This window comes from Excalfactoria chinensis, chromosome 17 (genome assembly GCF_039878825.1).
Source record: "Excalfactoria chinensis isolate bCotChi1 chromosome 17, bCotChi1.hap2, whole genome shotgun sequence".
Classification (NCBI taxonomy): Eukaryota; Metazoa; Chordata; class Aves; order Galliformes; family Phasianidae; genus Excalfactoria; species Excalfactoria chinensis.
In genome coordinates this window covers 1,497,576-1,770,606 of record NC_092841.1, presented here as the reverse complement: position 1 = coordinate 1,770,606, position 273,031 = coordinate 1,497,576, and the positions used below count along the sequence as shown (strand labels likewise).

General features: G+C 49.7%; 8 protein-coding genes and 1 long non-coding RNA gene across 23 annotated transcripts; 5 read left to right on the top strand and 4 right to left on the bottom strand.

Annotated features, from left to right (window-relative positions):
- Positions 1–290: 290 nt before the first annotated feature.
- Positions 291–45,358, top strand: PIK3R5 (phosphoinositide-3-kinase regulatory subunit 5). Of its 3 annotated transcripts, none has more exons than XM_072351753.1 (19): positions 291–391; positions 24,258–24,367; positions 29,461–29,558; positions 30,455–30,523; positions 31,276–31,414; positions 33,542–33,611; positions 34,806–34,980; positions 35,619–35,772; positions 36,247–36,330; positions 37,072–37,822; positions 38,187–38,340; positions 38,465–38,590; positions 38,809–38,934; positions 39,299–39,392; positions 40,328–40,404; positions 40,897–40,990; positions 42,312–42,394; positions 42,634–42,746; positions 43,431–45,358. In XM_072351753.1, exons 2-19 carry the CDS (start codon positions 24,271–24,273, stop codon positions 43,570–43,572), a joined length of 2,646 nt encoding a protein of 881 aa, XP_072207854.1. In that variant the 5' UTR covers positions 291–391; positions 24,258–24,270; the 3' UTR covers positions 43,573–45,358. The 3 variants fall into 3 exon arrangements, with proteins under 3 accessions (XP_072207854.1, XP_072207852.1, XP_072207853.1); XM_072351751.1 differs by having other exon boundaries at positions 29,458–29,558; XM_072351752.1 differs by having other exon boundaries at positions 29,458–29,558; positions 42,637–42,746; positions 43,431–45,357.
- Positions 45,359–50,011: 4,653 nt separating this feature from the next.
- On the top strand, positions 50,012–70,269 carry PIK3R6 (phosphoinositide-3-kinase regulatory subunit 6). 3 transcript variants are annotated; one of them, XM_072351762.1, is made up of 20 exons: positions 50,012–50,229; positions 56,986–57,102; positions 58,683–58,766; positions 59,180–59,271; positions 60,407–60,475; positions 60,868–61,000; positions 61,578–61,647; positions 61,848–62,031; positions 62,213–62,360; positions 62,712–62,798; positions 63,017–63,473; positions 64,145–64,241; positions 64,363–64,485; positions 64,911–65,021; positions 66,437–66,527; positions 66,888–66,958; positions 67,185–67,275; positions 67,403–67,473; positions 67,949–68,061; positions 68,519–70,269. In XM_072351762.1, the coding sequence occupies exons 2-20, from the start codon at positions 57,063–57,065 to the stop codon at positions 68,673–68,675; spliced, it is 2,289 nt and encodes a 762-aa protein (XP_072207863.1). In that variant the 5' UTR covers positions 50,012–50,229; positions 56,986–57,062; the 3' UTR covers positions 68,676–70,269. The 3 variants fall into 3 exon arrangements, with proteins under 3 accessions (XP_072207863.1, XP_072207861.1, XP_072207862.1); XM_072351760.1 differs by lacking the exon at positions 50,012–50,229 and adding an exon at positions 52,369–52,490; XM_072351761.1 differs by lacking the exon at positions 50,012–50,229 and adding an exon at positions 54,674–54,947.
- Positions 70,270–72,431: 2,162 nt separating this feature from the next.
- On the top strand, positions 72,432–82,396 carry LOC140259984 (bMERB domain-containing protein 1-like). Of its 2 annotated transcripts, none has more exons than XM_072351851.1 (7): positions 72,432–72,610; positions 77,264–77,384; positions 79,387–79,460; positions 81,028–81,142; positions 81,273–81,313; positions 81,788–81,942; positions 82,258–82,396. In XM_072351851.1, exons 1-6 carry the CDS (start codon positions 72,535–72,537, stop codon positions 81,904–81,906), a joined length of 546 nt encoding a protein of 181 aa, XP_072207952.1. In that variant the 5' UTR covers positions 72,432–72,534; the 3' UTR covers positions 81,907–81,942; positions 82,258–82,396. The 2 variants fall into 2 exon arrangements, with proteins under 2 accessions (XP_072207952.1, XP_072207951.1); XM_072351850.1 differs by having other exon boundaries at positions 81,273–81,346.
- Positions 82,397–86,766: 4,370 nt separating this feature from the next.
- Positions 86,767–90,096, bottom strand: CCDC42 (coiled-coil domain containing 42). The gene is made up of 7 exons (XM_072352287.1): positions 90,011–90,096; positions 89,591–89,696; positions 89,370–89,474; positions 88,724–88,921; positions 87,822–88,031; positions 87,292–87,450; positions 86,767–86,838 (listed from the first exon to the last, which is right to left on the bottom strand). The coding sequence occupies exons 1-7, from the start codon at positions 90,085–90,087 to the stop codon at positions 86,767–86,769; spliced, it is 927 nt and encodes a 308-aa protein (XP_072208388.1). The 5' UTR covers positions 90,088–90,096.
- Positions 90,097–106,408: 16,312 nt separating this feature from the next.
- On the bottom strand, positions 106,409–124,136 carry LOC140260171 (uncharacterized). The gene is made up of 4 exons (XR_011905503.1): positions 123,871–124,136; positions 116,048–116,100; positions 108,544–108,833; positions 106,409–107,596 (listed from the first exon to the last, which is right to left on the bottom strand). It is a non-coding gene; the product is annotated as an uncharacterized lncRNA (long non-coding RNA).
- Positions 124,137–124,519: 383 nt separating this feature from the next.
- MYH10 (myosin heavy chain 10) lies at positions 124,520–211,600 on the top strand. Of its 5 annotated transcripts, XM_072351889.1 has the most exons (43): positions 124,520–124,608; positions 126,492–126,869; positions 138,237–138,393; positions 155,822–155,849; positions 165,842–165,944; positions 170,936–170,965; positions 174,411–174,503; positions 177,641–177,704; positions 179,298–179,396; positions 180,324–180,467; positions 180,753–180,848; positions 183,510–183,628; positions 184,049–184,201; positions 184,596–184,769; positions 186,390–186,563; positions 187,340–187,454; positions 188,485–188,547; positions 190,827–191,020; positions 191,405–191,526; positions 191,828–191,897; positions 191,998–192,158; positions 192,768–192,876; positions 192,959–193,090; positions 193,978–194,184; positions 195,319–195,456; positions 196,027–196,150; positions 198,319–198,490; positions 198,982–199,194; positions 199,303–199,447; positions 200,865–201,071; positions 202,094–202,198; positions 202,722–202,874; positions 203,334–203,582; positions 204,112–204,324; positions 204,420–204,632; positions 205,201–205,362; positions 206,817–206,945; positions 207,545–207,633; positions 207,802–207,925; positions 208,023–208,231; positions 209,200–209,308; positions 209,632–209,804; positions 209,958–211,600. In XM_072351889.1, exons 2-43 carry the CDS (start codon positions 126,525–126,527, stop codon positions 210,100–210,102), a joined length of 6,024 nt encoding a protein of 2,007 aa, XP_072207990.1. In that variant the 5' UTR covers positions 124,520–124,608; positions 126,492–126,524; the 3' UTR covers positions 210,103–211,600. The 5 variants fall into 5 exon arrangements, with proteins under 5 accessions (XP_072207990.1, XP_072207991.1, XP_072207992.1 ...); XM_072351890.1 differs by lacking the exon at positions 170,936–170,965; XM_072351891.1 differs by lacking the exon at positions 188,485–188,547.
- Positions 211,601–212,611: 1,011 nt separating this feature from the next.
- NDEL1 (nudE neurodevelopment protein 1 like 1) lies at positions 212,612–234,638 on the bottom strand. Of its 6 annotated transcripts, none has more exons than XM_072351858.1 (10): positions 234,537–234,638; positions 227,587–227,684; positions 226,040–226,193; positions 224,744–224,892; positions 223,590–223,726; positions 221,946–222,119; positions 221,068–221,159; positions 219,256–219,407; positions 217,442–217,573; positions 212,631–214,233 (listed from the first exon to the last, which is right to left on the bottom strand). In XM_072351858.1, the coding sequence occupies exons 2-9, from the start codon at positions 227,670–227,672 to the stop codon at positions 217,477–217,479; spliced, it is 1,041 nt and encodes a 346-aa protein (XP_072207959.1). In that variant the 5' UTR covers positions 227,673–227,684; positions 234,537–234,638; the 3' UTR covers positions 212,631–214,233; positions 217,442–217,476. The 6 variants fall into 6 exon arrangements, with proteins under 6 accessions (XP_072207963.1, XP_072207964.1, XP_072207965.1 ...); XM_072351859.1 differs by lacking the exon at positions 234,537–234,638 and adding an exon at positions 234,147–234,196 and having other exon boundaries at positions 212,632–214,233; XM_072351861.1 differs by lacking the exon at positions 234,537–234,638 and adding an exon at positions 233,180–233,245 and having other exon boundaries at positions 212,632–214,233.
- Positions 234,639–241,954: 7,316 nt separating this feature from the next.
- RNF222 (ring finger protein 222) lies at positions 241,955–242,587 on the top strand. Its single transcript, XM_072352280.1, has one exon. It carries the CDS (start codon positions 241,955–241,957, stop codon positions 242,585–242,587), a length of 633 nt encoding a protein of 210 aa, XP_072208381.1.
- Positions 242,588–258,515: 15,928 nt separating this feature from the next.
- On the bottom strand, positions 258,516–259,942 carry PIRT (phosphoinositide interacting regulator of transient receptor potential channels). The gene is made up of 2 exons (XM_072352286.1): positions 259,934–259,942; positions 258,516–258,938 (listed from the first exon to the last, which is right to left on the bottom strand). Exons 1-2 carry the CDS (start codon positions 259,940–259,942, stop codon positions 258,516–258,518), a joined length of 432 nt encoding a protein of 143 aa, XP_072208387.1.
- Between the last annotated feature and the right edge of the window lie 13,089 nt (positions 259,943–273,031).

The window sequence follows — 273,031 nt, the reverse complement described above, 5'->3', positions numbered from 1 at the left end:
GTGGATGGATGGGTGGATGGAGGAGTAGGTGGGTGGGTGAAGGGATGGATGAATGGATGGATGGATGGATGGATGGATGGATGGATGGATGGATGGATGGATGGATGGATGGATGGATGGATGGATGGATGGATGGATGGATGGATGGATGGGAAAGTCCGGAAGGACAAAACTACCCTGCAGGAGGAATGAACAGCCGGGCGGGGCGGAGGTGCGGGCTGGGCGGGTCCGGCCGGACCACACGTGCAGGATGGGCCCCGCCTCCGGCCCCTCCCGCCCGCCGAGCCCGCCCCGGTGCTGCCGGTGCCGCCCGGCGGGGAGCGGCGCGGAGCGGAGCCCGACGGGGCGCGGCGAGGATGGGCAGGGGGCCCCGGCGGCTGCCGCCCTCCAGGTGGGGAACCTCGTGAACGGGGGTGCTGCGATTCCCCCTCCTCCCTAAGTGCGGGCTGGGGGAGGGTGGTTCGGTGTGGCTGGGGGGCGGTGTAGCCGGGAGCAGCTTGTAACCGGGGTGCTCTGCACTCCTGGTGCCCCTGGGTGGGCTCCTTATAGCGGGAGCGTCCGTGTAAACGAGGAGCTGGTGGGGTGTGGTGGCCGTGTAAAAATGCTTTGTGGGGGTGATAATCGCTGTGTGATGAGGGGGGGACCACATTGAGGGCTCCGTGATCATCCGGGAGCGGTGTGCTCACGCTGGCTGAGCCCCTGGAACCGATCCCTACGGCTCCTTGCAGCCCCCGAGCAGCACGCGGCGGTGGGGTCACCCGGCAGCCCCAATCCCCGCCTCCTGCGATACGCACCCCCCGCTCCCCTCGGGATCCCCCATCTAAACCCGCGGGTGGGGACGGCCCGCACTGCCGTTGACTCATTTCAGGACTGCGTGCTTGTTTGCCTCCCGCCGCCCCACGGAGATGCTGCCTGGGGCCCAGGTGTGGGGCCCGGCCCCAGGGGACCCCCCCAGTACACACGGCTCCTCGGGAAATCCCGGGGGCTCTCCGACACCCGGTTGGAGTTTTGGCGACGCCGCTGCCGGGGGTGGCACTGAGTCACCACCGCCCGGTGTCACCACCGCGGAGCTCCCCCCGCAGGGACGCCGCTGCTCCGCGCATCCCCGGCCCCGCAGCCGGGCAGGGCGGAGGTGCGCCCTTGGCAGCTCTCTGCTGTGGCAACAGGATGTGGTTTGGGATGTGACAAGCCCGGCCGCTTGTCATCTCTTCGGCGTCGTTGTCCGCACACGCATCAGCCCCGAGATGTCCCCGTGCTGATGCTCGTGCCCGTGAAGGAGCATCTTGGTGCGGTGGCTCCATTCGGTGGGCAGGGCTGCCCGGGGGGTCACACGGACACAACCCGGCCTCCTGCTCTACTCACCGCTGCAGATGCCTACCCAAAAACATGGTTAGCTGCTTTGGATGGCGCAAGCCCTATAGGAGGAAAGGGCTCAGGCTGACTCAAATCACTAACGAAAGTGGGAGAAAAGAGATTTCAGACCTTTGTTTTCATGTTTATTAAAATCTCACTGCTCGCCCTCTGCACTCATTAACTCTGAGAGCAGCTTGTTTTCGGTGCTGCTGCTGTTACTCTCAGTGCAGAGAAAACATGCTCAGGCAGCTGCAGGCTGATGCTGCTCATCCTGTGGCTGGGGGGGCTGATACTAAACAGCTGCAGTTTATTTAGTTTCTTGATTTGCAGCGATTTTCTACATCTTGGTTAGATGCAGAGGTTGCAAACTCCAGGGATGTGCAGGATGTCAACACTTTAGTCTTTGTGCATGCTGGGGAGGGCTCTGGTGTTTGGCTGTTCCATGGTCGCAGCAAAGAAACTTGGATGGAGTTGCAATTGGTTTCTGCAACACGGCTGCAAAGTGTTTTGGAGCTGCGAGTGTTGCTCAGATTAAAGCTTAATGCTGGAAAGATGAGACAATAAAGAAAGAGAGCCCTGCAGCAGAGGGTGCATCCCCTGGCTGCAATGACTGCAGGAGAGGAGGCTGAAAGGTGCTGGCATCCCCTGGAGCAGGGCTGGGTGGTGCCTGCAGGTTTCGGGATGGTGCAGAGCTCGGTTTGTTATGCTGTGAGCTGGAGGTGTGCTTCAGCCTTGCACTGTGATCCTGGCTGGCAGCAGGGATGTGCTGCTCTGCGATGGGCTCTCCTGCAGCTCTGCAGGTCAGGGTGGAGGAAAGGGGATGGCAAAAGTGCTGGGGGTGTTTCTGCAGGAGGGGCAGCTGTAGTGTGGCAAGGTGGGTTTGGGATAGGGGCTCACTGCCAGTGCTGCAGGAGGGTGCAGCTGCCCAGACCCTCCTCCCCCCTCATAGATCAGGCCACCCTCATTTGGAGAAAAGCAAACCAAAACTGTCACCTTGTGCCTTTTGTCGAACGTGAAAGCAAAGATGTGAGTTTTGAACCAAGAAAGAAGAACTGAATCCAGACAAAACACTGCTGCAGCCTTCGGGGCTGAGGGATGTGGCAGTGACTGCCAGCCGTGTGATGCTCCAGCCATGGTGGGGACCAGGCTACGACACCTGTACAGCAATGCAAGGACTGCTGCAGTCTTGCTATTCTGTAGCTCACCTGGGGCAGTTTCAACTTCTCTTTTTTTGGGTGACCACTGAGCTGTTGTGGGTGTGCTGGAGCTGCCAGTTTTTGCATTATCGTTTTGCAAGGGGAAAATGTGCATGAGTTTGCTGGGGGAGAGTTGCTCAGGTGAGTGCCCTGATGTTTTTGAGCTGTGAGAAGCTTCTGCTGCTTCTAAACTCCTTTCTCATCCTTGCTTCAAGCTTGTGCTGGGCGGTAAGTTAGGATATATAAGCTTCCTGTGGAAACCATGTGTCTGCACAGGCACTGCATTGCAGCCTGACACATCTTCCCTTGCTGCAGTTTTGCAGCCATGCTCAACTGGGAGGTGTTTGGGGCTGGAAATGCAGTGAAGAAAAAAGAGATGTGGATGTGATCAAGCTCTGCTGCTCACTCCTCTCTACAAGACTTCCCTTCTGCTTCCTTAAGTGGCTCCAGTACTGCGGGACTGGAATTGGTGTGTGGACATCTGCCACCAACCCCATTGCCAGCTGCTTCCTTGTGAGGTCCCCACCCATCCCAAGCCATCTCTGGAGGTCTCCAGGTGACCTCCACGCACACCCCCCAGCACTCAGTCTGTCTTGCTGTGTGTACCTCTCTGCTCTCCTTGAAGGCACAGCTGGTTGTGGAGCTGATGATGCCCACAGGGCTGTGGTCAGGACCTGTACAGCACCCAGGCTGGGAGCCTGGGGAGCAGCAACTCCCAGTGCATTTCTTAGCACAGAGACCAAAATCCCCCTCGCCCCAGAGCAGCCTTCCCCTCGTTAGGATCGTGCTTTTTGCTGCCAATTAACGCAGTGTGAGAATTTGTCTCTCCAGTGACATGTCTGTAGGACTCCTCGGATGCTTTAATTGCAGGGCTTTCAGCAGCCAGATCGTGATGAAATGGTAATTGTTGTGATTGTGTGCTGCGCTGTAGCTAAAAGACGTGGCTCTTTGGCGAAGCTTAATTAGGAAATAGGGACACTGTTGGGAATGGCTCTGAGATGAGATTTTCCTAATGAATGCTACTGAATAGGCAGCCTTGTAATGAAGAGCAGGCTCACGAGGGGCTCTGCCAATTGCTCTTCTCTAGTGTTAATTTTGTATTTCCTCCCTATTGTTTCTAATACCCTCTTGGAAAAGCTTGAAGATAAAATGCTTTATTTTCTTACGGTCTTGTATCCTGTTTGGCAAGCAAGTGACTACAGCGCGTGCATCTGGAATACAGGAGAGGATAGGCTGAGCTGCTTCAGACTTCTTCATCTCTGATTTCAAGCTCTGCTGTTGAAAAAGAAGAGCAGAAAAGCCACTTTAGCTCACGGCTGGGTGATCTGCTCCGTGCTGCAGAAGATGTTTGGCTGCCTGTGCAGATGTGAAGCAGGAAGAGAAGGCGGCACAGTGCTGCGGGATGCGCTCCTGCCTGGAGCAGCACAGCGTGGCGTTGTGCTTTCTTGCTCAGATGTGCTCCCTTTGCAACTGTGACTGCTGTGTTTAGCTGTGCTTCACCTGCTGAGAGCTCACCCGACTTCCAGTGTCCTGCTGGTAAGAGAAGCCCAGCAGTCACAGCTTGCCAGGCAGCTGCGTGGCTCAGTGCTCCCACCTGCACTGTGCTGTTCCCGGAACGGGGCCGGGCAGCCCCTGGGTGCTGAGTGAACTCCAGAGCTGCCTCCCAGCTGTGCTGGGCAGTGGAAAGTGCTGCAGATGTTTTTGGCTGACAGATGTGAGCGCTCACCCCATGGCTGAGTTAAAAGTGGAACTAGAAAACACTCTCTGACTGAGCGATGCGTCCCGTGGTGCTGTGACAATCATTGATGACCTGTTTGATAGGAATAGGGCTTGGTTTTCCCTCAAATGCCTCATTTTATTGCCCCAAATTCCCACATTGCTCGAGGTGATGGCAGCTCCTGAGACGCTGCTTTGTCCCTGTTTGGGGTGGCTTGAAGCAGAAGTGAGCTGCACACGTGATGAGGACGCCTGGGAACGCAGGATGTGCAGGAGTGTTGTCCTGCTGTGGTCACAGTGTCAGCTCCGAGCCTGATCTTGTGACCGTCCCCAGCAGTGCTGCAGTGGGGAATCTGCCTCTTTTTTCTTTCTTTCTTCGAGTTTCTTGTACTGTGACATCAAAGCACTTGAAATACCCGGTACGCAGCCTTAGGATTAAAGCCGTGTCCATGTTCAGATGCAGTGCTGCATGGACAGGCTCACTTAGGAAGGACTGTGCCTGTCTCAAACTTGCAAGAGTTTTTCACCCCTTCCACACAACCCGTTCTTGTTTGGTCTCAAATTAGGATGAAGCGCTTCCCCTTTCAGCTGCTTCCCCCCTTGCTCTGTGTCTATTTAAACCCCCCTCAGCTCTGAGGCTTCTCTGCAAAGCAGCACTCATCCTTTCAGGTGGCATTTCCCTTTTCTCATTGTTTCTGGCAGTCTTTCCACGTGAAACTTGACAAATGTTTCCTTGTTCTCGGTGCCTTTGTGTTGATCAGCTCAACATGGTGCATGTGGGGCTGTGTAAAGAAGTTTAGGTGGCACTTGGCTGTGGGTGCTTTGTGTGTGACTGAATGATGTCCAGCCTGGGTAATGCTGCTGCTGCTGCCTCTTCTTGGGCATGGATCCTGCTCACCTAAGAGACTCCTGTTTGAGGTTTGCCTCATTGGATTGATCAGCTGGATGACAAGCAAACCTAACAAGCTTGATGTTCCCACCAGATGCTCTCCAGGTGCAAATTACTCTGGGGTTGGTCCCCTGGTGCCACATCTCCATTGTGCTTGAACACCTCCAGGGATGGTGACACCCCACCTCCCTGTGCAGTCTGTGCCAGTGCCTGACCACTCTTTCAGAGTATAAATTGTTCCTAATATCCAACCTGAACATCCCCTGGTGCAACTTAGTTCCTGGAGGCTTGTCTCTCGGTGATGAGTTGGGATGAGGGCATTGCTCATCATGGGAGGAATCGAGGACTGGAAGGAGGTCAGGCTGTGTTTGCTGAATGGGTTTGTGCACCCTTCGCTCCTGTGACACACTGGGAGGGCTTGGTGACTTCTGCTCTGCTTGGGAGCTGGTTAGGGTGGTACCAGCCCCTCTGCCCAAAGCAAGCTCCATGCTTTGGTGAGCTTTGGAAGTGAGTGTCAGTCATTGCCTCACTTGCCATTGGCCCAAGTGTGATAGGGAACAGTCAAAACCATCCTCACCATCATCTGTCATATGTGATGTTGCCAGCGGTGCTGGAAGGGAACTGAAGTATTTGGGCAACCATGGTAGGGACTGAAAATACTTCTGGGTTCCCAGCAGGGCCTCCACAATGGCAGGAAGTAACTTCTAAAGCTTCCTTTGGATACACAGGGCTTTGGGGGAAAGATTTACTTGCTTGTTTATGCTGTAAGTTAATCTATTTAGTGGGCTTGGCATAAGGCTCACATAAAGCCCTCTGGAATGATCACGCTGCCTGTGTGCAGTGCTTTGTCTCTCACTTGCTTTGTTTCACGGCTGGAGTAATCAAGCAGAGGTGGAGCCAATGGAAATCTCACATGTAAACTTGTTTTTTTCTGAATAGGCTGGAGGAAATAGTGTGGGCTCTTGTTGCCCTTCATCCCAAGGGGGTTGGAGGAAAGGTTGTGAGGGGCAGAGGTTGGGGTCTGCATTCGGAGGGACCCTTGGGTGGGTGGGCTCTGTGTTCCTCTGCTCAGCTGGGGCACAGGGGTGGTTTTTGGCCCCAGCAGGGATGACAAATGGTTTTGCAGCATTAAAAATAAGGCATAAAAGGGAACCCCAAGAAATAGTGAAGCAGAGTAGGGAGAAACACGACGTGTTCCTGTGAGAGAAACAAGAAGTCTTAGGGAGAGGCTGGAGAGGCAGAAGAAAGTGCTGAGTTGGTGGGATGAAGAGAAGCCAATGGAATTTTCTCTGTTACATTGTGGTATTGCCACTTCCACATGTTTGATGCTATCCTAAATACACTACGTGTGACCTTCCACTGTAAATATGTGGTATTTTCCTGAGGGTCATGCCCAAAGGAGCCCCATGTACCCAATGGCTGCCCTGGGAATCCCCTGAGTTGAGATCCATGCCCACAGGTAGCCAGTGCTGGGCTCCCTCCCAAGAAGAAGAAATAGCTGCATGTCTTTGGGAGGTTCTTCCTGCTGAACATGGAAATATTTGGAGTCTTGTCCCCTCTGGCCCATGGAGTGACCCTTGGAAGCCTCCCAAAGGGACAGATTGTGATCCTCTCCCCTGGGCTGAAGTCAGCCTGGGGAGCATTGGGAGGAACCACTCAACCAGCCGCTTCTCTGCTGAGCTTCTACCTTCCCTGCTGTGCTGACGACAGAGCCCAGCTGGGCTGTGCCAGAGCCCAGTGCTATCTCCAACCTGCATCTTGCTGGGGCTTCACTTGGCTCTGCCTGTCATCAGCTGTGGCTCTGGGTGAATCTTCAACCTTTACTCTCTTGATAAAGGCTGATAGGAGCTAAAATTAACTCTTGCATCATGTGGTGAGGGGTTTTCATAATCGATGCCAGGAACAAGCACATTTCCTCTCTGAAAAGTGAGTATGCCTAACTGGTCTTTTCTTACTCAGTTCAGATGTCTGTCATTTCTGCTGGTTTTTGATGAGAAAAACAGAGGCTTTTCTTACACTGGCTGAGTTTTGGCCAACCCATGCAGTCCTTTGAGTGGTTATGGATGGGGCTGGGGGTGCAGATGCCTTCTGAACCCCTCAAAGACCAGCTAGGAGCAAATCTGGGTGCCAGGGAGATGCAGATGCTGGTGGCAGGGGCTACCATTGCCACCTCTGTGCTCCTGGCCAGAGAGAGCCTCGAGCTACCAAAACCTCTTGCTTGCAGAAAGTCCCAGAATAATTGGTGCCTTCAGCTTGCATGAGTCAATGCAATGCATCACATGCTATTTCTGTTTCTCAAGAAAATGCAGTTACTCCAAAATGCAGGCTGAATGTGGAAGCAGTAAACAGCTGCTTGTCCGAGTCCAGGTTGAGCTGCAAAATAGCTGCAAAATACTGCAGTCCTCACTCAGTTTCTCCTGGATTTATGTCTCTGGGGGGCCCCCTGGATTCTAAAAGCTGCTGCTGGTCTGCTCAGGGCCAAGGAAGGTGGCTGTATTGTCCCACTGTAATTAGCTACCCATGGGTACCAGCCCACGAGAGGCTGCTGTTCTCATGTCTCCCATCAGCTCTCATGAGACCACAGAGATGGACAAAGGTTCTGCTCAGTTTTCACCCCACACCTTTGTTTGCTGCCAGTACTGCTGATAAGGGGAGGTGGTAGTGGTAGAGCTCCCATTGCAGCTCTGACTTCCCAGGGCCAAATTCTGAATATACTGGTGGGATTCCTCAGGGGATCCATGAAGCTGAAGGTATCCCCTGTAAATGAGGGTGACAGTGGTTTGTTACTTGAAAGATGATAAAAGCATTGGGATAGGCTGTCCAGAGAGGTGATAGACCCTCTTCCTCTGCAGATATTTAAAGTTCTCCTGGACTTTCATGTGCAACCTGCTCTGGGGAACCCACTGTGGTGGGGGGCCTCCAGAGGTCCCTTTCAGTCCCTGTAACTGCGATTCTTTGATTCAAATCAGGACAGCTGCTCATCATTTTGCTTCTGAGATCATCTTCCTCTTAAATGGCTGAGAATTGCACAGAAGCTGCTGGCAATGCCGTCAGCTCTGCCACCTCTGAGGCCATTCATGTTTGGGTATCTGTGTGACTGTCTCCCTGCAGCTGGAAGCAGCCTGTTGCTCTGCATGCAGCCAGCTGTGGCCTCTAGTCGAGCACGGCTGCAAACTCAACTCATTTCCAGCTCCAACTCTGCGCTCTGCTTTGCCTTGGTGTATCTGCTCAGGCTTAGGAGGATATTTTTCTCTGCTCCATAACATGGAAATGATCTTCTGCTGCAGCTCCCTGGAGCTGGAGGTTTGTCAGTAAAACTGTGATGAGAATGAGAAGCTCATTACCAGCAGAAATGGTGGTTTCACTCTGAAGTCACTAAAATTTTGCTGTGGTTGACTTCTGTACACGTACTAATGCGTTTCATCTGTGAATGGCTCCATGAAATTGACCTTATTAAAGCACAGACTTTGTTTTCAAAGGTCTCTGCTGTAAAAGCAGAAGGCCAAGTGGCGTGCTGGTGAGGATTTCTTGGGTCAGTGACTTACTGAGAGCTGCTCCTTCCAGCCCTCCTCCCCAGCAGCCAGGAGATCTCGAGAGGATAAAGTTTGCAGAAATGTTGACTTCTGCTTTTGTTTGTTATGAATCAAGTCTGAGGGTGAAAGAAGTGTAAGCTAAGCTGAGTGTATTGCAATATCCATGTTCCCATTATTGCACTATCTGAGCTTGTTGCAGGCTCTGAAACGTTTGGTCATGCAACTGCTGGGTAAGGAAGGAAATGTTGTTATCCCTGCTTTGCATGTGGGTAGCAGCTTTGGGGGATAAGAATGGGAGCTGTCTTGCACAAGGATGTCTGCCTAAAAACTGGGGCCTCTAAAGTCACTAAGTGTGCTGGCTGCTCCTGGATGGGTTCAGATGGGATGGGATGGGATGGGATGGGATGGGATGGGATGGGATGGGATGGGATGGGATGGGATGGGATGGGATGGGATGGGATGGGATGGGATGGGATGAGCTGACTGCTGTGAAGGTGTTCTGTTTGTCCGTAGCTGTTGGCCTGCTTGGAAATTCACCTCATTCTTGTACAGGTAAAGTTACAGGAGATGAATTCTATCTCTGGGATGGACCCAGTGTCACCTCAGAGCTTTATGATGGAGTAGATGTGAATTCTCTAGAGTCACCGGATCAGTTTGTTGCTCAGTTGCCTTGCTTCATGCCTTGGATCCCATTGCTTTTTGACTGGATGACAACCCTGAGGTCACCAGCTTTAAACATCTTGATGTACGAAACAAGATGCTGATTTTTGGCTGGTATTCCTTGCCTTAAAATGCCATTGGTTGTACAGCAGATTCACAGATGTATCTGTGGTGTAAAGAACTTCCCTCATTCACTGTGTTGGAAAGAGCCTTCATGGGGATGCCAGCAGGGCTGCTGGTGGGTCGTGGTGCTCAGAGAAGAGGGTGGAAACCACTCAAGCAGAAAGGGCATCAAACAGAACTGTTTTGCTTACAAACAAGCACAACCGATTGAGCACTGATTATCCTGCTCCATCCACTCTGGATGTTTCTGATGTTTGTTTTTGGCAGATGGGATCCTGTGTGCCCAGAGCCCTTTAAGACATGCTGGCTCCTGCATGTCCTGTTTTCTGAGTAACTCCCAATGAGGTGTAAATTATGGATGTTGCATTATGACCTTGTGACTGTCAAGCGTGTGTCTTGCTGCTAATTAATGCACTGTAATTCCTGTGCTAGTAGATATTACCTCTAAAAATATCTGGAGGTGCCTCTCTGGTAAGGAGGTTACAGCAGTAGGTTTTAAGCAGGCAATATGCTAAACACTTTCTGGCTGTACTGTAGGAAGAAGCTTCTTGTAGTGGGGCTTAGCAAGATCCTTATGGGGAGGGAGATGGGAGATTTTGTCCTTCAGTGATGACATCTCTGTTGTTGTCGGGGGAAAGCCGAGTTATTGCAGCTGTAACGAGAACAGTGTATAACTGTTGGAGCCATCCTTGGAGCTGCTGTCCAGGTTGAAAGCAAGACCCAAACTCTGTGGGTGTGTGATTCCTGGCCTTGAAACACGCTCTGGGCAAGAAAATGGAAACCCAGGAGTGAAGGGATTGAAGGAGACGTTCCCCCAGTGCCTGGTTGGTTTGTAGCTCTTCTGAGGGCTGCAAGAGCCCAACCAAGCTGTGAGTGCTGCACTTTAGGAGCAGCACTAAAAGTCACTGCTGAGATCTGGGCTGCAGCTTTTGCACATGGTTCCCTCCCCTCTGCTGAGCTGCGCACCCTGCTTTGCTTTGCACTTGCTTAAACGCGACTGTTAGGTTTCCTGGAACTCTCTGGCCCAAACCAGAGCCCTTTGCACGGTGCTGTGGATGCCACGTGTGGCCCTCGGATGTGGCAGGAGCGTGAAATCATTGTCCCAAATAGGAAATGGTGGCACAACTTCCCCCCCAGCTCCAGGGCACTTCTCCTTTTGGCAGCAGCGTGTGCGGGAAGGTGAGGTAAGAAGATCTCCGTAGAAAATGCAGAAGTGCAGGTTGCTCTTGGAAACCATCTCGAGGGGCGAGAACTGAGATCCAGCCAGTGTGTGTTGGGGGGGGAGGTGGTTCTGGGGGGGGTTCATGGCTTCTACCTCAGGTGGGAAGGAAGGATGCTAAGTGCGCAGTGAGGTGGGGGGCATTCAGATGCCATCAGCTGCTGGGGAAGGACAGAGGCTGTCAGGGTTTTGGCTGGAGTTTTCTTTTGACCTCATTTGGTTACTGAGCCCTGTGCACTCAGAGGTAGGGAAAGAATGACAAGGGGAAAGTATCTTATGCAAAAATACCTAAAGCCAGTGCGTTTCCAGATTCAAAGATGACTTTCCAAGGTCACAGGGCAGGTCCTACATTAGACCCTGAGACACATCTGCAAAATCCTTGAGCACAACTCAGCCAGTGTATTTACATATGTATGTATACAAATATGCTAGATATAGAATGTTCATAGCCTTGGTTAGAAGTGTCTGTCCTGTCCTGCCTCCATGTGCCTGCTGACGTTTTCCAACATGCCAAAGGCCCTGATACAGTTCTGCTACAAGTGGAGGGCTGAGCTACTTGTAGGGCTGGTCTGCTCTACTCCACACTGAAGTGGTTGAGCCCAGAGGTGTTCACACCAAGCTGCTGGGGTGGATGCGGGGTTGCAAACAGGCAGAGCAGTCCAAATAAACACAGCTATTTGGATTGCTTAGCCATTGCCTCTCAGCGTCCAGCTGAGACCGCTGACCCTCTCAGAGGATGTTTTCACTTATGACAGCATGAAGGGTGCTGGTCTGTAGCACTGGATGCTGATCTCTTGTGTCCCAGTGGGCAGCTTAATCTGCAGAGCTATTAATCAATCTGCTGACCTTGCTGGGGACGCTACAGTGGTGAGGAACAACCCTACAAGTTGAGGCCATCAGAGATGAAGCAAATGCTTCCAGTTTTGGGGGGGGGGGGGGTGTTTTCCATGCACAGGCCTGAACTCTGTTCCCAAAGGCAGGAGGAAGGTGCCCGCCTGGAGCCTGGGTCTGTGCTGGGTGAGCTGTGTCAGGGGATGGGCTGCTATGGGAGTGGAGAGCACTTCCAGCCTGGGGGTGTCTGAAAGCTCAAGGTTTCAAAGCCGTTTTCTTCCCCGGCTCTAATTTTAACAGCCTCACTTGGGATAAGTGCTTTGAAGCCTTAATTGCAATTATGAATCTTCCTCTGTTCCCAGCTTTCCCCTAATTGGCTTCCTGTGAGAATTTACAAAGCTGGTAAAAACAAAACCCTCTGGTTTGGTGAGGGAGGAGGTGGTGTGAGATTGCTGAGCCCAAACACAGCGCAGCTCAGCCGGCACTTTGTGCTGCTGTGCCACGAGCAGACCCGATCCGGGCAACTCACAACAGTGCCATTATACAGAACGTAAGCTGATTTACATGCTTGCATTTGGAAAGTGCTAATCTGTTTAGATATTTCTCTTTCTTTTTTCCCCCCCCTCTTTTCTCCTTTCACCCCTCTCTAATCTTCTGCAGTCCCTGCCAGGTTCCCAGCTCCTTTGGCTGGAATAGGGCCCCAGCTCAATCCTTTATCTGTCTATTTGGCAGCCCCTGGTGAAGTCGTTAACTAACGAATGACACTTTTCTTCCCCCCCCCCCACCCCTCCCCGGCTCATTAATTAGATTTACAGAACTGAGCGGCTGCTGCAAGACTTGCAAGGCAGTTCTGTGTTTTGTTTCTTAGGAATCTGGGTTTTAAAACCTCCCCATAGCTTTGTGTTGGTTCTGGTGCCGATGATCAGATCTGCAGCTCCGGTGCTTGTGCTGCTGTTGGGCTCATGTGTCCACTCACACACAGCTCCATTCCTCCCATCCGCTGCTGCCTGAGCTGTTCTCATCCCTCTTCCATCGTTTCTTGCTACTTGAGGATGGGTGTCTGGGTGCTGCGCTCCTGAGGTGCCCGCGGCAGGATATCTTGGTTAAGGCAAGTGGTTTTGTGGGTTGCAAATAACCTCTGTGACAGATCACTGTTTCTTTTCTTCATTGAATTATGCATTTCGGCGTGTCCTGCTTTGCCAGCTCTACCTGCCAAGGTTGTGAATGGGATTGGGAAGGTTACATCAGGAATTAGAAATAAGGGGATAGAAGAACCACGGTGCCATCTCATTCCTCTGCCAATGAATCTCAGGTGGGGTTTGCTGGGGTGTGCTGCAGCGGGGCCTTGCTTCTGCTATGGGAGAAGAAAACTGAGGCACAGAGAGGTCACTCACCATGCCATGGCACTGGACTCTTGGTTTCTATTGTGGGCTTTCGGTTCCTTTTGTAACCACTAGACAGCTCTGTTCTCAGCTCAAGGGAGGTGAGTGCAGGGATTCCAGTTGGTGGTGCCCAGCACTGGGCACTCTGTGGTACCACTCCATGCTGCAGTCACTTCCAATCTGTTTACAAACAGGAAACTGGGATGCTCTGAGGGTGGTGAGGCCACACTGCTGCTTGAAGTTAATTTCCAACGGTGCCTATTTGAAGGCTCTGAAGAGAGGAGGATTCTCAACAGTTGCTGGAAGTCAGAGTCAGGACCAGCTGCATCAGCCAGCACAGAAAGCAGTGCTGGCTGCGCTGCCTCCCTCAGCTCTGGGTTTGTCCCCTTCAGGGCTGCAGCTCCTGGGACCAGACTGGCTGCAGGCAAACCCAAGCATGGAGCTCACACTCTGCTCTCCCCACCTGTCTGATGCAAAACCCCAAACCTTCGGGCGCTGTGGGGCCAGCACCGCTTGTGCTGGGAAAAACGATGGCAGCCTTTAGAGGTGGAGAGCTGCATTTGCTTGTAAGAGCTGAGGGAGGGGGGCAGAAATAGCTGCAAAATGTCGAAAAAAAAGAAGAAAAAAACAGCTGTGAGGGAAAGCAATTTGCACTTAACCCACTTGAGATTTGCCCTCCCAGAAACGTAGCGATGCGATGCTTATCTACAGAAAGGTCCCACTGGCGGCAGTTTGCTGTTGGGGCAAATTGCCTGCTAATTTCTGCTCCTGGTAGCCAATTACTCAGCTCATTACACCTTCCCGACTGGTCTGGCGAGTGGAGCCCATTGCCAAAGGGACAGGAACTTCCCCGGATCAGATTGCTTTGTCGTTTGATCCCTCTGGTGTCTGGCAGGCTTGAGACATGAGCTCCAAGTGTCAGACCTGGAGAGCCACCTATTTAGAGCCAATGAAGCCAAAAACAAACAGACCTCTTGGGGTTTCCCTGGAGGTCAGAGGGAAAGGGAATGGGTCGATGACAGGTGGGGAAGCACTAAAGGGGAATCTGAAAGGTCTGCACTGAGCTGTGAGCCAGCAGAGCAGGGATCTCACTTTACTGAGCCTCTGCTGTTTTATTTCTATCAGCAGTATCTGTTTCCAACCAAGACAGTATTATTTCATATATTCCAACAATGTGTTATATATGGTTATGAGAACCAGGGCATTTAGTAACATACAAGACTGGGCTGAGGGAGTGAAGGGAGTGAATAATTAGCAGATACTGTGGTTCTGGGGTGCTGGGTCCAGAGTCCTGCTAGAGGTGTATGTGCCCATCACAGTGCAGCCTGGCTTGGGTGCAGCATCCCAGTTTAGGATTCTCCAGTGGATGGCTGTGGTGACTGGATACAGAGGTGGGAATGGAGCAAAAGGTGATGGGAAGGGGCAAGTCTGAGCTTGGCTCCCATACCAAAAGGGAGCTAAAGACTGGCTCAGGGTGCAGGGTAAAACTAGAGGACCTGTAATGTAGAAGCTAAGATGAAAGTCATCAGAACCAGTCAGGGCCTGCATGAAAAGATGTTCAATTGGGTCGTTTTGGGGATTCAAACCTGACTTGCTAAAAATACAACTTTTGGTAGCCTGGCCTGGCCAGACATGCTTGTGAGCTGCAGCTGGAGCACAGCTCACTCCCATCTGGGCTTGGGACTGTCAAGGGTTCACTCCTTCAGTGACTGAGAGCTGCTGCTGGTGTCAGGGGTGGCTGGCCTGTCCCATGCATGCCCCAAATTGACTCCAGGCCCTCCTCTGGGCCACCCTGGGTCCTTCTGGAGTATGGCCCTCTCTGAGGGTTGGTGGGCTTTCCTGGCCTGCTGGGAACCAAACCTAAGGAGCATCAAACCCTCGAGCTCTCTATCCATGGGTCACCTCTTGGACAACTGTCTGTGCATCTTGGTGAGAGAAAAACCCAGGCCATGAGCTTCCAGTGATGTGAGTGAGAGATCTTTGCTGGCAGCATCCAACTGGTGAAATCACCATTCCTACCCACCTCCTGCCTGGGACCAGGTGGATCTGGGTGCCCGTCAGCAACAGATGCTGTGCCAACTCCAGCAGTGTCCTTGTAGTTGCCATCTGCAATGAGGATTTGGATAGCACTTTGTGGATTGATTCCTCTGAATAGGTGTTGGTGACAAATCCCATCATCAGTCAAACTGGTCTCCCAGTATGGGGAGCTGGTGGCTTCATTCCGTGGGGTGGCTACCAGCTTTGGGTCTGGGAGGATGGTATGTGCCCAGGGCTGTGCCTTCTCACCGGGGCTCCTGTGTGCCTGAGTTAAATCCTGAGTTAATCTCTGCTCCAAATTCAACTTAAAAGTTGAAGGGTTAAAGTCTTACTTTGCGGCTGGGGTCTCTGTTCTTTTATTAGATAAGAAAACGAACAGCACGAGCTACTGAGCTGGTTCCTGCTACAAAGCAAGCCCGTGTCATTCAGGGCAGGTATCACCATTGCAACACAATTTTAGAACAAAGAAAGAAAACAGAGACAAAACTAAAAACAGGAACCAGCAGATAAACAATCCGCTGGTGCTGCTGTGCTGCGCCGAGCTCCTTCCTGCTCTCAGCCATCTGGCAGGTCAGTGTGGGAGTTCACTGGGGAGGTTCACTGGTCCAGCAGAGCCTGGTTGTCCCGCTTGGCTCTTCCCAGTGGAGAAGCCAGCTGGGAAATGGTAGGAAAACTTCTCATAGAGTAAGATTAATAATAATAAATAAAACCAAAGAACCTGCAGCACTGCGCTGTGAGCGAAGCACCTGGCTCTCCTATGTGTTTCTGGGAGGGATGCCACAAGTTCACCACTCTGACCTGGGCAAAATGTTTCTCCTGGCTGTGTTGTCAGGTTGGTATCTGGCTCCAGCCCTGAGGAAGCTGAATGTTGCCAGTGTTTCCATAGAAGGGATGCTTGTGAACCACTGAGAACACAAGTGTAGTCAGCACTTGGGGATGCAGCTGCCTGGGGCTGCTGGGATGGGAGCAGCATCCCTAGTGGCAGGTGCCTGTTTGGGTACTGGTGTCCCTACCCAGTGCCATGGAAAACTGGTGTCAGACTGGGCTCAGGAGAGCTGACTCAGTGGGGGTCTCTTAGCACTGAGAACCAAAATACCTGTGCATGGAGGAAAACTTGAGGGATGTGGTTTAGTGGGAGCTATTAGTAATAGGTGAATGGTTGGACTGGATGATCTTTCAGGTCTTTTCCAACCTTGGTGATTCTATGATTCTACGAAAATGTTTTATTTGATCTGAAGTTCCAACTTTCATCTACGTGAGGCTTGATTTTTACTTTCAGAGTTGCAGTCAGATGAGTGTGAATGCTGTTTCTAAATGATGGGCTGGCAAGTTTCATTCTGAGCCCTTGAAGCAATCCCCCTTCCACCCGCCACCCCCCCCCCCCCCCCTCTTGTGCACCCTCCAAGCAGATTCATTTTGCTGAGGTTCAGACCAACTCACTGAGAAGCTGGCTCACTCTAAAGCAGTTTATCTGATTCCTTTATTCTTTGTGCCAAGTTTCCTGCAGCCCTTTTATTGCTGCTACCAACAACCAGCTTGTTAAACCCACAGCCCCCTGAAAACTTGACCCTAGGCAGCATCTCCATCATCGCTGGGGCAATGCACTTGGTTCTGTCAATGTGATTCTGGTTCCCAGTGTTGGGAAACACAGCTGAGGCTCCATCAGCTCTAAGGCAGCCTATCCCAGGGCAAAGACAGAAAAGGTGCGCAGTATCAGGGCTGAGCATCTTTATTTATCTTTGAGTCTGAATTGAAAAGCAATGGCAGTTTGCTGGAGGTTTTTTGCCCCTCTGGATTTTACTTTCCCGGGGTTCTCAGCCTCTTCACCCCATGAGCCATAGCCTTAAGCTCCGGCTGCTAATACGGTAATCTTAGGGATGGAATTTGGGAAATCCCATTAAATAATTCCCCTTTGCAGCAACGGGAATGGCTCAGCTGGAGGCATTAGTGCCGAGCTGACGTGTCAGGCATTCCTCAGCTTCCTCTTGGCTTTCCCTTCTCATCACCTGAACTGGGTGAGCTTAGTGATGGCCGAGTAGGGCAAAACTGCTGCAGGGAGCTGCATTAACAACCGCAGCCCCGAACCCCATTGTCCCACTTCAGCAGAGGCTCAGAATGCTCCTCCCCAGCCAGCAGACAGCAGCCCGTCCCCTGCCCGGCTCTCTCTGCGGGCTGCGGCTGTGCAGAGCCGCGCTTCGAGTACGCCGCTACCCACGGCTGCACCGCTTGTGCTTTCTATGCACGGGGCCGGGCCGGGAGCTGCGTTTCTTTATTTGGTGTTGTCGCTCGGGGCTACGTGATGCTGAGCGCTGCAGGCTCCGACATCACACACCGCACGTGTGGGAGCTTCGTGGTTGGGATGTTCCCTTCCCCTTCTCCCCCTCCCTGCTCTTGCCTGGTCTCAGTGCAGCCTTGCAGCTTGCTGTGGTTCCCTGCGAGCAAAGCGTCGCTGGTACAGGGCTGGAGAAGTTGCACTGAGCAATAAGTCAGCCCTGCCGGGACCTTAATTCCTCCCTGGCCTCGGCTCCCCAGCCCAGCTCTGGGCATGAGATGCTCCCTGTCTTCAGGTTTTGCCTGTTTTATGACATCTGGGATGTTTTCTTGATGGGCTTGCTGTTGCAGACAGAAGACTGGATGCGAAACCAGAAGCTGCTTGTGATGGGAAAGTGGCTCTGCCTTCATTCTGCCCCTCCTGAACGACTTTTCCTCACCCCCAGTGAGGATGATGCTTCAGCCCTTGGCTGCCCTGCTCCTCCTATCTCCATTCTGGGCTGAAGACCTCCCCACTCTGACCAGAGATGTTTTCTTTTACTGCACCGTGGTGTGCTGTGCCCCTGGGCCAGGAGAGCAGCAGAAGTGCTGACCGTGCAGCTGCTGGGAGCTGCTTAGCACTTGAACCATCCTGCATTTTGCTGCTTAAGGATGCTGAGTCCCACCTGTGGGTTTATGAGATACCCACAGAGCCATTTCCTTTTGCAAATTTGTATCCCGGTCTGGACTTCTTTCTGTAAAGAAGCCAAAGTGTTCTGCAAACACTTAGTGTCTGGTTTGCCTCATCCAGTCTAGATCTGCTTAGCTACCTTCTGAAGGTGCTCTTCAATATTAAAAGGTCTCTGAAACCACTGTTGCACGTTAGGTGCTTCCCCTGCCTGTGGTGGGAGTCTCTCATTCAGCCCCGTTCTCAGGCACAGTGAAAGCAAGGAGTGAGCTCTATGTCTTAGTAAGCTTTCCAGTTCTCATGACTGCTGGTGGAAATGAGCCTTTGCAGCTCAGCAGGACATCACTGTCCTTCAGACATGGGCTGTTCCAGATGCTGATGGGCTCTCTCAGCACTGTCCTGTCCTTCCCAGCGACATCCCAGTAGCTGGAAACCTCAAAGTTGGAGTTTGTCAGTGATGGAGGGATGCTTATTCCTGGCTGCAGTTCTGCACACTCCTTGCATCCACGTTTTCCTGCGTTGCTTGTTTAACACAATAGCAATTTCATCTTTATGTGGTTTTGGTTGTCTCAAAAACTCCCTTATGTTGATGTCTCTATCACAGGTGCACCACTCTGTCTGGATTTTTCTCCTTGGTATGTGTTGCGTTGTGTATCCTGCTTCCTTAGCACCAAACCCCTGAGTCTGCATTGCTCCTTGAAGCTGTTTCTGCTCTGGTTCATCCTCTGGTACCCTGATGGCAGCAGGTATTCACAGCAGTGACCCCAGTTGCATTTGGTCACTCCTCAACACGCCTTTCCAGCCCTGAAAAGGACAGAGGGGATAGCAGTACGTCCTTTTTCCTGTTGTTTTTCTGTTTGCCTGTTGGTTGTCTTTCACTATGTGTAAGTACAGCAGATAGCATCGAGAGGGGGGGCCAAGAGGGCCCTTGGTGTGATTCATGTGTGTCATCTGCCCTAAGTAATTCAGCTCCTTGCTTCATGGGGACCTTGGTGTCATTCATGTTTGTAGGCTGCTCTGAGTAGTTCAGTTCTGTGCTTCACGGAGGAGGGCGGGCAGTCCTGGAGGGTGCACTTCTCAAGTAACCCAAGGGATCATTCTTAAGCCTGTATTTTTACTTGGCAGCAGTAGAGGTGGTGCTCTGGGCAAGCCAACATGTAATGGGTGGGTGTGTGGGTGGTTTGAAGGGATGTGGGTGCTGACACCCAAGCAGATCTCACTTGCGTTTGCTCTCTGTGGCCTCATCAGTGGTTGGTTTTGTTGGTTCTTCTGTGCCAGGGTTCAGTAAGGGCTCGGTTTGGGTGTTGTCAGCCAGTTTTTGGAAAAGATTCTCCATGTCACAGCATCACAGAATGGTTTGGGTTGGAAGGGACCTTAAACCCACCCAGTTCCATCCCTCTGGGCAGGCAGCCTGGTCTTGGGCGCTTCCAGGGATGAGGTATTCACAGCTTCTATGAGTAGCCTGTAACCACAGCTTCACTGCCCTTCCATTGCTTCTCTGCTAGCGAGGCTCCCTGGAGGTGAGGTTTTGCAGCCCAAGGAGTGAAGGTCAGTCATGATCCCCACTGTGGCATGAAACGCTGATACTCCTTGGGCTAAAAGCAGCTTTTGTGCTTGCTCAGCAGGACAGGAACGTGTGGATCTGTAAGGAAATAATGTGTTGCCAGGGTGTTTGCATGGTACGCCGTCCTTTACAAGCACCCCAAAAGGATGTTTGTCAAACCAGTTGCCTCCAGGATCTTCTGATATGCCATCTTTGTGCAGTTTGAACAAGCATCTTATCACCTCCATCTTGCTGCTCTTTGATGCACAGCGCTCACTTGAGCTGTAAATACATGATGGTTGAAGTTTGAACCTTAAAACTCTCAGGTTCCTCCCCCCTTTGCCCTGATTTCTACAGAGACTTCCTCCAGCTGCTCCCTCTCTCGGCTCCGAGTTTCTATCTTTGGTTCCTGTGCACGGTAGAGGCAGCAATAAAATCTTGCAAGCTAAGGATAGTTAAAACCAAGAGCTCAGTGTAATCTAAGGAAAGCAGACGTTGGTGGTGGTGGAGCAGATACCACGCAGGCACCGTCTCGCTGCAATGCAATGGGGATACAACTCCCACAGCTCCAGTATGGCTCTGCTCCTGTTGCACCCTCCAAGGAGGCAGCAGGCTGAAGTGTTGCTTGAGGGATGTGACATCCTTGCCCAAGGTCCCTGCCAATGTGCTGGTATGAGGGCCTTGCCCTGAAAAATAGCTCTGCTTAGAATCCAGCCACTTTAATTCCCAATGAAGTGCTTTTCCTTCTATTGCAGCATCACCCCAAGCTCTTTTTCCCTTTATCCTCACCTGAATTGATGCCCTTTAGTCCCCAGTTGCCCTAAGCCATGCTGCAGCAACAAGCCAAGTGCTGAGGTCCCTCACTGTGACCATGAGTCAGCAGCTTTGCAAGGTGGTCCACATCTGGCCTTCCACTCTCTGCCACTGCCCATGGACCTGAGCAGTGTATTCATGACCTGCTCCCGTGGGTCAAGCGCTTGTTTTTCCTTCCTGTTTCCTGCTTGGGATGCTTGGCCAACAGCCTCAAAGCAATCAGGGCAGGAAAGGGAGTTATCCTGCTGTGAAGGTACCCAGGGGCTTTCTCTGGCATAGCAGGGCAGTGCTTCCCAGTTCAGGTTTCTCTGCAGGAAGGTGGAGGACTTCGAGCTACAGAAGATACTGCTGGGATTTGCTGTTCTGGAAGGGGAGGGCTAGAATTATTCAATGTCTGCCTGCATTTCTCCTCTTTGGGGAGGTGCCTGGGAGCCAGCAGGATGTTGGCTGCAGTGCTGCCTCTGAGAGTACTGGGATGGGCAGGCAGGGATCTGCTTGCTGCTGGGGTAGGCAGTGCCCGGTGTACACACAGAAGATGTTTTAATTCTCTTCACTCCTTCACTTGAGAAGACCAACAATGGATTTGGTCTTTGAGCATCTCCTGTTCCCATCTAATAGTGGTGTGCTGAGCTCCACAACAATAGAAGGAAATCAGGGAAGTTCTTTGGATGACAGAGTTAGGGCTTATGTGGACCTTAACACAGAAGGGTGCCTCACTGAGAGGCAGATATGTGCCTTCCAGGTCACCTTCTCACCTGCCTGTCCCCACCACGTGGAGCTGCTGGTGGCCTCATTCATCTCCTTGACTTGGCTGCTGTATGAAGAGGGGCAGCAGAACTTGGGCACCAAGGGCCTCAGGTCTCCTTTGCTCTAACTCTGTGCTGGAAAACTGAGAAAAGGGAAGGTTTGAAGGCACCAAAGGCAAGCAGGGTAACCACAGCCTGTCTCAGCCAAGTGCAAAATGTGTGTCATGGAGCTGGGAGTGCCTGAGGGCTCTCTGTGGCCATAAGCCAACAGGAGAATCCATAAATAAATGGACAGCAAATTCCCTCTGTCTGCCAAGGGATGAGTGCTTACCTCTTCTGTGCTGGTTAACAGGAAAAACGTGGTTGCACTGCCTGCCTTTTTAACTGTGACACACGGAGGAAAGCAAGCTGAATTGGAAAGCCCTGCATCCACTTGGGTTGCTGGGACAACTCCACAGACGCCCCAGGATCCTTTGCCCTGTGCTTGTGACATTGCTTAAACTGTTGTTCATTTCTCCAAAGCACAACAAAGCCATGAGGCAAGAATGCTGTGTTCTGAAGGAAACCAAAGGGCTTCAGTGTTGTCACAGCGGTAATGTTGCTGGTGTGATGCAAGGCTGACAGAGCCAACTGTACTCTCGTTGCGAGGTCCTGTGCCCAGATCCATGCTGTGGTTCCTGGTTCTGCTCTTGGTTTGTGTTAGTTCCTCTGCTGGGGCAATGATGGAGGAGGTGTTTCTATGGGCAGATGTTTGTCTCTGTTGAGCAGCCATGTATATGGACAGGGTGATGGGAGGCAGAGAGGGCTCCAATTGGATGTAGTCTAGTTGTGCTGTGAAGAATTCCAGCCCCTTCTGACTGCTGATGTTATGGGGGGACATTATGGAGGATAAGAAACGTGGCTGGAGAGCTGAAGGTTTGCCTTCTCCTCCCAGCTGTGCCACAAGTCACTGTGGAACAGCAGAAAAACTGCTCAGGGTTTCCAAGCATTGTCTTCTCTCTTAAGCAGTGATGATGGCTTGCCCAGTGCTGGGAGGCTGCTTTCACAGTGTGCACTGTTACTACTGGAGAAAGGAAAACAATCTTGTCTTAAGGACATCCCATTGAAATCCCGTAGTTGATGCTGTAGGGCAGGGGTCCAACCTGTGAGCAAAAGGCAAGAAGATAGGGAAACCCACTGCTTCTGCAACATGCTGCTCTGCTTAGATGTGAGCCAGGCAGCAGCCAGCCTTGGTGATGAGAGTTTTGAGACACACTGCTGCTGGGAGTCTGACTGGAGGAGGGGGGGGAGAGGACAGATTTCTGTTTGCTTTCTTTTTTAATCAATGCTGACCCACCCTCTCACCGATCTGAACCCTTGACCTTAACCCTGGTTTCTTCCCAGCTCTGTGGGAAGTCCGATTACATCCAGAACTGTCCCCTGCCTTGTGTCATTTTGCCCAGTGTGGGTGGAAAGGAAGGGAGAGTTTGGGGAATAAACAGCAGAAGAGGTTGAAAAGTTCCCTCTTGCTTGTGGTGAACACGTAGTGCTCTCCCATGAAAGATGCCTCTGTAAGCATCCCTTGGGTTGAATCCTTGTGTGGTCCGTAGCACACCAGAGAGAAGAAAACAAAGGCTCTGTGTTTTCTCTGGTTTAGAACGTAATGATAAAATCTTTGTCATCTTTCATCCTTACATTCCCTGCCTGCTCTGTGCTGAAGCATTGGGAAGAGGCAGCTGGGCTGGCACAGGGCTCACCTCATCACCCTTTCCCTCCGAGAGCCAAGCTGTGCTCTGGAGCAAACCGACATGCAGGAGGTGTAGTTCTGCAAGCTGGGTGTTGGAACGGTGCTGGTGAGTCACGCCGTGCTCTTAGTCACTGCTTTCACCACAAGTCATGACTAAGGTGCTGTGCTGCTCCGCTCTCATTCAGTCCCCAGCACCGCAGCAGCTCGCTTCGCAGGCGTTCCTCACACTGTGGATGTGCAAAACTTTAGTAGATGTAATAACAAACCGTGGCAGTGACAAGCAAGGCAGGAGCCTGGGAGCCATCTCAGGGCAAAGGAGAGATCCCCCGTGCAGAAGGTCAGTCCTTCACTTTCATCTGCTTGGAGCCGAGGGATGAGTGAGTGGTGAGACCGGAGCCTCAGCCACTTTCTGAGGGATTGGTGGCAATTAGGGGCTATTTATTAGCAGACTGGGGGACTCTCTGCTGAGATCCCTCGGTTTTTGCTCCTGCTGGTGGGGAGGTGGCTGCTGAGCATCGAGTGTGGACCAAATAGCAGGAAATCAAACGTTTTGGGGTAGCTTTGGGAAATGTCTGACTGTCCTGGCCAGGCTGATAGCAAAGGTCTCATTGATGGGTATCTTTTGTAATATTGGCAAGTTTTACTTCCTTTTCCTGGAGTATTTTCATGCACTTGTGTCACCGGTAACCAAAACAAGAGCCTTTCTCTGTGTGCTGGGAGAAGGGAGGTGAATGTCCTGAGGTCTCTGGGGACAGCAGGGCTGGCACTGCAGGGAATGAGGGATTCTCTGCCCTGGACACCAGTCTGCTCACAGTTGGAGCAGATCTAAGGAGAGGTTCTGGGCAAATGGCTTTTGATTTCCTGATTTCCCAGGGTGGGATAAAATCCTCATGCTTCCAGTACAGTCTGTCTGAGGTCTGGGCTGGCACCTGAGCCATGTAAAGAGCTGAGACAGCAGTACCTTGTGAAAGGGGCTCAGCCAGGCACACAGTCTGCAGTTCCACGATGCTTATAAATGCTGGGGCTGAGGTCCCATTGATATTTTCCAGCATTGCCATGGGGCCACAGAGCATTCTGTCCACCTTGCCTGCATGGCAGCAAGGGGACAGTGCTGGAGGCAGCCACGCATAATGCAAGCAATGGAATCTCAAAGTCTGCCATTGCTTTTCCCCTGCAAGGTGCTGCAGCTGTAAGCCCCTGTGGTGCAATCTCTGGTGGAGGCTAACCCGCAAACATTTAAGTGAGACTCAATCTATCCCATAGACGGAAGCAATGAGGCAGCAGATATGCCTGCAGTGGGTCGGGCTGGGTGCCTTGGTGCTACAGACACTCCTGGTTGGTCATGGATGAGTGCATCTCCTTTTATATGACATGGTTGGAAGGGACTGGGAGAGAAGGGGACAACAAAGGGTGAATGTTGTTGGCTTTGGGGCTGGAAAAGCTGCCAGGAGGCAGTAACAGCGGGATGTTTTACCAGGGGCTATGGAAGTATCACCATGCTGTCTTCTTTGCTCTCAGTTAATGGCTAACCTTATTCCTTCTCTTCCCTTAGGAGATGAATTAAAATGCAGCACACCACGTGCACAGAGGACAGGATCTACCATGCACTGGAGAGATGTCTGCACGGGCTTAGCAGAGATGCTGTCTCCAGCAGATGGGCTGGTAGGTGACCTGTCGATCGTGAGTCCCCTGGCAGGGAAAGACTCTTTTGTGTCTGTGTGCTTTACCCTCTTGTTGCTGACCTACCTGGACAGGACAGACCTGCTGGTGCTCCTGGGGGAGTTGAGTGGCCTTTTCTCTCTTCCAACATTCAAAGTTAGAGGTGGGATCCAACCCGGTCCATCTTTCTGAGCTTCTTATAGCAGTAGGAAGTTGTACTCAGTGGCTGAACAAGTCAGGTTGGTTCATACAGAGATGCACCCTGAGCAGAGCAGCCATGTGTTCTGCCAGGTGCCCATGTGTGAGCTGGCAAGAGGAGGGTTCTTTATTCACTCCGAGGAAAGGCCCCTTTATGTAATCAGCCAGGAATACCATGCTTTGGGGCATAAAGACCTCAGAACCTCTGGGCGTATCCCTGCTGCATTGTCAGAAGCAACTGTTGAGATATTGCTATCAGCTGTTTAATCTGGTTCAGATACCTTGCTGGCCATAAAGATGGGAGCCTCATTCAGAGCGCTGGGACAGGATTCCGGGTGGCAAAGGTGAGGGAAGAGCAGCAACAAGCAGAAGCCATTCTTATATATCACATTTTGAATTCCCATCCTCATACTTGCACTTCCAGGCTGCAATTAAATCACTCCTATATCCACCTGGGGATGAAAGAAATGAACGTGAGCAGCTGTCACACCCAGGTTTCTTTGTGTCTGTGCAATTCTTCTGCACACCCCCTCCGCTTTTCCATCATGGGTCAAGAAGGAGCTGCAAACCATCTGCTGTCTGATGCTGAGTGCTGGACCCACAGGAGCAACGCTGGCTCTGTGGCTGTAGCATCACTGCAGGGCCTGCTTCATGCAGTTATCACCAGCACCAGAGCCCCATGGGGCTCCACACATTCTGGGCACCAGTCCCTGCAGTATGACCTATATTCCTGGTTCCTGTAAGCATGGCTGTGCCCTTAGGAATGCCTCTCCCCCGGTCAACTCTTTGTGCCACGCAGAGCTCACCTCTTCCCATCATTACAACTCATCAGTCCCTGTGTCACTCACTAATCCCTGCTCTTCAGCGCTGGTGGCTGCATGATGTAGCCTTTTAAAAACCACTTTGTAATGTTTCCAGCTCATTAGCAAAGATAAGGCCGACTTGGGCTGTGGGTGGAGGGGATGGGCTCTGCTGGGAGCAGTGGTGCTGCCTCCTTCATGTCCTACCCATTTGCGGTCGGAATAGGAAGTACTTTGTTATTGCAATAAGGTGGTTTAGGGAAAACAGGGCATAATAGAACATATCCTATTCATTTTCACAAACAGAGTGGGGATTTTTTCATGTTCTCCTGCCTTTGTTGTGCAACAAGCGCCGGTTTTATTATGGCTGCCCCGTGTCAGAGCTGTGCTGCTATTTATGGCAGGGCTCTGTTCCTCCTATTTTCCTTGAATCTCTGTCTCATTCTTAGCTGGGCAGCATCCTTCTCCTTTCTCATTTTCAACTTCTTATATCACTTTTGTTTCCCAGTTGACTTGCTCTCTCCTCCTTTTCCCCAATGCAATACACCAAAATAAGGTGTTCCACACTGCAGCTCATTGGCGTTGAAGCCCTGCTGGGGTTCTGTTCGGTTTTAAATTATTGGGCGTTTATTGCCTGCACAGTAACTTTGCAGGAGGTTGCTCTGGAGAGGATGAATAATCACTTCCGATGTGACGTTTTTACCCATGTGAGTGACTGAGCTGCTGAGGTTTGTGGAATCAGCAAAGGGCAGAAGTGAGAGTGCTTTGGCATCGCAGATCTACATCCCAGAGCACGTGCTGGGCGCAGGAGCCTAAATTGAGCATCCCTCCTGAACTGCTGCATTTATGGGAGGAGCCAAGTGGAAAAATGCTAGCAAACATGATGTGCTTTCCTTCATGGAGATGAGTTTGGGCACAGCTTGGTTGCCTTCTTCCTCATTGCTGGGGATGATAGTAAACTCCTGGTATGCCACAGGGAGCAAAACAGCGTATTGTTTGCTGGAACAGAGGGTTTGATGGAGGAGTGCATTGGGTCTGGCTGCTGGGGGAATCAGAGGTGTGAGAAGGGCTACAGGAGGATGGGGACTGAGGGCCTCGATGGGTGGGGAGATGATGGGGAAGCTATAGGGGATCCCTGTGCCCCAAAGGTCCCAGGGAGAGGTGGATGCTGTGTCTCTGTTGTGGGGTTGCTTGATGCCAGGAGGGATGGAGGTCACTGGAGAGCCAGAGGAATGTCCGATGATGCAATAGCAGGGCTCAGATTGGTGTGCTCAGCTCTAATGAAGGGAGGCTGAAAGCTTGAATGCAGCCATCTAAATATCAGCATGGGGAGAGACCAGAAGTGTGTTGTTGGGGTGCTCCGGTTTAATAACTGAACTACGACCAGCTCTCTGTGGGTTTATCAGCCTCACAGGTTGTAACCCTGGAGCTGATCTCACAGCCTGGTGCGGTGTTTCATGGCTGGGATCACTGCCTTCCTCACCCCCTGGTTGGGTGGGAGCACCACGGCTGGACCCAGCGCAGGATATGCTGCAGGGCCCCACTTGTGTGGCTCTGAGCCTGGAAATGGGGCTGCAGGGTTCTGCTTTTCTCTCCCTCCGACTGCATCACTTTCGACAGCACCACGATGCTTGCCCTGAGCACTGTGGGCAAAGGTTCTTCTTTTCCTACTTATCTATCTGTCCATTTATTTCTTCATTTGTTCCCATTTGATGCTCTCCCCCTCTATGAGCAGCACAGGGGAAGCAGCAGCAGCTGAGGTCAGGAAGGAGCTGCAGCAGGAGGAGGTGGCTCACAGTGCTGCTCACAGAGCCTCATCCTTCCGAGGCCGCCCACGGGGCCAAAACTCAATAGAGATTGAAGCCTCCTGGGTCTCTGCTTGCAGCACTTCCTATGGGTATATATTCCCATTTCCCCCCACCAGCACTTGCACAGCTCCACTGGACAAGAGATAATGGGGAACAAGGCTCCAGGATCATACAAGGGTGCCCCCAAGCTGCACCCTCCCTGCAGACAGCCAGCCTCCTTTGCATCTCATAGCAAGAAATGTGCTTCTGGTGAATCAAAGAGCATGTGCAGTGTGCAGGACAGTCTGGTTTGGGCTTTCGGTGTGCACTCTGTGTGCACCCTCCCCTTGTCCATTTGCAGAGCTGCACTGAGACGGATAAGCAGCTGCAAATAAACTTCTGGATGTGGTTTCCCACCTGGCTGCAGCCTGTCCCTGCTCTGCTGATAAACCGAGTGCTGTTCTGCAGTTCATAAAAGCTCCCTGGTGCCACCGCAGTGCCCAGCTGTGTCCTTTGCCCACAGGGCACCAGCTGAGGGATGGAGGTGACACTTGCAGAGCAGGTGGCTCATGTGCTATTCATGTCATCTGGGGCTCTTGTTCCTGACCTGTGTGTGTGAGGAGCATCACCTTCAGTGCTCAAAGAGCCTTTATTTTTCCTGGATACAAGGCTGAACTCTGCTCCCAGTGCTCAGAAAGGTGCTACTTGTGACCAGGACTCTGCACAGACAAAAGGGAATTCCCACCCAGCGTCCTGACCGATGCTCTGCTGCACAGTCTTTGTTTATTGTGTCCAGGATTTCCGAGCTGCTTTTTCTGCTGGAGAATATTGTTAGCAAGGACGCAGCTGTTTTGGTGTGTTTTTGGTTACTGCTGCGTTGCCAAATTGAGGAGCCCAGCCCCTGCAGCTTGCTGCTTCCCGGCTCTGTTTGCTTTGCTGCGGGTCATCCCAGCACCTTGCCGTGGCTGTGAGTCTCACAGGAGTTCCTCTGCTCAGAGCAGTGTTAACCCAGCCTTGCTGCATCCTTGTGCTTTAGCTCAGATTTCCTGTAGAACACACAGAAATGGGTCACCCTCAGCCCTGCGTTGTGTTGGCACGCTGCTTCCCTCCAGCCCTGCTCTTGTCCCTGCCTCCTTCTGCTGCTCCCAGCTTGCTGTGCATTCAGCCCAGCACATCTCCAGGGTAGCATCCCAGTACCTCTCTGCTGAGCCACTGCTGCTTCCTCCTCTGTGCCAGCAGTGTGAGGAAGGAAAGGGTTCGTGCCTGGCACTGCCCTTCGTGCTCACAGCCATGTTCATGCAGGAAGCCACTTGCCCCGTGGCTGGTGCTGCACTGCTCAGCTCTGCTGGGCTGGGCTCTTTGGGTGCAGAACAGTTTGAAGTAACCCCAAACCTTCTTGCTGGAGCTGTTTCAGGGTTTTGCTTCTTGCTGAGATCAGCAAAGCTCCCAGCAGCTCTGACCACTCCTGCTGGGCACGTTGCATCTCTCAGATGCTGGGTGTTCCCCTGGAGGATGCAGTGCTCTAGGACAGCATTGTTTGTTCTGCTGGGGTTCTCCGGAGCAGAGCCGTGGCTTTGTGCCATTGTACTGACTTGTCTGAAAGGAAAACTCAGAGCTGAATTGCTGTCCATTACGACTATGCCCTCGCTGGTCAGGTGCTGCAACAAAAGGTTGCACTGGAGAACATTGATTTGTGCAGAATAAAATGTTACATGGCAGCAGGGGAGCTTTGCAATGGGCAACAGCTTCTGCCCTGTTCATTCAGCTACAAACAAGGCATGAAGCCAGGAAAACTATGGGTGTTCCAGCACCTGTCCATGGGGGACAGAAGGAACTACAACTCCTTCTGCAGTTCTCTGTCAATATCTGGCTACTCTGGATGGGTTTACGTGTATTTCGTGACAGTTTGGAGGTGCTGAGGAGGTGGGATAAATGCTGGGTAGGCTTAGCAGTGATGCTGATGTGTTCACCATCTGCAGTGATGCTGCTATGAGCTCTGACCATGCAGCTTCAGGGCCTGGGAAGCTGTTCAGAGGGTGAGCATCATCCCTTGGCTTCAAAGGGACTGGGATCTGAGCTTTGCCTCTGGTGCACTGTGCTGCAAGACGAGTGCTGAGAAGCTTGGTAAAAAGTGATGGTGCTGTGACAAGCACTGTTTGGAAAGCTTAAATCTCTCTAGAATTGGGGTGTGATTATTTTTCCCCCATAGCAATATGACCCAGGCATCAAACACCACCCCCTGACCCCTTCCTGCTGCTCATCCCTCCTGTGAGCATGATTTGGTTATGGTGCTCTATCTCCCTTGCAGCAGGGCTGTGCCTGAACTGCTGGAGCCTGCAGGAGCTGGTGAGCAGGGATGCTGGCAACTACCTCATCCTGGTGGAGAAAATCCTCGGCAAGGCCAGGGAGGTGAGTGGGGGCTGCTGGTTGTGGGGAGGAGCTTTGCAGGTCCTGGTAGGTGATTCGGGGTTGTGTTCAAACCCCATTGGAACGCAGGGTGGGCAATGCTGGTCCAGCAGCTCCAAAGTGATGGAGATTTTGTTGAGGCTCTGCCCAGCTTCCTGCAGTGCAAGGGATGGAGCTAGAGCAGCTGAAGCATCAGTGGGGCTCATTGTATTGGCTGCCATGCCCAACCCTGTGTGGGAGAGCTCAGGGCCGCCTGGGGCTGCAGGCGGGAGGACTTTGGGGAATGCCTTGATGTGGGAGGAAGCCTGGGGTTCATGTGATGGGGTAAATGCTGCCTTTCATTTCTGAGGGAAGAAAGGCTGCCTTGCTAATACATTAACCTGATTGCTGTTACTCTGTTTAACTGACAAGTTGTTTTCAGTAGCTGGGACTGATCTCGATACAATGATGTTGTATTATGTTATGCTGTACGTAAATTTTTCTTGCACTTTGTGCCATGCTTGTAAGCAAAGGGAGACAGTGTCCGCAAGCCTGTTCTTGAGCCCTCCCTACATCCCTTGCTGAAATAATCCTGCTGAGGTTGGGACAGAAATGCATGCTTTGCACTGTGCTTTGCCATTTGCAGTCCCTAAGCAGGGCTGGGCTGCCTGCTTTGGGCTGCTTGCATAAAGTTTCATGCAGCTCTGCAAGGATTGAGAGCATCAGAGGGTCAGGAGCTCAGTCTTGAGAGTAAAGGCAGCGCGTGCCACTGCCTGCTGCTTCTGTGGGTGCCTTAGGGGGGTTTCCCATAGAGATGAGCTGTCCCCACCTGCTGGGGATGGTGGCATATGCACTCATGGGGGAACATTTGGCACCCCCATGGTAATGCTCAGCCTTCTCCCTTTTGCTGTTTCCTGCAGGTGCAGGAGAAGTGTGACTACGACCTGGTGATGCCCCTGGCCCTGCTTTTCTACTACGCAGTCCTCTATGTAAGTCTGTACTCAGCACTCCCCAGCCCCCAGTAGCTGCCGTCTGCAAGGTCCCGCTCTGCTTTCATCTGTTCCTCTCTGAAAAGATCCCATATGAATCTGCAGGGATGAAGGGCAAGGAACGGCTGCACGAGCTGCAAGAGATGAAAAAAAAGATGCACTTCGGTGCTTTTAATCTTTGCATTTAAAGATGGGTCAGTCAGGAAGGGAGGCAGCATCTCTCTGCAGAGAGGGCAGATTCTTTTCCGTACACCGTAGAGTTGTGCAGACAATGCTAATGAAAAGGAGCAGAGCATTCACAGGAAGTGTTTTTTATTATCATTATTATTAGCACAATGCATCATTATCCCGAGGAAATCATTGCTGCCAGGTCTTGAAAAAGCACAGACTTCAATGTGATTCATCTGCATGGATCTGTGGCTGTTAAAAGGGAATTTATATATAGGCTGTGGCATGTGAGCCTGGGGAGGCACAGGGGAGGAAGCTGTTTTGCAGCTGTGCCCAGTGAGGTGCTTTGGCTCTTCCTTGGAAAAGGATGGGGTGTCACAGGGTGAGCCCTGATCCCATCTGCTCCTCCTCCTCCCATCCCATCCCATCCCATCCCATCCCATCCCATCCCATCCCATCCCATCCCATCCCATCCCATCCCATCCCATCCCATCCCATCCCATCCCATCACCCCCTGGGCTTTTTGCAGAGCTCCAGCACCAGCTCCTTGCTCCCTTCCTCACCAGCCCTCCCCATACCTGCAGGCTCCCCACATCCCACCAGACTCCGAGCTGCTCCTGAAAGCTGCCAGCATCTACCACAGCTTCCTCACCTGGCCTGTGCCCTACTGCAACGTCTTCCGTGAGCTGCTCACCTTCATCAGTGATGAGCTCAAGGCGCCAGGTGAGCACTCCTGCCCTGCCATGGGCTCTTGTGTAACACTGGTCCTGCTTCCCCGGGTGAGCAAAAGCCCCCCAGTGCATGCAGAGTGTGACCAGGTTTCTCTGGAGGAGCACAGCAGGATTTTGGGGATGTGTTTTTGGGGTGCTGCCTTGTGGGCAAAGCAGTGTGAGCGTCTGATCCCAGCCCAGGGCTGGTGTGGATTAGCATGGACTGTAAGTATTTCCTGGCTGCCTTTCAAGTCTGCTGGTCTTTTGCATGGCAAAATGCATGCTAGCAGCTTCCACCGAGCCACGGCCTCTGCTCAAGATGCTCCATGGCATAATGGGGGGTTCTAACAGTGGGTCCATTCATTGGCATCAAGGTGGTGGGAGGCTCCGAGCCTGCAATGGGGTGGAGTTTCTGTAGGGATGAGGAACTCCTGGCTGTATCCCTGCAGCAGAGATGCTGCCTTGTGATCCAGCTTTGGGCATGTTGAACGGCAGCAGCAGCAGCGCCCCAATTAATTAGGGACTCTTTGCTGATATCCTGTTGTTCCCAATGGAGCGGCTCTTCCAATTATTTCTCAAAAGCCCTTTCTCCTAATCTCCCCATCTTTCCATGGATCATGGAGAGCTGTCATTGCACAGAGCAGATTTCAGCCCTTGTTTTGTCTTGCACAGGGCTGTGATCTGCTCTGAGCAGAGCTGGGGAAGGCTTGGAAGGGGATGGGAGCTGCAGCTGGGCCTGGTGATACCACCCTGTGTCCTTGATACAGACAGCTGGTCTGGAGATGGAATGTGAAACACAAGGTCTCCATCCATGCAAAGCCCCAAGGGGCATATTGTTAATCTTTTAATGAGCCAAGGGAAGATAGGGATGAATGCCCACCATTAAAACCCCCTTTGCAAGTCTCTAAGGAGACCCTGGCCACCTGGAGAGGTGTGTCTGGGCCATCACACAGCTCCTGGTTTCCAGCAAGAGCAGCAGGGCTGATGTGGTCACAGGGATGCTCGTCCTGTGCTGCAGCTGCAAGCTTCCCAGCTCCTCCTTGACCACTTATTGTGACACGACCTGGGGCCCTGCTATAAAGACCACTGGGAAAGCCCCAGCACTGGGCATGTCACTGCCTTCTGCCCTTACCATGCTGTCACAAGTGCCCGGGTCTGCTGAGCTGGGGATCCAAGGGCTTTTCCCCTCCTACAAATGAGATTCCCCCACCACTGCACAAAGCAGCTGATGGGAGGTGTTGGTGTGTGGGGCTGGGTGCCACAGAGCAGCCAAGGACAGTGAAAATGTGTCCTCTGCTGGAACACTGGCCAGGACTTCACAGCCTTTGTGACCTGGCAAGAGACTGAAGCAGCAGTTTTGATTGAGATGGGGTAAATATTAACTGAGAACAAGCTGCTGTCAATATTTGCCAAGAATGCTATAGCTTTTATCTACAAGAAGGGGTTGATGTCTCTGCAGGATTGGTGAATGTGGCTGCAAACTGAGGGGGCTGTGGGTGCTGCTCCCATGTTGGTGCAGCTCTGGGGTTGTCAGGCAGCAGTTGGGCTTGGGATATGTCCCTAGAGCTAAGGGTGCTGGATCTTGTTGATGCCATAAGATCTTTCCCAGTATGCCCCTTCTGCTGTTTAGGGGTGGGGTGGGCTTTGCTGTCATCTCCCAGTCACAAGGACTATGACTCCAGTTCCAGCAGATGTCATCCTGATGGCACCATGGGGACAGTCCTGGGGGAGGCAGCTTGGGGACATGGGCTGCCCATGCTGGACTCATTCCTACCAGGGCTATAGTGGGCTCTGTCCCTGCAGGAGGGACAGTGGCTGTGACCTGCTGGCCACAGGGACATCCAGGACTGGGAGGATAAAGCAAGGGGCAGAGGCTGCTGGTGTAATCCAAAGCAGCAGTAGTGCGGTTTAAGGGTCTGGACATGGAACTGCTCCTCCTTCCCACCTTCTTGTTCTCCCACTGCTCCCTCGTTCCTGTGTTCATTCCCATTGCATTCAAGTTGTGCTTTGTGTCCATAATGACTTTTGCTGCTGCTGTTCCTGCTACAGCTCAGCCAGGTCAGGACATATTAGAAGACAGCACCTGGGGCAGGGCAGCCTGTGGTGCCCCATCGCTTATGTCCTCTGCTCTTCCCTCCAGGGATTTCCTTCCAGAGGTTGGTGAGGACGGAGCAGGGGCTGCCTGTGAAGAACTACCAGAGCTCCACTGTGTAAGTGCAGGCACTGCTGGCCTTGCTCCAGCATTTCTACTATCCGATGCTTCTTTTGCTGCAGCAGCAGCAGAGTTGCAGCGGTCAGCATCCCAAAAGTAGTGATGGTCACTGGGGAAAAGAGCTGGATGGCAGAGCTGGGCTGTGGAAGGGGAGGGGAAGGTTGTGGCATTTCCACAACCACAGATTTGGGTCTGCGGGCATCCTGTGCTGGTTATCCCCAAACAGGGATGCAGATCTGGGGGTTAGACAGTCATGGAAGGCAAAGGCTTGAGCCACCAGGCCAAAGCAGAACAGAAGCAAGTTCATGCCAGTGCAACAGTGCAGGGCTCACTGGTTCAGTCAAACCTTGCACCTTACTTGAGGGCTGAATGTTTCTTCCTGCCCTGGCACCTCATTTGTAAATAGGGAAATGAGCCCAGGAGGTACATGCCCATTCTGGCTGCAGGGACAGCACTGGCCTGGGGGCAGTCCTGTGCAACAGCGACCCCTGCTTGGGATGGGAGGGCTGTCTCATTGCTTTGGCATCTCTATGCATGCTGCACAGCTCAGGATCTGCACCAGTATCCCCGCCAGCTGCACTGGTGCTGTCGTGCTGCTTTCCTATTACAGCTGCCCTGCTCTGTGCAAGTGCAATCACCTGTGGCTTGCAGCGAAGTGGCTGCATTTGCATGAAACCCTGAAAACTTGACACAAGGCTGCACGAAAAGCTGAACCTCAGCCTTTTGGAAAGCTTGTGCCCTTAGCCTGAGCATTCTAGAACTGGTTGCACTTAGGCCCATCCTGAATTCAGAGCTGGTTTTGCTCAGTTATGTGTGCTGTTCATGTCCATAAATGTAAGTACATGACTACGTGCTCTCCAAGATTTGGGAATTGGACCATGTTGTGGTCCAGAGCAAAAACCTCCTTCATCATAAATGCTGAATGGCTGGTTCAGACAACTGGCTGCTAGTCTGGAGCCCTTCTGGGGCTGGTGATATTGCAGATATTATGGCAGGAGGGATGATGCCAAGGATGCATGGAGATGCAGATCAGAGGATTCCCACCCAGCAGCATGGCTCTAGCACTCTTGCACAGCCACAGCTGCAGCTCATGTGAGGGGACGCTGCCATCTAGCGTGAATTTACCTAAGGTTGTATGTCCACCAGCGTGCCAGCCTGGCTGCCAGCTCTAATTGCCATCCCGTGTCCCCAGGACGGTGCTGCTGCTGAACCGCTCTGAGGTGCAGAGTGAATTCCTCTCCATCGCAGAGAAGCTGAGCAGCACTGAGCCCCCCCGGCACGCCACGCTCATCCTGCTGCTGGAGCACCTCTACCAGGTCACCTTCGGCACCCGCTGCGACTTGGGCAGCCTGCACCGCCTCCTGAAGGTAGGCACGGCACATTCCCTTCTCTTCTCAGGTCTGGGCTCTGGTGCTGTATCCCCAAGTGGAGAGTGGAAAAGCCCCTGATGTGAAACACAGCAAAAAAGTTCATTTGACCCCAGGAACTCTTTGCTCTGGTGTTTATGGGGGGTAAAAACTTGAGGTGAAACCCCATAGGTGTGTTCAGATGCATGAAGTGAAGAGGGAGGTTCATCCTTGTTCCCTGGGTTCTAATTACAAGACTCATGGGAATGGCTCAATGCCATCAGGGCAGGCTCCGGTTAGATATGAGCAAAAACTGCTTTATTGAGAGAGTTAGGCAATGGAACAGGCTTGCTATGGAGGCGGCTGATACCCCATGTTCTTCTGTGTTTGGGACGTATTTGGATAATGCTCTTAAAGATTAACTTTGGGGTCAGCCCCGAAGTGGTCTGATAGTTGAAGCTGATGATCTTCTGGTAATGGAACTATTCCTACTCCCACTCTACTCCTTTGGCTCTACTCTTATTCTACTCCATTCTTGTTGTATTTGGGTACTATTTGGAGGGGTAGTGGAGGGAGAGAGGTGCAGTGATTTGGACTCTGTGACCACCCCTACAGACCTGTGCTCCCTTCCACCTCTCCCTTGGCTCTGCTCTCCCCAGGCCAAGACATTGGAAGAGCTCTCTGAGATCTACACCAGCGCTGCTGAAGCTCAGGAGATTGCAGCTGCCAGCAGTGACCCCGTGCTGGCCCGGGAGCGGCTGCAGAGTGTTCTGCAGGACATTGCTGGGGCAGCTGCACTTCCTACCATTGCAGGTGAGAAGCCCTGAACTCTCCTTGCTTCCTGGGTTCGGTGCCAGCTTGATCCCACCATCAGCCATGGGTGGGTTCTACTTTGTGCTGTGATCTATGCTTGGAAGTGTGAAACCCTGTTTTGAGCAAAACTTTAACCCAGAAGGGGACTGGGTTTGTTTTTTTTCTATTTCATTGCTGCGTGATGTGCCAGATGTTTTCTCTTGTCAAACAACAATAAACCATCTCCAGCCTTTGTGGCTGAGATGAGAACATTCAGTCAGAAAACCAGCTGTAGCAGCAACGTCTGCTGCTTGACCCAGTGGCTCTGAGAGCCGCATGTGACTTCATGGTTAATGACAACATTGTTTCTTTGCTTTACACAAACTGCCCATATCACCAACACCTCCCACTGGCTCTGACCATTGCAGATGCCCGGTGTGGGGCTTGCAGCACAGGGAAGGTCTCCACAAGCTGACTCCTCTCCTCTCTCCACAGGAGATGCTCAGCCCTGCAGGCTGCAGCCCATCCCCATCCCTACTTCGCGCTGCTACACTTACAGCTGGGACCAGGATAACTTTGGTAAGTAGAGAGGGATCTCCATACCCATGTAAAAAGCTTCTCTGCAAGGCATAGCATGTGCTACATGTGCCAATGTGCCAAAACATTGTCCAAGAACTGAGCAAAAACCATCCCATCCCATAGAAGGGTTTTCTGTCCCAACACCCCTTGGACACTGCATCTCTCTGGAGTGGTCACAGCATCTGGCTGAGCAGGAGGTTTTGCTGTGCTCTCAGCCCAGCCACAGCAGTTTTTCAGGGGAAGCACAGCTTCCCTTTTTGCTGAGCTGATCTCTTTGGCTTCCCCATTCCTGGAAGACCTTTTCTGGCTCCATGAATGTTAAGTACTCGTTGCTCATTGGCTGCAGTGTGCTGAACCTGCTCTCTAACCTGGGCTTTGTCACCTCCCTGACGGTCCACTGAGGGTTTGAGTATCTTTGCATCCCTCTTCTCCTCTGATTTAACCCAGATAGGATGCAGGGTGCGTTGGGAACTCTGCATGGGAAGGAAGCAAAACCCCGACCACTGTTTGTTTTTAGAGAACCCAAACAGAATGTGACCTCAAACGAGTTTTGTTTTGTCATCAAATCAGAGCACCTTATGGAAACATAAAAATGCTCAGGAAGAGGTTTTTAGCCTTTTTTAGCTTCATGGTTTGAAGTCATGTGGGGTTAGAGAGAATACTGGCCATGCTGCCATAGGGCTGTTGCCTGGGATGTCCACGCTCTGCTCACATTCCTCATCTCCCTCCTGTGCCTTTCAGATGTCCTCAATGATGTCCTCAGCAAGGAGTGCAGCGTTGTTGAGCCTGTGGCCTCAGAGAATGAGGAGGACGAGGAAGAGGAGGAGGAGGATGTGGAAACAGATGGTTGTTCCCCAGAGAGGGACTCGCTGCTGTCCCCCATCTCCTCCATTTCCAAAGGCTCCGTGTACTCAGTGCTGTCAGAAGAGGGACCCAAGCACTCACGCATGTCCCTTTTCAGCAGCTCCAAGGACTCCATCTCGGAGCTGACTGTGGTCTCCAAGAAGTCCTTGAGGTCTTTTGTCTCCAGCTTGAAGGACTGCATGGACAGCGGGTACGCAGAGGACAGTGACGAGAGCTCTCTGGACATGGTTGGGCGACCAGAACTGAAGGTGGAGAAGACCCACTACAAATACAGACACACGCTGACCAACAAGATCTACAAACTTTTCAAGAGCAAAAGCCAGCTGGTCCTGAGGAGAGACCTGAAGGACTATCCGGATACAGGCTCGCTCCCACTGCGGCGTGCTGAGAGCCTGTGTCACCCCCAGGCCAAGCCCCGCATCCCAGCACGCTCCCGACGTGCTCACTCCTTGCCCCAGCACGGGCTGGGACAGAGGCTGCAGAGCCCACAGACCCCACAGCTGCTCAGTCTGCCCCGACGGCCCTTCCTCAGCTACGATGAGGATGCTAAAGTGGCCACCATGCGTGTGGTGGTCTTCGGCTCCGACCGCATCTCAGGGAAAGTAGCCCGAGCCTACAGCAACCTGAGGTGAGCAGGGCAGTGTGGGGATGTGGCTGTGGGATGTGATGGGGCCCGTGGCTTGATGGCCTGCTGCTGTGGTCACCAGGGTCCTGGTGTGGGGTGGCTGATGCCTTCAGGGCTGTCCAGTGCTGCTGGTGTGGCAGGGGGACATCCAGCTGCTCTCATCTGCCAGTGGTGACACTGTCATTAAGTCAGTGTGGCACAGAGGTGTTCCAGACCACTTCCCATGTGTTCCTTCCATTGCTGCCTCATGCTGAGAGGAGGCAGGATCCTTCAGCTACCATTGGAGTCTAATTCTGCGCATCACATCCTGCATTACCAGGCTGTATGAAGAGCTTTGCTCACCCAACCCTCTCCCCGCTTCTCCTAGGCTGAAGGAGAGCACCTGCCCTACACTGACAAGGTACTTCAAGCTGCAGTTTTTCTATGTCCCCGTGAAGAGGAGCTGCCTGCTTCCAGCAGCCCTGCTGATGCATCCTCCTCCATCCCCAAGCGACCTGCAGCTCCGCACCTCGGCGCAGGCGGTACGTGTCCTGTTCATCCCACAGCAGGCTGGGCAGCAACAGCCCTGGTGTCTCTTCCACCAGCCCTAAGCCAGGGAAGGAGAGCTTGGGGGCTCTGGGGTGACCCCACCATCTCTGGTTTCAGGAGACCACCTTGGCCGGAGCAGAGAGCAGCACCAACGACATCTCCCACTACATCGGCATGTTGGACCCATGGTACGAGCGGAACGTTCTGGGGCTGATGAACCTGCCCATGGATGTCCTGTGTCAGGTATGAACGTGTTGCCTGGGAGAACCTGGTGTCCCCTTCCCTGAGGTACATCTGCTGAACACGGTGTCCAAAGCTGCCCAGTGTGCTGTGCTACGTGGGCATGGGATGGAAATGGGTGGTTCTGGTGGTAGGGAGGTGGGTTTCCATCCCTGAGGTGGTGGTGCTGGGCAATAGATCCCACATATCCATCAGGGTTGTGACTCCCCTCCTCACTGCAGTCTGCCAAGCCTGAGGCTGAGCCCCAGGAGGACTCCCAGGAGCAGCTGCCCATCCTGGCCGACATGATCCTCTACTACTGCCGCTTTGCCACGCGCCCCGTCCTGCTGCAGCTCTACCAGACCGAGGTAGGCAGAGGAGCTCAGCGGGGGTCTTCTGCCTGTGCCACCAATGTGGGACCCACCAGGGAGGTGGATGTGGGTATGGCACAGCTGCTGTGTGCTTGTGGGGCTGAGCTTGGTCTCCTTGTATTCCCCTGGGGACCTGTGCATGTGGTTCATGTGCTGATGGTCTGTTAAAGCAGTCTGAGGTGCATCATGGAGTCAAGTGCCACCCAAGGCAGTGGTCGAAACGTGTATTTTGAAAGCTGAAAGAATTTGCCCAAACTGCCCCATTTCCTGTGGAAAGGAGTGAGAGGGGCAGGTTACATCCTCAAGTTCCATGGCCCTGTGAGGTCGTCTTATCCCCACATCTCCCCTCTCCTCCTGGCAGCTCACCTTCATAGGGGGGGAGAAGATGACTGAAGTCTTTATCCACTCCCTGGAGCTGGGCCACTCGGCAGCCACGCGGGCCATCAAGGCGTCAGGTCTGTGACCATTCCTTCTTCCTTCTCCCCACTTCTGCAGCTTTGGGGTGGGCATCCACACACTGCCAGGCTGGGAGATGTCTGCCAAGGGGGCTGCAGGGAGGGTGTGTGGAAGCGAAGGAGTTTGGTCCCATTGTGGGCTGCAGGAGGGCTCTGAAGCCAGGCTTTAGGTTCTTGTGTTCCCCTTCAGGAGTGAAGCTCATTTTACTTCTGTAACTCTCCAAGTGTATGAGCTGCAAAGCAGTTTCAAGCCTGCAGCTTGCAGGACATCTCTTGGCCAACCATCGTACTGCAACCAAGCACTGCTTCATGTTTGTAACCTGCAGCTTTGCTGACATCTCTCCTTGTCCATCTGAACAGAGCTCACAGAGCACTCCCTCCCCCATAGGCTGCCACCACCCCACTCCCCCACAGAGGCCAAGCCCTATTCCCAATAATTCAGGAAGCCACCAATCTTTCTCTGACTGATCCTTCCCTTGGGCCGTCTGGTGGAACAACACCGAACATCGGCAAAAAATTACCCAGAAAAAGAAAAGAAAAGAAAAAGAAAAGCCATCACAAAGTGTCGGGCACAGTATTTCAAGGTTAATTTAACGTGGGCACAAATATGCCCTGAAAAACAGGAGCTGGGTTAACCATGCAGCCTCTTATTGCTTTGCGCCCTCCCCAGAGCACTGACCCTGCTGCACTGCTCTCAGATTGCAGGGCTGCTTGTTGTGCTTTGCACTGTAACTTCTGCACTGGGTGAGTTGCTCTCTGGCAGCTTTTAAGCCACGTTTTCCTTTCTGCTCTGCTGCTGTGTTCAGCAAACCAGGACTTCCCCCCTTCCCCCCCCCATCCTTTTCTGTAGATACTGAGCTGTGATGCTGAGTTAACAGCCCTGAAGGCTGGGCAAAAAAAGCCACCAGGTGACATTTGCTCCTTGTTTTGTACAGGTCCGGGCAGCAAAAGGCTGGGCATAGATGGAGACAGAGAAGCAATCCCACTAACACTACAGATCGCCTACAGCAAGGTGAGCACATGGGGATTGCACTGCACAAATGTGGCAGAAATCCACCTCAGTGCTGTCTCAGCAGGGGGCTAAAAGAGAAAGGTACTGATGGAGCCTGCATGCAAGGCCAGCAGAGCCAAAATCAACCTAATTGTCAACTTACTGGCTAATTGGTGGTGACTTTCCACTCCTGAGAAGCCCAAGATGATAAGGAATGTGCAGCCAGCTCCCATAGCCTTGATGCATGCTGGGTGCCAGTTTACACCGGTGGGCATTGCTTCCAGGGAGCTATTGCTTACAGCAGTCCTCTTATTGTTGTGGTTCCTCTGTAATTGCTTGGTGTTACCTCTGAGCAATTTTTGTCGTTCCAAGGCCAAACAAATTTTATTGCCTACTCAAAATGTACCTCCAGGCAAATCCAGGTCTGGGTCAGACCAGCCATAGGGGTAGAAGTGGGAGGCAGGATAACAGCCTGAAGTGTGGCCTCTCACAGGCTTCAGTTTGTCCCTGCAGACAGCCATCAGTGGAAGGAGTCAGTGGAACGACGTTGAGAAGGTCTGCACCTCTGTTAACCTCAGCAAAGCCTGCAAGAAGTACGAAGAGCTGGGTGGGTACAGCTGGGCTCTGGGGCTCAGGGTGGGAAGCAATGGGAGGGAATGGCGGAATGGCTCCTCTAGGCACAACAAAGCAGGGATGTGTGACTGCAGAAAACACCTGGGAGGTGCCTGTTGTTCCCTGGGGCAAGAGATAGGGCACCCTTTGGCTCTCCTTAGCACCTTGCCAGGGTTGAAGGACATTTGATTTCCCATTATCCTTTAGCTTCAAGACAGGGAAATCTGTTGCATTGGGTTGGCTATTAGGGAGAGGTTAAACTTGCTAAATAAAGAAGAACTGAGGGAGGGAGTGCTTGTACTGGGTGCTGCCATCGCAGCAGCCGTGCCCTACAGCCAGCCTTCTGCAGGCTCTCACTGCAGCTCCATTTCCTTCCTGCCCTCTCAGATATCTGCCTGCCATGTGGGTTTGTTTCAAAATTACCCTTTTTTTTTCCTGTTCAGGTTGCTGGGGGGGGGGCATGAATAAGGCTTTGAAGCTTTTAAAGGCAGCAAGACTTTTAGTTTGTTAGCTTGCTGATGGAGAAGCAACACCTTCTCATTCTTGCTCTGCTGTATTGACAAGCAGACACCCAGTTCTGAGCAAACTGAGGATGTTTTTTGCTCCTCTTTCCTAGTGTGTATTCTGTGTGGCAGATTTATGTTTGTGAGCCGAGCAGGCAGGGCAAATACGTGGTCTACCAACTAGGAGACAGCTCCTGTGCACCCCATAGAGATCCATCTACATCTCCTTTCCTCCTGTTGGTGCTCCATCTGTTAAGTCCTGCAGACAGCCTTGGAAATACTCCAGCAGGAATCTGTTGCTCATCTCCTCTGTGTGTTTTGAGTTGGGTGTTTCTGTGTGAGTTCATGAGCTTTGCTTGTGCGCTGGCTTTGTTTCAGGGCATGACCTCATCTCAGTGTTTCTCCTTCATGAATCTCCTTCCTTCCAAAGATACCTGGTCTCCTGAGGGTCTCTGTTTTCACACACAGCAGTTTGGCCACAGGATGTCACTGTAATTCCAGACAAGCAAGAGCATCTCCATGCAGAGTGCAGGAAGGGCCATAAAGGGAGAGCTCATGATACTGGGTCCATTGCTTTTCTCCTGTTTAGGGGCTAAGATACTTAAATGCACTTTGCTGCTATGTTTGGAAGATTATCCCTGTCTCCCTCTTTGCTTTCCTACCATGCAAGTAGGAAAGCTACAACTATACTGTATTTCCCTGCGAGTGGAGTCTTGCTGAGACCCATTTGCTTTGGGATGTGTTGTTGGACAGGGGTATCAGCTGGGTTCCTACCAGGAGCCCCAGGTGATAACAGTTCCCTTTTCATTACAGCCTCAAAGACAGAGTGTCTCAACTTGACCATGACGGAGGTGGTTAAAAGGCAAAACTCCAAATCCAAAAAAAGTTTCAATCAGGTAACTCAAGTCATGGGGCTTCTACATTTGGTAACGGGAGCTCATCCTGACTCAGCTGGAAGGGAAGCAGAGCAGGGCAAGAGATGGAGTTTGAGACCTGTGGAGCTGTCAGTAACTCCTTGGGGGATCCAGTTCCTGTTGGCCACCAGCCCCAGCTTTGGGATGCCCTGCTCCGTTCCCTGCACAGGGATAACACACAGAGCCTGTCAGATCCTTTACTCGGACTCCTTTTCTGTCAGCAGCTCAGCGTGTCCCAGATCAAGGTAGACAAGGTCCAGATTATTGGTGTCCAGTCCTCCTTCGCTGTGTGCCTGGATCAGGATGAGCAGAAGATCCTGCAGAGTGTAACCAGGTAAGATCTGCAGCGTGGCACCAACCTCCCAGGGTGGTGCATCCTCTGTGTAAGGACTTCTCCATGAAGTACAGATGACCAAGAGCGACAAGGTCCCGATCACTATGGGGTACCTGTGCAAGATGCCCAAGCTGGTGTGACATAGCTTCAAGCTCTGTAGTGCAGTTGTGCTCATGTGGGATGGATGGTCCTGCTCATATCCCCAAAGCATTTAACCTTTTATGAGTGCCACAGCCTAGAGGGTGACCCCTAGTCAACTGTTCAGCTCCTTGAAGCGCTCTTCCAGCAAGGCCAGTCATAAGTCAGAGGAAAGTCATACATTGTAAATGGGGACTTGGAGAGCACCAGGTGTATATGAGCAGAGCCTTCAACTTCTTAAGTCTCACTGGAGTCCTCCATCACCTTTGGCATGCCCATTCATCTCCCACTCATGATTTCCATTCCCCCAGGACAGCAGGGGTGCAGAAATCCTCACTAATGAGTGTCAGACATGGCTCCGTATGGATCTTTCTGCTCGGGATCCCAACCTAAGCCAGCTTATAGGACCTGAACCCTAACACTCAAACTCCAGCCCTGTTAAAGACTGCGCTGATTCCTGTTCACAAAGTTTCTGCTGCACACCAGGACTGTGATTCTCAGCCACACACCTGACTTACATCTTGGTTTCTTTTTGCTCCCTCGCAGGTGTGAGATCTCTGTGTGCTACAGACCCAGGGACAGTGATCCCCACGCACTGAGAAGGTCTTCTTTGACTCCCCAAGACCCCTCTGAGTTTCATTCTCTCCTGTGTTTACCCATTTCCACCTTCAGTGGAGCACTGCCATAGAAGAACCCTGTGCCCTCATCAGACCAGACATGCATCCAACACCAAAATGAAGCTGTTCTGCTGGGAACCAGCCACTCTTGTCCAAGACATCCTGAGATCTGAAGTCACAGTGTGGTGATTGAACTGCTCCTGATGTGAGCTTAGCCCATCCTTGGGAAATGATGTTAGTGTCAGGCTCTGGTACAGCTCAAGATTCCCTGGGAGGAAAGTGAGATCTCCACCTGCTGAAGCAGGCTGCCAACACCTAACTGAGAGGACAAGTCAAAGACAGCGACGTTTTCCTGCCAGCAAATGGTGCTGTGCCCATACTTAGTGACTGCAAAGCCAGTGTGATGCTGTGGAGAGTGCATTTTGGAAAGTGAATGTCTTTGACTGAATGGTGGTAGGTGGAAGAATATGTGTGGAGTGGAAAGCCACCCAAGCAATGTTCTGATGACATTTCACTTGCAACAAGCTGGTGATGCTGGGGGTGATTCTCTGGGGATAGGGATGGGTTTTCTCAGGGTTTGCTTTAAATTATGAGAGATGGGTATCTTGCAGAGAAACAGCACAGTGCAGAATGACCCAGCTGGGGCCCAGAAAGAGCCCAGTATAAGTTATGGACTGCTCTTTGTGTTCCAGTGAATCCAGTGCAATAGGCCATACCAGGGCATGGGCAGCTCATCACACATATGTGTTGGCTGTAAATCCAGGATCTGCAGGAGATAACCTTCCATTTCCTGCCAAGTTCCAGAGTTCATCCAGGAGGGAGATGGAGCTTCTGTTCAGCTGGTGCTCTTGCATCCTGCTCACCAGTGCATGAGTGCTGGAGACATCCCAGAGGCTGAACGCTCTATAGGTGCTTGAGACAGAGCAGAAACCATGCTCATGCTCAAAGGAGGGAGGGAAGTGCTGAGTAAGGTGCTAGGATGGCCTTGCCTCACCTCAGGGTGTGGCTTTGGTAGAGAAGGACCCAGCACCAATAACACTAGTGATGCTTGCAGGCAATGATAGGTTCTGAGATCCCTTTCCCCTGCAAAGAGAGGTTCCCCCCCATACTTTTCCTTCTCTCTGTGAGGCCTTAGGTACAGAAATTTGCAATAGTTGGGAGCTTTTAGAAGTATTTTGACCCCAGGAACAATAAACGAGGCTAGAAGTGCCTTGCTTGGTTTCACAGCCCCGGGTCCTCCAGCAGATGGGGCTTGGGTAGCTCTTGGCACCTGGAGTGAGACTGGGCTCCATCCCAAGGGCTGTGGGCACAGCCACTGTGGTGCCATTGGAGGAAGCACTTCAGCATTTTAAGCCCAATAGGCTCCAAGGAGCGGGAACAGAATTTAAACCAGTTTTCTCATTGACTTTTCCCATTTCCCATTGCCTCAAACGGGGCTGAAATTTGACAGCTGTTCTTTTTCTTCAGTTGTTGTTCAATTCATTAAAATAGCACCTTATCCTGTCAAAACAGTGCTATTTGTGATCCCTATATCCGTGGCTAAATATATCCCTGCCGCTGTCGGTGGTGCAAAGCTCTTTGGTCTCAGCTGGCCCTATAGAACTGCAGGAGAAGAGTTTCCATGCTGGGGAGGAAAAACAAGCACACCCTCTGGGGACTTGTAATCCTGGCTCATTTTTTGACCTCTGATGCTTACTGGAAATGAAAAGAAGGAAATGGAAGGTTCCTTCAGGCCGTCCTTGTGTATATGTGCAGCCTTACCAAACCCGTGTCACGTTTGTGCTGATCTGTAAAATAGAGTTCAAAGGACTTTTAAAGTAACTGTAAGATATTAAAGGAGGATTTATTTCGAGTACAAGCACGGTGTTTGTGTCAGTGTTCCCCAGCAGGTGGAAGGCACAGCTCCGTATCTGTGCACAGAGGGCACCCGGTGCTTTGCAGAGCACTGACCAAGGTCAGGAGAAAGCCCATTGGGTTGCCTTGGCTGGGAGCTGGGTCCCAGAGGGCACAGCACTGAGACCTGCATCAGCAAATTGAGCTCAAAAGCAAGTTTCAGTGCTGTAACTCCCACATCAGCTTTGTTCTGGATTAAGGGGAGAAGCTCGCAAAGCTCGTATGTGTGAGACCCGTGTGTGCCTTTCCCTTCTTGAAGAACATTCAAGGATGAGCTGCTATGGGTGAGGGTCAGGGTACTGTATAGACAGAAAAGCCCTAACCCACCCATCTGCCACAGATGGGTTGAGCTGGTGCTAGGGTGGGTGCTGTGGGTCATGCCCTGGGTGCAGGGACTTGCCCATAGGCGTGTGCAGCTCAGCACCTTTCATCCCTTCCTCATGCTCAACGTGCTGTTTGTTGGCAGTGCTGGTGCAAAACCTTCCCCTTGCACTTGTGCTTCCTGGTAGCAGTCCCAGCCCAGCAGTGCTGTGCCCCCCATTCCATGTGCACCCATTGATGCATCTCAGCATCTTCAGCCCACACTCCTATGTGACCCTCCAGGACTGCCTGACCTTGCAGGGGTTCACCAACACAATTCACATCTTTTCAGGAAGAAAAAGGAGAAGCAGAGGCGAGGCACAGGGCCCAGCTCCCTGCCCTGCTTCCCTCCTGGACTGCTGGTTTCCAAAGCGTGGTTCAGCTTAACGCTTTCAAGCAGTTGCAGATAGAACAGAGCAGAAGGCTGCAGTGAGTTTTGCTCATTTCTGAAGGGTTTTGGCTGGTGCTGAGGTCTGAGAAGGGTGGGTGACTCCTGTGTGCTTCGGGATCGGGCTTTGTTTGGGATTAGTGAGAGTGGAGCTGGGAAGCAGAACATCAGAGGAGGCTGATGCTCATCTGACAGTGTCTGCTGCTCCGGTGTCCTTATCTCTCTTGTGCTAATTAATGATCAATTAAAAGTTCATGAGGTTCCCAGTACCTGGATGAAGAACAGTTTTCCAGTAGGGAAAATTCACTTGAGAAGAAGAAGAACAATGTGCCAAGGACACAAAGGTGCATAAGGAGCAGTGTGCTCAGACACAGCCCTTGTGTCAGTGCCTGCTGTGAGCACGAGGACCGGGGTGCAGCCAAAGCAATTTGCTCCTTGCTGATCCCTCTGCTCCTGGCTTAGGAACTTGGGGGCTCTCAGAAGGGGCCAGACGTGGCATGGCAGCAACCTGGCAGAGGACACAGCCGCTCTCCTTGCTGGTGAGATGTGCTCAGTGCACTGAGTGTGTTCGTGCACTGACTGCAGTGTCTTTCCAGTAGGTCTGTCTGAACCACAGGCTGAGGCACTGCCCCTGTAACCAGAAATGTGAGGACTGATGTGTCTGCAGAGCCAGGACTGCCTCACTCTGAAAGAGCCTTTCCCTGTACAACAGTGCTTTTATTTCCCATAGTTGGTTTCTGTGTTGACTTACAACCAACCGTAGCCTTGTGGATGAAGAACAGGATGCTCTTGTGAGAGGTTCCTCGAAGAAACTGTACAAAGCTCAGCCCATTGGGATCCTCCCTGCCCAGGAACCCAGCTGAAATGTGATCCCAAAGCAGTTTTGATGCTGTTTTCGGGGCAGTTTTAATGGGGCACAGGGTACCGTTACCAACAAGAAGCGATGGAGTAGCTCCAGCTGCACCCCTTCTATATCATACGGTCTCCAGGAGGTGATACAAGGGACAAAAGAAGGGGTAGCACCTATATGTGCACACCTGTAATCCATCATTAGCCCCTTCCCATGCAGCAGGGTGACCCAGGGGTGCATGGCCCTCCGAGATGTGACGTGCTGGGGCTGGCATGAGCATTCTGCATACAGCTGAGGCCACATGAGAGCAGGGATTCCTCCTCTGCATAACTTCACAGCCGTCACAGAAGGAAATATGTGCCGACCTTCAGTTTGGAGCCAACTTCTGCCCCTGTTAGAGAGCCATCTGTGCTATATCATGGCTGCGTGCTGCCAAGACACCTCTGCATGCAGATGTGCTTGCTGTGTTATAAATGGTGAGTGCTGATGTGGGCAGAAGGGTTGCACTGAGCTCCCTGCTGTGGGTTCGGGAACAGCTCCCCATATGTTAGGGTAAAAGAGTGGGTGGATCTGAGTGCAGCACCCGTCTCTGTACCTCAAACAGACCTGCCCAAGTGCATCATTGAGCACAGCAGTGCAACATGGACACGGTCTGCTTGTCAACACAAGGCCATACCAGCAGGAAGCTGCATGCTCTGTGTGTCAAGTTTCTATTCCAACAGACACGTGAAAAACAAATGGGATGAAGCAGAACTTACAGGGGGTAAGGGAACAGCAGTGCCCTCACTTTGATCACACTGCCAGGAAGGTGCAAACCAACCCTTTGCAAGGACCTGGAAACAATGGGGGAATAAGGGATCTCTTGGAAGCAGGTGAAGATAAGCAGAGGAGGAAAGTGACTGCATAGGAAAATCATAGGAATAGGATATTTAAGGGTAGAGTCTTTACCTACCCTAAGACTGCAGTGCAGAAGAGGCCAGCACATGGGGCTGGTGGGATGCTGGGTTGCAGCCTGGCTCTGAGCTGCTGTGGCTGTGCACGGGGCAGGGATGCTTGCCATGCCCGGTTGTGCCCTTGTGCTGAATGGGTTCTGGGCCCAGCCCGGGCCACGTGAGTAAGCGTGGGGTTAGGCAACAACCTGCCCCTGCTCTGCCCAACCCCATGGGGTGGAAACCTGAGCTCGTGCAGCCTGAAAATCCACTGTGGGAGTCGCCCTGCTGCCTTGGCACCCACACTGTTTCTGGGAGCAGAAATGCAAGCCCTTGGCTTTACATGCATGCAGTGCTACAGCATAAAAAGCCAGACTCCTGCTGCCTTGGCTGCTCCATTGCTGCGTGCTGATGTGATACCTGGTGCAGTGGTTTCTTATCAGCTATCTGCTCAGGCTGTTTGCTATGATTTTCTAGCCCATATTACCCTGGAGGTGAGCAGTCATCCCTCCTGCTGTTAGCACTTGTACAGCCTTTATCCACCCATTTCCACCCTTGCAAGACATGCTGATGTTGCTCAGACTTGCAAAGCCCATCCAGCCAGGAGGGAGCTGGTCCCAGTGGTGTGCTGTGGGCTGTTGGATGTGCAGCACCATGCCCACTGGCTGTGCAAGTCCATGCTCACCACTGCTGGTGTGCTCTTAAAGCACGCAGAGCAGTGGGCCACTCCTCAGCAGGAAAGCCCCAGGCTGGGCAGCACGGTCCTTCTCAGCTGGAAAACCCCTCCTGAAGTGGTGCTTCAGGTGAGTGCTTTGTTGTGTCGCTTGGACAGAGTTCTTCCATACAGACTGTTATGGAAAACACGGGGAACCAACTGCTTCCTCCCCATAACTAGGGTTGCCATGAGCTCACAGGAGGGGAAGGTTTCCAGAAAGGCCCTTGAGTGAAATGAATTTGGGGTTGGAACCCCCGGGGTGGTGGCATTGAGAGGCTCATCCCCCATGCTGTGGCTTTGGCAGCTGTGTGACAAACAGCCTCTGCCTGCAGCAGTTCCTGCACACCGAGTGCCTGTGCTGCTGCAGGATGGATGCAGCGTGGCACCAGGATGAGTAGATGTGAACTGTCAAATGGCATTGCCCAAACGTGGGGCACAGAATGCCGGATGAAGTGAATTGTGATGCTGGTAGTGAAAAACCCTCTGCAAACAGCAGCCCCACATACACGTGTGTCTGCTTTCCTGTCCATGCATCCACACCATGGCCAGGTCCTTCACGAATGGAAGTGTGAACGAACCCAGCAGAGGAGACATGTGGATGTTATTGCCCTGTCTGTGTAGGGCATGCAGGGCTGATCCCCCCTTTGGCACCAGCATGGCAGGGGGCTGTGAGCAGCAGCAGTCAGCTGAGCGGCCGCCTCCGGCCTTTCTCTCCTGGGCAGGAAGGAAGTGGGTTATTTTTAAAGCTGGGGCCCAGGTATGGAACCTTACCTCGTGTTTTTTTCACATGTAAAAACGAAGGTGAGAAAGGATACCGAGCTGGCTGCTGTCTCTGTGCCCCGTGTCAGGGGTGTTCACCCTGTACCCACAAGCAGCTCGGAGCCTGAAGTGCTGCTGCTGGGTGCTGAGCCGACCCCTATTAATGCAGCTGTATAAACGGGCTCAGCCCGGTGGGGGCCGTGCAGCCTCACCTGCAGCCTCCCCCAGCGCTGCCCCATCTCGGCTCAGCCTCACCGCCGAGTCAAGGCTGGGACAACGTGACAGCGCTGAGCAGTAGCAGAGCTCTGCACCAGGCCCGTGTCAGCGCGGTGACGAATTCCCCCGTGATCCCATCCCTTGGGGGTGGGGGGGGTCGGGTGTCCTCGCAGCTGGCAGCGGGGGGCTGCGGGGAGCACCGTCCGGCGGCGGCGGAGAGCAGAAGCGCGTTGCAGATGCGCGGAGCAGATGCGCACGGCGGGATGCCAGCGCTGGCAGCGGCACAAAACTTCGTGCTGGAGCTGGGAAAGCCGCCCGCTCGGACAGACTCCTCCTTGTCTCTCGTAGCAACACCGGCTGCTCCCAGCACGGGGCAGACCGGGCGGTGCAGTGCGGTGCCGGAGCGGCTCCGCGGGGCAGGGACGGGGCGGAGAGCGGCGGCTGAGCGCGGCACGGCAGCTTCTCCCTAAGGGGCTTCAGTCTGAAAGAGGAAGTTGTGTCGAAAACAGCCGCTTTTACCCCGCTGCGTGCGGCCGCACCGCTTGTACAGCGGACCCCCGTGACACCTCCGGGTCTCGCCGTGCCACGCTGTGCCGGATGAGCCCGCGGGGCGCGCAGGTACGGGCCGGGATGGGCACCCCGGGCACGGAGGGTGGAACTGGGGGAGTTCGCGGTGCGTCCACGCGGGTAAAATTCCTGGGAAGGACTGAACGGGGTCGGTGCGGAGTTTTGACGGGGGGCAGTGATGGGAGGTGGCACTGGAGGTGCTCTGGGCACCCAGCGCCCCACTGCTGCTGCAGGTGGGCTCGCACCCAGCCTGCCCGCCCAAACGATTGCGTGCTCCCCCATCAGCCTGCAGCCGCCCCTTGGGTCATGGCAATAAATGGCGATGATTGTGGTGACAGCGCGGAGCAGACAGCAGCCCCGTCCGGAAAGGAAATTGAAAAGTGGAGCGCTGGGGGTTTGCGTTTCAACAAGAGCCGCCGGGTGCGCTGCGCGCGTGGGGCACAGTGCGGCCCTTCCTTCATCCGCACAGCACCGCCTCTCCTTGCGCCTCTTGGCCAAGTCTGAGCAAGGAAACAATCTCCTCTGGGCTTTCCAGGGCTGATGGATCACCTCTGCGCATTACAATTCCTTTTGTGTGTGTATTTGATCCTTGCTTTGCACAGTGGGTGCGTGTCTCCCCTGGCTTTCTCCAGCACTTCCTCTGTGGATGATCCAAATCCAAGGATGTCATTCAGCCCTCACGGCTGAGCATCCAAAATAGGGACAAAATAGGAGTCACTGCTGTTGTGCTGCCCGTGGTGGCATAGGGCAGCAAATTGTGTCTTTCCTGGGCCTTATGGGAAGCCCTGTTCATGTTGTTGCATGACACAAAATCACTATATTTTTTGCTATATATGTATGTATGTATCTATCTGTCATCTTTTTTTTCACCTTTTGCACATAAGAGCTTCAGGGAAGCACCCGGCCCATTGCCAGGCACCAGCCTGCCCATCTCTCTGCTGGGGAAGCTCCAATTTCAACATTTCTGTTGGGGTGGTTTCCCACACAAAGTTCTGCATGTGCTCTCAGAGCCGTCCTGCTCCTCGTGTCTGATGCTGTCCCACTTCAATGCAACACCCGTGCCCCAGCTCTAGGGTGCCCTGAGCTCCCATTGCTCAATGGGATGTGAGGTGGGCGCAGCAGCAGCAGCAGTATCAGTCATTGCTGTGTGGGCTCATGGTTGGGATGCGGCAGCAGCACTCCTCCCCTGCAGCCCCATGTGCCCAGAGCAAGAAGCTCAGATTTTTGCATGAAATGCAGCTTCTCATCTCCAACTCCTTATGAAGCAGCTGACACACGGAGCCCCTTAGTATGGCTGCATCCCCTACCCAGACCTGAAGGCTCCTGGGATTTGCTTCCCTGGGGACTTTCTTCCCCATTGCTTTCTTGCTTTTGTGAGCTTTGCCGGTGCCAATGGCTGTGCAGAAGGCAGCTGCTGAGTTGGCTGAGTCACGTTGTTCTATTCTGAGGTGCGACATGCCTTGAGACAGCGCCGTCCGTCAGCCGCGGTTTGGGCAGGAGCTGCTGGGAGAGCTGTGCTGCGGTGGGTGCTGCTCGTGGGGCCCCGCTGCTGTTCTTCAGCCCATACCTGTGCTGCTGGGGGGGGTGTTTGCTGCACACTGTGAGATTCGAACATGCCCTGAGCTCCTGCTTGAGCCCCACATTTTCTAGCGAGGGGTAAGAGATGCGCAGCCAACACGAGGCTGCTTTTCCCCATGCACAGCCCTGCTGTCTGCACTGTGCACTATTTCCCCTGGGCACTCTATGTGAGCAATCCTGGCAGAGCATTTTTTTCCCTCTGATTGTTTATCCAAAGTGCACTCCGGGAATGGAAGGAGAGGCTCTAAATTGAAATAGCCGATGTGTCCGGAAAACTCTTTTCTTCCCTTAGAAAAAACTAAACGTGACGTTGGTGAGGAAGTCTCCATTGGTGTCCAGGAAGAGCTCCATTTCCACGGCAGCCTTAGGGATGGGATTGGGGCTGTTTGGTGCTGGCAGGCAGATGGATGTGGGCTCAGAGTGGGTTCGGTGGCTGAGCCGGGTCCCTCCTGCCCTCCCCATGCTGTGGTCTGCTGGCAGGGAAGCGTTGTGCTGGAGTAGCTGATGAACTGCATCAAAATGCTACTGGGAAGCACAGTCTGAGCTGGGGATGCATTTCCTTGGCAGGGAGAGCCTTGGGGAGAGCAGCTGCTTTCCTGCGGGGCAGCCTGGAGCCACCAACCTGCCAGGAGCTGAGACTGCAAATGGGGCCAGAAAGGACTGGAGATCATAGCTCTGCTGCTTGTCCTGGTCAGAATGAGGATGGGAGTGAGGCTCTCACGCATGCTTTTCAGGTGATTTTTATGTGAGTTTGGTGTAGTTTTCATTTTAACTGGGACACTTGTGCTCAGGGGCTGATCTAAGGGGAGATGGAGTCTGAGCTCTGCGTGCATCCCTGTCTGTGGCTTGGGTTCTTGGTAGAGCATGGAGCAGCTGCTGCCCTGCACAGGGGCTGCGTTGGTCCCAGTGTGCCACCCAAGCTGTGCAGCAGGGCTGGAGGTGGGGATCTGGCCAAAGAGAGCGGCCCAGAGCCGGCAGCTCTGCATGGCTAAAGAGAAGGGTTTGATGTGCTGTGCTGGTGGATCTGACTGTAGCATTGGCTTGGGACTCTGGTTCGCAGCTCAGCATTCAGGGATTTGGGGATTTTCAGGTCTGTCTGGGTAGTGCCAGCATGTGATACCAAGCAGGTGGGTCTGGTTGGGGTCACAGCCCTCAGCTCCTGCAGGGACAGCCCCTCCTACCCTCTTGGATTGCCTGGTATGCATTGATTGAAGAGGAATTACATCATCAGTTGCTCCGAAATTAATGCCTCCTATCTGTTTTTTCCACGTGGAGGTACTCAGTTTATCTTTTTTGCATTATCTGCACTTCCATGTCAGGTGTCTTTGTGTCAGAGTGCTCCTCTGCTGCCCTCAGTTATGCAGCAACGACACATAATGGGATACTGGTGGGAATGTTCAACCTCTACAGCCATCCCACCAACATTCATCTCTGACCTCATGAGCCAACACCCTAAAACAAGAGGCATTACTTTTGGAGCAGCCCTCTTGTCACTTATATAATCGATAACCCTGCAGTATTTTTTGTTATATAGGTAACAAAACATTTCAACCTTTAATATTTTTCCTAAAACATTAAAAACAAAGAGTGGAACAAAAGTAATGGGATATGGGACTAATGGGAGATGGGATATGGGACCCTGTGGTTGTAACCCTGCTTTGAGGGGTGATTTTGGGGTGCATTCTCGAAATGTGTTCTCAGACCTTCCCAAACCCGCTGTGTATTTCTGCTGTGTCGAGTGCTGTGTTCACCCAGTGGGTCAGAACACACCCTGTTATTGGCCATCTCCTGAGAGCACTGCGCAGTGCTGCCCCGTTCCTGTGCAGTACGTGGGTTTTTTCCTGGCAAGCGTCTGTCACTGAGCTGATAAAGAGCCACAGGAAGCCTCAGACAGAGCCGTGTAACCAAATACTGGGCTGCAGGAGGCATGGAGGGACTGCCTTTGGAGAGGGACTAAATATAACGCAGGGAGAGTAAAAGTGAGCGCAGCGTGGGCTGCACCTGCCCTGCTCTGTCACCTGTGTCCATGGGAGAGCTTGGGGGAGGGGATGCCCATGCTTAGCAGGTCTGATGGAGCTGACTGAGCTTCCCTGAGCTTCCCTCTGGCTCTGGGCTCTCCCCAATGGCTTTGGGCACTTCTGATTCGCTTCTACTTTGAGTGGCATCTCAGCTTCCATGGAGGTTTGTGTGTTCATGTGGGTGGGCATGTTTCCATCCTTCTGCCATAGCACTTCCAACCCCACCCCAGAGCTTAGAAGAGCCATGGATGGGAGCTAAGGGGGGAATTGATACCCCCAGGACCCTCAGCCTGTCAGTGAAGCCTTCTGCTGACCTACAGGGCTGTCTGTGAAGCCCACATGCACGTCGGGTGGGATGCTGGTGCTCTGCTCACACTGCTGCTGGCACCCTGCAGGTTTGGAAGAGGAAGATGAGGCTGCAAAGCCTCTTCAGCCATGATCTTATCAGCCTGTTTCTGGGGCAAACCGTGCTTTCACTGCAAAGTTCCTCATTTCTCTCAATGCAGCCAGATGGCTCCCATCGCTACCCCAGCTCCTGGGAGAGGTGGCTTTGGAGTCGTGCAGGTTTCATCTCTAAAAAGCCTCGTAGCTCTTGGAAACTGGAGGGAGGGATGCGACTTTCCTTCTCACCCTTCCTGCTCATTTTTTTCTCCCTGCAAACGAACGAAAATCCAGCTGATGCCACGGGTATTTTAAGAACTGCAGAGAGGAAGAGGGGGCTCGGCAGCTCTGCAGAGAAGTGGGATGAGTGCGGAGAAGCCGCTGGTCTTGCTGAGCTGGCAGACAGCAAAATAACCAGTTACGGGATGAGATGCGTCTCGTGGCTGCTGCAGAGAAGGGAAGAGATGCGTGGGGAGGAGGGGGCAGAGAGAGGAGTGGTGTGACTCGGGGAACCGAGCACTTCTGCAGGGCCGGCGTTTGCACCGTGCTGTCGCATTTCCCCTCCGCTCAGCCGTCTCCTTACGGCCGGCCGTGGCTGCTTGGGGCCCGTCAGCCCTTCCTGTTCTGGGCCAGGCTTGTGGCCCCTGCTCTGCGAGCTCTCACACGTGCACACAGAGCAGAGCTCAGGACCGCTGGCTGCCGGCTCCTGCCTCATCGCACCCTCCTGCTCCTCACCATGAGCCCATCCTGCACCCCACGGTGATGCCAGGAGCTGGGAGGACACAGTGGGAGGTGAGTACGGCCAGGAGCAAGATAGGGGGTGGGGTCTTCCTCATTGCTCCCCCTGTGCAGTGGGGAGGTGTGGGCAGGGGTGAGATGGGGTCGGTGCTACCAGCCTGCAGGGCAGGGTACTGGGAAAGCCTATGGCTGAGTCTGCCAGGTGGGGCTCTCCATTTGTGGCTGCTGCATCTGGAGAAGGCAGAGGGATGTGGCATGGGTGTCTGGGGCAGATCCTGGCACAGCCTGGCACAACACTGGGGACCCCATTAATGGGTGCCATGGTGCAGCATCACCCATTGCCCTGACACCAGCACTGGTGTCTCCGTGTCTGCAGTTGCTCACATCTTCTGCTAAAATGCATTTTCACCCAAATCAGCTGCTCTGAGTGTGGCACTGGTGCCTGAGGTGGTTCCTGTGGCCCTGCAGGGACACTTGGCTTCTGGTGATGGCTGAGGTTTCCCTCCTACCCAGATGCCAAGCCCAGCATGGACTGGCAGCCTCCTTCCCAGGTGTGTGAACCACAGCACCATGGTCACCTGGCACAGATCAGCCCAGCTTTGTTGACACCGCTCAAAAACTGCCTGGGGGCAGCCTGCATCTACATGGGTGAGGGACAGGTGACGTGGCTATGGCAGCCATCAGCCTCATCTAAAGGACAGCAGACCAAGTGTGCTGGGTCTGTGGAGGTTGATGTCTTCATTTTTCCCCGTCAGTTGTGTTGGCTTTGTGCAGGCAAACTGGGTTATCTCCATGCTGCTTTTCCTGTCTGTGAGAGCTCTACGCAGAGGGGGAACTGAACCCTGGTTGCAGCATAGGCTCCTGCCCCTTCAAAGCCTTTCTTGTCAAGTTTTGGTTTGGGCTGGGTTGGTGCAGAGGGCATGACGCAAGGGCCTGGTGCCATCTGTCTTGTCCCATCTTCAGCCCCACATCCTCTTCCCTGTGCATGCAGCAAGGACAGCAGCAGAGCAGTGGGTAGAATGAGAAACACATTTGTGTGGGTCCGGAACCACTCACCTCAGCCCAGGTCCTGTTCTAAATCTGGAAAGTGAGCACTGCATGTCGGGTCCCCTCCCACACGTGGGCAGGTGGGATGCGGATGTGGAAAGCCACGCCGCCGCTCACAGCCAACAAGCGTTTCGCTTCGGCAGGCACCGAGGAGCACTGCATGCACCTGGGCCCTCGTTGGGGCCTTTTTCCTGCAGGAAATAATGTGCTGAGAGCCACGGTGCCAACCTCTACCGTGCTGTGTGGTGCTTGTTGCAAGGAGTGGGAGCACCACCGTGGGTGTTGCTGTGGCCAGGAGCTGCCCAGCAGGATGCTGTGCATTTGGTGATGGGTGAATACAGATTCAGGATCTCCAAGGGGAGTGAATCCTAAATAGAACAAGGATCTGAGAAAGAGCGTGGGCTGATGGCCTGATAGTGCCTGGAGGGACCTGGAGGACTGAGGGTCCCACGGGTGGGCACAGGGGGACCTCCCTTCCTTCCTCCTTGCTTTATATTTCCTCTTTTGTTGGAGAGAACAATGCTTGATGGCTAGAGATGCCTTAGGTGTTGTACTGAGGGACATGGTTTAGTGGGGCAGTGTTATCAGCAGGTGGATTGTTGGTCTGGATGATCTTGGAGGTCCTTTTCAACGTTGATGATTCTGTGATTCTATGCCATCCATAACACCAGACTCTGGAGCTGCTCTGCTGGGGTTTGTTTCTGTGGGGTTCTGGACAGGGGCCTTATGGCAATTTGGCTTGTCTTTTTCATCTGTTCCTTGTCCTCTTGGACTTTGCATTTTGGACTCAGTTTGACTTGAACTTAAACAGTTCTCCTTAACTCCTGGTGAGGAGAAGGCTCCCAGTGATGTACTATGCGGCAATGCTCATCCTCCTTGCTGTGGGCACCAAGTGCTCCTCTGGGTTCAGCTCCGAGCTGAGCCTTTCCCCAGCAAACACCAACCCGGTGCCCTGAGGCTAAGTGCCAAGTGCCATCTGCCCTGGGCTCCCTTTCCCTGCCCTGCCTTTGCTGGTACAGCTGACAGCACCCTGTGCTTTTTGCAGGTGAGACCCCGCACCCAAGGCCATGCCCGTGCACAGTGAGCAGCAGCCGTGCACTCAGCAGCCTTGCAGCCTTGCCCATGCTCTGCTGCAGCCCCAGCCCAGCCATGGAGAGCGCAGGTGGGTGGATCAGATAAGCATTCTGGCACAATCTCACATTTTATCGACAGGATATTGATGCTGAAATGTTTTATCTCATGTGTAAGCCACTCGTGCTGTTGCTGGTAGGCTGTGAGCATTTATAGATCAAAGTGCCCCTTGTTTGTGTTGGAGCAGTGGTCTCATGCTTCGCTCCCCGTGAAGAAATGGCGGTGTACCACGGGTACAGGCACTTTGATTTAGGAAGAGAGGACACAGTGTTTACATCAGCCTCAGAAAAAGGCTTCCTGTCGTCATTACAAATATACACAAATAAAAAAGAATGGGAAGTTTCCTTCTGTCCCTTCCTATGGCTCCCAGCTCCCCTCTCCTGGTCATTGCACCTTGGGAAGCCCAAGGCACTGCACCAACACCCAGCCCAGTCTGCTTTATCCCTTTGCAGAGCCATGCAAGGAGGTGTGGAGGTTGTGGTTTTTGAGCACAGTGCTTCCATAGCATCACTCAGGCTGCCTCTCATTTCCTGTAGGCAAAGAGGAATGAGCAGCACTGCTCTGAGCCATCCCTGATGCTTGGGGAGATGGAGCTGGGGATGAAGAAGGTGTGGGGGCGGATGGGCAAATTTGGGAGCAAAACTGGGAAGGAAGGGCAGGGTTAGGGTTAGGGTTAGGGTTAGGGTTAGGGAATCGGTGTTTCTCAGCTGATCCCTCACATGGCTTTAGCAGCTGCATTGTGCCAGTGCTGACATGCGAGTTCCCTCGTGAGCAGCAGTCCTCACCACAGGAACAAGTCATACCCCAAATCAGCTCTGAGGTTTTTCACATTTATTTTTGGCCACGGGAAGGATGCGGCTCACTGCTGACATACGCAGAGAGCAGGCGGCAGTCAGAGCTCTGTATCTGCCTGGGGGTACTCAGGGCCCTGGGTGGGCAGTTGTGGGCTAAGGGAGCCCATGTCACTGGGATACTCCCATAGGGGGTGTAAGAAAGAAGGGGACAGACTCTAGAGTCTGTGTGGTAGGACAAAGGGAAATGGATTTGGACTTAGACTGGATGTAAAGAAAACATCCCTAGTGTTTGCACTAGAAGGGGTGAGGTGCTGGCACAGGTTGCCCAAAGAGGTGGTGGTTCCCCATCCCTGCAGACAGCCAAGGACAAGGGATGGGCTGATGGAGCTGTGGGTGTTCCTGCTCAGTGCAGGGGTGAGACCAGGTGGCTTTCAGGGGTCCCTTCCAACTCCAACCATTCTGTGGTTCTATGGTGGATGGGGATGAGGCTGAACCCCCACTGTGCCCAACTGCAGAGGTGCTTCTGCAGCATTGCTTTTGGTCCTTCAGCTTCTGTATTTAATATGTGATTGTTTTTTTTTTCCAAAGCAAGGGGCTCTTCAGGGCTCATTCAGAGCACAGCCTCTCTGCCACCATGTCCCTGTGAACAAGCTTTGCTCTCAGCACAGCTCCATGCCTGTGGGGTATGGCTGCCTTATGGCTCTGACTGGTTGCCACTGGGGCTTAGCCAAATTTGATGCCTTCTATACCCATCCCAGGGTTTCCCTGCTCTCATCCCTGGGTTCCCAGGCTGCTCATGCCCTCCTTGTCCCCGCAGAGCTGGAGTCAGACATCCTGCGCCGTGTCCGCACTCTGCTGCGTGAGCTGGATGGCCACCACCCCGCCTGCCAGCGTGACCGAGGTGAGCCCCTGGGACAGCCCCATCCACCTGGAATTTACCAACCTGTCCCTGTGGGGCCACTGCATTGCCACATTGCTTTGCTGGGGAGTCAGCTGCCATCCCTTCCTCGCCATGGTGGGGAGTACTGCTCAGTCTGAGGCAGCAGCTGGGCTGCTGCAGCTTTGGGGAGCTTAATTTGTTCTGGGGTATTGATTTTACTTGGAGTGCATGTTTTGCAGTTAATTAGATCCAATTAGTACGCCCCATCCTTTGCTGAAGGTCACTGGGTGAAGCAGAGGGTGGAGAAATCACATTGAGCTGCATGAGCTGTGAGAGAGATCCCCGTGGGCAGTGGTTGCAGTGCCCAGATCTCCCCATCCATCAATTCACTGCTCTGCAGGACAGCCTCACCTCCCCCCCTTCTCACCTCTCAGGGATGCTGCGATGGACCCTGCACAAAAAAATTGACCAGAATCCCAGTAACAGCCCCATCCTGGTCCGGATCCTGGTGAAAGAGCTGGAGAGGGTGAGTGCCTCACAGTGCCCTGCAGGTGGGGACCTCATCTCCACGGGGCTTCATCCATCCCAGGCAGGACAAGCCCTGGGGAAGGAGGCTGTAGGGACTGGAGCCTCATAACCAGGGGCAGGTGCTGTTTGCAGCCCACAGACAGCAAAACAAAGAGCTTTTCCAACCACCCCCACACTGCCCTGCAGTCACAGGTACCGGGGAAGTTTCTCTCCCTGCCACTCATCTCCTCTGCGTGGTGTCACACCTTGTCCCACATCCCATCCTGGGCTCATCGCGTGGAAACCCACGGGTAGATTTTGGGTTTCAGTGATGCATCTCCTCATTTTCTGAACTCAGGTGAACCTTCAGCACCCCCAGCTCCTGCAGTGGTGGTGATGTGGTTGGGCACGATGTCACCTTTGAGAGCATGCCTCGTTTCATCCAGCGCCCTCATTTGCAGAGACCCCTCTGCTGTCACCTCCCTCTGCCCCCCTTTGGGGCTGAGGTTCCCCTGCAAGAGCCGTGCCAGCCTTCCCTTCCTCCCACCCATTAGAGCTGTTATTCCTCTGCTGCTCTTATTCTCAGAGGGCTGTCAGTCCTCCTGGGCTGTAATTCCCTTTGTCTCCCTGAAGCTCTCCCTGGAAATCAGTGTTGTGCTTTTTCAGTCCCCTGACACTGCAGCAACCCTGAGCACTCAGCACCAACCACCGATCATAACTCAGCAATTTCATGCTTGAGTTCCTCCAGGGCTCTGCCCAGGGATTAGCTGGTCTCAGCAATTCAACCTTACTTATTTGATCCATCATTTCTAAAGCTTTGCTGCCATCAGTTCCATTTAGCTGGGATATAACAGCAGCGCATCATCCCTGAACAGAGGTGCTGGGGGGAGAACCCTGAGTTACCAGCATCACCACGGCAAGGCCCTGCCAGCCCTGCTATTCCTTTATATCTGCTCTGCAGAACTACACAAGGATGGGGCAGCATCAGCAGCATGCAGCACCTTCATACCTGCCCCCACCCCCAAGGATCCCCTGCCCACCCCAGTGACCCATAGGGAGCTTCCAGAGCTCTCCCAGCCCCAGGAGTATCACCCTGCACCTACTCAGGGCTGTGGTGGGTTCCCCAGTGCTGACTGCACCTTTTGGTCCCGCAGGCAGAGCGAGGTGACTACAGGCATTACATCATCCCTCTGCTGCACACACTGATGTACGCCTTGATCAAGGTAACCTCTCTGGGGCAAGATCCTGGGAAATCAGAAGGCAGGGGAGGGACCACCTATTTCTGTACTGAAATAGCCCAGCCAAGCCCTGCATTGCCACAGATGGACTCAGCCGCACATTTCCCCGTGTGATGTCCACAATAATGGCACGTTTGGGTGCTGATTTCTTGGTGCTGATGGTGCAGGAAGTCACACTGCTAATAAAGTCCATTTGCCCAAGCACCTTTCCATACCTGGTCAGAATGCATCCCGCAGCCTTTAGTGGGTACTGCTTGGAGGCACCACCACCATCCTGGTGCCCAGTCCTGCTCTCCCATCCCAGGGTCTGTCATGGGGAGAGCCCATTTGGGATCTCTGCCTGCAGCATCTTGTTTGCTGCCCCTCTCTCACCCCAGGCTCCCTGCATCTCCGATGAGCTCTGCAGCAGAGTGTATGATTTCTGCAAGAAGCTGCTCACCCTGCCCAAGCCTTTCTGCACCATTGGTTTGGACTATGCTGCCAGGCTGAAGATGGAAAGGACAGCACCAGGTACGATGCTCCCCTGCTCTGCCCCTGAGTTTGGGGGGTTTATATACAGAGCTGGCCTTTGCCTAAAGTTGTGGCACGGGTTGCTGTGTGAGGCTGACCCAGCTTTAGGAAACATTTGGATGGAAGAGTTCCCCTTTCCTGGTTTTGGGTGGTTATTAAGCAGCTGGATGGGATACTCATGTCTTTCCTACCCCAGGGCCAGGTGGGGTGAAACACAACCCTCCAGACTTGGAATGGTGCTCTTCACATCCCCCATACCCAGCACCATCCCCGATGTGGCCCCATGGCCATGGCCAGCAGTCAGCCTTTCCTCCTGCTCCAAGCTCTCCTCTGAGCTCATAATCCTCTAAACAAAGGAAGGGAAATACAGGAAATTATCCCTGAATAGAAGGAGTTTTCTTTTTCTGTAGCATGGCCTATCTTTGTCCGTGGTTATATTTAACCCAGGGCCGACTCCTGGCTCCTACCTCCCCTCTCCTATCAGTGCTGACCCACTTGGAGCCCTTCCCACGAGCCAGGCCAGGTTGTTTTGCCTCGTGCTCCAACCCTTGTGCATTGATTTTCTCACTTCCGTTAGGAATGCTCTACCAAAGGATGGTGATTTCTGAACAAAGTCTTAGAAGCGACCCTTATCCCTACCAGGAAAAGTGAGTAGTGCCTCTTCAAATGTATCATCACTCTTATTTCTTCCATCCCCTTTGAATTTTCTTGTGAAGCTGCCCCTTTCCTGCTCCCTCAATTGGTGCACAGACAACTTGGAGCCAAACTCTGTGGTGGGGTGTGGGCTGGGGGGGGGATGCAATTTGTTGGTTGCATGTTGATGTCCCCATTTACCACACCTATGCAGGATTTTCATCTTTGCTGACCCGGAGCTGCTCTCCGAAGCCATCTGCAAGGCTCTGCTCACTGACACGGAGGCAGCTCGTGTCTCTCAGAGTCCGAGGGCATGTATGTGCTATGTGATCACCCACGCCATGCAGGCAGCCCTGGGTGAGGGCTGTGACCTCAGCGCCTTGAGGATGCGGCTCCAGGTAACCAGCAGCACTTGTATGGCCCCAGAATGGTTTCCTAATAGTCCCACTGGACACTGGGGCTGCAATACGGGCTCATCCATGAGCCTGTTTGCACAGGGTCCATTTGCCATCTCCCAATGCTCTGCCCACGGAGCATCTCCTCTTACACGTGGGGGCACTAATGGCATCTCTGTGGCAGGGCATGCCCAGCAGCGAGGTTGAGCACTGGTTCCAGGAGGTGGTGACAACTGTTGAGTGCACAGGGAGTAAAGCAGGTGCAGACCGCAGGCAGCACACGGAAAGGCTGCGGAGCATCTACAGTGCCATCCTCAGCTCCTCACCACCAGGTGAGCCCCCTCTGTGCTGCCCATCCTCACCATTACCCCTCCACAGCCCATCCACAAAGTGCATGTTATTTGCTCTACAAGCTCTCTGCTGTCTGCAGCATAGCAAGGTCCTTTGCTTGCCCATGCCTCAGTAGCCCCATGTCACCTCTCCCTTTCCCAGGACGTGTATGGATGTTCATTTGTGCGTTCATTTGTGGGAGCAGGGGACTGTGATTACAGCCTTGGGTTTGGCCAGAAGTGATGGGATGGGAGATCCCCCAGGGCTCAGGACTATCCAACAGCTGAAGCAGAACACCAGTGGGTTTTGTGCACTGCCTGCTCCATGTGCTATGAGCACCCCTGTTCCCACAGGTGATGCTCCCCTGGAAGGGCTGCAGGGCACCCCGCTGCCCAACCCCAACATCAGCTTCCACCTCTGGACAGAAGATGATCAGCTCTGTGAGTGAGGCACCAGGGCTGGACTGGGAGGGAAAGACAAGCAGGGCACTCCTGCAGGGTGCACACAAAGCACACAATGAGAGCGGTGCTGTGCTGGGAAATGGGGCTGGAAGGGCAATCCAGAGCTGCTGATGGCCCTCTGGTTGGTAGCTGGGGCAAGACAAAGGCTCGGCTTGAGTCTGGCTGCATCTCCCTCCCTGAGCTCCTCCTGCCTGCAGGGAAGGAGCTGGTGCTGTTCATCCGTCCGCTGTCGCAGAGCTGTGAGCCGGATCGCCTGAGTCAGGACCTGGATAACTTTGAGATCCAGGACATCATTTCAGACTGCGAGTGCTGTGAGCAGACCCGCTTCTCCGTGCTCTCCACTGACAGCGGCATCGAACGGGATCTGCCACCTACTGCTGAGGAGCCCTTTGCCCCATGCAGTGCTGACACAGAGCAATCCCGGCTCCATAGGAAAGGTGGCATTAAAAAAAAGCCCTCGCCGTTGGAGAGCGTGGCCTTCCTGCAGACCGGCTGCAACAGCCCCGGGGTGAAACCTGCAGCCAAAGTGCAGAAGAGAGTGGGGATCCCCACTGAGCCCACGGCCCCACTGCTGAGGCTGCACACTGCTCGCATTGTGCTGCTGGGGGACGATCGCATCCTGGGGCGCCTGGCCCAAGCCTACCACTCCCTGCGGTGAGCAGCTGCCAGGGGGAGGGGGGTCAAAGTGGGGGCTTTGCTTGGTTGCAGCAGCCATTGTGGTTGGGAATGGATTACCTGGGGCAGGATCGGACCTGGATGTTCTGCACCTGAATGTGTTCATCTTGGAATGAATGCTAAAATGGTTTGGGTTGGAATAGACCTTCAAAGACCATACAGTCCCAGCCCCATGCTGTAGGCAGGGAAATCACTAGAGCACATTGCCCCAAACCCCATCCAGTTCACTGTTGAACACCTCCGGGGATGGGACATCCACAGCTTCTCTGGACAACCTGTGCTGGTGCTTCATCCCTCTTGTGGTGAACAGCTGCCATCTTCACTGGCTGCATGACCCAAATAGTGCACATGTGGAGTTTTTCCATTCTGTGCAGAAGATAGATTTTAAAAGATAAATACATAGAACCAGGCAAGAATTTTTCCAGTGCACAAGGGAAGGAAGCTGATGAGCCCACCTATGGGACATCCCATAAACCATCCAGTGTGGATTTGGGAATCTGGGGGCATTGCTGCTGCTGTGTTGCATTGGGCACAGGAGGCGAGTGGGGAGGGTTTGTGCTTCTGTTGCAGAGCTGCTGTCATCTCCTGGCACCGTTTTCCTCCCCCTTCACCTTTCAGGCATGGCTATATTTATTTTCTTCCCTTTCAAGGAAGCGAGAGACACGCCGTGTCTTCCTGACCCCAAGGCTCAACCTGCAGTTCTACTACGTGCCAGTGAGCGGGCAGCCAGACATGCCGGCAGCTGCGGTGAGTCTGCTCACTGCTGGAGAAGGAGGGACAGGGGGACCCCAGGGACTGACCCCTGTGAGTGCATCCCTCTGCCTCCTGGTGAGGTGTGAGCTGTGCCCTGAGCTGTGTTCCTCCACAGAACCCCTCTGCCACCAGCCCCGAGGAGCTCTGTGAGGTGGCTGCCTACCTGAGCAGAGCTGACCCCTGGTACGAAAGCAACATCAACACGCTGTGCCACATGATCCCCAAGCTGGCTGCCATGGTATGAGGAGCCCTCCCCACCCCCAGCATTGATCCCCTGCCCACAAACCCATGGGGGTGAGCTCATGCCTGCAAAGCCCTTATGTGCCCCAGATGGAGGCTTATGCCCTGCAGGCAGCCAGGGTTGGTGTTGAGTCCATGAGACCCATTTTCTACGGTGGGGTTTTTTTTTTTGGCCAAGGGACAGGAAATGGCATATTTCAAGAATGCAAATGTAAACGAGGCATTTGCTGTAATACCCCAGCTCTCATTTCCTGGCAGTCTGAGCCAGCAGTGACAGCCTTCAAGAAATGTGGGGAGGTGGGGGCAAGCCTGTGCCTCTCCCATTAACTTTGGCTGGTCATGGCAGAGCAGCTGAGCTCACCACCCCTTACTTGGTAGGAAGGCAGTGATCAGGGCTGATCCTTGTTGCTATTTCCCCCCCAGCCTTCCTCTCCTAGCAAGCATTTGGTGACGGATCTCTTCATCACTGATGTGATTGCCTACTATGTCCGTATGGGTGCCCAGCCCGTCTGCTTCCAGGTGTACTCAGTGAAGGTGGGTTCTGTGGATGCTGTGCTGTCCCGTGGCACCACTAACACTTGCTCCCTGTTGCTGGCAGCACTCTGTAAAGCCCATGGGGTCAGCAGGATTTGGGCAGCTCTGAGCTGATCCCTGTGCCCCCAGCCCTTCCCAGGTCAGCGGTTAGAGGTAATGGGTACAGATATGTCAGTGATGCCGGGAATGGTATTTGGGGATCTTGAAGGTAAGCAAAGCAAACGCTGATGTTACCCCCTGCACCCTGCTTTGCTGGACACAGGTTTGCTCAGCAGCTCTGGCACCTCCTGCTGCTTTAAGTGTTGCAAGGATTCTCTGGGTAGCTTCACCAAAACCTTGCAGAAGCTTTGCAGGGTTTCCTGAAGTGCTAATTTATTTGTTTCCTGCCAGCTTTTCTCTGAAATGGCAGCAGGGTGAGCTATTCGATACGAGCGCAAAGAACTTCTGTATTTGGTCCCGAAGTATCAGCCCTTCATCTGCTCCTCTGGCAGTTTCCCCCTTCAAAGCTCAGGGTGGTATCAGTGCACTTATCTCCTTCTGAGCTGCCCGCAGCCAACACGGTGATCTATTGCAGCCAAAGAGCAGCCGTTGCATTGAGCAAACAGGCACATGGCTTGCAAAGAGCTGGAAGAACTTTGTTGATTATTGGTGAAGCATCACCAAGACTTGAATTAATAGCGTGTAGCTTGCAAAGCAGCTGATCCGCAATGTGGGTTGCTGAGGATTTTGTTTTCCCTCTGAATTTGTCTCCAATGCATTTCTCCTCCAAGACAAATTAGGAGCGAATAAAAGAGCAGTGACTCAAATGGGGGAAGAGGAACTGCCTCCAGGTGTGGTTTTCATATAGAGGCACTCAGACAGCCCTGCTGTCATAAAGAGCATAATCTGGAAGCACAGAGCCTGCTGTGCTGTTTGGGTTAAGATCACACTGTTCCTCTTTGGCTGCAGAGTGCTTTTCCTCCACCCCACAAGAGCTGGGTGGAGGGCGAGCAGAAGCTCCCCAGGACCTTATCTTCATATTTTACTCAAAGGGTACTGCACAGATCTGATGTGAGTGGCTGATTCAGGTGTATCAGGAAGAAATGACCAGCCTTGCAATTAAGACAGTGCCTGTAGTCAGTCTGGAAGCTGCTCCCCAGCACTGAGCATCTGCTGGGAGCAGCCATCTGTGAGCACGCAGTGACACCCAGTGGCAAGGGCCCGTAGCTCAGCTGGCTCTATGCACTGCGAGGCATGCAGTGCTCCTGTGCTTCGGAAAGCAAAATCAGCTCTCCCCATCCCATTGGTCCCCCATGGTGAGGTGACAGATTCCCTTTGGTGATGTCCCACCGGGGCGCTCAGGAGACCCTTTTGCTGCCACAGTCCCTCTGGAATGGCACAGGGTGACTGTTCTCAAAGTTTTCCCTCTCTTTCAGGTTTTCTTCAGCAGCTCAGCACAGGAACCAGCTGAGGATGTGTTCCTCACGGAGCTGTGTGCCCAGGTGCAGGACAGCATCTCCCCCAGAGGTGCGTTTGGTCCCCATGGAACCCCACAGCCTTCACTCCCCAGCAAATCAGGACAGCCCTGAATTCCTCCTTCTTCCTCCTTAGCATGTGATGATAGGAAAGAGGGTGGCTGCTGGGTCCTGGTCTCAGCCAGGTGATGTCATGAGGCACAAGAGGGACTGAGGGCTGGTCTGTACCCAGAGCCTGATCCAGTGGATGCTTGCCATTGGGCTTGAGCACAGACCCTACAGCGAGTCCATCTCACCAAACCTTTTGGTGGCACAGAGCCTATAGAGTGGCTTTTCCCCTGGACTGCTGTCCTCTGCCCTCAGATGGGCAGGATGAGTGACACCTCCATCCTTCTTGGTCCTCCCCTTGCAGAGGTAAACCCAACCAAGAAGAAGACGACCCTGGATGGCCCTGGCATAGATCTGACTGTAACATACAGGAAGGTGAGTGGGGCTCTGGGCACCCAATGTGCCCACATCCGCAGGCATAGCACAGACCTTCCAAAAGCAGTGATCTGGCCCTCCTTCTTTCCCTGGAATTGCACTCCAGGAGAGGACAGAGGGTTCTGATAGGTTGTCAGCTAACCCTGTACTTGTGAAAAACTGCCCCAAAGCTCCTCAGAGCCACCCCATGACCTGGTTGAATGAACAGAACCTTCCTTCCCCACAGGTCGTGGTGAGTGACCGGGCAAAGGAGGTATCACTGTCCCTGCGCTCCACGGGTCTCTCAATGAAGGCCATTCCTGCTAACTCAGCTGAAGGTGGGTTTCTCTGCTTGGGAGCAAGCTTTGCTGAGATTTCTGGTGCTCCATAGGGTGAATCTGACCATAATGCTCAGTGCCATTTGTGCCTGTGTTATCCAAGTCTAACATACTGCTTCTGTTGCAGATCTGGCCTGTCTAAATGTGAACATCACCGAAGCTGTTAGGATCAACAACTTGTCGGGACGATCCTTCTCAGTAAGTGGCTGTGGGTGCTCCTGACCCTAGAAGGGTTGGCCAGTGAATGGAAAGCCCTTACAACCACAGTGAAGGGGAACTCTCCATGGAAGGGGAAGGCTCTGGGAGTTTCCATGGTTGGGTGTTCCCTGGAAAAGTCTATTTTCTCAAGTCAAATCCCAAATGCTGTCCCTGCTGCTCAACACACAATGTCTCAGGACACCCTGAAGTACTGAGCTGCCATGGTGACTGTGTGATTCAAGAGGCAAAGTGGAGAAATAAGGCTTAGTCCTTTAGTTATCATGGCTGTGATCGTGGAAAGAGAGAGAGACCTTTCCACTTTAAAGCAGCCACCTTGCATCACTTCTAAAGTTTAAACTGAATGAGAATGTCATCATTCTTTCCCCTTCACATCTGCTATTTGTCTCCTCCGTATGCCCCACTCATGCCAGGTGTGTGAGGCACTCATTGAGCTCTCCCTCCTCTCCCAACCCAGACCGTGGCAAACAAGTTGAAGACACGCAACATCAAAATCAGGAGCACGGAGCAGAGGCCCTTCACTTTATGTCTGGACAAGGACAGCAGAAGGACCTACAGGAGTGTGATCAGGTGAGGATGCCCTACCTGGGAAAGCAGGGCAGAGTCAAAGAATCATGGAATCTCAACTGTCTGAGTTGAGAGGGACCCTTAAAGGCCATCTGGTCCAACTTCCCTGTATGTGCAGATTGGGGCAGAGGAATCAGCCCTGTGCAAAGTCAGGGATTAATGTGACTGCAGTGGTGACAGTGACATATGAAGTGCTGGAAGGGAACAGATGGGGTTTGTGGTTTGTGTGGAGTACAGGTAAAGTGGGAAAGTAAGCAAGGCTGAGGCCATTGCTTTTGTGCTTAAGTGCTGGTACACATCAGCTCTGAGCCAAAACCACTCTGAAAGCATTAAGCCCAGCTCTGTGTGACAGCCCCCGCTCTGCAGTCAGAGCAGAGAGTTGGGATTTAGTCTGAGGTCAGACTCTGGCCCTTAAGGGCAGCTTTTCATGAGCAGTAATCACGTTCTTGTCCTCCTGCAGCCTGGAAGTGTCTCCTTGCCTAGAGCCCAGCTACTGCCTGCAAAAGTCAAGGACAATGAAATTCAGCCTGCACGAAGCAGAGGATGTGGGACTTGTGAAATACATGCCCAAATCTCTGCTGCTGCCCATCAACACGTTTGCAGGTGTCATCCAGTGAAGAAAAGGAGAAAAAGCTGACATGCAAGATGCAGCACCTGGGTCGTGATAGGAGAAATGGAAAGAGGAAGCACACTAAGATAAACTGCCAACAGTGGCTTTGCAACCAGGGTGGTGTTTCTAAAGCTGCAAAGGCAGAGGTGGGAAGGGCTCAGCCATGTGCCAAGGAATGGCCGTGATGGCCACAGCCTGAGCTCCCTGCCAGGGCAGAGCTCTCCTAAAGGACTGGGAGATCTGACCTTTTGCACAAGTCATAAAAAACCTCCAAGCTTTTCATTTCAGGGAAAGGACTGGGGAAAATAGAGCTGAGGTGATGGTGCTTGATGTGCTTGTGGATCAAGAGAGCAGTTGCTAGCACTAATATTTATTGCCGTGGCACCTCCTGGCCTGGTGTGGTGTGTGACATGAGTGTAGTTGACGGGACACCCACTGTTGTTTCAGAGGGGCTGTGTAAGTATGATGGGTGGTGTGAAGCAGGGACAAGGGAAATCCAGTGCAATATTTGGCAGTGATGAACTCAGAATGCTCAGGCAGCACAGCCTGGCTTTGTTCTGAGAAGCCTGCAGAACCCCTGGGAGACTCTTCTGTTCCTTCCCCCTGCTGCTGCCAGCATGTGGGAGCCCTCCCCTGGTTTGCAGATGGGCTCACACCAAAGCAGCTTTATGGAGGAACGTTTCTGAGGCCCATCTTGGCTGAAGTAATGGAAGAAACATGACGTGCATTGGTTGGTTCTTTGAATACAGTCTGTGATATCTGGGGTGTCTCCAGGGAGTCTCCTGTAGATTCACATTGGAAGGGATGTGGGATCCATGGCAGCCTTCCATGACGCTATCAGCTTTGATTCTTTCAGCTCCCAGCAGCTCGGGGTTGCTGGCTTGGATCCACTGCCCCTAGGAGGAGTCTTCCAGCCTTGTCAATGTACACAGCAGCTCTTCCAGTGTCACCTACAGGGCGTCCCTTGAGCATAGATATCCAAGTCTGGAGATGTTTCCCTCCAACCCTGTGGGTTGTCCTGGTTGGTTGGGCACTATGAAACCCTCCTGCTGCTGTCCCTTAATGTTGCCTTGGCAGAGCAGGCGGCTTTGGTTCCTGTTCCCAAGCTCAGGGTGCATGCACTCTCACTTTGAATGCACCACACAGCCCCAAACTAGCACTGGAAAGCATTACAGGGGGCAAAGCAACTCTGGAGCTGTTGCTGTGTGATGGGTTATTTAGCAGCATAAAGAGTCTCCAGGTCCCAAAAAGCATTTAAGCCCAAACCAGCACCAACAGCTGATGGGCAACAGCATCACAGCACCTCAACGTCCCAGTGCAGTCCCTCTGCCTCGCTGGGCTTCTTTGCTGGGGACACCCCAGCCAGCAGCTCACAAAGCCATGAGGCCGTGGGTCAGAGCGTGGTCTGTGGTGTCCAGGACTGACTTTGTACAGCTGTAAATGGTGTAGATGGATTATAAGTTATTTGTACAGGTGTCGCAGAGGATCTGTATCAGAAGGTGCAATTCTTTTAATGCCAATTATATATATATATATATATATATAAAAGGGGGGGGGAAAGCCAAAAATGACCTTTTTTTAAATAAATTTACTTGCTTGTGGCTGGTGTGAGTGGGGTATGAACTGTGGGAATAGAAGAACCTGTGGCCTTATAAATGGAAAACAATTGATGATCTTGTGTTAATGGCTCAGCTCTGCTTTGAAAAGCTTTCAGCTCTCATCAAAAGCTGTTGTCATTTGACCAGCTGTCATGGGTTAAGCTGCAAAACCATGACACCAGCTACATGGGACCACCTCATTCCTTTGCAGCACAATTAACTTTAATAGCATCTCCCTGAAGTTTTACGAGACAGCTGCAAAACCCAGAGTATTTCTCTAAATACATATCTAACATGTAGCATACGAGTGGCATGGTGATCTCCTACCCTACTCCCTCCTGCGCTCATAGGAGAGACAAGGAAAAGCACTGCTGTTGTAGATGATCTCTGTGTATAATGATTGCAGTTTATCTGCACCTCAGATGCTTTCAGCAGTATTAGCTCCCCATTTTCTGGCCCAAACCCACTATGTCATACCACAACCTGCTCCAGTGACTATAGATAGGCTTGTCCTTGAGCCAAGAATAACTGGAACTCTGTGTTGAGAAGTTGCCTTCTACCTGAAATTCAGACTCAAGCAGAGAACAGTTTTAGTGTCAAGAATCTATCCCAGCCTTATTACCATGTCATACCTCAGGAACTCTGATTGCTCGTTAATAGGGTGCATGACAGCAGTCCTGTGCAAGCAGCACACCTGAGAGCCATGCGAATTCCTGTTGGTTTAATTGGTGGTGCTGAGGATGTCCTCTGCAGCTGATGCTGTTTGGATCTCACGTGGATTGATGTACTCATGTTCTGTGACGTGCTTCAATAGTTCTCACTGAATCAGTTCCAGCAGATGAGGCAGCATTCACCAGCAAATGCTGAATGTCTCTCTGCTTATAATGAAACAGTGCTCAGACCTTGCACGTAATGTATGGCCAACAGAGCTGGACTGGAATCCACACAGCTCATTGAACCCAATACTTTACCTCACTTTCTTTTATTCCTACACTGCAAGGAAACAACTAAAATTGCAGGTTCTTTCCCTTCCCTTCCCTTTCCTTCCCTTCCCTCCTTTGCCTCCCTGCCTCCTTTCCTTCTTTTTCATCTGCTGCTTTCAGTTGTACATTGCTCTGGGCACAGACACATTTCTTAGTGCATCACTTCTCCACTGTTTTTGCTGTGATCTCCGACCAAAGACAATATTTTTTTCCCTTGAAATCAGATGTGTTGACACCATAACACTGTGAACGCAGACACAGAGCTGAGTAGGAACTAACTTTGAAATTAAGCTCTGTTTCACCTTTCATATTAAGAAACCCAGCCTGGAGAAATCAAGCAACAGAAGTGATGTCATGCCAGCTTTATCAGTAGAGAAGGTTGTTGTTAGCAGTGCTGCTGTGGTTTTGGACCTTTGGAAACGTTTCCAGCTGTAATCAGGTTGGAAGGTTGGAACTGTGGAGGGGCTGATAGGAATGAGAACAGCAGCTTTATGCTGATGGGAAAAGGAATTCTGAGCCAGGAAACACAATCGGGTGCTGACATCATTTCAATAGCTGAAGTGTGGATCCTGTTATTCTGACTGGACATGTATGACATGGTGAGCAAAGCAAACTTCTGGAGTGCTATAAATGCCAGGTGTGGAACGCAGCTGATCTGGGTACTCGTCCATTGTGGCCATGGTGGACAAGGATGTGACCTTGGGTGGGATGTGGTAGGTCAGATTGGTGGCTGGACTTCATGATCTTCAAGGTCTTTTCCAATTGAGATGATGTGATCATTAAGAACCCTGCAACGTTTCAGACCCATGCCCAGCCCCTGTGCTCCCAAGGTGCTGCCAGCAAACCTCTGACCCACACCAACACCTGGCTCCCTTTGGGAAACATCTTTTCTTTGCCACGCTTTTGTTGCGTGGTTTATTTATCTGCAGCAAGCCGTGCACTGCTGGGAGCACACAAAGGATGAATTGGGCTGAATGGGACCGTGCGTTCATGCTGAAGCTGCTGAAGTCTGTGGCACGGAACTGGAGAGGCCGGGGCTGTAGCAGGGCTAAAGGGGTGCCCGGCAGTAGAGGACACCCAGCCGAGCCCCGAACCGCCCCGAGATTGAAGCGGCCGCGGTGCGGGCGGAGGGCGGGGAGCGGCTGCGGGGCGGCGGAGAACGGCAGAGGGCGCGGCGGGAGAGGAGCGGGGGGAGTCGGGCGGAGGGGCGGGTGTCTCGGGAGCCCCAACCAGCTCCACTCCGAGCGGTGCGGACGGGGAAGAAGCGGCCGCACCGCTCTGCAGCATGGAGGGGAACCGGACCCCCCCCCGGTACGGCTCGCTGGAATCCACCCGGTGGCCGCCCGCCAGCACGGCGCCAGGTGAGCTCCAAACTTTCCCCCGGGTGGCTCCGGTGTTGCCCCATTCCACCTCCCCACAACCCTACGTCGGGTTGCGGAGCTCCGTGGTACGTCCCGGAGCGGTGAGGGCAGCGGGGGGAGCGCGGCTGGGGGAGACCCTGAGCCCCCCGCAGGGTGGGAGGGGAGGGTTGGGTGGGGGGAAAGACGGAGAGAAGCGGCTGGAGGGGAGGAGGGATGGCTGGGGGAAACGAAGTGGTGGAGGGGAGACGGAAACCTCCACCCGGCTGATGCAGCCCGGGGAGGTGTAAAGGAGGCAGCGTGCTGCCGTGCCTGCTGTGGGCATGGCTGTGATGGGCAGTCTGGGGTGCCCGTGCGGCCCTTTGCTTCCTTTCCCCACTGTTCCTCTTGTAGGAAGTGGGTGGGCAGGGGTGTCTGACCGGCAGGTCACCAAGCCAAGCCCCTGGGATGGGAGACAGCATCGCAGCCTGAGGGGACCTCCTGCCGGGACATCTCTCCAATATCTCCCCCATCCCCTTATCTTCCCATCTCTTTCTGCTCCCCACCAGACCTCTGCATGCAGCAGGACAGCAGTGAGCAGCCAGAAAGGCAAAAATGGGAGGCAGAGAGCAAACTTCAGCATCCCACTTGATGCGAGTGTGTGGGTGCTGCTCAGCTCCGTGGGGAGCATCCTAAAGTTTTTATCCTCCCCAACTCCCCGCTGCATGGCAGGTGTCTGGGTGGGGGCCCACAGGGATCTGACCTTGTCCTCCAGGTCTGGAGTGCCTGGCTGTGTGCTGAGAGTGCTGGAGGCACCAGGGGTGTGAGCACCACATCACCTCTGCAAACGCTGCCCAGAGCTGGGCAGCACGCTGCAATTGCTCTCATTATCAAACATGCACTATATCAACAAGGGCTGGTTTTGATGAGCTGGATGCCCCCTGCCCACACTGCTTTCCTTGGTGGAATAAAACTCACAGCTGAGTTAAAAGCCTCTTGGGATGGAGCCCAGGCAAAGATCTCTGCCCTCCCTCCCCAGGGCACTGGCAATCTATTGCCCAACTTTAATCATGAAAGAAATCACTCGCAACTCAACCCTGCACTGACTGCTGCTGTGACTCATCCTGGGCTTGCTGCTGGCTGTCTAAATGTTTGCACCAAAGCCGTATGGAGTGAAAGTCTCCAGCTATTATACTCCTCATTAACGATACTCTCTTCCCCTGGGCTGTGTGCAACGATCAGAGCGGTCCCAAGTTGAAATCAAAGCCTTCTGTTCTTCAGTTTGCCAGGTTGAGGCTGTTGGAGAGCTCTGTGGGCAGTGTGGGGCTGATTCCTGTGCTTGGTTCCATTGGCATGTGCATCTATGGGAGCTGCACATGTGGGTCATCCTACATCCCTGAACCTACATCCAGCACCACAAGCATGGGCCCAGATGTAAGGAGGCACTTAGAATTGGGTGTTATAGACCCATTCAGTTTTGGTAAAACCATCTCCAGGGAAGTCTTTGCCGAGCTGCCTGCTGTACAGTGTGCCCAGGTTTAGTCCCTCCTGAGTTCTGAGTGTTCCCACTTGCCACCTGCAGGGGATGCATGGAGCCCTGGGTACCCCAGGCTGCACAGGGAAGCTATGCTCTGACCCATGCCTGTATGTGGGGCTTCAGGAACTTGGTATCACCCCACATCTATCTGGAGGAGGCATCTCCTGGACTAGTAGGGAAGATCCATGCGAAGCCCAGTTGGTCTTCATGAAGTAACTTGGATCAGGAGGGAGCTCTGGAGATCTCGAGTCCAACTCCCTGCTGAAAGCAGGCTCAGTTGTTAGGTGGAGTTGGTCACATCCTTGTTCAGGAGGTGTCTTGGACCAGTGATAAAGACTTCTCGACTTCTCTGGTCCCAGTTCTGGTTTCCTGAAGGGTTCCTGCCTTTTGGTTACTTGCACAGACTCGCTGGTTTCTCACAAGGTTTGCTACATGGGTTTCATGCAGAAGTGTGGCAGTGTGTCCCCTTCCCCAGCTGCTCACATGTCTTTGGTCCCACTTCCAGAGCCCTTGGGAAATCTTGGTGCCAAATACAGCATGAAGGATTGGCTGATGTTGGCCTTACCCAAAAGCGCAGCAGCAGCAGATTGGCATTTATGATCCCAAGGACTTTTTCTATTCCTCATTGAATTTAGAAGGTGTGGAGAGAAGGTGCCCAGGGCAGATTTTAAGGAAGCAAAGGGATGAGTGCACTCCCCCAGGGGTCCATGGGCTTTATTTTGCAGGAGCTCTCACCTGGGGCTGCCCCTTCTCCTTGGTTAGAGCTCTCTTGGCATCTTCCCTGGTGTGCCCAAGGGCACATCTCACCTTTGGGAGCCTCCAGCTCAGGTCCCGCAGCTATACCTCTTCTATGAGATATCCACCTGGCCCTGGTTCACAATACACTCCTCACCTACAACCTCTGCTGCTGGAAGTGACCGTAGGCAGAAATCACCCAGCACTCCCTCCTCCTCCCTTTGGTACACAGGTGAGGATTTACCTCTCCCAGATGGGCTGACTGCTGCTAATGAGGCTCTGGGATGAGAAAGGAGAAGGAATGATGCTGACACCTGTTCCAAGCCATTGTGCTCGCCCACTGGGAAGCAGCTGGCTGATGACCTGAGCCAAGTGCTTCTGCCACCGATGATCAAAGACATTCTGGGCTATTCCCTCACCCACCCAGACCAGCAGTGACAGCCTCCCTCCCCCAGACCCACCTCTGTGCTCCAAGATTTGTTCCTGACTAATGAGAGCTGCAGCAAGCTCGTTTCTTTGTTTACTGGAGAACCTATAAAATAATCAGCCTTGTCATTTCAGTCTGGTCGCAGAAGTGACGCTGAGCAATGCAGCTTTTTCTGACAGATATAGAGCCAGACTGAACTACAGCCGAGCCCCAGGGAGCCTACAAGCACACGGCGGCTGTTCTATCTGCAACCTCGTGTGTGTTGTTACCTGCTTATCCCTGTCAGCTGCAGGGAGATGTGACCAGGGCCACCTGCTTGTCCTCAGGTGCATGAAGTCCCCTGGGCCGTGACCAGCCTGGGGTGGCTGAGCAGGGGGATGCTCGGGACAAGGGAGCTCAGCATCCCTCTCCCCTAGCAACCATTGTCCGGTCCCTTAGCAACAGCAGTCCGGTCCTGCAAGAAACCACATCCTTGGTCCCATAGCAACCACAGTCCAGTCCCCTAGCAACCCCATTCAGGCCAGTAGAAAGCAGGCTAAGGGAGGGTTTCCAGCACCGGTTTGCAGCAGGGACAAGAACTGCCGGAGGGCAGCGCATCCCACCCCACTTTGTGCTCAGCTCACGTATCCAGTGGTCCATCAGGGAGGGGCTCCTGAGAGCATCCCAGCAGCTTGGGGTGGGAATGGTTAAGGATTCCATGTGAAGGTGTTGGTAGAAAGTGCCTGTGTGGCTGGAGGAGAGGGAGATGTGCTACAATTAATCCTCATGAGTTTCTAAGTGAGAAAGGATGGAAAACTATTCCCCAAACCAGTCACGCCAACCTAAACTACATGCATTTCTGCTATTCGGCCTTCTCCTCCAGCAACCTCAGAAACGTGCCTCACTGGAGACAATTTCTCCAGCAGTTCTGTGTGATGGGTAGAAAACAACTGTGCGGGGTGTTCTGCCTTGTGCCTGCACAGCTATCCCTCCCTGCCCTACTGGGCCAATCCCAGGGCTGCAGAACTCTCCCAGCAGAGTTGTGCCTTGTGGGGATGCAAAGGAAGCTCAGTTTTCCCCTGATGTATGTGACTATTGGTGTTTCTCATAGACTGGCTTTGCTGTAGCTGCTGAGCCCTCCACCCCCCAGCCTGTGCTGCCCGTACATCACAGGAGAGCTGGATTAGCCACTGTGTGATGAGCACACTGCTGTGCGTCAGTGATAACGAGCTGGGTGATGTGATGCTGGGAGCTGGGCTGACAGGGAGGTGGCAGCTGGCCTGGAAGCAGAACCTCAGCTGTCATCCCATAGAGCAGGCTGGGAGCTGCGGGACGTCAGTGTGACTTTGGCAGACAGAGCTGGTGGTGAAAGCAGGGCTCTGCTTCTGGGCTCCCATCCTGCCTGTCCCCAAACTGAAATACAACAGCCTCTTTTTCCCATGTTTTGCTGGGATGGTTTTGCCTCTGATCTGAAGCAAGTGGCATCCCTTTTTCCTGGCTCGATTTCCCCTAATGGGTTGCAGAACTCCAGGGGATAAGGAAACCGAACTGCCCTGCTGGGTACTGTGGGAAGATTCACTCACCCTGCAATGGAAAGGGAGCTGCAGTGGGACCTTCACCTCCATGACTCCTTGAGAGTTCTGTGTTATATGGGCCCAGGTTTGGCCCTGGCATGTCCTGGAGGAGGATGCAGATACAGGCTTGTCTCTCTGGGGGTGCTCAGCCAGGGGGTCTGATGCTGCTGAGTAGTGCTCAGCCTTGTGTGGAGCACAAATAAAGGCAAAACACATCTGCCAGTAGCTCAGTGACCTTGTATCTGGTGGTGACTTCCCATGTCGGGCTGTCTCCTGTTGCAGCACCCAGTGGGTAGCCTGGGAAAGAGGTTCAAACTGCTTGAGTAGCCTGGTGACTCTGCTTGGTGTCTGCAGGACTGCACTGTTGTCCTCAGCACCCAGTTAATATCTGCTGCTGGCTAACGGGGCTCCTGCTTCCTTTGCAGAGGATGAGATCATTTCCATGGCTGACTCCACCACCACCATCGATGACATCGAAGGGGAGCTCTTCAAAATCGAGAGGATCAGGGAGATCCTGGTGAGGAGGGAGTCAGAGCTGCGATACATGTGAGTGCTGGGAGCCAACCTGAGTTGGTGGTACATGTTTGTCTGAGCTAAAACGTGCCCATGGTCCTCTCCGAGCACCACATCTGCTCTGCAGGTTGATGCTCTTGGGTTGGGCTTGGGAAGGGACCCAAGGTTTGGGGGCTCACTGCTGCTCCCTGACATGGGCAGCCATAGGATCTGAGTTTATCATCGAATCGTATCACATCATGGTTGGGTTGTAGGAGATCTTGTGTCCTCCCAGCCCTACCTCCCCTTTTGGAGCTTCAGCACAGAGGATTTGTGCCCACAGAGTGCCGGAATCAATGTGGCCCTGCCAAAGAGACAGAAATGAAGCCACTGTAATGCTGAGAGATGGTGACAGGAGAAAAGTCCATGTGATAAAGCTGCACAGCCCCTTTGGAGCCATTGGTGCGTGCAGTCCTCTCACTGGCCTAGCAGGCAGGGAGGGAGCTGAGAAAAAGCAAAGGCCAAAGGGGCTGCAGGGCTCATTTGCAGCATGGGATAAACAGTGCCCTCAGCATCAGGTCCTGAGCCAGAGCCCTGGAGACGTGGCTGCCAGCACTGCCCTGCTCTGACTCCAGAAGTGCTGGGGTGGGCACAGAGGGAGCACAGCACACACATGGAGCTGAGGCGTTGATGTTGGAGACTGCAGAGGATTTCTGGGAGTCACAAAGAGTGAAGTGCTTGAATGTTTTCCATGGCAACTGGCACCTAAATCTCACAGGTGCTGTCAAAACTCACAGCTCGTGGTTCTTCTTACCTTGTTATTTGTTTTCTTTCTTGGCTTGCACTTGGGAATCACCTACAGAAAACACATGCTGGGGTGGGTACAGCTGCAGCATTCATTGCTTGAGTGTTCTGGGGAACAGAAGGACTGCACGTCAGAGCTTGAGCAGCAGACCTGTGAAGTGAAGCCATGGGAACATCAGCTTTGGTGGGCAGGAGGAGCCCTGAGAGCTGGGGACACAGGAACCTTCTGCACAACAGGGCTATGAGAGATAGGGGCTGGGGGTTGGAGTGGGGCATCTAACACAGTGAGGGATATAAAAGTCATATTGAGGGTCAGGTGGGGGCTCAGGGAGATGAACACCTCCATCGAAGTGTCGCCATATAGTGATATGAGTCTCCTGGTCAGTCGATAGCAATCAGTGTTTTCTTCTTGTTGGAAATGTCAAACCAACGCATTCCTATGTTGCTGAGATGTCCGTGCTTGGAAGATAATGAAACCTGCTGCAACGAGATGTCTCAGGTGGCAGAGATAACCCCAGCTCCAGCAGCAACCACCCGGCAGCTTGCCTTTGCTATCTCTCAGATCATATTGAAATGACAACTTTTATTATTGCCAATTCATTACCTCTGCCATCAGGGAAGGCTTCCTCCGTCTGGGATGTTCTCCTCCTACAGTGGTATCACACAGGGTTCCTCTCTGTCGCTCTATTGGTTTCCCTCTCTCTAATTAATATTTCTGGTGCCCCAGCTCCAGTGTGACTCATCTCAATGGGGTGACTCAGCGAAGGGCTGCGGGATTACAGGAGAAGCAGACAGGGCTCTTAACAATGCACACCTCACAGGGAACCAGGGGCACATCTGTGGCAGCAGCTCGTGGGTCCAATTGTGTGTTATCCGCAGACACGGAGCATAAATAAGGGCTTTTGCACTGCTCACAGACATGGAGCTCGTGAAAAATCTGAGCTGCGTGGTGCCAGGTTGGATGCTCTGCCATGTGCCTGCAAAACATCGGTGCACTGCTGCACTGGAGGCTTGGGAAGGTCATGCTTCATGTTGGGTACTTGGTAGGGCTTGGGAGGACCAATGGAGTCTGTCAGGTTGAAGAACAGGTCACAGTTCCTTGATTTCAATGAGCCAACAGCCTGTACCCCATTTCCATGCTATCCATGCTATCGCCTGGTGCACGTGCCAGGTTTTACTAAGGTGTTGTTGTCATCGGGGTGATGAGACTTCTGCTTCACTAACCGCCGTGGTTTCATTTGTGTCTCTGCAGGATGGATGACATTCAGCTCTGCAAAGAAATTAGCCGGCTGAAAAAGGAGCTTCAAAAGCTCCTTGCCCTTCCTGGTAAGGCTCTGTAGAGCTGCACCCTGCCATGCGCTCAGCAGAAAGATCTCTGTGAAGCCCAGGAAGCTCTTGGCCAGCTCCCACATTGGGATGCTCCCGGAGATGCTGCTGCTGAAGGCAGCAATGAGAAGCTTGAGCTTAAAGTGCCTTTAGTAGTTCAGAGGGGTGGTCCTGATGGGACTGAGACAGCAGCAATGTGGAAAAAAGCAGTGTTTTTTGTGAAGGGTATGTGACCTCCGATGTGCTGTAACCCAGGAGTGCAGGTCATTAACTAACTCCACGTAGCTGGTTTGTGCCCAACCTGATGTTTCTGGTGGCATCTGAGTGACACTGCAGAGTGCCCTATTCCCACATATCACAGCGTATTATTTGATGGGGATCTTTCCAACAACACAACTGTTGTGAGAAGTTCCTTCTACCCAGACCCCTACAGCAGCATCTCCCATCAATACAAAGCAGACTTGAAGCTGCAGATCAATACACAGCTTAGGGAGCTGCTGAGACCCTGCCTGCGGGCTGGCTCCATGCTGTGAGTTCTGCTGCATTTTTATTTAGCTGAAGGAAGGCGGGAGATTGATCCATCCTGAGCTGGATTGATTTTGGAGTTGGCTGCTGAATTCAGAAATGGCATTAAATAGCTGCTACGCAGGCAATTACCATTTCCACCCAAGCTAGCTGTCCATATTTAACACTCCCTAGTGCTAGCTCTATCATCTTATAGAATCACAGAGTGCTTTGAGCTAGAGAGAACCTGTGAAGATCCTCTAGTTGAGTCCCCAAAGATTTTTATATATTCTCCTTGCCACTCTATACCAATTAGTATAGAACAGGAGTTAGCAGTGATGTGAGTGCTTCCCAGGGCTTCACTAACTCTCTGCAGAAGGAGGCGGTGGTGCCCCATCCATGCAGACACCCAAGGTCAGGGGATGGGGCTCTGAGCACTGATGGAGCTGTGGGTGTCCCTGTTCAGAGCAGGGCAGTAGGACCAGATGGGCTTTGAAGGTACCATCGGCTCAAATGATTCTGTGATTATATGTGTGACACAATTGGGTCGCATGGTGCTCAGAAGCAGCCAGATGGAGTCTCTGGAGCCCTCCGTGGCTCAGCACCATGCTGGCACCGTGGCTCGGTGTGCTGGTATAGGAAACATGGGCCTGAATCTGACATTTCTGAGCACCTGGGGGTCAGCAGTGCAGGGTGGAGACCCCCAGGGAAGCAGAGGAGGGGTCTCTAAGCAAGGTAGCCTCACTGGTGGGACCTCACCTTGCTTAGGGACCCCTCTGCCTTGTGAAGCTCACAGTTACGTCTCACTGTGCTCATCCCCGTGGAAATTTCAGGGGTAGAACTTAAAAATCTGAGTTTGGTGACACCAGACCTGGGTGGGTTGAGATGAGATTTTTTGCTTGTTTAGCAGCCTTGTATCTGGATCCAGGTGCCTACTTTGGGTTGGCTTTTACCCCCGCTCTCATAGCCATTCCCAGGTGGAACAGAAGCAGAGCAAGCTTGGCTTGGCTCAACTTGGTATAGGAGGGATGCAGAGGAGCTAAATACACTATCTGTGCTACAGAGACTGAGAAGTCCAATGAGGAGAAGCAGAAGGAAGAGGAACTGGTGCAGCAGATCCACAAGCTGGTGGAAACACGGGATTTCCTGGTGGACGATGTGGAGTTTGAGAGGCTCAGGTAGCTGGGAACAATATTCTTTGCGGTAAAGATACTGCAAGCTTTCCTCAGATCTGTATTATGCTTTGACAGATGCTTCTGGATGCCTTGTTGCTCCCTTCCCATGTGCTAAACAATCTCTTTATTGCAGGGAGAGAGAAGAAGACAAGGAAATGGCAGAATTCCTGCAAAGTAAGCTCTCCAAAAGCTACCTCCAGAAAGCAAGTAGGTGGTCAATGAGTTATATACCTTACACTGAACCTACCTGGTAGTTTCTTCCCTTCACTATGCAGTCTGGTCCCAAGATTTCATTGCTCTGTGTAGAACTAGCTCAGCGTGGGGAGGTGCTGGTGCTGGAGACATCACCAGTCAGTAGAGATGCAGTGCTTCCATACGTTTCTCAGCCAGCATGTCCCAGGAGACCTGGGACAAGCAGGTGTCATTTTGTGGTTCATGTGCTTCATCGGATCCTTCCTGTGGGAGATGGAGAGGTCAAACCTTTCTAACCAGCTCCTTCCATTTCATCATGCACTGACTAAAGTGACAAGTCATGCCATCCACCCAGCCTTCCTCTGGGTCAGCAATACTGCCCTGATAGGACCCATCGGAAGTGATGAGCTTTCTGTCCTTGTCTCCACCAGAAGCTTACAGTGCCTCTTTCTGTAGCTCCTGTCAGAGAGAAGAAAATGACTTCCAGGGGGCAGCAAACCTCTGCACCATACATGACCAAAACGGGCCTCACCCTGCTCAAGGAGTGCTGTGGCTTCACCTGCTCCATCATGTAGCCAGCTCCCAGCTCCCCTGCATGGGATGTGACCACGGTAGTGTGCTGGGCTTTGTGACAAGGACTTCCTGGGAGTACTGAAGCTGCCAAGTGTGGGCTGGGTTGGTTGGTGCTGATATGTGGGACACACAGAATCCTGGCACAGTGGAAGCAGGGTGTGAGGGACCACCAGGCTGCAGCCCTGCTCTATGGGATGGTCGCTGAGGAAAAGTGTCAGAGCCCCACTGAGTCCTGAGAGAGGGTGTGGAAGGGAAGCAGTGGTCATTGCTGGGATGAGGATGAGGATATGAAGCACTAAGGGGATCACGCGGTTGCAACCCACCGTCTCCTATTTCTTTCCTTTCCTGCCCAGGTCTCCAGCCAGAGTCCACAACCTGCTCTCCTCTGAGAGTTCCAACCTCCCGTCATTATTCACGCTTCCCACTGCAGCACCACTACTGACGAGGCTTTCCATGCAGGCTGGTGCAAGCTTGAATGATGGCATGTTTCCTTGGTGCCACATCAATGGCCAAACCTCCATGATAACAACAAACACTGAATTCTACCTTAGCTCAGCTTGGAAGAAATGTGTGCAGCAAGCAAGTCCATGGCAGAGATATTCCTCACCTGGACAGGGCAATGAAAGAAGCATTGGAGCTAAAATTTGGGGAGCATCCGCCATCCAGTGTTGCTGGACACGTCGTTGCCACAGATCTCATCCTTGGCCTCGTTCTACTTTGTGAGTCTCTGTGGGCTGATTCCAAAGGACTCTTTGTGGGGGTGTCTCTGGTGCAGGTTTTGTTGCATTTGCATTTGTTTTATGGCTCTGGTGGGGCTGTGGGGAGGGAAGGGCTGTCCTCAAAAGCAACCAAATGAAGGGCTGATCTCTGAGCAATTCAAGATGGCACAACTGGAGCTGCTAAAGCCTGTCATGACAGCACAAGGGATTTTGTTTATAGTATGGGAAGTGCTCTCACATATCCATCCCTGCCTGCCCTGTAGGATGGGATGGCTCTGCTGGGTGGTATGGGATGGGGGTGGGGGACATTTGGTGGCTTCCCAAGAGCTTTGTTGCCCTGTAGCCAAGCTGCTGAGGCCTTCAGCTCAGTGATGCTGCAGCTTGCTGCAGTCCTGAGATGGTGTTCCTACCTGGGTCCTGCATGCCCAGGTCAGTGAGATCACCACCATCTGTCTCTTTTCCTTGCACCTGACAGCACATTCATCCTGATAAAACACAACAAAGATAGGACCCCGTTTTTGGTATCCTCTTGAGGTCTCAGTGTGAAGCCTCCTTACGTGATGTGCTGTTGTTGGTGACCTCCTGCATCCCACAGCACCTGCCTGCTGGTCCCTGTGTCCCTTTGCTTTGGGGATGTGGAACCCTGGAGGAAGCACTGTAGGTCTCAGAGTGCTTCTATCTGCTCCGCCAGCCCTGTGGAGCAGCACGAGGTGCCTCCACACTGCAATAAGGTGCTGTGCCTGTTGCTCAAGCAGACGGACCATCATCAATAGCATCCAGCCTGGAGCTGGCGGGGCAGATGAGGCCTCTCTTACTCCCTGCTCTTCCATTCCCTGCCCTGTGGCTGCTTGGCTTCATCACTCTACAGCCACACACATGGTGCAGTGTGGGCATTGGCAGTGGACAACAGACCAGCCCCTTAAGACCTAGAAGCCCCATCCCTGTGCTGGCCTTCCCCAGGCCTTCTTTGGAAGGGGAAATAGCAGAGCCACATTGCTTGGGCTGACAGGGAGCCAAAGGCAAGGAAGAGCTCTTGATTCACAGTTTGACCCCCAAATTAATCCCTGCTTCCACCCTGTGAGGCCCCAGGACCCACTGTTTGTAGGGCAGGGAGGATGGCCAGGAAGGAGGTGCAGAGGATCCTGACTCACTTTGCTCTGTGTTTATGGTTGTGTTTGTCATGGAGAAAGGCTGCTGTCCTGGCTGTATGATCCCAGTTGGCCTGTATTGATCTGATGGCAAAGGTGTGCAGCACATGGGAGCGACACTCCTTCACGTGCATTGATTTCAACCCAAACTAATAAATGTCTGTTGGAAGCTTGGTTTGCAAACATAATTTCCTGCTTGGGACCTTTGCAGAGGTGTGTCAGGGGGTGTCACAGCAGGGTGGTTGGAGCAGAACATGAACCAAGTCCTCTAAAGCCAGGCTGCATTTTGGGATGCCGTGGTGTTGCAGGAGTACAGACCAAAGGGTTGAGATGCTTGACCCTTCTCTTTCTGGCTGATGATTTAACTTCTGGATCAGGCTGAAAAGTCTTTGGGAAGGCAGGAAACGCTCTTTCTGGTTCATAAGCACCTCATGGTGGCCATAATAAGGAGGAGAGAGGCAGTTTGGGGGCAGAGAGGCAGGACAGGCTTTGTACAGATGTGTGGGACCAAGGAGCTCACAGTCACTCACAGACATGATGTGTTTTTACGCCAGTGACTGCTGAGGGGGAACCAGGCAGTTCTATTCTCTTGAATAGAAACTACATATTCAGAAACAATGCTCTAATTTGGGTCTAATGACTATCATGTCTGCCATCTGGCATCCAGTGATGTTTGGCATGCCAAGTCCTGGGTAAGTGCTAATTATAGGGTTAACAAGCCAGCAATGTTTTCTGAAGTCACTACTGAGGACAGCAGTTGGTGCTAGCATAGGATTGTCCTCCTAGGTCCTCGCAGAGCACCTAAGAGAGAAAAGCATAGGATGACCCTCCACACCTCTGGACCAGAGCCTGTCCCATCACTTGGGTGTGCAGTGACACCAGGCACACCTGGCCGCTATGGGGCACAAATCCTTCCATGGAAATACCGCTATCAGTGGTAGGACCTGAGCAGTGGGGATCTTTATTTCCAGCTCCTGCCCACACGGATGGAACAGTGGGCTGCTCCAGAGGAAATGTGAACAGAGTCCAGATTAAACCAGTGACAACATTTCAACGTGATGGGGATTTTCTATCAACAGTCTGTGGATTTAACCAGCGCTTAAATCATTCCTGTGCCAAGAGAAAGAAATCTCAAAAAATATCAAAAAAAAAACCCAAAAAGAAAAGAAAACAAAAACAAACCAACACCCCGACAATCAAAATCAAACAGCACAATGCAAACAAACCCAAACCCTGCAATTCTGCAAGGAAAAGACTATTAGCACGCACACACACACACACAAACAGTTGGTTCTATGCAACATCACTGTGCTTAAACCCTGGCACCTGATCAGGTAATCTTAGTTTCTGCTTCCATTTCCCACAGCAGTGTGAGTCACATTGCTTTTGCTTCACCCACCATAACAAGGCGGATGGGGCCAGTAGGCAGCACTGCAGTCATTGTGATGCTCAGGGAAACACCTTGCCATCACACCTTCCCACCTGGGACACCTCCCGTGTCACATCCCCTGTCCTTACAGTTTGGTTGGCATTAGGCTCAGCTCCGTCCCCCCACCTGCTCATGCCAAAGCCTAAAGTGCTCTGGGAATGACTCCATGACCACGGGTGGGAGAAGAGAGGACAGCTGAGTCACCTCTCAGGGTGGGTATAAATGCTCCTGGTCACTCTGGATATATCCCTGCAGAGAGGAGATGCAAGGACGCAAACACACAACCTCATCTCTGCCAGGATGAGTCATGAGTTGACTTTTCCAGCAGCGTTTGCGATCGTCACCAGTGCCTCTACAAGACATTTACCAACATCTGATACCCCTGAGGACCTCACCGAGATGCACCCTCTCCTGTTCGTTTTTCCCTCTCCCTTTTGCTGCCAGTGTTTGGTCTCACCAAAGAACAAGGGAGGCCAGGATGCAAGCCAGTGCAAGATGGGAAGCCATTCCCCAATGGGAATGGCTCACAGATCCTGCCCTGACATGGAAAGCTGCTGCCCAAGGAGTTTCCAGCAGAGACCCATGAGACTCAGCTTGGGGGTTTTGGTCTTTGCCTTGCAGGAAAGCCAGTGCATGGCCTCATTCATAGCTGATTTTCATCTTGATTTGACAGCTGGACTTTCTGCCTTGATCTTGGACCTCACAACTGCAGATAGCCTGGCTATCACCGGACCTCAGCCTCGAACCTCTCCTGCTATTGCTGGCACACCACGGGGCACCCACCTACAAGTGAGGCTGTCCTCCTGCCTGCCTTGCTCCCCTTGAGGCACAGCCCACTCTTGCTCCTCCTTGACAGTCACAATCCCCATTCTACAGAAGGAACATAATGAAATCATTAAAGTGTGGGCACACGGTGGCTGCATAAAGTTGCAACATCTTTTACTTTCCCTTGCCAGCTGGAATGCAGAATGCCACTCACCTCCCACTGCTCTGGTGATCTATTCAGAAGAACACAGGGACTGTCTTGGCCCACACAGCATTAACGTGTCAAGGTTTTGGAAAGAAATGAGCTCTTTTTTCACATACAGCAGCAATTACTGCCCTTGTCTCTGCAACTGAGTTTTTCACTGTTGTGTTTTCTTCCACATTTGCATTGGCACTGAGATGCTGCACAGGGCAACGTTCTGCTGCTGTGTGGCCTGAAATCCACCGTGTGAAAGTAGTCCCCTGGTTCTGTATTCATCACATTAGGACACACACTGAACAAGCAAATGCTCGCTGCAATTCATTCACTTGGTTCATCCTTCACCTGTCAACATTGGTTCCAACCACCCCAAGAAATGGATACATCTTAAAACATACTGTTTTTAATAGTGTGAGAAGGTGTCACTGACAGTTCAGGAGGGAAGGGTGAGAAAGGTATGAAACTTCACTGACGTAACCTATAGTAAAGTCTACAACACCTGTAGGGCTCTATCCTCTCACTCTTCCCACCCTGCTGAGTCTTTGCTGGCAGACCAGGTCAAGTTGGCATCTTCCTCACAGTCCCATAGGCATAGCTGTTTGCTATCGGCACTGTATGCTCTTTCTTTTCACCTCCATTAAGATGTCCATGAGGTCTTGGATAAACTGCTGAATCTAAGGTAGGAAAGAGAGGTGGTAGAGCTCAGTGCTGGGTAAGGTGTCTTGCAGTAGCGATGGGAGCATGAGGCAGGGGGGAGCTTATTGGCCCTTTAGGAAGACAAATGTCACCGATCAAACTGGAGGATAAAACCTTGGTGGATCTACATCACCAGAATGGTCTTAAACAGTCAAGTCTGAGTTCAGGGCAGGAGTAAATGGATCCACACCTTGGCAATGGGTTGACCTGCACATCCTGGCCTGCCCTTCCAGGCTCCCACCCCTTGTCACCCTACAGCAAGGACCCACACCCAGGTTTTCCTGGTGTCTTCTGTCCAAGAGAGGGCACAGGTGAAAACATAGGTATCTGCTGGGCATCTTGCTTTCCCTGGACTCTCCCCCCCCTTTGGGCAGCTGAGGGTCATTACTGCTCCTCTATCTGGGCACAGAGAAGGGGTCTGGCTTCCCTACCACATTCAGCTGTGTGTAGCTGTCATCCACTGGCACATTCAGGCTTGTTTTCATCTGCTCGCTCACGTGCTGGAAGAGGCCGAGGATGGCCATCTTGATGGCCCCCAGCTCCTGGGTTTTCTTGGCAGCTGTTTTCTGCATGTCAGCCCAGCGAGACTCCTGAGAGGAGACAGGCAGCATGTGAACAAGACCCAGCAAAGATGCTGCTTCAGCACTGGAGATCCTGATCTGGAGACCCTAATTTCTACGGTCGTCTGTTTTGCTGTGAAGACCACATGCTTGCTGGAGGTGGTCCAGCTTGGTGTGATATAAGCTGATCCAGATACCACCACACTTGTTTGTTATCCCCAGAAGATTCCCCATCTCTCTGCTGGCTCCTGCAGCCCTCGCTCTGATGGGTCTCACCACATTTGTGCTCTCTGGGAGCTGGGAATCCCACTGCTACCCTCCCACTCTCCAGCTTTGCCTGATGGGACTCAACTCATTCCAGGCCTGGGAGATCTTCCCCTGCCTGTCCCATCTTTCCTCACCCAGGTGAGAAGATCCCTTTGAGCCTGCTGATAACGCAGCTCAAGCTGATCCAGGTCATCCTTGTACTGCAGGCTCTCATCTTTAGCACACTGGCTGAGTTCCTCGGCTTGCTGTTTCGCCTCCCTGATCCCACGTTCTGCTTGCAGCAGGGCTTTGCGCATCCTCACCAGCATCTTGTAGCGCCACATGATTGCCTGGATCTCCTCAAACTGCAGCACAGCAGGGTTAGTAATCCCACCCCCCCATTACAATGGAAAGTCTTGCACTGTTCGTGAGGTGCAGCACCTGCCCCAGCTGGAATGTCTTCCCTTGTTGATGGGCTGCCAGCCAAGTTGGGTTGTGAGCAATGCCCCATCCCTGGTAATTTCCAGTTGGGCTGTTCCCAGAGGTGCCATAAGCAAGGTGAGACATCACACCTCTTCTCCAAAGGAGCAGCACTCCAATAAAACAAAGCACAAACGCAACTGCCTGCACTGATCTACCTGGACCTGGGAGGGGGCCAGCTGGCATCCCAGGAGAATGAGTGATGCATGGAATGATGCCCAGGCTTCCCTGAAAGGATACAGCTTGGGTTCCCATCCCTAGACAACACTCCTCCCACACCATCAATGTGACACGAAACAGTGACTCAAAGTGTTCCCCATTCCACTCATCTCTGTGCCTTTACCCCTTCTAAATAGTTTTCCTTTAGTTTACCCAAGCCTTCCCCTCCTTTTCTGGTTCTCTTCCTTTAACTCTGGTCCCCTTGGTTCACCCTGCTTGCAGGGAACCTCTTTCCACCCCATCTGAGGTCTCTGGGCTTGACCAAATGCTATGATTTTCCTGGATGTATCTTTTCTTCTCCATGCTTAATGCCCATGTAAGGCCCTCCCTGTGGCCACGAACTGCCTCCCACACTCACCTGTGAGACCTTCACCACATCCTCCAGGTATGTTCCAAAGATGGAGTAATTCTGCACCCTGACACTGAGTTCCTGGTGCTTGTTTTTCAGGTCTTTCAATTCCTCCTTAGCTGTCAGCAGCTCATTCTCCTTTTGTATCTTCATCTCCCTTTCTTTGCCAGCTTTCTTTAGAGCTTGGATTCGCATTTTATCATTGTCCTAGCAGTGTTCCCCATAAAGACATGCACATATATACATGCACACAGGGAAAGAAAGAGAAGAAGGAATTATGTCATTCAGCAGCACTGTAAGGAGTTATCTTTCCCTGGGAACACATTCCACCCCTGCTTAATGGGACCATCTCATTAGCACCAACACTTTGGTCTTGGAGACAAGACCCCTGGGATGGCACTTTGCTTTTCAGACCTACTGCTATCAATCAGTGGGGACAGTATGAGCCCCTCCTCTGGGTTTCCTGGGGCCCTCGGGGGTCACAGTGGTGCAGGATGAGCTGCATGCTGCACAAGCCCTGACAGGGCTTTCCATGTCTGGCACAAAGTCCTGAGCCGCCCTTAGGGGTGCCCACAGTCCTTCTTCCCAGGGAAGGGTTGGAATTGGCCGTGCATCTCAATGTTGTGCTGGATGGATGGAGGAGGGGCAGCTGTACCTTTAGGGTTCTCTCAGATTTCTTCATGTGAACCTTCATCTCGGCCTCTTTGGCCCAGAACTCCTTCCACCTGCAGGTGATGTTCTCCATCCTCACCCTGAAGGCCTGGCAGCACAGAGGGGACACAGCTCGGCTGTCCATGCCCACAGCCAGCCACAAATGCACTGCCACCCTCCAAAAAGCCATCCCAGCAGCGACCAGTTCCCTTCCACCTTTCTCACCTCTTCCTTCTCCTCCAGAACCCTTTGCATCTCTTGGGCTTCTTTCTTCTTCTCCTGGAGGCGAATAAATGGAGACAGAGAGTCCTCCTCGGTCAGTTTGAGTTTCCTGCCACAGAAGCATTCATTGCGGTGACCGACTGGGCTCAGCACCTTGTCAGGGTGTTGGCGTGCTGTGCCCCATCACCCACCCAGGACCTGCCTCAGAGCTGGTCCAGCAATGAGTCTCCCAGAACCAGGGAGGATTGCTCTCCATAGGGGATCCCATGGAGACAGCAAGGAGGGATTGCAGGGCTGAGGAGGGGAGATGCAAAGAGAGGCTGAAGTGGTGGAGGAAAGGAGATGAGTGGGGGAGATAAGGGATGTGAGCTTGCAGGGGTGGGGGAAACAGAAGTGGATGGAGGGGGTGGAGGAACTCCCTACTTGAGCAAGGGCAGCAGATTCTGCCTGTACTGCATGCTGAAATAGTCTGACAGGTCCTCATTGTCCACGGTGGCCATTGCTTCAGCCATCAGCACAGCCCAGAGAGCTCAAGTCCTGGTGCAGCTGCCACACCGTCACCCCAGGAGCCACCCTCTAAGCCCACAGGCTCAGCAGTGCATAGGAGACACACTCAGCAAGGATAGGAGCCCGGGGAGCCTCCTGCTTCTGCTTTCTTAGCACATTCTGTGCCCTGGCTGTGCCTGTTGATGCTGACTGTTGGTGGTCGGTTGGCATGGAACAGGTTCCAAGGCAGTTGGAGGACGCTCAGGCAGTTATATGGAGACCAAAGCAGTGTGATACCCCACATCCTCATGGAAGGGAGTGCATGTGTGCCCTGCCTGCTCTGCACCCTGTGTTATGTCCAGCTCCCTGCAGTGCCTTGGGCTGCCAGAAGGGCTCTGCTGCCCTATAGGCTGGGATGGTGCCTTGTGATGACCCCTTTACTCCCAAAGGTCCCCCACCCACAGCTGGCAGTGACCTCCAGGTCTGCTCCTTCTATGAGACATTTCACCCTCTATGTTTGCCAAAGGCAACCTCTGCCTTTCTCAGCCCTTACATGCAAGATCCAGCTGCAGGCTACTGCATGTGAAATGCCCCTGCCTTGGTGGTGAGACTCTGCAGGGAGAAGTCTTCATTTTGGTTACAGCCCCAACCTGTATCAGGGAAATTACTTTCAGGCAAACATCACCCTGTGCTCATTATGAACCAGTGAACCGGGGAAAGGCGGCCAGCTCTGTCTGTTTTAAGCAGGAGGAAGATATATGGTACAGGAGGGGGGCATTAGTTGTGTGAGAGATGCTTCATTTAGAAACAAATGACCAAGGCAAAGCCAGGGATGCACTTGGCTTTTATTATGGAGGTTGAAATCAGCCACAGGTGACTTCCCTATGGACGGCACCGAGCTGCTCCCATCCCAGTGGGTCAGGCAGACTGGGCTTCTGGGGGAGTGCAACCATTTTGGGGGAGAGCAGAGCAGCCTGGGGTGGCTGCTGGGTGCTGGGATCAGCAGCTCAGGCAGTTAAAGTTCATCACCACTATGAATAATTGGAGGCAGGCATTTCCAAGGGGAAACACTGTCGGGCTTCCCAGCCTCACTGAGAATTCCCCGTTACATGACACTGCCATACCAGTGATAGGCAGGCTCTGGGGAGCAGGCGGTGCCTTCAGCTGCTTTCCTGCTCATGTCTACCATCAGGGCTGCTCCTCTGCCTTTGCCTCCAGGGTGTTTCATCACTCAAGGGGGGGCTGCAACACCCACCCATTGGGTTTTTGCTCACCATGCTCTGTTGTTTGAGAGGAAGCATGCAGATCCCATTCAGAAGATGCTGTGACAGCCAACACCATGCCCTGTCCTGGTGGGTCCTCCCCAAACCTGGATCCATTTCACAGCTGCAGTGGAAGTGCCCTCAGATGGCTTTTTTTCCCCCTCTTTTTTAATGTTCCTAATCACTGTTTGCTGCTTTTATCCTCTCACCAAGGTTTTATCTTTGACAAATGCTTTCCTCCTCAATAGACTATGCATTAAAAAAGAGTTTCTTCCTATCGTGCTCTCCATAGCAACTGCATCAGCTTGCCATGAATAAATTACCTATGACTTGACATCTCTTATTAGAATATAGAAAATGCCATTTCTGAGTCACAGCAGCCCCACAGAAACCTTTTCATCCTTCAGGTTCATCCCCCATCTTTCCACTCTTTGAAGGAAACTACTTTTCCTTTCAAATCCCCTGCGCTCCCAAGGACCCTGAAGCTGAAAGCGGATGGAAAGCTGACGCAGCCTTTCCCTTCTGGTCTGCAGAATCCCCAGGTAGAAAACACTGCTGCTGAATCCCCCGTGGACCTGGAGCCGTGGGGAGGTCCCAGTGTTGCTCTGCAGGCTGCTCAGCCTGAAGTACCCCCCCAATTGCCTCAAACATGTGGGTTTTCCCTGGGATGGTGTGGCCGCAGCCCAGGAGAGGGAGCACTTAGGAAACAAGTGTGCAGTCGCTGTGCAGCCCCAGTGCTGCCCTTGCAGAACTCCAAGCAGCGTTCCTGTGCATGCAGCAGATGTGGGAGGAATCTGCTGACCCGTGAGGGGAGGGGGGAGGGACCTCGAGTCACCACTCGGTGCTGCTCCACTCTGTGCTCCTCTGCCACCTGCTCTGCTTTGCCTGGCACTCTGCAGGGCACTTCTCCATCTCCAAGGTTCCCCAGCGCTGGTTTGTCCCAATCTCTCTGCACCCCGACCTGGAAGTACCTGGGTGCTGCCACAAGGAGCCCACTCTCCCTGTTACCTCTCCCTGTGTTTCTATCTGTTGTTTCACTTGTGTCCATCTGAGTTTTTGGTTTCCCTGCATGTCACACCTCCGAGATGCCATGATGGGTTTCTGCACGTACCAGGTGCCAGTGACTCGCCCAGCTTCTCTCTTGCAATGTTATCTCTATCCTCGTTGAGCTGGCTTGCCAAAATTACTCAGGTATGAAACTGCATCTGGGTGTGTAGGCTTCATTGGAGAGGGCTGCCCTGCACCTCCCTGCCATGCCTGCTGTCCCGGCTGCTCCTTCCCATCCTGCTGTTTAGCAGAAGGGTGTCTGCAGATGGCAGTGATGCCTGGAGATGGGGAGGATTTGCTGCTAAAGAGCAGCAGCCCGGGTGTTTGGATGAAGAAGGCAAAAAGGGAATGCGCTTTCCTATTGCAGAAGTTCAATTCAATACAGGTGTCTGGGGAGGTTTCCATTTTAAGACCTCATTTGCTGAGCACATCTTTATAGCGGGCAAAAGAGACCAGAAAGGACAGCTTGCTCTTTTGTGCACAGAGAGGTCCGTGAATCAAAAACATAAGGATGATTCGTCATGAACAAGGAGCAAACCATGACTCAGTGCTTGGACATGCCTGCAGCAGCGGCTGCACAGATCCTTGAGGTGTTCAGCACAGGAACATTAACACTGACCCGATCCCAAAGGGTCCTTCCCAAACACTCAGCAGGTTTCCAGCATGTCGGGTTGTTTCAGGGTTAACAAACTCCTTGTGCTCGTGCATCAGCCAAAGCTGTCACTTCTACCACAGCTGCTGGAAAGGTCTTCCTTCCCTTCCTTTCCTTCCTTCCCTTCCTTCCCTTCCTTCCCTTCCTTCCCTTCCTTCCCTTCATTCCCTTCCTCCCCCATCAGAGGTTTGATCACAGTTCCACAGGAGCTGAAATGCACAGCAGGGTCAGTGCAAAGCTGGAGCTTCTGGGCTTTCTTGGGCAGGATGCAGCTCTCTGGAAAGCAAGAGAAGCCCAAAGCCCTTTCCCAAGAGCTCTACGCTGGGTCAGTTCTTTCCATTGGCTTTGAAATCCTTTCTGGTGGCAGGCAGGTGGCACTTCACTGAGCTCATCAGAGATCTGGGCAGAGATGGGATAGTGGAGGGATCACTGAATGCCTTTCAGAGGGCAGAGAAGAAGGAGCGGGATCCCAATTCAGGCAGAGCCCAGGGACAACCATGGAAGGATGCATATTTCTCTACTGTGGTCATAGCTGCAGCAGAGGAGCAGACCTGAGCTGTGTGAATCGCCCCTGGGGATGCTCAGAGCAATGAGGTTGATGGGATGGGTGACACGTAGGGCTGCTGAATCACACCACCTAAACACAGATGTGCAGGGCAGGGTATTTCAGTGAGCCACGAGGCTCCCTCGCTGCTCCCAGCTGCTGAGGAGGGCACATTTTTGTGTGCGGCGTTTTTCTGAGTGCTGACAAAGCAAGCAACACGATCAGCCAGCAAAGCCATTTCCACTGTATTGCCTCACCCTTGGTTGCAGAGCAATGGTCTGATGCCATCCCAGCATGCCAGACACAGACCCAGGGGATGCAGAGGTGATGTGGGAGCTACTTGCAGCCTGGGATCTCCTCTGGGCAGGGGATGCTGAGGGTTTGATACCCACCAGCAGGCCGTGCTTTTCCCACAGGGCTGTGCAATTGTGCTGATCCCCAGCAGCCTCCCCAGGCCATCCGTGCAGCCAGGCTGGCTGGGTTCTGATGGATGTGTTAAGCTGCCATAATCCGGCTGTGATGCAGAGAGGCCCCTCGCCCTCAGCTGCTCATTCCCAACCCTTCACACCCCCGTGTTGGCAGAAGTGTTGGGTAGCCCTGACCTGGAACCATCTGCCTGGAAAACATCGTGGCAGGAAGGACAGAGCAGCTCAGGAGGCTGTTAGCACATGCATGGGTGGAAGCTTGTTCCCAGCAATGGGCAAGTACTTGGGGAGGGGCAGGAGGTGACTGGTGTCCCAGTGGCCAAGCTGATGCCTCCAGCATGGAGATCTTCCCAAGCAGGGCTGATGTTGGGATCCCCTTGAGCACTTTGGACATGTCTAGCAGCCCAGTGCACTGATTCACAGCATCACAGCTTCTCTTCTTCCTTGCCACCAACCCTGCAAAATGAGGGCACGAGGCTCATCTGGTGTGAATGGATCATGTTAGCATGTAGAAACCATTTAATAATTCACCTTGATTTGGTCCAGCATCACTGTGATGATGGGTTCATAGTCCCTCTCCTTATTTCTGGCCAGCTTTGCTGCTCTCCACCTTCTCTTCCCTGAAGCATCCCCCAGACCTCATAAAATGGGCACTCCCCATACATCTATGTCTTCATTCACCCAGCCTCTACTCCTCTGGTCTATCTTCTCTCCTCCCCTCTCATTAGCTATCTGGTCACGTCTGGATGTCTATGAAGCTTAAAGCTAAAAAAGGAAACTACCGAACTCTTCTGTATTCCCTGCATCCTCCCCTGTTAGTTCCTCTTCCCCACTGAGCTGAAGCTCTTCTTCATCTTCCTCCCCGCAGGTGATCTTCTTTCTGCCTGCACAGCCTCTGCAAGCAGCAGCCTCTGCTCTTCCACCCCCCATCCCACTCCCTCGTGCCATCCCTTCAGTGTCATATTTGCTTGCGTGTAATTCTTCTGAGGGCTCTTTCAGCTCCTGCCCTCACATTTCAGCTGAAACTCGCCCTTTAACTTTTCCTTTCTCAGCCTTTGCTTGAAGCTGAAAACGATGAGTGAAGAGCTCTGACCAAAACGTGGCACCTTTCTGTTTTCTGCCCATCCATCCAGCCTGCCTCCCCCTCCGCGCTGTGCAGAGGACACAGGAAAACTGAGTGCATCCAGCTGCTCACCACAGAGCCAGAAAAATGAGGAGGTGATGCCATCCCCAGGCTGTGGGAAAAATAGCAAGAGTGTTGGAGCAGCAAGGAGGTGGGCACCAAGGGACATCAGCAGCACTGGACCCTGAGTGTCTGCCCCTGGGGCAGAGAAGGAAACTGTGCAACTCATGGGTAGCTCCATGTAGCCCCATCCGTTGCACCAGGGCATGAGCTGATGTTGCAGAGCTGTCCCAGGCTCCGTGCTTTGTCCTCTGCTGAGCTCCAGCAGCCTCAGTGCTGGGGTCTCACAGGGCTGTGAGGATGCTGAGCCCTTGCTGGCGGCTGCCTCTACATTTCAGATCTCTGCACTCGACAAATAAATCAAGGGCCATGCTGGAAGCCATCACCAGGCCCTCAGCCAGGGGCTCCCCACAACTCCCAGCTCCTGCCCTCCTCAGCCACGCTCTGCTGGGATGGACGTGCCTGGGAGATGCTAGCACTTGAAATCCTGCCCAAAAACAAAGTGTTTCCCATGCTAGGGAGCCAGAAGAGATGACACAGCCAGTGCTGAATGCTGATCCTCAGCCTGATAGAAAGGGCAAGGCTGGGAGAACCCATCCTGCTCAGCACTCTGGTACCCCGTCCATGCCCAGCACTACATCCCATAGGCACATCCTCGCAGCCCATTGCTGTGAGCAGCACTATGGACACCAGCACTGGAAGTTCTGTGCTGCCTGGAGAAGCCTCAGGGAGTGAAAGGAGGAGCTGTCCCACAGAGTTTGGCACATCCTGATTCACAGTAAGGAAATGCAAACTATGCACAGGGTAAAAGAGTTCAGAACAAGCCCAAGTCTCCAGCCAGTCGTAAACGTCTGGCCAGGATGAAGCACGAGGAGCTCTGTGTGCTGCTCAGTGCTCCAGGATGGGCTGAGGCCAAGGGAAGAGCAGGGGCCTGACCCTGCTCTGCAAAGCTCTGTAGGAGCCAGACACAGAGGTGCAGCCAGCATTTCCCTTCCAGCTTTTGCCAGGAGCAGGGCAGATGAAGAGCCCTGGGCTGATGCTGCCTGGAGATGCATGTGATTCCAGTCCATGGGGTTGCTGGAAGGGCTATAGGGCACTGATCCATAGCACACTCTGATCTCAGCAACAGCTCTCAGGAGGAGGAAGAGGTGATGCAAAGAAGTTAGCAGACCACTGTTTTCAAGCTGAGGAGCAGAGCACCAAGGCTCAGCAACCCAGTGTGCAATACCCCCAGCCCCCTGAATCCTTAGAGCAAGCTACAAAGCTGGTCAGGAAGGAACCTGCCTAGGAACAAAGTGCAGATGAGCATGGTTCATGTCTCACCCTGCCTTTAAATGGAGAAGCAAGACCTGCCTGGTGCTGCAGAGCAGCCTTTGGCCACCCTGGGAGGCTGTGCACACACCAGGGTGGGACCTTTGCAAGCAGAGAGGCTGAAGGAAAACACGCCAACCCATGTTGCCAGGGCCTGTCCAGGAGGTCAGGGGCAGAAGGCAGCCAGGAATTCAAGAGAAGAATGTGTTTGCTGTTTGCTTTTTAGGTAATACGTTCTAGGCTATGGCTTAAATCTGATTCCAAAGTGCTGAGCCTGTTGTGAGAGCTGGGAGTGACCCATGGATGGAGGCAGGGGAAAAATACTTGTCTCTCTTGGGCAGGCAGCTCCATGCTCCTTCTGCTCATCTCTCCAAACAGGGACAGGTGGTTGGACCCCACAGACCCAGGGTGTGAGGTCTCAGCAGATCCCAGCAGTACAGAGGCTACTGGGCAGCAGCTCCCCCAGCTGGCACAGAACCTATTCGTAACCAAGGCACCATCCCAGGAGCCCGTGCTCCTCAGATCACACCTTCAGCAAACTCCCACTGATGCTGGGAGTCCAAGTGGAGACACAGAACTCACTGCCTGCAGAAGGTGCAGCACCTTCAGAAGGCGCTGAGCCCAAACACCCACAGAGCCATCCCTGTTGGGGCTGGGAGCCCATTCTGAGGGCCAGCAGGAGCACGAGGAGCCAGAAGGATTGTATGTTTCTAAGTGGGGATGTGTCTATAAGCATGAATCAGTGCTCTCGGTTTTTCTGGTAGAGGCACAGACTGGCAGGAGGACCAGAGCCAGTGCAAGGGTCACTGTGGGTCCTGGGGAAGAGGAGAGCTGCAGCCATGTCCTGCAGCCCTGTCTGGCTTTGGGTCACCCCATAGCAGAAGCCTGAAGAGCTGTGAAGGCTCTGTTTAGGAAGAGAATTGTTCAAAGTGCTCATCCCATCCATGAACACGACGTGGATGATGCACCCTGCTTGGTGGCCTTCTTCCAGCAGATGTCCCTTGGCCATTGTGGGATGGAACAGCATCAGTACAACCCCTACTAACCATACCCGTGCTGGAGCAACCACGGGCACAAGCATGGCACCTCATACCCCTCACTGGTGTCCCATTGGGACAGCTGGATGCAGCGGGTCAGCCCTGAGGTTCTCACACCATCCATCCCCACCCCCCATCCCACAGAAATGTGCCTGAGGAAGGGGCCCACAGAGCGGCCACTTCCTAAAATGCAGCTCAGGGCTGTGCTCCCTGCCTGCCTCGAGCTGCCAAACCTCTTGCAATAAATCAGAGCATTTTCCCAGCACAGCACTCTCACTGCCAGACCTCAGCTTGCGCCTTTGTCTCTCCCTCCTGACCAACCCCCTCCTGCTCACTTTGCCTTCGTTCTGGAGTTGACCCCCCCTTTGTGTTAGGGGTGCACTGACAGAGCCCTGACCCATTGCGACGTGTTTGTTTGCATGGCCCTGGGTGGGAAATGAAGGTAGGGGCCAAATCCGTGCCCACCAGCATGGACAGCTGGCTCTGAGCAGGCTCCAGCAACAGTGGCTAAATTGACCAGTTTTGGCTTCCATCCCCTTGAATTTTTCACCTCCTTTGGATTTAAGGCATTTTAGGGCATCCTCTGTGTCCAGCATGGTGTGTCAGGGCAGGGTGCTGAGTGCCCCCTCCTGCTGCAAGGGCAGATGGATGGACAGACAAATGGCAGGGAGGGGTGGGGACCGCAGAGACCGTCCCACATCTTGGGTGGTAGAAGTGAATTAGGGTGCAATCCTGAAAGCAAAGGAGCATCTGATCAGGTTTTTCAATTCCAACTGCCCAGCACAGCCCCACAGCAGTCCTGGAGCCAGTGGTGTCACTCCAGATGGAAGGACCCCATGGTGGGGATGTCACCTGGGATAGGAAGGGACAGAGACAGGCCTGCATGTCTGCCCAGGACCCTGGTGCCCTGAAGAGACTGAGGAACTGGGATTTGGGGCACAGAATGAAGGGCAAGCTTCTCTGAGATCAACCATGGCTTGAAACACTAAACACCCATCACATCTCCTGTGGCACTGCTGAAGGGGTTCCCTGCTCTCAGTACCTATTGCTGTACCCTCCTGGGGTCCAGGCATGGAGCAATGTGGTAGTCATGTCCATCGAGGACACACCAGCCTCTCCTCAGCTGAGTGGTTAAATGGGACTCATGGTGCTGCACAGGGTGAGATGGCATTCCTGCTCCAAGGACACCAACTCACTTGTTCAGTCTGTAGGGAGTGAATTTACCTCTGCGTTTCCATGATGGCAGGAAGGGAGTTCATCATGAGGGTAGATATCCTACCTGGGTTCCATACCCAGAACTTGTCCCAGCATTGCAGTGCATGAACCACCAGAGGAAATATTTGCTCCTGGCACAGTGAGTTGTGGAAAGCGCACAGGTCAGCCCTGTGAGGTCATGCCCAGACACTGCCTGCTGCAGGGCTTCATAAATGGGAGAGGATCCATAGCCATCCCATCCCAACCTATTCCATCCCAACCCATCTCATTGCACTCAATCACATCCCCTCTCCTTCCCTTCCATCTTATTTCATCCCATTCCCACCTGATCCCATCCCCTCTCACCCCCTCCTATCCCAACCAATCCCAAACAATCCCATCACATCCCATCCCATCCCATCCCATCCCATCCCATCCCATCCCATCCCATCCCATCCCATCCCATCTCACCCCATAAGGGCTCTGCTTTGCTGCAGCTCTGCAATTTGCATAAAGAGGTCTTAGGAAGAGGCAACGTGAAGGGCCCACGTGATGAGTTGGGTGGAGGAGGTGGTGAAAACCTTTAGCAGAGGGGAAAATCCATCACAGGCTCCAAAACTGCTTCAGACTCCTGGAACGCTGGCAGAAAGGGGAAAGAACAGGAGCAAAGGGAAAGCTCTGGGTTTTTTGCTATTAAACTGCACAGCAAAGCAGAGCAGTCAGTGTTTCCACTCCACTTGGAGTCCTGCTCATTTGGCACTGCAAACTGGGATGAAAATAGGACATTTTTGCTGCAAGACTTCTCAAATGTTTCTCCTCAGAGGAAACTGATGATATTGCACCGTTTAAAAGCAAACCTCTCCCAATGCCCTTCCTCAGAGGAGATGGCTTCTGTGTGACCTGTGCTATGGTCCCATCCCTGTGCCCTCCACTCCTGTGGTCCCCATGAGGCTCCATGCATGTCACAGAAGGAGACTGGAGAGCAGCAAGAAAGGAGGTCCTTGTTCTGCTCCTGAGACTGGAGAACCAGTTGAATCTGTTCATGTGACTCATCCTGGAGGAAAGGAGCAGCTCCCAGGAGCCCCTTTTAGCACAGCCTCTGGGATGCCAGGCCTGGCCCCAGTTTCCCAATAGCCCTGCCTTGTGCCTGTACAGCCTTCTGGTGTCTGCTGCACCTGGGCTCGCTCAGACAAAGAAAAGAAGTTATCAGCCAGCCATGTCTGCAGGTTGTCCTCAGACTGCAGAGGAGCCAAACCTGGCCACTGTCTGCTTCCTAACCAGTTCTGAACCAAAAGAGACATCAACACCAGACTCCAGGGGTCCGGCAGGAAGGAAAAATCAGAGACTCAGCAGGGGTGGGCAGTGAGCAGAGCTGCATCCTCCCATCCTGCCCCCACCTGGGCTGTCCCTGCTTCCCTGCAGAGCACAACATCCTGCACAGCCCCATCCCAGCATTGGGCCCGGCTTTGCCCCTGGATCTGCCTGCAGATGGACACCGACCCCACAGGGCTGGGCCCATAGGGACCCACACACGTCCCACATGCTGGAGTTCTGTTACCGCCTCGGGCTGCAGAACTGAAGCCCAGATGCACAGCTTCGTGCTGGGAACCACTTTTAACCAGCAAATGGCTGTTTGCAGATGAGGAGAGACAGGAAACATCTGGATTGTCATGGCTGGCGGGTTCTCCATAAACACAGGATCCATTCATTAAACAGCCCGTTTCCCTTCCCTGCCTGCGGTGGGTGCTGGCAGCCCTTGCTCAGGTGAGATGAGCCCCAGCACGAGCTCCATCCCAGCACTGCACACCTCCTCCTTGGTCACGGCTCAGGCCTGGCAGTGCTGGAGCTCAGGGTGCCTCCAATGCCCCAACACTTAGACCCAGGATGTGGCTCTTGGGCTCTCAGAAATCATCTTCCAGAGGGGACAAAGCAAAGCCACAGCACACGTTAAGCGCAGTGCTTTGGTACCACCACCTGGCATCCTCTGGGCTGGGTTTCCCAAGACAGATTCCTCTTAGTGCTCCCTGAGGATGCACCCAAAGCCTGAGGGAAATACAGCAGAGGAGTGGCTGCCTGATGTGTGCAATTCACCTTCTTTGGCCACGAATGGAGGATTCCTGACGCCTCTAAATTAACCTTGAAAAATTCATCTCACAACCGACTGCAGCAATTAGCTGCTTTTAATGAGCTACTTCACCCAGGTTGATGCGAGGCGGTCCTGGAGGAAATCAGCGTCATCAGCTGCACATGTCCCACTGATGGGCGGCTGATAGGAACCGGCAGCCCCTCCTGCCTCCCCACCAGGAATTCCTGCATCTCAGCACTGCGCGCAGCTTTCCAACCCCAAGCACCGAGATGAGGGCGTCGCTGGCGTGTCCTTTCTTTGTGAGGGAATGGGAAAGGCAGATGCTGGGGAAGGATAAAGCAGAACGGCACTTCTGTCAGCTCCAGCTGTGAGAATGGAACAGTCTCCAGGGATTCCTTTGAATGCGGTGTAAAGCAAATCCTAATAAAGCTGATACGGATCTCTTTTAAGTGTAACCTCACCCGCTGCCTGCCCTCCGTTTAACACTAAGCCTCCTCATTTTCTCTTTCGAAAGTTCTAACCCCATAAAATACCTTCCGTACCAAAAATTCACAGCAGATAAATATTTACTCATTGACCGCTGGAAGAACATCAGTGTTTTCTTTTTATTGCTCGGTGCACTGAAGCCCGTGCTCATTGCTTGTACTTAGGACAGTAGGTACAAAAAGAGCTGGAACTCACCCCAAAGCCACGCAGCAGATTTCTCTGCCTGCCAGGACTGAAGAAACAGAGGGGATGTGTGTGGGTTCGGCTGCGGAAGAAAGCTTTGCACTATGGAGATCAGTGCAGAAGAAGCAGACAGCAGCCCATGGGCAAAAGGACCAAGTTCTGGAGGGAGCTCCTTTCTAAAGCCACTGGGCTGTCACTTAATAAACTTGGCTGTCACTTAATAAACTTGGAAGCAGTGACATCAAAACCAGCACAGGGCAAACCCTATAACTGAGCCTTGGCATCTGCTGCAGTGGCAAAGAGTGGTGGCAGAAGTGTCGGAGAGGCGAGAAGAACCGTGCTGGGATGCTGTGGGGTTTTGCTGTGAGTCAGCAATGCTGCAGGAAACAAATCCGTGCAACAAGTCGAGGTTCAACAAGCCAAGATCCAACACGCTGGTTTTGCAAAAGCTTTCTCATTTCCTGGATGGTGTCATCAGAGAGGGACTGAAGCATTCAAGACTCGCTCCGAATGCAGAGGATGTTGCAATGCGCCCCACACTTCTGTCTAAGAATGTGTGTGCTTTGCAGCAGAGTGCTCTGAGCAAGGGCAAGTTTGGCACTGGTTGTTCAGACCCACTGAGCACACCCTGGGACACCACATCCCATCCCCACATGGACCACCACAACCCTGGACTTGGAAGGGACCCCTAAAGACCACCTGGTCCCACCCCGTGCACTCAGCAGGGACACCCAGAGCTCCATCACTGCTCAGAGCCCCATCCCCTCTCCTAGCTCCATGGCTGCCTGTTTTTCTCTTGGTGGTACCGTAGGGCTCTCTCCTTTCCCAGGTTTTCTGGCCAGAATAAAACACTTTTGACGTTTTAATATCTCTGTTAAGACCAGCAGGAAGTGGTCAGGGTATTCCAGCTGATAGGACAGCAAACAGGCGGGCAGAAAGGCAGCAGAACAGCTTCATATCTTCAGCCTCTTGATAAGAGCTATTACAAATATTCCCAAGGCACTTCTCCACTGCTCAAGTTCTTTTTCTGAATTATATGCCTTACTGCAAGGAAATAACAGTCTTTTGGGGGTTGTTTCTATTTTTCTTTAATTTCCACGTTAAAAAACCCAGGATTTTTTCCAGTTTAACTCACCTCCCCCCTCACATGGCCGGAGCCCCTTGCTAATCTTACCAGTTTCTTCCTGCTAACAATGATTAACAGCAAGTGACAGAAACAGCCTTTCCTGTGTGATTTGGGGGAGGAAGTACTTCGAAATTGCTCACATTGTCAAAACCAGACTAATTGAACCCAAATGGAAGTGAGACGTAACTGCGGTGAGGAAAGTCGTACAGGAATCAGATAAAAGATGAGCTCTGCTTTCAAGGCCAGGTTTGCAACCCCCACGTGCGCCCTGAAGGATCTGTGATGGTGTTGGTGTGTGACTGCCTGCAGCAGATTTGTGCAACCCCCACGTTCATGGGGTCCCCTCCACATCCAAGCCACAAACCTTTGGGGGAAATAGCTGTTCTGCTTTTATAGAGTCATAGGATGGTTTAGGCTAGAAGAGACCTTAAAGTATTCTGCAAGGCCTGGTGCACTGGCGAGTGCAGAGCAGACATGAATGCCAGTGGGGCTTTATACATGATTTAGTCTATGAACTCCTGGAAGTGGAGGGTTTTTCCTAGTCAGGGAGTTTAGGATCAGGAAAAGCCAACAAACTCCTTTGTTTGACCTCCTGCGCACTTTGGTTTTGGTCCTTTGGGATGGGGCATCTGCCCCTCCTCTGTCCAGCACTGAGTGGCTTTGGCCACCAAATCCCATGTCCTGAGGCATCTGCCAGGGCTTCAGCTCTGCCCCACGATATGGGGACAGGCCATGCACTGAAGCATCCTCCGTGGGCTCCTCATCAGCAAGGCACTGCATGCTCTCAGCGGGGCCAGCCCAGCAAGAAGTATGAGGAGCATCCTGCTGGGATGGGAGCAGCCCCATGAGGTGGGCGTCTGTTGCCTTGCAACACCTCCACTGGTACAACCGAGAGGACAAAAGGTGAATTCCTCCCACAGCACATTTGTACTGAGCTGGAGACCTGCTGGCTCCATCCTGCTGGAGTGGCTCCCTCCTAAGCAGATTCCTCTTGCTTTGCCCCAGGCTCTCCCACCCATGTTGTGGTTGGAGTAGCCCTCACCCAGGCTCCTGGGGACATCTACCAGTATATGTACAAGAGTGCAAAGACACAAGGACCTCACCTGCTTGGTGTGTCCAGTCCAGGTCCCACTTTCCAGAGTGGGTTCCTACTCTGCTCATGTCACTACAGAGAGCAGAGCTGTGGGGAGTGGGATGGGATGGGATGGAATGGGATGGGATGGGATGGGATGGGATGGGATGAGATGGGGCAAAATGGGATGGAGTGGGATTGGATGGGATGGGTGGCATAAGATGGGATGGGGTGGGGTGGGATGGGGTAAGATGGCACAGGAGGAAACCTGTAAGATCAGTAAGGGGCTCTGGCCATGTGGGAGAGGAGAGGAGAGGAGAGGAGAGGAGAGGAGAGGAGAGGAGAGGAGAGGAGAGGAGAGGAGAGGAGAGGAGAGGAGAGGAGAGGAGAGGAGAGGAGAGGAGAGGAGAGGAGAGGAGAGGAGAGGAGAGGAGAGGAGAGGAGAGGAGAGGAGAGGAGAGGAGAGGAGAGGACCCAAGTTCTTTTATGCACTCTGCATGGCTCTGGTTGGGTTATTTATAAGGTCTGAGGTCAGGATCTCTGGATCAAAATGCATTCATTTCTGCTGCATGTGCTAAGAGCTCTACAGCTCCAGAGCCCTGAGATAAGCTTCCAAATACAGCCCGGTCCCTGCAGTCACCAAGCCACCCTGCCAGCCCTGCTTGCATCCCACTGCTCCCCAGTTTATACAGGAGAGGCAGGTGTGGGATGAGGTGAAGCAGAGCACAAACAAGCCCTGATGCTGACTGGTGCTAATCAGAAGCTGATGTTGCACAGCCTGGACAGCAAACATTGCTGGGGATCTGTGGGAAAAATGGGAGCTGCACCACAACTCATGCTCCAGCTGCTGCCTTATCTGCTGGAAACATTATCTCGTGCAAACTGGAGCTGGAGCTATTTTATTTTCAGCTGAGTAAAAATGTGTCAGTTTTATATTTATATATATGAGGCTGCAATCTCATGGGAAGTCAATTTGCTCAACGGCAGAAATTCTGTCATCGTGGACATCAGTCAGTCTGGGAACGGGGATCTCCAGACCAAGGCTTGAAACTGGGGGAACAGCTTACAAGAAAAACCATGGGAGAACGCAGGGCAGTGAGCAGATGATGAGCTCCTTCCCAAATGTAAGTGCACTCAGGGGACACTTTGTCCCCATGACACTTTGTTTGCCCACAGCAAAGTGGGAACCTCCCCAGGGATGCCCTTGGTTGCACATCGCTGGGCACCCCCCCGCAGAACAGGGTACAATGCTCAAACAGAGCCTTTTCACCCCAAGAGGGTGCTGAGGGCAACATGGTCCCCTACATCCCACCTCCCTGTGCAGATGTTCACTGGGCGCAGAGCATCCCATGTTCAACTCAACCCACTGATGGCCACAGAACAGGGCACAGCCTCTGCAATAGGGCAACCTGGTCAGACAGAAGGATGGACAGTGTGATGGCTACCAAGCCATATGGAGACATTAGCTGCACAGACAGCATAGGCAGTGAAACACCTATGGGAATGAGCAGAGCATTACAAGGGTTTTCTCCATGATTTTGTCCTTGAGACATCAAATAGCACAGGTGGGAAGGGAAGGGAAGGGAAGGGAAGGGAAGGGAAGGGAAGGGAAGGGAAGGGAAGGGAAGGGAAGGGAAGGGAAGGGAAGGGAAGGGAAGGGAAGGGAAGGGAAGGGAAGGGAAGGGAAGGGAAGGGAAGGGAAGACCAGCTTTGTGATAATAATGGGAAAGCCATCTTCTCCCCAGACCCACACCCCCATGCCATAGCTTTCCCCAGCCCAGACCCCATTTTTTTCCAACAAGCCACCTCCAAGCACAAGACCTTCTTTGCCCAGCAGCCATGCAACTTCAATTGCTCTCTCCATCCACCTCTTCCCATTTCACCCATCCCTAAATCCAAAATACTCTCCCAGGGGGACAACTCATCCCACCCTTCCTCAGGGCTCCCAGTCTCAGCCCAGTCAGGTCTGAGAGATGCTGGGATCAGCTGGTGAATAGGAATGGGATCCCTTCCCTTTGGATGCCTTTGCTGCCTTCCACCACTTTAATGCTTTGCAAATAAATGGCATTTCTTGCTTCCAACCCACAGCCTTCCTTTAAGCCTGCAAACATTACTGGAAGTTTTTCTCCTTCCCTCCCTGCTCTGACCCACAAAATGAGAATGTATTTACAGCCCTCCCCACCGTTGTGCAGAGCACACGGGCTGGGCTCGGGCACTAACATCTTGCCAGTTCGTAACGCAACCAAATCCCTGAGGTTTAATGAATAAATACGGGCTGTTTTCTCAGGGAGACACTCCCACCATTGAAAGTACCCAAAGTGAGTTGGCGGCAGCCTGATTTTACAGCCAAAAACACCAAGGCCACGCCAAGCGCTGCTTCTTCCTTCGCGTTGGCTTTTTGTTTGTCTGTTTTATTTGACGAGGGTAAACCATGCTGGGGGGTTGGCACAGAGGGAGATGCTCCTGCAAATAAAGAGGCTCGGATGGGTCCAGAAGTTCCAGTTTCACACGGTAAAGGGAGAGATGCAGCAATGAGATCCTGAGCAGCTCCAAGGCTGACGTAAGAGCAGCCCCAGAGCTGGCTTGCTCACCACATACCTAATTTTCCCATATAAGGCCAAGGAGAGCAATAAGTCTCCTGGCAAGCAGATCAATAAAAACAGATGGTGGGCTTACAATTAGAGATTAAGCACATACCAATCCAGAACAAACAGGCCATAAATCATACGTGAAGGAGAGTATTTATAGTTTAGATCACATTCCTTAATTAATTCAAAATGGCCCAGAAAAAAAAAAAAAAAGAAAAATAATAGAAAACTGCTCTTTTCTGCTTTGTTCTCTCCTTGGTTTTGCAAAGCTGCATTCTTGTCTTGGTGGGGGGGAGCGGGGCCAGGGCAGCAGTGGGAGGAACGCTGTCTGGTGGGGCTTTTCCCATCTGTGGGGGCTGCCGTGGGTCACTGTGATGTGATCAATAGCTTTGCAGATTGGGCTGGCATCGAGATGTGTGCTTTCGTGCCACAGCTCTGCATTTCTTTGGTTCTGTGGGGGGGGGTTGTGGATCAAGAGGTGCGATCCCAACCATGGCGTAGTTGTGATAGTCATCACCCAATGCTGACAAGCGTGCTTAATCAGCATGCAGAGAAGCCTGTTAGCTGCCCACTAACAGAACCAACCCGTTGACAGGCAGAGCTGGTGTCATAAATCAGGACTTCAGATCAGGAGGCTGAGACAGGGCCCTGCACGCTGCCTGTGGGCAGCAGCAATGCGTGCATTCCCAGACCTGTGGGACACAGAGGGCTGGGGGACAGGTGTCATCATGGGCCACTGGAGCTGACACTTCTTGGTCATGCAGCTGGCAGTGCGGGTGGGCTCCATCATGGAGCATCACTGCAGCAGCTTCATGGGCAGCCATGAAGACAAGGACCAGGATCTTCAGCAGTGGTTGATTAATTTACCAGCAATCAGAGAATCACAGAATATTCCAAGTTGGGAGGGACCCACGTGGATCATGTTTTAACGTAGTGTCACAGACTGAAACTGACCCAGGTCTGCAAAGACCCAACAGAAACCCTCAGCCCAGAGCATCCAGCAGGGGTGGTTGGAGGGATGGAGCCAACGCAACTTCTGATATGCAGAGGATGCTCTCAGTAGTGGCTTAGAGGCAGCTTGTACTGAGGCAAATCCACACTGCAGTGGAGAAACCAGGTGTCCAGAGCTGTTGTTTTTCCCTTTAACTCCTGCCATTACACTCATCCCACAGGCACACAATGTCCATGAGACCTCAGTACATCCACAGCCCCAGCAATGAGATCCATTCTTTCCCGGGGAGCAGCAGCTCCTATCTGGCTGCTTTCATCTGTTATTAGATCACTCCAGGAATCCTCCTTCAGCAGTTAGGCAGCCTCCTCTTCCCTCCTGGAAAACAAACAAACAGAAAAAAAGAGAGCTGTTTTGTCAGTAAATGTGATAAAAATCTCCCCTTCATCTAGATTCAAGGAGAAGCTCATCAAAATATTTGCACAATCCTCACGATACTGCACTCGTCAGGGCTTTTGTGGTGTCCTGGTTGTAGCAGGTTGAACATCATCCCAGCCCAGAGGAGAAGATGGGATGGGTGCTGCAGGTCCTGGAGCCCAAAGGCATCTCCCCAGACTGTCAAGCAGCTCCAACCCCTGCCCATCCACACGTGCAGGGCTGGGGACTGTGTTCACTGGCCTGTCTTGCTGGGCTAAAGCAATGAAAAGAAAGGAATTTTGATGTCTGCCATCCTGCAGTGTCTCAGGTGAACCCCAGCCATGGACTCCCCAGTTTCATGCTGCCCATCCAGATGTGGGACAGCTCTTGCACATCCCTCACTCTGCTGAGCCCATCTTGCTCAGGGCATGTGGGTACCAGCAGCCAGCACTGCCTGGGTGGGTGTTGCAAGGATGAATTGCAGCATCCCTTGGGTTGGTGCCTGGGTGTTTCTTCCACCTCTGTTCACATGGTGAGATTCAGAGCGATGAAAAGAGGCACGTCTTGCCCAGTGCCAGTGGAAGTTGAGGTTCCCCCTGTCCCAGTTTGTGAACATGCTCATGTAGCAGATCCACAGCTGTAGCAAAGTCCAGATGACTGCACAGTGCCCAAGGGGCATCCCTGTCACAGGGACCTGCTTGTCACCTCTGGGCCACCTACAGCCCGACCTGTATTCCAGCAGATGTGCATCCATCCATAAACCCAACCATCCATCCACTCTGCTTCATCCCCTCATGCCCAGCTCTCCTCCCACCCATCGTCCCTCATCCCACCATGCCCAGCAGCTCTCTGTCCCCCGCTAGATACAAGCAGAGATACTTCCACTGAGCAGTCAAACCTTGGCTCACCTCTGTTGTGCAGCTCACAGCCCTCCATGCCCCCAAAGCATCAGGATCTGGTACCGTCCACTAGCAGATGGATGCTGCCATTGCTGGGACTGCCGTGTGATTCCTCTGCACAAAGCGCTGCCTGGTTCCTCACTCGGCACTTTATGAGGCATTACGTTTCCATTTCCACCTTTCACTGCTATCTGTTTACATGTGCCCCTGGCAGGGCAAGTGAGCCACATCCACCAGAATGCTTCCCCATTTGCATCCTCAGCAGCTGCGGTGGATCTGGATGAGGCTGGATGAGGCACCTGAGAACAAAAAGCCCATGACAAAGTCATCTTTTTGGTTTGTTTTTTTCTAGGTAGCACAAATAAATCCATGCTACTTTGCTCCTGGAGATAATGGCTCTTTCCCTTCATGCGCTCTATTTCTGGCACAAGCAACAAGCCCTCACATCCTCCCCTATCTATGGAGCCCAGTTTAAAACGTTTCAGCCCTTTATCTTCTCTTTTCTAGCCTGGAAGTGATACCATACATCCTTTACATTTATTTTTGCCTTATGAATCACAAACCTTTAAACAACACCCTGCTGGGTACAAAGAGCCCCTGCTCAACACCAGGGCCATGCGGCCATGGCTCCCTGCTGTCCACATCCAGCAGTAGCTCTGGCACACGGTCTGTGTCCTGCTGGAGCCCAGACAAGGCTTTTTGATCCCACAGAGAAGGATTCGTTTACTTTGCTCCCACACGTCTTTATCAGATGCTTTTGAGGTGCACTGGAAGCCTTCAGCCATCTCCTGTTGACAGCCCATTCGCAGATGGAAAGGGTTATTTTGCCCTACTCTCTGTTCTTCCCCATGTCTTTCTTTCCTTACAATCCCTGTTTCTATACACTCTCCAAGCCCCCCCCAATTAATTTATCCAGGTCCCTTTAATCTGTGTACGATCAGGAGAAAATAAAGGCGTTCATGCTCTGACTTGCAAAAGACCTTTGGAGGTGTGAACAAGTTCAGGGAGAAATATTGTAGCTATTTGTGCCAGACAGACCCTCTGGATGTGATCACGAGGCATCCAGCTTGTACACCTGGCACGGCAGACAGCAGATGCTATAAAAGCCATTGGAAAGCCCGGCCGAACCTGAGATAGCTGATGGAGGTGAGCAGCAAGGGATCAGGGGTCTATGTGTGGACCCTTGGTCTCTGCTCTGCCCTTGTGAGGCCCCATCTGTTGTACTGTGACCAGGTGTGGGACTGCCCATACAAGAAAGACATGGAGCTGTTGGAGAGGGTCCAGAGGAGGCACAAAGATCATCAGAGGGCTGCAGCACCAACCCTACAAAGACAGGCTGAGGGAGCTGGGCTTGCTCAGCCCAGAGAAGTCTGCGGGGTGACCTCATTACAGCCTGTCAGTACCTAAAGACAGGGCAGGAGGGGAGTCAACTCTTCACAAGGGTAGATGGTGACAGGACAAGGGGAAAAGGTATTAAGTGGAAGGAGGGAAGATTTAGGTTGAATATCAGCCTTTCAATTCACTGCAGTGCTGTTTGTTCTCCGTGCTGCTGACTGCATCCCCAAGGAGGACAGCCCAAGCTGGAGGAGCTGCTCACTGAGCTGACAGAGCCCTAAAAAGCAGTGGGGTGTCACTTTGACCCTAGATGTGTGTATGGGCTTTGTTTGTGGTGCTGCAGATGCAGAGATGGCACAGCATTCCATCTGGGCCCCCATTCCTGCAGACCTGGGGTTGTGGCCATGGCACAACCATTGCTTTATCTAAAGGCAAAGTACTTTCATATATAATAGCATCTGTTCTTTACACAAACAGTTCCATTTGAGCAGCTGTACCTGAAGGAGTAACTCCATGTAGTACAAACAACGCTATAAAGAAATAATGTTAAGACATTAATATTGAAATGCATTGCACAGCTGTTGGTTCGCAGGTGGGTGTTGATTGGAAGGTCCTCGTGTGGATGCCAGCAGTAAAGCAAGGAGCCCAGCAAAGCCTGCAGGTCACTTGTAAGCTGTGTCAAGGCCAAGTGTCCTTTCTGAGTGAAACACTTCAGGTCTGTAGGACAAGAGAGCAATTGGCAGAGGGGAGGCTGTCTGTAAAGCTCTGTCCCCATGTATTGCTTCCCCATAGAAGTTGCTGTGGGAGACGTGATGTTTTCAGTCTCTGCACCACAACTGAGAGCAAGAGCCAGTGTTGTGTCTGCTGAGAGCAACACACTTGGATGTTGTAGCATGGCAGGAGAGGCCCATCTGAAAGGTCAGATTCAGATGCCTCTCTAAAGCAGCCAGGGGGCTGCTCCTGCTTGTGCAGCTTCTGCTGGTAGGGTTTGGCAGTCTAGGAGCTGCTGTGCAAAATGGGCTTGGAGAGCTCCATGACCTTCCTTGGAACCATGACTATACCACGGGTATTTTCAGTGTCAGAGGGGTCACGCACTGCCAGGAACGACTCTTTCTCCTCCCCTGCACTTCCAGATGTTTTGTTTTACATCTCCCTGATGCTTTCTCTCACTCAGCACATTAATGCAGATGAGGGTCATGTTGGAAGCTCTCCTCTTTGCCTGTGCTCAGCCCGTCTGTCTGGCAGCTTTCTGTTGTTTCCTGCTGCTCATCAGCCAGACTTGGGCAGGAGCCATCTTTTCCCCTTGGAGTTTCAGGGATGTGACCCTGGTTGCTTTCCTTACTAGCCAAGTCACTTCTACCATTGCCGTTCTGTTTTGAGATGGCATCTTCCTGAGCAACAGTCCTCAGCTTCTTTTCACTGCTTTCCCAGCCTGCCTGGCTGAATCTGCAGTGCAGGAGGTGAAATGTAGCTGGGAGCTACTAAAATCATAAGTTGGTGTCTTGATGGTGGTCTTTGACCTTTGACCTACACCTGCTTGGCTCCAAGGCTCATCTGTGTGATGCATAAGCACAACTCACTGATGTCGTCCTGCAGCGTGCTCAAGGTCGGAGCGGTGCTGTTGGTGCCACAAGCAGTCTCGTTCAGTTGCAAGGCTGGCAAAGGATGGGGGACGGCTCTCTCTGCACTTTGTTGGGCTGGTCTTTTGCTCTCAAGGCAAACATGGCCAACAGACAGCTTTCTGAAAGCCTCTGTTCTGAGACACCAGTTGTACCTTGTGCTTTGTAGGCTGTCTGCCACTCTCAGCAGCAGCAAAGCCAGCTTTTGCTCAGCTCTCTTCCCTTGCAGGGGCTGGTAAGAGCAGGAGCACTGCGAAGAGGTGTGCATTGCTCTTGGTGGGCTTGTTGCCACGGCTGAAACCCTGGTTTGACTTCATAACCTTGTCGCCAGTGGCAACCTGGTGCATCTTTCCACCTGTCTCTGACTGCTCCTGGCTTTTCTAGCTGGACTAAGAGGCTACTGTAACTATAGGTTGGTATCTCCTAGCCCACCTCTGTTAGACAGGAGGCTGATGATTTCCTTGGTAAAATCCCTTCACATTTAATTATAGTTATCCCCCGGTCATCCAAACTTTGGTAGCTGCAATGTGAAGTCCCAGCTTCCAGTCCATCATTTCATTACATCTGTCTTTCTATGCTTCCGTGCCATATTTTCACTGATAGGAAGAGAAGAAGGACAGCTGTGTTTTAGAACCCACAGCTGGTGGATAGGCCTCAAGGAGCTTGTGGGGGATGGATACTTCCATCACTGTGCTCTACCATGGATGTTGTCCTGCATGTATGTAGAGAGGGAACGTTCCAATGCTCCTTTGTTTTTGGACACACTCTCCCTTTCTTAAAACAGCAACAACAACAACAAAGTGGAGTCTCAGCTACAAACTCAATCAGAGGCCTCAGACAACATTAAGAATAACCACCATCTTATCCATTCTGCTCTGAATTCCCAATGATCTACAAGTCCTTTGAGGCTTCTTAATCCTGACCTGAGATCGCTCTGGGTGTCTGTCCAGCAAAAGAACAGTCAGTTTACATTTCCTTCCATGAAATACCAAGTTCAGAACGTGCTGTGAATACCACTGACTCAGCATTGCATCCCTTCTGAGTCACCCTTGGGTGAGCCCTAGAGGCTGAGTGAGAGCAGCCTTAAACAGGTACCCCACTGACCCATTCTCCTCTCTCCTATTTGATTCTCTTCTCTGCAGGAAGCAATTGGCTCAAGATGATAAACTCCCCACAGAATCAAAGCACACTGCGTTGACATTTTTCTATGCTTACTGTATATGCAGAGAGTAAATATTGTTATTTTGGGGGGGAGCAGCTTAAAGGTGAGTGAGTTTTACTGATCACTCCCTGACTCTCTGGTTGACGAATCAACTGATGAATGGGGAGCAAAGAATCCCTGTTGGTGCTGTGCTGCTGTCTGTGCACCATTTTTAGTAGCACCGTGTTTGGTGGTTGATCATAATACAGGGCTGGGTTTTTTATGCCGTTTCATGTCTTCTCCATCCTCACACAGCCACACAACATGTATTTCCTACTGTCTTTGCTTGGGCAGGAAGACGTGTGCCTTTAATAGCTGAGATTTTTGATGGTACCCCCATCCATCCCTGGAGGCCAGTTTGGATGGGGCCCTGGGCAGCCTGGTCCAGTAGTGGATATGGAGGTTGGTGGCCCTGCACGTGGCAGGGGGGTTGGAGTTGATGATCCTTAAGGTCCCTTCCAACCCAGGCCATTCTGTGAGACTGTGATGCTATGAATTGTTCTGCACAGCTGGGAGGATGAAACCAAACCTATCGCTCAGCCCTGGCTCAGAGCTGGGCAGCGGAGCAAGCACGTGTTGCTGGTTAGCAGGCAGAGATCCACCTCCTGCAGGGACTTCTGAGGCCAGAGGCAGAACTTGCTTGGCAGAATGCTGAACATACCTGAAACAGGAGGTAGTGGAGGGCTGGGAAGGGGCAGGATAGGAAGGGAGAGGTATTTATGGGCAGTGGTGGGGTAGGATGGCCAGGAAGTTGCAGAGCACAGGGAGATGGAGGGGAGAAAGACAAAAGCAGAGGGAGAAGAAGCGATGAGATTTGACCCTCTGATACTTGGCCATCCCCTGATGAATGCTGCCTGGTGCCCTTCAAAGGAAGAAGTGCACCCAGGGATGCTTCTTCCCTGTGAGAATGGGGCTGCTCACCATTCATCCTGTGCTGCCTCTGTTTGAGGGAGAGTTCTGGCTCCTGGAAGACACGAGTCTGCTCCTTCCCGAAGTATCACAGCCTAACAAGCTTGGACAAAGTGCTCCAGATTTCCCCCTGGGGACATTTAGCAAAAGCTGTGATTTATCACGTTCTGCATGCAGCACTTCCCCAGGCTGAGTGTCAGCCCCAAAACCATGCTGAAAATGTTCCTCCTGCCTGGTTCCTGACCTGGGTGTGACTGGGTGAGCAGGGGGGCACAGCGAGGATTGTATCCCTTCATTCAGGAGCCCTAAAGCCCTTTGTGAACATTCGTCATCCCCCCGAGGCACTGGAACACTGCTGCCACTTTGGAGAAGGAGAAAGTGAGTCAAGGATGATAAAGTGACTTCTGCGTGCTCACGTTGGAGTGGACCCAGGACCGCCTCTATGAATTTGGGGTCCCCACTTCTGAAGCAGGAGATGAGTTCTGAGGATTTTGCCACAATTCCCAAAGTACTTCCAGTAACAGAACCTCCATCAAAGGCACAGAGCAGTAATCCAGCTGTGTCTGCAAACCAGAGAGCTGTCAGATCCTGTAGTTGTTCCAGAGCTTCCACGATGCAACTGCAATGCTCAGTGAAATGTGCTAATTACTAACCTGGAACTGGTTATGTTTAGGAGCATGAATTTGTGCTGCATTGTCCTTTCAAGTTGACTGTAAAAGCCTCAATTAATCCTTTATTTCCAGAGTCACAGAACAGTCATAGGATCATTAAGGTTGGAAAAGACCACTCAGATAATCAGCTGCAACCGCTGACCATCACCACCATGCCCACTAAGCCATGTCTGTAAATAGAATCACAGAATCATTAGAGTTGGAAAAGTTCTCTAAGATCATCCAGTCCAGCCATCAACCCATTGCCACCATGCAATGAAGTAGAGGAGAGCAGAAGTTGGGACTCTGGGCTCAGTTCCTGGCTCTGTAGCTTTGTCATGTCACAGACCTGAGGCACAGCTTGGCAGAATGCAGGCCTGCTGGTGGAGGTATGAAACTGGGATTTAGGAGATCTGAAGGCAGTTCCGAGCTTTACTGCAGATTCTCTCCAAGTTGCCATCCCAGTCCCAGGATTGGCAGTGGTAGCAGTGCAGCATTTCCAGGACTGGAATGGTATCTCATGTCATCCTTTGCATCCCTGGTGCAGAACTTGGGCCCTGCCAAGGAGCTCACTGATGAGTCCCCAGCACAGATCTCATTTGGTTGAACATCCCATGTCGCAGCCATGGAAGCTGCTGGAGCTCTCTCAGGGCTACCACAAGCAGGAGGCAATGTGGATTTGTGGGTGCCTGGACAGCATGTTCCCAGTGACACGCAGTGATTGGGGCCGGTGAGAAAGCCTCAGCTATCTCCAGCTGCACTATTGCAGATCTGTGTGTCCTCCCTCAATCCCAGCCCATGTTGGACCTACAGTGTGCAAGCGGATCAGCCAGCAGGCTCATCCCACATGAAAAGCTGCTGCAGGTAAAACTAGAAAATACAGTTGTCTTGCCAGCAACCAGCAAGGCAACAACCAAACCCGCTGAGCGGGATGGAAACCGGTCAGGTAGCACCGCTCAGCCCAGGGAGGTTGGGCTGGGAGCAAGGAAATGGGAAAGTTCAGAAATCACTCATTGACCTCCTTCCAGATGTGTGTTTGCGTGTCCAAAAAGTCAATTTGGAAGGCATTGGAGGAATGCGTGTGACCTCTCACTGCTGGTTCCAGCAGAACTGCCTGTGGCTCCTGGGGACACGGAGTTCCTTTGGAGAGCTGCTGCAAGCTGTGGTTCCTCGGAGGATTGAGGGTGATGGAGGGGTGAGCTCAGCTCACAGGGCTGCAGGATGAGGCTGGGAGGAATCAACAGAAGACAAACCCAATCCACCCACACCATGCCTTTAACTCATGTCCCTCAGTGCCACATCTTCATGCTTCTTGAGCACCCCCAGGAACAGCGATTCCCCCACTCCCTGGGCAGCCTGTGTCACTGCAGCACCGCTCTTTCCAAGAAGAAATTGTTCCTAATATTCAACCTGAACCTCCTCTGGTGCAACTTAAGGCCATTGCCTCTTCTCCTGTCACTAGTTCCCTGGGAATCCTCTGCATTCTAGATGAGGACTGGGGCAAATACTGGAGCATTGGCATCACTTGTAGGGCTTGCTCAAGCTCTTCCCTTTCAGTGGGTGATGGCTCAGCTCCAGTTATTTCTTCCTTCAGCTCCTCTGGGGTGACTTCTGCAATAGGAGCTGTGCCTTTGGAGACATTCAGCCTGGATAGCTCAGAGGCATGAAGGACTCAGAAATACTCCCAGAAATGGAGGGGGCCCAGGAAACGTTGCATGCAGAAAGAAACAAGATGCTGGGAGAGCGCCTAATCTTAGTCCTCCCTGGTCATCTGTAGCTGTTATTCTATTGGATTTTACCTGGGGGTTGAGCGTCAGCTCCTCCAGCAACACGGAACCATCCTCTGTCCTTCCTGAGGTATCCAGAAAGAGAAAATAATGTGATTATGGGAGTTGACAAGGGGAGGGAGAAGTCAAACTCTTAAACTAGGGGCATGGGGTGGGGGATCCCAAGATAAGCTGCTCCCATGCTACGTACCAGCCTGAGTGACTGCCTGGAGATGTGATGGCAGAGGGATGGGGATAAGTCCCAGTGTCAGGGGGCTCCTCCAGGGGGAGTTTGATGGGGCTACGAGGCACAGGAGTGTCCTATGGCACAGCAGGACTTCCAGTGGATCAGACATCAATCAGAAGGTGCAAAGATCTGCCTGAACCTCATCAAGAGCCTCTGAAGGAGCCCAGGCATGGAAGGAGACAGGAGGTGGGCAAACTGGACATTTGGTCTGAACTAAAAGGAGGCTCAGGAGGAAAAAGTCCTTCTGTGCCTTCATTTATATCAGCAAAATTGCATCTTGGACCTTCCTTCTCTCGGATAGAGGTGGTGGCAGGGACCTCAGGCAGGGTGTTGCAGCTCTGTCCAAATGGGGTTCCAAGCAAGATCCAAAATGCATTGGATAGGAGCTCTTTCATCCCCGATTTATTGTGCTGGTGTGTGACTGCAGCTAATGGGAACTTCCCATGCAAGTCACTCCTCTTCCTTTTAATCATTTAGAGGGGCTCCTCAACAAGCTGCCTCGTGACCTGTAATGTATTGCAGCAAAAAACACATATCTGGATACAGTCAGCCCCACGTGGCCATCAGGGTTGGGAATAGGACCCTCTTTTCCCTGAGCCATGGGCAGGACAGCATGGGAGGATGCGAGATGGCACTTACAATGCTGGGCCAGAGAAAGGATGCACACAGACATGGGGTGCAGGAGAGTTTTCTGTTTCTCCTTGAGGGATAATTTCACTTGGAGGTGTTTTGTTTTTTATATAAAAACCTGAAACATTTCCTGTGAAAGGAACCAAAGGAAAAAGAAAATACCAGTTTGGGGGCAAAACTGCTTCCAGTAGGAAAGGTTTCACTCTGCTCTTGCCTGGAGGAAGTTGCAGACATCAGGAAGCATCCTGATGGGGAACAACGGGGCTGCATCCAGCAGCGGTGTGTGTGTGGGAGGGGGGACGTTTCCCATTCAAAGCAATCCTTTCCAAGCTACTGAGATATCAGGTTTAATAGATTTAATAGAAGCAGAGAGCTGAAATTCTTGAGGTAGCTTTGGCAATCCAACGAATGTATATGTTCCACGTACTGGTATTAAGCCAGAGTTACAGGGCAGCTCGGATAGCAGCAGTCTGGAGTGAATAATGTTACAAGTTCATTGCTATTAACCTAAAACCAAATGTTATAAATCCAGGAAATTTGGAGCTGAGGTTTAAGCGTCAGGGAATTCCAGGCATGCCAGGAATGCAGAGATCCGGCACACAGCACCTGTGGTGCACCCAGTGGGGAGGGGGGGTTACAGCTGAGCAGCCCCAGTGAAAGCACCTCCATGCAGAGACATGGGGAGGAATAACAAATGCATTTGTATGGGGCTCTGCGTGGCTCTGGGTGGCTGACCTGCCTGCACACGCTCAGCCCGCTACACGTGCAGGCTGTGGTTAGTCTTCAGCATAAATGAGAAGCAGAGAGCCAGAGGGCTAATGTGAGGGGAAAATGAGCTTTTGTGCCCATGGAAGGGATGTTTGGAATGGGTGGTGGGGCTGGATATGCAGAGATCCAAACTGAACACGTGGCAGATCCATGCCCTTCCCAACAGCTTCCCACCAGGGATGCTGCCTGGTGCCTGGTGGGTGTTCCTGCAGCAGGGGCACATCTGGCCACAGCAGCTCTGGAAGAGCAGCAACCAGCCCACTAAACACCAGTATGAACTGGGGGCAGCCTGCTGGGTCACAGGAAGGCCCAGCTCTGCCCTGTGCTTCTGCTGAGCATCGTTAAAATGCATGGGGACCCCAAAGTGATGCCGGCAGGGCTCAGGCAAGGCTGAGGTGCTGGGGCACAGCAGTGTGTGGTGGGGGGGCTCTGATGGAGGACACTGTCACTTCCCACTGTCAGTGATGATCTGCATGCAGCCCTGCACCGTGCAGCACCCCGACTAATGCCTGCTGACAGCTTGCTGTGTGATGCAGCAGTGTTAACCCCTGCAGTGCTGGCAGCAGGCGGGCAGGGGTTAATTAGATTGGAATGCAGTTTAATCGCAGGTTCCCTGAGCTCCTCACTGCCTGCTCTTACAAAGCGATGGAAAATGACAAATATTTATCCCCACTCTGGCTGCAGCCCTTTATCTTCCCACATCACCATCAGGCTTTTCCAGCCTGGCGTTCAGCAGGGAGCGTGTAAGCAGATACTATATAAGGGTAAAAGCTGGTTTGGGCAGCTGTCAGCTTTTGCATTCACTGCATTCCTGGGAGGAGAGGTTAGGGGAGGAGGAGTGGGGCAGGGGTGCTCTCAGCACCCAGGTGCTGCTCAGACAGTGGGGAGCACGATGCTCTTGGTAGGCATAACAAGGGTTTGTGGGCCCCCAGTCAGGGGGATGGGGATGGACCTGGTGCCAGGTGCTCCTCTGCAGCTTTATAGATGCTTCCTTTGCAAGACTGGGCTGGGGGCTCTGTCCCATAAGGTCACTTTATTCCCTACTGATGTACCAGTGTCCCTGTGTGCAGTGTCAGTGCTTGCTGCTGGGATGTCTCCTTGCCTGCTGCATGGCTGAGATTCGGTGCTTTCTATCAGCCTGGAGCTCTGCAGGCCCTCCTGAGCTGTTCCATCCTCAGGCAGTGTTTGCACCACACAAAGCCACCACTTCACAGTGTATGCTATTTAAACACAGCACTGTGAAAGCACTCTCTACTCATTTCCACGTGGTTTTACCCTGAAAAATCTCTTGACTCAGCCAAGCTGTCCTGGAGGCATCTGTGGAGGCTGAGCAGAGAACGATGCAAAAAAAGGGGTAGGTTATTTTTCCCAGGATCAGATTTAGATTCTGCTCAGTGGTGAGATGCTGGTTCTGGAATAACCATATATGTATCAGCTTATAGCACAGTGCCTGATCTATGGCACCTGAGGGCTCTGCAGCTCTCCCATGACACATGGATACTCCCAGCAGGAGCCGTGCCCAGCTGGCAGAACACAGTAGGGTTCATCTTCCAGCAGGAGAGCCCTTCCTGCAGTGCCTTCAGCAAAGTCAAAGGAGACAAAGGTTATATCTGGGGTAATTAATAGCCTGCATGTTTGTTTTGCAAACAGCCTTTTCAGACGGTCAGACCAATCTCACCTATCTAGAACCGGTGAGAAAAGGCACAAGTCCAATTAAATATAAAATCATCAAACCATTTGCAAATCACCCTTATCTTCTTCCCAAGGCTCTGCAAAGCACCGTCACTGTGGTGCATGGCCTTCATCTGCATGGCTGAGCTGGGAACTGTTTCTAAGGAATGCTTAGACCCTGGTTTCTTTGTGGCCTGACATGGGCTGCACCCACGCCAAGGTGGGAAATGGGAATGCTACTTGTATGGGAGCACGATGGTGTCATGGGGATGGGGGGAAAAGATCACAGGAATGAGGGGGTTGTCGTAGAGATGGGAAGATTATGAGAGGAATGAGGAGATTACTACAGGGCTGGGAGATGGCCATGGGAGTGGGGTGTTGATGGGAATGGGGCAATGATCAGAGGAATGGGTTGACCGTGGGATGGTCAGAGGACCGAGGATATGGCTGTGGGAATGGGGGGAGACAGTGATGCTCACAGAAATGAAGCTGTGTTGAGGAGATGTCCATGAGAACAGGGTGATGCTGATAGGGATGGAGCATGGCCATGCTGAATGCACTCTGCTTCCTGGGAAGCTGTGCTCTTTCAGCCCCCGCTGCCATCCCATGGGAGTTGTTCTACAGGGCTGGCGTTTCAGTCCCTCTGGGAGCCATTTGGTGGTACCCAAGTCCTTCCAGCCCTTCCCTGTGTTTGACTCCCTGCGCTCTATTTTCAGAGCTCACAACCTGGTGATGTGCTGGGGGTTGACTGCTCCCAGGTCTTGCCCCCAGGGAACTCAGAGCAGAGATTGATTTTCCCATCCCCTCTATCCAGCTCAGGGCTTGGCACACGAGCCAAACCCTTCCCAGGTCGATGACCACTGATAGCTGAATATTGGCTTGCTAATTAAACGGGTAGGGTTCAGTCAGTCATTAAATGGGATTGAATTAAATTGAATTAGATCATGGCTGGGGGCTACATCCCAGGGTGAGCCCGGCTGCCAGGGCTGTGCTGGGAGCTCCCTGCACAGCATACCCAACTGGCACACGTGGGCTGAGATTTGCTGCCATAGGTGACCCTGTGATGGAGGATTGCACCCGGCAAGAGCATCCCCAGGAGCATCCCTGAATGCACTGCACTCATCAGTGGGCTTCAGGGGAGGGGTTCTCAGCTGGCCTCAGCCAGCAGCAGGATGCTGGTGTCTGTGAGCTCCAGCTGTCCTGCTCTGAAGCCAAAGATAAAACAGGAGCAGAGGAGGATTATAAAGACCAGCTGTGTTGTACAGACCAGATCTGTGAGTGTGGTATGATAAAACATTGTGATAATGGAAAGAGACCTCCTTTTCCCCTTTTATCTTGCCCCTTGCACACTGGTGAACTGGGTGATGACAGAGATCCTTCATGCCAGAAGGACCCAGAAGCAATGTTTCAGCACAAACAGAAAGGATTACGCAGCAAAAGAGACATAACTCAAAGAAATGGGATCCCACAGAACACGGGAGATGCGGGTGGCTGGGATGTGCTCCTCTGCACTGTTCCGTGCTGTTGGCACTGGGATGTGCCTGAGCTGGGGATACCTGGGACCACCATCCCAGCTGGGTTGTTCCCAAGCACAGCCCCAGCCCTGTGCATGGCAGAGCCAGCACCGAGCCTGGAAGCACTGAGGACAAGCACCTCCCAGCTAGAATTTGGGTCTCCTGGTGGATACCTGGACGCTGGCCCAAGGGCCAGAATTATTTATGTGGAGACCAGAGAAAGGTCAGGGTGCCAGGATGCTCATGTGAGCAGGCAGCAGCATGGCTATAAAAAGCCCCATGATCACTTTCCAACTGGTGATTCAACAACAAATGCAAAAGTAATATTGAAGCTGCCTGCTGTGCCAACTGCTGGCTGTCGGCAGCAATAAAAATGCTGTAAATCAGCTCCAATTAAAGGCTGTATGGAGCTGGGCAGGAGGCTCTGGCTGAAGCTGGGGAACTCCCTGGCACACCGAGATCACCATGGCAAACCCTGCACGCCGTTACTCGCCGCATGCAATGGGTGATGGTTGGCGCTGCAAGACTGTAGTTTGCTTTGGGTTTCATAGAGTTGGGAGAGTTGAAAGAGGTGGTGTCTGAGCACAAGGTGAGATCTGGGAATGCTTTTCTTTCTAGAGCTGGGATGGGCAGTGATGAATTCAGTTCCTGTTGCAGGTCATGTCCTGCCCTGCCACTGATTTTGTCCAGGGCTCCCCCTGCAGCTCAAGGCAGACTGGCCCCAGTGTCCCTGCAGCTCACAGCATCTCACCGTGAGCCCTGTACCTGTGTCCCAGCTTTGCTTCCCTGCTCATGGACACAGCCAAGGCTTTGGTTATTGAGAGCATAGCGAGGCATTGCATATGGGAACTTTTGGATGTAATGCATCTCAGAACAATTGCTGGGTTTGCCCAGCTATGAATGGGGCATTCATTTCAGATCAGAAAGTGTTGTGGCAGTGTGGGAAGGGGCAGGCAGGGCAGGGAGTGGATAACCAGGACCTACTGCTGGGGCAGCCAAGGTAGCTGCTGTACAGATACAAACATATGGGCCCTACTTATGGCAGTGGAGATGGTGCATGAGAGAGCACACTGCCAATGAACCCTACATCTGAAAGAGGGAAATCTTTCATGTCGAGTGAGGAAGGTGTGACAAGCTCATCCTGCTTGCATCCAGGCACATAATATCACAGCTGTGCTGGGCAGAGACTGATTCTGTGTGAGGCAGAGCCCCACTGGGCAACGTGCCCTGTACAGGTGGATACACGGGAAAATGCCACTGTTTTCTTCATGGCGTTTGAAATCAGCAAACCACAGCTAGGCCGGGATAGGTGGTCTTCTGAGGTCCATTCCAGCTTGAAGTACCCTATGATGCCTCAGAAATGGTTCTGCCTTTATCTAATGGATGAATCCTGTGCAACAAGCGAGAAGCACTGCTGTGATATAAGCAGGAGGAGGATCTTGTTGGGGATCTGCCTGCTCCCATCTGGACAGCAATGCCCAGCAGCTCCCAGCACTGCATTGTGGTGCTTGGGGCCAATCTGAGACATGGTGAGCTGTGCAGGAGGAAAGATCTAGCAGACACGTTCCTGCTTCCTGGTGAAAGGGAGGCTCAGGTTTCGGGTTTTTTAACAGGCTTGTGAACAAGCCCTCCTTTTCCTGGAGGGAAGAGAAATGCATGCCAAGCCCTGCGCAGAGGGTGGAAGGCGAGGTGGTGAAAATCCTGTTCTACCTTCCCAACCTCTGCTCCTTGCCAACGGGATGGATGGAAGAAAGGGGAAGGAAGAGAGGAAGCCAGGAGTGGGTGAGCACAGGTCCCTGTTTGGGTCTCGCTCCCAGCATGATTGCAGCAGGTTGATAGGAGCCAGTCTCATCCCACATTCTCCACGTCATCTCTTCTCCTCTGAAGGCACCAGTTGGTGTTCTGCAGAACATCCCATGTCTTGCACAAGCTGTCATACATGGCCTCATGCTTGTTGGAGGCTCGCTGGGACAGAACACCCATCCTTCGCTCTGCCACTTGGGCCTTGCCTCAGTTGCAGAGGTGGCTATTTTTGCTGATGTGACATCAGGTTCACAGCAGCCCGTCCCACAAACTATTGTGCAATCCCCTTTGTGAGTAAGAAGCAGACTTTCCATTCCCTATTTAGTGAAGTTTTTCAACTCTCCAGGCCTCAAATATATGGTGGGTGAGACAATGAAACTCATATTTGGTGCTGACCCACGCCAGGAGAACACCTCCTGTTTCTGAACGTTTCCTATTGACATGTATGATTATAAAAACAGCATTGCCCGACAGGACAACGTGCCTGAAGAAATAAAGTGTAACCTCATCATACTGTGATTTGTTACATCGCGGGAAGCTTTGAATATCAAGCTTTAAGCACGAGGCTTGAATTGCCAAGCTCCTGGCATGTACATGTTTACTACAAAGTCGTTTTACTATAGAATAGCTTTTATTGTATCCCTATAAACATACTTGTCTGGGTTTTAAACCTGTGTAATAAAGCTTTTCTGCCTTTTCCTTCTCTCTGAAGGTGTGGAAGCGCATTAGGCATGATGTGATCTCACCACTGAGATGGCTGAGAACGAAACCTTGTTACAGCGTGGAGACTGAAAAGGGATGGAAAGAAACTGCATCTGCCACAGCAAGCCAGGATTTGTATTGGAAACCACATTCACAAGGATTTCATTGCCATGTCCCTTGTCACCACAGCTCACATCCACACATGCACAGATCCTGCATTTAAATACTTCATTCTGGCTCAGTGTTGTTCGGAACACGAAGTTACCAAGGACAGTTTGACCCAGAAAGGTGCTGAGCTGTCCTGCTTAGCAAGGCTGGGGGTTCCTGAGGGAGCCCGGAGCCAGGCTGTGAGGCCTGGAGGTGTGCCCGAATGCTGCCGCAGCCAGAAAGCAGGGCAAGGAAGGGGACGGCGGTCCCTGCAGGGAGCAGCCATCAGAGGGCACAGGATGAGGGCTGCTGGCTTCCTGGTGGATGCTGGGAGGGATGTGACACCCAACGCTCGGCTGCTGCATGTTGCTTACCGGGTGCATGGCGATGTATTGGTCTGGTATTACATGTGGAGGTTGGCGGCCCTGTCTGCAGCAGGGCGGTTGGAGCTCTTGATCCTTGAGGTCCCTCCCAACACAAGCTGTTCCATCATTCTATTCTATCCCTCGTCTCTCTGTGGAACAGGACGCGTGCGAGCCCTGCCGTTATCCGGAGGGATCCCCGCACCTCCAGCGCTGCTCCCTGCGGGGCCGCCGCCCGCCATGCCCGGTCCGGGCCCTCCTGAGGGGGAGGCGCGTGCCCGCCCCGCGCTGCGGCACCGCGCGCACCGCCCGCTGCAGCGCCGTGAGCGCGCCGCGCCCCCCGCCGGGCGTGCTGCAGCGCGGGGCGAGGCCCGCCGCGACGGGCGTGGCGAGCGTCCAGTAAGAGGAGAGTTTGAAGCCGAGCGGCCAATGAGAGCCGCGGGGCGGGGCGAAGCGAGGAGGCGGGGTTTGGAGGGTAAGCGTGCGGAGGTTGCTATGGCCGTGGCCGCGGAGAGGCCGCGCGGCGGACCAATGGGCGAGCGAGCGGCGGCGGACGGACGTGTGAGCGAACCAACGAGCGCGCGGCGTGCGGCGGCGAAGGGGGCGGGACTCGAGGCGGCGGCGAGAGGGGGGCGGAGGGCTCGGTGTGGCGCTAAAGGCGCGCGGCGGGCGGGGGGCGGAGCGGCGCGGTGCTGAGGAGCCGGCGGGCGGCGCGAGCTGCGGGGCGCGGCGGTGAGCGGCGCTGCACAGGTGGGGCGGAGGGCCGCGGCATCTCCCGCTCCCGGGGGGCGGCCGAGGGAGGAGGAGGACGATGGGGTGGGGGGGGGGATGGCGGCCGGGTTCGGTGCGGCGGGAGGCGGCGCCGCGGCGCGGGTCCGGCACACAAAGACCCCTTGTGCGGGCCGCCCGCACCGCGCCGAGGGGAGGTGGCCATTTTCTGCCGCTCCGCTGGGGCCGGGCCGGGCCGGGGGGCCGCTGCCTTTTGTCCTTCGGGCCCTGCGGAGGGGTCCCGCGGGCGGCCCGGCCCGGCCCCGACCCGCGCCCTTTTGTTCGGGGCCGGAGGGGGGTTTTTCTCTCGATTCCTTCGTGTTTTATTTCCCTCCTCCCGTTGGCAGCGCCGGATCCGTGCGTGGGAACCGCGCTCATTTGGGTATCCCATGTAAATGCCATTGTTCGCGGCGCGGCCCCGCGCGGGGCGAAGCGCGGGAGCCTTTGTGTGGGCGCCGCGGGGATGGGAGCGGCGCTGCGGGGCGGTGGGCGCGGGGCGAGCCGAGCCGCGGTGCCTTTCGGCCCCCGCGCGTCCCCGCAGCGCGGCGTTGAGGCCCGCGTGTCCTTCCTTGGCCGCTCGTTGCTTTTTCCTGGCCGCGGCTGTTGCACGCGGGGTCCTCTCGGCGTTTTCCTTGCTCCGCGGGGTTCTCCTCGCTGAGGCTCTTCTGGAATACTTTCAATGTTGAGTCATCGCCTCTGGGTTTGAATTAGACGGTGTGTAGTCGGCGGTCTGCTCCCGCACCGGGGGCTTCGGTGCCTTCACGTTGAGGTTGGCCAATGTAGCAGTGCGTGGAGGAGCAACCATTGTGCTTAACTGCACGTTGAATGCGGTGCGGAACTGCCAGCAGCGTGCATGCCTTCGTGTGATGATGAATGAGGTTTGCAAAGCCTTCCCTGCTTTCTTAGCGTGCCTGCTGGGAGAGGTCACCATGTGCTCAGGTAGCGTTCCCCATCAGTAGTGAGAGCGCACGATGCACCCTGTGCCAGGTGACAGCCTTGACCTTGTTGCTCTTTGGGCAGCTGCAGATAGAACTGCGGAGCCCACAAGCCTTGGATGTGGCGGTGTTGCTAACTGAGGGTGCTATGGCCTCCCTCCTAAGCAGATGCAGTTAGATGAAATGAGCGTGCCCATGCTCCTATCAGCAGTTTTTCATTCACCTTCAAACAATCTGTGAAGCTGCTGGAAAATCCAACGTGACTCCTCAACTCACTGCATTGTGCCTCAAGGTAAACTTGAGAGCCAAGGCATTCCTTATTTTTAATGTGGTAATGTCATTTGTTCACAGTTGGCAACAAAAGTGAGCTGTGGAAACGCGGAGTCTTGGAGCTTTAGGATGACGATGAGCTTGAAGGCTTGTTGGAGCTTCTGAAGTTCTTGTTTGTAGTTGAAAGTCAACTCTTTGTTAAAGTAAACGGCCTGGTGTCACTCATTCTGCTCTTTCTATGTGTAGAATGTTACTTATAATATTTGTTATAGTACAAGTTGTGCTTACTGGCGAGCTTATATTAATATCACCTCTCCTTTTGTTTAACACCAAGGTGCTTATTGTTCTTATGGTTCATGCCATCGCTGCAGTGTCTCTCTAGCTGGTGTTCAACCAGACTTGGTTTGTGCTGCTTTTTCTCTCGTGGGATTATGTGTGAAAGATGGCTGAATTTGGACAGTGATTTAATTATTCAGAGGGCTGCTGCAGATAGGGGCACCCCTAATGCTATGGAAAGCCTTCACACTGTGCCATCACCCAAGGGAAGATGCAGGCATTGCAGGCAGCCCGTTTAATTGGTGTCCCAGCTCCGTTCATGGATGGTATGTTCAATATGTAACATGCTTCTTGCTTTTTATTTTATTCCTTTGCAATGTACAGGGTAACTGATAGAGGACACCTTCCCTTCCCACAATGGCACAGAGATCTGGGCAGGAAGATCCCGAGAGATACCTCTTTGTGGACAGGGCTGTCATCTACAACCCTGCCACCCAGGCTGATTGGACTGCCAAGAAGTTGGTGTGGATTCCTTCAGAGCGCCACGGTTTTGAGGCAGCCAGCATCAAGGAGGAAAAGGGGGATGAAGTGTTGGTTGAACTGGCAGAGAATGGAAAGAAAGCGCTAGTCAATAAAGATGACATTCAGAAGATGAATCCCCCCAAGTTCTCAAAGGTGGAAGACATGGCAGAATTAACCTGTTTAAATGAAGCCTCTGTGTTGCATAATTTAAAGGATCGGTATTACTCTGGGCTCATCTATGTAAGTACTAATTACCGGATTCATTACTGTTGCTCATTCAGCTAAAGTTTATCTGATTGCCATTCCTTTATTTATTTGAAATGGAGGAAGTGGGTCTTGGCTCTGATTTTTTTGGTAACGTAAATGCTTTGTGTCCTTTGGATCAGCCCCGTGTCTTTTTTCCATGCTGTGTGCAGGTCAGGAACTCTGGTGTCATAAAACAAATAATAAAGATTTCTCCTATGGAAATAATTCTGCAAGCATCTTTCAAAAATAGAATGCTAAATGGCAGCTCTGGGTGCTTAGCTCATGCGGCTCATTAGAGCACTTGCCTCAGACATGCTTAACTGATACAGTGAATGGTATCAAATGGCTTGTTTGAACTGAGAGATTACAAAACCTAACTTTGCTGAATAACTGCTCTTTAATTGCTCGTATGAATAAACATGTATCTTGTTTTAACTCGCCGTCTATTAAAAATGCTTATAAGAGGTGAATTAAAAGCTGGGAAGTGCTAGGAATGCAGGATGTCTAATACCAGCTCAGGGGGCCAGGAAAATATGTGTTCAAGTGCTTAAAATCAGTAAGATACAGCTTTCTTTTTCAGCACTTTTGAAGCACTCATTGAAAGATCTGGTTTATTGCCATCCTTCCTTTGAGTCAGGAATCACGAAGCCACTGGTGCTGTTTCTTCCTTGAACAGTGTTGAGTGCTGTCTGGCTTTCAGCTCAGAGGAGCTCCTTGTCTCTCGGTGGGCTGACTGCACAGTGCCTCGTAGCTCTTGGTGATACTCGGGCTCAACAAACAGCCCTTCTGTCTCAAGTGACTGGAACGTGTGCTTAAACACTTGGCTCATTTTAATAAGAGCTTGTTCTGAAGCTTAAATCCATTTTTATGTAGTTCTACTGGTTAGATGGCTCACTTCTGTCCATCTAGGTGCCAGCGGACTCTTGGTAATGTATGGATTTAATAGGACTCTTCATACCTGTGCTTCTATGTTAACTTCTGTGTGTGTTTTTGCTTTTTGCTATTCCAAGGCCTTCCACCAAGAGACTTAGAGCTGAGCTCAGCAAAAAATGCTCCTGGAATGCTTCCTTTAAGCTTATAAGTAAACTAAATGGATAATTAGTAAGGACCGGATTGAGAATTAAAAGTAAACAAGTTGTTAAGTCAGATGTTCTGTGTGTGTATCAATCACAGTGCTGGTTATGGAAGTCAGTACATCCTCTCTACTAACATTTCATTATAGTGAGAGCTAAAAGGTGTAGACCTTCAATTGGTGCTTGCTTGGCCTTTTAAGGGCTCCATACTTGAAATGTAACCACAGGTGTTTCTGGAGGATGGTGCTGAGAGCGTCTCATTCTTCATATAGGCCAATGTGCTACTGTGTTACTTGGGATGAATGACAAGCCAAAAACCTCTCTGTCTTGCTCAGGGGCCAGCTTGTTGTATATTGGAGTTTGTAATAGATTATGGGCAGCTCACCTATTTCTACCCCTCTCCTGCTTCCGAAAATGGTGCTTTCTGTTTTCATGCTTGAGCTGTGGAGGTGCAGGCTGTGGAACTTGGTTCCTTGGCACTGAGGGACTGCTGTCACGTAGGAGGATTACTGCATCCGTATGTTAGTGCTGACCTCCCCCGCCCCTGAGCTGGAAGTTGGTTGGGATCAAGAAGCTAATGGATTTGTTGGCCTTAACTGGAGGTCTGAGCCACAGCAACATTGCTGGAGGATGCTGCCTTTACCAAGAATAGTGTGTATCTGGAATAATGGCTTATTTAAAGTTAAAACTGCTTACTTTGTGGAGGAGGGAGGAAACCACAGTTAGGAGTACTGTTGGAGGCTGAATATTGGCGAAGAGAATAAGAGCTTCAACAGCACCTTGAGCTGATGGGATTTTTAGTGCAGTTCTGGCCTTTCTCAAGGATCCCTATGTTCCCTCAGCTTTGCACCTACATTGCTGCTGCTGACTGCATGCCCAGGAGCCATTGCTATTGCCTGGTAACCTGCTGATGTGCATCTGGCATGAAAAGCCAGAGTTAAGAGCTGATGAAGTGAATTATAGGAAGCTGACCTTGGCATGAATCAGTTCAAATCATGTTTGAATTCCCAGGTGCTCTGATAATAACCAAACTGATGTTCATTTTGCTGCTGATGTTGAACAGCTGAGAATAGTGGTGGTGAATCTGATGTGCTTTCTATTAATTCCTAACTAGTAGCATACAGAGTTGCCTTTCTAGGAAGGAGGGGAGACTGTCCATTGGAGTAGAGTCATTTCCTTTCAGTCCCTAGAAAGGAAACGAGCTGTTAAATTTGACTGGCGAGTCTAGTAATCTATCAGTTACCTCTTCAGAATGGAACTAGTGGAGGAGCTGACTAAATCCAGTAGGTGCCAAGTTGTGTGAGCTGAGCGCTGGTGCTTGTCTCATCAAGAAGAGATCCATGCAGCATCTAAGGAGGGATGGTGGGGAGTCCTGGAACTTGTAGCATCTCTGGTATCTGTCCAGAGATAATCTTGGCCTCTGAGTTGTGTCATTACTGTGTGGGTGGTGAGAATGAATGGAGAACTGGTGAGAATGAATGGAGAACTGGAGACTGATGGCTTGTGAAAGTGTGTTGTCTGTACTCAGTCCTGCCTTCGTTTCTGATCTCCTCATGATGACACAGAAGACAAAAGGTAGTAGCAGGGTTTGTATGGGATCTGCTGGGAAGAGTGGTTGGAGAATGAACTCTGGTGAGCCCAGCCATGTGGAGGAGACAAAATAACTTCATTTCCTCCTCCATCTTTAACATCAGCTGTTCTGCTGCTTGTTTTAAGGTTTATTTTCAGCATAGCTGAAGAATATTACAATATCTTTCCTAAAGGAAGTCTATTATTTTTGCTAATTATTCTGTAGCATGCTATATTCACACCAAAAATGGAGCAAACCTGTCATTATGGATTCTTGTACATGGACTTTTCTCCTTAACCCAAGGGCAGTTAAGCATGATCCCACAGTCTCGAGTTCTGCAGATGATCTGTGCTCATGCTGATTTTATGGTGAAAATCCATATCTTATGCTTTTCTACGTATACCTGCATTTCTTCTGGTAGGGCTACATTGTGTGGATCTCTAATACTCTAGACTGCCTGCTCTGCTCTGAAATAGCCAGCCTTAACCCTAGCCTCAGGGAGTAATTAGTAGTCCCCTTCCTTGCTGTAGGTCAAGAACTGGAGGCAGTTGGTTGTGAGGGAACCCAGGGGAATCCCCAAGGGCTGAGAGGCTTTTGGAATGGTTTGGATCAATAGGACTGGGCTCAGACTGGTTATATGCCAGTTCTTCAGTGTCCTTGTGCCTGATGAACTGCATTCTCAGCCCCTTCTGGGGATGCTGCTGTAAGGGAGGAGTCTGCCTTTGGTCACGAGCTTTGGGTTTTTTAGCTTGAGTGAGGGAACGTCTTTGTTTGCAGTAGCATTTTACATGCATGTCTTGTAAAGACTTCTAGTTACCAGCTCTGGATCGTTGTTTGAAAGTCACATCAGGTAGATGTGATTTCAGAGGGCAGGCTGAGGGAAAGTCTTTGAATTAAATGATAAAATAGAGGCATCCACTGGGAAGAATCACCTGTAAGGGTCTGTCAGCTTCGGACACTGCAGAGTTCTCCAGACCTTTGCTGCCCTACTGCTTTGTGGCTAACTGCAGGCTGCGTGCCTCATTCCTTCATGAGGTTCTGGGTTCCCTTTGAGCAGCTTCTGACCTCAGTGCAGTCCAGCGTGGTGTTTGAATGTAGGCATTCGCTGTCTGCCTGTTGACCTGCTGTGCTGTGAGCTGGGGGGGGTTCAGGAGCTGTGCCACTTGTGACTCAGACAGCTGTGGTGTCACTTTGCTGCTTCAGAGCAGGGGCTGGAGCTGTGACTTTGGCTGTCAGAGCTGTAGCTGTCACCTTCCGTTGTATCCCTGGGACAAAGGAGATATTTGAAATGGAGGGATGGGGCTGCCAGGGGAGATCACCAAGTAGGCAGAATTTAGTCTGGAAGCAAAATGCAGGGGGAAGAGATGCTGCACTTGATAATATGGAGGGGAAAATACGGAGCTGCTTTGATGGAGAGCTATAAATAGTGCTCCAGAGGAGTTTCTGGTGTAGGAGGAAACATTTTCTCCATCTTCATCTGTGTGCTTCGTTATCAGCAATGCATTAAAGATCACAATTCATAAAGATTATATATAGATTATACATAGTCACGTCAACTATGCTTGAAATTAGGTTTCTGTGCAGAGCTTACTATCCAATTTGACTCATGGCTGATGAGAAGAAGAGAACTGTTGGCATATGTACGTGTGGTTTTTACTTCTATTTTTTACCGTTTTCTGCAGTCTGTACATAGAAAGAAGAGAGTTTCTGTAGGTGACTAATCTCCTGCTGCTGGGAGTCCTTCCATTTCAGAGCAAGGTTTTATTTTTCATGAGCTCTGACTTGAAGTGAATTTCAAGGTATGCTGCACCACTTCAAGACCTGTGCAAGGCTGGGATTGTTCCTGGTCACTTGAAGTCTTTCAGTGCTTTGGTAGCCAGCAGTTTGGATGCAACTTTTGTAGTATCTTGACTTTCTTAAGTCACTCTGAAGCATTTCATTAAATGCAAATGCAGCCGACATCAGAAATCAGGAGTGTAAATACCTCCATTCTGCTGGGTGGAAGGTAAGTTGTTTGCAATATGGCAGCATGGGCAGGAACTGGAAGGAACAAGCTGATGACTGTACTACTCCTGAGACAGGACTGGATGAAACTTCCCAGCAATTTGAAGCTCTCAATGCTTCCTTGATGGAAAATAGGAGGGAAAAGGAGAACCTCTTGCCCAACTTACTTACATAGATTTTTGTTAAAGCGAATGAACTCTTTCTAAAAGAACAAGTGAACTTAAGCAGGATGGATCCTGCACAGGTTTGCGTTTCCAGGAGAGAAGAAAACTCATGTCTGAGTTGCCTGGCTGTATTTGGCTGAGGGAGGGGGCGTTAATGTGGCTTACTGATACTCCCCAAACCATGGCAATAATTGCTTCCTGACCTCGTTTGGTCAGAAGGATTGAAGCCATTGTCTGAGAAACTCTGTTTTTGTGCTTAGCCTGGTTCTGCTGTTCCTGTGGAAGAGCACTGGGATGCTGAGGCACATTGAGGAAGGGTTTAGATTCAGCTCTGAAGTCTTTTGAACTCAAAATATGGATCATTTTCACCACCCACCACTCAGTTTCATTTTAGCAAAGACTTTTCCAACAGGGTTGGAAGCTGTGCAACTCCAAAGGCTTCTGGAACCTTTCTGCTAATTACTGCTCTCTACATACACTTTTTCCTACCAGCAAAGAAGAAAATGTGCTTGTTATTGTGGTTACAAACACTTTGCTTGATATTTCTTATAATTACAAGTATTTCTTCCATAATGTATCTGTAGCCCAATTTTTTTTTCCCCCTTGTACTTTCCATTTTATTGGGGCAGAAGAGGGAGAAGAACAATAAATGAGCTGCAGTCCCAGCTCCAGAGCCTGCTGTGGGGAGCAGCTCTCAAGCTGTAACCTGTTTCTTCTTATGCCACCGTTCCTGTGAGGCCGGAGCATAACCTAGAGCAGTCAGTGTAATTATATAAGCTGCTGTGTTCTAATTGTTTTAATTTTTGTGCTGGTCCAGGTGGGAGAACTTCAGATCACTTTGTTACAGACTGCTAACAGCAGACCCTGCAGGAGTCTTGAGTCTGTAGCTTTGCTTCAGCATGAACCAGTTGTGTGGGTTCTGGTACTCGATAACCTGCAGTGGTGCTTTGGGTTTCAATTGATGGCTGCTTTGACCTCAGACATTGCTTTGAGGTTAACTCTGGTTTATGGAAGGTTCATAAATGTGATCAGGTTGAGTTTTGTGTAGCTTTACACTTTGCAAGAGAAATCCAAGATGTTTCTGGGAGGTGTATTAAAATATCTCTAGACAAGAAGGGATACAAAGTCTGATATATCATCTGATTCCTTTAGCAGTGGTAGCATAGCAGCCTACAGAGGTGCAGTAGTTTGGTTTATGGACTGGTAAAACAGTGCCTTCCTTCAGCTGAGTGCTCACATCCAAGGGAGCCCCTCGAGCCCCGTGCCTGCAGCAGGCAGCCTGAGGTGGGCTGGGCGCTGCTGTACAGCCCTGCAGAGCCTGCTGAGGGGATATTAATACTTCTCTGGCCCTGCTGTGAGCTGGGATCATGTTTTCCCCATCAGGCTCAGCGTGGCTGGGGCAGTGACTCTGCTGTCAGTCTGAGTGGGGAGCTCTGGGTGGGGCATAACCTGTGCTGCCGAATTATATTGTTTTTTTTTCCTCTTTTTAACCAGTCTGAAGCCTGTCAAAGTGACAGTGTAGTGCTAGTGAGCTCCCCGTCTGCAGTGCTGGCTGCAGAGAACATCTGTAGACTGTGCTTTTCTCTAGGTTGGGTGGTGTTTTTGCTTTAATAGCTGTGTTCCCTTTGCCATCCCTGCAGAGATCTTGCCCTGCTGGGTAGCAGTCAGGGCTGCTGTCCCCATCCAGCCCAGCTTCTGTCAGGCTGAGGTTTCTGCTGCCCCATTGTGTCTGTGACCTCTACTTGCTGGATGCCAGTAGGACTGAATGATTTGAGCTAGCAGTTTATGCAGATATCCGGGTTAATTCAGGTTCCAGGCTGCCAACTACTCTGGCTGGGGAGTCTGGGCTGGGGGTGATGGTGCTGTGCCAGATGCTGGCTGGGCTGCAGCTGTGTCTGGTGGAGGATACGTTCATCTCCAGGCCACAGCCTCTGGCTTCCACTCCTCAGGGGGCTGAAGAGCTACATCCCATTCTGTACGGTGCGAATTTCAGGTTACCTCACTGCATGGGGGAGGAAGGCTGTATGTGAGAAACACACCCAGCTCAGAGGCTTGAGTAAGGTTTAGAGAGTGAAAGGCAGCAGCTATGCAACCTAAGGAGGTAAAACTGGACAGAGGAACGATGATGTGGTGTTGCAGCTTTCCCATCTGGAAATGGGAAATCATTTGCAAACATGTGATTTGGGTCATATTTTCTAGGCAAGGCACTACAGTTAGCGGTAGGGGATACCCAGATGCTTATTTCAGATTAATTATGTATGTAGTAGTGGACTATGTCTATTGCTTTCTGTATTTGAAGAACTGCAGATAAATGTTGAGTTTGGATACTGCAGTGAGGCAAACTGTTGCATTTCTCCCATTAGAGAACTGACCTGCATCTTGCTGATGTGCTCTGAAACCACTCTTTACAGAGGTCTTCTGATGCTGCAGCAGGCAGCACCAACCTAGCTATCACAACAGCATTTTCCTTGGTGGAAGAACTGCAAGGCTGGACTGTTAAGCTAGAGAGCTGTATGAAGGTTTGGACACTTGCCACTGTAAAGGCACATACACAGCAATGTTTTGATGTGGCTTTGCGCTTGGGAGCCTTTCCTGCTCTGAAGCACTGGTACCAATCAGTAGGAGTGATCCTGAAGTCTGCAAGTTGAAACTTAGTTCGTTTGTGTCTGAAGAGTTCAGATAAGGTGAGAGGTAACTCTGTTCTGTTACCGGTGTGGCACTGGTAAGCTGCACTTCAAGAGCACAGGCTGAGCTCTGCAGTCTAGGGTAGCATACCAAAATATGAATTAAGTGATATATTACTGGCTTAAAGCTTGTAAGCATCTGGAAATATTCAAAGGCACAATTAGTGTCCTGAAGGAGAGTTTGTGCGCTGTCAGAGCACTGCTTTACTGTTTGTCTCTGGAGCCTTGCCTAGAGAGCATGCATTCCAGCAGGCAGTGTTGCTGTTGCTCGATATTGTCTATATCCTGTTTCTGTGCAAAGCAGAAATGTATTTCAAGCAGCTAGCTAGTTTGCAGCTGATCTCACAGTCCTAAGGTGAGTAAGCATCTATACTCCATATTTTCAATGTACAGACCTGTACATACATATAGACCCTGTATGCTGAAACTTGAAGTCTGGTTCCTCATCCAGACTGGACAGTTGCTGTAGCTCTGCAGTGCTCAATTTGAACTAATTTGCATCTTCTGGCAAAGTTTGGGCCCTGTGAAGCAGAGGAGGCTCAGGGTGTCACTCTGCCTTGCCTGGATCTGAAAGCTTTGGGCACCTGCAGCAGCTGCCGGGGGGTAATCATTGAGTGGGGTGTCTGTTTGTAAGGTAGGTGTTAGTGTAAATATATATATATATAATTTTCCTCCAGCTGGTCACAAAGAACTTTTTCAAAGCATTTAAAATAACCTATTTATCTTGCCTTCAGTTTGTGTGTTTTCTTTCCTTTGGGGGATCTTGGTGCCATCTTTCCTCAAGTAAATGAAGTCTCTGTAGTGTAGTGATGTTCTGAAAGAAGTGTGACCAGATTCTGCAGGGAAAGGACAGGAGAGGAAAAGGAGTGAAATGGAGTGACAGGTATGCAGGGCATTGAGATAGTGGGGTTTGTGGTACTGCATGTAGGAAAGCTTTCCTATGGTGGTGATTTAGTGGTCAGTGATACAAATTTATTCTCCAGATGAATGAATCTCAGCATTGGTGAAAGTAGTGTATAGTTTGTTGCTTATTGGGGTCATTCCAGGTTCTCTGATCCTTGTGATGACCACACTGGGAAGTGGTCTGGAAAGGCTTCCAGGTTAGATGTCATCAGTAGAGCTCAGGAACTTATTAAGTTTCTTTTATAAGACATTAGTGAGGCAGCTGCATCCTTGGTAAGGTGTATCCAAGTGAGGTGAACTCAGGTCTGTGGAGCTGGATAGGTGACAAACTGTGAGCAGAGCCCCAGGTGGAGCTGGGTGAAAGGTTCCAGAATCACCCTGTATGAACAAGCTCCACTGCATTATGCCTAATTAACTGTCCATGTGGTGATCAGAGGATGAGCTGGGAGCTGACCTGGCTGTAGGAATTCTTTTCTCACGGCCAGATCTCATCTGCAGTCAGCAGTAAGCTGGTCTTCATCATCCAAAGCAACCATAGCAGAGAGATCTGGCACAGCTGCTGCTTGCTGACTTGAAGCAGGTGGTTGCAGGATGGGTGGGTAGATGTGTGCTTTGCTTCTTTCTATCATTGCTTGAGTAGTGGAATGATAAAACAGATTTATGGTGGTCTTTGGGTGTCTTCATATCTTTGGTACTGCTTGTAGATGAGTGTGGGTGACCTCATTTGGCTCCTTGGTCGGCTGAACCATGCTATTAAAATAACCGTCCTGCCTTCTCTCTCCATTATGATCTCAGTAGTGGCTATGAATGCGTTTGGTCAGGGAGCTCATTCTATTACTAACAATTCTTTTGGAAAGTTATCCTCCAAGAGGAACTGCCCACTCATAAGTTACTGCCAGGGCAGCAGTGCAGGCAGGAGGGGCCGTGGTAGGGCTGGAAGGGAGGCCTGAGCGGGGCTGACCTCTTGCTAAAGGCCCTTTGCTTATGCTGAGTTAATAATAAGTTGTTCGCTGTGCTTGGGTCAACTGAGCTGATAACATCTGTTTCCTTTCTTGTGAAATACCTACATTATTACCAAAGATGTTTGGCTAGGTGAGGCATTGCAGTTCTTATCATCCAGCACATCAGAACAAAGCAGAGATTCCTTTCCAGTCAGGACATCTGATGTAACAGCAAGTTCTTTTCCTTTACTGATAGCTCCTGGCTCAGTTTGGAGATTGCCTTCTGCCTGTACTTCCAGGATCCTTTGTCTGTCCAGAAAGAACAAAGTTCCTCTTCTTTCAAGTAAAAAAATTAAGAAGTGCTGTAAGATTCTTGTGTTGCCTGTTTAACACCACGTAGGCACCCAGCAGCTGTCAGTGAAGTCTGGGCTAGCTATAGCTATTCCCTCTCCTAACAGCCTGTAGAGGCAAGACAGTCTTCCTGACTCAGAAAGATGCTTGCTGCTTCTGTCAGAAGACAGCTGGTCTCTCTTGCTAACATTCACATGGTGCTAAAGATGCTAATGGTGTTAATGGCTAAAATGTGCTTCCAAAACTTGACATAAAATAAAATCTCTCCAGTAATCCTTACTTCATAAGAAAGTATCACTTGGGATGGGTTTAGAAAGGGTGGGGACCATTCTTGTGCCTTGGATGCCTGGGTTCAGGGGGATGCTACAAGCTTTCTTTTGGCAGGGTACAAAGTTGTCTTCCTGTTACCTTACATTGTTAGTCAGTGAAGCCCTTGCAGCCAGGCCATGTTTGCTTGTTTTCCTAGCTGAGCAAAGGAAGGCTTGATTATCTTACATCTCTATGTATTAATATGTATAACTGCTGATATTTATGTATCACACTTGTGTGATAACTTCTGTAGAGCGGAGATTGATATTCCAAATTCATCTTGATAATTCATATGGAAATACAGGCCTGTATGTATCACTTGCAGTGTACGCTCAATTTTAATTATAATAAAGAAATCTCAATAAGAGTGAATTCAAAGAGCAGTGTGAAAATTATACATGATGTTCTTGATATGATGGCAGTTCTGGTTATTTCTGTTCAGTATCAGCTCTAAATGCAGGTGATAGGATGCTGTCTGTAGTGCCTGCTGCCTGGCTGCCCTGTGTCCAGGATGGGAGAATGGAAGGAGCAGCATCTCCAGGAGGAGATTGCTTTGGGCCATGGCATCATAGGAAAACAGTAGGATGGCAAGAATAGTGGTTGGGAATAATAGGCTTTTTCCTTATCCAAGTTATATAACAGAATAATGATATATTAGCCTAAATAACTAGGGTTTGCTACTTGCACCAAGTCTCTGCTCTCCGTTCTTATCAACCGCTGTCAGTCCCGGATAAAGAATGTATGAAGAATGTGATGTCCTCTTCTTGCTTCCTTAAGTCTGCTCTTCCACAGGTGGTCTTTCAGTACAATGTATATTTCTGTATCAGGGCAATAACTCTGAAAGTATTTAGTAGTTGATTTATTTTTTTTTCCCCCCTGCATTGTGTGATACATGAAATCCCTATCTTCTATTGTAAGCCCTTGGTCTTTTCCTTTAAGAATTCCTAGAAGATGATGATAGGATAAATCAATATTCCAGGTCCTCCAAGTGTAAAAATGAACATGCTTCGAGCAGGTGTGTTACTGGAGGAGCAGAACATCAAAAGGTGCCCATAATTCTTCGACTTTATAAGTTGAAAAGAGACTTAAATATCTGTGGGAAGGAGATCAGATGTTCTGCTTCTATATTTATTTACGTTGATTATCTTTAAGTGACTTTTAATGCAGGTAATTAAAGAGCTTTTTAATAGAACTATAAACCAGCGGTCTGTGCATAGCGTGTACTTAAAGTTCTTTGACTTAATTTTGCTCTATGAGAAATATGATATAGCCTGTGAAAAATGCCTTGCTCCTTATGTTTCTAATTCAATTCTGTGTTCATTAACGGGAAGCTTTTGTTTGTTCTTTGTTTTTTTTTTTAAGACCTATTCAGGGCTGTTCTGCGTAGTTATAAACCCTTACAAGAACCTCCCGATTTACTCAGAAAACATTATTGAGATGTACAGAGGGAAGAAGCGCCACGAAATGCCACCACACATTTATGCCATATCCGAGTCTGCGTACAGATGCATGCTACAAGGTAAGGATGTTAATGTTATTACAGTCATTCAGTGAATCTCGACTCTTCAATTCACTTAAAACTCCAGAGTTTTGGAAGTTCAGGAGTTCATTTTCTTGCTATGTTGTAGTTCCTAACACAATCTATTTCCTCTTGTACTCAAAACAAAGGATGCCCTCTTACCTAGAGACTTCAGCTTTTAGACCAGAAGTAACTTGGAGCTTGACCCCTCATTGGTGTGTCTGTCTGTCTGCCTTACTGTGGTACAGAAGCAAATGGATGCCAATAGGAGGTATGCTGTGCCAGCTGGGGGCACTGGAAGTTGTAATGGAAATACTTGCTTCTAAAAGAAAAAGAGATAAGATTGATGTCAAAAGTTGTAAGTGCTCCGGCTTTGAATGAAGTAAGAATGAGAGAGTGCAACTGAAAGGGGAAAGCTTGGGGTTTTCTGCCAAACTCATATGGGTTATGTCTATAGCAAAGTGGAGCAGCTTTATGGTGGGCACTTTGAGTTTTGGAAAATGAGAATCTGGCACATAAATAGGTTGAAGAAAACACACCACTCTTGTAAGTATGCTGAAAAAAGCAAAAGCATTAAACTTATACAACTGTTCTTCTAATACAGTGTTGGATGGTTCTGTCTGTATTGGTTCATGGCTAACACTGGGGTTACCTCAGTGATCCAGAAACACTGTACCTAGGAAAATGCATGTAGCAAAGAGGGAGGCCTGAAAAATCTTCCAGTGTCCTGCTGTGTGCTTGTCTTGAAGAGAAGCTACAGCTAACAGTGCGCCTGCTTGGAAAACTGGCACAGTGTTGCATGAAGAGGTTTATTTGTAGAAATCTGTAGTGATTTCTGGATAAGGCTTCTCAGTTTTACAGCACAGCGTCTTTTGAAATTGAAGATTCTTGAGACAGAGGTCATCACATACAGTGTAAGTCAACAGCAGCAGTTCTCGAGCTGCAGATGCTCTCTATGTATCTGCTCACCAGTACCAGTCCTTATGTCTGGAGCTCTTGCTGGGTGTACAGATTTTGTACTGAATTTGGGAGACTAGGTTTCAAAAAGAAAAGCTTACATATAACAGTATGTTTGGTTACAATCTTGTTTTCTTTTCAAACTGATATATCTCTATTCACATCTTTCAGTGTTTGCTTGCTTTTTGATAGCGTGAATTTTTCTCTCTTAAAAGAATGAGGGCGTGGATTAGAATAAAAATAGCTGCGAGCTGAGCAGCAGGATCCGTGTGTTAGAGAATGATTTCTTCAAGGTTAGCTAAATCTGTGTTTCTAGTATCCTTCACCTGTATGGAACTGGTCCCTATTTATTTTAGCAAGCGATTGCAATCAGGCAGTGAAATTTCGCTTGCTGGTTTGCCTTCACAATTGCTTTGCTGAGGGTAAGAAAGAGCTCAGGAATAGATATTGGCAGTTATATGGTAGGTGAATATTTTACTTAGCAAATTGTTCTTGCCTAATTGGGTTAGATCAGAAGAGACCTCCAGCAGGAGAGGAAAAGCAGCGCCGCTTCTGATTTTGTGGTGTCCTCAGTGAATTGTTTACAGACGTTGGCTCTGCTGTGGGAGAAAGGTGGAGTACAGAGTTCTGGAGGTATTTGCCTGAAGTATGAGACATGACTATTTATATTGGTGATTTGCCTGGCTTCTCGTATTGTGAAGCAGCGATGGGCTGTGATGAGAATGTCTGGTGAACATTGGTGTGAGTTGGGATGAGTGGAAGGGAGGGGTGGCTCTGCTGCTGCTCAGTGTTGGGCCTTGGCTTGCAGAGCCTCTAAGTGGGACCTGCTAAACAAAGCTGTGCTTGGGGGAGCTCAGTTGAAGCCTACAAATAACTTTAGCTGTTACAGTTGCGATTTATCTAATCATTCAGAGTATCAACTTGTACTTACCTTAATAGTAGGTGACTGTAACAGTGTTCAGTGTATTTTTTGGTTACCAGTTTGCAACGCAAGACCAAGTACAGGATGTGTCTGTCATTTGGTGGGGACAGTTAGATTTTTCTTCATAGCTGAGTTCATACAACTCACAGTTTTCTTAGTCTATTTATTCCTTATATTTTGCTCTAGACTTTGCCATAAACCGATGGAACAGGAAGGTTGTACTGGAAGCTTTTGGCTAGTAGGAATATCTTTAACCAAGAGCTAGCTGGCTTCATTGCAGAGCTTCAGGTGAAGTCATCAGTGGTCTTCACTAAGGCAGCCTTATTGAAGCCTTATTTGTCCTTGACAAAGATGCTTCTGAGCAGCTATTAACGTGGTTGTAAGATTGTTTCTGCAGTTCCCACCCCTGTTTGTGTATGTAGTTGTTTTGGGAGGTGTAGATAGGATGGTAGAGTGAACTGGGGGTAGGGAGTTGTTAATCCAGCACTACTGCAAGTAATTGTTTTGCTACTGTAGCATCGTTGGTTTCTTTGGATATAGATGACTACTGAGTCCAGTATTTGACTTCTGGAATTTAATTATTAGGATTCAGAACTGAGATTGAAGCCATTGGAATGCTGTTACATTGGGTAATATGGCCATAACCTTAGAGAATACCTTAACCATTCATTTAGGTCAATGAAAGTGGCTTGGCTGTACTTTCCTGGCCTGCTCAGTGGTATTTTGTGCAGTGTAATCTTGTTTACTTTTCTCGTAATCATAGCTACTAATTTTCCAGGTGTTGGTGAGATGTGTTTACGCTGATCACCAGGATACTTGGACCTGAGCTGTGTCTGAACTACCAGATTTCTTCAAACACAGCTCCTGTATGCTGGTAGTGAAGGGCAGCAAGTAAACTACTACTCAGTAGTTGAGCCCTTTCATGCCTTTAGTTCAGAGCTCAGCTGGTGAGAGATCAGCTTCACGTTTCTGCTGAGCTGAGGGTTCCTATGTAGCTTGAGCCTTAATATTAAGCAAAATAAAGATTTAGGCTGTGAAAGCAAAGGGGTTTTTTTGGTCAACAGAAACAGAGCTGATGCCTATGCATCTGAATAGGTTGCATCTGAATAGGTGCTCATCATTTTAAGGCTGTTGAAGTGCTCCATTTTGTTAAGCTGGTGAGATGCACTGGGTGTTGCACTTCACAGCACTCTTAGAAAAAGGCTGTATATGGGGAGTGCTGCAGACTGCCAGCCATCAAGCTGCTGCAGTGCTCATCGCCGTGAAGAATTTCCTGTTTGGGAGAGCCGTCATCGCAGGTCAGCTCTCATCTTGCCCTCCAGTGGGAAGCAGAATGGGCTGGAATTCGTTTTGGTATTTGCTAATCGAGGAGGACAAAGGGGGAGGGAGGGGAAAAGAGCAGGGGAAGCAGAATATGCTCTGAAAGCCCAGTCTCATTTCTGACAGCAAATAGTAATCTGCAGAGATACGTGATAGCTTACACTAATTCAATACGAGAAAGAGGGAAGTGGGAAATCATTTTTAGGGCTGTGTTGCAGATGGCCAGTTCAGCTCTGGTGTGCAGCTGTGATGTGCTGAGGATTTGAGGCAGGCTTTGCAAGGAAAAGCAAACCTCAGTGATTGCTTGATCTCATAAGCATTGACTTTGCTGCAAGCCTTGCAGTAAAGATGGAGTGCAGGCAGTCTGTTAATGCCAGACGGGACTAGATTCGTTCTGATTATGACAGTCCGGAAAGCACTCATTACCTGCTGTCCTGACCTCAGAAGGTAATAACGTGCAATTCTGCTTTACATGCTGGGTTTCCCCTCCGCCTCCCCTACTAATTAATTTTCAAAGCAGTGTAGTGGTAGGCTAAGTGCTACTTCACAGGTGATTGAGTGGATTTCTCTTGTGCTTTCTCTTCATTTTCTTAATGTTATGCTGAAGCTGTCAGTACACATAACCCAGGGGCTCCTGGGCTTATTGAAGCCGTTTGGCCCTAGACAGAAATCCTATACATTTATGCATAGGGCTGGGGTTGGCATGCTTCACAAAGGAATCCTAGACAGAGCTTTTCAAAGCTGCTGGACGGTTGACATGGTCATAAGGAATTGGTATCCTAATCCCTGTGACAACATTGACCTTAATTCTGTTTGGTAATACAATTTGTAAGACTTGCTGAAGTCCCTCTGCACTGCTCAAACATGCAGGCACCGAGCTACAGAAGTTTGGACGGGGCCAGGATTTTCTTTAGGAAGTGATGATAATTCCTCTATGACTATCTCTTTTTTATCCTTTTTTAACAGCAGAGGCTTGACCTGGTTGTGCAGGCAGCACTGACAGAACTTTTCTCTGGTGCTTTTGCCATGTGAGGCTCCCTCCTCTCCTGCTGTATTTTTCATTGAAGCATGGCTTTGTCTTATGCCTCTTCATTCACTGAATCTGAAAAAATACACTGCAGGATGTATTAAGACAAACTTAGTTTGCTTTTGGTTACTGAAGACCTGCTTGCCTGCCAATATTACTCTTGTATAATTATGCTTAGTCTCTCCTTTTTATCCCGTTTCTCTGAGGACGTCTTGGTGAGCACTAAATTAGCACTGATATTTTCGGACTGCCTTTAATCCTGTTCCAGGGGAGCTTTATCAGCAGCTGTGCAATAGGTGAAGGGAGCGCTGGGTGCTGGAGGAGCTGGCAGTGCCTGCAGATGCAGTGCTGCTCGCTGTAAAATAGCACACTGACCTGGATCTTTAGTTAATTCCCATTGAAATACTTACTTCTGGGAACTGCTTTTCTTATTGTATGAAATAATTCAGAATAAAGTGTGGCAGCTCTTCTGTGGAGGACCTCTACATGTTCAGATGGCAGGGATAGGTTGCTGTGAGAGTGAAGAGCCTGACTAGCATGCTCTTGTTATGTGAACAGCACATAAAACCTCTTAAATGTGCAAGTAATATTCTTGATGTTTTTCACAGTATATCTCTTTGAGTTATCAGAAGGTACCTCAGGGTTCTTTAGCTCATTGCAAGGTGCAGGAACTGAGCAGAGCTGGCTGCATGGCAAATGTGATGGGAAGGATTTCTGTGTCTCCTTATTGTTGCACCATTTAGTGTTTTCGTTTTATCCAGCCAGGCTTGTGTGGAATGTGAACGCTTGTGTGACAACAACGTGGAAGTGGGGATGGCTGGCTTTGAATCGCAATAGGAATGTGATGTACGATGATTTTTAATGTCTGGAAGGAGGGATGGAGAATCGTAAAGGAAGAAATGAAGCAGAATAACTGAAATCCATCACGCTGAAACAGTCTTCTGCCTCATTATTTCTGAATTTGAAGTGAAATGAGAAATGCTTCTGTCAGCTGAACCTATTGTGCAGCACTTCATCTCTCCTCACTCCTTTGTTCCTTGGTATCAAATTGCTTCAGGAGCACTGGGGCTGTTCTGATGACTTTGTGCCCTATTAGCACATCTCTGAATGATGTCAATAGCAATTATTGAATAATGATGCTGGTTGCTGGAATGAGGTTGTATGCTGCCACGTGTTTATTTTCTCACCTTTGTCAGTGTTTGAAGTTCTTCAGTGCTGCAGTACTTGGACAACAGTTCTTAACCTTTGTCTTTTTTCTGTGTTGAAATGTGTTTGGATCTCTGCTCTAATTGATGCTCAACCTCAGGGTTACAGGCTTAATTAGACATAATAGTATTTAGAGTGAACTACTCTTTTCTTAACTCTCAGTTCCTTAGAAGTGTTACTTGAAGTGGTTGACTGTTAGTTTTTTTTGGCCTAACTTCAAGAAGGAACTTTTGCACTCTCCCTTCCCTTTCTCCTGAGGCACAGTGTTGCACAGACCAGCCTGATCCTTTTGGTCAATACTGCAACCAAATGATGATAGCTTTAAGATCTGCAGAGCTGAGCTCATGGCTGGTTTGTGACTGTGTTAGCAGGCAGACAGGAATTCAAGAGCAAGTGCATCCAACTTATGAAATCATTTGTGAGATGATTCATTTGTACTTACTGCTCAGCCAGCACCTGCTTCTGGTAAAATTCTATTCCACTGTTTTAGTTTAGATCAAACTTCATTTCAGGGTGGCTGTGAAATAGAACATTGTTTTCTGCTTTTCTTATTTGGTTTTATCCTTCAGATGCCACAAATGAAGGTAGTACTTCCTGCACAACAAAAGCTTAAACCTCAAGAGCACTTTACATCCTAACAGCACTGCTGGTGATGCATGCTTTGCACAGGCATTTTTTTTGGTCAGTCGTATCTGCATTTCTCTGGAGTGCTGAACTAAGAGTCCAGCTATGCTGGAACTGCCAGCAGTAGCGATTGCAGTAGCTCCTTTTTCATCCACTTTCCTATTTATTGAATGTCCTTTCTGTGTTCTGGCACAGAAACAAGAAGAGCAACTGTGAGTTCTTAGCTAGCAGAGAGAAGTGCTGAGTGTTCTTCTGTTCTTAGTTTCCAGCAAGTCAAGGCTGTCATCCACCAGTATGATTATCAGTGCATCTCAGTGCAAGCTTTCAGTGCTTTCCTAGCTTCCTGACCAGGAGTGATGGTATCACCTAGCATCCAATCACTTGTCTGCCCTCGGTGCTTTGGGCTTTTCGGAGTGGTGGCGAGGCCATCAGCTGATGTGTACAAGGAAACTCAGAAGAAAAAAAGAAAAGTGAGACTTCAAGAACCAGATTTCTGATCATAGGGAAGGAATCACTGATCTGCTCGTGGTGGCTGCATGTGGATATTTGGCACAGAGCTGCCCCAGCACCCATGTGTAAGCTGCTGGCTGCTGTCTCCTTGAGATTCTCTTTCAGATCTGCAGATGATGGTGGTGTGTGTGCCCTCTGTCCAACGTGTTGGTGCAACCTGTTCTAAAGTATACAGCCAGCCTTAACAGAAGTGTGTGCATACATTAGATTACGTGGACATAAAGACTCAGTAAGGTTTTTTTAGGGAGAGAGCGTGCCTCTCAAATTCACTGATGTGTGAATGAATCCAAATGGACAGGAGGCCATCTGATACGACCTTTGAGTTTTCAAGTGTGATTTTGCTAATTATCATAAGCACAGGCTCTGGAGTCCCTGCACTATGAGGGAAGGCCACCATGTATGGACAGATCTGGCTGATGCTATCCATTGTTCTCTGCTTTCTGTGGCTTGGCAGGGTGACTGCTGGAGACCCATAAACCTGTGCTTGTGCTCATGCCCCTGACATGTGGCTTTTTTGCTTGCAAAATGAGAAGTGCTTCTAGAATGATACTTGGCTTATGGTGATTTATCTTTTTTAGGACAGCAGAAATAGGAGCCCAGTGTGAAGGACTAAACAAACAGCATAGAAGCCACACACACGAGGTGTACTATGAGGAATAAACTGCTCTGGTGGTGCCGGAGCTCTCACTGCTATGTTAGGAGGTAGTGGGGATGAAACAGATCTGTAGCAATCTAAATTCATTGTCCAGCAGCAGGTTAAAAATCAGAATAGAATCAAACTGGGAAATGCTTTACTGCCCTGAACTTAAAACTGCTGCCCCAAACTTGACATGACATTTGTACCTTCAATGCTTTGTGCTGCTCCAGCCTTTCCCTTCATTCAGAGGAGAGGAAATAAGTCAGGAAAACATCTAGAGAACAGCTGAAGTTATCAAAACTGCATTCAGCATGGGAATGGTAATTGAGGTCAAACAGAACAAGTCTAAAAATGAAACGGCACAGGAGGGGGAATGGTGCTCGCATCTCCCACCCATCTGTTCCTATGCAAGAACAAAGGGTCATTAATTGGCAATCACAAGTGACATGTGCAGAACAATGAGAGAGCGGTAGCAGGATGTGTTTTGGGGTGTAGGGGTGCTGGAGTTCTGTGCTTATTGGAAAACTGCTGTTGAAGTGTGATAGACCTGAGACAGAGCTCCTAACTTGCTGGATCAGTGCTTACTTGTGCCCTGCATGCAAAGGCATCCGTGGGTGGAGGTGTACCCTGTGCTCTGACATGGCACGGCCCTGCTTGGGGCAGCAGTCTGCTTGCATCTGGCTGTCGGTGGCTGCTGGTTCTTGAGATGGGGGTGTCTCCTGTGCTATCCACTCCTGGAACTTCTTACAAGACAGTAACAGTGGCTCTTCAGTATTGTCTAAGGACATTGTTTAATATTTATTGCAGCGTTCAGTGATTCTAAAAGTAGCAACGTCATTGCTGGAGAACAGAGCCATAGTAAGTGTGAGCACCACATCTGAGACTTAAAATACTTTGAGGTGAAGCTCCTCAAAAGGCTTGTTGTGGGTCCTAGAAAACGCTCATTAGAGAAGCATCTACAACTTCAATCCAGCAGCTGCTAGAAAACATGTCAGCTCCACGTACCCCCAGTTACTGCCCTGGTGGGGGATGTGCCTCTGGGCTGTGTCCTGTCCCCTCTGTGACTGAGGATGAAAACCCAACTGCTCAACTTTGTGTTACAGTCAATAAGCCCAGCAAAATCCTCTGCTGGCGTTCTTGCTTTCTTTCCAAACCTGTGGAGTTCAGGCAGAATGGAATAACTCAGGAAGAGCCCACTTGGTTCATAGCCAGTTCTCTTAAGTGGTTTGTGCCTGCTTAATTGTTTGGGAGGGAGAGGAGCAAAAGTGAATTAGTGAGCCTCAGTGGCAGATATTACTGTCAAAGGACCTCCTTGAGTTATTGTTTCAGTTGACAATGTAATCTTTGTCTAAACAAAACTGTGCTGCAAAGGAAGCAGAGCAACTTAAGCGGGGTTGCTGGAGATTAGAAACCACTGCTATGCTGAGCGCTCTGCAGTCCAAATAAACCCTTTTCAGCCTGTGGTTGCCAGCTACCGCTAATCTTAGGTTACTGTTAAGCAGTATGCAAATATCACTGAGAAGGAAGCATAGGGATGGCCCCAGCAGAAGGTTTAGGAGTTGCTCGTTTTTGCTGGGAAAGCTCATTGAGAGCCACGACTTGGAAGGGCAGAGAGCAGCTTGTCTGTGTCATGTGGAGTGCCATGAGAAGAAAAGTGAGACCTGGCAGCTCCAGAACCTGGTGCCTGATGTGGTGGGACTGCTCACTGCTGTAGCTGTGAAGCAGAAACAGGAGCTGCTGGAGGCTGGGGGCTCTGCACCATCCCTGCCTGCAGCCCTTGTGCACGGTGTGGCCCAGCCCTGGTCCTGCAAGCTGCCCTGGGCTGCCCTGCACTGTGCTGCAGTCCTCCTGAGCTGCAGCAGCTGCCCCTTGCAAAGGGCTGCATGCATTTGGCATCCCATTAGATAGGGGGTCTGTAAATGCATATCTGTTTGGATGGATCTGTTATGGATTGCTTTGTCTCTTAATTCCTCTTAACATATTTAGCAAATGTGTTGTATCTTCTAAATTAAACATGGAAGAGACTCTCCTGATGGAAATAAGTAAAACTGCTGGAAGACTGACTGTGGAAAACATTGTTGGAGCTTCTTCAAACTTGGTGAGGACTAGACAAAAAATTCTCTCAGATGTGTGATGGAGAAGCTGCCCACAGTCCCACACAGTGGGCTGGATGCAATCTGGCAGCTATTTGTTTTCTTCTTTTCTGCTGATAAAGCCTTGGCTAACGAGTCTGAAAGGCAGTTTTTATTTGGGAACTTGGGTGATTTCAAGCTAGCGTTGCGAATGCCTAACACTCAGCTTCTAAAATGGTCTCAGTTCATAGCTTGGTTTGTTTTCCCAGGGCTGGGTGCTGTTAGGTTGGACACTTACACTGTCTATGCTGGAGCACTTGTACAGCAGCCTGAGCTCTGGGGTGAGTGACACGTGGTTGTGAACTCTGCTGTAGATGTGCAAGCAGTTCTTGTACACAGCCAGCAACATGGTCAGCCCTGCCTGGGGTTTGCCTCAGCTCTGCATTGCTTCATTTAATAATTAACTGAATGCATTAGGCAAGCAGAAGAGTGGCAGTTGGGATTTATCTCAAATCTGGCACCTTTCGGAATAAGGTGCAGAATCACAGTTTTTTCTGTGGCTTTTGTTGTTTTATAAACTTCACCAATTGCAGAAAGGTCCCCACAGTGCCTTTGTCAGTGTGCTCACCCCCATAGTGAAGAGGTCCTTTCTCAGCCCTTTGTGAAAGACTTGGAGACATCTTGGAGTAAGAGGCAGGAATTGCCTTGCGATGCTGCCAAAAGTGGGTTGTGACCATCAGCCTCAGTGCTTACTCTTATAGCCTGGTTCCTGGGCAGAAGAAGCGTAACAGATGCTGTCTCTGTCTTGTATTGTGCCATGTCAGAAATAGTGAACAGACAAGATTGGGAATTAGTGATCGTTCCAGAGATGTCAGCGCTGTTCTCCTACTCAGTACGTGGAAGAATACTGTGACTTCTCCTACTTTTCCTGATGATGGCTGTGGCACCTTGTTTTGTTTTAGTTACCTGAGACCTTCTGGAGAGGATTCTTTCCCGAGGTGTGGTTTGGCTCCTGCACCATTGCTGGGTGGATCTCATCTGATCCTTTGGCCATGCAGAGGTGCAGGTTCATTAAGAAGTTCATAATGGCTGCTTAAATTGAGATGCTGTAAGTTTACCTGCCAGCTTGATAGTGTTGGCAAATGATAATGCCTTCTGAAACATTCACTTGCATGTTTAATGGGTCGTGGTTGGCAAAATACCGTATTCCTATAAGCTGGTCTCTGTGAGGCTGCAGAAAGTACATTGACAAATGTGTGACTCAGCTGCATGGAAACTTGCATGACTGAAGGTAGAGGTGAAATGTAGGGTATGCGGTGATACAGCAGGAGTCTCACAGGAGAAGTGTTGGGGTATATTTGGTCTGCAGTAAGATAGGTGCTCAGCAAACAAACTTGTGCCTGTCAGTCTTCCTGTGTTATGCTTGTAGAGATGTTTGTTGTAAGTCACTTCATGGTGTAAAGCGTTTGATAGTTTATGGAGTATCTAGGCAACATTTTAGTGATAAACACAAAATATAAAGGCATGCTTCATCTTTGTAACCAGATCCTTCTCTGCGCTTAGCAGTCCAGTAGGACTTGGTTGTTCAAAGGTTATTCAAGGCTTGATGTCCAAGAATGGTGTATTATCAGACCACCTGTCTCCTTTATGACCCAATCCTATGAATGCTGAGCAGCAAAATCCGTGCTGATGGAGGGTCCTTCTGCTTTAGGCAGTGACCTGTTTTCATAAAGCTTGTCAGGAATTCAGTTCTTAAATCTCTTGGAATCATCTGATATTTGAGCCCGCTACTCTACAGTAGAGGACAAATACCGACAGAGCTTCCAAACCCATCACCCACAACAAACAAGGGAGTCAGCCAGGTAACCAAGCTTCAGTTTGTATATGGAGTGTGGCACCTGAATGCGAAGTACTGTCTAAAATTGAAATCCCTTTGTTTCCCAGCATCATGCTCTGGAGAAATAAATAGGAAGAGTGCATTCAGATGGATCAGTGAGTCTGGGGTTTGGTGCTGAGGGGAGATGACGCTCGATGTGGCTGCAATGGAGAACAGTTGTGATAGCAGGCAGTTCGCCTGTGGAAGTGTTCTGGATGTGTGTGTATTTGTTATTACGATGGCTCAAAACCTGGCTTTCTAGTTGGGCAGTTCACTGTGGGGTGGCCTCGGATGGCTCTTCCTTTCTTGTCAATTGACTTCAGTGTAGCAAAGGGCAATTGGAGCAAGGCAGTTGCAGAGGCTGGGCATTCACTTGCTCACAAGCTGTGCTGTGTAGTTTGGTTTCTGTCCTCCAGTGCTACTGCTTGTGAATATTTCTAGGAAACTTGAAGACAGATTCTTCCTTTTCTGCTTGATTATCTTCTACCACTTTATGAATGACCACAGTGTGAGCAAAGCAGAACTAAGGCAGGCTTTTAAGAAAAGCTGCTCTGTTAAAATACAGTAATTCCTTTGTAGGCGGACTTCAGATTTGAGCAGTGGCTTTTCTGAACATCCTGCCTGAACCAATTACCCAACAAATGCGTTTAATGCACATCTGGAACCTTACCCAGAGTTAGCAGGGGTTTGTTAGGGCTGGTGTGTGTGTGTGTGTATGGGGGGGGGGAGATAATCCTTTTATGACTTGGAGAGAGAAGGGAGGGGAGGAATAAAGCATTTCTCTATCCCAACTCTCAAACCTTTTGATTTTCTATATTTATGTAGTAAAAATAGATCCCAATGTTTATATTGATAGATGTTTTCAAACAGGAAAATACTGCAGATGTTTGGCAGCCAAGCAGCAGCTTTGTTTGAGGAGCTGCCAGTTGTTGCTCTCATACTCAGAGAGATGAGTGAAGTAAGTTTAGGGGGTCCTGGGGGTAATACTAGCTTTCAGAGCTGTAATTCTTCTTGTATTCTGATGTTTCTTCTTTCGCTTCAGAGTGTGATCTGTTCAGCACTGGACAGGGTGGTTCCTACCACGGCTGCAGCCTGCATCAGTCATATGTTAAACACAGTGCGTGGTTCTTGTCTTGGGAGTGAGAGCAAGCTTCTGGATGGGGGGGAGAGACCCAATTGTGTTACCAGTGCTTCAGTGCCTGATGCCTCCAGACTCTAACCAGTTTGGTGTCTGAAAACAATGTAGCGACCAGCTGTTCCCAGAGAAAAAGACTGGCTCTATGTACCCACGTCTGTGTTGTGCTGCCTGCTCTCTTTCCCTTTTTTATATTTATTTTGGTAGGATGAATTGTCTGCTAGCATGAGCCCCTGATTTGCAGTGCAGATATGCTTAGAATGGGGAAGCTGATGGCATGAGGCCTCTGGCTGGGAGCAGCACAGCGCTGGGCAGTGAGAGTGAGCTGTTGTGGCTGCTTTGGAGAGTACAGAACATGGGCTGCTGGTGGGTTGGGTGATTCTCTGCTTTTCTGTGCACTGATTGCAGCAGTGCTGTAGAACAAAGCGGTCAGGGTGCTGAGCTGCTTGAAAGTGAAATTCCATTGGTTGGCTCAGCTGCTTGAACTAGCAGGACTTGTCAGCACATTTGGTTGCTGGTCCAAAGTGGAATGGACGGGGGGGATGTGGGCAGGGGAAGCAGAGACATTGGCAGCAGCTCAGGTTACTCCAGCAGTGGGGGAACTTCAGCCTAAGGCTAATGTCAGACTGTGTTGTCTTTATGCTTCCTAATTCCCCCATTCAGAAGGACGTGTTATTCTGTAGAAAGCTTACTGCACAAGCAGATAATTACACTTAGTTTTTTATTCCTAGGCTACGTGTGATTTTGGAACTTGTATTTCTGATTTAAAAAAAAAAAAGTGTAGTAAGCTTTCAGTGCAACTTGAATGTTACGACCTTCAGTGCTGTTGGGAGACCTTGAGATATATTTAAATCCAAGCTGCATCCCTCTGAAGTGAAGCGATAGATTCCCATGGGACCTCACTGTTTGTTTAATAACAAAGGGTTGGTCCTGTGATGTGGGTCAAACTGAGTTAACAGCTTGGTCTCTTGCTTCATCCCCTCGTGCTGCTTGTTTGTCCTTGTGCCTATATCCATCTGAGTTAAATTGACTTCATGCTAAACAAGTGCCTTTGGTTAGTGAGCCCGCATGCCTCTACCTGGGAGGGCAGGAGCTGAGCTGCTGTAGCGGGGGGGAAGGATCTTCTGATGAAACCAGAAGTTATCTGACAGATGCTGATAGAAGTGCTGATAGAACTGAAGCTGTCTCCTGAATGCATCCCCCTGTTCAAATTATCTGGTAAATGATGCACTCAAAATGCAATGTGCCTTTGTCCCAAATATCCATCATTCCAGAGTGGAGCAGTGCAAACAACTCATGCCAGACTATTGATGAGATTGACTTATTTATATTCCCTGTCTCAGTTGCTTTAAAGGCTGGAGGTGATGATAGCCAAACTCGTTCTGCTTTTTGCTCCTGGAATTTTGCCTGTATACCCCATGGGGTTTGCTGCATGAGTTTGCTCTTTGCATACTTCTGCAAGTGTCTGTCTCGTGGTGGTGTGAGATGTTATCTCATGAAGACCTTGCTGGAGAGATGATAGTTTTGGGCCTGTTTTTAAGAATCACAAGACTCAGATGGAAATTTGTTTTCACAACATTTATAGGTTTCCATGAACAACCACTTCAGCTCTTAAAACAAACAAACAAGAGCAAAGGCTATTAAAAGCACTGCAACGGATGGTAGATCTCGTATCCTTTGTCATAATAGTAATCTGTTCTGTGGGTTGGCTGCTGCACTTCGTGTTGAAATTGAATCACAGAAAGCAGCTCGGTCTTGTGAGAACATTTTCACATGTAAGCATGATATGAGAGAAGTGATGGTGCTTCCATGCCATGGGTGAGTTCCCAGCAGTGTCATGTCAAAGCACAGCCAAACTAGTCAGTGCTATAAGGGCGCTTTAGGAGCGGAGCAGCTGCTTTGAAATCAAGACCCCAAGTAAACTGCTCTGTTTGGGGAGGGGAAAACTAAACCAAACAAACTGTAAATAACTGTTCTTTCTTAGTCTCTTTGCTGTGTCCAGATGGACACAGGGAAATGAATTTGGAGTAACATACTGCAGTACTTGGCTGCTTACTTGTAACATCTGTGCCTGTGCAGGTTCCTGAACATAGAAAATGGAAGAGGTTTTGTACGCTTGCTGAGGTTCCTGGAAAGGGTGGGATATCTACAGCTGTCTGGACTTTTAGATACTCCTTAGGATGAATTGAGTAGGAAAACTCATTGATACTGCCTTGCTTGTTGTGAGCACGAGCTCTGTGTGGTAAACCCCCAGGTAAGACATAGAATGGTACAAAGCAGTAACGCGTGCTCACTGCTTTCTGCCAAACTGGTTTTGTTCTCCAGGCAAACGCTGTCTGTATTCCTGGCTGTTTATGAAGTGATAAACTGAAGAGCTGTTGTTCAGAGGAATCTTTTTCAATGGACTGCAGTGACAGCATTCAGGAGAAGTTATTTTTGGGAAAACAGAAAGGGGAAAAACCTAATTACCCCCTTTAGAAAACATTAATAACATGCTAATATTACAGCAGGGAAATGCTACCTTTGCACTCCACTCAAGGTACTAACTTGGCATTCGCTCTGCGGTTTCTTCTCAGTGAGAAGCTGACTCGTGCTGTGCTGTGTTACCTTGGCTGTGCTGGCATGAAGCTGCCCGTGGAGCTCCCATGTCAGTGTGCTGGGTCAGAGCTGCTCCTCTTTCCCATTGGAGCTGACAGCCCCAAGGCCCATCTGACTGCAGGAGTGCTGGGCTCTGTCTCCTGCTCATACCTAGAAGTTATTTCTGATGGGTTTTGCAAGAGCAGCTGCCCTCTATCAAAGCCAGAAGAGCACAGAACTTTTTAGACCACACTCTTAATATTTCTGCTGTTCTCCCACTGCTGCTGCCTGCTGCCAGCTTTTGTGTTGTGCAGCCACAGGCTTCAGCCTTCCTTCTGGTGCACATGAAGAGGAGCTGCTGACCATCAGGCATGTGTAGGAGGCCAAGATGCCAGCACTCCTGTCAGGAATGCCACCACTTCTTGAATCTCTTCATTCCCCCTTCTTATAATTTGACTTGTTCTCCTATTCAGAATTGCTTAAATATGAGCAATGAGAATATGTGCAATGGGTAGGACAGTCACTGGTATCTCTTGCTCCTGAGCACAGAGGTACAGGTTGGTGTGCAAATCCTTTTGTGCTTTAACATTTTCATTAAGAAAACAGAAGTGCACCAGTTGCTTGTGGTGCAGTCCCAGGTCTCTGGTATAGCTGTAACACTGCAGCAGCATCTGCCTGCAGGAGTCCTTGAATCTGTGTCCTTCAAATGTTCTATTCCTATACTAATTAAAATAGCAATGTTCTGCTTTCTCTGGCTGCTTTGTCTATGCTGGCCACTGAAGGCAGTTTGGAGCTGCTGTAGTAGGGGGCTCTCAGTGTGAGCTGTGCAGTTCTGTGCTGAGGTGCATGGATAGAACTGCAACTCAGTGTGACCCAGGCTGCTGTCCCAGTTCCCCCTTGGCTGTGTGGCACTGCTGACATGGGTACTGGCAAAGCTGGGAGAGGGGAACAGAACATGTTAGCACCACAGCCTGCTGTAGCTGTCACCACACCAATCCCAGCCCCTTGCTTTGTCTGCACAGCAGCAGCCCTGCAGCTCAGGTTTGTGCTGCTGGGCAATGGGGAGGCTGAGCCTGAGCCCTTCCTGAATGCGGGCAGCTTCTGGGGGAAGTGTGGTTACCTGCTGGTCCCGAGTGCCAGCTAAGGCTGTAATTATGTGTCAACACCTGCTGTTTCACAACAGCATCCTGAGCTTGGCTCACCTCATAGGTAGGGAGCCTGGTTTCATGCTGGCTGCAAAATTGAGCAGTGCCTTACAGCTCGGTGTAAGAATAGTTTCAAAACAGGTCTAGAGAAACTATGTAAAATGGTTTAAATGTTCACCAGTAATCGTCACAAACATTAAGGTTTGCTGGTTGTATATACAAATATAGATCTGTTTCAGATCAATCAGGCATGTGGGGAAGATGCCTCGCAGCAATTGAGGCTGTATGTGCTCCTTGTGTGGGACTGAAACCCGTGTCCTGGAGGAAAATGTGGTGGCTGTGCTGCTGGTTGTTCCCCTCCTGGAGCCCTTTCACAGCTGGTGGTCAAGAATGGGTGTGTGGGGTCAGTGGGGAGCCCAGCTTGTAGCCTGAAGCTTTATGTCCAAAGAAAATAAGATAAGGCCTGACTTTGAGTTGTTGTAAAGTGGTGTGTTGTCAGTGACTGATCAGAAAGGGGAGGTGTGTTCAGGTCTGAGTTCTCAGGAGGCAGTTGTGGTTTGTTGGAGTAAGTGACAAACATCTGAAGGTACAAAAGCAGCAAGAACTTTGTTGGAGATCTATGGGAAGAAACATTGAGCTCACTGAGAAACTTGGGCACAAAGAGGCAGGAGAACATCCTTAATGCAATGCTTTACTTTCTGCAGGTGTACTTGACTGTTTTGATTAGAGAACTTTTTAATATAGAGTGTGTGATGAAATATATTCTCTAAAGACCCTGTAATTACAGAATACCTCTCGCAGGGTATAACCTGTCTTCGGGCATTCTTTCCAAAGGTCGTAAGCACAGCAGCGGGTGTCACAGAAGCTGCACCGTATTGTGGAGCTCAGCTGCGTTCAGTGTTTCCCTGGCTGTCCTTCTGACAAGTCTTTAGTGAATGAGCTGAATTATAGAAGCACTTTAGGCTTGCATGTTAATTAAAAAGAATGAAAAGCTAAAGGGGAAAGCTTCTGCTTGCTTGAGATGCCGGTACTGTTTCCAAGTAGTTATTTCTGGTCATTAACATTGTGTACTTGATCTGTTTTGTTTCTTGATTTAATACTTTGTATTTGAAATTCTTGATCCAAAGGTGCACACAGAACAAAAGGAGTCGTGTCAGCTTTGTCTGAGAACGTTTAAGAACATCCATACTGTGCATTATGACATTAACATGTTCATTTCATGGCATTATAAACTGTGAATGACAAATGTGTTGTTTGCTGAGAGCTTATTGAAGGAATCTTATTAATAATAGCTTGAGGTTGTCCTTAAGAATTTTAAGCTGAAAAGTTGAACCATCTAAATATTCATTTAAATGAATCTGTTTTCCAAATGATGGGATAACAGCAGCAAAACTAACCATGGCCATTCTTGTTTTTGCAGACCGTGAGGACCAATCCATTCTCTGCACGTAAGTGATCTCTGCTTTTCATTTGGGCACTTCTGGAAGCTTTTGGTGACAAAGGGGAGGGTCTCAGGTCAGCGGTTTTGATTCCCAGCTTGGTCCCTCTGCCTTGACAGGTAGTAAGTAGTTGTTAAAGACAGGATGAAGTGGTGTTCTATGTAGGGAGGTACTCTTGTAATAATGTATTTCTCATTGAGTTTTTACATGGATGTGTGGCACTGAAGGGTTGTAGTTTCAGACATGTCAGTCAAGATACCTGAATCAGAGAGAATTCCTTGAGTGTGTGCATCTGTCTGAAGTGCCGTATTACAGCTACTCAATATAGTGCCTTGGGGAGTGTGAGTCAGTGTTGGGCTTGAAACCCAGCTGAGCAGCAGCAGTGCCTTTGACCTGCTTCAAACAAGTGAAATCTGGATGTGCTGATGCTAAAATTTCCTCCTTTGTTTCTGTTTGGGTGCCTGAATTTGCCCCACGTGGGAGCAAACTTCTGGCTCCAGTTTAAGTATCGCAGGGATCTGGTAATGAAAGGTGGGGTAGCAGAGCAATACAAGTGCATGGTCTGGCTTATGGCTCCACTGAGTTGGTCTGTCCTTGGACTGCTGTTAGAAGGGGTGATTCAGTTTACCTCCTTTCACACAGACTGTGTTTGTGCTGACTTTTAAGTTAGCACTGGGAGTTGGTGCTCCATCATAAGGCAGTTTAGGGAGGTAAGCTAGTAGAAAACCACCCTGACCACAGAATGCTGCTTTCCATCTGCTCGCTTCTCTGGGCTAGCAGCATGTGAAGGAGGGATGAACGTGAGCAAGGAAAGCAACAGGGAGATGCTGCAGTTGGTAGATGTCAGCTAGTTAGACTGGTTTGTGTGTTGTGAAACCTCACCATGGCTTTGCTGAAACTTCTTGCAATTAACTGTCTTGGATATAACTTGGATATACTCAATTATCTGAGTGGAGGAGGGAAGACGTGGTAGCAGTGTGCTCCTGCCTTGGCTGTGTGAGCAGTTGGCCATGTGTTGTGCCAGTGTGTAGCAGCTGCTCTGAGGCCATAGTTGGTGAGGATGCCTGCTTCCTGAAATAGCTCAATGGTGAGATTAACTGCTGGGAAGGTTTTGTTTGACTGCCTGATTAACTGCTAGGTGCCGTTTGTTAACTGACATGAGGAAGTTCAGGGCTTCCACCTACTGCCTGTAAAAGAGCCTTAGCTGCAAAATGAGAGGATCCATCTTCAGCCTTGCTGATAAAGCTGTGCTCTTTCAGACCATAGATATTGTAAATGCAAGATGCATGGGGCCTAGGGACGCAGAAGCAAAAATAAGATTCTATTGCTAAGGTCAAGGCACAGTCAGCTAATATAGGCTTGTGTAGTTCTCTTGTCCCTTCCCTTAGTAGGACTTGTTTTTGTGATAACTGCTTTGTATGTGATGTACAAGACAGCCCTCCAAGCAGGAATAAGATCCTGGAGCAAAAAAAGAAAGCTTTGTTCTCTGCATGTTTGTGGGTGCTCCTTGTGGATGCTTCAATGTATGCTTGCCTCAGGTGAATTGTTTTGAAGTAGCTTTGTGGTTTGGAGCCTGTGCGTGAACTTTGCACTCAATATGGTCAGCCGTGACCACAGCGGTTGGAATGACAGTGCTGCAGGATTGACTGAATGTCTGATCTGTTCATCTATATGTTGAAAAGCCTCGAAGATCTAGATCTTCAGTTTTGTTATTACCTCACCTGTAGGGTTGCCACAAGATTTTGATCCTTCTGAACTGAAAATGCAACTGAATCCTCTTTTATATCTGGTGCAGTGCACTTCAGCATGGAATATGTGGGGCTTGCATTATGTTCCATGTCTTACGTTCTAGGCCATTAGTAAGCTGCTTAATGAGCAGCACCAGCAGAAGGAAGCTTCCTTCTAGAGGATGAGGGTTGAGGTGGGGGCACACATTACTCTGCTTAGAACTCAGGTGGGCATAATCACATCTACTTCTGTAGCCTGGAGCTGCTCTGAAAGCAGTCATAATACTGAGATCTTCAGAACCCTTCTGGTTATAGAAAATATTTGGTTACAAATCTGCTATTCCAGCTAAAGTCTCAGAAGCCACAGTTTTGTGGCTACCTGTAATTCAGTGTTTTAGATATACTTATAATCAAGGCTGAACTTGGTAGAAGTGTGACAGCGTCTGGCAGAAGCTGGGATTCCAGGTTCTGTTGACTGTCTTGTTGCTTTAACTTGTATTTATTTTTACTTTTTTTACTGAAGTATCATAGGATCACAAGGTTGGAAAGGACCTACAAGGTCATCTAATCCAACCATTACCATTGCTGCCACAAGTACCTACAGAACAGCATGCAAAAAAAAAAAAAAAGGAAATCCTGATTAAAAAGATCAATGCCAATGAACACGTGTTACAAAGAAATCTAAACGTTCTTTGTTAATGTGGAGTTATGCAGGGTAAGGTATCATACCTCCAAAGTGACCAAATAAAATCCGGTTACATCTTGCCTTTTGAGAATGGAGGGATGTGAACTGCTGGTCACGAGGCTACAAGAATTCTGTGCTCTTGAGCATTGTTCTTCCACCACAGTCCAGGAGACTTTGCTAATGCTGTCCAACCATTAACACTGTCTGGATGCTGACTACAGAATAATATAGTAGGCGTTACAGACTGCTGTGCAGGTTAACTTGAAATAATTTGGAGAACAACCCCAAGACAAATTGGACACGGACATAAAAAGCAGCACATTAAAACCACATATATTTCCTTGCATGTATCTTTTGATCAAGTAGGCTACGAGGAGAGCTGCTGACTACAGCACTGCTCCAGAGGTGGTTCTCCTGTGGCCTTCAGCACAGAACTGTATTCTTTCATCAGGTTTGCATTTTAAACTCATTACTTGACAACTGGTCAGATGGGGTATTAAATGACCTCCAGCAAGACCATGGCAAACTTGTTTGTGTAGTTGACCAACAGGACATCTAATATGTTTTGCTCAAGGGTGGGTTAGTGTCCAGGGCTCGTCTCTATTGCATTACTACTTGTACGTTGAAAAGACAAACTGGGCACTTTCCTGCCATGCCACAGGTTTTACAGGTCTTCAGCTGAGGCAGGTATAAATACAGTGGAAGGAGTCTGTTTTAACCGCACTGGAGGTGGTTTCAGAAACTCCTTTGGCAGTTCATAAAAGGCTTGATGTCTTCACGTCCCAGACATGTCATCTCAGGACCTGATTCATCTGATTGACCCTAATCTTTAGTAAAGCTGAGAATCTTAATACTTTCTTTCTCCCCCCAGGAGCTAGTGAGAAGGGAAAGACCTCTTGCTCATGTAGATGGGTGGGGAGTTGTAGTGTGCTCATCGTTCTCCACTCTCTCATTGCCTTGACCCCAACTGTCTTTGTGTGCATCATGGAGATTGGTCTCCCCCAAGGCTTGCTGAAGATCTGCCTGGTCAGCATCTTCACCTGTTGTCCCTGCCTCTAGGTGATCCAGTTTCCTATATTTTTTTTACCCTGGTTGTAAGGGTCAGCTCTCAATTAATACAGCTGGGGCTGCACTGCACCAAGTCTCACATAGACTGCCAGTCCGGAGTGCTCTGTTGGGATGCCTTTGCTTGTATGTCCAGATCTTTAAGAAATCCCAATGTGTTTCTTGTGTGGGGAATCTCAGGGAACTGCAGTTATCTTCATGCAGTCAGTGTTGAAGTAAATAACTCTTCACATCTAGAGCTTAACGTAATTTCTAATGCAGTTAAGTCACGTATAGAATCATTGAATTACCCAGGTTGGAAAAGACCTTGAAGATCATAGAGTCCAACCACAGCCTAACCATAGTACCCTAACTCTAACAACCCTCTGCTAAATCATATCCCTGAGCACCACATCCAAACAGCTCTTAAACACATCCAGGGATGGTGTATTAAGAATGTCCTGATCTTAGACGATATGTAGATGTCTGAGGACTTGCTCACACCTTGCTGGAGGAGTGACTGTGCCTAACAATGCAGCACATATACATGGGCAGCATATGTAAAGGCCAGGCTGATGGGTAGCTCTCCAAGCATGCCTCTTACTGGCATCTCACTGTTCTGAAGATAGCAGGGTTACTTGGAGGCTACCTGACTCAACCTGATCATCTGCTGACATTGTATGAGGACTTTGTGGCCTGTCATCCCCAAAAGATGGGCTGTGCATAAACTAGTGGCATTTAATCTCTTCTCAAATTTGGATTCCACACCAGGAGTGGAAAAACACTGCTGCTTTCTCTGGATGCTTGTGTCAGCAGGACATTGTGTCCTTTGCCTAGCATGGAGGCTGGGGAGCATTACTCACATTGCCAACTGGTGTGGCTGTTGTTCAGTTCTCCAATCCAGACTTGCTGACACAGATGAGTTTTTGGTCTTGGTGTGGAAGTGTTACCTTAGGGTGTAGAACAGTGTGTGTTCTCTTTCTCACTGTTACTTCCTTCTTACCCCTTTCTTCGTTTCACTCACTTGCCCACACTCCATCTCTTAAGGAACCAAATGCAGGCAGTGCCAGCAGTTTGATGTTCCTTCAGGCTTAGAGGTACACTGTAGGCTCAGTGTCCATAAGAAGTCAATTACAGAAGAGCAGTATTTACTTTATACTGTATTTATGCTGAAACTAAAACTCATACAGCGAGGTAAGATGTGAAACTGTGATCAGAAGCTGTGCGGGCTTTTCTGTCTTTGAGAAGCTGCTGGAGTTTGGGGAAGTTTTATTGTTTTTCTTTGAATATTATTCTGTTAATGTTAAATAGAAGAGCCTGCCAGGCCGTTGGAGGCTGATGACCAAGATGAAGAAATCTCTTCTGTGGTATATTAGGAATACGAGAAATATTCCAACCTCTCCTGGATTTGTTGTCTTTAACTGCAAGGCAGCTTTTGGAAATTCAGACACGAAAATGTGCCCCGTTGCACTTTTCTGAATCTAATAGATTCTAAATATGAGAATCTTACCACAAGCCGATGGTATTCTCAAAACTGAGACTAGGCTCGATAAACACTCATTTAGCAGATGCTTGCAGCCATACAAGGATATCTAATCTGAATTGGCTTCAGTAGGAGTGGTGGGGTGTGGAGGGAATAGAGGCTGCTTATTAAAGGACAACAGCAGCAAATACCAAGCATTTTTGTATACAACCTCTGGCCCGAGTCCAGCTTGTAACATTCCCCAGACAACTGGTGTTGAGATGATGAGCAGCATCTAAAGGGGAATGGAGGAGCTGTAAAACAGCCTTGTAAATAGCAAAGCCTGTTAATGCCTCTTCTGTGCTAGTCCAAACTATCACTTACACCTCTTCATTACAGAGAGTTAGTAGAGTGATTAAGGCATTCTTGTAATTGCAGGTCTCCACTGTAAATATCTGTTTGTTTATAACTGGCAGAAGATCTACTCGGTTGTGTCTGAGAATAAGTCTCTTTTGTTCTTTGCAGCCATTGTTGTGAGCACAAAAGCCTGTTGTTGGGCCTCTTACTTGCACAGTCACTTTTTGCGTGTGCTCCCATGCTTTGGTGCCTTGGGCCTCTTTGCGTGAAGGGAAGCGTGGCTGCCTGCAGGACTGTTGAGCAGCAGGGCTTGTGAAATTGCTTGCTGAGGAGAAGCACTGCTCCTTCTGCCAAGCATTCAGCCAGGAGCACCTTCTGCTTCCAGATAACTGCCCATCCCAGGGCTCGGTGCTGAGCAGAACTGACAGACTGAAACCCTTTGGGTAGGAGAAAGGTTTCGGTCCAGGCTCCCAGACTGCTGACCTCTTTGGTGCTTTGGAGAGATGACAGGCAATGGGATGCATCAGACACATCTGATCACCCAAAGCACGTTTCAAATGCTTCATGGACGTTTTGTTCAGCAGGAACTTAGTGCGTGGGCAGCAAGACAAGGAGAAATCTCTGAATTTTGAAGCTTTCTGTGTGTGTGTGTGTGTGTGTGTGTGTGTGTGTGTGTGTGTGTGTTTGTGTGTGTGTCCTTCTGTTGTGTGTGACTGGCAGTACTGCATCTCACAGATGCTGCCTCACACCTGGTCTGCAGGTGGAACAGCTGGAACTTCAGGACGAGATGCTGGCATGGTCCTTTTATGCACTGACACCAGGTCAGGTGTAGCTGCTTCAAGCCTGCTGGGCAGGAAGATGAGCAGCTGCTTCAGTTTGATTGTCCTTTAGAACAGTGCTTCCCCTTGGAGTAGGTCTTTCACAGCAGGTAGTTGTCCTGCTGGTATAACTGCTGCTGTTACAGGCTCTGTGGGAAGAGCTCACTGCTCTCCTGGATGTCAGATCTCTGCTTCTCTCCTGCACGTGGCCCCTTTTGCTTTTTGACAAGCAGCTCATCGCTCACTGTGTTCCTTTGCCTGCCTTCTCAATGGCAATCTGTTTAGCACAGGAAATGCCTTTAACCTAAATCTTGCATAGTAGAAGTAGTAGCTTTGGGTTTGGGGAGCTGGAGGCGGGGGAGAATAGTGCAGCTGGTTGAAAGTCAGTCACTGGTCACTAATTTTTTGCCAACCAAATTGTAGCTGAGATGAATTTGCCTGAAGAGCACTTCCCTTCTTGAAAACAGCACTGCAGGTTTACATCCAGTGAATTTAAAATCATGCAGAAGCATTAAAGTGGTCATGCTAGCCAATTTTTACCAATTTTTGCACACGTGTTTGAAGCTTATTCAAAGCAAGAGCTTTGCTGCTTGTAGTGCTTTTTCTCTAGGTACTGCATTAATTTTACTGTCAGACTTCTTAACCATCTCTGTAATGTTTGCATGAAGGGAGAGCACCTTCGGTTAATTAATGGCCTAACGTTACTCATCCTGCTGGAGGCCGTTGCTAAAGATGGTCTGCTTGAATGATTCCACTTGATGTGCTTCTCAGCCCCGACTATGGAACATGCTGAGAATCAAATTCATCTCATAAAACCTTGTTTTTGTTCTTAATGGAATCAAGACAGAAATAAGAGGCAAAGTGGTGACCCTGCTGGACTCATTAGTGATGCTGCCATTGACTGAAGTAAGGCTCGGATCTCAGCCAAGGGCTTTCATTGTTTAATTTATGGTAACATATTAATTGAGTTGTATTCAAACAAGGTTTTGAATAAAGTTAATCTTTAGCTTCGTGATAGCACTTATCCCATAAATATTGAACGTAGCGGTACTAAAAGTTTACCTTTTTTGGGCAGGTTGGTAGAGGTAGAAGGCTTTCATTTATATAATTTGTGTTTGACTTTCAGGGAAGGATCTAAAGTATGCAGATGTCCTGATTTCTATAAATGAAGAGGTCTTCATCCTGAATCTTCTAATTCTTATAGGGCACATGGCAGCAGAGCTGTCTAGCTTGGTATCCTGCAGGAAATACTTGGCATATTTGTAAGCTCCCAGGAGAGGAGAAGGAGGATGATAACATCCATCAGTATTGCTTTTTGAATAAGAACTTGCATAAAGATGTCTAAAAATCGCCACTAAGATTTAAAGGCTCTTTAACAAAACGAATGTATTGCAAGCTTTTGACCTTCCTATTGCTGTGTGTATGCCAGGAAAGTGATTGGTGGGCTCCTAATGCTGCGTGCTGCCCTTCTGTAGGCTGACATCTGGCCTTTGCTTACTGTGCTGTTTTCTTTGCACTGGGTGTTTCAGATCTGGTTCCTCTTTAGAATTTAATAAATTGCTTTTGTGATTTAACAGGTTGTTAAACTCTAAAGTCCCAGCTAACTGTGTTTCCAAGCTCTGAAGACAATAAGAACAAATGGTATTGTTGTTAAGCGTAAATGTATGTTTTGCTGTGCTTGTTTCCTTCTATTACCTGCTGGAATAATTTAACTGTATGTTAATACTTGCTTTACAAATGCAGTTCTGCCTTTGTCTATGAGTTACGGTCAGGAATGATGTTAGCTTAACCATCACAATTAGGGAGAAAGCTAGAAGTAAAGCAAAATGGAGAAGCAAGCATGGCTGTCTGAGGTTTACTTTTTCCTTATCAGTTTTCATGGTTATCTGTTACAGCTGTACAACTTTGTGTGACATCTGGCCAGGTACAAATGGAGTTTTCCCTTTTTTAGCAGTCCTTTAAATTAACAGAACCCCACGTATTTCCCCTTGCTGCAGTCCCAAGGTGCACTCAGCTTCTGTGCTGTGTATTGATGATCTCTTGGCAGGAAGGGAACCTGGTTACCCATTAGCTAATTCTCAGAGCAGTCTTTGTAACCAGCTCTTCACATTATACATCCCAAGGTGTTTTTATTTATATTCCACGCATCCAACATGGCTGGTTTATTCATTGAGTTCTGATGGACCCCCCCCAAGTCTTCTAGGTGTTTTTCAGTAGCCCAGTGCTAGTGGCTAGTGATTTCTATGTGTTCTTACTGCATTACTGTCCAATTATATCCATTTCCTCACCATGGAAGCCTGCAGCACTGCGTTGGCAGGGGGAGGTGACTGCCCCTGAGCTGCAGCTACCACCACTGCAATCTGGTGCCCTGGGTGACCCTCAGCTGTGGCATGCAATGCTGGATGTCCCCTCACATGGTGCAGTGCTCTCAGGTGACAGAGCTCTCTGAGCTCCAACAGGCAGGGTGACCCCAGTGTTCCTACCCAGCTCTTTCAAACTGCCTTTGTTAAAGCACTGGGCTGCTGCTGGCCTGCTGGTGGAGAAATGCACGTCCTCCTGTCTGCTACCACGAGGTCATCTCTCCCAGTGTAGTTGTTCTGTGTGGAACGGAGGGTAGATTGAATGCATTCTCTATGAGAACATGGGGTAATCTTGTCTGCATATGCAAAGTTACCATTTCAGCTGCTGTAGTGTTCCATTTTTGTAGATGCTGGGTGTACCATTAGGTAAGGTGCTTCAGAGCTGCCTGCCTGATCCAATTTGGAGGTACTGAATACCATGAGAAGGGCAGACTGGCCACAAAACCAACACGTGCAGCTTGGTTTAGGTTCATGGTGGTTGCAGAAGGATGTGCTTAGATTCCCCCTGGAAATTAACAGCCTCCATTTAAAAACTTCAACTGAGAAACCTGCAGACATGTAATGTGTATCCTTGTCATTCTTAGAGCTGGTTGATTTCTGAATGTTGGCAACCACCATTCAATGGCAGAAGAACTTCAGCTCTTTCAGTGCAATGCCGCGTAACAAAATGCTTTATAGTTTGCTATTCCTGAAATGTGAGTCCCTGTCACACTTGAAATGAAATCCCTTTGCAGTGATTAACAGCCAGTTGCATCAAGTCAGACCTGGTAGTCTCTTTAAAATCATAAAAACCCATAGCATCATTTGTGTTTGCTGTGGGCTTGGCCAGACCTCTGCCTGTACCATGCAGGCAGTGGAGTTTAGGATACCCCATATGGAAATCTTCCAGTGAATTCTGACATTCTGCTTTCAGTCTGTCTTAAGAATAATGGCGTGTGTTAGTGCTCCCATCAATAAAGGTTGCTGTACCCCTCTACACCGACTCATTTCTTAATGAACGGATGTAGCCCTGTGGCTACAAGGGTGTTTGAAGCTGGCTCAGAGACTGAGAGGAGCCAGGCAGAGTCTGAATGCTTAAAGTGTGCCTTGCTGTGTTATGAAACATTTGGAGATGTTGAGAGTTTCCATCAGCTTGGTAATTCTCACAACCAGGTCCCGGAATATGAGATACACTAAATGTTTAATAGTTTAAATGTATATATTTGCAGTCTGGAAAATAATCTGTCTCTGGGCAAAGAACAGGTCTGTTTCTCATTACTTATGGTACCAGAGGAATTCAGGCATCTGGTCAGAAGCTTTTAATCAAACAAACGTTACATATTGTATCAACATCCTAATACTGAGGGGATCTTTAGGATGAAGGAGGTATTTTAAACAAATACTTTGCAGCTCCTTGCAGCTCCAGGATCTTGGTTTTAGATGGTTACTGAAGTTCTGTTGTGTATTCTGAGCCTTCGATGGGGGTAACTGGGGGGTTGTTGTTATCAAAAGAATGGACAAGCTGTTGATAAATCAGTTTTTGAGGAAAATGCTTACATTTTTTTGCAGAGGCGAATCTGGTGCCGGGAAGACTGAAAACACTAAGAAGGTTATTCAGTACCTTGCTCACGTTGCTTCCTCCCATAAAGGAAGAAAGGACCATAATATTCCTGTAAGTTGGGAAATCTTCTCTCTCTTTATTATTCTACCGTTTTCAATTGAAAATAAGAAATGAGCTGTAATGTAATCCATGCAACTTTGATCAACTGTTTTCTCTTTAGTGGCTAAAACAAACAGCTAACAACGGCATTTCCATTTCATGTCAGCTGTTGAACTGTCATGAGATTATAGGCTTTATGCAGGAATTGCAGTTAGAAATAGTATCAAAATTTTCTGATGCAGTGAGTCTGTTTTCTAGAGATACTTCATTAGCATGAACAGTTCCTAGTGGACTTGTTTCCCATCAGATATAGTCTGTAGTACCAGCATATGTGACCAGGCTTTCGTAGTATTACAGAATTACCAATGTTGGAAAAGTCCTCCAAGATCATCCAGTCCAGCCATCCACCCACCACCAATGTTTCCCACTAACCCATCAGTCAGTCCCTCAGTTCAACATCTAAGTGGTTCTTTAACACCTCCAGGGATGGTGACTCCACCACCTCCCTGGGCAGCTGTGCCAGCACCTGACTGCTCTTCTGGAGAAGACAACATCCAATGTGAACTCACCCTGCTGCTGTGTGAAGCTGTTCCATGTCGTCCTATCGCTAGTTACACATGAATGGGCTTAAATATCTATTACTATGAGCACTCGGAGCTCTTTGCAGTGAAGTATTTATTTAACTGTACTGTAAGACAAGTGGGGAGCTCTCACCCGTGCTGGTGTGTGCGTGCCTTTCTACAGGAGTACCACAGGTATCTGTGGTGGCTGAAAGCTTTCAGGGTGTATTTTCTGGCTTCACAGCACCTCCTACTACTTCCCTAGTGCAGGGCACCAAGCAGTAGGATGCTCAGAGCAATCAGGCTTCCTTTGTGTTAGGACTCAGATTTCTGGAGAAACAGATGGTGTTGAGATGAATTTATGAGGAAAAGAAAGCCAAGGATTTGAAGGGAGAGAGGCAGAAAGAAGACTTGGCAGATAGATTTGGAGAAATCTAGTTGGAAGTAGGGGGAGACTTGAATCTTCCCTCTACTTGAAGGCAGATGACGTGGCCCTATGTGTTACTGCTCATGCAAACTATTGCTGGTTTACTGCACAGAGAAATTCAGTGTTAGTCTTTCTCAGAGCATGTCATGCATTCTGAATGGGCTGCAGGTTGTCTCATCTGTCACAGGCCTTAACGGGAAGTCATTGCAATGGAGCATCAGCAGTACTGGGCAGGTGATCAGGCTTTACTTACTAGGGGTGTGTGGGTTTGCAGAAGGCTATTTTAGGATGTCTTCCATCAGACATGGTGTTCTACATGGGTTCTGGCTTATGGATATTATTGGCTTTCCACTGCGTAACCTTGAGCAGAACCCTCACCTTTTACTATTTCTGCATGAGTAAAATTGCCCACGCCTTTCTGGTTGTAAGTGTATTATGCAGCTTGGATTTGTAACAGCTATTCTTAAATATGCTGTGATAGCTTAGGGTGCCTCTGTTCAAAAGAGGCTTCTGGAAGCCTCTTGCCCAGCTGGTCTTCTGAATGGGTCATGCCTGTAAGTTAGATGAGGTTGCTCAAGACTCTGCTGAGCTGTTTCGAAAAGCTCAAGGGATGGGGATTACACAACCTCTATGGGAGCCCATTCCAGTGCCTGACCACTTGGAGCTTTATTTCTGATTGTATAAAGGAGATTTGATATTGGCCTCATTTGTGCTGTGCTTCCACTTTGTGCCAGCGTATTTGCTAAAAGAAGCACCCCCTTGTCAGCATAACAATTCCTGTGGCCACTCGCTGGCTTGGAAACTGATACAGGCTCAGGCTGTGCTCTTAATTTCAGCCTGGCTTTAGCTGAGATGAATACTGGTATGAATTGAGGGGATAGAGGGAAAGGGGTAAGCTGAGGTGCAGCCTGTCAGTGAAGGGAAGGCTGAGTTACCTTCTTTAATGCAGTGTTGGCACATTCAGCTCAAACCACCGCTCAACCAGGAGTTTAATTTCCTGCTCCCCATGGGATCGTATGGGTTGGTGATGTTCATGCGCAGAGTTTTGAAGGTGGCTGTTTGATTGGCTGCTTTGTGAGCCATCATGGGCACGAGGGAGTCTGGGAAAGCTTCTTACAAAGTGTAGTTTTGCCCCTCAAGAAGGAATAGGTCCCAAATGAAAGCTGGGTGCTTTGGTTGTGCACTTCATCCACTGTTGTGCCTTATTAAACACCAAATGGAACACGCACACTGTGTAACCAAAGCAGTTTTGGAAATGAATTTCCCTTTCTGTAACAACTTGTTATTACTTATTGCAGACAACACCCAACCTACACAGGTAACACCCAGAAGTTTAGAAGTGTCAGAACTGGAGTTACACACACAGCCCTAATTTGTTCCTGTTGATGTATTCACTGAAAACTGCAGAGCTTCAGTGGTGATCTGCAATACTGTTCTGTACAACACTTGTGTTCTCACAGAGGAGATGCTAAATAAGCTTGTTAAATAGACTGCTAGTCAGGGCTTTATTTTTATCCATCCTCATAAATTACTGACGTTCTTATTAGTGAGATAGGAGTTCTGCATGGATTTCTTTGTGAAGCGCTTTGCACACTGAGGAATGGAGTGGACTTTCTAGAGATGCATGAGGGAGGGAGCACTAAACGCATAGGCTTGTCTAAAGGCTGAGGATGGGGTGGCAGTGAGCCTGGATCCTTCTTCCCATTGAGCTTGGTTGAGCTTCACAAAGGGCACGTGGGCTGCTGTGTTGGTGTGCAGCGAGGGGAGAACCTGGAATGTATTTGTTGACAACAGAAAACTTACAGCTTCACATTCAACTGATCTGACCTCTAAAGACTGTGGGAGAGCGGGATGTTAAGAACTTTGCAAGTAAATCTGATTCATGGTTTATTCAGTTGCTGTGCCACATGTGGAGCAGCCTTACAAAGAGTCACGGTGCTTTAACTCGGTTGTCTCAGCCTGGATGTGACCCACGCTGTTACCTCCTGCTGTGGTCAGTTGCCCCTGGGCCATGTGTAGCACCTCCTTTGCTCCCAGTTATTTTTCAGGATGGTCAGAAGATGTGGAGACAATGAGAAGAAGGAAACAAGGTTGGGTAACTGATGAGAATGGGGTGGGAAACTCATGAGGGAGGCTTTGAACAGATTGAGATAGAAGACATGGACAAAAATGAGAGTTCTGTTTAGCTCTGTGACTCATCACTCACCAACATACTGGGGGTAGGAATAAGAAGGAGGAACGGGATGTGTTAATGCATGTGTTACAGAGCTGCTTTACTGGGGTTGTGTAGTGAGCCCTAATTCTAACTCCTGCATTCTGCTTTGGTTTACAAACACCGTGGGTTTTGTTCCTGCAAAACACAGAAATTAAGTAAATTGCATGCTCAGCTTTCCAGAGGGATGAAAAAAGTGCAACTACTAACTTGCACGTCCTGCAGGCTGTGTGGGGTTGGGGAATGCTGCCTATGGGTAGGTCTGGACCCTATTTGTGGTCAGATATTTGTAATCAGCAGATAATGTAATACCAGGGCTCAAAATAAGTAGCTGTATTCTATTAATGATATCCATCACTACTGACTCCATTTCTACTCATCTGAACCAGAGCTGGACAGTGCCAGGATGAAAGGAATGCCTGCTTTCTTTCTTCACCCTGTAACCAATACAAGACCTCTATTTTCACTAAAATCCAGTTCTCATGCTGATACTGCTTTAAGCCTCAGAAATAGCTGTGATCACTTAGTTTTCTGCATTGGCGTTTTGAAGGTGAAATGCAAAGTTGTTTAATTGACTTCAGAAGAGATGTAATTGGTTTTGGAGTGCAGGACTTTGGGTTGGCTGGCTCAGACAGGGGCTCCCTGTGATTGAGGATTTCCCATTCATGCTGTAACTGCCCAAATGGAATGGGAGAAGTGAAATGACTGTCTGATGGTGCTCAGCCCTGTTCCTAGTGAGGCAATGGAGACCTGGAGAGAGCAGTGCAGTAAGCAGAATGCCTCTGAGGTGTGCCTGTCCTTTCTCACTGCCTGAGGGCTGCTGGTCTTAGACTGCAACATTGAACCTTATTTTCAGATGCCTGAATTGTTTTCCAAGCAGGTATGAATCAGCTTTGCTGAATCCACACCACTTATCTGAATGAGGTGAACTTCTGGCAGCTGCTTTGATGAACTCTATCCAAATCTGTTCTCTTGCACTAAAGCAATTCCAGAGCTTTGAAATAGCAGACAAACAGAGGATACCAAGTGCATCTGTATACTGACTTGGTGTGGAGATCTGTGTTGTACAGTATTTCTCTCCCTCGGGTTCTGTGCCTTGAAGCTTAAGTTTGGAGAACTTGCAGTTGGAGCCATGAATATAATAATGAAACTGAAAAGGTGTGTTCCTGCAGGAGCTGTGCAGAGTGGAACTGTGAGGGTTTGTTTTCCATTCATACCTTCTTTCCTGGTAGAACTTGTAGGTATTCCAGTTTCTTAAGATTTTGCTTCTTACAATGCTTACACCGAGTGAACGAAACAAAGCTGGTGTTGGTTGGAAGGTCTGCATTTGTTTAGTATTAGATGTGCAGCCCAGAAACAAAAACTCAGACTTAAGGCTTGCTTTCCTCATAGGTTCTGTCACAACCTGCTTTATCCTTTAAGAAACAACGATCATTTCATCCATACAAAACCATTTTGCAGGGACTGTGATTGTGGAGAAATAGTTGCTGTGCACTATGGGTGTTCATTTGGCAGAACTGTGGAAAACGGTGTAAAACAAATCATGCTGTTGCCCTTTTCTCTTGCTGCTCAAGGTCCCCCTGTCATCTTGTATTGTATTTGAAATTAGCTCTTTGCATAAGAACAGGCTTTAGCATTTTGTGCATGCGATGGCAAGTGTATAACTCCCTTTCTAAAACCAAATAGCTTGTATAAAGTGAGTATATGGTTAAACTAAACCTACTGACATGAATAATGTGGGATGTGACTTGCAGCTGGAATGCTTGCTTGCTAACATGTGCGTTTGTTTGTTTGCAACGAACAGCCCGAATCACCCAAACCCGTGAAACATCAGGCAAGTGTTTTTCTTTATGCTTTTAAAGTTATGTAGGTGACCTTTATCTCTATTCTCTGTTGATTTCCATTTATCTGCACAAGCTTTCCTCCATGTTCTATACAGCTAATAGTAATTTTGGTAACTATTTAAGGGCCTTTGTTGAGAGTATGATGAGGAGCTTATAGGCTCCTGAGCATTGCAGAGCACTGCTCCTCACGTTGTGGGTGTCCCTGTCCTGGAGCACCTAAGTAACCTCCTCTTGAGCTGAGCTTCTCCAGGGTGCTGTATGCATACTGAGTTCATGTGCCAGAAGGGAGGACAGCAGTTCTTTGTACTGAATGAAGGATGGGGATCATAGGAGGTGGCAAAATGAGCTGCTCTCATCATGGGCTGGTTGGTGCTGCAAGCTCATGCTGCCCAGCCCTGTCGTGGGCCAGCAGTCACCCCACTCCAACTCAGCTTGCCCATGCTGTGCAGCATTGCTTCTGAGCATCAAGAGGAGAATAAGATGGAAGCTGTGGGTAAGAGTGTGGGAAGAAGAGCTTGTTCCCACATATCATGCAAGGACCATGCTCCAGTCTCTTAACCTGTGATGGTAAGTGATGCCTCTTTGTCACAGGCACGAGCTTTTTAATAAGGAGAATGCTTTGCAGAAGCTCGGTGTGATACAGCTGAGGCCTGGTAACTCAGACTGCCATGAGTTAGGTTACCTGGTTGCATTCTCTCCCCATTTTCTGAAAGCTGACCATAGTGCATCTTAACTCCCTGTGGGAAAGGGGGAAGGGAGGGAGCTTTGGTTTATTGGAGAAGCAGGAAGCCACACGGACAGCAGAGGTGCCTTTGCCAGTGTGTGGTAACTCCTTAAACCTCTGTAACCCAATCGTGTGTCGGAGCCCCGTGGTCTCATTTTCAGAAGTTACAGACATTCTTTGTATTTAACCTGATCCTTCCTCCATCCAAACCTCAGACAATTCAAAGTTGTGGGTTTTTTTCTTTCTACTGAAGAATTTCCTTCTTCCAGAAATAAAGCATTGAGTTAACCCTCCCTTAGCTCAGAGTCAGCATGCAGTCGAATTGAGTTCTTTGTTGGCAGACATTTGAAATGTATCGGTGGAAACATGCTAATCCAGAAGTGTTGATATTGCATAAACCGTAATCATTAACATCTCTGTTTCGATGTCATTTTGAACTACAGAGTGGACCCCTGTTGTATGTGAGTAGCATGTAGCTCCCTGCTCCCCAGTCTTCACGACGACTCAAGCCACTGGGATGCTGGTGTTTCTGAAACTGAGACGACAATCTGTCCTTATCTTAACGTTGCCCTGCATGATGTATTGCATGACTTCACTTTTTCCACTATTTCAATACTGCTTTTTCCAAGTTCTGGTTAGATGCCTATGCTGGAGTTATGCCTGTAGACCAAACTTAAACTCTTTCCAAAGCACTGAATGCTTCCTCAGAAATGTTTTTGGCTCTAAAGCAATCTATTCAGAAATGAAAACCACTAAATCCAGTTTAAAACATCCTACCACCTTTCTTTTCAGCAGCTCTTTTGCACTGTGCAAGGTTTGCACATAGTAATGGCCATGGAATGTCCACGTGTGAAGGACAGCAGCATTGCTGGCCAGGCTGCAGTCACTGCTTCTCACCTCTCGGAGGGCACTGCTGAGTGCTTCCTTCAAACCCCCTGAGAGAACTATAAGAATGCACTACAAAACATACTGCATTCCACTGGAGAACTCCAGTAGAGTGGTTTCATGTTGTGTTGCAGGGGTTCCCATGCACAAGGCTGAATTAGTGCTGCGGTACACAGAAGCACTTAAAGCATGGACAAAGCATTCTGGAGTGCAGAGCTTACAGGCAGGCACAGCAGTGCTCTGTAGAAAAGCCCAATTCTGAAGTCAGTGTGCTTTCTTTTCCAGAATAGATAGAATTTGAAATGTAAGCTGCGACATGCTTGCTGCGTTTAATATACATAGTGTGGTTTGTTTCAAGCTGTGTGCAGCATGGTAAGCAAGCTTTTCCTTTTTATTTGGTGTCTGAACAGGAGCTGCAGTGTGGTTGGGGTGGGAGGAATGGTGTCAGCAAATGCTTTTTCCTCTGTCTGACACCTCTGTGTAGGAATCTCTTAAGACCATGAGCTGCTGATGTCCACACAGCAGCAGTGATGGTGATCTTATTTCCTTCAAGCTGCACATTTTATCGATTTAAAAGTACTCCTAAGGGCCGTGATGTTGTCAGCCCCAGCTGTGGTTCATTGGCACTGCGGCCTGAGTGTGGTCAGGGCTGATGTGCGTGCATTTAGTTTTTCTCAGTTCCTTTGGAGTTCATAGAATATATATAGATCCAAAGGAATGTTGGGACGTAACCCAAGTTCTGAGCAGGTAACGTGAGTTCATGTTAGAAAGCAAACAGCCATTTGTTTCCAGAAGGACCTGAAATATAATTGAACATTAAAAACAAAAGTCTCAAGTGTTCACTTGTAAAATTCTCCCTTGGTGTGAGAGTCTCCCTTGCAGAGGTCTGGAGGGTCTGAAGTTTCCATTCCAAATTGCTCAGTGTGGGGCCTGTATTCATGTCTTCTATAAGCAATTGGAAAAAGCAGGTTTACGAACACAGACTTGAGTTTTTTGAGATTACATTCCAGAGAGATGCAGCTTCACTTCTAATTGTTTTTTGTTTTTGTTTTTAAACTATCTTTTAAAGCAGGAAAACAATGTCATACTTTCCTGTGAGCATCCGTGCCTCTGGGGCTCGTGGAAGCAGCACAGACTTCTTTTGTTAGCAGAGTTCCTCGTGGGCAGCAATTGTAAAAGCTGTTGTGCAATTTCCTTAAGATAAGTGCTTCGATTTCTACATCCATTGGCTTGAGCTGAAGGAAGCACATAAAAATATGCATGAAAGATGCCTCGTAATTTTGGCTGAATTGGGCAGTTTGGAAATGATCTTTGTATTCGGCGTTACTCAGTTCCCATTGTGCCATTGTGACATACTTCTAGGTGCATTCAGGGCAGAGATGTTACAGTGACACGGATGTGTGACTGATGGGAAATGAGTACCTCACTGATTTCAATGTGGAAAATGAATATGCTGCCAGACAATTAAAGAGAGTTAGAAATCTTTAATTAGTTCTTTTCCTCTCAGGCATTTGAAGTCTGTGCCTAATTCCATCAGCCCTAGGTGTGAAGTTTTCTTTCCCATCTTCAGTGTTTTGCCACATCCATTGAGTCCTATTCAATCACCTCTGTGTGTGTTTGTGTTAAACGAGCGAGCACAGAGCACGTTCTTCACTGGATGGAAGAGACTCTGCAGCGAGGTGGGGGGGCTGATAACCTCCTCCTGAAGCTGGTATCACTGCCACCACCTGGGTAAAGTGACTGTCAGGAGGAAGCAGGATGTAGGAAGCTTTCAGCACGTGCACTGTGTTCATGTCCGTTTGCTGTTCTGTTTGTGTGGTTTTTAGGGGGAGCTGGAGCGTCAGCTTCTTCAGGCAAATCCCATTCTGGAATCCTTCGGGAACGCGAAGACGGTGAAAAACGACAACTCTTCTCGTTTTGTGAGTTATTCCCTTTTCTATCAGAGTGGCTGCTAATGGAGAAACTCCTCCTCAGAAGTTGAGCTGGTTTCTTTACTCTTTCCTCGGTGACCTCAGGTTCTGTTATAACGCCTTCTGAGTTGTGCCAGAGTCACAGAGGATGCATCTTCATTGGCTTTTGGCAAAACTTGGTTTAATTTCACTCAGTTTATATAATGTCTACTATTCTTGAGCTAACAGCAGTGTAACAAATACATCTGTGCCACAGAGCTGAGCTGTGACTTGCACACACAAGGCACTGCTGAATGGTGATACAGTATGAAGAGATGCAGCACCTCTGGGATTTGGCTGAGCGTGTTGCCTTCCTGTCAATAGCTCAAGCCAAGGAAAGGCACTACGCTTATACCCAGAAGCTGTTCTAAATTTCAGTGCCCTTCTGACTGCTTTACTGAGGGGCATCATGACTTACGTTTGAGAGCAGGGCACTCTTATAGCTGGTTGAGTCTGGGTAGGTCAGTGCCATCTGCTTCACTGGTAGGTGACTTCTTCCCATGCGTTCCTTTGTTTTGAAGCCATTGGTGGAATCTGGGGGTGAAAAAGCTGTCTCCTGTTTTCAGGGAAAAATGGTTTATATTGCAACTTCAAAACAGTGTGGGAGGCATTAAATCTTCTCTCTTGCAAGAACTGAACTAAAATTTACAGAACAAATGAAAGATTTTTGGCTGCCTTGGCCTTTCAGCGGCTGCCTGGATTTATTTGTACAAAATCAGCTCAAGCGATAAGGGCTCAGAGTTGCACGACTGAATCCTTTTGGGTTAACACTCAAGAAGGGAGAGTGGAGTACTGCAGAAACGTAACTCTCTGATAACTTCATAGCCACGTCGTTTGCAGCACTGGCTGATGCTCATATACGTTGTGATAGGATTTATGATATCAGTGGGGTTTCTCTGCACAGCGATTCTTTGTTCCGTTGCTTGAATCCATCAAACGCTGCACTAACTTAACAAAGATACTTGTTTTTTTTGTCATGGAAGACGTTTGCATCTGCTCTGTATTACACTGAAGTCTGCACTGCCGTCGTGAACATAATTGCTCAGATGGCTCCAGCTCCCTTTTTATAAAGGAACGAGTTTAATGCAGTCCAGATGGTGTCGTCTTTATGTTTAAAAGAGAGAAAAAAAAACACACACAAAAATCTTTAGCAACAGGCATTTCAAAATCTGACTTGAAAAATGTGTCCTCCCACCAAGTGGGAACTGCTGTTGTTCAGCACACGTAGGCCTGACCGTCTTAAGTCAGGCTGTTCCTGATAATCCAGATAATACTGAAATGAGGCTCGTGTCGAGGCTTTTTCTTTTTCTCCTCTCCTTGACAAAATGCAGAATTCTTCTGTATTTCAGGGGATAAATCCTGGAGGTTGCACTGGATGGGAAAGTGGTCTCACTGGGTTTGTATTCCAGCACTGAGTGTTGCTTGCCCCCTAATGTGGTTTTCAAGAAGCTGTGTTAGTGCTATAACGACAGCGTAAACAGAATTCGGTTGTTAGAGACAGTAGTGGTGGTCATCCTGCTGATGGGTTTAAGATTTCATAGCAGGATTTGCCAAAGCTACAGGGCATATTAACATCTCACTATACGGGAGATAAGCTAGAGAAGTGGCCCATCTAGTACAGGCCTCAATGGAAGCTGAGGCTGAGAGTGTGGATCTCCTCCTCTGTGCTGTCTGCCTGCATTGCCTCCCAGATAGTTTCATTCACTGAACCGGAGACTTGGCAGCAGAAGTTAAATAACCTCTAAGTGTGAAACGGAGTAAAGAAGTAGCTGATTTTACCAGAAAAAGCCACTGGCTAGATGTGATGTAGTGCTTCGTGTTTGCTTTCGCATGAGACACAGCAAATTCAAGCTGTGCCCTTCTAAGAAGGGTTTGTGTCATCCGTTATATGTGTGAAGCTGTCAGCTGCCACTCCTGACACGCTCACTGGTGCTGACACACGTTCCATCCAGCCAATGGGCTGAACTTCAGCAAAATGCCATTCCCCAATTGTAACAGGTAAAAACAGCCTTGTGGGCTGGATACTGTGCTAAAAAACAAAGCGCTTCACTTAAAATTTAAGCCTAGGGTATTCTCAGACATCTGAATTCTAGTGCTGGTCCATGACAGGATGCTTGGAAACACGGCCCTTCCTTTCCAGCAGCACTGACTACACTGCAGGTTAAGCAGTAAGGGTAAGCACTGAAGCTAATTCATAGTATTCCAACAGTTTTAAGTGAACTTTGAGAACTCTGCATTACAGGCTGTAGAAAGCAAGGCTGTAGCTGGTTTTACCTCTTTTCCAATCCCTGGTGTGGCTGGGTGAGAAACACGCTCAGCCTTCTGTGCAAGTCTCTGTCTGACATGATGGGGCTTCATCAGGAAAGTTGAGGCAATACCTAAAAGTGTCAAAAGCACAAACTTTGGCAACAGAACTTTTAGAAGGGGTCCGGCTCCAAGCCAGGAGCCAATGGGGAGCATCTGTGGCCAAGTGACAGACCGGCCTGGGGTACCGATGTGGCTTCAAACTGGTACGATTTGTTTGAACTTGGATAGCTGGTATAATGCTCTCACTCACAGCCACCTTCTTAACATCCACTATGTGGGACGTGTGAATCACAGAATCATTAAGGGGTGAAGAGATCTAGATCTCTAAGATCATCACATCCAACTGTCAGCCCATCACCATCATTCCCAGTAAACCACATCCCTCAGTGCCTTATCTACATGGGATGGTGACTGCACCACCTCCCCGGGCAGCTGTGCCAAGGTCTGGCTGCTCTTTCAGAAACAAAAAATGTTTACTAATATCCAACCTGAATCTCCACTGGCACAAACTGAGGCCATTTCTTATCGCTCTTACCTGAGAGAAGAGGGTTCCTGCTGCACCACAACCTCCTGTCATGGAAAAGGAAGGGAGCAATAAGGTCACACAGCCTTTCCATCACCTACCAGGCAGGTCACCTTCAATGTGAAGGACATCACACTGGTCAGACAGGACCTGCCCTCCATGAACCCATTATGGCTTGTGTGGAGTGTCTGTTTATCCAGCGTGCAAGTGGCATTGTTTTCATATAGTTGTCATAATCCCATAGTAAGTACTTAACAAAAATATCTTCTCTTTACAGGGCAAGTTCATTAGGATTAACTTTGATGTTACTGGTTATATTGTTGGGGCCAACATTGAGACGTGTATCCTACTTAATGTCATATCAGCATTTTGAATGCATTGGAATGTAGTGAAAGGTTACCTTATTTCTACGTTCATTCCACCGTGTCCATCTCTTCCTTTGTTTCAAAATAACTGATCAAGTATCACGGACTCAGCGTGCTTCCTTATGCTTGGAAACCGGATATCCCAGCGCTTAACGCTCTGTAATCTGCTGGCTTTTCTGGCCAGCCTTAAAAGCAGAGTATGTTAAATGAGTTGTTTCAAGTGTTCTCACTCTATGGATGTTGCGGAGGTGAGGGGCTGAGGGAATGCATTGCTAATTGGAACTGCTCTCAAGTGTTGTGCCTGGTGCTCATTGCCCTCAGCGCTGCAGGAGCAGCTCTCTGCCAGGAAGGAGGAGCTCAGCAGCAGGCGGTGGCACTGCAGGTGTCATTGTACCAGGTCACCTTCTGGTGTCCCAGCCTTCTGGATACCGGGCTAAGGCCCAGTAACACAAGACCTACAAGCAATTAATACTGAAGCCTAGTTCAGTTTTAGCTTTAAGGCCCGTTTTTATTTATGACTGCGTAAAAACAAGTGAGAACACTTACACTAAAAGCCTTTCTCAAGTTGTTTTCTTTATGCTAAGAACATGTATGTAAACTTTCTTAGTTTGTTTAGACTATTCTGGGGGAAATAGCAGCAGGATGGTCATAAAATTATGAAACCAAAAGCTTTGGTCAGCAGAACCTTGTGAGTATTATTCATAAACAGTGATAAAACTCAGCTTTTATTCTGTGCCTACAAGTGAACTGCTTCATGAGAAGTGCAATGTGTGTTTGCTACCACTCCAAAATATAATTACCCAGCAATGCTGGGAAAGACCTACAGTTAGTTATTCAAAATGCAGTTTAATGCTGAGTGATTTTCTTTCTCAGTTCAATACTTAGCACAGCAATGGTGGCAGCTGTTCCTGGTATGAAAATGCAGGTAACTGTTCTGCCTGGAGCTTTGTGAGGACAGGAGGACATTGCTCTTAGGGAACTGTTTTCACAGCAGGATCTTGCCTTTGTGTCAGACATTTCAAGTAGGTATCCCTAATTTGTTTTACAATATGGAGCATCAGAACGTGAAGACTTTAACGTAGCAGCTTATTAGAAGTTAGCTGCTGCACAAGTTTGAATTTGAAAGGCATTTAAAGGCAGTGAAGAATATCATATGAAAATGCAGCAGTTGATAGAAGTGCTTCAGCTGAAGGACTTCAGAGTTCAGCAGCTTTTTGGTCCTTAAAGTATCACTGACGTCCTCAGAGAAGAGTGGCTGAAGGAGGCTGACCAGCTCCCTTCTCACTTAGGCTCCAGTTGATGCATTACAGCGGTTGTCAGCTGCATGCAGCGAGGAGATGCAGGCACCATCCAAGAAATGAGTTTGCAATTAAATAGAAGCTTCTCTCTGAATCTGAAACCTCTCATTGAGAGTTACTGAAAGTTCGTGCTGAATTTAGTCCTGTCGTTACTAGTCAAGTCCCTTTTGCTCCTTACACAATTACATAGCCTGCTTTGAGAGAGTTCTGTTTGCGCACGATGTTTTTATTTACCAAACAATGTAGAAGATCCTTGACTAGCTGTGACCAGACTTGTTGGAGAAGTCTCGCGCTGTCCGCCAAGCTAAAGATGAGAGGACGTTTCATATCTTCTACCAGCTGCTGGCTGGAGCAGGAGAGCACCTCAAGTGTAAGTGAAGATTTGATCCTGTTTCTTCTGCATCCCGAGTTTGGTTTTTCAGTGTTAACACAATCATGTTTGAACTGTTGTTTGGTCTTGAAACTGAGTTATGAAAGAAGAGTGAAGGAAAAGGCCAGGTGGCTTTATTTTGAAATAACTTCTGTGTTTTGTCAAGTATTCTGTCAAGCAACAAGCAGATGAATGCTCCATGGCAAAGTCTGCTTTGGGCAGGGTAGTGGCTTCGATCTCCAGCCAGGAATCACTGGAGTGGAACTCCAGCACTCCACACTGATTAATAACGAATCCTGCTGGCACCGACAGCCAGACCTGCTCCAGGCAGCTCCTTCTAACTGGGGAGAACAGCAGCCATTTTGCCTACATATAACAAAACCCCCAAGGCTTTCTTTGCTGTACTTTGTTGGTCATGTTCTTTGGTACCTGGGAATTCCTGCTAGGCTGTGAGAAGTGAAGCTCAATGAAAGTGCTGACTTCTGAGAATTGATCCACTCCTTCTCTAATACAGAAGTTTGTATTTACTGTTTTTGATATGGTTATCATCAACACTGAGCTCCACTTCTGCCAATATCTGTTACTTTTCAATAGAGATGCTTGTTTTAGGATATTTTAAGCAGGGATTTATGAGTATGTTACACCTGAGTAAGGTCACATTCTTTTTACAGGTATAATGCTTTAAAAAGCTGGTCTCGGTTGCTACAGATAAAAGAAAGAATCACAGAATTTCTGCTTTGGGCACACTCTTACGTTGAGAGTTTTTAGAATAACGGATTACTAAGCTGGTGTAATGACTTGCAGTCAGATCTGAAGGGCTTTATTTTGCAAAGCATGGGTTGTACATCTAGGGAAAGCAGAGTGCAGGTGGGTGTGAATAGCAGTTATTTAACTTGTTTTTCTCTTCTCCTTCCCCCCCCAATACAGCTGACTTGCTGCTTGAAGGATTTAACAATTACAGATTTTTATCCAATGGTTACATCCCCATTCCTGGGCAACAAGACAAGGATAACTTTCAAGAGACAATGGAAGCAATGCATATCATGGGCTTTTCACACGATGAGATCCTGTGTAAGTTAAACCTCTTGGATTTTTAATGCGTCCCTTTATTTTCTTGTGCTACATTAGGGCTACCAAATTCAACATTGCTTGTCTTGACAGCCTGCAGCAAGCATTTGCTTAACATAAGCTTACAGCTGAGCTAAAGCCATTTGCCTAATAAGTGTAGTACAAGCTTCATTTCCTTTTTGAACTTGTACTTCAACTTTGGAAGGAAAGTGTCTTGAATAAGAGAAGAAAAAGTAGTGAAGCTGAGCCCTCTTCAATAAACTGGTGTGTGTGTCTTTGTTAATACAGCAATGCTGAAAGTGGTGTCTTCGGTGCTTCAGTTTGGGAATATTTCCTTTAAGAAGGAGAGAAATACTGACCAAGCTTCTATGCCAGAGAATACTGGTAAGTGGATTGCATTTGTTCGGCTTCCATTAACCTGAACTGGGGTTTTCTTCCTATCATTTGTTTAGTGAATATCTTTTGAAAGTACAGAACAGTCTTCTGAGCTTCCTTGCTAAGTCTGATGCCAAAAGAGGCCGTGGTAGTGATGGTGGTAGCCAAGAGGCAATTAGTAAAATTCTCTTCCATTCTTGTAATACAGACAAATTTAGGTATCCATCAGCAGAATTGATGTTGTTTGCGTTGCTTTTAAACTTTGGATAAGTATTTCAGTTCTAGTCTTGTTTATTGCTATCTACAAAGACTTAAGCACTAGGAGAAAGTGCGTGCTTAAATCGAGTTGTTTTCTTTGGTTCTTGACAGCAGTTTTCTTGCCAATGATAAGAACCCTTGAGCCAAGCATAACTTCCATAGTGAAATGGTGGAACATAAGAATGCTTTGTTTCAGAAAATCTGGTTTCTAAAGTGGCACGATGGTGTGACTGAACATTAATTTCTCATGTGGTGCCTTCAGTGTAACGCAATCAGCATTTTGAGGAATTCTTCCTTGTCTGAGTTGCCGAAATGGTTTTCAGATCTTTAATTTAGTACTTGAGTTTTGGCCTCCTAAAAGCTGTGATGGGAAGTCAACCTTGAGAGCTTCCTTCAATGCAAAGGGCAGGAGGAATAATTCACAAGACCTGCTGCACACACACAACTCAAATTCTCGTCCATCTTGTTTCATGATTGCCCTGATTTGCTGTGCCTGCATGCTGCCTGCAGTGCCCAAAAGTTCTGTCACTTCCCAGCAGTGGCCTAGTGCCCAAAGCGTTCCAGCAGGCAGGTATGGATTAAAGCTTGGTAATCATTGACTCGACTGTTGGCTGGCAGTTAGCATTTGGGGAGAGAAAAACGTTGGGTGTGGGATTGGTTTTTGGGCTGAGGCAACGCAGTGGAGTCTTTTATCCATTTAAAAAGGTGGGGTATACAGAAGATGTAGATGTTTCTTATTTTCTGACCGTCTCCACTTTTGCATTATTACTGTTGATTTTGGACATGATATCCAATATCGCACTTAAGAATTTCAGTATGTTTATACTGTTGTAACACCAGGTATAAAATTCTGAATTTAAAAGATGCTGAAAGGCTCAGATCGTGGTTGGAGCATCTTGCTGTTGTCCTGTGTATAAAAAGTGCTTTGTTGGTCTACTTGGTGCTTTTTACCACGTCTTTCTGAAGGCACTGAATGAAACTGATCTTGACCAGCTTGTCATCTGCATTGTCACATCTCAGTGATGGTTTTCTTCACTGTACTCCAGAGAACTGAGTTTAGGTGTGTCTAGTGTAGGTCAGGAAGGCATTTGTGTGGGTGGTGAAGCAACTTGCATTGGGGGGGGGGGAAAGAAGTAGAAAATCCTACCTAGTGTCATTGTCAGTATCATTGATGTTAAATAGTGCTGATCTACTTGTTGTTTTGTTTCCACCTGAATGTCAGACAGTTGATTGCAATGCTTTGGGTTCAACCCTTCTGATGGTTCCTTGTTCACCACGTGAACCGTGCATCATTTCCATGCCTCTCCACGTTAAGGGCAGGGATGTTGTGCAGGGCAGCATCAAACACTTTGCACAGATCCAGGTAGATGGCATCATTTGCTCTTCTCTTACCTGCCAGTGCTGTAACACCATTGTGGAACACCAACAGAGACCTCAGGCATGATTTCACTTCACGAAGCAGTGTTGGCTGTCACCAATACAGCTTCTCTTAGGGCATGTCATACCCCTTCACTTACACTTGAGGTGCTCTCCTGCTCCAGCCAGCAGCTGGTAGAAGATGTATGTTGCTATCAAGATCTACTTTTTTAATGAGGATTTATAAAAACAGCTTTTTTATTATTACTATTTCTACAGTAAATCAATGAGCTGCCAGGTTGGAAAGCTTGAGGGTTTGAAATAACTTTCTGGGTGGTGTGTGGAGGGCTCCCTGCTGAAGGGCAGCACTTAGCCAGGCCTAAAAATATCATCAGTGTCAACTTCATTTTTAGAGATCTGGAATCATGAGCAGCTAACCGATTGGGAAGGTTATTTGGGAAAAGGACTGATGTGACAAGGATATGTAATGGTGGTGTGGGTGATGCGTAATATCAGATAACATGTGTGACATCAGGGTTTTTTTTGCTGTCTAAAAGCGAGCTGCTGTTTTGCGTTATCAGTTTAAAACATGAGTGTATAGGTTGTACACTGAGTCCGATATAGACTGCAACACAAACACGCATAGCTTTATGCTGACACCTGTCTAAACTGAAGCAGAGGTTTGTAAGCAACCTTTAATAAGATGGAGATGATGTGACATCATGGCCTGTTTTGTTGTTCTTTTTTCTGGAGGTGAAGCTGTGTGCAGGCAGTGCTTTGCTGCAGTTACATGAAACCTAGCATTTTTGGCATTTCCTTAAGGGAATTCAATGGGTCCTTCTGTAGACACTCGTATCAGCTTTTTGAAGCCCTGCAGACATGGGCTTTGCTGCAGGGTAGGTCTGTCTGCAAAAGAAGTGCATCTCCCTGCTAACTGCTTGGAACAACTGTTCAGTTTTTAAGTCAGCTCACGAACGCCTTTGTTCAGTAGTTTCACCCATATTGCTGGCTGCTGTGGAGGATTTAAATGCTTACATTTATTACTTTTCTATCCAGTTGCACAGAAACTCTGCCACCTGCTGGGAATGAATGTTATGGAATTCACCCGGGCCATACTGACACCACGCATCAAGGTCGGCAGAGACTATGTTCAGAAAGCCCAGACCAAAGAGCAGGTAAGTTTGGATACAGAAAGTTAAGTGACGTAATACCCTTGTACTGTGGTATTAGCTTCTTATAAAGAAAGTCAACATTAAATGTGTACTGCCCTAATTTAAGTTTAGTTTCCATAGAATGTTCTTACATGGTAGAAGCCTGTAGTAGAGTATGAGAAAATCCTCCTTTTCTTTGGCCTTCTGCTGGTTTCATCATTTCACTTCGTTGTTCTTATCTAATACGTAGAGCTCTTTTTATGCAGTAGTTCAAACCGTCATCTCAGTAACTCTGCACACTGTTCCTGCTGCTTGTTTTCATTCCTCAATGGTATTAACTCCATTAGACTTCTTTTGTTACTCAGTTATCCTTGGTAACATCCATGTCTGTTTTCTTTTGATGACTTTTCCAGAGTAAATAAATCTTCCTGTTTCAATTTTCAGGCAGACTTTGCAGTGGAAGCTTTGGCAAAAGCCACCTATGAACGCCTCTTCCGCTGGCTTGTTCACCGCATTAACAAAGCTTTGGACAGGACCAAACGACAGGGAGCATCCTTTATTGGAATCCTGGATATCGCTGGATTTGAGATCTTTGAGGTATTTACAACTCCGACCAGACTTTCTTTTCCTCCCCGTGTTGCTGTACGTCCAGGATTAACTGTAGAACCTCTGAATGTGTGTGTGTTCCAAGGCTGCAGGAGGAGGGCTTTGTGTTTTGCATCACCGAGTGCTTTGATAACCTGAATGATAGTGCCAAAAAGTCATACTCTGCTCTAAACCATTCTTCTGCATGTGATGGTTCTACAGTTGTTTTTCCTATGACACGCTGGTTTCATATATGAGCAATCCTATTTCTGCTCGTCTCTACAACACACTTGAGTGTTGCAAGAGTTTTGGGGAATTGCCTTACAAAGTATTTTCCATTTTTCACTTGCAAACGTGATAAATATTGACACTGAATTAACTTTGCTTACTGATGCTCTTTTTGCAGTTGAACTCCTTTGAGCAGCTCTGCATTAACTACACCAATGAGAAGCTTCAGCAGTTATTCAATCACACGATGTTTATCCTGGAGCAAGAGGAGTACCAGCGAGAGGGCATAGAGTGGAATTTCATTGACTTTGGACTGGATCTGCAGCCTTGCATTGACTTAATCGAAAGACCTGTGAGTTTGGGCAGTAAATATACTCTAAAGCAAAAGAAGTTCAACCTGAGGGTTCATTGTTTAATGCCTGCAAATCTATGCAGGGGTCTTAAAAGACCCCTGGGTCTTAATAGCAGTCCCAGAAGACAAGTTAATTTGAATGATGTGGTCCAAAGGCTGAAATACCATGTATAAGTAAAAGGATTTATCCTGAAAGGGTTTTGCCCTGATGTCAGCATAGAGCACTGTGATATTAAGCTACTATTTTTATACTTTTGTACTAATAGAGACTTCCAGTCCTGTCACTTTCATGCTAAACCATGGCAGTGCATTATAGAAGCTTTACTGTGGTGAATTGGTTAGAAGGCTTTTCAGGACTTAAGGCCCTGTAAATAGGATAGCAGTATTTTAATGGTGGTGTTACCACAGTATTTTTAGATTCTGGTTGCCCAATATATGGAAGCTGAAGACTTTAAAGCACGAGGAACAGCTGGTTGCAGGAGCAGGCAGGAGGAACAAAGATTGCCCTTCCTTCCTAGGGGGTTCTGTCTTTACACATTAGAAGTCAGAATTACTTTTAACTTGTTAATTAACACTAAGGCGTTGCGGTTACTTTTCTGTACATCCAGTTGTGCATCTAGGATACACAAAGTCATTGCTGCTAACAGTTCTGTGCATCCCAAAGAGAAGAGCTGTGCTCTTGTTTGGTGCTGTTTCGTTCCTTTTGTGTTGGAGTAGAAGGGAAGTCTTGTTATGAAATGCAAGACTTCGGACAGTTTTTCTTCCTTGGAAGGTAAAATACCTTCCAGAAAGACTAGAGTTTGTTTTCAGTATTGCAGATGTTTAAGTGAATATCCTAAAGTGCACTGAGGTAACTCTTAAAGCAAATGTTGGTACAGTCCTGATTTTTTTGGCACCTGAAATGTTTTGTCATGTTGTAGGTAAATAGAAACACCTGTTCAATGTGTAAGCTCTGTGTTCATTAGATGCTTTAGTAATACAAATATTTATGACAGGTTTTTCCATTGCATTCCTGCGTACATCACTCTGTCTTCCTTGATTCTATCAAACATTTCTGCAGCTTCACAGTGCAGGTGTTGGTTCTTCCCTACTTCATTTTGAAGGACAAGCAAACCCTTGAGCAGTATATGAAGCTGCTGGCTGTGAAAGCTAAGAGCCTGCTGGATCATTCTGGGAGCTGCTTCTGCATATCAGCACAGGGGTTGGTGTGGTGGCTGCCCCATGAGTGTTGAGTGCCTGAGGGGGACAATGATCTGCAGTTTTGCCCATATTAAAGCATGACAGGAACTACTGTAGAAATAATGAGCATGCTGCTGTGTATGTATGTGTTGCAGAAATGTTTGGCACGGAGCTCTGGAGGTCATCTATTCCAGGCTCTGCTGGAAGCAAGCCTTCGGTCATGGCTAGATCGTGTCAGCTGTATCTGGGCCCATCTTCATTGGAATGAATTGATGGGACCAGTCACAGTGTTTTCACAGAATTAGATTCTCTCACAATTTAAATTAAGCAGGAATCAACGAGGCAACTTTTAATTGTGGCATTCAGCGTGGCGTTTTACATACAGAATGCTAGGGAAATGAATACATGTTCAACATTGACGTGCGTCCTTCTGAATTTCAGGCCAATCCTCCTGGTGTGTTGGCGCTATTGGATGAAGAGTGCTGGTTTCCTAAAGCTACTGACAAAACATTTGTGGAAAAATTAGTCCAAGAGCAAGGAACACACTCCAAATTCCAAAAGCCGAGACAGCTGAAGGACAAAGCAGATTTCTGCATTATTCACTATGCGGGGAAGGTAAGAGACAGATGTTGAACACTTGGTTAGAAATGTTCATTTGAGGTGTAGGTGCCTAATTTAAGAACTACTTGTGCAGGAAGGTAGCCTTGTTTTATTTCCTTGGGCACATTCAGGAGCTCTCTAATGGATCTGTTGTTACCCCACATAGCAGATAGAAGTGATATATATTAATATTAAAGTTAAAATTGCAGTTCCCTTTAATTTTGCTGCCAGTTTGTAAAGGTAAATTTCCTCGAGGCTAAGAGGAATCTATTCTGAATACCTGTTTGCAAGTTGATAGAAGTGCTTTAAGGCTATGCCAGTGCTAACTTGTGTTCCTTCCATTCAGTAGAAGGCTTTGTGTATCCCTCTTTATATAAACTAGTCTGATGCCTTCTTCTTTATCGTTGATTCAGTCTTTATGTTTCTGCTGAGGGTGGAGCTTTTTTGCTCAAATTTAGAAGAAACTAATTATGTGAATCGAAGTATCCTTTAAATGAAGTATTAGTAGCTGTTATTATCCATTTGATGTCACTGCAGCCACTTCTGTTCCTTATGGGACAGAAGGCATTTCTCAGTTATCAGCCAGCCTATGTATGTCCTTCAAAACTGAAATTGTTAGGTATCTTTTCCTGCAAGAAATGAAAGGGTTTGTGTAGAACTGCTGTAGTCACAGTACAAATACTCATTTTTCAGCACATTCTTAGTTTACTCTTGAAACGTGTATCTAAAGGAAATGAGAAAGGGACTAAAGGTAATACGTTCTGATTGTATGTGATTTGGCTGCTCTGCAGGTAGACTACAAGGCAGATGAGTGGTTGATGAAGAACATGGACCCACTGAATGACAACGTGGCTACACTCCTGCACCAGTCTTCTGACAAGTTTGTTGCAGAGCTCTGGAAGGATGGTAAGGGATGGTGCTCTGAGCACACAAGTTGTTAGAGACTTCTTATGGACGAGTTATCTGTTTTTTGTGTCCCTGATCTCCTTACCCTCCATCTGAACACTGTAAATATCTACAACGTTCTCTCTGTTTGACACCAAAAGTACAGAAGAAGCTGCGTGGCTCATATGGTCCCGTGCACATATCCCATTTCTGAGTAGCTGCTTCTCATATTCATTATTTGAGGAGATACTCATTAACCCGTGTCCAATTTTATCTGTAGTATCACATCCAAAACCCTTAATTTGACTTGTTGCTTTAAAGTTCTGTGTATAACCAGCTGTGATAATACATGCTATTAATAGTGTCTCATCTTATATGAGCACCAGCACAGTGCAGTGGTGAGTGATACCATGGAAAACAGCATTTCCTACAATAGAATTGATCAGCAGTCCTAGCAGTGCTTAGACATTCCAAATTAAAATCAAACACAATGTTTTTCCTACTTAACTGCACATGGCTGCTTAGATAGTTTTATGTGCACTTTAGCTTAAAGTGTTTCTTGCTGTTTTCACCAAAATAACCTTAGAAATGGCCAAATAAGTACTGAGCAGGGACTTGTCTAGTTATTATCATCACGGTATATTAATAACAGTATACTTATGTCATAACGTTTATAGTTTCTTAGTCCAGGAAGAAATTCAGGCTTGTAATGTAGATGATGCAGTAGGATTATTCTGGGTTTCCATCTTCTCAGCGATACTGCCTTGGCTCAGCTGCAAAGAGGTGTTATAATGAATATATAAAGAGCTTTTTGGTTGAGGGTCTGTTCCTTTCCTTTTGAGTACATGCATAAAAACAAGCGTTTGGGTCCAAATATATTCAAAACCTGCTTCCACAGATAATTGAAATGTGCATGGAATATGTTGTGGCCTAATAGCCTTTGTAGCACAATTAAGTCTGCTTGCAATTGATGAACCTGTTCTGTATACTAACTGAAGTTGTCTGATGTATCTGCTCTTCTGTCTTTGTTTTTGCTGTTTCTCTGCCTTAGAGATTCAGAATATTCAGAGAGCCTGTTTCTATGACAATATTACTGGTCTTCATGATCCACCAGGTGAATGGATGTAAAACTGTAGGCCTACTAAAGGCAGGGCTGTTGTATCTACAGGAAAACCATTCTTGCTCGTAGGCTTGCATGAACTTCTTCATTTCATGCTCTATTGAGGTATACCTCCATCAGGACGATGTTCTGAGTGCATACCTATTCAGTTGCTGCTGCATACATATAGCATCTATTTTTTATGCATTGCAGATGAGAAGGTTTGTTGCTTCCTGGTTCTATGTTGAGATGCAGAATTGCTGCTTAAATAATTCTGGTAGCTCCAAGTATTTGAGTCAATGCATAAGCTATATGGCACTATCAAGCTTCTTTCTGCAGTCCAACATTGACAGAGCTCTGCAAAGCTGTAGGATGTAGACGTGTCTTTGTGGAGGGGAGGTGAAGGATCTCGTAACATAGAGTGCTGCAGTTGGAGCAGTGGTAGGAGATGAGAAGCTTCTTCTAGATTTGATGGAATTGCCCTTTTCTTTTGGAAACTTTTACAGATGCTTCACTTTGTGGAAGTTTTGCACACTTTGGGGTGTTTTTTTTTCCCCCAAGGTGTTGAAATTAAAACCATTTAACTAAAACTTCTTCCTCAAAAAAAAGTTAAAAGCATTTAATCCAACCTCTTCCTCATCCTTCCCTTCTTCCTGTTCCCAAGTCTTGAAGCATGTTAAGCCTGTGCATTCAAGCTTTCCCATCTTTACTCAGAGCCCACAGTTTTCTATGTACCTTTAGTACTGCTTCTGTAAAGATGAGCAGCCCCAACATAATTGGTCAGAGACCAAACAAGGTGCGCAGTTAGTCTCAATCTATTTGCAAAGCTTTAAAACAGCCCAATGTCTTAGAGGTGCCAAAGGCTGAATGGTGTCCCATCATCAGTGGTGTCTGTTGGGTGCTCGCTTCTGATGTTTATAAGTTGATGTAAGGCTGGTTCCCAGTAGTTTCTCTCCCACTTCTGGTGTAGAATCAATTCTGCTTCAGGGTAAATGTTTGGGATGTGATCTTAGGATTAATTTGCCACCTACTTGCTCTTAATTTTAATAAGCTCCTCAGATTCTCTCATTTCCAACTGCCTGTGGAAGGTCTGAGCATTGCACTACGTGAGACTTGCCAATGGTTATTCAAACTTGTTGCCCTATGTGTTTCAGCTTTTAATTTTCCTGCTTTTTACAAACCAGATGGGTTCAAGTATGAAATAAAATACCGTAAATCCTGATCAATATATACAAAACTAATCCTGGTAGCAATTCTCTTTGCTTTGGTTTGGATGAATGTGAAGATAACCCAACAAAAATCTGATTGTAGCCCAGATACGGCAGCTTCTTTCTGCCTGGCCAGGTTCTGTTTTCTGGAGAAGCAACACGTTGTGTGTCTCTGCTCAGCATTATGACCCCAGCTGTTATAAAATGCTGAGCCACCCCTTTGTACTTCCAAAGCGAACTGTTGAACTGATGGTTGACGTGGAGTCCAGTTTTTGTTCATATTTTGGCCATAAGGTCTTGCCATTTGTAAAATGGAACGAACAAGCAAAACACCCGAGCAAAAGAAACCAACAGCAGGGAGATCCTCACCCAAAATGTTTCAGAATCAAAGAAAAAGGGATCATCTCTACCCTGATGCTTCACGGCAGCTTTGAGGCGCTCTGGTGTGCAGTTTTCTTGTGTTTCAAGTGCTCCTTTTGGCAGGGGAAATCTTTTCAGGTATATCTAAAAATGGAAAGGATTATTCAGAATTGCTCACGTGCAAAAGTCTGGCAAATAGTTGTTTTGTCGTCCCCTCTTGTCACTGAAATAATACTACTGCCATCTCCTCTGTAAGTCGTTCTCTTCTTTGAGTATTCAGTAATACTCCTATTTAACAAATGTAGTTATCCGACTCTTCATTTTAAACTGTTAATGCCCAGATAACTAATTCCAAGTGCCTTGACCCAGCAATACTTTCTGCTTTTAAGAATTCTAATAATTTCCAGTTCCTAGGCAACAGGAATCTCTTCTAAATGCTCAGGATATGTCTGTACTGGTCATGTAGAACTGCAAGCAAAGAGCTGGATGTTTTAGTCGGTTCCTACTAAAGCTACACTACTCTGCTGTATAAGCTTGTGGCTTCTGGTTCCACTGCTTCTGCACAGCGTCCCTGGTACATGCTGACTGCCTTTGCCTACTGGTGGCATCTCCTGTCATTTGTCCCACAAAGCTTTTGCTGCTGCACTATTGCTCTTCTCTCTCCGCATCTCTCGATACTTGACATATATTAAGGTTCGCTTCATTATTTTCTCTTTTCCTTCCCAGTGGATCGTATCGTGGGTCTGGATCAGGTCACTGGAATAACAGAGACTGCTTTTGGCTCTGCCTACAAGACCAAGAAGGGAATGTTTCGTACTGTCGGGCAGCTGTACAAAGAATCTCTTACCAAGCTGATGGCAACGCTCCGAAACACCAACCCCAATTTTGTTCGCTGCATCATTCCAAATCACGAGAAGAGGGTTTGTGCTCCACTCCGCTCCTTGAATTCTTTTTCCTTATTAGCATTGGATTTATTCATGTTGTCCACATCTTCCCTTTGAAATCAGAAGCCAGGCTTTGAAAAGCTTTCACACTGACCAGATATGCTTTGGGCAACCTGACCAAGTGGGAGATGTCCCATCCCTGCCCAATAGCAAGGAATTAAATGGTCTTTCCAACCCTATTTCCATGGTTGGAATTAAATGGTCTTTCCAACTCTATTTCCATGATTCTATGAAGAAATATCTTCTCAGTGTTCCCAATACGTCCCTTCTTTACGTATTTGGCTGAAAAATTTGAACTGCAGTTCTTCATGAATAGAAATTAAAGTGTAAAAATAAATAACGTTTGTTTTGTTTATCCAGGCTGGAAAATTGGATCCACATCTTGTTCTAGATCAGCTTCGTTGCAATGGTGTTTTGGAAGGAATAAGGATTTGTCGACAAGGATTTCCAAACAGGATCGTGTTCCAGGAGTTCAGACAGAGGTAATATGTACAATCTGCTGAGGTTTTGATTTGTGAGGTGAAGTTCCTTGTTAAATAATTGAAGGTAGGGGGGAAAAAAACCCAACAAGAACAAAATCCAGAACATTTCTTCTAAAGTGGTTTGAACTTGAGGCAGTTAAATGCTACAGGTTTATTCTAAACAGAATAGAGAAGGAAGAGCAACCTAAACTGCATGTCTGGAGAATCTCCTTTGTCACACACTTGTTGACCATCGCTTTATGGCTTCATAAACCTGCGGGCTATTGGTGAATGTAAAGATTTTCTTGTATTTGCCTTAAAGGTATGAGATCCTCACTCCCAATGCAATTCCAAAAGGTTTCATGGATGGCAAGCAAGCCTGTGAGCGCATGGTAAGCGTTTATGCCTGAATACTTTTAAGGCATTGAAAAGCTGAAACAAAAATCATTCTTCTCTTCATGTAAAAATGATGTATGTGCTCTGTCCATTTAGATCAGAGCCTTGGAGCTGGATCCCAACTTATACAGAATTGGACAGAGCAAGATCTTTTTCCGAGCTGGTGTCTTGGCACACTTAGAGGAAGAGCGAGACCTGAAGATCACAGACATCATCATCTTCTTCCAGGCAGTCTGCAGAGGATACCTGGCCAGAAAGTATGTGTGCTTTTGAGACTGGATTTTCTTGTGGTCATCTTAAGCCTCTTTGTAAGAGAGCTTCAGCATTTCCATCTGAGGAGAGATTTTTTTGTAAGAAAGCACGTTGCTTAAAATATTGTAGTTATGTCCAAAGCAAATAGGTCGCTTTTACCCACCTGTTCTAACAATAGCTCCTTTTCCTAACCTTACCTGTGTAATGCATACAGCTGTTTGCAGTATAGCTAGTGACTGCAGAAATCTCTCCTCCTCCTGCTCTATAGGTTCTCATAAGTACTCTGGAAAGCTGTTTTTATTAAGTTAAAGGAGGAGAGTTCATTAATTCACACTGATTTTTTTTCTTCTTGAGGAAGAAGTCTGTTAACAGCAAGAACAAACAGCTTTTATTGTTATTGTTCTGAAAGCACTGACTCCAGCTCTTTCCTGGCCTTTTTAATATAAGGAATGAATAGTCATAATTCACATAGTCACCCAAACTCAAAAATAAACCTTTTATGGTCTACAAGTGTTCAAGGGTTGGGTAACCTTTAAAACAAGCAAGCAAAGTCCTTGACAGATGCTTTACTTAGCTGTATTTAACATTAAATGTTCTGCTTTCTCTGTCTTCAGGGCCTTTGCAAAAAAACAGCAGCAACTGAGTGCACTGAAAATCCTGCAGAGGAATTGTGCTGCTTATTTAAAGCTGAGGCACTGGCAGTGGTGGAGAGTCTTCACCAAGGTTTGTTATCTTCTGTCACTTTCTCTGACTTACGTAAACAAGAGAAAGCAGATTCTCACACGTTCATTGTAAATCTTTGTAGGTGAAGCCTCTTCTTCAGGTGACTCGTCAGGAAGAGGAACTTCAAGCCAAGGATGAAGAACTAATGAAGGTTAAAGAGAAACAGACCAAAGTGGAAGCAGAACTTGAGGAAATGGAAAGGAAACATCAACAGGTTTGTGTCCCAGTTGGCTTTTAGGATATAGAATTGGTGTTGCGCTGCCTTCTGGGTGAGGGAGGCATCTGTGATCAAAGCACTGCTCTTACCAGGCAAGTTACCTGTTTTATTAACGCTTGACTAAAAGCTGAAAGAGGAAGATAAAAGGAGAGCTTTCCTGCAGGAATAAAGAGACAGCATATAAAAAAGACAGGTAGATCTGTTGTCATTTCCTGGTTTTGGGAAGATCTTGAGTGGCAGCAGCAGCTTCTTCATCTTCAGGTATGTTTTTAGTGGGAGATGCTTCCATCATGTGCCAGTGCTGCTTAAGGCACAGGGAAACAATTATGGTAGTTGCTGGGCAAAGCTGAAAATGAATTTATGATAAGACTGATACCACGTTGAAAAACAGCTGAAGGAGTTACATCACTTAAAGTAGACCTGTATTTATCACTGTCATTTATCACTGTTATTTGAGACATGATATTACTGTGGATATCTTGAATGGGGGAACGTTACTTCATGTTCTCAAGTTTACACAGTGACTGCAAATGCCAGTTCAAACACACCCCACTGCTGCTATGCAAGGGCAGTCCCAGGAAGCAGGCACTTCCCTCCTCTTTGTGCTGCTACTAGAACAGGGCAAGTGATGCAGGTGCTCTACTGGATCTGTGGGTGGGTGGGGACACAAATGAGTGGATATTGCTGCAGTGCTGCTTCTGGAGGTGGTGCCTTCTGGACTGAGCTAAACCCTGTGCTTAAGCCTGTGCATCAGGGAGTCTTGAGCTGGAGAAGAACTTGACATTTAGGTAACTTTGTGGTTGCCATATGTGCGTAGTCTCTCATGAAAGACTTCAAAATGTTAAGTTGCTACTACTCTACTACTTTTTTCTTAACATTTGCAGCTCCTAGAAGAGAAGAACATTCTTGCAGAGCAGCTACAGGCTGAGACGGAGCTCTTTGCAGAAGCTGAGGAAATGAGGGCTCGCTTGGCTGCCAAAAAACAAGAGTTGGAAGAAATTCTCCATGACTTGGAATCCAGGGTTGAGGAAGAAGAGGAGAGAAATCAAATATTGCAGAATGAGAAAAAGAAAATGCAGGGCCATATTCAGGTATGCTTCTTGGTTACTGGAAACGGAAAAGAATGAGAATAGAACAGTTAAAAGGATGGGAATGTTTGATTACCACCTCCACAGCATGGAGGAATTTAGATCCTTAGCACCACATATGGAATACAGTGAATTTGATTCATTTTTTCCTCTTATGTTGAACTGTCTGTGGATGCCAGAAGTCTGAGAGTGAGGAAAGGAGGAGAAATGTAAAAACGCTCTGTTGGATTTATTGCATATTCAGATGGAAGATTAATTGCCACCAAGCACTTCCTGAGTGAGCAGAAACCTGCTTCAGAAGAAGGCTGCTTGTCTGCTTTCTTCTAGAGGCTGATGGGATGACAGCAGCTTTAAGGGACACAAATGTAGTGAAAATCCTTTAGCTCCTGTAAAAGAAAGGCAGCTTCATCTCCTTTGAGTTGCTTGTTTTGTCTGAAATCTTTGAAGATGATTCAGATCTTTCCTATTGAACACCTGGGGACCTTCAAACCATTCCTGATGGAGGGGCTCCCCAAGGGCTTAACTGTCTTTCATCAGAGAACTTGGTGGAGAGACAAACCCCACCTCCAATGGTTCTTGTTGCCTTTTAGGAAGTATCCATGGATGAACAGAAGCACAACACATCACCACTTTTCTACTGGTATCTATTGTGCCAATCTCAGAGCCATCCCAGCTGTAGTATTGAGTTCTAGATTTGTATAGAAACAGGGACTGGTGTCCTGTGGCATCTCTTCCCCACCATGTGTGCCTTTATACCCTACTTGGATGCAGTATCCAAGGATATTGTTGACACGCAGCCCAACCTAACTTGGTTATCATTCAGTAGTGCTAGGCCCTATTTTCCTCTGTGGTAGATCTTTATTTTACGTGAAGAATTAGGTAGGTGAAAGACTGGAGTCTCCTAGCATACGTTTCCTAGACAGCATCCTTCAGCCAAATCTAAAATGCAGAGTATAAAATACTCTTAATTTCATTACCAGCGTATCGATAGTGCAGGTGAATCTGACAAAGTAAAAGTATTTTTTAGTTTTATTTAGGGCAACTGTTTTGTCGAAATTATCTATTTTGTCCAAGAAGAAAAATATTAACACTTAGGTAAGCTGGAAAACATACGTGTGCAATTGCTTCTCTTCCCAGGACCTGGAGGAACAGCTGGATGAGGAGGAGGGAGCTAGACAGAAGCTGCAGCTTGAGAAAGTGACAGCTGAAGCAAAGATCAAGAAGATGGAAGAAGAGATTCTACTGTTGGAGGACCAAAATTCCAAGTTTTTGAAGGTGAGGCTGGTAGCACAGCAGAGGTTGTGCTCAGAAATGATGGCAATACCAAGCGAGAGCAGCAGCTGCAGATATCTTGAGAGCTCGGTTACCTTTAGAGTTTGTGCCTGGAGACTTGTGGGGTTTGAATGGGTTGGAGCTGAGACTTGAAGCTGCTTTAGAAGTGGCCTTTAGCAGGGTCACACTTGCCACGTGTTCTTGTGTGTTTGAGTGTTCTCAATCAGAGTTTGATGCAGTGTTTGCTGTAGCTTCTGTTGTTCTTCGGAAGCTCTACAGATGCTACCATTATTCTGTGAACGATACAGATGTTCTTAGACTTAAATGATAAGCAAAGAAACCAGCCCTCCCAACTGTTAATCCCATGTGCCACGTTCTTGGGAAACATTCATGTTTCCATTCTATCCCAGTTTATTCCAGTTGATCCTTAATACTGATGGATCAGTCACATGCAGTAACACTTGTATAGCATGCTGTGTGAGCCCTCTGTGGGTTTTGGATGTTGTTTGTGCTGTTCAGAGACTCTTTGAGCTACAGGAGTTATTTCCCCCCACTCCCTTCTCTCCTAACTAGGAAAAGAAGCTGATGGAGGATAGGATTGCTGAATGTACTTCTCAGCTGGCTGAAGAAGAAGAAAAGGCCAAAAACTTGGCAAAACTGAAGAACAAACAGGAGATGATGATCACTGATTTAGAAGGTTTGTTCTTTTATATCTGCCTATCAGAGGTTTTGAGGTCACGCTAGAAAGGAATGGATCACTTACAGCAATGTATAGATGTCTGGATTGGCCTTGTAAATGTACCCTTATATGTACATACCTTAATAGCTGTTGTTTGTTATCTAAACGTGGGGAGAAATGCTGTGCTCCTGCAGGCCTTTATTGCATCTGGCTCCTCCGTGTTGTTCTTCAGCTCATGTTACAGTTTTGAGAATCCATTTCATTTACAGATGCATTCAGGAATTCATGGTGCTGCACGAATCCCCTGGTAACAAGGTAAAGCATCTGTCTCTTAGGAGTTGGCTGCGCTTTTCTATAATAACTTAAAACATTTCTGCAAGAATGTTATTAGCCATTCGGTTATTCCAAAGGAAGCCTAAGCAAGCACCAATTGTTTTCCTCAGTGTTTTATGTATCTGAAATGGTTCCATTTTTCTGTCCGTTTTTTTCTGGATTATTGAACTGTTTTGTCCCAGATTGAAGCTGCCCCACGTAACCTTCCTTAATGTGAAAAGTAAAAGGAATGTATTGAAAACCTTCACGATTGTCTGTAGCTGTTCCACGGTGTGAATGGAGTCGCAATGGCAGAATGTAAAGCAAAATTGCTCTGTGCCCTAATTTGGAAATAGCTTTTCACCAGCTGAATAACGGCCTGTCTTGCCACATCTTCTCAAACTGAGGTGCTGATGGAAGAATACCAGAGCTGTGTGTTCTCTGTGTAGGCAGGTGTTGAGCTAATAGGGATAGAAGGAGATTAATGTGCCTTTACTTTAACAAAAATCATCTCTGGAGACCATGAGTAAAACTGGAAAATAACTCTGGAGTCATCATTTGCTTGGATCAGGATTAGTGGTTCTGAAGGTATTTGACAGCTGGGTTTGGTTATGGTGCCATTCTGAGATGGATGGCAAAGAAAGTGGAAATTAAAGCTTAAATGTAAGGTATGCAATTTCTTGGCTAGCAAAGCATTATAGAATATTTACTCTTGGCAGTGGATCAAGAAGCCTTTAAAGCTTTCCCTGCCCTGGCTCTTGGCACTGCTGGGCACTAAAACTTAGACCGAAAAGCAGTTAATTTTGCTGTGAGATTTCTTGTGTCTCCTCACTGTCTTGTGGCAGAGTTCTGACTGAAGCTCCTCAGAAATACGATGTGAAAACAGAAGGAAAAATGCCTTTTTTCTTGTTGTTTTGTTTTGTAAGAAACTTCTTAGAGGGAGAAAAACATCCTTATGGCCTGAACTACCCTGGGTGGCTGAGAGATCGTTCTTGAGCATCTCTTTCCATAAGGAAGATGAGGGACTGAACCAGTAGCAAGCTTAGAAAGTATGGGAAAGGAATCTATATAGAGAGAACCCACAACGTATTGACCAAGTCTAATAATTATGTTTATGCTTTTGTATGTGAAATTATGCTAATTCAGTGCTAAAGCACCTCTGGTTTGGAAAGCTTCCTGTGGTTCCAGTGTGTTACATACCTGGCCATTAAGCTGCCTGCTGAGCTGTGCTGCGGGGTAATGACTGCCTGCTCTGACAACAGGCAGATGGATGAGGTGCATTGATACAGCGCTGATAAGCGGACGCTTTTCATAAAGAAATGCCTCGGGGCAGGAATATCTCAACTCAGCTTAAAGTTTGCAACGCCTTGTTGAATATCAGTGGGATGATGTGTTAGTAGCACAGATGCTTCCAAAAAGCTGCTTGTCCAAACTTTAAGCCTGTACTTTCCAATAGACCTTTTGGAGCTTTGCCTACCCCTTCAGAAGCTGTGCAAGCTGTTAGTTTTTTCCAGTCCTTTGCTGATCATTCTTGAATCCTTGTGCGTGTGATATCAGTCCTAGCAGTTCAAGCTGCTCTTCTGCCAGACCCCGTTCTTGCTTTCTGTTAAGGCTGAGTTGTTTCTGTTCCCTTACTCCAAACTTTTTGCTACATCCAAGGTAGGTTGACTTTCCTTTTTCTGCATCGTGAAGTTTTGCTGCTTTATTTTATCTCTCCCAGTCAGCATTTCAGGTACAAACTGGATGAGAAATTGACTTAATGTTAATTAAACTTCCACCCCTCCTGCCACCCTGATCCCTTGCCCCCAAACCTTTGGAGGATTATTAGATTAAAATAAACCCCAAAACTTAACAAATCTTTGTTGCTTCTATAGAGCGCTTAAAAAAGGAGGAGAAGACACGTCAAGAGTTAGAAAAAGCGAAGAGAAAACTGGATGGTGAAACAACTGATCTACAGGACCAAATAGCTGAGCTGCAGGCCCAGATTGAAGAGCTGAAGATCCAGCTGGCCAAAAAGGAGGAAGAGCTGCAGGCTGCTCTTGCAAGGTCAGCTCAGGGTGGGGTTTATGAGTATGGAGGGGTGGTAGAAAGCTGCTTTTGGGTTAACTTTAAACATATCGGGATAGGAGTGTTAGCACAGAAGCCAGTTCACATTTGTCAAAGGGAATCTGTAGATGTCAGCATGCTGTGTGCAGGCATGGCCAAACCAGCATTCAGTGTTTTATCTGTGTCCTTGGTCTACAAAGCTGCAAGGTCCAGCAGTGTTGTACAAGAGTTGGAGCTCTGGAAGCTGTTTGGTCCCAGGCTCAGCAGGGAAAAACATTTAATTGTCAGTGAATCAGAGTAGTTTCCATGGCTGGATGGGAAACAAATGACCAGGGCTTGTGTGGTAGCCAGGCACATTATAATATAGATGAAATGCATGTTTATTTTTTGAGTACTGGTGTACTGTGTTGCAGAAAGGACTCAGCAGTCGTGTTTTTGGAGTGGTGTTGAATGAGATCTGCAATACTGACTGTTGTGCCTTTGTTTAACAGAGGTGATGAAGAAGCGGTTCAGAAGAACAATGCACTTAAAGTGATAAGAGAGTTGCAGGCCCAAATTGCTGAGCTGCAGGAGGATCTGGAGTCTGAGAAGGCATCACGCAACAAGGCAGAAAAGCAGAAAAGAGATTTAAGTGAAGAGTTGGAGGCTTTAAAAACTGAACTGGAAGATACCTTGGATACCACTGCGGCACAGCAAGAGCTGAGGTAGGGCCGCGTACCTGTGTAATAAAGCACTGATACAATTAACCTTCAATTTGCTGAAGATTGAAACAGTGTTTTTGGTTTTTAATGTACAACTGGTGCTTGCTCTAGGACAAAACGTGAGCAGGAGGTGGCTGAGCTGAAGAAAGCAATTGAAGAGGAAACCAAGAACCATGAAGCACAGATCCAGGAAATCAGGCAGAGGCACGCTACTGCTCTGGAAGAGCTCTCTGAGCAACTTGAACAGGCCAAAAGGGTGAGCAAGAAATGAGTTACAGCAACGCATTATTCTGCTTCTAGGTTTTACATAAGTAATGTAACTGTCCTGGGACCTTCTGCTCACAGCTGCAGAGCTAAACTGTCTATCTGTACATACGTTACCAAATGGATTGCATGTGAATATATTGCAACTCCTGGATATGACATCTGTGTGAAAAGCCCTGATTAGTCTTGGAAGAATTACACCTAGAGATAAAATCACATGGGAGTTCTGCAATCCATATGCTTATTTGGTGAAAAGCAGTCCACAGCACTGAGTGATCAGCAGAGTGCTTCCAAATATGGACACTGGAGCAGCAGCACTCAGAAATAACAAACTCTGAGTGCAGGTACTGTGAAGTTCTTCCAGCCACTCCAACTCTCTACTTGTTCTGCAGCTCTAGTGCTGAGTGGAGCATCTCTGGCCCATCTGTACAGCTGTATTGTTTGTGGTAACCACCACCAGAGCAGGCAGGAGGAGGCACTCCTTTGTTACTACCCATAGGTAGCACTATTTCTACTAGCGAGTTCTTTGTTCAAGAGCAGAATTATCCAACACTGCCATAAAGAGCATTGAGCTTTAAGTGATGGCAGTCTTTGGTCATTCACAAATATATCTGTGGACAGTTGATAAGCTGTAGCCCTATTTTTATATAGGGAATAACTCGCAGAATTCCTGAAGTGAAAATACCGAGTGAGAAATGCAGCAGATAATGTTGGAAATTGAGGTTTTTTTCACTTGGAAATCTTATATTCTCTGCTTCTTGTTTGTTAAACGTCAGCAATGCAGTGTGAAAAATGGAGGAATACCCTGCAATCTTAAACAAAGGGTCCTCTGAGAAAATGATGTCAGTTTTGGTGAGGATGGAACTAATAGAACTAAACAGTAAGAGTGGAACAGGAAAAGGGTTGGCGTAAGAGATGGTTCAAAAGGGTGGGGTTTTTTTTGACCAATGTCAGTGCATTGGTGGAAAGTGCTTTGTTGTGCACTTCCAGGCTGCTATGCCTACTAAAATCAGGGCAACTTCAACTGCTGTCTTTCCTTTTATTTCTGTGAGGTGAGCCATGCTGATCTGTTCATGGGCACATTCCTTCCTACTTACAGTGCGACTCAAACAGTCATTTTACAGCACTGCTGTCCCAGATCTTACTGAAGTCACAGAAGGGTTTTTCTGGTGCTCACTGATACCTGTAATGTCTACAAGTGGATTAACTTGCATTAACTCGTATTTGTCCAACGTGCACAGAATGTTACCTGGCAGCATTTGAAGCCCTTTGCTTGCAGCTTGCTGAGTAACTTGGTTTATCTCTCAACTTGTAAAGTGGATTTGCTGGACTGATTGATGGTTTTTAGCAGATTTCCTTATTGATCTATATAACAAAGTGTTGAATTTTTTGTTTTCTTTCTTTTCTAGTTCAAAGCAAATCTCGAAAAAAACAAGCAAGGCCTCGAGTCTGACAACAAGGAGCTGGCCTGTGAAGTGAAGGTGTTGCAGCAGGTCAAGGCAGAGTCTGAGCATAAGAGGAAGAAGCTTGATGCTCAGGTACAAGAACTAACTGCTAAGGTCACAGAAGGCGAAAGACTGAGAGTGGAGCTGGCGGAGAAAGCTAACAAGCTGCAGGTAAGGCTTTATGGGAGTCCTAAGGCAGGAAAGTGAAAACTTCAGATGTCTGCAGAAATAACTGGGCGAAGCATCTTTCAAAGATGCAGCTGAGTCTGCAGGAGTTGGGCTTGTAGAGGTGGGAAGTGACCTCATGACCTCAGTCATGTTGCTGGTGTGGATTTCAGGAGCCTTAAAGTGGTGACATATCTCTGAAAGAAACAGCCCCAAAAGCTCCGGCTTACATTCTGACTGTCCAGCTGTGTAATAATTAATAGTGCCTTCTAAGTGCATTGCTTCCCATCCCAGAGACCAAATCCCATAGGAGGCTCAGTCAGCTGCTGGCCTTCAGGTTTGATGTTGGATAGAGGACTGAGCAGACTGGGCTGTTCTCATTTGAAGGTGTGAGCAAAATGTCACCGATTTCCTTTTGTGCTCCAAAGTTGGGATTATGACAGGTAAGGATTGCAAGTCCCGTTATTTGGGAAACAGAGAAAATGAGCAAAAAAAGGAGCCGGGGCTGAATTTTGGAGAGCAGCAATGAGTGCTGAGGTAAATCAACATAATGCCCTTCAGAGTGGGGATGACCCAGTTCATTTCAGAGGAAGATTTCATGCATTCTCTTACAGTATCCCCTGAGTAACATAGTCTAAAGTAGCTGGAGTTGGCACCTGATGGTCGCCTTCGTGGAGGTGCTTTAAAGCCAGCTGTCGTCCTGATAATCCTGGAATTCATGATCCCATACAGTCCTATAATGAAGAATAACGTTTGACTATGAATGCAGAACATTGACCTGCAGATATTGGAATGACATGTTCCATTAAATGGCACACCTACCATGTTATACCCCTGAAGTTCCATATTGGCATCCAGCTTCAAGTTTATAGCCAATGTTCAATTTATTTGGCTTGGGATTCCCATATACTGGGAACTACTGTTATCACTGCAATTTGGGGCTGGTTCTGAAGCTCCAGCTCCCAGTGGGATGTAGGATTCGCCATGATTCAGCCGCACACTGTTACCTTGATCTGCTTGCTTTGCAGAATGAGTTGGACAATGTCTCAAGTCTCCTGGAGGAAGCAGAGAAGAAAGGCATCAAGTTTGCCAAGGATGCAGCTAGTTTGGAATCCCAACTCCAGGATACACAGGTGTGTGTGCAGTGAGGATTGAGCTTCACTCCTTACCGAACTGCTGACTGCAGAGCAGAAAATACGTTTTCATTCATGGCTTTGAAAGTCCATTGAGTAGAATCTGCGCTTCTTCTTTGTGTCTAGTGCAATACGATGTATATCTGACCGCTCAGCTACGTGTAGGATTTCACTGCTGCTTTTTTTCCCTCCTAGGCCATTTAAAATAGGTGCTCTGTGCTTGTTCTAAAGAACAAAAGTTAAAGATAATTTCTCAGCTCATCCCTTCTAAACGCAGGAAAAGATGTTATCTATGAACTTCTAGCATACTGCGGCTTATATCCCCTTATCAGAAATATGCTTTATAGAGGTTTGCCCCAAATGAATGTTTAATACCTTCTTGGAAAGCTGAATTTGAGCTGTTTTTATAGGCATGTCACTGTACAAAAATCTTGCAAGAAAAATAATTAAGCCTGAAACTCTTCATAGAGTAATGGAGGATGGTGGTCAAACTGAGCTTTGAACGTGTCTGTTTGTGTGACAGGAGCTACTTCAGGAAGAAACTCGCCAGAAACTCAACCTGAGCAGCAGAATCAGGCAGCTGGAAGAGGAGAAGAACAACCTGCAAGAGCAGCAGGAAGAGGAGGAGGAGGCCAGGAAGAACCTGGAGAAACAGATGCTTGCCTTGCAGGCACAGGTGGGTTGTTGCAAATGGCAAATCTTAAGGTCTGTAGATCTTGGGATGTCATCTGAAGTTGCCGAGTCAGGCTGTCACATCTGTGAAGCTGTGGATGTCCTACCCATATTCAGGATGGGCACAGCCCTCAGCAGCCTGCTCTGGGTGGAAGGTGCCCTCCTTGTGGTAGAGAATTGGAACTGGGTGATCTTCAGGGTCCTTTGCAACTCCAGGCAGCCTGCGATCTAACTTGCAGAGTGGGTTTCTGAATAGAGCTTCCTGTGTTCTTCCTCCACTGTGATAATGATCGGCACAACCAACTGTAATGGGCAGAGCATTGCTCTGTTTAGTATGCTGCTAGCTCACCATTTTTGTCTTACTTTAACCAGTGAGAGCATCTGTTTGTGGTTTTGTAGTCTGGGCTTGATGCGTTTGTTTTCTTCTATGATGTACTATATTATTTTCTTTCGATACATTTAGTTAGCTGAGGCTAAGAAGAAGGTAGATGATGACCTGGGAACAATTGAAGGCTTGGAGGAAAACAAGAAGAAGTTACTGAAGGATATGGAATCCTTAAGCCAACGCCTGGAAGAGAAGGCAATGGCTTATGACAAACTAGAAAAGACAAAGAACCGCCTGCAGCAAGAGCTGGATGACCTGATGGTGGATCTGGATCATCAGCGCCAGATTGTTTCTAACCTGGAGAAAAAGCAGAAGAAATTTGATCAGGTATTCTCGTTTCCTGTCATCTTGCTATGATTTTTAAATGGCATTTCCTTAAGTAGTTACTGCATCAATGAATGTTGTAAATAGAGGAATCCAGGTATCAATAACTCTGATGTGAGCGTCGTGACTCTTGTTATGGGTGGGCACTTATGATTTTAGTGAGCTATGTATCACCTTTGAGTTCTGTTAGATCAAGAAATAAACTCGTACAGAAGGAAATGATATTGGAACAGAAACTTGACTTAAAAAGCTTTAGTTAAGCTTGCGGGATTACAGTAAGGAAGGACAGGAGGACCAAAAGATCAAAATGTAAAACGTTAGTATTGACTGATAGCGTTATTTCCTCATCTCATCCCTCAACAGCCTCAGCTGTTTCCTTACCAGCACTCTGACCAAGTCCTGAAAGGCTGAAGAGAACTTCTGAAGGTTGACTAAACTTAAACCACTTTGAATGACTGTAACACACAGGGCTGTAAGGAGCTGATTATAGAACAAGGAGATTAATTTATGTTTGCGTTACTTTGTTGTTCAGATGCTGGCAGAAGAGAAGAACATTTCTGCTCGATACGCAGAGGAGAGAGATCGTGCTGAAGCAGAGGCGAGGGAGAAGGAAACGAAAGCGCTGTCTCTGGCTCGGGCTCTGGAAGAAGCCCTGGAAGCAAAGGAAGAATTTGAGAGGCAGAACAAACAATTGCGTGCAGATATGGAGGACTTAATGAGTTCTAAAGATGATGTGGGCAAAAATGTAAGTGCTTCTCCACCTTATTACACTATATGGGGGTTAGCACAGTAAATTCCCTCAAGAAGTGTGTATGGGTCTGATAAATGTTTGTGGTTCAGGTCCACGAGCTGGAGAAATCCAAGAGAACTTTAGAGCAACAGGTTGAAGAGATGAGAACTCAACTTGAGGAACTGGAAGATGAACTGCAGGCCACAGAAGATGCTAAGCTTCGTTTGGAGGTGAACATGCAAGCTATGAAAGCCCAGTTTGACAGAGATCTGCAAGCCAGAGATGAGCAGAATGAAGAGAAGAAGAGGATGCTGGTCAAACAAGTATGTCTGGTTTACTGCTCTTGGTTGCACTGCACTGAGGGAAGGGTGTGAGGCTCCATTGCCAAAGTTTTGTGGCTTCCTTAGTAACTTCCTACTAGAACATAAAGTCAAGACCCCACCCTATAAAAAATCCCAATCCGATCTTAGTGAATAACTGAGAATCTAATATATGGATCTTGTAGAAACAAACAGTAGCCTTGGAAGGCTTCTGGAGTTGATTGTCATTAACTTGCATAGGATGGGAGCCCTTGATGTTAATATGAGGAGCGATGCTTGATTTTTTTTATACAAAAAGAGAAGTAATGGTCACTAAGTAGCTGAACAGATGAGATGGGAATGCTTCTAGCAGTGAGTTACTGTCTGCTTTCTTCTTTGTCAGTTCAGAGATCTCTGCTTCCAATTTGTGGATTTCTTTTTGCAGTGTCTTCCCCTGTAGTTTGTGTTCTGTAGTCTCTTCCAGTCAAGTAACATCCATCCAGTTGTGCAGAGACCTTTTGGATTCTCAGACCATTAGTTGGGACTTTGTTCCATTGCTGGGACAGATCTGCTAAATGCCTTCATCTCACAGGTGCGGGAGATGGAGGCGGAGCTGGAGGATGAGCGCAAGCAGAGGGCTCTTGCTGTAGCAGCCAAGAAGAAAATGGAGATGGATCTGAAAGACCTGGAAGGTCAGATAGAAGCTGCAAACAAGGCTCGAGATGAAGCCATCAAACAGCTACGTAAGCTCCAGGTAAGCCCAGAAGATGAACTGCTGTCCTCTGGTGACTGCCAAGTCTGTTCTTGTTAAACACGTTTGTAGTTTGAAGGCAAGAGGAATGTTGTAGTCGACTGTGCTGGCATGTCATAGATTCTCTGGCCTGAACGTAGCATCTCTTCCCATCCTTCTGCTGGTAAGGAGTTAAGGCTGTCCTCATGTATTTCTATTCAGTAATGGTGGTCTTTATTTCAGCACTTCCTGAAGGATTTACTGAGTGTTGCCTCACAGAGCACATTAATTTCATGTCCTTTGAGTTTACTGATTTGGGCTCAGCTGTTCCTGGTTGCTGCTTCCTCAAGACCATCTCAGGGCGTTTTCAGCCAGAAATGCTTCAGAGAAAAAGGAGGAGTAACTTGCAGTTGCTTTTAAGGAGCTCCAAGTTGCTCGTTCTTTAGCAGGAGGGCCCAGTCCTTGTGCTGAGGATTTATTTCCCATTCCCAGAAAAACATTCAACATTTGGTAGAGTTGAGTTTTGTCCAAGGTTTCTCAGTGGCCCAAAGCTGCACAAGTGTGAGATTGTGGCAAGACCACGGAAGGCACATGGCAAATTAAATTGCCTTTCTGCCCTGTCCTCTCTATGCCTCGGCAATCCAGCTGAACAGAGACAGCTCTGGGGCAGAGTCCAGGCTGTGGGTGAGGAGGGAAGGCAAGACGTGCTGGTACCTGACAGCATCGTACTCCCCCTCTCCAGAAGGGTAAGTCATGTAGAGATCTTGTTGCTGCGCTGTGTGCCTTCATGCAGACACCCAAAATAAGTTCTAAAAATGGGAGGCATTCGAGGCCAGGCTGGATGTGACCCTGGGCAGCCTGGTCTGATGGTCGATGACACTGCACATAGCAGGGGGGTTGTAGCATAACATTGGAGGCAGGTAAATGTAATTTCAATGCAGTTTCCCTCCGGCTTTCATACCCTTTTAGCATCTGAAGTCAAACTGGTGCAGTTTAACACACAGTGAGGCCTTAGCAATGCTTGTAAGTGGAAGCTAAGCATGTGCTTCTCGTCCTTATGTACAAAGCACTGAGTTTGTTACTTCTGCACTGAGAAGTTTTACCTTGTCTATTTGTAATGTGCTTTTTCAGTCAAAGTCTATAGATTTCTTTATCCCGAGTCACTCCAAAAGCTTCGTCTTTTCCACAAGTTCCACAGCAAATGTCATTGAGCGGCTCTTTATTGGAGTTCTTTTCTCAACAAGAAATACACCAAACAAATTAAGTGAATCCCTATAATAGGATATTTCTGATGATGAATACATGATGGAGACAAGAAAATGAAGTTAAGCTATAAAAATAATGGAAGATGCATTGAAATGGAATGAAGTCACTCTGGGGGAGGGAGGCTTTTCCTCTAAAGGGGTCAAAGTGCTTCAGAGCTCCTAATAGATCTTGTGGCTGCAACTGATGCAACTGTGGGGCTTTTCCAACTGCAGGCTCAAATGAAGGACTACCAGAGGGAGCTGGAAGAAGCCCGTGCGTCCAGAGATGAGATCTTTGCACAGTCCAAAGAGAGTGAAAAGAAACTCAAAGGTCTCGAGGCGGAAATACTTCAGCTCCAGGAGGTGAGAGTGAACTTCACACTTACTGTCCTTGGTGTAGAGTAAGGAGAGGGTTGAGCAGTGGGAGTGAAAATCTGTCCTACTGTGTTGAACAGAAAAGGGAGCCGGGTGAGCTTTCTCTTCCCACCCTGTCACCCTGCTTCCTTCTGCAGCTCTCTGGTGAGCTTGGGCTTCAGTGCAGTCATTCCAGCAGAATCTTTTACTTCTCTGCCTGAGCTGTGTGACAGCTGAAACAGATTTGAGGCCTCACTGAACTTGCAGGGAGGTTCAGGAGTCTCTGAGAGGAACAATGTTGGGTTTTTTTCTTACTGCTTAGAGCTTCAGTGTTGCTTCATGTGTTTTAGAGGCTGTGGATGCCCCATCCCTGCAGGCATTCAAGGCCAGGCTGGATGTGGCTCTGGGCAGCCTGGTCTGCTGGTTGGTGACCCTGCACACAGCAGGGGGTTGGAGCTGGATGAGCACTGTGGGCCTTTGCAACCCAGGCCATTCTGTGGTTCTGTGATTTCAGGGATCTTTGAAGCATCTCCCAGAAGTTACTCCAAGGGCAAACTGTTTGCAGGGCTATTGAGATTCATTGCACATCTTTTCTCAAACCTTGGCAGGAATTTGCTGCATCCGAACGAGCCCGTCGGCACGCTGAGCAAGAAAGGGACGAACTGGCTGATGAGATCGCAAACAGCGCTTCAGGAAAGTGAGTCACCAAATGTATTCAGTGTGCAGCTGAAGGACTTCAGCCAGCAGCAGCTGCGGTTCTCAATAGCCTGCTTGCAAGTTCTGCGTTGATTTGTCTTTATGCATACAAAGCAGCTGGCTTTGTATCGCACCTGAACGTGTCTTGACCCCAACGCTTCTCTCCTAGGTCAGCGCTGCTGGATGAGAAGCGCCGGCTGGAGGCTCGCATTGCACAGCTGGAGGAGGAGCTGGAAGAAGAGCAGAGCAACATGGAGCTTCTCAACGAGAGGTTCCGGAAGACCACCCTGCAGGTGAGTTGTTGGCAGTGTTGCTATCAGGACCAGCTCGTGCTTGGGCTGAGTGGAGGCTCTGAATAGCACCAAATGATCCGTTCTCCTCCTCTGAAAGGTTGACACTCTGAATTCTGAGCTGGCCGGGGAGCGGAGCGCTGCGCAGAAGAGTGAAAATGCACGGCAGCAGCTGGAGAGGCAGAACAAAGAGCTGAAAGCCAAGCTGCAGGAGCTGGAGGGGTCTGTGAAGTCCAAGTTCAAGGCAACGATTTCTACTCTAGAAGCCAAGATTGCTCAGCTAGAAGAACAGCTTGAGCAGGAAGCAAAGTAAGGACAGATCTGCGTGATCCGTCAGTAGAGTGTCTGAGACATCCATGCCTTAAGTTACTGTGGGGCTGAGGTGTGGGGTCCCAGCTACAGCACAGCTGGTTTTATTATCTAAAAACTGTTTGAGGGACTGACTTGAATCAGATGTGTTGGGGTTGAAAGTTTCAGAGTGTGTGTTCCTTAACTGAAACTGGATTTATTTCTTGCAGTTAACAAGTGATTGTGTGGGCTGGTAGTCCCAGAAACCACAGCTGCTTTAGCAGAAGCTTCTGAAGGCCAAACATCTCCTTGAGACGCTGGTCTCTTTGGGTTAGGCCTTAAAGAGGAAGGAGTGCTACAGGGATGCTGAAGGGCCTGGAGCTTCTCTCTTGTGAGGAGAAGCTGAAAGCTGTGACTGCAGAGCCTGGAGGAGGCTTGGGGATGTCATCTGTATATGCACATCCATCAGAGAGGTGCAGAGGGTGGAGCCTGGCGCTTGTCAGTGGTGTCCGGGGACAGGACAAGAGGCTGTGGGCAGGAGCTGGAATGCAGGAGATTCCACTTTTTGACTGGTTGTGACTGAGCACTGGTGCAGGTTGCTGAGAGATTGTGGGGTCTCTTCCTTGGAGGCATTCCAAAGCTGCTGGGTGTGGAAAAGCAGCTCTGTGTGGCCCTGTTGGCCTCCAGGGGTCCCTCCTCACCTCAGCCATTCTTTGAATAGCAAATAACCCTAACACTGCTCTGTTGAATCTTGCTGTGTAGAAGCACATCCCTGTCCCTCCTTTTAGCCTTCAAACGGTACTTGTGCTGCTCCAGTGCTTGTACTTCATGCTTCTAAAGCTGCATCCAGTGTATTTAAACTGAAGTCAGTGCTGCTGGTGGCGGCGGGCACGTCAGGCTCAGGATTGAGCTGCACAGTGAGGCAGGAAACCTTGTGAGAGAGCAGATGTGGTGCTCACCGCCTTCATGTGGCTTCTGGTTGCTTCCAGGGAAAGAGCAGCTGCGAACAAACTGGTGCGGCGCACGGAGAAGAAACTGAAAGAAGTTTTCATGCAGGTGGAGGATGAGCGCCGCCACGCGGACCAGTACAAGGAGCAGGTGGGTGGAATGGCTTTGTTTGTGCTTGGGAAAGGTGGGTACAGCCCTGCTCTGAGTAGGAAGGTGTTGTTAAGGAGCTTTATAATGAAGATGTGAGGGAATCCCCGTCTTGATAACTGAACTGGTGGAGCAGTTCCTTGCCTGCTCCCTGTTAGCTCTGTTATGATGTGTTATGCACTCCGGTCTCTGAGATCCAGATGGGAGTCTGCGCTGAGGCTCCATCTCCAGCAGGGATGGTTGGAGGGCTGGAGAACCTCTCTGCCTTCCCACATTGCAGGGCTGCACCTGCTGACTTTGATCCTGACAACCTGATTTTATTTTAGATGGAAAAAGCAAATGCCAGGATGAAACAGCTGAAGCGCCAGCTGGAGGAGGCTGAGGAAGAAGCCACACGTGCAAATGCTTCCCGACGTAAACTGCAACGTGAGCTGGATGATGCCACGGAGGCTAACGAGGGCCTGAGCCGGGAGGTCAGCACCCTAAAAAACAGGCTAAGGTACGTGGTGCAGGAGGTGGCAGGGCTGTGTCTGTAATGCTGCGTCCTTGGGGAGCGCTCAGCTGTGGAGCTTCGGGGATGGGCTGCACTGGAGTCTGCCGTTGGGGCAGCGTGAGGACGATGCTGAGGCTGTTGTCCGTTTGTTGCCTGCAGGAGGGGCGGCCCCATCACCTTTTCCTCCGGCCGATCCGGGAGGCGCCAGCTGCACATCGAAGGGGCCTCCCTGGAGCTGTCAGATGACGACGCTGAGAGCAAAGGCAGCGACGTGAACGAAGCGCAGCCCAGCCCTGCAGAGTAGAGCCCCGCACACCGTTTGCATGCAGAGACCTTTACACAACAGTCGGCAGAGCAAAGAGGACTTTCCTGACCACCAGACTGCCTTGTGGCCCTAAATCTGCCTTACTAAATGTCGGCATGCTACAAGGTTACTTACCATAGGTCAACTATGTCTTAAGGCTCTCCAGCCTCACCATACTGTACCCTGCTTCAGATATAGGTACAACCCCTATTATATATAATTTTTTTTTTTACATATAGTAACAAAATGGGATCGTCTGTTTCAGTGCATCTATTTTCCAGACACTCACTGTAAAGCCATTTTATAAAGCATCGTGTGAAGGATGAAACTTGGTTAAAAAACCCCCCACAAAACTTCATTCCCAGAGGGTTGGTGGTTGGGACAGCCCCGTTGTCATGGCTCAGCATGCTTTGTACAGACAGCATCCTTCCATTTCTTCTGTGCTCGGGCAGCCCCTGGCTGCGCTGAGCCCGTTGGATCATTGAAGACCAAACTGCACCCTCATCTTTCTTTTCTCCTAACTGTGTGACCGACACACAATCCGTGAGTGAACTGCAAAGAGCCTCGGGAAGCGTTAGGGGGAAACGTAGTGATGAGTGAGTAGTGTCCATCTTTTAACCCTCACTACCATTTTGGAGTGTTCTCAGCACTCGCTCCATCCATTCATGTCATGCAGTACAGGCCAGCAGCGGCACCGTTCCTCTGTGTACAGTACTTTGCAGCTGTAGCGTCCTGCTCTTCCCACGCCCGACAGGTCTGTATATACATAGTAAGGCTAGGACGATGTGAACACCAGTGGAAACGAGCATACAGCACAGGCACAGTAACTTATTGACGTCAGGCCGAGCGCTCTTCAGGACGGTGGCCGTGCTCACAGCGCTGCGCAGGGGGATGCTCCTGCCTGCAGTTAACATGCCAGTGGATGTGAATCCTTTTCTCGTCGTCGTCGTTGTTGTTGGTTTTGATTTGAGCAGTATTACAGCAGTAGTTAGCCTTCCTTTTGTTTCAATAGCTGAAAAACTGACATTACAGAAAGTGCCTTAGACACTACAGTACTAAGACAATGTTACATATATAATTTGCCTATATAACGATGATTTAATGTATTAATTTTGACTGTGCTTCATATCATGTACCTCTCTAGTCCAAGTGGTATTATGGCTATTAGTGACAATGAATCAGTGTTAATAGGAACCTTCCTCTGCCACGCGCTCCAACAAAAAGATACGGATTTCCTTCTTTTGGTTCAAAGCTTTAACATCCGTCGCAAAGGTTTTGTTTGTGTTTGGGTATTTTTAATCAAACTGGCTGTTGACCACCAGGCATCTGACTGCAAATATCTTGTTTTCTTGTATACCCATATTTCTAGACAATGATTTTTGTAAGACAATAAATTTATTCATTATAGCTGTGGCCGCCTGCTCTGTTTACTTACAGGAAGAGCTACTTCTTGAGGCTGGCATAGACCTTAATAAAGGAGAATATGGCTGGAAGCTGACTGCTCCCTTCTTAGTGTTTTGGTTTTCTCTTTTGCTCTTTTCTCTTCATGCAGCGTCAAGTGTTGGGTGAGGGCTGAGCCTTAGAACTCCACTGGTAGCGCCGCTCAGTATCACAAAGGGGGCTCAAACCCTGCCTGCTTCCCATCCTCTATTTATCAGCATCTGGACTCTCCTGGGAGCAGGGAAAGCTGTTCTTGTTGCCTCCACAGCCAGCAGCAGCGCTGGCAGCAGGGAGGGTGTGAGCTCAGTGCTGCAGCTGGGGGTGGTGGAGGTGGGAGCTGTGCTGGTTGGGCCCCAACCAAGTGTGGGCTGTGAGCATCAAACTGGGGCTGCGCTGCTGCTTCTGTCCAGGTCCCATCCTGCTCCTTGTGGGCTGCCCTCAGGGCTGGGGCTGCTGCTGCTCCTGCTGTGAAGGAAGAGCATCACAGCCCGATGACCTCAGTGCTGCAGAGCTGGTGCCATGCCCTGCGTGTCACAGCCTGTGCTCTCATCTCCCTGCAGTACTGCAGTCACGTGGGCTCTGTGCAGGAGCAGTTTATTGCTGTTAGGGGATTTTCTGAGGGGTCGGAGGGCAGCCAACTGCAATGGAGGCAATCCTGTCCACATACATCTCCCAGGAAGGAGCTGCTGTGGGTTGGTGGGTGCCTCTGTTTGGCACCAGCTGGCATTTCCATGGGGTGCCACACTGCAGGGCAGCAGCAGGAAGGCTGTGCTGTGATCCTGGGTGGGACGGGGCCACGAGCACCTGGGGGGGGCTGAGCAGCAGCACAGGGCTCTGCTGCTGGGGGGCAGTGCTGGAACACACACACAGCTCTGGAGGGGGGCGTGGGGTACCAATAGCACAGACAGCATCTGCAGCTGGAGATCACAAGGACACGGAGCAGATTCCTGCCCCACCACCATGTGCAGAGTCAATATCAGGGGCAGGAGCTGCAGAGCAGAGCAGTGCATCCCTCTGCACCCTGCTGAGCCAAACACACTGCAGGACAAACACAGGCAGCGCTGCCTCTCCTGCACAATCCACCCAAGCCACATGAAAAGAACTTTATTTTTGGAATATTACTCTCAGGTTTTGTTGGATTGTTTCTGTTTTGCCTTTAAACCACATTATGCCGTGTGACCGTGGTGGTGTGGTACACTTGTCCTATTGAAACATGCCATATAGACTTTGAATAAATAAAGCTACAAAGCCCAAGTTAAGTTATGTACAAAGATCTTAGGCAAAGAGAATATGTTTACAAACCTATGTACAATAAAACAAATGTAAACAGTCAAATGCAGCAGAGGATGCACAGGAAAGGAGGACCATAAGGGCCCTAAGAGCAAAGGGGGAACATCCCCACCTCTGTTCTGCTGGGACCGATGGTTTCTCTCAGCGCTTGTAAATAAACCAATGTACAGCTGCAGAGCCAAAGGAACACGATGGACCAAACCTGGAAGGAAGGGTTTTGTTTTCCCTCAGAGCCCCGTGGGGTGTGTTGGTTCACATCAAAATCCACCAGCTCTGAGGCACAGAGAACTCACATCAATGCATCGCTTGAAAGACCCACAAGGTACACCACAGTCGCCCAAAACTGTCACAGAAGCCTGCAGGTGACACTGAAATCCGGTCCTATATTACAGAGCTGAACATGGGGTTGATGGATACGGGGTCCTAGGATGGGGCAGTTCATCTGCACTGCAACCTATGGGCTGAGCGGCTTCCTAAAGAGCTGATGTCTGGTTTGGAGCTGGGGGGGCAGAAGTGTCACTAAGAAGGAGGGCAGAGTGCTGGGACAGGGGGATGGTTCAGGCACATGGGAAGCAGATGCTTGCTGCAGGCCCTGTGCCAAGGGAGGAGGCTCCAGCCAAGCTCAGCCCAGGGCTGTTGAGGGCAATGATGCTCACTGATGTGTGCTGGGCCTACAGGAACCTTCCCCAACTTGCTGCCATCCCATCCCTGGCTCCCCCCTTGTCCTCCCCCCAAGCAGCAGCTCTACACCCATCTGCTGGGCTGGGGAAGGGCCTTATGGACACGGCCAGCAGCTCACCTGGCTAACAGTGATCTCTGTGCTGCGTTAACTCACACCCCAGCACCCACCCCTGCTCCCAGCCTCACCCTGTGTGTCTTGAGAGGTTAAAGCCCTATGGGGAGGACAGCAGCTGGTTGGCTTAAACATCAGGATGTGAGAAGAGGCAGGCAGAGGTGTAGCCTTCAAGAAGAGCCACAAATGTTTTTGTCACGCCAAACCTAACTGAGAGAAGAGATGCAGTGACAGGTCGAGCAGCACCTGGCTGAGGTTCTGCATCCCCAGGAACAGAGCACTATGTGTCAGCTTGTGCAGCACACATGGTATGGGGCCACAGAGCACACCCACTACAGTTTACTCTATTAACAGGACATGAAAGGCTGCAAGCACGGGCTCTCCTCTAGCAGCACGGGCACTGCTGCACGCCATGGTGCAGGTCCTGTTCCCACGGGGCAGGGAGGGGGAGGAAACCAAAGCACTTCTCTTGCTGGGCCGAGAAAAGCGTCCGTAAGTCCAAGCACAAGCTGGCGCTGACTCATACGCTCAGGGGGAGCATGCCAGGTGCTGAGGAAGGTCTGGAGGCTCCCAGTCCTGCAGTCCCTTGGTCAAAGCCGTTTACTGCCCTGAGAAGCAACAAGAGACAGACAGGTCAGTGCCAGGCTTCCCTGGGGGCAGAGCCCGACCCCTCCAACCCATGACCCCCCTGCTGCACATACACCCTCAAAGCACACAGTGATAGGGACAGGGCCATGCTGACTGCAGTGGCTGCACAGAGGACAAGGGGCTACAGCCTAGGGAGTGGCACAGCCAACGGCAGCACAGCTGCTCCCCAGGCCTGCTCCCCATGTCTTTCCCCTCTGCCCAGCATCAGCTGCTCCCAGCCTACAGGCCCTAGGCAGCCCTCAGGGTACAGCCAGGCAAGGCTGGCTCCCTTCAAACCCAATTGCTCATCCCAGGTGGCTTCACACAGGCTGATCCCAGCACACTGAATGGGAGGCATCTGTTTGTCTACCTGCACACACTCAACACAGCTGCAGTGCGACCACACAATGGAGGAATGGGCTCAGTGAGAACAGGCAGCATATGTTAAAGCACAGCAGAGCTGGGGGTGCAGAGGGGCTCTGGGGCCCTCCAGCCGTGCTCCACCCCTCCCTACTGAGCCCCTGAACCCACAGCCTTCACCCAGCTGCAAAACTGCTCTCAGCCATGAGGGCACACAGCGCAGGGAGCAGCACGTGTGTGTGACAGCTTTCCACAGCCTCTACCCTGTTTGGGCTTTGACAGATCTCCTGCAATTAGGCTCAGCACACTGCGCCTAAGCTCACCATCTGCTGCTTGCCGTCAGCCCAGCCTTGATAAGGAGATGCAGTTACCTCTCAGCAGGGCAGCACACCCACCCCACTGCTGCCCCACTGCTCCTTGTGCTCGCCAATTACAGCACTGTTCCAGAGGAGCAGGTGAAGAACCTGAATGCTTGCTAGCAAGGTTGCCTTCCCATGGTAACACAGGGAAACGCAAAGCCCTCCCCATCCCCCAGCAAAGCCTGTCACATCCCACATGGGGCTGCGTGGATGAAACCTTTGCCACCTCCTTTCCTGTTAAGGCTGAAATTTCAACTGACTGAGATACGATCTCCGATGCGGTTCAGAGGCAGGTGCCTCCATGACTGCGTGCAGCAAAAGGCTGTTGGAAGAGTCTTAGAGCAGATGTACTCTGCTATTTTCACACGAATGAAGGGGCAGGAAGCCAAGCCGGTCCCAACATGACTCTGCAAATGAGTTATCAGGTAGAAAGCAGCCCTGCCAAGTAGCACAGGGGAGAAAGAAAAAATAAACGGGATTAAAATGTGGTTTGCTTCCTTTGGAAGAGAAAAGAGACATTTCAAGGCAGGAACGGCAGAGTTTCAGCTTTAAGGGATGTAACTCCTTTCAGCTCCTGCTCTGAGGCCCATTCAGCAGCATGATGATGCCCTTTTCTGCATCCCAGAGGAATATAATCAAAGCCAGAGGCCATGAAGCACTCAGGCCCATTGCACAGATGTCACACAGATGTGGCAGGGCTCAGATTAAGCCACCGGCGTCACAAACAATTTCACGAAGCCCAAGACAAAAAGGAGAAGGAGCCATCGCTGAGCAGGGCACAGCAGGACAAGAACACTCGCACTGCACACTGCTTGCCTGGATTCACCCTTGGTGCAGAAACGAAGATCAAGCAGCAGCCCTGATTTGCAGAAAGCCATCTCTATGGTGGGTCCATCAGGGCCAGCGCCTCAGACTGATCCCAAGCCAACAGTCCCTGCTGGAAGTATCCCCTGCAGCAGCTCCTGCTGGGTGTTTCTGACTGCTGTCCTGACCACGACATAAACTCTGTGCCCATTTCCAGCTGCTCTCTGCCCCGTGATTGCTCCAGATGGATCTTTACTCATTAATCTGCTTTTCAAGCTGTATTTTGTCCTTAGCACAAAGTCTCTGAGGCTCCTTCAACTCTAAGCATCAAACAGAACCTCAACAGAAGACTGTCCTGGAGCTGAATAACCCATCCCGGCACCCGCTGCACACGCAGCAGGGAACAGCCATCCCTGCTCCCTCCAGAGACAGGCCAACATCCAGCACAGTGCTGAAGGAGAAACACAGCCAAAGGGCAAACTCACTTGGGGATTAGCTGGGGCTACAGCAGCAATGCTTCACCCCATATCTCTGATAGATCCAATTCCATCAGAAACATGCATATATTTGAAGAGTTATTAAACCAAGAAAGCAAGCAGCTCTCAATCTTACACCTGGAACTGGTCACAGCACCAGAGAAACTTATCTAAAGCAAAAAGAGAGAGAGAGATTATCGCCTCAGGCTTCAATCATTATCTATTAGTTTGTAATGCTGTGAAAACTACCTCATGCAGTTAGCATATCCACCAACTCTGCATCTCCAAGCACCACAGTTAAAATGCATGCAGCTTATCATTGCAAATGAATTCATTTACCCATGACCAAGGTGGGGAATATCACCTTTTCACGCCTAGTGGAGAAAAAGTGAAATAGTTTATGCACACAGAAAAGACATTCTTGAGCATAACCCTGAGCTGAGACACAGGAAGAAGTGTTGGACTGAACCTCACCTGGCTGCTGCTCCCTGAGCTCTGCACAAGGATGCTGTGCAGGGCAGACAGGGATCCTAGTGCAGTGACTGCCACTATGCCTACACCCATGGTGGGAATATACCAGCAATGTGCAAACAGAGGCATTTCTCACATTTAACTGCAATGACTCTGATGGTCAAGAAAGCAGAAAGAGGAGCAAGAGAGTTGTGAGCAAGGAGGTTGTGCCCCAAGGAACAAACACCTCACCTTGGCTTGCTGTGGTTACAGCTCAGCTGTCACGGTGCCTCTGTGGCACCCAGCAAAGTCAGAGCCATTTTATTCCCCAAGTGGATCAAAGTCCCTAACAGCCAATAGCAATTATTACTGCAAAAAACCACATTTCCATCAGAGAACATCCCTCAGGTGCTGTTCTGCCAGGCCTTGGGGTGCACAGAGAATCACTGCGTTCCTAAAGGAACCAGCCTGTAGGAAAACGATCTTGTACCAGACTTGGTAGAGCTTAACATAAAACCCAATACAATAGTTTGTTATTTCCTGACTCTTCCAAGTCCCCTCAATTGATACTGAGCTAACTGCTCCTACCCTGGCTCCTGCACCTTTCTCAGCTATCTGCCCAGCTCTGCTCAGCAAGCACAGAGCAGGTGTTTGTTGAGAGACAGAGGCTCAAACACTTTTAGCAACAAAAAGGCAGAGAAAGGAAAGCAAATGGAACCGTAATGACATGGCTGGATTACCTCTGGCACAATCCCACCACCCAACAACTGGCTGTTCATAAGGCAGCGGCTGCAGATTGGACCGGGTCTATGAGCACGTGTGGCTGTTTCAGGCTCCAGCGACAGTTTGGGGCAGGGAAGAGAGTACAGGGGCTGGAGAGAAAGGAGAAGAGGGGAGAAGAAAGGGCACACCTCGGCTCAGCCCCATGCCCAACTGCTGCGATGCACACAGCTCACTGATGGGAGGGCTCTGCTCTGCTCTCACGTGCACACGAAGCAGGTTTACATGGCAGATGTGGAGATGTGTGTGCAGCACAACACTGCACCCAGCCCTGGGCCATGAGGAAGGCAGAGCAGGGCAGCTGTGAGGTGTGAGTTGCTGATCCCACTGCTGAGGAAGTTCTCTATCAAGGGGACACGTTTCTAAGCCTTTTTCAGCTACGGCCTGCCCTGAACTGCAGGCAGCCAGCCCAGATAACAAGAGTGATGACAATCTAGGTAATTAGAAGCGACTCCCATCCCACACAGCAATCAGCTTATTACCATACCACAATTCACTGTAGCCACGCTGCCTCCTAAGAACAGTTCTAATCCCTCCCCCAGCACTGCTCTGACAGCCTGTACATGAACTGAAGCCCACATTGCCACCATCACTGCTGTGGTGATGCACAGACCCTGGTCAGCCTTCCAGTATGCAGCCAACCTCAAAGTCTGTCCCATTCGCACGTGATGCTGACCTTGCTAAGTATGTGAATGCTCCCTTTCCAAGAGCAAGAAACAACAGTAGCTCTAAAAGTTCTTACCAGTTTTTAAGATGCAACGTGCCCTGCTACCCACATAGCAACATGATTCAGCTCACACAAGGAAGATTCCAGAAACCCAGCCTGTCTGCTCTCTATGTGGCACTGTTTAAGTTGTTTAGAGCTCTAAATAAATTCTGTTTTGAGGATGTGCTGAATATCAGCATTAAAGCTGCTCTGGATTGAAGTCTGATAGTGAAGACTACCACCAGCAGAGAGCAAGGAAGGCATTTTCACAGTGACACTGGGCACGGGTTTCTCTATTGCTGGGTAACACTGGAGGAAAGCTGGGCTGCACACCCTGCTCCTCAGGGCTGCTCATGCAACCACAGGGCTCTGAGCTATGAACGACTGTGGGAAAATCCTCCTGCTGAAGCACTTCTCCATGTCAGAGAGGAAGCTCCAACTACAAGCAAGTCACACGAGAGACACAGGGTGGTCTTTCCTGTAAAAGCAGCTTCAAACATTGTGGATGACACACAGCAGGACAGTACAGGACAGCTGCCCCTTCTATCACCAAGGATTACACAGTTAATAACATTTTCTTTTTCACTGGTAGCAGGGAGGAGTGGAGCAACGAGGGCACCGCTCTCCAAGGGAGCATGTGCTGCCCCACACTTATAGCTCTTACTACTAAGGGAACCTCCAGCACTGCAGATCAGGCACTCCCTGCACACAAATGCATCAGCAGCTATGGCAACCCCACCACTGTCTGCTTGAGATCCTTCTGAAGGGCACGAATCAATGCACCAGAAGATTCATGCAGTCACCAAGAGCTGAGGCAGCAGAGGGGCAGCACAGGCAATGACATCCCACCAGCTGAGAGGTCAAACACTTGTTTTCCTCTTTGCTTTACAGAAGCCTGCAGTGGAACGCTGATTCTCCATCCCCTTGAGAACCTGGCTCCACAGATTATTTGTCTTACTGGACAAAAGCTGTGGTGGGCTAAAAACGAGCCAAGGAAAACTTCTGCTTCACACAGCATCCTAAAACGCCCCCCCACCACCCTCAGTGCACAAACACATACCGACTTACCCTTTGTCAAAGAAAGAAGTATGCCCTGGATGAGGGTACTTGGTGCCGTTGCTGTTCATCATGCTGCTGTTAGCATTCCCTGAAATGTAGGATTTCCGTGACGCCTGGTCCTTTGCAAAATTTCTGCAAGCAGCTAATTTGGATTCTAAGGCCTGTGAAAGGGAAAGAGGTGGAAGGAGGGAGAAGAGGGATTTCATTTTGTTTTTTTAGAGAAAATATTTTGCTACTCCAGTTCAAGCTTCAGCATGACCAGAGATCACTATGATCAGAACCCCACAGCGTGATCATCTTTGGCTAAAACTGAGCTAAATGGGAACAAAGCTGTTGTTTTCTCAAATGAGAACCACGTAATGAGATGCTGATGCTCAGTAACTTCTGCTGATCCACCCTGCTATGCTTCAGAAGAAGTGCTACAGACACAGCATAAGAGGGAAATAAAGGCAGCTAAGCCTGTCTCCAAGGTTTCTACTTCATTTCTACTATATCCAAGCAAGCCCGACCAGTTCTTTTTCTCCTATACAAGGTAGCAGACTTGCCTCATCCACTGACTCCTAGCAGGGTGGACACCAAAACCCCAGTTCTGTCCAGTGGTTTGAGCTGTGCCACATAGCTCGCTGTCACACATGCCAGCAAGAAAACTGAAGGGAACATCTTGGAGAGAAAGGGAGCCCAAGGCACAAGATGAGACATCCTACAGGTAAGACAACCCAGAGAAATCCTGCACATCCTATAATTATTACTAAATGAATGTATGAGCTGGAATTTTGCATCACTGGCTGCATGTCTTTAAGAACAGGCTGGGAAAGAAGCATGCTTATTTGGCATTTCCTGTCCTCGCAGAGCAATCACATGGGATGTCATTAAGCTCCCTAAATCCCCTACAGACTCTTACTCACAATGATCCCATTTTAAACATACCACTCTGTAACCCCAAGCCATCCTGCTGCCCTTTCAACCCAGCCTTGATGAGCTCACCAGCTCCAAATACAAGCAATGATCTGATTTTTAATGTCAAATTTGGCTAAAACAACCATATTCACGTCAGCTATTTCTGTTCTCAGTGCTAACCACACAGGATAGAGGAAAGCCAGCCCTGGAGGCTAGACACCAAGGCTGCCCATGCTTCCACTCAAAACACTACCCAAGGAGGCAAGTAAACAAGCTTCTCATAACTCATGTCTTCATTCAGCTGGAAAGCTTGGCATGCTAAGCAACACTGCAACAGATGTTGAAACCGCTTCTTCCCTGCTCACAGTTGTAAATCCCTTTAGAGGCTCACACATTTCACTTCCCAATCAACTACAGATGGGAACACTTGGCTTTCCCCTGATTTCTTTTTTCACTTTCTTACCAAAGGGCCGTTTTACTTTATGTAAACTACTCATTTCAGTTCTCAGTAACTTCTGCAGACCTCCTCAGAGACTCCAGTCTGATATCAGCTCACCTTCCATGACATAACATGACTGTGCAGTGGGTACTAAGGCTGAGGCTCAGCTCTGAGTCCTGCTTTCATGTGAAATATGAACAAGCATCTGCTAACGTCCAGCCTCCGTGCACCAAAAAAGTCTTTACGCCAAATATGGATTTTATCTCTAAAAGTTGGCATCAGAACCGTAGCAACCTGCTCCATAAATCAAGATTATTAAAAAACAAGTGTTATCACAAACACCAAATGTGGACTCTCTTAAATAAGAGAGACACCTTAGAAACTCCAGCACTAATTCAGCATGAGCCAAGGCCCTTTCATCCCATATGTGGATGAACACACAGTGAAGGCACAGAACTGGGGATAGTTCAGTACAGAGCACTCACCCCCACTTTCCGTAAGAGATCTCCCACGATGTTGAGTGCAGATATTCTAGCTGAAGGAGTAAGAGGGCTTGTACCAAATCCATTTGGTATAGCTGCAAACAAACACACTTTATTATATGCGTCATTCCTCCACTGTTTAATGTATATATATATATATATATATATATATATTAATCACTTTTACATGGAGATAAATCTAAAATCTTACTGCAGACTCTTTGTACAAACAGTAACACAGGCTACACAATCACTGGCCACAGAGAGAAGAAAAAGCTTAATTCCTGCCCACTACCCTCCTCCCCATTAGGTACACAGGCAGAGTTCATGCACTCTCCATCTGCATAGCTACTGCCTGCAATCTATCTAATCCAACCAGAGCTTTCTCCGGAATCTACTTTAATTTAAAATAAATAAATAAATGTTTTAATCCTTGTGATTGACCTGAGCCTTCCAGATGGGAAGAAGGACTAGGCTAATATCCTACTGCTTCCTGAGAGAACAGCACCCCCGAAAGCACATGGTAACAAAGACAGCCCAGACTGTCAGCACTGCTACCCACTATTTACCCACCACTGAAATATTAGTCACAGCATTTCTCTGCAACCCCAAATATATTCTTCTGCAGTTGTCTACTGCAGAGTGCAATCCTCACCCCTACAAAGCAGTAGCTAAGCTTCACTCTTTCCTTTCCATAGTATTAACTAATTATACTCATTAAATCGGTCTGACACTGCTCCAGTATTCCAGCACATGCTATGTAGGGATCCACATGTACCTGTCTTTACTTCAAGTCAGATTAAGACCAGGCTCTTGTTAGTAAATTTTTGACAAGCAGAACGTACTCCCAACCAACCAGGCCCAGTTTCCAGGAGTTGTACCTTTTGGGGAAGGAAAACTATTTTCAGATCCTTTTCCAACAGGTGTAGCTGGCAAGGAGAGAGAAGCCTGAACAGCTGAATCCATCTTTTCACAATCTAGAGTTGGAGAGCTCGGCGCAGACTTGCGGGTAACTTCCTGCTGCCTTTCCCGTACTGCCAGCTCCTGCCGCAGGTCTGAGTGTGCAAGATAAGACACACACTGGATTAGTGACAGATTTCTCCAGCATTCTGTTCATTTATATAGAAGAAAATACTTTGCAATAATCAGTGATTCACTGTTGCTGGCTCTCTGCAGCAGCGAAAAACTCTATCTCAAATACCATCACTGCTGGATGGAAAGGGAGCCACATTCTGCTGGCCCAGAGAGCTGTGTACACCCAGAAAGTGAGGCAGGTGACCTGGCCTCAGCATTCCTCCCTACTTGTAGTTTGAGTTCCATGGAAAGTGTGTTGCAGAAAAATGCAGCCAGTCACGAATGCCTGCTCACTTCATTCAGCTGGGAGGTTAAGGAAACATGTTAATGACCTGATCTTGTGATCTTGGGATCCAACACTGCCCTTCCAGTTTAATAATCTGTAGGATCGCACACTAGCCAGATATTGTGAAGGAATGCTGTTTCTTGATTCATCAAGATGAGAACAAGCAGACTAAAGAGATCCATAGCCCAAATGACAGGGAAAGAGAAGGGAGATTAGGAAACCAGTGTTTTATTCCCACTATCTCTCTGGACTGCTCTGTATCACAACCTTTCTGCCTCCCACTTCCATTCCAGATTTGCTATAAAGAACATCTAGCACAATTCAGTCATGGATCTGTAAAGTCTCTAGAGTGCCCAGAGGCAAATAATAATACATTACGTGGTTGGCTTTTTTTTGTTTTCTTTAGTTTCCTTTTCAGGCACAGCCTAAAAAGGTCCTTTTTAGGTCCTTGCCTTCACTGAGGAACTGTTTCCAAAGAAATAGTTTGGAAAGAATGCTGAGAAATACTGATTTCCAACCTGCCATGACAGCACGCTAACAAGCACGCTGCCCCATTAGAGAAATCGCACTCCCCAACCACTAAAATAAAAACAAAGTTCCCCCCATGTACTCAACGTGAAATCTCTCAGGGAATTCTCAACTGTTACAGCCCTGAGGATTACCTGAAGCATCTCTGATGCCATGGGTCTAACCACAGCCTTTATGGGCATATCTTAAAGAAGTCAGGCAAATTCCAACAGGCTTAGAAGGTAACAGCATGTAGCATTTTTAAAGATGGTTATTTACCATTTAGCATGCATTTCCCTCTTATTTTCTGTACTTTCCCTGTGCCTTGTGGCACAAAGCCATGGAGAGGGAACTTTTGGAACACAGCTTTCAGCTCCACTAAATCTGTAGAAAGCACTATTTTCCTACTCACCTTGGTTAAAAATCCTGAAAGAATCTGACACTAACTTTACCCTACAAGAGGAATTTCTTCCTCTTAGATTCAACAGACATACATAGAACATACTGTTTATTAGCAGGTAAATTCCAACGCTTCTATTACACATCCAGTTTCAATCTCACTGAGTGAGGCTTTTTATAAACATGAGCTTTGGTTGCTTCATGTCTCTGTTAGTAAGCCAACAACATACAAAGACGGAACTAATCAAGCAAGCCATACCTCTGGCTTCATCCTTTAATCTCTGTACAGAAACTAGCAATGATTCCTTGTCATCCAGTTCACTTTCCAAGAATGCATTTCTCTCAATAGCCTGGTTCAGCCTTTGTTCAAAGTCTTCCAATGAAACTATTGTTGCCCTAGAAATAAAATCCAGAATATTAGGTTCTTCAGCTCAGCTAACTTAAAAGTGTATTCAAATACATAACAGAGGAATAACGTTAGCAGGATCTACATTCAAGTTAGTTACTTGAAAGCTATGGAAATGCTTCTTAGAAAGGACCAGAACTCCAAAGAAGGGAGTGAGATGAAAAGAACACGATAGCATCTAGCTCTCCAAGACATACCAAAGAGCTGGGACAGAGCCTGTCTGGCACACTTAGCTCCATTTTTCCCAAGTCATTCTCCAAAGTCATGTATTTCATATATCAGCTCTGGAGAAACAGGCAGCAGTCCACAGAAAGAAGGGCACTGGGATATTGTTCCATGATTTCAGTGAGACAACTTATGTGTGTCAAAAGTTAGTCATGAGGTTAAGAGTGCTGTGGAAACAAGGTCTCAGCTCTTAGATCTTACTGCCAAATAGCCAGAGGCTCATTCCTGGTCCCACTGAATCAGTGGCAAAATTCCCATTCAGCAGAACGGAAGCATGATCTACTCCAAAAATGGGCGTTTCTTGCAGCAGCCTGTTCATTTTCTGCACTTACACAGACCACATTTGCTCCCCACAGTCATTAAGCTGTTATGCAAGGAAAGAGGAGACTCCTTTGGCGTGTTTAATTTAAAAGGGACTAAGTAAAGCACTAGCTTCCTCCTTCAAAGGGGCTTTGAGCACAAGGATCACAAATGTAAGAGTCACTGGGCTGGCAGTATCAAAACTAGAGCACTGGCCTCCCTTGCATGGCTCATTTCTCACAAGAACACGAAGCATTGCAGGTCCCCCCACAAGCTTTTCTTCTGTAATGCAACACTACCAGGTGAACTCCAAGGGTAAGTTGCACTTTACAAAGAATCAAGTGACTTAGGGTTTTTTTAAGATTATTTTTTATACGCACATTTTTGTTCTCCCCATTAAAGGAATAATAAAACGATGAATCTGAATAACACAGACAAGCTCTAGTGAATATTTAAGGAAATAAGAGTTTTGCAGCCTTCACCTCTTTGCACGTTCCAAGTCATCGTTGGCCTGCTCCAGCTCCCTGACATACTTATGAAGCTGATCTTTAATGGCCCGTGTCTGGCTCAGGTCATCCTCTAACAATGACACTTGCTTGTAGCTTTGTGCATACTGGTGCTCCAGTTTCTCCTGAAAGAAAGAGATGTCCAGAGATAAGTATCAGTAGCATCCACTCAGTGGTCAAATGGGACAAAGCAACATACAAGCTGCAGTCTGCAGATACGGGATTGCATGGCAAAAACTGTAAAGGCAGAGGGAATGTACTCTGAACATCGAAAGGAACTAAGGATACCATTACACACACTGTGTAATGGTCCTGTGCACTGACTACTCATAATGACACAGCTGGCTGTTTAGAGATGTGCTCCTGCACTCACAGCTGCTCTAAAGCCTAAACCATCTAGAAAAACAGAGAGAAATCAAACTGCACAGCCTCCTCTTTAGTGTCTCTCTCCCCTTACAAAAGCCACACTGTCACAAGAACTCATCTGACATCTCCATCACTGAAAATCAGAGCCACTGACATCTGTTACCAAACACCTCCAGGTCCACAAACTTATCTTTGAAAGACTGTAAGATTAATTCCAAAACACGCTTTTCACCTGCTCTAATGGTACAGATAGGGGCTTATGGAAAAACTACTGGCCTTAAAAGAAGAGGTACCAGCTATTGGGACTGCACATGTGAACAAGTAGTCCCCAAAACATCACTGTTACCGGGTAAGATCCCAACCCTTGCGTTCATAAAATAATCCAAGATGACCAGAACAGGTACTTTTCAGGATCCCAAAAGAGGCAAGGACTTCTTAATGGAGAGATATTACCTAAAATTCACTTTCTGTACACACAGATCCTTATGCAATCCCTGTCTCCATAGATATTGCTATTAGGAAAAAAAAATCCCAAAAAACTGTAAAGAAAGAGGACAACATGTTGGTCTGACAAAACATACTTGTGTTGTCCTCCCCGTTGCTATGCTGATGCTGCCTGTGTACATAACAAAGCCACCACTTGGCCAAGCCTGCAGAATTCAAACAGAGGAGCACAAACTCAATGACAAGTGTTTAATGATGTGAACAAGAAAAAGTCCTTGAGAAATTTCTCTGGTATGCTGCTGGCCTTATTTGGAGTACGTGCCATGCTCAAGACTAGATCTTAAGCAGATGATTCCTTTACTTCGCTTAGGTATCCAATAACCAAGAACAGAACAGACAGCCTAAAATGACACCCGACACTTATCTGAAGGAAGAAGCAATATCATTACAGATTAGACTTACCTTTAATGTTTCCACTTCATATTTCAGCCTTTGGTTATCTGCTTGTAAATCTCTATTCCTCTGCTCAGCCTGCACCAGCTGTGCTTCCAACTCAGCTTCTAGTTCTCTGCTTCCCTCCTGAAATTCAGCCAGCTCTTCACGAGCTTCCTGGAAGCTGTAAGGAGATTTCATCAGCTCAAAATGCAGCGTCTCTCAAGCACAAAGTTCACTGCTCTTTAGAAACAATTAGATGAAAAAAAGCAACAAGAGTTTTAAAGTAACCAGGGACCTCGACAGGGAAAGTAAAAATTGGGGGAAACAAAGAAACTGCATTGCTTACCTACAAATGAAAATTCAGCCCTTTATATCAAATAACTCTATTAAATACACATGCAAATCCAACCTATATCAAGGCTATTTCCAGGATTCCTTCAAGTCTGACACTTGGTACCCCACTAGCCTTCACTCTAGCAGACTTGAGAGAGTCACTAAGTAAAGCTTTTAACATCCTTAAGGCAAAAACCAGCACAGAACAATAGTCACTGCATCTCAGCACTACCTGGAAATATAACTTTGCTGGAAAGCACTAAGGTTTGAATCTCAGGGTTACTAAGTGCTCTGGTAGGAAGCCAGCATTTACCTACCTTATACCACTGCAAGGTATTAAATTACTAGAAGCAGCAACTCCACATATTTCACTAATTACACTCTCATCTTTACCATCCATAATAGCTCAACTCTGCAACCAGCAGAGAAAACTGATGAGGCTTTAGGAAGCTACATATTCATTGGCATCAGAGAGAGACCTCACAGTCTTTTTTCATACAGCTCAGGGATCTCAAATGCCCACCCCCTGCCCCTACACCCAGAAAACAGACCCAAACAAAACAACAGCTTGCACTTTGGGCTCCTTGGGCTTGAGAGAGGCTTAGCTGGCTTTGCTTCTATTCCACACTAACATGGAGCGCAAGAAAAGCCTTCCAAAGGCAATGAGCTGGAAACCTCCAGCGCTGACTCCCCTCCCCACAACAAAAAAAACCACAAGCAGCACTCAAGACAACAAGTTCTCTTGCCACTTTTTGTAACCAAAAAGCATTCTGCTCCCCTTAAAAGATGGCAGAGGCAAACACAGACAGGACTATGAGGTATAATGAACATGCTTCAGTATATTGCAGCCAGCTACCAAATAAGAAACTTCTCAGACCGAGTACAAAAAGCCTGAGGGAATAGTAATGATACCAGGCAAGCCCACAGGCAGTCTTCCTACTGCAAAACATCAAGCTAGTACTTAAGACAGCATTTTAATTATACAAAGATACACATGATCATAAAAGGGCTCTTCTCCTGCTCTAACGTGCTCAGTCTTGAGTTCACAGCATTGTAACACGGGGAACGAAATACTCAGCCTGCACAAGGCTGGATCTAAAAGCCGCACCTAAAGCTGGAAATGCAGAGATCCATTTTAATACATCTAATGCTCATTTTGGTTAAAGTCTTGCAGAGAAATAGATGAAGCTACATTCTCAGTCATCAAGAACCAAATCCACTCTGAAAATATACAACAGTACCTTTGTTTGTACTTCAAGGAAAGCTCTTTCCAATAGGCAGTTTCCTCTTTTGGACTTGAGAAGGTTGGAATTTCCTCACTGTCCATGTTCAATATGACCTGTAGGATGCAGACATAAGAAAATGCTTAGTATGATGAGGCAGGCAGAGTAACCCCCCCCACACTGTTGCTGTACTTCAAAGCTGCGCCCTGTCAGGAGCAACAGACTTGAAACTGGCCTGCAGAATGTTAATGATCCCTAACAGCCACCTCTGAGCAAAGACCAGCTGCAACAAGTAACATCATGGTACCCAACCTCTGGAAATGCTCATGTAGCAGCCTGAAAAAGAGACCACAAGTTTGGGCTGTATCCTTCACCGACCTCAGAAACAGCAGTTAAAGCCACTGGCTCATTTAGGACCACCATGGGTAAAGATGTGCAGCTATCACAGTTTACACTTGGATTTGTAAAAGGTTTTTCCTAGGGTGCATAGTACAAACACTGCCATTTTTTTTTCCTCTCCAGAAAAGACCATTTAAAATAGATGATAAATCTCGAGAAAAGAATAAGCTTAAACTCACCTCTATTGCAGAGGCTTTTAAACAGTGTTTGTACCAAGCTCATCACAGCAGATTAATCACTGCAGATGACCTAGAAGCTCTGACTCTCACACACTGACAGTCATCAATAGCCAATGCTGTCCCTCCAGGCCTGAAAGTGTCACACTGACATGTCCTGCATCTCAGTGACCCACATTTGAGACACCCAGAAAGTGTGACAATACGATGACAGCGCTCCCATCAGAGGGCACAGCAGCCCATCCATTTTGGCTCACACCTAAAGCACAGCCAAACTGGCACACTGTTCTGCAGCTGCCACAACCCAGGGCATGAAACCAACCTTACCCACAGGGTGCTCAGTACGTCCCAAAAACCTCAACTCTCTCACTGTGTTTACTTAACTTACAGCTGTGCTGCAGTAGCAGTCTGTCATGAGCCAGGTCTTCATGCTGCCTGAGCCAACTGACCATGCCTCCTTTTCTACACGGCCCTGAGCTGAGGATAAAACATAGGAGGTTCTACCATTCCCCCCAGCACTACGGATCTGCTGTATCTCTTCAGATGAAAATCTCTTTGGGTGTATGTGCTTCAGTTATTGCACCTGTTACCAAGGCAGCTTAATGACAATGGGAACAAATCAACTGTGTTTACAGTGGATGCAGAGCCCATGATTCACCTCCTGAGCTGCCACTGTCACAGCCTGATGCATTAAGGCAGGCAGACATCTGCTGTGGCTCAAGCACACGTCAAGAAGCTCCTGAACTGCTATGCAGATCTGTGGGTTGAGGAAGAGGTGAGCAGTTGATTACTGCTGTGTGCTGTCCATAACGTCAGTCCCACACCAATCACATTGAAACCACCTCAGCAGAAGTCACAAGGCTCTTGGCTCTCAGCTGGCACTCTCAAGTCAGCCACAATCACTTTTTCACCTCATTAAATGAAGCATAGCATTGAACAGGGTCAGCTCCACAGCTGTGTCTAAAGGTAAACAATCAGGGAACCACCCATCAGCTGAATTCAGAGAAAAGTCAGTACGAGGAAGTACCTTACATCATTTCCTAGAAGCAGCCACGATAACGTGTGTCTGGGTCCAAGACTCCTTCCTGTCTGCTTGCACAAGACACACCCTTGGAACCAACACCCGAGGAGCCCTGCAAGCAGCAACCAGCAGTGCTGGGACCCCCCATGTCCTCCCCAATTCATCAGAGCCCCACTCTTCCTCCAAAGCCACCCCCCAGGTCTCCCAGTGGGACAGAGCAGACCTGCCATATGCAGTGCCCCAGCTTTGTCCATCTCATTATACAGCAACAGCTCCCAGCTCCCCACGCTCCGTGCCTTCCATCACACCTAACGCTGCCGCCACTGATTCTTGATCCACCAACCGCACTACAGAAACACCTCCATCAGAAGCTCATGCCAACATGCCAGCTAAGCATTTCTGCACACAAACTTATCACCTGCCTTCTCTCCCGTGCCTGGGGGACAAGAGAAAGGTGATACACAGTGGGTCAGAACCATAATACTGCTTTGAGAGTTAGGAGACACAGACAGCTCCCAGCCTGCACCTTTCCCTTCTGCCATCCATTGCCCATTCCCCCCAATAATGGTGTAGAAAACCAGACCTATCCAGATGCAGGTACACGCTCAGCAAAAAGCAGCTCCACAGCACTAAGAGAATCTAACACAGTTCTGACCATGTGCAGGACAGTGGATGCCCACGGCATGCCAAGAGTTGGATACAAAGCGCCGTGCTGTAGCGCACTGTTGGCTGCATTGGCTGCAGGCATTGTGCGAGAGCTGAGCCCAGCACAAGCCCTTCCCATTCAGAAGCTACTCTGCATACGTGGCACTTGCAGAATCAGGCCTTTGACAAACAACACTGGGGCTTTCAGGAGCAGACAAGACAATGCAGCAGCGTCTTCCAGGGAAAATGAGAGCAGGCTCATGTCGATGCCCACTCAGAATTCATTACAGCACAGCTTAGCATTCACTCAGCACCCTGGGAAAACTCAGTTACACGGGCAGAACTCCAGATCCAAGCAGCTCTACAACAAGAGCTATGTTCAAAATGCGATGGCTCCTTTCAAGCGCCCATTACACAGTCAGTGGGACAGAGCAACTCTGCACCTAAAATGGAACAGCTTTTCCACGCTGTGATTGCTCCTAAAAACTGGAGCTTGTAGGTTACAAACTTCACTAAATCGTGTTTTGGTGTTCTTACTTACTTATCTAGTTGGGCAGGACAAATCTGGCTTCCCGTTCCCAAAAGCATTCTTGCAAGTGGGTCACTCAATACCTTCCAGACCTTAAAAGACTCAAAGCCTGAATCCAACACACAGCAGAACCAGCTAAACTAACAGGTAAGCAGCATTCCCCTCGAGTGCATCAGTGAATCTTGCAGCCAAGGCCAAACTGTTATTTTCATGGAGTCATCTCTCAGCTGAGCCATTAAAATACAAGCAGGAAGTATAACAGAGAACCTTAGAAAAGGCTCCCCTGGCTCCCCATGTGACTGGAGACTGGGTGATAGCTTGGATCAAATGTCCCACCAAAACACTAAGCCTGAAACACAACACGATGCTCAGAAACTCAGACTCTCAGCCAGCCCTCCCACAGCTCGGAACCCACCCTGCTCCATAGCCAAAAGCCATCTCCATTGATTGACACATCAGGAGCTACAGAAGCACCTCCGAAGTGATGGCATCCAAAGTGATCCTGAGCGCTGCTCCTTTGCAGCTGTGACTGCCCAATATTTTCAGGAAATAAAGATGAACTTAAGAAGAGGCCAAGCATTGCTACTCAAATGTGACAAGTCACAGTGCTGGCACCACCACAGCCACAGCTCTTTTTGCTGACCACCAGAGGTAATACAAATGTCAGCTGACCTTTGGAATTAACCAAGTAACTACCTGCAATGGGACTTGATAAGGAGACCCTGCCAGAGTCACATCTGGCCTTCAGTTCTCAATGTAACGACTCATGCTGGCTGTCAGAGTCCCCAAGCTGGGGAAGTGCAATGTCATAGCTGCAGTGCTCCCTGTGCCATAGGGAATGATGCTGCCATCACCCACAGCTGTGACACAGAGCAGGACACACTGCCAGCACAATGCTGTCCAAACCCACATTATCTGCCTCTTCCTGCTCTACACCCTTTCACAGACACAAGCCTGAAGAAAACCTGTTCCTACTGTTCCTCACCTCCCCAACCCACAAGACCTGACAGGAAACCCCCAACCCCATTAAACTCTGGATTTTATTATTTTAAATCAAAGAGTAAAGCGTGGCTGTGAATCTGAGCACATCTGCATCGTCTTTCACTTATTAGCAAAGGGAAAGCAAACAATCAAAAGCAAACAAACAAACAAACAGAAGCCACGGATTAGATTTCTCCAATCAACTTGTGCTTGTTTTTCCTCATCCTGAAATAGGAGCCAGAGGCATTTTCATGCGCGTTTTGGAAGGCTGCCTGCTTCCATCACTGCTTCAGAAAGTGAACCTCTGTCTCTTCCTGCAATACTATTTTTGAACTGAATGTTCTCTGGTGAACCACAACAAATGCCTCCTTGCCTCTTACAACAGCAGCATATGAGCTTTCAGGAAAAAAATAGTCTCAGAGCACAGCGTCAGCACTATGCGCCTTCTCCTGCCATAATAATAAATCCTGCTCTTCCCATGTGGACAGCACAGCAGACAGAAGGTAACCAAACCCTACCTGCAGGAACTCTGTGCCAGGTTCAGGCTAAAAAGCCTTTAAAACAACCTGAGAGCAAACAGCTCAGCTGTATCTCAACAGTCTCCTGTGGAATCTGCCTTACTAACCTCATACAACATGTGGCTTAGACTTCCACACCTAGCAAATAGAGTATCTGACAGGGGGCAAAAAGCTACCAACCACACACAAACCCCAATCAGCAAAGGCATCAGAATTCAGCACTAAAATCATTTACTCCTTTCACAAACGACACGATCTTAAGACATCACGACTTCTGTTTGTTCCTAGGCAACACCACCAAGGCATCCTCAAAATGAAGACCTGAAGAGGCTGGTACAAAGACCAGCACCTGCAGAGATGGAGGGGAGACCCCTGCCCAACTGCACATGCCAGGACCCAAGGTCACCTGCATTGGTCCCAATGTGCTGTGCCCACCCTGGCTATTCACCTCAACTCTTTGCTGTCTTCCTCTTAAAGCCCTGAAACACTGCAGCATGACCTGCCCAGGAGCAATGACTTCATCTGAGAGCTTATGACAAGCATAGCAAAGAGCCTGTGACAAAATACAGCACACAGGTCCCCAGAGTCTCCACATTTTCTTAGCAATTAATACCACCGCGATGAAGAAATGCCTTGAGAAGGTAGTGGCCAGAGGGCTATGATGCTTCTGGATGCTGCACAATGACAAGTGACTTAGAGAGAAAAGCACTTAATGCAGGTTTCTCCTCAGATCCATCAAATACCTTTAAATCTCCTCAAATTGAGAAGTACCAGGGAGGGGAAAACCTTGTGTAAAAACACCCAGCACCCATGAGTCACAGCCCAGCCAAGCAGAGGCCAACCAAGCCTTAGGTCCCTTTAACAGACAGGTCACAAGATGAAAGTTAACAGTAATAGACCAAAGGAGTAAGAAATACTTTGTGTTTCCATGTGCTCACAAGAAGGGGGGGTTTAACCCAAAAGGGGAGGAGGATACGGAATGCATCTTCCTCTCAATACATTCCTTCACCTCTCAACAGTGTGCAGAACAGCTCTGCACAGAGAGGTGAGCACCTGGGCTCTGCCTGGCAGCACAAACACAGCCCAGCCAGGCTGAGATGTGTGAGCAGGACAGAGGAGCTCTTCCAATATTAATAATGTAAAGAACAAACCAAAACAGACGACCACACCACTTAACCCACACCTCACAGCTGCCACTACCAGCCAGCACGTCTGTGCACTTGCCGCTTTGCTGATGCATCAAGTTTATATTTAAACAAATAAACATAACAGCTTCCTAGTCTCTCTTACTACTACAGGTATTGATATCTAAGCAAAAATCGACCTTGGCAAGGCCACCTACCAGCCACGAGGTCCTGGAATTTTTATGCAATATGAGATTGGCTTAAATAACCCAGTTGCATTTCCACTGCCGTTTCACTCAGACAACCACTTCCTTGGGCACGAAACACCAGGAGAGCAAAAAAAATCCCTCTCTGCACTCCTCACCGAGTCAAGTGAGTTTCGGAAGGGGCAGAGCAGCCCTGAGTCACTGAGCACGGGTGGAGAACAATGGGGCTGCGTGGGTGAGGAGAGCCATCCGCGTCAGCAGGAGATGTTAATGGGAAGTCACTCAGCTGCAAGTCCAGCTCCAGGAGCGTGTTCTGCCTTGTGTCAGTGTGTGCTCATCCTTCACGGCACGTCTGCCGCAATTGGGGTCAAACTCATCAAAGTGGGAGAGAGAGGCAGGGCCTGCCGGGATGGGTCACATCGGCATAGAGCCCGGCAGGCCCTACTGGGCACAGGGGGAGAGGGACAGAACATGCAGTGAACTGCTGGGAAACACGGGGCACAGACGTACATGTGGCACTGGCAGCAGCGAACACAACCTCTACCAGAGCAGCTGATCAAGCCATGGCTGTGAGAGGGAAACAAGGTGACAGCACGTTCCTTGCAATCAGTGTGATTAAGGGCAGGCGTTAATTGGCACTGCCTGAAGCCCCAGTCCACGGGCCACGTACGTGACAGCACAGCAGGCCGTGCCAGCTCTCAGTACCACAACCCCTGGGCTGCGAAGAAAGGCACGGAGGAACACGGGCTACGCCTGTGGCCGGCAGAGAAAGCAAAGAGCCACACCGGGAGGGGCCGGGACACCCGAGGCTCCGCGGGGCAGCTGTGATCCCGGGCCGGGCCCCGCGAGCCCAACGCCGCCCTCCCCCCGGCGCCCGCCCCAGCCCCGCACACAGCCGTGCGGCGATCCTCTCCAGCCCCCAGCCGCCGGCCCCGCTCCCCCCTCCAGGGCCCCGCAGCCCGACTCTCCCCGCACCAACCCGCCTTGTGTTCGCCCCGCGGCCTCCTGCCGACGGCCGGCCGGCCCCGCGCCGTTACCTCAGGGGCTCGGGGTGAGGGGGGGGAGCAGCGCCTCGCTCAGGGCGGTGGCCGCGCGAGCAGGGCCAGGCCGGGCCGCCGACAGACAGGCAGGCGTGCCAGCCAATGGAAGGAGGAAGGGCTGTGCAGCCGGCCAATAGAACGCGCCGCAGGGCGGGACCTGCCCCGTTGTCACTTTGCAGCCAATCGTCGTGGGGACGCGGGGCCGCAGCCCCTCAGCGCTCAGCGCCCATTGCTTGCTGCCCACCGCTTACTGCCCCTTACCCCGGCGGACCGGCTGCTGACCGCCGCGGCATCCCTCAGCCCCGAGCCCCGCCGCGGCCGCCACTCACCGGAGCGCATCCCCAGTCACAGCCTGCATCGCCCGCCGGCGGAACTGCCTCATCCGGGCACCGCGGTGGGCGAGGCGGGGTCGTGACGGCACGGCGGGCGGGTTTGGGGGCGGGGTCAAGAGTGACCCCGCCCCCTCCGGCTGCCTCTGTGGCTTCACGGCCGACCTGCGTTGCCTCTCGCCCAGCCCGCGCTGCAGCCCTGTTTGCATGCTTCATTCTCTGCCCTCTGCAATTAACCGGGCGGGCTGTCATTAGCAATGGCGCCTTGAGCCAGGTCTGTGCTGGGCCCTGGGGCAAGTTGGGTGCCCACCATTCAGGTCTGGATCTGCTTGCATGCCTATCTGCAGCAGATTGGATGTCCACCGTGGTGCTCTTGCACTGGCTGGGTGCCCACCGCTCAGCTCTGGAGCAGGTTGGGTACCTCACCTTATGTTCTGGAGGAGGTTGCTTGCCCATCATTCTGCTCTGGAGCAGAGGTGAGCACCCATCATTGCTCTCCAGGTGCACTGAGCAGGTCAGGAGAACCTCCTTGTGGAGGAGGTTGGATGCTCATCATGGTGCCCTGGAGCAAACCAGTTCCCATCTTCTCTCCCTATGCCGATAAAGCCACGCAGAAATACCACACTCTCCATTCACACTCCCACCCTCTTGGTGCAGCTCTCCCGATGCATCAAACCCCCTTTACAACACTCTTCCCGGTGGGGCTGTGCTTCCACCAACAAAGCAGCGGCGGCGGGGTTGTGTTTCCCAAGACGTCTGACGTGCCCGCCTGGTTAACACCGATTTTTAAGTCAATGTTTGCTTTGAGGTGGCTCCCGGCTGCACCCCATTGTACGCTGGAGCCGTTCCCAGGCGCTCGCCCAGGGGCCAGGCATTGCGGCCGCACAAAGGAGCAGTCATTTAGCATTAGCGGCCGCACAAAGCGGCTGTGGCTGCCTCCAGATTTGTGTTTCGCCAGCAAAAAAAGCCCCTGGGCTGAAAGGCTGCGGAGAGAAAAGAGAGACGTGACGTGATGCAGCAAAGGGGGGCTCTCATGGATGGGGGGGGGGAGAGGGGAGGAGGCAGCCGGGGCTGTCCCACGGTCCGGGGATGTCCTGTGGGAGTGACCCTGTGGGGAGGTCATTGTGGCACTGGGACCGTGCAGTTCTCCCCTTCCCTGCTTCTTCCAGACAGCAGCACCAAGGCAGGGGGCAGAGGAGCAGAGGGACACATCCCCAGTGGGATGTGTGGGGTTGTCAGCATCCCTCCTGCATCTCCTTGGTACCACCAACACTGATCTTGTTTTCTCCTTTTCCTTAAGCAGCCAAAGAAGCCTGGAGTGGCTGGGTTCTGCAGCGTATCATGGCTGGGTATCTGCAGTTATGGAGATATGGAAAAACGAGGAAGCCAGGATGAGGTGCCTGCCCTGTGCCAGGTGGCACCTGTGAGACCTGCTTGTGGCTGTGGAGCTGAGAACCATCAGTTCATTGCACCCAGACTGTGCTCCCCCCCCCATCCAAGTGCTCCCCTAACAGCATTAATGTTTCACTCTTGCAACTCAGTGGGGTGAACTGTGGTTGTTTGAAGCCATCACCAAATGAATTTGGGCACCAGGCTGGCAAGGGGTGGCTCTCATGGGAATGGGGTGGAGCACCAGAGCTGGGGCTGTGGGATGGCACTGGTGGGATGGTTTTAGGAAGGCACTGGGTGTGGGTCTGGGCAGGGTGTGAGGGGATATACAGGGAAGGATGGGGCTGGGAGAGGCACAGGGAAGGATGGTGTTGGGAGGGATAAGGGGAGGAACAAAGCTGGATGGGGTTGGACTGGGAAGGATGTACAAAAGAATGGAGCTGTGGAGCTGCAAGACTGTGGGTGCGTGAAGGACGTGTCATGAAGATGGTACTGGAGGTGTATGGAGATGCTGAGGTCTAGGAGGACTTTAGAAGATGGGGTCCCCACGTGGTGGCATTGGGAGTTGCACAGCCCTCAGCGGATTTGGGGCCAGGCAAAGGGCTGAAGCTAACAGGGATTTTCTTGCAGCACAAAGGCAACAAAGCCTCTGTTGCGCTCAGTGACTGAGCCACATAATCAATCCTCCCTTTATCCAACACCTCCCTGCCTCAAGCTGGTTGTATACATCCACGCAGAGTCTTCTTTTCAATAAGAGTTGCTATTTTTACTAATTTGAGTGCTGCCTTCAGCGCCTGGGCAGTATTTACCAAATTGTTGTATTTGACAGAATTTGCCAGCAATTCCCGAATAAAGCTGTAGCCCTGTTTGCCTTCTGAAAGCACAACTTCTCTAAACACTGGCTTTCTTGATTGTTGCCCTGATGATCCCTGGGTACACGTGTTACCCCTTGGGCACTCCACTCATCTTTCTGCTGGGCTTCTGAATGCAGGTGGTCCAGGAGGTGCAGGAAACTGCTCCAGAGCTCAGCCTCAGTGTGCTAAAGCTGGGCTCACCTTTTGGTTGCTGAGAGCCTGTTTTAGCAATGGGTTGAGTAGTGGGATGGCAGGATGGGAAGGATGCACTTAGGACTGAGCATCCTCCTCTCAACTGCTCACCTGGGAGTCTGATAGGTGACCTGCACAGCAGTACTGCTTGGTGGGGGCAGCTCTGCATGCATGCTCTGCTTGCAGCACTGTATGGTCATAAAAACATTAAATCATCCAAGATAATGAACTCCATCATAAGTTAGAATTCAGTTTTCCTTTCATTGAGCCTTTTCTTCCTGTGTTGCTGCAAGATTGACCTGGAGGCTGCTCTGATTCCTGCTGAGCTGCCCTTCAGCTGGGGCTTGGAGGAAAGTCTCAGCCTGCCACACAATTAGGCATCCAAAACCTCACGGAGTAACTCCTTTTGGTACAGGACCACAAGCTCTGGCAGCTCTTCCTGCTCGCATTGCAGTGTCCCCAGCACCTTGTCCCGGCTCTGAGCTCTCCAAGGACACCTGCACCTCCCTCTGCTGGCAGCCGGCATGCACGGAATGAGGGTACTAACCCTGTCTGCATCCCAGACTCTTCCAGTGGTTCCGTTTAAGCCCAGACCACAGAAGCAAGGGGAAAATCCATCTGTGCTGGCCGCTGTGATTTGATAGGCTCAACGTCTTGCTTCCCATCCCAGCTTCATTCCCAGGAAGGATCTGCTCATCCTTGCACTTGCAGGACCCCAAAACTCTGTCTTAGAGGCAGCTGCCAGCCCCACCTCAATAGAAGCCTTCTTCTCCCTCAGCATCTGCCTGCTCACTCCAAAGCCTCATTGTTTCTCCATTATGCACATGATGCTGCACATTAGCCCCTTGGCAGCATCCTCTCTCCTGAACCATCTCGGGATGGGATGTGTCTGTGTGTAGTACCAGTGATGAAACCCATCCTATTTGCTGCTGGATTTGGGGCATAGCCTGTGTCCATGAAAGCCATGGATTGCTCCAGCCCTCCTTGAGGCACTACTCCTGTGGTGGAGGTAATCTCTGGGCAAATGAGCCTTGAAGGAGCCCTTGGATACCACACAGGTAAAAACCATAGGGCTGTGTGGCTCTGTATGAGCTGGGTGGGACAGAAGCCCAGTATTTGGTGACAGAATAAGGTCCTGAGAGACAACACCAGGCCCAGGGGCACTCCTGAGCAGGAGGCAGCAGCAGCCTGGAGTTGTGTGCCCAGATACTGCAGGTCCCTTAGCAAAGCAGGCAGCATCTGCTCAGGACATGCTCACCCTGGTGGGAAAACAGGAACTGGTGAGAGTTTGGGAGACGTTCCAGCTGCTCCTTGGAGCTCTCACATCGAAATAGCAGATCCTTGACATATGCAGGAGGATGGATGGCTCACATCCCTACAATCCCCTCGCATGGGGAGTGGGCAGCTTCCCTGTGGGAACAGCACCTTACAGACCCTGGCAGCTCTGTAAAGGGAGGCTCAGCGGTAGTTCAGCGCATCTGGGGCTCTTCGTTTCTTTTGGGCAGCCAAAAACCATCCGAGAGCACCACCTCCTGGGCAAGGCAAAAAGCACGGAGTCGACGCACGATACGGAATCACCCAGAAGGAAAATACACCGATTTCCCATACTGAAGTCATACAAAACAAACATGGGAGGAGACGGGCAAACCTGGGCCCACTCAGGCTCCCTCAGGGATTTCATGCCCTCCAGCTTGTGCATCTTTTCCAGACACGGGATTTTATTCAAAGAATAAATAAGCTTGGAGCATCCCTGGGAAGGTCACTGAGCTCCACTGAACATCTTCTTGAACTGGGAACATCTCCCCAGGATGAGGTCAAACAGGTTTACTTTTCCCCTCTTACCTTCACCTCCTTCTCACCAATGCCAGCTACTCACAGTTTCCAAGCTGGGAAGAGATGGAAAAGGAATGGGATGAGCAGAAGTGGCTGTAAAGCCTCAGATCTGCAGGTGAGGAGCTGAATATGAGCCACAAACCCTCTCAGTAAAAAGCTGAGTAAAACCTCCAACACTGTCTGCCAAGTAGATATGAGGACACCATGATCCCTCCTTCTGCCTTTGGCAATGCACCCTTCAAGGGCTTCTCCATCTGAAAGGTTCTCCTGGCTGATGGCTGAAGTGTGAATCTGGCTGATGTGTGAATCTGTCACAAGTACATGGGGGGGACCCAGGGCTATGCCCTTTCCCAGGACTGTGCCCTCCCCTAAGTCAGCATTGCCTCTCATTGCTGGAGCCACTGACCCTGAGCAGAGCAGGTCTCAGCTATGGACATGGGAGAGGAGCTTCCATTTCCACCTCTTCACTTGGAAAAGGACCTGCCTCTGCCCCTGAACCTGGTCTCACCTTTCAGGTACCGACAGACTCAACTCTGCCACCCAGGAGTGATGCAACCATGTGTGGAACTGGGGCAAAGGCACCAGGAAAATCAGTGCATGGGAAAAGGCGAAACTAATGACACCAGAATCCCTTTGATTTTAGCATGGGCAGAGCCGCAGAGGGAGGCAGACTTGTTTTCTCAGTGCCTATGTATAGAGCAGTGAGCTCATAGTTTCCAACAATGGAGAGCATCCAAACTATGGGAAACAGGAATTTCCACCCCGCCCGGTGCCAGCTGAAAGCTGAAGGTGGGGAGATGCTTGGTGCCCCAGACCTGCCCATGCTGGCCCAGGTCACTTCTACAGCACTGAGGAACTAGCAGATTCAAAGAGGGTCATAAATGGGAACGTGCTCCCAAAGGTGATGGTGGGACCTCAGCCCTAGGTCAGTCCAGAGAGTTCTCAACACCATAAAGAACAGGATAGTGAGAGGAGTGGATGTGGAGCAGAGGAGCAGCTCTGGATCTCTTTATGGTGGGATTTCATGGCATTGGAGGTACTAAAGGGTACCAACCCCACACAAGGTGCTCTCTGCATTTTGGCAGCTGCCCCACAGCAGGGGATGGCCTGGTAAGTTTGCACCCACCCTTTTTCATCCAGAAACCAAACCTGTGATGTAACCGCTGCACCCACGGGTGGTGATACAACTGCCCACGCCTGCCAGGGCTCGAAACCACCACAGCTGCCCGTGCACTGACTGTGGGGACACATCTGTTGAGTGCTGGGTGCCAGAGGTGCCTCGACACTCTTTGCCCTCTCTTCTTGCACCATAGATCCTGGAGATTCTTGAGGCTGGAGGAGCACAGGACTGGGAATGGTTCTACAGAGCATCTCTGCACCCATGTGAGATCCCCACTTAATCCCAGGTTTCTCCTAAACTATGATGGAGACTGCAGGCTTCCCAGGGCATAGGAGTCCTCTGGAGCCTCTTTGATCGCGCTGAGGACACTGGCTGGGCTGAGGATGCTGACAGGATTCAAGGTGGTGGCAGGAACCATCCACTTGCAAACTGCTTTTGAAAAGCTCTGGAGGTCAAGAGAGGAATGGTAGCACCCTGAGACAAGGGGTAAGGCCACAGGGAGCCTTTTCTGTGCAAGTGGAGGGGCTTCATCTGCCCACAATCTGCAGCAGATGATGCTGGAACCCTGCAGGCAGGCAGGAGGTGACTGACCAGAGCTCTGCTCTGCTGTGAGCTGTCTGGGTTGCCCTCAGCCATGCTGCTCTGTGGACTGACCATCTAGCAGCGAGGGACTGGGTGACACACAGGGGAGTGAGCACGGAGATGAGACCAGTGTAGGGATGGGGAGCAGCAATGTGTGTGATCTGAGCCTGTCCCTGGTACGGGGCCATGCTGTGTTTGGGGGCCAGCAGCCTGCAGTTTGACCCTGGGATCCCATTACAGTGAGGCCAACAGGCAGCACTGTGCCACCTATCCCTGCCCTCTGACGCCTGATGCCGGCTCCACACCCACTCCCTGGCAGGGTTCAGGCTTTAAAACTCGAACGGGTTCCTCTGCATTCACAGCCCGGGTGCTGCCCTGTCCTCGCTCCTGCCTTTACGCAACGTGCTCGCATGAAACGCGCAGCCACCTCCTTGCTGTTATATAGGCACCCCACTCTCCAGCCTGGCTGGTGCACAGCGCTGGGGACAGCAGTGGAGCGGATGGAGAGGACCCTGCCCTGGGGCCCTGCAGAAGGTAGGGAGACTCTGGGGCACGGGGTGAGGGATTCCTGTGGCTCTGCAGGGAGCAGCAAATCACTAAAACAGAGCAGGAATCGGGTCCCTTTTCTTGTAAGGGATGGCTCCTTGTGTTGGCGCAGCCGTCCCAGTTCAGGGAATGGCTCCTGGGCTGCCATGCACATGTGTCCAGCAGCAAGGAGGGAATGCAAAACCTCTAGAAACAGCTGTGAGGACATTCAGGGTGCACTGATGTTATGCAAAATGGGGTGCAGATTGGATTTGAAAACACAGCATGGTCTGGAGAACCTGCCTTCTTCATGGAACTCCAACTGCTGAGCCACTCTTGGAACTGAGTGCCCCTCCTCCCTTCTCCTTCTCCTTCTCCTTCTTCTCCTTCTCCTTCTCCTTCTCCTTCTCCTTCTCCTTCTCCTTCTCCTTCTCCTTCTCCTTCTCCTTCTCCTTCTCCTTCTCCTTCTCCTTCTCCTTCTCCTTCTCCTTCTCCTTCTCCTTCTCCTTCTCCTTCTCCTTCTCCTTCTCCTTCTCCTTCTCCTTCTCCTTCTCCTTCTCCTTCTTCTCCTTCTCCTTCTCCTTCTCCTTCTCCTTCTCCTTCTCCTTCTCCTTCTCCTTCTCCTTCTCCTTCTCCCTTCTCTGAATGCTCCTTGCCCTGAGAAATACTTCAGACCAAGCCCATGCAAGGCTTTGAGTCCATGGTGTCCCCATTGTCCCTGCACCCCACTGTGCCCCAGGTCAGAACAGGGGACACACCAGGCAGCAGGGCAATGCTGTGGCTAGCAGGCACACACTGCGCTCCAGCAGTGACCCGGCTATTGGGCTGGGACATCCCATGCTAACTATTGCAACTGAGACCCCACTATAACACCCTGTATCCCTGCTCACAGCTGGGAAGTGCCTGTGGTCTGCAGCTCAGGGATGGCTGAGACCTCACCCAGCAAGGAAGGAGCCCCTGCCGAGTGCCCCGTCTGCTATGAGAAGTTCCACCCCCTGGAACACACACATCGCCAGCTCAGCTGTGGACACGCCTTCTGCCACGACTGCCTGGTGAAGTGCCTGCTCTCTGCCAAGCTGGACGGTCACATCCAGAGCAGCATCATCTGCCCTGTCTGCCGCTACGTCACCTTCCTCAGCAAGAAGAAGGCACTATGGCTGTCCAACCCCCGGACACTGGAAATGCCCCTGTCACCTTCCTCCTTACCCCAGCTGACCAAACTGGAGAGCAGCAACGCCCTGGTGGTACCCAGCCACTTTGTGATGCCGGTGCAGAGCTTGGAGCGGTGCAGCCCCACAGGTGCACAGGGAGAGTTGGCACGTGGAGCCCACATCTTCATCATCAGCAGGCATGGCATGCCACTGGTGGACACGGACTACTCCTCCCTGCGGAGAGAAAGCCAGGCGGAGACGCAGAGCACCATGTCCTCCAGCTCAGCCCTGGGGCTGCAGTGCTGCCAGTCACCCATCGCACTGGCAGTGCTGCTCATCCTCACTGTGGCCCTGCTGGCGGCTGTGCTCCCTTGGCTACTGTTGGTCAAGAGGGACTCGCAGTGAGGACAGGAGAGACTGTGATGGTGGAGGAATGGTGCTGATGCTGGGGCTGGCACCTTCCCAGAGAAAGCCCAGATGCAGCTCCAGGGGAAGTTTTCCCATCTGCCCAGGAATCTGGGATGTTCCTGAAGATCTCTGGGTGCTCACGTGCTAGAGGTGTTGCCTCATTTGGTTGAAATGTGGCTGCTTGAGTCCTGTTAGAGGATCCTTCTGTGTTTTAGTGGTGTGGTGGAGCCAGAAGGACCCAGCTCACAGCCCTGCCCTCCCTCAGCCCTGCTCTCAGGTCCCCCCCAGAGGTGTCCATGCTCCTGCTTATCACCATGTCCCTCCTGCCCTGGGCACCCAGGGACAGGCAGCAGGGAGGGAGTGAAGGCATAGATCTGGGCTGCATCAGGGGCGGCTCTGGGAATTCCATCCTGTCCCCACATCAGGGGGAGGTGTGGGCATCTGAGAGGTGTATGTGAGATTTGGGTTCCCCCATGCCCACTCCAAAAGAAGTCACAGTCACAGTGACTGTGGTGCTCAGGAATGCACTTTGTTGCTTTCACAGATCCCTGACATGCCGAGTGGAAGCAGGATGTCCCTTGCTGTCACTGTCAGGAGCGTGGCACGTAGCTCCTAAAGTGAGAATCCTTCTTGCTGGGCATCAGGGGGCTGCAATGCTTTGGGATCACCCAGGACATTTCAAGGGGGCAAATAAAAACTGCCCAGTGTTAGAAATGCTGCTCAGCAGGAAATTCCCATGGCAGCCCTATGGCCCATCTCTGAGCAAATGCAGGGCATCGCTCATCCACCCCTGGGCCTGTTTCCATGGCTGTGTACCAGGTGCAATGACATTGACCCCTGCACTGGGAGACTGCTCAGGGAAAAGTGCCTGAGACACTGCACTGGAATGGAAAATCTATTTCATAAGAAATAATTACCTGCCAATAATGCGTCCCTGCCTCCTCGTTTAATAATTGCCCTAATTATTATTATTCTGGATGTTGGGGAGGTACTGGAGGGTGCCAGGGAACCAGCCCCTGGCATATAGGGCTGCTGAGGGGCAGGCAGGTCTGGGGGAGCCCAGTATTGACTGCTGCTGCTGGAGTCCAGGAGCCACTTGGCAAAGGACTTCAGCAGCAGCTCCAGGTTGAGAGGGGACATCTTGGGGGTGGCAACAGGGAAGAGGAGACCCAAGTCTAAGGGTGCCATCAGCAGGGAGAGGCAATGCCATGGACATTGGGTGGGGCCTGGGGGCATCACTCTGGGTTTGCCACAGGGTGGCACTGCTTGGTCGGAGCTGGCTGCCAGGACTGGCACAGGGACAGAACCAGGACTGGGAGGTGGCACCCTGCATCCCCAAGAGGGTGAGTTACAGAGCCCCCCTCCGGGAAATCTGGCTGTAAGCAGCTGCCAACAAGGCAGAGCCTGCACTCCATGCTGCACCCACGCTCTTCTGCTGCTCAGGGCCAGCTGATGTCCCCATCCCCACATCCTCACCAGAGCCACCCACATCCGCTGGGGTCTGTGTGCATCTGGGATAGAAATTCCCAGTCCTTCCTGTGCTGATGGAGAAGTTGCCAGCATCCTATTTTCTTGCTATTAATGTTATTAAGCAGCCAGTCCTTCCTGTGCCCTCCCCTGCTGCTGATTCCTGTGGAAGAGGTTTGCAGCTCCAGCAAAGCCAAGCCTACAGGAAGCAGGGCCAGGGCCATCATAGGGTGCTGAGGCCATCTGCAGCTCAGTGCTGAGCGCCTCAGTGATTTGGTTCATCATGGTGACCAAAACACTGAGCCCGCAGCTCACAGACATGCATCGGGTGGTTGCATTCTCCGCTGATATCCCACATCATCTGAGGTGGGGACACACATGCAGCCCTGTTTGGTCCTTCTGATGTCACCACCTGTCTGTGGACACAGTCAGTCACTCGTGGCCACAATCTCCAGACAACATCTCACAGGGTTAGTGTCAGCTGCGGGCTCCTGTGCTTGCAGTCTATGCTGGAAGCTGCTGGGACAACTGGAGATGCCCTTGGTGCCCTGGCTCCATCACAAACCCTTCACCTGTTTCCGCTGCAGGGGAAGGTCAGGATGTTCCATCCCTTATCTCCTGGTGACACTGGAGGTCTGTCCCCCTGCCACAGGGATGAGCCCAGAGCATGGGCTTTTTTTCACAAGCAACCACAAGCTGCCCAAGGCAGGAGCCCATTAGGGCAATTACTTCCTGAGTGTGTTGAGGACTGGGCTAATGGCTTTCCTGCAGGTAAGGATGGCTAGCCTGCGTACACACAGAATTAAAGGTCAGCTAATGGTCTTAGGGTAGCAAAAGGGCCGAAGACATCCTCCAGAAAACAACAGAGGTAGAGACACATCCCTTGTGGGTAGGGGCTCTGCAGAACTGTGAGATGAGAATAAAGGACTTAAACAATGGGGCAAGATGCTGGGAGCACTGATGCTGGGCTGGGATTGCTCTGCAAACACGTGGCAAGAAGAAAAGTCCCATTTGGGCTGGGAGAGGGTAAAGAATGGCCCTGACAGTGTGTTTTCATTTACAAGTATGCTCATGTGCCCTGAAGCCCAGCCGGCAGCTGCCTGGATGCAAGGTGAACCTGGTTGTGTTCAACCTATCGGTGCGTAGGTTTCTATGCGTGCTTTCATGCCCATGTGTTTTATTTTCAGCAGCATGTGTGTGCCTCAGCTGGAAGCTTCCAAAGAGATGTTTGAACTAAATCAAGTTGACTCACCAGACTTGGGGCTGGGGCATCAGTCATCCCCAGTGAGGGAGCTGGAGTACCGTGCATGCACAAGGAGATTGCCCGTGGGATGCTTCTAAAGCAAATGAAAGACCCCACAGCAATTGGGTCCAGCAGGCTGCATGATCCTGATACAGCACCCAGCCCTTGTGCTGCAGGCACTTCCAGGCATTGGCACAGCCCAGGCAGGCAGCTCAGGGGCCTGTGCTGAGTGCCAGCTGCTGAGATAAGAGCAGGGATGTCTCTGCCAGCTCACTGATTTTATAAAGGCCTGGAGAAAGCTCCAAACACCTCCTGCAGGCCTGAGGAGCCTGCTGAGGGAGGACTCAGGTACAGTGGCTCTCTGCCCATGCAGGTGCTTCTGAAGATGCTTCTGAGGATGCTCCCCTCTGAAGAAAGTGGGGGTATAGATCCTATCCAACAGTGCGCCCTCTGTTCTCCAGTAAGAGAAGCTTTCTGCACTTCTCTAACTGCTATAGGACCACCAGCACGGGCACTACAAGATTTAGTATTGCCTTTGTAGGGGGAGCCCAAACCACCCCAGGTTTGATCCATTTCTCCCAAGTATGAGTATTTAATGGGCAGAGAATAGCTGGCTGGTGAGTGAGTGGGGATGAATGGGCATTAAATGGATGGATGGAGTTTCAGCATGAGGACAGGGCACTAGATGGAGGTGTGAGGATAAAAGGCTGTGGGGGATGAATGGGCACATGGACAGGTGTTTGCATTTTTCCCTGTTGGATGGACAAGAGAGAAGAAACTGGGCATGGGAATGATACATAGGACCCTGTAAGATCACCTAAGCCTTACCATGACACTGTGATCCTCGTGAACCCCATCTTGAGCTGTGCACACACCAGGGCTGTGTTTCCAGTCCTTCCCAGCAGTGTGGGATGTCCACACGGAAAGGAGTGGCTGCAAATCCCAGGAAGCACTGTAAAGGGACAACCAGAACAGCCAGCAGGCTGGCAGACACTCCTGATGCATTTAAGATGTTCTCCTGCACAGTGTCCAAACACTGACTTTGCTACTCCTGACTCATCTTCCACTGATGACTCCATCCATCACCCATGTCACGATGACTTTGCAGGTGGAGATATTGTGCAGGCAATAAGCACAGCACGATGCTGACTGGTCTATAGGGGTGCTGTTGGTCCCAGTGCTCCTCCATGTCAAATTCTTACCTTTCTCTGTTTCGAATTGCTGGCTGGGCAACCCCCATCAGTGTGTGATTTCCCAGGCTGGAGAACACAGCTGCCCTTCCTACATCAGCATTACCTTTGCCTGGTGGCAGCAGGTCTATGAACTCTGGGTAATGGCTGCATAATGCATCATTAGCGGGAGAAGGTGGCACTTTTATGGCTTGGAGATGGGAGAGGTGGGAATTGTGCATGGCCCAGGAGTGCTTACTGGCCAGACATGCCAGCAGGCTCCATTAGGATCCAGCCTCTGAGAGCCCCAGCTCCATCAGCTGAAATCTCAGCATGAATAATTAAGAAGAAAGCTCCATTGAGCTCCCTCCCCTCCCTGCACCCAGCCCATGAAGGATGGGATGGAACTGGCCTGGGCTGTCCAATTGGTGTGGGATGCATGCATGGTGACAGTGACCCAGCTGGATGCCTGAGTCTCTTCAGCCAAGATCTTTCTGGCTCCATCTCTGGCACATGGCAGCCACTTTTTGCACATTGTCCACCTGTGGTGGCATATGGGGCACAGCCCCAGGCAGAAATCCCCTCCTGGAGCCTTGCACAGAGTGGGGTTTTCCAGAGCTGGAATGGGTCTGGGGTTGGTAGTGCATGAAGGGCTCAGCTGGTGTCCTGCTGACACCTGAATGCCCGCTGTGGGACCAGATGCCCCCTCCCTGGTCTGGTTGCTTCTCCCATGAAGGTCACACACAGCTTCAGGAACTCTGTATTTCTTCTTTCCAGCAACTGCTGGTGGACACCTGAATGAGAATTTTCTAGGAAGACCTTTTCAGCAGGCTTTGTGTTAAATGATGTGCCATTCTGCAACAGTGTACAGACCTGGGAAAGCAACTTTCCTTGTCCTGGGAGTGACTTCTCTCCTGCTTTGTGCTGTCCGTGCTCACTGTGCATGGGCACATCTTGGCACAAGTATGCAGGAGCCCTTGCAGGTCCTCTGGGCAGCTGGGCTGATACCCACCCAGGGGTGTGTAAGTTTATGCATGAGGGGTTGGTTCAGGAAGCCACAAGCCCTAGGAAGCACAGGGATGTCAGCATCACACAAGGGCTGCTGTCATCTGGAGATGCTCTTTATCTTCTTGTCCAACCCCTGGGCAAGATCCGCTGGCTGCTGGTCTCAGACACTTCTCACCCCTATTGCTAATGATTGCAAGGCTTTGCAGTGAGCACAATTAGTTTCTGGCTAGCACTTCTGGATCCATTTGAAACCCAGCCAGGGCTCAGGCAGGCATTAATGGAGCTCTGGTCTTTAGTGGAGGCTGGGAAGTGAAGCGGGTCTGGGGGAGGGGAGCTGGGGGGGGGGGGGGCAAGAGTATGGATTGGAGTGAGGCTGCCATGAGGGCACCGGTGGAGTCTTAGGATTTGGGGAAGTGCTCTCATTCCCATGGCTGGTGTGGTGCAGAAGCCCAAATCATTTCAAGATCATATCCTAATCCCAACCCTAACCTTAACATGGGTCAGAAATGTCAGCCTTGTAGTTAGGTGAGGTTGGTCAGGTCCACTTCCATCAAGTTTGGAAATCCTCCAAGGGCAGAGATTCCCTCAGCTCCCTGCAGTCCTGTTCTGCCCTATGACCACTCTCACTGTGAACTTCTTTCCCACTGGATTTTTCCTCAGCCCCCGTTACCTCATCTTTTTTTTGTTGCACAGCTCCAGAAAGAGCTGGTCTCCATTTTCTCTCCATTAGCAAATCCTATTGCATCCCCAAACCTGTAGGTTATTTCTTGCTGCCCTCTGCTTCCCAGAGAAAGCCAGGTCAGACATTAATGACATAATGACATGAGCTTCCCCAGTGGCTCTGCAGTTCAGCATCCCCGTGACAGCCCAACATCAGCAGAGGTGACCCCATGGCCAAGCTCCACAGCAAAGCCTTGATTCATCTCAGCACTGCAGAATACCAGCAAATACCAGCAACCCAGGGCAGCAGCGCTGGGTGGAGACAGCAGAACAAGCCTGCAAGTGGCAGTGTAGTGAGTGTGCGATGGGATGATGTGAGGGTGGTGTCGGTGCTGCTAGAGGTGCAGAGCTGCTGTTTCCCACCCCATTCATCCACCCTGCCTATCCACTGCGGGGCAGCTGTAGCAGGTAGGGTTGGTGAGGCTTAAACCCCAGTTGAAGCCCTGCTCAGAGTGCTGCCAGTTCTGGGAGCACATGGAGTCACTGCTGCGGTTCTGGCAGGGCCAGCTGCAGGACTTTGCTAGTCTTTAAGCAAGGCTGGCCCTGCCCGTGGGTGAAGTTCAAATATAATCACATTCCTGGCTATGAGCTGGCTTCTTGCTTGATCAGCCAGGGACAGATGTCTGGATTCAGGCTGGCGGGGTGCCCTGAGGAGGTCAGCTCCTGCCCAGGGCAGAAGGCGATCAATGGCAGAGGTGGTGCCATTGCTCCCAGTGTTGCTGTCCTGGGCTTCTGGACAGTACTGACAATGTCTGTTTCTGAAATGACGTGGCCACTGGTTTCGTGAGGATTTGTAGGAATCACAGAAGTCCTCTTAACCTGAGTTCACTTGGTTTAATGACTTGTGGAGTTCCCTCTCCAACCACTAAATGTGATTGCAGAAAGGCCAACAGATCCCCATGTTTCAAAGAAGGGTTAATGCTACTGCTGTTTCCCATTGGTGCCCCTATGAATTATCCTACATGTTCTACCATGTTTTCCATCAGCCATTCTCCTATGCATAATAGCCATACATGGACAGAGTTAGCACAGCCATAAATCCCCCCTCACCCCACCATCAACCTGCAGTAAACAAAGGACTTTGAAAGGGAAAGCAGCAACTTTAACAAAGGAAGAAGAACCAACACAATGAAATAAAACCAGAAAGGTGACACCAAAACAGTTCCTCCAGAACACTGCGATGCACAACAGCCTCTCATGGACCTTGCAGAGCTTTGCAACCCCAGGGCACAGCTCAATGGGTCTGATGCCATCCCTTGGTGCAAGGATTCCTTGTTCCATGTTCTGGGGCACTGGGAGGTGGATCCAGCTAGGTTTCAAATGTGAATTATCTTGACACTTGAGGCTGTAGTGACCAGTCACATGCAGGGCCACCAATCTCCATGCTGCTTCCCAGCAGATCATCCCCATCTCTACCCTCCTTCTGCAGGTCTTGTTCTCTGTGTGCTGCCCTTGAACCTTTTGGCATTAAATGGCTGATGAGGGTGGACAGAGGGCATGCTGTCCACAGCCCATGGGGAAGTCTAGGGAGGTGTTTCTGTAATGGTGGGGAATCAGTCCTGCATTGGGTCACTACAGCTGCATCATACAGCTTATGTGGAAGGTCACAGCTCAACCAACAGCCAAGTACTGACGCCAGTGTCACCCTGTTCACCAGCATCCAGAGAGAAGAAGTGATGGCAGCACCCCCTTATCTCTGGGACAGGAGCTCTGGGATGGGAAATCAAAATGGAACTGGAATGAAGTTGGATAAAGCTTTAAATTACTGGAAACTGATGCCTATAATGGAAAGTGTGGAACAACCTATTTGGTAGGTGTTAGATGTGGTTCTACCCCATAGATGTCTTTATGGTACGCTGAATACTGTTGGAAATGAGGAGGAAGACATGGATCTCTTCATCCCCTCTCACCTGAGATTTGTACTTGGAGTTAGCAGGGAGGCTTGTTTCTTCACTGAGCCTCCAGTTTGACAGCTGAAACACTGCATCTTTTCATATCTGTCCTCAGCTTTAGTAGTTCTTTGAACTTAGACCTGAGAACATCAGTAAGTGCCAATAGAAAGTGCCTGAGATCTTGTTGAGGTCAGGTAAAATGTACCTGAGACCTCCATCCAGCCACCAGCTGGCTTTTGTTAGGAAATCCCCAGTCCCTCCCCATTTTGTTGTCTCCCTCTCCCATTGAGTGCATCGAAGTACAGGTCAGTTCCCCAGGCTGCATGTCCTGCTGGTGCCACAGGCCACTTCACACCCTCAGTGGGGCTGGGAGAATTAGTCCGTGCTGCTGCCTGGATCCTGCAAGTACTCACCAGGACACTTTGCAGTGGTTCAGCTGCTGCCAGGAAGCTCCTGCTGGGCTCACTGAGATCATGGCAGTGGGTAGAAGGGTGCTTAGAGAGGAAACGAAGGCACTGTTCAAAGGGTGCCTGCAGTACTCGTGCCCATGGTGGCAGTGATGCGCTCAGCAGGTCAATACAGTGCAACTCATTCTGTGTCTTTTTGGTGGCAGGTTTGCAATGGAAGAGCTTTTGTTGAGGAGCGGCATGATAGAGTCCTTGTTTGGTGCTGTTCTCCATCTGCTTGTTCCCTGCATTCACAGTCTGGTCCTCTTTAGTCCCTTATAAACAGACAATGGAAATAGACATGAATACCTTAACAAATCCTGCTGACTCAAAATCTCCTCAGTAAGGACATATAAAATCAAAACTCTGGGACTCAAGGGGCCATCGATCCTAAGATCAGATACAGAAGCACCAGCAGAGGTAACAAAGAGGATGTGCCCAGGCTCACAAGCACCACCTTCAGCTGGGCACTGCGAGGCTCAGGATCAGCCCAGGCAGAGGAACAAGTAGAGCTGCTAATATTTGGTCACAGGAGGACTTCTTGCAGAGCCACACCACCACAACCATGACGTGGTTGGGGCTGATGTATCCCTCCCAGTGCCAGCAAGGTGCAGAGAAGGGGAATGGAAAGCTGTGATATGGAGGGCCAAGGCTACTGAGAGTGTACATGAGCCATGGGGGATGACACCTGGGATGCACTTCTGCAGCATTTGGGAGTTAAAGCATCAGGCAAAGAGAGCTCCAGTGTGTCCTTTGTGGCAAGGAGCAGCCCACATCAGGAGAAGGGTCAGGCAGTGACAGGGACCTTGCACCCATTCCCCCTTGGGTGTTGTCCTCCAGCCATGCCCAGGCGGCACCCAACAAGGGACAGACATTGAGTGGTGACAAAGCCCTCAGCCAGGCTTTGTGGGCTGGATTGAACAGGCTAAGCACCAGCAATTAAAAATCCCAGAGCAAATAAGGGAGGGTGCTGTTAGCTGCTGCCCTTCCTCCTGTGTTGCTGCAGTATCCAACTAATGTTTTTTACAGGCTCTTATCTGGAGGCGCATCAAGGAAATTCTTGAAGGAGGTAGTCTGAAGGGCAGAGGGGTGGAAAAGCACCCGGAAACCTGATGGTGGAGGGGGCTGAAAGGGTTGAAAACGAGGTACCCCATCAGGTACACTGTGACTCAGGCTGTGTCTGGCAGTCACTGCCCTCAGAATAAGAAGTTAGTGAATAAAGGGAATTTTTCCTTGCTAATTGTGAAAGGCTTTATCAAAAAGTTGCACAAGGAAGTTTGTCCTGAATGGCTGATGGCTGGAGATCCCATCACTGGCAAACCTCCTGTGCTACGTGCTTAAGTGAGGTGAGAGGGCAGAGCTGAGGGAAGGTGAGCCCAGTCCCAGCCCTGGCACTCTGGAAGGTGCCCATAGGGACATCACTCTCATCTCTGCCTCTCCTTATCTCCTGTGTTGTTATAAATCCATTAGGTCCTTGGGGCAAGGGTTGTCTCTGGGGCACCCTGCTGTCATCATCATTCTTTCGTTGCATGACACACAGCCCTGAGCTGCCACTAGTTAACTGGAACAAATGGGCTCCAGCAGCCACACCAGCAAGCTGATGGGGAGGAACACCCCCTTGGGACAAAGGAAATCCCAGAACCACAGTATGGTTTTGTTGGAAGGGACCTTACAGCCCACACAGCCCCATCCCCTGCCATGGGCTGGTTGCCCCTCACCAGATCAGATTGCCCAGGGCTCACCCATGGCCTTGGGCACCTCCAAGGCACCACCTGATCTCTGTGCCTGCTGGGCTATGCCAAGCCACTAGGTACAGCCTGGACCAGCCTGAGATTAAAGGAACGTAATCTCAAAGCTGGTGTTCCAACATGGCACTTTGGACCCAGTTTGTGTGTGTTCAGCATTTGTTACTGGGCTGTGCGTTGTTCCTGGTGACACAGCCTTTATTTGGCTTTTTATAGCTCCATGTTGACTTGCTGGAAATACACCCCTCCACTGGAAAAGCCTCCCCAGCCTGGACAGCCCTGGAACTGTGACACGTACAAAGAACTGAGCACAGTTTAGATGACATCAGGTTTTGCTCCTCGCATCCCCATTTGCTGCATCCACAGTGTTCACACCAGAGGTCTTGGTGCTAAGAGAAAGCCCAGCTTTGAGTTGTTCCTGCTGGCACTCTGTTTGCCCAGGCTACAGTTATCATTACCTGTCTTTCTACCACCAGGTGCTATTGTATGGCAGCAGAGGCTGTCCCCAGTTCTCACCATCATCTGATGGGAAGGTCAGAGCAGGTGCAAACCCCACTTCCTATTTTCACCCAAATCCTTTCCCTGGCCTCACTTGCCCACGCTCATCTCATCCAACCCACATCCTTGCCCATCATCAATCCATCCCACCGCATTTGTAAATCTGATGTTCCTCCTGCAGCATGGCTATCTGCAGCAGGTCCAGCTCCCCAGCACCAACAAAGCATCCCTGTGTGTGACGCCCGTGGTACCTTTCCCTGGTGTCCATGTGGGCAGGTGATGCTCGGAGAACCTCAGTCTTTGTGGATGCTCTTCACCAATGAAACGATGCTTTGCAGCTTCCCAGATGGTGAGATTGCTCCTCCAAGCGTAAGTTCCCATTTCAGCGCTGAGGGTCAGTTAAAACCCAGCTCCCTATAGGGCACCTCAATGTTGAACGTGTACCAGAAGGTCCAGAAGAGGAGACTGAAGGCGAGCAGCAGCGCTCCACAGTAAACAAAGAAGTCCCAGTAGCTGAGAGGAGCAAACAGCCCCAGGAGGAGCAGGATCAGCCCCACCACATCACACAGCAGGGCCAGCAGCAGCACCGCGCCACAGCGCCCAGCCAACCCATGCAGGGCCATGCTGCAGCCCCAGCCCCAGCATCCCTCCCCGCCGCCGTGGCAGGAGGAAGTACAAATGTCACAACACACCTTGCAGAACAATCGGGAGGCAGCATGACACTGCTTTAACCATTTCATGGCCTCACCATCGCTGCCTCAGCTTCTTCCGCAGCAGGACACGGGGCTTCCCTCTTTTTATTAGGAAACTGAGACACGGGGCTTTTTCTGGAGTGTCAAAGTGCACCTCCCTTTGCAACCCCTCCCAAAAGCAGGTCTTGCTGGAAAGCCAGAAATCACACAGCCTGTGCCATCGCCCATCCCCAGAGTGGGAACTGTCAGGTCAGTGGTGAATCACTGCAGAAGGTGAGACTTCCCAGAGATTGTCTGCGAGCAGCTTGGTGGGATGCTGGGCTGATGCTTTCTGCTCCTCAGTTGCTGTGTGATGTTGGGAATGTCCTTCCTCTCCAATCAGCACAGGATGTCAAATAAAGCAGCCTGGGAGTCCTTGGCCAAGGATGGCCTGGGGGCAAGTGCAAGGCTGGCACTGGGAATAGGGTGATGGCTGGAGTTGGGCACCATGTTTGTTGCACAGGTGCTAAAAGCCACTGGGCCCCTGCCTGCCACCCCTACGTGCATCACAGAGCACGTCCCCATCAGCCTCTCCCCCCTAATCCAGGCTGCTTGTGTTTGTGTCTATCTGTTCATTTATTTTAATTCCAGGGTCTTTTTCTTCCATTCCCTGGATTTCAGAGAGCCTTTTCATATTCCATTAAGTAGTCTTCATCTTCAGGAAACACCTCTTAATGCTCCAAGACTTCTCTGCCCCCTTTTAGCCCAACTTTCTCCAGTCTCTGATGCCCACAGACATCAGCCGTGTAGGACGCTGTGCATTGCAACCTCCAAAGCAAACAGCTCAGCTGAAGGTGGGACTGATGTAAGGAGCAAGAGTCAGCCCTGGCCTGCCCAGCCCTGCACTGTGAAAGGCTGTGCCGCCTTGATCCCATCAGGCCAGACAGAGAGTTCTTTTGGGCTGCGTTTCTTGCTTACAACATGGAAATGAGAGCAAGAAACCAAGCTGGCAATGGCAGCTCCCTGTTTCCCCCCAGGTTTAATGTTATATGGCACTTTGAGGGGATTCCAGAAGCCCGGCTGGGATTTGCCCTGTGGGAAATGTTCTCATCCGGGTGCAGCTCCGTGGTGCTGAGCCATAGCAAGCAGTGCATAGAGCAGCGATCTGCCCACGATAGCACTCACGGAAATGCAACACACGAAATAAAATCACTCCCCCAGGCTAGGAAGGGACCCAGACGTTTCCAGAAGTTCATTCACCTCCAATTATCAGCTCAGAAAACTGCAGACAGCTGCATTTCATTTCCCAAGACGTTGAAAAACAAACAAATAGAATCAAGCAGAGAGCAATGCTTACCTCTTCTGCCTTTTTCTAGCCCAGTTCTGCAGCTGAGAGGATGATGTTAGCAGAGCACACTCCCAGAGGTGGCCCTGGACAGGTTTGCAGAAGTATGCAGCAAGAGTGAACCAGTTCTCCAAAGGGAACAATGAATGCATGTCCCTCAGTTACACACGAGCCGGGCACAGCTGGAATGTGAGCAGATGAATGGAAGAGCTCTGACAAAATCTAGCAGGTGTCAGTCAATATTTATTTAACTGCAGTGTTGGGAAGCAAATCCTTAAAACAGGGCACGGAGAGGCTGCTTTCCCCGGGGCAAAGCCCTGTGGTGGGTTCAGCAGGTGAGAGCTGGCTCAGACCTGAACCTGCACTGAGAGCAGCTGCAGGGATGGTTTCCAGACCCAAGCTGTCATATCTCACCTGCTGCCCACTTTTACAGCCTTGGGGGGCTGACCGTGGTTTTTCTGTCTGCACTCAGCAGGTGCTTTCTGGGCTCTCTGCAGCTCTGCAAACATTTGTCCTTCCCATACCTGTGCTCAGCTTTACAGCAAAGAAAACGAAAGCACTTCCTAATAAAATAATTCCTTGCACTCAGAAGGTGGGTGGGCACTGGCTGGGCTGCAGCCAAACCTGGACAAAACCTCCAAGGACTTTGCCCAGCATCAATGACACTGGTTAAATGCACAGGAGGTGAGAGGAGAGGAGCAAAAGAGGGGAAAACCTTCTGGCATGAGCCAGGTTCCTTTCCATGGGCAGGAAGAGCACAGACTGCTCCATGGGCCGCAGCAGCATGCACCCACAGCCCCGGCTCACACTGAGTCTCTCCATCACAGTTTCTTCAGGAAATAGTTTTCCACTGGCACTTCCCACCTGCCTGCACAGCCGCATGGTGCAGACTGGGGATCTCCCACCTGCTGCAGGCTCACAGCACTGGGGTCATCCAGAGACACTGGGGAACATTTCCCCTCCAAAGTGTTCTGTAGACATAGTGAATTTCGTAATGGGTTTCCTGCTCTTTTTATAGAACACAGAAGCAGATCACATTGGATCTAGCTTTAATGAGAGTTGGGCAGGACTGCTGTTGTTGCCTGACCCAGTATTTTCTTCACAGCATGTGTTTGGTTTCTTTGTTCTGATCTGAAGCATCCCAGGAAGATTCAGGAGCAGCGAAGCTGTGCTTTCTGCATGCATGGAAATGGCCTGAAGGCACCAGAACCCCATGTGCAGACCTAGGGTCCCTCAGCTATGTGCTGTCCCAGGGAACAGCCATCTAACACGGTGCTTGATGTCCCCTTGTTTTTATTATCCCTTTAGGGATCTGCTGTCCTAGCCCTGCTTTGAACCCAAAGGCATCTCCCATCTCTGCAGACCTCCCATGGCAGCAGGACACAGAGGTTCTTTGGTTCCATGGCACAGCACAGAGACAAGATTTCCCTCCTTGGAGGCCCTGTGATGTTGGCTGGGCTGTGTCAGGGCAAGGACTTGGTGTCATCTTCCAGTGAAGCTTTTGTGAACAGCATTTCTCAGAGCTGGGACCAATTTGCACTGCACATGTAAATGCAGATCCCACCCAGCCTCTGGGTCTCTCATACAGTGGAGTGCTCCCACACTGCTGCTGGGTTTCTGTCTGCACCTTCAGCTTCAGCCCGCTAATCCAGCTCTGCCTTCAATTACTTTTTCTCCCTTTACCTATCTGACCCCTACAGCTCAGACAACCAGAGCCAAGCTCTGCTGACCCCTGGGCTATTGCCCTCATCCCCATCTGTGCAGCCTCCATGCCCCACCTGTGCTACCTGTGCACCCTTTCACACCTGAAGGGTCCCTAGGCAGACCCCAGCACAGAGCCCCAGTCCAACCCATGGCTTCAGCCCTCCTGGTCTGTTGCCTGTCACACCCCAGGTACAGCCAGCTCCCATCCCACAGTAGTCATGAAGCACCACAGCAGCAAGGTGAAACCCTTGGGATATTTCTGCTTTAATTTAATCAAATATTCTTGTTATAAATAACCAGCATAGAATCCTGTTACATTTCTGATCTCATTGACACTTCACCAGCTGTCTCTTTGGTTGCAAGATGTGCAGAACAGGACCCCAGTCTGTGTCCCCATCCCTCATACTGTTCTGTCTTCCATGCCAGCCCTGCTGCTCACCTGCTTTTCTGGCTGCAGCTCATCCTTGGGCAGGAGCTTGGGGTGAGCCTGTGCCCACTGCAGCCGAATCAATAGAGAACCAGCCTTGTGCCAAGCCAGCTCTGAAAATAACAGCAGAGCACTGCTCAGAGGGATGAATGGTTGAGGAGCAGGAGGAGGTTTACTGGGTCTGCTGCCAGACCGCGCACCTCCAACACCCCATTCACCAGCTGGCACCAGCAGGGGACACGTGTGCACCGCACGGAAGCACCACTCAGGGCACAGCCAAGCTGGGTCAGCAGGATGTGTTCCTTGAGCATGTGCATCTTGTGCCAGCTGCGGGCCAGGAGCTGCCTCTGCTGCTCCCATCATCAAACACTGCCAATCTTACCCCCATCCTGGGGGGAGCATCCCAGCCATCATGAGGCTTTGGGCTGTGGGCGCTTTGGGCCATATCTGCAGACCAACCTCTGCTTTCATTGGGACTCCTGGTGTTATTCAGAGCTCCCAGCATGTCTGTGGTGGAAGCTCCTGAGGGATGTGGCACTCAAACCAAAAGGAAGATGTTCTGTGCTGATGCTCACTGTCCTAATACAGAGCAGGGTGTTGCAGAGCTGCTGTATCCTTTTGCCAGCCTGTCTTCATTCCCAGGAGTGTCCCACTGCTTTAAGGGGGTGATCCATGGAAGGGGGTGGGAATAATGCATGGAGGTGCAGGTGGGGTCTCCTCTCCCGTGCCCCTCTTCTTCCTCTGATCTGCATTAAGCCATGTCTCGCCTGCCCCTGGTTCTGGGTTCACCCGCACGGGGCTCCATGCACTCCCCAGGTGGGATGCTGTGGGAGACAAGCTGGGTCTGAAAAATCAGAGTCCCACTCAGAGTCAGGTGCAGAACATGATGCGCCCTGTTATATTAACCCAGGTTTTGTTGTTCAGACAGAGAGTGGTTTTTTAGACTAATAATTTTCATTTCAGGTGGAACTGTGTGAGTGCTGCACCTTGAGCACAGAGTGAGCTTCAGCTCACAGCCAATACTGCCCAGCTGCCATAGCAGATCTGCACCGGGGAATTCCTGGCCATGAGCCCCATGTCTGATCTTCCCAAGCTTTGGTGATGTGCATTGCCCATCCTGGTGGTTTCTGCTGTGAAGGGATCTGGGACCATGCTGTCCTGCTGCCCCTTTCTGTAACAGTGGAGATACCTCCTTGGGACAGATGTGAAGTCCAGTGCTCACGGCAGCTTTACCCACACGGTGCTGGGTTGTCTCCTCTTCACTGCTGTGCTCTACAAAAGTTGCTGACAGAGGCTGCTAGGAGCTCTGTTTTCCCCTTCATGTGTTGCTTTGGCCATTGCACAGCATGTGTTGTGTTGGCCGTTGCCTGGTGAGGTGATGCAGGGCACTGGGCTCACCACCAGGTCCTGATCTCTTTTTTCTGGGGTTCCCTGCGCAAAATACAAAGTTCACTTTCATGCTGGGGGCCGGTACAGCATGTTCCATCTTATAGGGAAGGGACTGGGATAAATTCCTCTAGGAGAGTACATGAGAATGCTTCTTTTTATGGCTAAAGTGGGGAGTGGGCTGGGGGCCTTCCTGGGAGGTGCTCAGCGGTTAAAGAAGAAGGACTTGAGGCTCTGCAGGAAGTGTGACTTCTGTCTCTGCTTCTGCTTCTTGCGGATGATGGGGACCCAGACGAGGCCACAGACCAGGAGCATCAGTCCCATGGACAGGAAAGCGGGGCCGCACATTTTGTACACCTCGCTGTTCTTGATTTCAAAGCACGACAGGCTGGTGATGATTGTCCCGAAGAGGAAGACGGCTGCTCCGACAGACATGACAATGATGGGCTTGTGGTAGATGTCCCACTTGCTCCTGGAGGTGTTGGTCCAGACAGACTCGCTGCGGGAGCTGATGCACAGTGTGCTGGCCGTGTTGCTGGTCAGCAGCTCCTTGGATGGGGGGGACTTCTCACTCCCACTAGGGCTCGGGATGGGAGTTGCCATGGGAACGGGATCTGAGGGGGAGACCTAGGGTGGACAAAAGAGAACAAGCAGAGGACTGGTGCTGGAGGATGGACTGAGTGCTGTCCATCTAGTCATCAATGAGTGCACGCCCTTGGCCAAGCCAAAGATTGGGAAAAGCTTGGTGCAGGGAGAGAAGAGCATCACACCTATATGAGCAGCGTATTTCAAAATAGGTGACTGGGTCCTGCAGGGAGAAGGGCTGAGGGCGATGTGGGAGTCCCATTGTCCACCCCTGCCCCAGGGCAGGTCTCTTCCTTAGAGCTTCTTTGCCCAGAGGCAGTGATGCCCTGGCACTGCTGCCCAGAGATATGGGTGCCCCATCTCTGGAGATGCCCAAGGCCATGGGTGAGACAGATGGGGAGAGACAGTCCATGGCAGGGGTGGGTCTGGGGGGGCTGTAGGAGGAATGAATGCTAAATGCTGTGCTGTGCTTTGTGGTGTTGGGGTCAGCCCTGTGGCTTTCTCAGGGGCCCTGCCCTTGCATTAGATTTTCACCTACTTGAGGAGGAAATGCATTTTCCCAGAAACAGCATGACTTTAGCACGGGGAAATCATTATGATAAATGGAAAATGCAGTGCATTATGTTAACCACTATTTCATCGGAGCAGGGGAAAGCAGGATGTGGAGCTGGCAGGGAGCGCCCGCGGGGTTCAGCGTGCTGCAGGGCTGGGCCCGCTGAGCTCAGCTCTGAGCACCGTGCAGGCTGTGAGCCTGATGCTGATCCAGAGCAGTTCATCCAAAACCCTTCCCAGGCCCTTGGACACAGCAGGCTGAGAGCTTGTTTCCAGGAAGATGTGCACCACGGGTACTATCACATTGGGTTTGCAGGTTTGCATCCTGCTTTGCCTATGGTGAGGTGCAGAGGAGATAAGTCCAGAACCTGGTGACTCCAGCCTATTTCCTGCTGCTGCTGCTTGATGCTAGGGCTCACACCATGTCAGTGCAGCCACACAAAGCTTCAAAGTTGCTCCAGTGCTGCGGCCCTAATCATCCCTACCTGGGCCATTATCAGCAGGTAATCCCTAACTGGGCTGTGCTGGGCCCTGTGCCCATCCCAGGGTGCTGACACTTCCCTTATTCCTTTCACCCATGTCCCTTTCCCAGGTTTGTGATTTCTTCTGATGTAATTTTTACCCCCCACTACCAAAGCACTGCTGCAGAAATGCAGACCTGGTGGCACTGACATATTTTTGTGCCTTTTCGGGTTTGCAAAAATTGGAGCAACAAAAGGAAAATAAGAGCAGATCTCAGAGCTTCTATTCCTCCCATCTGCAGCTCTCCCCTACTCTGTCAAACCAGGAGAGATGGGGCAGAGCAGAGGACTCATCCTGCCATCCTGATTTGCTATGGCCTTTGGGGAGTCTCTTCCCAAGATTTCATTCTCCACAGTCATGGCATTTCTTGTCTTTCTCTTATTCCAGCATCCGTTGTGGAGAGTTTTGATGTTCAAGACACTGCATAACTTTAATTCAGTTTTGTGGTTAGAAGTTTACCCTCAGCCCTGTCATGCTGCCCAGATCCCTGTCTGCAGCCCCAGCACCCTGCCCAGCTCCCAGCACCCTGCCCAGCTCCCTGTTTATGGTTATCCTGCCTGCCATTGGGGTACATTGAGCTCTGCAGAACACCTTCCTCTCCACTTTGCAGAGATTTAATGTTGGTCTCCTGCAGAAACCTTCCTCTTCCTTCCAGGCTTGCATCTGCACTAATCTGGATTTGTTTTTCCCTTTTATTTTCTCTTACAACCATTCGTCTCACCCCAATTTTCAGATGCTGATCATTTTTATAGCACTTTGCATGAGGTGCTGCGCAGTTCCCTTCTGTTTGCTCAAGAAAGGTTTCACTCTCTACACGTGGCCAGGAGTTTGGTTGCAAGCTCTGCATGTATCTGCAGCTCTTGGGAGAGCTAATGTGATTTCAGCTCCTGCTCTGCCCATACTCCATCCCTAATTCATCGCAGATGTGCTCACATTGGAAGATGCTTGTACTGAGCAGCCCAGCAGGATAATGCTATCAGGTTTCCCCCACATTCTGAATAATAATTGTTGTAAGGAGAGCATCAGCAGATGACCATTTGCTGCCTTGCACATGCCTCCAGAGTGCATCTCAGATAACATGGCTGGCTGCTGCAGGCACTGCTCATACCAGGGTCTTTCTCTATCCCTGACAGAAGGAGGAACCTTGACTTATGCCGTTTCTCCACTTTTGCTCTCCCAGTGCTTTGCATGGTGATGTGTGAGGATCCCATTTGCTGAGAACCCCAATAAATCCTGATTTAATTTTCCCTCCCATCTCTGTGTTCATACAGGGGCAGATCTCTGCTCTGCAGCCACAGAGGCCAAAAATCCTTCTGACACCTCAGAGTCTGAGAGCAGCATATGAGCACAGGACCTGGGGTGCCACAGCCAACCTGCAGATATGGACTGAGCCCCATGGAAGGTCTTGCTCCTACCCAAGGACATGCTAAGGCTGGATCTAGTCCCACAAGTCCCCAGCTTGCCCATCTCCTTTTCCCACAGGGAAGCAGCTCTGATTCTTTAGGACTTTCTTACACATTCCTCTTATCTCAGCACCTAACTGCTGCCTCTGTTCCCTCCAGGAACATTTTTGGGGCATAGCTTCTCCTGATGTCCTGGGGTGCCTCTTGCCTGACTCTTGGCTGTGCCCTTTATACAGGGCCCCTCAGGGGACAACTGTGGGACCAGGTTTGCTGGGACAACAGACCAGATGCTCCAGAGAGTCCATATGGGATGGTGAGGTGACTGGGGAAGGAGGTTGTCTGGACAGGCACATGCATGCTCTTAGCAGAAACTTGTCGAGATGCCATGCCTCAGCCAAATTTAATTCAGCATCCATCAATCAGGTTCAGATGTAATTAGAGTGAGGCACACATCAGTGAGCCAGCATCCCCAGGGCTCTCCCAGAATGAGGAGTGCAAGAGCTGTGAGATCCCCCCATGGCCAAGGGGGCTGAGGAGCACCCAGCAGAAGGGGCAGGTGGGAGTCCTGGGGACTTGGGGGGACCGAGCGCCAACTCACCATGCTGAGCTCTGCTCCTGTGTGGCTGCACTGAGCATCCCCCGACGCACAGAAGAAGCAGCAGGGAGTTCAGGGTGCTCTGCTTCCCATTGCCATGGATGAGTGCAGAGAGGGACAGGTCCCGTTGGGCTCAGCAGGCTCTGCTCTGGGAGAAGATGGAGGTGTGTCAGCACAAAGTGCCCTACAGCCCCATCCTCCCTCCTGCCCTCTCCGTACCCCACCATGGCCGGTGCTGGCCCTGTGGACAGGCTGGCTCTGCTCTGAGAACAGGGCTGGGGAAACAAGGCTTAGTAGCAGGGGATCGCATGCCGCCTCCAAGCCCCACCACATCCGGGATGTAAGCCAAGCCGGAGCCAGTGTCCATTTGTTAGTGTAGTGGAGCTGGGTTGGGCCCAACCTCCTGCATCCCGTGGGAGCAGCTTCTCAGCATCCCCTGGAGTTCAGCTGGCCCCACCGATGTGCTCAGAGCACTCCTGAACCCCTTTGTGGGGCTCAGTAAAAGGATGACCCCCACCCTTGTTGTGCTGCCGTCCACCACCCCAGAACCAAACCCATGGAAGTCCATTCTACTTACATGGAGAGGATGGATGATGGCTGCTCACCACTGGCGGTGGCAAAGATGGAACAGCTTCAGCAGGGCACCCTGCTCTCTTCACCCAGGCTCACCTTCAGTCCTGCAGCCCTCCGGATGTTGTCTACTGGGCTCTGTTGAGTCTAATGAACGGTGGAGCGTATCCCAGCTCTGATGAGCTCACCAGCCCATCAGGATATTGGTTAACTCTTTGTTTCCCTGCCTTGGGCTCTGGCTTATAAGCAATGTGACTGCATGGTTTGCTAAGAGGCCGCAGCTTGGAGGCAGTCCATTGGCAGGAGGATCAGGGTGGGTCGGTTGCTGGAGCAGGGCTGGAGATGCTGCCCCAGGCTTTGAGCATCAGCAAGTCCCTGTAGCCGCTCTGGGTTGTGGTTGCTGTGCTTCCAATCAGGGGATGGTAGCCAGTGTCTGCAAAACACTTGGAGGCTCCTTGCGAGACGTTTGATGGATGCAAGACATTAGCAGTTAGCTATTAATTAACATCCTGAGCCCATTACTAGGAGAGGGAGGGAAGATGAATCCACAAACATACTTTAAAACCTTCTTACATCATTGTGAATCCACCTGCTGCCGGGAAGGGATCCAGCCTGACACAGGCAGTGCTGATGGCCAGGAGTGGCTGCAGCATTGTTGGGGCTGTGGCCATCCCTCTGGGCTCTCTGTTGGTTTGGTGCTGTATTGGTACCCAGAGCTGCACCAGGGACACAGGCAGGAAGCAGAGTGGGGTGGAATGGGTCAATAAGATGTAAGGGGGATCGACAGATCTTGTGTGGGCTCTGGGATGGGTGCAGAGCATCTCAGGGCAGTGCATGGGGCTGGAAGGAGTAGGAGGGCTCAGAGGGGCTGTGGGTGGATGCAGCTCTGTGGGGCATAGGGGGCTCAAGCAGCAAGATCAGGGAGTGCCTGTCAAAGTGAGCTCCCTCAGCTTGGCTCTGCATAGACCTTTGGCCAGACATGGGTTGGGTTTGGACCTCATCAACAAGGGGTAGTGGGCTCACAGGCAGGGGCAGAGGTGAGGTTAATTTAGCATCCCTATCTGTGTTCTGTCAGGACTGTCCACATCTCTTGATGGGAGGTGTGTGTGTTAGCTGAGCACAAGGGCCAAGAACTAGGGAATGAAATGGCTCCATTGCCCTTTAATCTGAGAGCCAGCAGCCAGAGGTGGGAAGGTTTCATGTCAGCACCTCTGCCAAGATTAATTCACCACTCTGCTCCTGCACCAGCTCCAGACTGACCAGAAATGGCTCTTCCCTCTGGGATCATCCAGCCTTGTGCTTCAGCCCCCTCCCATCATGTACCCCCATTTCATTTCGGTCCCTCCACATTCACCCCATACTCTTTGCAGGACCCCTGGGCACCCGCATCCTGCCCAGGAACTGACCTGTGGTGGTGGATCTGCACCCGTGGCAGCCCATCCAATCCAGGTCTCATCTCATAGCCCCGTTCTCGGAGCTGGTTGACCTGGCCGCTGCTCCCGGCTCTCTCCGTGGGCGCCTGCTGCCACCTCGTGGGGCCGTGCGTCCGTCCAGCTGGAAAGGAAAACGATAATAATAAATAAACATATACACGTGCGTGGATATAAACATATTTCTATCCAAAACAAGCGATGCTCAGCACACCACACAATGACCGGCACCCAGTCCCTGAGCAGCAGCAGCAGCTCTCTCCTCCCCACCCCGACTCATATTGTTCAGTATGGGATGACATGCTATGTAATATCCCTTTGGTCAGTTCAGGTCAGCTGTTCTGGTTCTGCCCCTTCCCAGCCCCTTGTGCATCTCCAGCTCCTGGCTGGCAGGGCAGCACAGGGAGCTGGAGATTCCTTGGCTTAATGTAAGCACTGCTCAGCAGCAGTTCAAGCAGTGGTGTGTTATCAACAGTGTTTTTCTCCTTAATTTAAAACACGGCATCATAGCAGCTAAAATTAACTCTATCCCTGACAACAACAAGGACACGGGGTGATGTGATTCCCTGTCTGTAGCCCTGTGGGGTGGTGTCACCTTGGGTGCATTGCGTTCTCTGTTTGACTTCTCCCTGGCGAAAGGGGAATGAAGATTTCATTCAACTGTGAGTCCCTTTGGGTGATGAGATGTGGTCACCAAACCACACAGTGACAGCAAATAAAAGCACAACTCAGCTCCTGTCCAGGACAGGTCCCATTGCCTCCCAGCTACCGTATCCCAAATAAACAAGTGCATTGGTCAGGGCTGACATACTGAGCTTATTGTTCCTGGCTGGGATGGAGGCAACATGTGCAGCCACAGGTGATACGTTCAGATAGTCCCAAGCAGCTTAGGCAACTTCAGAGGTGTTTGTGGTCACCTGCATTGCTCAGCAGCACAGTGGTGGATGGTAGGATAGGATAGGATAGGATAGGATAGGATAGGATAGGATAGGATAGGATAGGATAGGATAGGATAGGATAGGATAGGATATAAGGCTGATTTGGCAGGAAATATCTAGCACTGCAGCAGTTAAAGTCACACAGCAGAACCTCCTGTGTCTCTGAGGTGGCTGTGGACATGGTGGCACAATGTCCCTTGCATAACCTGACTCAGTCACTCCATGCACCTTACTTTAACATCAGCAGTGAGGCTCTATGCTCTCTGCTCCAACTGGTGGTTACCCAGGAGGCCCTGTTGTTTGCACTAGAGTGAGGGAGTAGGAAAGTCCCTTTCCACCACTTCCTAAAGGAAGGCTGCATGGTCTTGCCATGCCCGTGCCATGAACCTGCTCAGTGCTCTGTGCCTAGAGGAGCTCCCTTACGTCTCCTCCAATTTCCTGCCCTACATTCATGATCTTTTCTCACTCGATATTCACCTGTGCCCAGGGCAAATATGGAGGTGGTGTTTGAGGTCCATGGTGAAAGTCCTTTCCAATTTTGGTGGAGTCAAGAGAAGAAAATAGGGAATAAAACAGATCCCTTCATCTTCAATAGCATCAGGGTGAGATGGAGATGACAGGAGTCCAAACCTCCTGTCCTAGCCTCAGGACTGTGAATGGCATAGGAACACCCATCCACAACACACCCTTGCCCCAAATCAGTGTCTATCCCTAAGTAATGCTCCTGGGCTCCAGCAAGTCCACCCAGGGGTCTGCAAGACTCATAGAGACAGGTAGAAGGGATGCGTGATCTGGGCTATACGTGTTGCAGCTCAGTTTCCCAACATTGCAGCAGATAATGTGAGAAATCCCTTTATTTTGGGTTAAATCAATAAAGCCAAGGCTCCTTCACCATGGGAAAGAGCAGACACCTGCACAGGAGGTGCCTGGACAGGGAAGGAAAGAGAAGAAGAAGGGGAAGGGGAAAGGAAGGGAAGCTGTTCTCTCTACCCATACCTCTGCCCTTGATGGGAGGTCACTTTCCCATGTTCAGCAAATGGTTGAATGGCTGCTACAGGGTATGGCCAGGCCAAAAAAGCATCACATGTCTAGGGACTAAGAGGAAACTTTTCTGGACACTGCAGCAGTAGATGGTGCTGTTACCCTACCCAGATGCTGTGACTGCATCCTTGTGCAGAAGCAACTGAATACCAGACTGGCATCTGAGGAGTGCTGTGTTCAGTAGAGGACTCTGGCAGGAGAATCTGCCCTCCCCAAGAGCCTTTTTCAGACCCTCTTCTCCACTCCCCAGTAGTATCACTGTCACAACCTGTGATGCTGCAGACAGGCATCACTTCTACAGGGCTTTGCTTTGCAGGCTGAAACTCATACTATGCGAGCATTCCTATCCCACATGTCCCAGGACACAGCATCCCTGTCACAGATGCTTGCTTCATGGCAAATGACCCAAGAGGGGGTGACCAGTTAGCCCTGAGCACGCCAACATCCAGCTGCACATCGCCTCCCTCCCTGGGATACAGCTGATATCCAACCTCTGGCAGTGGCACATACAGCAGGTGCAAAGTGAGCACTCAGCAAGGCGAGGGCATCGTTTTCCTTGCCACAGAGTCAATTATACACCTGGCTTCATGATAATAAAGGCAACATTGCACTTGTCCTACAGGGACCAGGAGAGACAGCTCTGTGGTCCTCTGGGAGATGTTTGTCCTCCTCACCAATGGCACCAGCAGAAGGGCTGGGGAAACTCGTGGTGAGCTGTCAGCAGCTTCAGCTTTTGTTTACCAGGTGTCAGTGCTGAAAGTCCCAGAAATGGACAAGTGCCATGCATGGGGACAAGAAGAGCTGGAAAATGGGCGCTTCATTCGGTGCTGTTTGCCACTGAAATCTCCTGTAAAAGAGCAAGGTGAGTCTGAGTCTACTTCATTGCTGCTTCCTCTGTTGCCAGCGTCCTGCTGTAGCTCCATCCCATACCCCCAGGCTCTGCATTAATAAGGATCACCTTTCCTGCAGATCCAGAGTGGAAAATACTGGGGTTGAATGGATTTGGATGCAAAACAATGGCGATGCAGCACACTGAGACCTCCGGCTTACTGGACCCACAACCTTCCATGACAGCACAGTGGAGATGCTCAGAGATGCTCAGGTTTTCACCCCTGAACTTGCAGCAGGGATTTGGTCAGGGTTGAGAGGTGTGCACACCGTGAGTGTTCTTGGCTTCGCTCAGGGGAGATCTCAGCACCCCTCAGCTCAAACCAACTGCCCAGGCTCCTGCCCCAGTCCCAGCCCACCAAGGACCGTTCCTCCCTATGGTGTGAGTGTCACCCCGTGCTGCTGTATGCTGCATTTTCCATGTTCAGCATCTCAGATTTTCACTTGGATCCCTTACCAGCTGACACGGAAATGTTCTTTATGTTTGAATTACTATGGGGGATAGATAACAACTCCATAATTATGTTTGCACCTTTGAAATCTTATATTTTCTCTTGCAGCTTGAATATTTATGCAATCACAGAGCTTAGTGTGTCCCAGTTCTCCATGTTATTTATTTATTTATGCTCAACAAGGCCTGCAGTTGTTAAATCACAATGTTTTCAATAAAACAAAAAAGAAAAGAAAAGGAAAAATAAAACTCCATACCCCAAACCCAGAAATGTTTTTCCTCCTCTCCTCCCAGCTCCCAGCTCTTACCTCAAATCCTTCCTTGCAAGAAGCCCCGGGGAGCTGTTACCATCCAATTAATACAGTGTCTTACAAATGTGTGCCATTTGTTTCTCTAAAGGAGAAAAAGGCTTGGCCAAAATGGGAACTGGGGACTTCTTCCCAAGCATCCCACCTCCACAGGTGACCTCTGTGCAGATTCCAGCAGCACCACTTACAGCCGTGGAGATGGATCTCAGATGTTGGGCTGCAGAAGAGCTGGATGTGATAATCATTGCCCTGATCCACATCACCAGGGTGATAGCATGAATATGGCAGGGTGATGGACTGATGGGAACAGAGACAGCACTCCAGTACTTGATAGGAGGATGTGAGTTTTCCTTGGTGCTGTGGAATGTGGATCCCACTAGAACAGGTGTGGGTATGTGCACTGGGAGCCCTTGCAGGTGTTGGTGGATGCTCGGTGTGAGTGATCAAGGAGAGTCAGTGCTGGAGGATCATTAACACATGGGCTATAAGGCAGGGGAGGAAAGGGAAGGGATCACTTGGGCTTTCTGCTTCTGCTCCAGCAGATGCAGCTCCATCCAGGACTGAGGAAGGCTTTCTCCATGACATGGGATTGGTCACAGCTGCCTTTTGGCAATAAAGAAACTTCAGCCACGGTGCTGTGGTGCTTCTGCAGCTTCCTAGATAGGCTTGTACTTTAGGAATCCCACCCATTCAGCCCCTGAGGGAGCAGGTTGACTTTGTCTCACCTTCTGGCCAGGACTTCTCTCACCCTTCTCTCCCGTGAGCATTGCCCATGCAGCAACCAGACAGGAAAACCAAGGGCATTACAGTTTGGAATGGTTTCTGTATGGAAGAACTCAGTACGTGTATTAGGGATTAAAACAAATTTATGAGACAATTACCCAGTTCAATTAAGTAGGGATGTTAACACGTATTTACCCATGGCTTGCTCCTAGCTGCTAAGTGGGCTGCAGGAGGACGTGGCTTCTTTAAAGTGTGTCATGTATTTATCTTTTTAATCACTTTCTTTTTTTTTCTTAAGCATACATGGTTTATTGCTTTATTGATGGAACTGAACGTTGAATAATCGATATGGCATTAAGAATTCACCGGGAATGACAGAACTGCAATTAAGTGGAGTGTGCGGAGAGAGCGTTAACCCATCTCATTAATTAATGAGGTCACTTTTCCGAGTGTTTCACAGGAGCCTTTGGGAAGAAGGTGGCAATTTATTGTAGTCCCTGGAGATGTTTTTCTCTTTCTTCCTGCAGAGTGAGCTCAGGCTCTGCACTGACGACCTTCACATATCCTCCTACAGCTTCTTTGTGCCATGCAGGACAGGATGGGCAGGAGGAGGGACCACAGCCTGCCAGGATCTTTAGGGGCCGTTCCTCACACACTGCTGGGAACAACGCACTGCATCCTTTCACGAGGTCTTTGCAGATGGAAACTGAGGCAAAGCTCATCTGAAAGCATCTTGAGCCAGCGGAGTGCTACGTTTATAAATGAAAACCTCTCCAGTCTCCGCATGCACATTGCAATGTGTGCATTGTTCAGGTAGGGAGAAAACTGCTGATAGCTTACAGGAAGGTTTCCAGAGTATGAACATCTCAGATACTCGCTGTTTGTTTGTCCAGATATCCCTATCTCAGCATAATTATTCATCCTTCGTTTATATACAAAGCTTTAGTCCCCTTCTCCTAGCAAGGAGCCATGAAAGTGCTCTTTTAGGCTTTCCCACTGAATGGCTTGTGATGAAAGAGATCTGTTGGGAATAGCCTCAAAGTTCAGAAGTCTCTGTAAGAATTACTGAGCAATACTTACAGCAGACGACTTTGCTGAGGTATTTGTGGCACAGAAATAGGACGATTACAGGAAGACAAAGCAGCAGCATCTGATGAGTCATGGGGACGAAGCAGTTTCAGCTGGGTCAGGCTGAAATGGATGAGGTGTCTGGGTCAAGCTGGCACTCATCTGCCTCATGGTGGGGCTGGAGGACAGGGCTCAAGTAGAGCTGAATGCAGTCCCTATAGAGACTGCATCTTTGGGAAAAATATAAGAAAACTCTTGATAACCTCAAATGCAGCAAAGTTTCATTGAATAACAGAATCTTAGAATCACCAGGGCTGGAAAAGATGGACAAGATCATCTAGTCCAACCACCCACCTACCAACGATGTGTTTCATGCAGTCCTGGCCCCGTGTTCCCTTGCATGCCCTGGGGTGCTCTGAGTACAACAGAATGGGGTCCTGGGAGGCCTGAAATCCTCCTGCACTCAGACACTGTGGGGACACATCACCCAGGGTCAACAGCAGCCAAAAGCAGATCGTTTTGTGAGAATAATAGCAAGAGCAAGCAGAAAAAGATGGTCCCCATCTTCCAGGAAACCTCAGCTCATCACACATGATCTGGATAGGACCATTTTGTGCACGAGGCAGACTTTGGTCTGTACTCAGAGACCTACTTTATGCCAAGTTTTTGTACAGAACAAAAGTATCTCCACGAGTGGTGTGTCCTTCTTAACCTGTTACCTCATTTAGCTTCAGCAAACACAGGGCCTGGCAAGTCCTGGCCAGGCTGTGCCTGCAGCTCTACTGTCCAAATGCCCTGCAGTCCTTGCACAAGGCTTGAGGAGCTTTACTGGAGGAGCCAGACCTGCTCACTGCCAGCTACAGGAGACCCAGCCCAGGTCCTACCCTGGACATCTCTGGAGGCATTTGGGACCATGTAGATTATGGGACTACGGCTTGTAGGACTTACTGACATCAGAACAACTATAACTGATGTTCCTCTGATGTATTCCTTGCCCCGGGTAGTGAGACTGATGTAACCAGGCCAACGTCTACTGTTTTGGCAGACTGACATAATTAAAACAAGAGAGCTGCTGTGGGCTGACACGTATTTAAATGGGAGGAGCCAGTGAGAATCTAAGGAACAACAAGGAAAATATGCATGCAAACATTTTACTTCTTAAGATTCTTCCTGAAAGGCTTCCAAATCCCTGAAATTTATTGATGGCCATCAGGGGATTAACAACGCAATGGAGATTTTTGCATATATATTGTGCAGACACACACTTCTTCCATTTGAGTGACAAGCTGGGTGATAAATAGCGTGTATTAAATCCACAGTGGTCGTGAAGAATCAATCCATCTCCTCTGGGAAATTAGCTGCGTCAAAGAAGTCAGCATAGAGGGAAAGGCGAGCAGGAGGTGTGCTGGGGATGGACAGGGGCTCCTGCTGCATCCATCCATAGAGAAGCTGGGCCATGGCCAGGAGAGGAGCTGCCAGGACCAAAGTGAGAGCTGGTTCTGCCACTGTTAGCTGCGGAGCTTTGTGATGAAAGCTGCAGAGATGAATAAACATGAGGATGCTCTGAAAGTAATGCCTCCTATTTCCTTCTGTTGGCCCACAAAATCGGAGGTGGATGTTGGTGGGATGGCAGTAGAGGTTGAACCTCCCCACCAACATCCTGTTACATTTTGGTGCCATGTGGCAGATGGCAGCAGAGGGGTGACAAAATGGCAGCAGTGACAAAGTGCTGTCTGACGTGGAAGTGCACATGAAGCAAAGGGGTGTAATTGTATTCTTTCATGTGGAAAAAATGGCACCCACTGACATTCATTGATGCTTGCTGAATGTTTATGGAAACCATACAGTGGATGTAAGCCCAATGAGGCAGTGGATGCTGCATGTCAGCAGTGGCAATGATGACAGGGGGTCACATCCACTGGGTCAAACTGTTATGTGCATGACATGCAGATCTTGCTCATTACTGGCAAAAACACAAAGCTAATGGTGGTGATTATGTTGAAAAATAGTGTTTTGTAGCTAAGAAAATTCACTTTTAAGCAGTGTTATTGAGCCCTTTGTTATAGTTTCTGTTGACAGAAATAGGAGCCATTAATTTTGGAGCAAGCTACATACTTGATCACTAGTGGGACTGCTAGTTCTATCCCATCTATTGCAAAGCTGGGCAGCCTTCACCTGAGTGGTGGGAGCTATTTGCTGGATGAGGCATCAAATGTAAGAGTCTCCATTTGGTTTTTGTGCTCAGAAGTGGCTCAGTACATTTGTTGGACGCAGATGGGAAATTCCTTTGACTGTAAATGACTCTGCTCTATTGGGAGCTGCGCTTTTCTCCAGGTTCCTTTCAGGTCTTTTCTCAGCAAGCTCTGGCCTCTCATAAAAAAATACACTATGACAATTGTATAAACTGTCTTTCAAGTCTTGCTTCTGCCATGTAAATCAGTTTCATCATTTCAGATTTATACTTCTCCTTGCTTGTTCCCCGTATTTCTAACATGCAGAAATGAGAACCACATGGAAACCAAAATTAGGTCAGTGGGACGAATTAATTCTCTCTGTCCTTTGTGCTAAGACTTCATGTGACGAGTGGCTAATCATCTTTGATTCCTCTGGCACTCTGGTAATAACATTAGCCACGATCAACTCATTTAGCTCATCTGAGGATTTAATATCTAATTCAACAGCACATGAGAAAAGCCCCCATGTTCAGGGAGCAGTAACCCCTTTTTATACACTTGCACACTTGACTTTGGTCATCAGATTTTTGCCTTGGTGTCTCTGCAGAAGAGTAATGGCAACTCCTGCTTTCCAGTAACAGGCAGAACCTTTCTTCCTGCCAACCTCTTCCCCCTTGCTTATCATATGTGGGGCAGATTGAGGCTGGGTGTCCACCCATCACTAACATCTACCCAATCTCTCTGAGGCTTCAAAGCCTCTAACTTCTTGCCTTGCTCCACCACTGACACCTCCCTCAGGCATCCCCCAGCACTGTGGGGAGCAGCAACAAGAGGATCAGGTGGCAGCATAAGGTCACAGCAGTGATAGGGATTTCCTTAAGAATGGTGTTAATAGAGATATCTTTCATAACTGAGGCATCAATTAAACCATTGAAAATTAGGTAAAAAATATCAAATAGCACATTAACTGGAAAATTTCCAACCAGCGTAATTCTTTGGCCTTGTGATGGGCGGGTTAATTATCCCTCATTAAATGGAGCTGAAGTCAATCACAGTATCTTGTCGTTATTTCAGCTTTGCAAAGGGGGGGAAACTTTATTGTTTTCTAAATTTCTTCTGTATTTCAGACGGGCAGGTCTGGCTCCCACACACTGACCCACATAGAATGACTTGCTTAGATTAGAAAAGACCTCAAATATCATCAAGTCCAACCACAACCTAACCATACAACCCTAACAAACCCCCGCTAAATCATGTCCCTGAGCACCGCATCCAATAACACCCTCTTTCCCCACCACCCAGCACTGCACTGCCTTAGGAGCTCTGCATCCCTTCCACACGGGACAGGAAAAGGCACAAGGTCCCATGTGGGAAGACCAGGTCTGGAGAAATGGAGTGAGTAGCTGAACTCCCATATGTCCATGAGTTGCATCATTGGGGTTTGCATCTGCATCTCTCCAGTAGCCCCTGGC

Bases quoted from the DNA above. Each gene is read 5' to 3' on its own strand.
- PIK3R5 (XM_072351751.1), top strand. From the start codon at position 24,271: ATGCAGCACACCACGTGCACAGAGGACAGGATCTACCATGCACTGGAG. The intron at 40,405-40,896 runs GTGAGCACATGG...TTGTCCCTGCAG, and splicing joins TACAGATCGCCTACAGCAAG to ACAGCCATCAGTGGAAGGAG. The intron at 42,747-43,430 runs GTAAGATCTGCA...GCTCCCTCGCAG, and splicing joins ATCCTGCAGAGTGTAACCAG to GTGTGAGATCTCTGTGTGCT.
- PIK3R6 (XM_072351762.1), top strand. From the start codon at position 57,063: ATGCTCTGCTGCAGCCCCAGCCCAGCCATGGAGAGCGCAG. The intron at 66,959-67,184 runs GTGAGTGGGGCT...CCTTCCCCACAG, and splicing joins TGACTGTAACATACAGGAAG to GTCGTGGTGAGTGACCGGGC. The intron at 67,276-67,402 runs GTGGGTTTCTCT...CTTCTGTTGCAG, and splicing joins TCCTGCTAACTCAGCTGAAG to ATCTGGCCTGTCTAAATGTG.
- LOC140259984 (XM_072351850.1), top strand. From the start codon at position 72,535: ATGGAGGGGAACCGGACCCCCCCCCGGTACGGCTCGCTGGAATCCACC. The intron at 77,385-79,386 runs GTGAGTGCTGGG...GTGTCTCTGCAG, and splicing joins GAGTCAGAGCTGCGATACAT to GATGGATGACATTCAGCTCT. The intron at 79,461-81,027 runs GTAAGGCTCTGT...TCTGTGCTACAG, and splicing joins AAAGCTCCTTGCCCTTCCTG to AGACTGAGAAGTCCAATGAG.
- CCDC42 (XM_072352287.1), bottom strand. From the start codon at position 90,087: ATGGCCACCGTGGACAATGAGGACCTGTCAGACTATTTCAGCATGCAG. The intron at 88,032-88,723 runs GTGAGTGTGGGA...GCTGTGCTGCAG, and splicing joins ATGTGGTGAAGGTCTCACAG to TTTGAGGAGATCCAGGCAAT. The intron at 87,451-87,821 runs GTGAGGAAAGAT...GTCTCCTCTCAG, and splicing joins AAAGGGATCTTCTCACCTGG to GAGTCTCGCTGGGCTGACAT.
- MYH10 (XM_072351889.1), top strand. From the start codon at position 126,525: ATGGCACAGAGATCTGGGCAGGAAGATCCCGAGAGATACCTCTTTGTG. The intron at 155,850-165,841 runs GTAAGTGATCTC...ATTTTTTTGCAG, and splicing joins GACCAATCCATTCTCTGCAC to AGGCGAATCTGGTGCCGGGA. The intron at 201,072-202,093 runs GTAAGGCTTTAT...CTTGCTTTGCAG, and splicing joins AGAAAGCTAACAAGCTGCAG to AATGAGTTGGACAATGTCTC.
- NDEL1 (XM_072351858.1), bottom strand. From the start codon at position 227,672: ATGGACAGTGAGGAAATTCCAACCTTCTCAAGTCCAAAAGAGGAAACT. The intron at 219,408-221,067 runs GTGAGTGCTCTG...TCCCTTTCACAG, and splicing joins ATCTCTTACGGAAAGTGGGG to GCCTTAGAATCCAAATTAGC. The intron at 217,574-219,255 runs GTAAGTCGGTAT...CTTTCTCTCCAG, and splicing joins ACTTCTTTCTTTGACAAAGG to CCCCTGTACTCTCTTCCCTG.
- RNF222 (XM_072352280.1), top strand. From the start codon at position 241,955: ATGGCTGAGACCTCACCCAGCAAGGAAGGAGCCCCTGCCGAGTGCCCC.